The sequence below is a fragment of the Sceloporus occidentalis genome, unplaced genomic scaffold (genome assembly GCF_023333645.1).
Source record: "Sceloporus occidentalis isolate IW3139 unplaced genomic scaffold, rSceOcc1.0.p SCAF_7, whole genome shotgun sequence".
Lineage (NCBI taxonomy): Eukaryota > Metazoa > Chordata > Lepidosauria > Squamata > Phrynosomatidae > Sceloporus > Sceloporus occidentalis.
Genome location: NW_028316987.1, coordinates 68,981,897 through 69,256,516, shown reverse-complemented (window position 1 = coordinate 69,256,516; position 274,620 = coordinate 68,981,897). Strand labels below are relative to the sequence as shown.

Sequence of the window (274,620 nt, the reverse complement as noted above, 5' to 3'; positions counted from 1 at the left end):
ACCTGAATGGGACAGCTGATGACTGGGACTCTTGTAGATCTCGCATTCATAGGGTCACCTTAAGTCAAGGTCAGCTTGATGCCAAATAGCAACTCTATTTTTGAGAGGGCACTTGGCAAAGTGGTCTCTGGTGAACTTCCTACTACACTGGAGTAAGCAACTATGAACCGTCATATTCAGAGCCATCATATTCTTCATAGTCCTTCCTATAGTAATGCTCCAAGAAGTTGCAGGGCATTCTAAATAGCAGCTCACAGATCCTAGCAGCTCACCGATCTACTCAGTGACTAGTGTGTACAGGGCTGTATTACATGATGCTGAGGCTTGAAACTATGTTGAGTTAAAAGGGCCTAAGGCAATACATAACTTGAGTAAAACATGATTTTTAAAAATATATATTGAGAGGTCCTCCATAATTTGAGTCCCTAATCTATACCTTACTTATGCATTCATAAATGGGGAGGCAGGTTGGAGGACAGGTGTCAGTACTTGACCCCAGGGCCTTTCTGTGTCTTTAAGTCATTTCCAACTTATGGTGATCATAAGGCAGTCCTATCATGGGGTTTTCTTGTTCAGAGAGGGGGGGTTGCCTTTGCCTGAGGCTGAGGAGACTGTGACCTGCCCAAGGTCATCTAGTTCATTTCCATGGCTGAGCCGGGAACTGAACCCTGCTCTCCAGAGTCATGGTCCAATGCTCAGACCTGCTGACTCTGGGAAGTCCTTTGATATTACACAATTATAGTGCTATGATTCCAGTTGCAATTGTCATGGCTGCATCCTATGGAATCCTGGGGTTTGTAGTTTGGTGAAGTATTGGAGTTCTCTGACACATGCCAATTCTAAACCTCTCTAAACTACAAATTACAGGAATCCATGGGGTAAAGTGGAATCATAGCGTGTTAAAGGGCCTCTGCCATATTTTTGGCAAAACTTTGAAAGGAGTAGTCCATCAAAGTGTGAATATAATTATCATATACAGCTTTCCTTGTACTAGTCAAACCATCTTTTCATTTGGTGAAGGTGAACAAAAATAGGTTGTTTCATTTCTTTAGTGTAACTGCTAAATTAGCACAACTCTATTAAAATTTGTTTATTTTACTAAAGTCCTGAAGAAGTCCCAGTTAAGTTACCTTTATATTCCTCCTTTTTCTGTTGACCTCAAGGCAGCATACACAATTTTCCTCCTCCTGATTTTTTCCTCACATCAGTCATGTTGAGAGTGTGTGACTGACAGAAAATTACTGATGAAGCTTCATGGCTTAGTGGAGACCAGAAAACTAGATCTCTAAAGTCACAGCTCAACACTCTAGCCACTACACCATACTGACTCTAATCACTGACTGATTAAGAGATCACTGATAAGACATGGATTTAATTTGTTTTCCTATTTTACTCTCTCTCACTCTTCTATGCCTGATACTCAGCAAAATTGTTGCTTTCCTCACTAGTGTGCAGTCAGGGTTTAAATATCTATCTGAGAATATGTGCCATCTGTATTTATTAAAGATCTCACAAGCTTGCCCCAGGCAGTCAATTGTATAATTTTTTCTGATGAATGGCACAAACTGATCTGAAGGGCAGTGCTCCCTGCTATTTGCCATGGGAGACAGTAAATCTATCCTAGCATCATCAGTCCTCAGGTGAACTTCATCGGTTGTAGTTATCTTATCAGCTAAGCACAGCCTTTCCTAATAGTGTGATAAATATTCTAGAGTCCTAGTATCACTATCAAGAGATTTAAATCAGACTCAGTACTTATTGCTGCTATTACTACAGAGTTAATGCTAATGACTGTTTCACTTATCTCTTTAACCAGAGATGGTGAATAGCCTTTTAATGTTTCCACTCCTGGTCACTAAAAGCAAAATTCATATAGAAATGGCATTTCCACTAGTATGGAGCTTAAATTCCTTGTGCAGAATGTGAAGAATACATGTCTGTTATTTTTCAGATGTGAATTTCCATGATAAATCCATTTCCAAATGGCAAAATTACTGCCATATTTCTAATTATCAGGAATAAATACACCATGAAGTCAAAATTATGGGGGAGAAAACAAGAAACACCTGTGTAACTGTAACAAAGAAAGCATATGGACCCTGGAGTAACAGACTATTGTTGTTACCATAGTTGTTCTGGCAATAAACTTTTAAAATCTATAAATTGTTGTGTAGTAATTGCTCATTTTTGCAACATTCCTTTCAAGGACTTGACTAGTAATTTTTTTCTTACAGTAATGTGTTTTGTATTTGCAATGATTTTAATTTCTGGTATCTCTGAAAAGAGAACAAGTATGTAAACATTAGTGGTTATGTTGAAATGTGTAGTGAATGACATTTGTCTTGCTCTTTTATAACTAACAAATCTTAAAATAAAGGTTTTGAGTTTTGTTTTTTGTTTTTTTAAGGAAACCACTAAGTTTTGTATAAACTGGTTCAAAGGTGGTGCATCCTAAAGAATCCCTTCATACTGAAGAATGTAACTTTTTGAAGCCTTTGTATCTTCTGGGGTTTAAACCCAACAATGCCCCCCCCCCCAGTAAACTATCTATTGATTTCAATAGATAGGTTTGGTATATTTTTGTTAGCAAACAAACAAACTTAAGATAGAGCCCTGATGGCGCAATGGTTAAATGTCGGTACTACAGCAACAATGTTGTGAGTTCAATTCTGGGGGTCCAAGGTTGACTCAGTCTTCCATCCTTTCGTAGGTTGGTAAAATGAGTACCCAGCTTGCTGGAGGTAATTGGCTAACACATTATAAACCTCTTAGAGAGTGCTGAGTTCACTATGGAGTGGTATAGAAATGTAAATGCTATTGCTATTGTTAAATGTTAACATGTTCCTCAGTAAAAACAAACCGTGTTGTAAATCCCATGGCCTTATAGTCACCATTAGTCAGATATGACTTGAAGGCACACCACACAACAAGATGCGGAAACAAAAGTGGGAATAATAGTGTAAGGTTTGCAGCAGCAGTTACCTATTTCCTTGTAATAAGTAGTTTCCACTTCCTGGCAGAACAGATATCACCCAACATTGGCTGTGGTCATGAGGGCTCATGAGAGTTCTGATCAACATGGTGCCCACCTCTGCTTTACCCAGATGTGTGTATATGTGTATGTCTGTTGATTTATGGTGATCCCATGAATTTCTTAGGCAAAGAAAACTCAGAGATGGTTTTGCTAGTTTGTTTCTCTGAAATATAGCCTACACCTGGTATTCATTGGTGGTTTCTCATTCAAGTAATAACCAGGGCTAACTCTGCTTAGCTTTCAAAATCAGACAGGATCTAGTGCCAGGTTTGTATTACTTTACACAGAGAAAATTTGATGAATGCCTATAATAATGGTAACACAGGGGTGTGTTTCCACCACCAATAAACTTATTTTTTTTGTCCATTGCACCATAGATGATGTTGAAGATATTAAAGATATTTACATGAGGAAAAAAGTATGTACAACACAGCACTAACAAAATACGTAGTGCAAAATGTTTTTAAAAACCAATTCTGTGGTTGGAAAAAGACAATTTTTGCTTGGGTGATGCATATTTGTTAGTCAAATATTTTATGACATTGTCTTTAAATAAGTGACTGGCACTTTGCCCAGTCCACTTTGCAGTGGAAACAAATCTCACTGTTTTACACAGGGATTTCTTCCAGCTAAGTGTGCATGGGATCATCTTGTAATCTGAAACAGCTTTAATGGCACCCATTTCATACAGCTGTATGTGTAACATATTACAATAGTTAAACTCCTTCACACTGGTAACAGACAGAATGAAGCATGAATAGTAAAATCCAGTCCCAGCACTGGCTTGGTGTGTTGGCAATGATATTTTGCAGAATGGGCTGGGGTTCCACAGCTGTCAAGGGCTGGCAATAACTTGGTGTGTTGGACAGAAGACTGAACATGTCAAGGGTGTTCCATTTTGTGATGTACTGTGCCCATTTTTGGCAGAACTACTGAATTACATTGTAAGATGGGGGAATTCTGTCTCCAAATGAGCAGTTAAAATTCAGAGGTGAAATTGGGCCAAAGAAGAAAGGATGGAAAACCCCAAATGGACAGAGGACAGCAGTGGAAACATCCAGTCTGTATTCATGATGGGCAGACTAAATAACACTTTTCAGTTCAGGGCATGGAAAGCTTACTTTTTTGGACTATGCCTCTCAGAATACCCCAACCAGTAAAGCCACTGCCCATGCTGGCAAGGGAATTTTGGAAGCTATAGATCAAAAAAGTTAACTGTTTTTAACCTTGGGCCGAGAAAGCATTTTTGAGTCTGGACATTTTAGTCCCAAAGAAACTTTCCCATAGGTCTGTTACCTCACATTCATTAGCACAGTACCTGTGCCTTTGCATTAGTTGGGAAAAAGAAGCAAGAACAGCCAAATATTATATGATTTGATAAAATATTTATACAACTAACACAATCAGTACAAATGGAAATTAAGGTGAATGATTCCATTTTCCAACATAATTTTCACATTTACAGGCAGCCTAATAATAATTCTAACATTCTTTAACCTTATGGGAGGACCAACCTTAGATCAGAACCCTTCACCCAATACGGTGCAGCCAGTAAAAAATGATGTCCTTCATACTAATGGAGCAGGAATCTACCCTAGGTTTTAAAGGTGCAAACCAAGGTGCTGATTCCATTTAGGGGATGGTTTTCAGCACCTTGGCAGCTTGTTTTAAAATTTGAACTAAAACATGGAGCAATTTCATTGCTTCTCTGATATGGAGGAAACTCTCTCTTGGTACGGTCTCTCTGGCATCTATTAGACCCTTCCACTGGGTCTGTCTGCTACCCTGAGATGGGAGCTTGCATGGTCCTATATGGCATTACTCCAAGGCTTCCAGGAGTGGGAAAATAACCAAAATAATTGTTGGTCCTGCTGGAATGCCAGAAGCTACCTCAGGATGCAAATTGTATATTCTGGCTGAAGCATATAAACAGAAATTTGTAGGGCTGGTGTGAACACCCACACCTTGGGCCCTATCCTTTATTGCAAACTGGTTATTGGTGTCCTTTTACATGCCCAGAGCTTGAAAACCTTACCTTTGGGACAAGTTCCAGAATCCCTCAACCTGAGCGATTCTGAGAGTTGTGATCCCAAAAAGTTAATAAATAAATAAATCATGCTTTGTGCATGCCACGACTGTAGCACCAGGCCAGGAACAGATGAATGGCTTGCAGGATCAGGCTAAGGGAATTCTAGTTCTACATGCCAATAGCTGTCACCAAGAGATGCCACTGAAAAGCTGGGCATCAAGTACATGTTGACAATTGCCATATGTTGTACTGGTAGGGCTGCCAGTGTAAAAACTGGAGAGGGAGAAAACTGTACCTTTAATGTTTCTATAGAAAATGGAATTTCAGCAGGTTGCTTGTTACCTGGTTGTATACACCTGCTAAAATTCCGTCCCCTACACAACCATTAAAGATACAGGAGCTCTCTCCACCTTTCATTCTGACAACTCTATGTGCTAGTGACTTGTCTATATTATACAAATCAGTCAGCATCTGAGCTTATATGTCACCTTCATATATGCTTTAACAGTACCAATTATAATTATTGGCAAATCTAATGTTTAAAATTCCAACAAGGTTAATTGACAGAAAGCTCTTGCAGACGGAAAGTGGAGCTCAGAAGTTGCTTTCAATGGGCAGAAGGGGCCATTTGTGCTGCTGATTCCTGATGTGTGAGTATGTTAACCTCACCTCCTTGAATTACAGTAGGATGCCCTGACCCTCTTTGTAGGTCAAATGACTATTGTCAGAAAGGATGGGCAGGGAACTAAGTCTCAACTTTCCCAGTTGCACGCACCTAAAACTGGATCCATCTGTTCCATTATTCCACTCAAAGGGTGCTCACTGCCCTTAGTAGGCAAGAGTAAGAAAATCCTCCCTGAAGATTTCAGTGGCAAGTCTTCTTTCACTTTTCCCCTCTGTTTCCTGATTGTGTAGTGAGCCATTTAGCTTGGTTCTATTGCTGATGATACTGTATAACCACTTCCTTATTTTCATGTTTAGTGGTTCTAGAAAATTCTACAAAGAGGATTGATCAGCTGATATTGTTGAGCCCTAGTAACAGACAAACCCTCACCACAGAGGGACTTAAGATGTACCCCTGTATCCACTTACCCTTGAATAAGCCCCATTGAATTAAGTGAGATTTCCTTCTTAGTCAACGTGTATAAGCTTCCTCTGTAATTAAGGCCCACTTGGAAAAGTCTGATACTCTCTCTTGAAGCAGAATAGCATGACCACAGCGACTCAATTAAATAGGTGGGGAAAAGGACATATTCATTTTCCATCAGAAGGAAACTTGGCTTGAGAATCTTGTGACAAAATAGTGTGGCACCGAGGCCAGGAGCTTCCAGCCAAGCCCTAAAAATGGAAGCCCAGTTTCACCCAATGGCTTTACTCCACCCTAAATTTTATTATGCATTAAAGCAGGACTGAGACTGGAGCCTTTGGTCACAAGGCTCAAATGGTAGTAACTTCGCAAGGAACAACAGTTCCTTATTGAACGTCAACCCAGCACCAGTTCATTGTCCTTCAGAAAGGCAATAACTTTCCCCCCTCTGTGCTTTCTACCAAACCTTCACAAGTTCTTGGAAACGTACAGTGGAACCTATTTTATGTTGCTATTAATTATTGTGTATATCACAAGGTACAGTCCCATTATGCAATTAATAGATGGAAAGCAATTAAGATAAAATGCAAAGTAAAAGAATGGAAATTCACATGTGTGTGTTAAGATCAGAGAGTACTCCCATGGTGGGATGCTTTGAAAGTGTGCAGCGGAATAATGGGTTGGGTCATTTATTATAAGAGAACTGGAAATTTAAGCAGCTGCAGAAAATGCAAGGCCTGACACACAAAATAGAAAAGAAAAGGGACATACAGGGCACAGACACAGAAGTCATTTTTAACATTGGAAAAAAATTTCAGTAAGCTGTCAAACGTTAGACCAATGGCTCTCAGCTTTTTCCTATTTGCTGGCAGTGGGAACTATGTCATCCTCCACAGGTTCTTGAACTCCAGTTCCCAGAATGCCTCACCATTAGCTTTGCTGATTAGGGCTGATGGGAGTCATTGCCCAACAACAGCTGATGAGCCATACTGCCTGTCATTGAAAGTTGTTGTGGACTATCATATAAGCAAGCTGCTTAAACATATTTTAACATAGTTTATGGATGATAACAGTTAAAATTATGTATCAAAGGATGTTTAAAATGCAGTTATTTCTAACAATTTATTGTCTTCCTTCACACATATTAAATTGTAATTGGCACTGTAAAGTATGGGAAACAAAGTGATGGTGAATCCCGCCTCCCTTTCTGCTGTCTAATTTCTCTTGCAGATTGGTGCTGTATTTATCAACTGACGCAATCTGCCATGGACCACTTGCACTATCCTTGATAGACCACTAGTGGACTATGGATGAAGACTAGGAACCACTGCTTAAGGCTTAATCTGGCTCTGCAAATTTAGGTGTCATCCAGTTAGTTCAAAAGGATGTAAACACAGAGCTGTACTAGTGTAGTTTATCCCTTTTCCATGAATCAGTCAACAAACCAACAAATCACTGTGATTAATCAATAGACCCACAAAGTATTTTTTAAAACAATAGCTGGCATTCTGTATTGTAATTATGGATCTGTATCTGCTGCCTATTTATTAGAGTTATGGTTCTGTAACTGCTGTGTATTTAATAACACTATGTAGTCACAATTGCTGCATCATACATTTCCCCCAAAACCTACTTTACTAGGCAGTAGCCACATGGACAGATGAGGGTCTGTTCAGCTGACCATTGCGAAGCCATCCCCTCTCCTGCCAGCAAGTGAGGCTGTGACAAAGTAGGAACCAATCATAATTCCTGGTCACAGTATCACTTGCTGGTGAGAGGGGGGTGGAAATGTCATCATCCTCTGCCCTGATCCCCCGCTGAACAGAACTCCATCTGTGTGTGTGGGGGGGGGGGGGCGTAACTGGACCATCATACATTCTTAGAAGCATAGAATCATAGAGTTGGAAGAGACCACAAGGACCATCCAGTCCAACCCCCTGCCATGCGGGAACTCACAATCAAAGCACTCCTGACAGATGGTCGCCCAGTCTCTGTTTAAAAACCTCGGAAGAAAGATAGACTACTCTCTGAGGCAGGGTATTCCACTGATTATATCTGTGGCCCCATACAGACAGGCCAAAAAAACTCTGTTTCGGGTCACTTTGGAGGTATACTGTTTAAATGATGCATGCGTCCTAAGAGTCCAGAAGCCACACCAAAGCTGACCATGTGTAGTTATGCATGGATATTTTGAAGCAAAAGTTTATCCCATTTATTTATTTTGTCATGAAATATAAATCATCTGCCTCAAGAAGGAAGCTGGAACTAAGGCCAACCTATGCATGGTTTAATTATCTTGGCATACCTCAGTTCCTGCTTTTTAGCATCCAAAACTCTGTTTACGTGTCTCAGGAGATCAGTAACAGCTGGCCTATAAAGAGGCCAGGTAAACATAAGAAAGGGTTTTAATGATATGGTGTGGGGCTATTGTGAATCAAGGGTTCAGTTGAGAGCCTAGAGAAAGACTTGATGCATACTGAAGAAGGAAATGGAAAGTGAAAAATAAATATCCACAGCTAAAAGTTACATGAGAATAACCTACAACAAAAGTGATTATTTGAGGAGATTACTCCATACTGCTTTTAAACCATGATTATACCTGTGGAAAAACAACTGTGGTCATATTTATTGCATGACACAATATCCGACCCGTAGCTGCTGTATCTCCCAACCACGATTAGTGCATCTGTCTTCAATGACCAGGGAAACCCATCAGTGACCTCCCGATTCCACAAATCCCCGGGGTGAACCGTTGCTCCTGGGGCAGTCACAATATTGGCCATCACTTGATGTCGGTGTCTCCACCACTCTCCTTGTCCCCCCCCCCTCACTATTCCCAAGCAACCTTATTTCCCCCCCTATTTATTTTTAAAACTTTTTACTGACTACTGCAGCAGAGTTCCAGAATTGCATGAATTAAAAATCCAAAATACAGAAAACAAAAATGAGGCATGAGGCAGGGAGTTAGTGTTAAAGGGGACTCACAAAGACAGCGCAATGGCAGCACCCCAGCAGCGTGATTCCGAATACATGCGACATTGGGGCTCTGAGCAGAGTATGTTTCCATTCCCCCTCCCCTAATGCGATTGCTCCAAGAATGGGGCTTGTACAATCAAGTCCTGAGCCCAGACTTTGTAATGGGAAATTGAATGGCTTACATCTAAAATTTTATTTAAAATATTGTAGATGATTTTATACTTATATTAGATTTTATGAGTTTGAGTTCCCAGTATAATCACATCTGAAATTTTCTCAGTATGTTCTGGTTAATGACAACATGTTTAAATCGAGAAGCGGGGGAATAGTCAAACAGTTCTGGTTGAACCTAAATATACAGGCAACTGTAATGAGGACCACTGACCATCTTGGTGTAGTCCGTCACAATAATGCCTGGGATCGCTTCACTATTTTTGTAGCTATCATATTCATGGAAAGTGCTGCAAATTATATTCAACATCCCTTAGCTCAGACATAATAATGTTTTACATGTTTGTATATGACACTCAGGACTATTTGCATATACTGGAATGAAAAAAGAAAAGAATATAGATATATTGAGTGGAGCCACTGAAATCAAATAAAGTTTACAGTTGTATGGGACTTATATAAGTTACCTTATGAGTGAGTTAGCTATGATGAATTCAAGTTCAATGGGTCTACTAAGTATGACTCCATCTGAAGCCAATCCAATTATTATTATTTTTAAAAATCAAAATAAATGCATCTTACCCTCAATTTACCAGCAAACATATGCCTTAGTTACATTGTTGTAGGTCATATTTGAATTCTCATCAAAACTAATGGCATTCTGGGAAGTAAATTTTTGATTAAAGAGACTCTTTTTAACTTTTTTAGTTACTTAATTTTTTTCTTTTCTAGCCTCCTTTTGCCTTCATCTCTTTCCTAAGATTAAAGCTTTTTTTATTATAAACATAATTCTTATAAAAGATAAGACTCTCTCCAGTATATCTTTATTAATCCTAGTTAAGATAACATTTTGGAAGCAGACAGGAAAAGAGATTTATAAAGAGAAAGAAGACAGTTGCAGATCAGCACAGCAGGAACGCAGACTGATACACTGTGGGAAACAGTTAACAAAGAACTCTTAAGTTAAAAGTTACCTTATGAGTGAAATTTTTATAATAATATATGCTACCCAACATTCCTTCATCCTTCTTTGAGTGTACATGTGCCTATCTAAGCATTTCACTTTTCATCCATTATGGAAATCTCTTTTTGGTTTTTTTTTTTTCCTGAATTATTTTATCTAGGCCAAATGAATAACATTTTATTCTTCAAGTAGCCCTATTGGAATCAATGAATGGAGGATCTCAGTTCCTACCTACCCTCTCTATAATATCAAAGGGTGTTTGAAGCTTCAGAATTTTCCCGTTTACGCTATAGTCCATTAAAACTAAAACCAGCTCAGTCCCACTAGCTTCAGTGACTCTCATAGTCATTCTTCAATTCATTTACTCAGTAGAGAAATGTAGTCATTTAAAGAGATTGCAACCCATCAGCTTGACCTTAATTAATTTACTATGAAGTAAGAACCCATAATTTCAGAGGAACACATTATATTTCCTTGTAATTTACATGTACATGGGCTATGGGGGTACCCAAAAAGTGCAAACTTGAGATGACTTCAATGCAAGGCTTATAATATTTGATAAAGTTCTTACCGCACATGTTAATCATAATTGCCTCCTAGAATAAATGTGATTTATGGCATTATTCCCATTACATAGTTGCTCAAGTGCTTGTGTAAAACAAGGACCCTTCTACACTACAGAATTAAACTGACTTAATTGTCAATCTGTCTCTTTTCAGGGTACTTTTGGGACCATTGTTCAGTTCTGTGCACTAGAGCTGCCTAGCAAAGCAGTTCCTAAATGAATGATAAAGCCTAGCAGTCTTTGGGGTGGAGTCATGACAGTTAAAATGGTATCAAACTGATACAACAATGCAGTGTAGATGCAACCCAAGTCTGCTGGGGGGGTGTTTTAGGCAGTATACAGTTGCCTCCTAAATGCAGCAGTGGGTAAAATCCAGGCTAAATTAAGCTAAATTAAGTGAATATAAACCAGAAGTGGTTGGTGCCTTCCATTTGAAAGGTACTGTGAATCTGGTCTAGGTGTTAGCCTGAATTTTGAAGGAGCTCTTCAAGATATTGAAGCTATTTGGGGGACCTAGTTCAGGACCTAGTTCAGAATCAAAGTTTAGAACAAAACCTACAGTGGATTCATCATCCCACAAGCCTCCCCCTTATAAAAACAATATTAAGTCCCATTATTTCAGTAGGGGACTAATTTATGTTTCCAGATGACTCCTATTGTGATCAGCAGGTTTAACAAAGTGTAAATTGAATGGATCATATCCCATGTGTCTTGGATATAAGTAAAAAAAATTGTAAATAAATAGAACTCATTTATTTTCCTAATGAAAGCATGGAGATTATTAAATAATTCCAGGAGTAATGAAATCTTCTTGATCTGGACTAATCGTGTTGGGCACAACACACTCTAATCTACACCACAAGCAAAGATTGTAGATACTGTTACATGTTAATACCAAATTAATCCTCCTTATTGAAGGATAAGATTCCTAGGGAGTTTGCTTAATTCATTATTTTAAATTATTCTGGCTTCTCTAGGGGATACTATAAATGTAGTTGACTCCCATCCTCTCCCTCCAGTGAGAAGGAAACTATTAAATATTAAATCAGATGGTTTTTCAATTGAAATGATTTTCATTTTGGGTTGTGTGGAATTACAAATTAAATTCATCATTAAAGAGTTGAGCACAGAGGACAGTAACCGTTGTAGGGGTAAAAGTGCCTTGCATCCAGACAGTGGCCAGATAAGAGATCAAGGCAAACAGGAGTTTTCTTGTTTACACCAGAGGCAGATTTCTTGACTGTGGTGCTATCATTTCCCAAAGTGCATATTAATCAGCAAGATAATATCTGGAAATTGAGTACACAGTTCCAATGTGGATTTTACTCCAATTGAATTATACAAGGGATTCAGTCAAATGTGAGGTCCCCATGAGAACAGGTGGCAATGTCAGAGACAGAGTGAGCGTGTCTTGTGGGAATGGAGGGAAAGAATGCTCTTGTTCTGGGATTCACTCATCACTGTGCACAGTACATTAGCTTTTTTTAATGTCCAATTTGGCACATTATGTTGCTCCCCGATTTTGCTTAGAAAATAAAGACAGCAGAGCTTTCTCATGCCTTGGAACAAACACTGATCAGAAAGGAGACAGAAATCAAGAAATACGATGACAACTAGGAATGGGAAGGGCAGTGATGAGAGAACTAGACAAGATCCTAAAGAGTAAAGATATACAACTGAACACTAAAGTTAGAGTTGTTCAATCCATTGTATTTCCCATCACCATGTACAGATGTGAAAGCTGAACAGTGAAGAAAGCTGATACAAAGTAAATCAACTCTTTTGAGCTATGGTGCTGATGCCACATATTTTCTTTATAATTTGATGACCGTATAATCAAAAAAAGCAGAAACTAGCCATGAACTTTTCTCACAATCTATCCATTATTCCAATGGAAAAACCTTTCTGTTCCAATCTAACCATGTTGGTCCACAGTCCTCAGAAACCCTCAGGATAATTTCAAGATTTTCCCAGAGATAATAGTTTAGATTCAATGTTACTACTTCATGGTCATATGACTCATATAGGGATCAGATTCCAAATAGTAGAGGAACTTTATTTCATTTCCACTATAATCTAATTAAAACTAGCAAGTGTGTGACCAATAAAAAGAATGAAAATATATGCTTGTTAGTTTAGAATGACATTACCTTGAACTTATTTGGTTCAGCACATCTGTGGGAGGCGTTCCATTTTCATAGCAGGGACGTAGCCAAGGGGGGGGGGTTCTTGGGGTCCAGACCCCCCCTTCCGTTACAAAAATGAATGGTGCGTGCTGCTGCTCTGCCGCACCCAAGCCCCAATATAATGGTGGCACTTAGTCTGGATCACCACCCCTTCCTAAAATCCTGGCAACGTCCCTGTTCATAGTACTAGAAAGATGCTTATACAGTTATAGTCTTACATGCATTAACACACACCCCTGTTCAGTTTCACAGTTCCCAGTTGGTTGCCATTGGTCTTATACACAATCCATTATAGTTGTGCAGACTCACACACTTGTGGAAATTGTTCCAATTATTCCAGGCCTCACAACTTGAAAATATACTTTGTTCAAGTGTCAGCTGGTGTAACACACAACTCTTCTAGTGCCAGTACTGCTGACATCCTCTGTATTGCAGGGTGGCTAAGTGGATCCAGGATCAATATTCTTTTGGATGGGTGGGCTCTATGTTTCAGAATGCACCTCCACCTGATTTCTAACAGTCTTTGCATCCCAATTCCTCACTCCACAGCTGACTCCATTTGCCAGGGTATCCTTCATAATTTTAAGGGGGTGTATGGGCAGCTGTCGGGAGGGATTGTATGGAGTCCACTTCCACCAGTTTGCCTTCATTTGCTTAAATCTGTATCCAACCCATTTTGCTGCTGTTCTTTTCAAAGCTATAAAATTTTACAAAACCAAACCACCAAGTAGAGGAAAAAGAAAAGAGGGGATGATAGGGATTTTATGGGTCCATGTCTTATCACATGGTGAACAAAAATGACAACTGGCAAGTTGGCAACTATATGAGACATAGGGCCCAAACAGACAGGCCAAACAAAGCAGCTTCGAGCCACTTTGGAGGTGTGCTGTTTAAATGATGCACACAACCCAAGAGGCCAGAATCCATGCCAAAGCTGTGCTCCTGTCCTTAGGACTGGAGCATGACTTTGGCATAGCTTCCAGCCTCTTAAGACGCATGCATCATTTAAAAAGCACACCTCTAATGTGGCCCAAAGCTGCTTTATCTGGCCTGTCTGTTCAGGCCCATAAATATCTATATTTGCAGCAATACACAGATAAGATATCATTGTGATTTTGCCTATAGCATGCTGCAAGCTTGCAAATTAAGAGATAGTGTTCAATAATTTCTTTCTGCTGGTGAATATGTGCCTTCAAATTAATTTGGTTTTCAAAATAATGTTTCAACAGAGAGAAAGAGAAAGAGAAAGAGATCGATCCTACCTTTCTTCCAATATGGGCCCCAAGGTGGCTTACAATATAACTTAAAACAAAATAGTAGAAATTGTTTAATGCTTTATATTAAAAAGTGTACTATTAAAATATTAATTTTAAAAAATAATTAAAAACAAAAACACAGTAAATATGTATTTCATTTTTTAAAAGTATAGCTGTTGTGCATCCTTTTACCCTCAACTAATTAAAGGCTAAAGGCCTCTTTGAATACAGTCTTTGCCTGCTGGGGAAAATAGAGCAGGGAGAGGGCCAGTCAAGCCTTCCTTGAGAGGGTGTTTTATAGCCATGGAGCAGGCACTGAAAAGGATCTGTCTTATGTCCTCCACCAGACAGCAATAGCAAGTACATTTCTATACCGCTTATTAGTGAACTAGCACTCTCTAAGCAGTTTACAATATGTAATCCAATTGCCCTCAATAAGCTGGGTACTCATTTTACCAACTTATGAAAGGATAGAAGGCTGAGTCAGCCTTGGAGCCCTCTGGGATCACTCACAACCTTGTGGCTGTAGTACCAGCATTTACCCACCGCACCACCAGGGCTCCCAGACAAGCCTGTGAGGGTGGTGGGATGGAGAGAAAGCCCTTCCTAGAGGATCATAAGTCAGCCAGGCTTGTATGGTGATGGGCTATATTTTACATTTTGTGCTGAGATGCTATGTTCCAGTTACATGAATCTAGAAACAGGTGAACAGAAAATTGATCAAGAAAGAGAAAATAAATACATACATCTAGTGCTTTCCAGCACTTGAAAATATCTTTTTTAAACAAAAACCCTTCCACAATATGCCATTAAAAAAGTAGCCAAAATGTCAGCTGGTGGCCTCTATGGCAAGTCTTGCCTCTGTTCTAGATGGTACTCTCATCTTTACAGGAATTATCCAAGGTTCAGAACAATGTCCCCTTTAAAGTTCAGACCAAAACTTGGAGCAGATTCTCTGCCCCACTATCATACACCAACCAACACAGGATAACTACCAGGAATCTTTTAAGAAACCTCCTTTCCAAATAATGTTTCATAATGTTAGGCAGATATTTAATATTTAAAGTTTCCCACATGACTGCAGGTGTGTGCTGGGAAAACTAGCATAAGCTTTCTGATTGTTATATACCTGTTAACCACAGTAGAAAAGCCCTGCCAGGAAAAGTTGGCTGCTCTACTAAGAGACAGTGGAGTTAGCAATAAGAAAGAGGGGAATAACTGTATTAGAAAGAGGGTAGAAGCTTAGGAAAGGCAACTTATTAAACACGCAAAATCCCTATTAAAGTACAACTGTCTGCACGCAGAGCATACATTCTTCCTAGTTAAAAATAGTTAACAGGCATAGAGTGAGCACACGCAGAGCTAGGAGATATGCCCAACTGAGTAGATCAGTTTATATATTTTAATCCTTCTTAAAACAGGTTTATCTTCCAAAAGAGTCACTCATTCCTTCTTCTTTCCCATGATTTAGCAACCAGAGAGCCTACGGACCCACTGTGCTTAGAAGGAGGATCTCATTTTTATTGCTAACATCTTTCTTTCTAACAAGTCTTCCAGCAGATTTGGAACATTATTCAAGTATAATTTGTATTTGAACTTTACCATCTTTGATAATGAACACATCTGGGATGAAATTTCAAACCTTGAGAAGCAAGGAAGAGGAGCTGCCAAGATCTTTAAGGGCAGAGAAAGCTCAATTTGTTGCCTAAAGTTTCTGAGACACTACATAAATCTATTAATCAATTCATCCATCAAGCCAGCATGTGACAGCAGGAGAAACTCTGCTCTTGAGCCCTGGACATTATCTAATCTGTACCCAAATTTGGACCTCAAGATAGGGATGAAGGATTCCAGGACAGGGTTGATCTTCAAGGCACCAGAACATGAGCAGTTTAGCATGACATCTGTCTCTTTATTGGAGGCTGGATGATCTATATGTCCAAGGTTGCCCCAGCTGAGATTGCAAACAATGGCGGGTTACAGACCACCTATTTGTGGTGGGCTGTACCCGCCCCTTTCCCCGGTGTATCGGGGCCTCAGTGGCTAGAACGGCAGCCGCTGAGGCCCCGATCCGCCGCTTTTCAGGCTGCGGGGAAGCGGCAAAACGCTGCTTCCCCACAGCCTGAAAAGGGGTGTCCTTGGGGCTTCAAGCCCCAAAGACACCCCGCGACAGCGGGGAGGGGGAGAAAGGGGCCACTTGGCCCCTTTCTACCTTGCTTTGCTGGGCGCAGCCGTCTGAAGGCTGCGCCCAGCGAAGCAAAGCGGCGCCTCAAACAAGGAAGGAGCTCCGAAACGGAGCTCGTTCCTGGTTTGCGCAAAGGGCGCCCTAGGCGCCCTGGCGCGGAGCAAGGACGTCATGTCCGCGCCGCCCTGTGTAGAGGCGGCGCGGCCGTGACGTTCTCATGATGGCGGCCGTCTGGAACGGCCGCCGTCATTTTTTACGCGCAAAGCGCATATTAGAGTTAGGGAGGTGCAGAAGCACCGCACCTTCCTAACCCTAGTACGCGCTCTGCGCGTACTTTAATGGCGGTCTATAACCCGCCAACAGAACTGTAACATGTTTTAATCCATGTTTAGTATGCCATCAATTTAGGACACTATTTTGTTGAAAAGCAATATATAAAATAAGCATTGGCCCAAAGCAGGTGGGGCAAAAGGACTGCACCAGGACTGCACCAGCCATGATCATGCTGGGCCGCAGTGACTGCATTAGCCCAGTGCTGATCTTGGCCATACAGAAAGAGTGTATTATATCTGCTCCTTTTCCCAGTTCTTCTTGCTTGACGCAGCATCAGCACAGCTTTGGGGCACATTCAGGGCATGCATTGTGTAAACGGCATAGACCCAATGCAGCCTGAAGCTGCATCATTTTGCCTGTCTGTTTCAGGCCATTATTTTCTGTCACGTGGCCTATGACTTTGCTAGTCCTGTGTAAGCTACTCCCTCCTTTGCAACAAAATGGCAGAGGCTGGAGAAATTTTTTGGATTGCATCTTCCAAACCCCAGTGACTATTTCAGAATATGCTTAAAGATTACCAAACTACCCCTTCTATTCACGTGGATATTGTTAAACAAACTGGATTATTTCTGCAGTGTGGATGCAGCTACCATGTCATTAACATGGGAGCAATCAGTTGCTACTGCTCCTCTCTCCTTTCTTATGTGCCCCAAGTTGTGATGCCATGTTTTAAAACATCCAAATAGTTGTAATATGATTAAACACATGTGTCCAATAACATGCTGTAGTATAACACTACTCTAACTGCCATGGCTCAAGGCTATGGAATCCTGGGACTGGTAGTTTGTTGTGGCATCAGAACTCTGACAGGGAAGACTAAATGCCTCACAAAACTACTACTTCCAGAATTTCATATCACTGAACCATAGCAGTTAGAGTGGTGTTTAACTGAATTATTTCTGCAGTGTGGATGCAGTCAGTGAAGCTATTCCAGGGTTTGTCCAGCTTTAAAGGAGATATGCAAGCTGATGAACCTATTTAGAAACATGATTTAGAGCCTTGGAGTGCTGCCTTACAGTCTGGATTTAAACCTGTTGTGGATTCACCATCCTACTGACATTTCCTCCTATTTGAGAGGAGATGTACAACTGTCTAATTTCACATGGGCTGTGGAAATAGAGTGGCACACAGGGGCTCATATCCTGTTAGAGACTTACATGGGTATAAGTGCAGCATAAATCCCATTTTAGGTTGAGTACCCTTGATGTCCATCCCACCACCTGATAGCTGTCAAGCCCCAGAAGAGATCCCTGTCACATGACTTAAAAATTGAACTCCTGCCATGTTGAAGTCTCTTTTGGGATAAAGTTGGATATTATCACACACAAAATGCCACTGATGCCACTGCCCAGCTGAATCCCAGCTAACTTCCAGCTAGAAGCTGCACTCAGCCAGCCTCTTTTCGAAATCGAGAAGCTCCCGGCTTTGCAAATCGTCCAGCTGAGTGTGGCTTCTAGCTGGAATTTAGGCAGGATTCGGCAGCATTTTGCATGAGATAATACCCAACTGTTTCCTGGAAGAGACTTCAACGTGGCAGGGATAAGTCAGGCTTTTAAGCCTCCACATACTGGTTGAAATGGGAGGAAGAGGGAGGAAATGCAGGGCATGAAGATTTGGCTGCTCTGTGTTTCCAGAGGAAGGAGAATATAGGGTTGCCTTATTTGAAAGCACACCTTCATTCCTGTCCTGTTTTGCCCTTGGAAAGCCAGTCAAACTACCAGCCTGAAGCTTCAGCATCTTAAACAGGGGAGGGGGAGGAGGAGAGGGAGGGAGAGAGAGAGAGAGAGAGAGAACGACTCACCAAGGCATTTGCAGAAAAGCAGTGGCCATCTAATCCAGTGCTGGTCGTTCACGAGTCAGTAGTCAGTCCAGGAAAGCAGTCCAAAAGGTAATCCAAAAGAATAGTCAAAATCCAGGCAGAGTTCAAGGAACAAAACACTATCATGCCTTTCTCCCAAGGAAGAAGGATGGTTGTGAACCATACTGGACAGAGGGAGGTGCTGGGATATTTATAACCCATTCGGATCTTGCAGGTGCTCCCTATTACCAGTGTGCTTCTTACTTAAATGCTCAGTGTCGGTATCTTTGTCTCTCCTTGTGTCTCTCTATGAGGTAGGCACTGTTAAGTCTGGTTCTTCATCTGATGGTTGTAGCTATAGTGGACTTTGTTTTTGTGGCTGCTGGGAACTCAGCCCCTGTTCTGGCTACAGGCTCTTTTTCTGAGGCTGCTGGAGCTTCTTCAGCCCTGGTACATCCCCTGAGCTGTCAGACTCTCCATCAGAGTCTTCAGACTCAGAGGACATGTCAGGATCCTGGAGGCAGAGCATGCCAGTTCCTCACATCCCAGCAGCTTTTCTATGGTCTGAACCACTTCCCTGCTCTCCTCCCTTCCCTCATGTACACAACAGCAATAGGGGACCCATGCTGGGGTTGACAACTACTGGGCAGTGGGAAAGCTGCAGAAATGCACATGAAGAACTATTTACCAGTAAAGGATCTTGCCCAGAGAGAGGAAGAAACTTATATAATCCTGCAATGCTGAAGATCATATTCATTGTGAAGTCGAAGGCTTTCATGGCCAGCATCCGAAAAACCCACAAAAAACCAACAATCATATTCAAGTGTGGTTCTGGATCTGACATTGCTTACTATACCCTGCATGTGACTCCCAATATCCAAGAAAGAAAGCAGCCATTGTCAAACGGAACAAAATGTTTCACCCTCCTTATAGGATATTGTTGGGGATTCTATCATTTTCAGAATTTAAAGAGCCCTTGGTGAAGTAACTGATTAGGCTCATGATAAAGCCTTTTTTGTCTATTTCTGATTGATGTATTTAGCTCTCCTGCTTTTGAGCTTGTTCCTCCCTCCTTATGTTCAGATAATTTGTTGGTGGAGTCCCAAGGGGACTACATAATTTATAGTTTAGAAATAACATATAATATATAAATTATGAATATAATGATATAACTAAATAATGATTACTATGTAGTTATAACTTACAATCACTATTACAAATTATGTATGTCTGTTTATATATATGTATGTATATATGTGTGTGTGTGAGCAACTGGGGAGGGAGCATGCTGACACATTTTGCCTATTAATTGAACTGTTGTGTTCTGTTTGTTTTTCACTCAAATAAATATATATTTTCAGTGACTGTCCAGATCCAAATCAAACTTGTAAGAAATGTTGTTCATTTGTTTTAAAGTCACTGAGAAAGAAAAAGAGATAGGGAGAGTATGCATTTTATATAGTAACTACATAACTATATAATTTTACAGTCAGCCCTTCTTATACACGGATTTTTTATACACAGATTCAAGCGTACACGGTTTGAAAATATTCAAAAAGAGTAAATTTCAAATATCAAACCTTGATTTTCCATTTTTTATAAGGGACACCATTTTGCTATGTCATTATATTTAATGGGACTTGAGCATACACGGATTTTGTTATCCACGGGGGATCTTGGAACCAAACCCCAGCATGTAACAAGGGTCCACTGTATTTGAATTTATTTTGCAATTATAATCTTGATGTGACATAACTTTGGTGGTTTCAGCATGGAACCAAATCTGCTTGTGGGAGACAAGGAATCTGTGCCCAGCATATCTGGATGGGGGGGTCCCCTTAAGGTACCTTGCGGGTGCTTTGATCTGACTTTCTCTCAAATATTAAAGAAACCACAGAGGTGCAGAATCCAACACCTGTTATTCTAGGGAGTTTATTGCATGCATTTTTCAGCCTGATCTGGGCACGGGATGGGATCGGACTGGAACAGGGGAAAACGAGTTTTATCACACCCAAAATTGCTGCTGCACTGCCGCCTGACCATCACCTGTCCCTCAGTCATGCTTCTCCCGGTGATTTTGCTACCAAGGTAGCTTTCTGTACCATCAAAATTGGCCAGCAGAGCACAGCTGAGGGACGGGTCAGGTGATGGTCGGGCAGCAGTGCAGCAGTAATTTTGTGTGCAATAAAACCAGTTTTTCCCTGTTCCGCCCCAGTCCTATCTCATGCTAGGATCAGGCTGAAAAGTGCATGCAATAAACTTCTAGGTCTAACAAGCAGGCAGGCTGATAATAGATCTTCATCAGCAGACAGGTGGGTTTTCAGATAAAATGGATGGGGACCTATGCTAATCCAAGACATTTCTGCTGTAAACAATAACACTGCAGCCTTTCCATCCAACAAATGCAGTCTATTTCCTTCTGGCCAAGCAAAACTCACCATCTGGGCCTGCAAGTGCCCTCCATGACTAATACTAATGCACTGTGTTACTGCTGATTTCTATGTCTATTCCCACAAAAGTTGGATGGCTATGAGCTTCCTAGAAAGGATCTTTGAGGTGTCTGGTGTACAACACAGGCAGACCACCCTTCCAAGCTGCCCTGATTACTTGTTGGTTTAAACCCTTTCAGTCTTGGAATTAAATAAATTATCATAAAAATTTGTTCACTCTTCAGCACTGTCTCTCATTTAATTAATTAATCACTTAGGCAGGGTACAGACGGGCAGGGGAAGACGTCTTGGAGGTGTATTCTGCTGAATACGGAGCCTCCAGACCACCCGCCCCGGGGGCGTGGCTCAGGTGTATGGGGCTTCCACATGGGGGGCAGTGAAGACGTCTCACCTGGGGCCGTTTCTGACCCGCAGTTTCCATACCGCTGCCTCGGAGGACGCTGCAAAGAGAGAGGCAGCTTCTGCACGGGCGGCCAAAAACGGGGCTTTTTTTTTTTCTTTTGCCGGCTGGCGGATGCGCCGCTGCGCAGCTGCGGCGCTCAGCACCGGCGGCACAAAGCCTATGTGCACATTTAAAGCGCCCAGGCCCATTTAAACTTTTCCCCTCACCCTGCCCAAGAACAATGGTGGTCTCCTGCCAGCTGGTGATCAGCTGGTGTTGGCATCCTTGTCCGCTTGCACGTTGGTAGTATCACCAGCATCATGGATGCCTCCTCTCCTTTGGTCCCCATGCTCTTGCTGAATCTGCAATGCACAGCCACAGCTGTCGCCGCTGCCACCGCTGTCCCCCTGCCATCCCCCATCACTTCCCTTGTACATATGTAAATATTTAAAGTTTTAGGGGTTTTTTATTGTTAGGTGAAAATGGCACAGGAATGTGTGTAGGGGTTCACTTTAAAGTCCAAACTTTCCCCAATTCTAGCAGCGCATGCGTACATGTTGCTCTAGGGTTAGGGTTAGGGTTAGGATTAGGGTTACGAGCATTAAAATAGAGTGCAGCTGTACTGCAGCTTCCACATCTGCATGGCATCTGACGCTCTAATTAGAGCCTCGGTGCAAACTGCGCATGTTCCAGGACCCCGACTCATTATGTGACGCAGCAGACACGGAGCTTTTAAATGGGCAACTTAAATTAGCGGCGTAACAATTCTGGCGTACCAGTGCAGCAGCTTATAGACGGAGCTGCGCAGTTGCGCAGTATATAGAAAAGAAGCGGGGAAAAGCAGCACCTTTTTAATGCCGCTTCTTCCCGCTTGGGGCGTGCGGGCGGCGTGTTCATGGCAGCATTCAGGTAAGGGCCGTCTGAAGGCTATACCTTCATGACGTCATGAACACACCCCTTTTTGCCCGTCTGTATCCCGCCTTACTTTGTAACTTAACTCTGGGATTACAATGCTGAAATTCAATCTTAAATCAATTAATCAAGTTTAAAAATAAACGTAATTAAGTTGCCCTTTTTGTTAGAAAATTTCCAACTTAAATTATACTTACTTGAGTCTAACAAATTAGTTCCTAGGTGTAGAAAGATATTTAGAAGTATCTCACTGTGTTCAATAGAGCTCAGGTTTGCACAGTTAAGCAATGTGAAGGGAATGTTGATGGGAGTCCTTCTCCTGAAGTGTCGTTCACAACAAAATACAATATCTATGGAATAATATCACAGTTTCATTCTATTTTGTGCGTGTGTGTGTATGGAAACACAAACATAAAAAATAGGGTGTGTTTTACTATAGGAAGGATGCCTCAAATAAAAGGAGTGTAGAATAGAAAGAGCTGATGTTGATCATTCTTTCACCAGAAATCTATTTTGACAAACTTCAATAATCTGTGTAATTAAGTGGCATTTCATACTTATTTTGTTTCAATTATGCTTGCTTTAATCGTGTTCATTTTAGAGCTGAAAGAATATAGGAACAATTCTTGCTCCTGCATAACTATTATGGCTTGAATTTTCTAGCCATTGGCAAAAACATAATTGAAATCATTGGGGCGGTGCTGGGGCTTAGAAGAACATAGTTCATGCTGTTATTCTGTATAAATCTGTCTTGAAACAAATTTCCTCTTCTGGCAGCTGAACTGTTTACTCTTCCCTCAGGAGGGAAAATGTCTTTCCTTGGCCTCTAGGTTGGATCTTTGCCAGGCTAATAGATGTGTTTAAGTTGTGATAAAAATTCCCTATTTGGAGAATTTAAACTCAGGGAATCATATCCTGAGGGAATTTTGACTGAGAAAATCATATTCTTCTGTATCAAGGTATACAGATCTTCAATATGATTAGCACACTGTGATTTAATCCAGGAGGATGTGGTAATTCAACAACCATTCAGCAGGGAATTATATTTGGAGCCAAAATGGAAATAAGTGGGCAATGCCATTTACTTCAAAGCATTTATTTTAAAAAATGCTTGGACTACTCATGAAAAGTCTCAGATTGACAGCACTACATATTGAAGTAATTTACCCATAGAAGAATAATAGTGGAGAGAGCAATACACCTTCAGCCTTCTTTATTACATACCTCTTCTTTGATACAATAAAAATCTAAGGGTAGCTTGAAACATTCAGGATAAAAAAAGGGGTGATGTCCAATGCAAGAAGACAGGGCCCCTAAAGTGTATTAAAATATCATTTATTTACTATTTATCATTTAAGAGCAGAAACCCTCCCAAGGCAGCTTACACAATAAAATGCCAGGCATAATAACAATAGCAAAAATGAATGAAATGAATGAACATGGGGAAATCGTAACAAATATCCATTCCAAACAGTACTAAAAACTAAAACACTGTTTATCCCAGTACATTACAAGATGGGGAGTGCAAAACAAAGCAACACTCTGTGTTTTCTCTGTGTTCTGTTATAATTCCTGGCTCCAAACCAACCCTAGCCTTTGGCACTTGGCCTGACTTGCTACTTATAACTTTTGACTAGATGGCTACAATATTGTCTCTCCAATCTTTTGTGCATATGTTTATTTGCATATCTGTGCTTTCATGGGATTGGTTTTATTTAATTTAAATGTAAGCCACCCCGAGTCCCATTCTTAGGAGAAAGGCAGGATAGAAATCAAATAAACGTTGAAGGTTCAGTGACACTCCCACTTAAAGAGTTATTGCACATGAACACTTTTCATTCATTCATTCATCCATCCATCTTATTTTGTTGTTGTTAACTGTAGTAAAGTTGACTTCGACTTATGATAACTTTTATTAATGAAAGAGTTTCACATTGCCAAGTATGATTGTCTTTTCTAATGAATCTTGTCTTCTCATGATATGGCCAAAGTACAAAGCACCTCATTAGATAGCATGAAATATTTGCTCCAAGTGGAAGATGCTAGGAGAGAGTACAGTCATCCCTTTGGAGGTTCCTTCTAAACTCTTGCCCCTTCTCCCCACCTCACAATATAGATTAATAATAATTATAATAATTTATTTCTATCCTGCCTCTTCAATAAAGATCAAGGCGACTTACATCAATATAAAACCATATAACACAATAAAATAAATCCCACTATCCCCTACTTCCTTAAAAAATCCACATAATTACAATACCACATAAGTAGTTAATTTCTATAATGCTAGGAGATATCAAGGGCATGGAAGTCAGTGGAGGGTCTATGAGGTAGTTAGGACTATGGCGGACTGCTTTAGCAGAAAAATTGACCTCCCATGTCTGCCTGAACAGAGGGAAAATATGAAAGAAAAATTTTTATGGAAATCTGGTCTCCATTTATCAAGTATAATACGGATTACCATTCTACATAACATCCATCATCATCTCACTTGAAGCTCGGATTAATAGACTATGAACTCTGATTGACATTACTGTGTACTGTGTGACTGATCATTGAACTACATTATAAACAGGGATTGTGAATGTGAGGGTAGTATATTGACAATGTACTTTTTAAAACTTTAAAATAAATAAAATCAAGGGAAGTAATAGTGCCACTCTATTCTGCTCTGGTCAGGCCCCACCTGGAATATTGTGTCCAGTTCTGGGCACCACAATTCAAAAAGGATGTGGAGAAACTGGAGGGTGTCCAAAGGAGGGCGACTAAAATGGTGAAGGGTCTGGAAACCATGCCCTATGAGGAGCGACTTAGGGAGCTGGGGATGTTTAGCCTGGAGAAAAGAAGGTTAAGAGGTGATATGATAGCCCTGTTTAAATATTTGAAGGGATGTCATATTGAGGAGGGAGCTAACTTGTTTTTTGCTGCTCCAGAAACTAGGATTCAGAGCAATGGATGCAAGCTACAGGAAAAGAGATTCCACCTCAACATTAGGAGGAACTTCCTGACAGTAAGGGCTGTTCAACAATGGAACAAACTCCCTTGGAGTGTAGTGGAGTCTCCTTCCTTGGAGGTCTTTAAACAGAGGCTGGATGGCCATCTGTCGGGGATGTTTTGATTTAGATTTCCTGCATGGCAGGGGGTTGGACTGGATGGCCTTTGTGGTCTCTTCCAACTCTATTTTATTTTATGATTCTATGATTCTATGAAAATAAAATAAAAATAGGGGGGGAAACCCTAGACCTTCCCCTATCCATTGCAATGCAAAGCTGTACATTCCTGCCCTAGCCCCTTAAATGTCTGCTACTTCAATTGTGGTGGAGGATGTTTTTCCATCACTGCTGTCAAAGTACGGTTTAATTATCAATTCAGCTTCCATACATGGAACAGAAAGGGAATGCCTTCTCCTTTATATTAGACAGTAAAATATAGTGGGCTGGTCCTACTTCAAAATCATTATTTCTGAAAACATAAGATGTGCGTGCCAAAAAATTCAGTTACAATATTGTATACAGAAAACACACAAGCTTTATCTTTATTTTCTATATACACAAACCTATGCTCCCAATGTGCATCATGCAACTGCGAAAGGTCCACCAATGTCTATAATGAGTCCTTATATTATAACTGGACATGGTTCTGTTCATGTAAATATACTTATGTTTAGGAAAAGCAAATTATTTAAAACTCTTCTGAGTGCAATCTTTATTTATTTCCCTATTGCATAACCTGAATTCACATGGGTGCTGGCTTAGTGCTATAAATGTCTAATACAATATAATTTAGCACCCTCAACTTAACACATGATATATGAATACTATTGTAATCAAAGAATTGTGGGAAATTAATATTACCATTTAGCTTTCAGTTATTTTCTCTATTTATTTCAGTGTTAGAGGTGGATCTGGGCATACAATGGGAAAGTGAAGATGTAACATCTTTGACTATACAGCAGCTCCATGTCCACGTGAAAATTACTAGATGTCCAGTGAACAAGATATAAGGGAATGTGTTTGCCGTCAGAATAAAAAATTGTAGAGTGGCTATCAGTGGCTATTGTCTTATTTTGCTACAGTTAATTTACCATTCTGCAAGGAGGTTTCTTCAGCTATATCACCCTTTGGGTGACATTTGCACAACAAGAGGTTCCACAAGTGCACACCTTTCTTCAGACATTTTGCAAAGAGATATCCAGTAGCTGCTTATACAACTCTTCCCCTCCCCTTCCAATTGTACAATGGCAGAAATATAGTGCCATGGTGTAACTCCACCTTTCGATTAAAAAACTGTTGGTTGGAGAGGGAGCATTTGGGGAACTCCCTCACCCTGTTTCTTGGATGGCTGCCATTGCGTGAGTCCCAGTGTAAGTATGCTGGCATATATTTATGTTTCCTCAACCTTAAAAGGGTTAGACCTGAAGGAACCAGATCTGATCTGATTTTGGAAAGGTAAGCAAGATCAGGTCTGCTTAGTACTTGGATGCAAGCCTCCAAAGAATACCAGGTACTGCAGGCTACATTTCAGAGGAAGGCAATGACAAACCACCTATGAATATTCAGAGGTGGTTTGCTAGAAACCAGGGTTTGAATCCCCTCTCAGACATGGAAACCACTGTGTGACCTTGGGCAAGTCATACCCTCCCAACCTCAGAGGAAGGCAAAAGAAAAACCCTCTGAAAAAATATTGCTAAGAAAAGCCTTAGGGTCACCATAAAACAGAAGGCACACAACAACAACAACAACATGCAATTCATAGGGTTACCATTAGTTGACAGGCAAGTTGAAGGCACCTGTATATACACACAGCCTCAAAAGGGATCTTGCACAAAGAAATCTTCTCATTATAAGAAAGATCAATCTATCTGTAAATTTAATGGATAAAAAGAAAAGGTGGTGAGGGAATGCATGGTGTAAAACAGCAAAAGAAATTTTGCCATCTTTTCTCTTAATTTGTCTGGGGGGGAATTACCTACATTAAACTAGATTGTGGAAATGTTCATGAACTTTCCTTGCAGTTCTGGTTTCTAGGCAATAGTGTTAAACTTTCATGCTTGATTTCATTGTATTTGTCTGAATAGCACCTGCATTTCCTCAGTCTGTTTGTGTGTCTATTTCCTATATGTGTACATTTTTATCCATTTGTATTTTTAGAACGTGTGCATCTTTTTGTATGCATTTTATTTCTTTGAAACATCATGGATGTGTGGATTCCCAAGGTGGGGTGCAGTTCTTGCAATGAGTCTTGAGAAGTACAAAAGCTTTTTTTCTCCCATCAAGACTGCCAAATGCAACCAAATTCTTTTTCATCCCTATTTCTGCATGATGAGGAAGAAGAGAATAACTTTTATTTTATTTTTAAATGATGATGTGATTACCATGGCTAGTTACAGGAGATATATTTGGGTCCAGATAAGGTCACAGAGGTGAGCTGAAACCTTGTTTGTAGTGGACAAAAAGCATTCAACTGCTAAGAGTAAAAAAGAGAGAACGAGCCATATTTATAGCATTCCCCTGCTGCTTGAAGAGGCATATGTTCCAAAGGGAAATGGTCTTCTGACTGGAAGGAGAAAGAGTGGTGATGAGTGAGAGGAAGGCAGCAAGACGGGGAAAAATTGAGGACAAGATGATGTTGGCACAGGATGAACCTTTTGAAGCATAAAGGTTAGTTATACACATTTGGTTCAATAAAAGTCACAGTTGGCTGATTGATCTGCTCTTGCAGAACAGAGGGAACTTGCATAGCCCTTACCAACCACATAAGACACTGACATTTCCTTTTACTAGAAGTAATATCCACCACAGCGTACAGTAACTATTTTGTGCACAGTCCACTTCTAAATTTGTTATATTAGATCAGTGGTTCCCAACCTTCCTAATGCCGCGACCCTTTAATACAGTTCCTCATGTTGTGGTGACCCAAAACCATGAAATTATTTTCGTTGCTATTTCATAACTGTAATTAAATAGGTGTTTTCCAATGGTCTTAGGCGACCCCCATGAAAGGGTCATTCGACCCCCAAAGGGGTCCCGACCCACAGGTTGGGAACCACTGTATTAGATAGATATGAAAATAACACAGTCCTGTGTGTCAGGCTTGTTGCTGTATGTCTTCAAGTCATTTTCAACTTATGGCAACCTTAAGGCAAACCTATCATGAACTTTTCTCAGCAAGATTTATTCAGAGGAGGTTTGCCACTCCCATACCAAATTCTGGGGTCTGTAGTTTGGTGAAGTACTAGCAATCTGTAAAGAAGTCTAAATACCTTGTGAAACTGCAAATCTCAGGATACCATAGGACAGAGCCATGGCAGTTAAAGTAGTATCAAAATGTTTTGTGTTGGTTTCCTGGGCTACATGGCCATGTTCTGAAAGAATTTATTCCTGAAGTTTCACCTGCATCTGTGGCTGGCATCTTCAGAGGATGGTGGCATGGAAGTGTGTCAGGTATATATACTGTGTGGCCCTTGGTTGGGAGGAAGTGAATTACATGTGTGTTGGTCTGTTGTTGAATGGCAAGCATCTAGGTGGGAGGATATGTGGGAGGATATGTGCATCTATTTAATTAGCAATCCATTGTCTGCAGGGAGACCCCTGACCCTGGCTGGTATTCATTTGCATGTGCTGAGTCCTGATTTTGTTGTTTTTGAGGCCTGGTAGCCAAACCTTGCTTACTTTCAGGGTTTCTTCTTTCTGTTGAACTTGTCCAGGTGTTTGTGGATTTCAATGGCCTCCATGGGCATTCTGACCTGGTAGTTGTTGGCATGGTCCAGAATGTCAGTGTTTTCAAATAGCATTCTACGCCCAGGTTGGAAGATAAATTGAAGCACCTAAACTGGGCTCTAAGGCTAATGGTTACTCCAGTTCAGACATCAGAAGTGCTGCCAGATCCAGAAAAAACTACAGTAGTGAAGACAAACAACCACTCAAAGGGAAGGTATTTTTACCATACATCAAAGGAATCATGGACAGAATAGAGAAACTGATGAGGAAACAGCCTCCAAATAATCTACAGACCAACTAAGAAAATCCAGCAAATGCTGCATTCAGTGAAGGACAGGAGAGACCCTGCCACAGGAGTTTACCACATACCAAGCAGCTGTGGACAAGTCTACATAGGGACCACCTAATGCACCTCATAAACCAATGGCCCAGAAAACCCACATAAAACTATGGATTCTGGCCATGAAAGCCTTCAACTTCAGTATCATAATGCTTTAATTGTGGAGTGTGAGACTCTGCCTGTTGTTTCTATGGCTAACCTGCTATCTCCAGATGTGCCAGAGAATGATGTCTGATTAACAATGTTGAAAGAAGGTTCTACTGATAGTCGAATTGTCTTTTTACAAGAAACAGGGGAGATGGGATGCCATTTTATTCTTTGACTCAGAAAGCAAAATAGTTTGGCCCAGAATCAACAGAAATGCAGCCCTATTAAGAAATGGAAACCATTTCTTGGGACCAGATAAATCACTGAGATACAATTTCTAACCATATTGACTTGATTTAAGATACAACAAGCCTTAGTGCTTGAACGCTGCATAAAAATGTGAATAGAGTAGAAATAATATTCCCATTTGCTCTTCAATGCCCTTTTTCCCAGCCGTTAAAAATTAGTTTCTCTGTAAAAGTACACATATCTAGCAATAGGTACATACCTGCCAATTGACTGAGAATAAATAAAATTCTCAGGACTATTCAATTAATAATATTGGTTTTTAACTCTTCAACTGCTGCTTTCTTCTTTTTTATTATTGTTGAGTATTTTATTTTAAGTGGTGGCGGCAGTGGCTGCTGCTGCTGCTGAAAATCAGCTAGAAAGATACTGCACTTTGACATGTTGAACATGAGTCAACAGTGTGATGCAGCAGCTAAAAAAGGCCAATGCAATTTTAGGCTGCATCAATAAAAGTATAGTGTCTAGATCAAGAGATGTAATAGTGTCACTATATTCTGCTTTGGTCAGGCCCCACCTGGAATATTGTGTCCAGTTCTAGGCACCACAATTCAAAAAGGACATTGAGAATCTGGAGTGTGTCCAAAGGAGGGCGACTAAAATGATGAAGGGTCTGGAAACCATGTCCTATGAGGAACGCCTTAGGGAGCTGGGGATATTTAGCCAGGAAAAAAAGAAGATTAAGAGGTGATATGATAGCCCTGTTTAAATATTTGAAGGGATGTCATATTGAGGAGGGAGCAAGCTTGTTTTCTGCTGCTCCGGAGAACAGGACCCAGAGCAATGGATGCAAGCTGCAGAAAAAGAGATTCCACCTCAACATTAGGAGGAACTTTCTGACAGTAAGGGCTGTTCGACAGTGGAACACACTCCCTTGGAGTGTAGTAGAGCCTCCTTCTTTGGAGGTCTTTAAGCAGAGGCTGGATGGCCATCTGTCGGGTATGCTTTGATTGGGATTTCCTGCATGGCAGGGGGTTTGACTGAATGGCCCTTGTGGTCTCTTCCAACTCTATGATTCTATGAACAGAAGCCAAGCTAGCAAAAACATTGGCAGTGCTATTGACTATCTAGAAAAGGAAATGTGGTAAATCCCAAGAACAAAGATCGTTTGTAGAATTGGAAAGATGTTGAAACCACAGATGGGACAAAAAGTTTGGATGTATCTATGTTGTTGTTGTTGTCATCGTGTGCCTTCATGTCATTTCCAACTTATGAAAATACTAAGGTGCACCTCTCATGGAAGTTTCTTGGAGAGATGTGTTCAGAGGAGGTTTTCTCTTGCCTTCTCTCAGGCTGAGTGTGATTTGCCTAAGGTCACCCAATAGATTTCCATGGCTGAGCAGTGATTTGAACTATGGCCTCCTGGAATTCTAGCTCAGTACTCAAACCACTATACTATTTTGGCTTTCAGGAACACCTAAAACATAGAGGTGGAAGGATCCTCATGGGCCATCAAATCCAAGTCCTACTCAGTGCAGCATCCCCAGTGTTGTGCTGCCCATATGACTTCCAATCTTTTCTAAGGCGGGCTACAGACCGCCGCTTTGCGGTGGTCTGCCGCCTCCGCCGCTTGCTCCGTGCGGGAGCCGTAGCAGTCACACCGCACGGCTCCCGCGCGGAGCAAAAAAGGAGCTCCAAAATGGAGCTCCTTCTTGCGGCGCCTCTGTGACGTCGCGAGGCGCCGCTGGCGCATTCGCAGCATCATAGGCGCCGCGACATGTCTGGACGCTATGCGTCCGATACGTAAAAATGGCAGTGCCCATATGAACAGGGCGCCGCCATCTTGTACGTATTCTATACGTACTAGGGTTAGGGGGGTGCGGAAGCACCGCCCCTTCCTAACCCTAGTACGTATAGAATACGTACTAAATGGCAGTGTGTAACCCGCCACAGTATTTAGGTTGGATTAAGTTTCCTTAGCAACATGGGTGCTGCAGAACTGATGCTCCTACCCATAACTTTATAATGTTTAATAGTCTGTTGAAAATTGTGATAATTTAAAATAGTGTTCCAGAGAGAGTAATATATTATCAATACACAGAAATAATTCCTGGAAGGTATAGGGAACTGAGTCCCATTGTATGGTAGCTGGGAAAATAACTTGCATCATCAGTGAATTTTCCATCTTTTCAGTGTGAAACATCCAAGTACTTTTAGCAGAGGTAGCATCATTTATATGTAGCACAGTCTCTGTTCTAATCCCTGTGTATTAGTAAAGTTAACTGCCGTTCATTCAGTACTGCTGTTTGCACAGCTGGAAATGTCGGATAGCATTGAGTTCATCCCTTCCACGATGAGCTTAAACCTACAGCCCAGCAGTGTCTGCCTTGTTTACATCTACCACCATGTTGCATTGTTCACATAAGCATGACTTGTTTTAATGATGTCAGTGTAACACCACAGGTGCCTAAATGCCAATAAACCTTGACTTACTGATAAACTTGAAAGTCACAATACAGAGTAGATAATTTAAAGCTTTTGAAAGGGATGTTGGGCACTGTATTCCTGTACATAATAGCTAATGACATACAACACTCTCAGACATGCATGTTTCCACATCCAAAAAGACCACAGATTCAGGTAGTTTGTGAAAAGAATACTTAAACTAAAATAATAAATAGGCACCTGGGCTTAAAAATACTGGTCTTTCTTGAACAACAATGGCAAATTAAAATATTACACATGCACACACACAAATACACATACACCACACATAGAGAAATAGGGAAAGCAATTGCACTGATAATAGCATCTTCTGTGCTGCTCAGTGATTAATTAAATTCTGAAATTAGCTGCAATGTCACTAAATGCTTGCCATGTCACTCTTTGCCATGAGCTGTAAAAGAAGTGGCTGCCATTCAGAATCTAGCTGAACTGGGAAGTAAAGAAATATGGATCTTAAAACCTTCAGCTGTCTGCAGGTTTAATCTAGATTCCAAGACCCAGTCCACTGCATTTAGATTAAAGGTTGATTCATGCCTGGAAATCAATTAAAACCAATTAATACATAGATAGGTATGTTATCCAACCTTTTTAATGGATGTTCAGCATCAGTCACTATTAAGTGGCTTTTGCCTCACCCTGAATCACTAAGGGGCTGTTCAGACCATCCCTAAGAGCTGGCCTGCAGCTGCCTCCATTTTTGCCGGGTCAGGGCTGCAACAACTGCATGCTGTGGGCCCGACCTGGCCTTTTCAGGGCATGATAGCCACAAGGCCGCAGGTTTATGGTGCTCCTTTGGTGCTGCTTCGTGTGGATGCAGTGCCAGAGGAGCACCATGATGCTGCGTGCCGTGTGGAGCGGTGCACGGCATCATGCTGTCCTGGGGGCTGTGTTGGGGCATGCATCATGTGGACACTATGCCCCAACTCCGCTCCCAAGCCAGCCTTTAAGGCCGGTCTGCACAGGGCCTATGTCTGTTTCTCTGAAAACCATGGTTTCAGGTGTTATGAAGTTGGAATGTGTTGTTGTGCTCTGTGATCTGTTAGGATTTATTCTAAAATTTGGATTGCTGTTTTATGATAATCTGATGGACAAGTAAACACATATGTATGAATTATTCATTGGAAATTGACATGTTACCTGGAGGAAAGAGTTTCAGACATATGGGGCAGCCACAGGGTGTAGACATCTTTGTAACTTTTTTTTTTTTACTGTATGCGACAATGCCAGCAATGGCCAACTTGTAGCCTGCCTGATGTTGGTGAACTGCAGCTCCCATCATTCCTTACTATTGTTTTTGCTGGGTAGGGGCAATGGGAACTGCAAGCCAACAACCTCTGGAGAACCAAAGTTGGCAAAGTCTTGCTCTAGTCTACGCCTTCCCCACCACAATCCATGAGGAGAAGCATGTGAAAAATCATCATCATCATCATCATCATCATCATCATCATCATCATCATCATCATCATCACTCAACATTCCATAACTCATGCAGTCCACCAAGCATGATCAGAATTTATAGAATTATTGAGTGGACTGTTTTCCAATTTTTTGTTTTTTAATGTATAGTACCTTGTCATATTTCAGTATACATGTGAAAATTCTGATGTCTCCATTTTGTTTCTCAGTGGTCCCTTTTTGCATCTAACCTATTGGAACTCAACGGATGGATTTTGCTATTCCCAAAAATACTATCATGTTCTACAAGAAATAAAGATAAGTGGATTTTTATAGCTTGTGTACATTCACAAGCTATTAACATTCCTTTGCTGACAGAAGGATCTTCGATCCAGCAGAGATTAACACCAGTGGAATGGGGGGAGGGAGTTGACTTTAGCCAATTCCTCTTCCTCTGCTTTACACAACATTCCCAAAAAGTCCAACCCTGTAGAGAAATATATGTGTTGTCTTCCTTATTCCAAAGGCAGAAATTTGATATATAAAAGAGGCTTCCATCAGCAGAGAATATCCACACCTTAGTTATATTCCATTCAGATTACTGTAATGTGGGCTGTGTGGGGATGCCTTGGAAGTGTTTGGAAACTACAGCAAGTCCAAACTGAAATAGTCAGAACTGTTGATTAGAGCCAGTTACAGGGAATACACAACAGCCTTACTAGTCCATCTCCAGGCACACATTAAAAATCTAGTTATGTCCATAGCTGAAGGACTGTATCTTTCTATATGAATTTGCCTGGAATTTCAGATCTTCAAGTGAGATCTTTCTCTTTGTCCCACCACCCTCACAGCAGCTTTGGGGCATGTCTGCATAGGCCATTCCCCCCACCACCACCCTCACATTGACCTGTCCAAATGAGACAGGGCCAAACGCTCAATTCTGAGACTGTCTCCATGTGGGAAGTTCCACAACAAATCTGGGCCATCCCTGTCTTAATCCAGTGTTAAATAACTCAGCAATTGTTTTGGATCTTCCAAGAAAATCTGGAACACTCCAGAGCAATGCTGATCAGCTGTGTACACAGGGTCCTGCTACTGCTGGCATGAGTCATTTCATCTGAGGTCACAACCCTGTGATCGACACATTTTTGAGCTCAGTGACTCGTGCTGTTGGCACCGGCAGCACAGCGGGCCACCTGGTGTCACTCCAGAGTGCTCAGGTAAGCTGTTGGAGCAGCTTCAGGGCCAGAATACTTCAGGAGCAGCTCAGCGTATTCAGAGGTGAGGATACAAGAGAAGTCCCTTTCAATAGCTGCTTCTAGGCTGTGCAACATCCTTCCAAGGGAAGTAAGGCTGGCCCTTTCTATGTTGTCCTTTTTTGGCAGCCTAAGACCATTTTAGGAAGGATTTTGGCAACTGTTTTTCAAAAGGGGAGTGCTGAACCTTTTCTTTTATTTCCCTTTAAAATTGTTTTCAATTATGATTGATTTCATTGTGTTTTATGATTTCTTAATTGGATTTGTTTCTTCTAATCATGTTGTGAGCTACCATGAGTGGAGTCCTGAAAAAAAGATGAGATAAGAAACATGCAAACACCACATAAATAGAAACTCAAAAGATCCTCCAAATCAATTGTATTGGACATTATTGGGTATAGGGATAGTGCTAGATCTAAGGCTAAAGGGTTTTAGGAGGTGGGAGAAGGTCAAAAATTGGCATGTTCAATGGACACTGGAAGTATGAAGTAAGTCTCTACAAACGCTGGAAACTGTAAGTAGTGTGTTGCTGCAATACACCCTTCACAAATCACACCCACCAAAATACAACCCTAATACATCATCCTCTGTCAATGGAAATTTCTAGGCAATCATCAGGGCTTTCCACACATTATACACTGTACAGCATTCTAGCTTTAAGGCATCTTATCCCTAACTGTCTATCCTTTAACTGAGAATAGGTCCTTTGACATCCTCACAGCTGAAAACATGTTTGCATTTTCATCATAAGTGCTAATAAAAAATACCATTAACTTGCCCAGCAGAAGTATAAAACTGGCCCTTTTCACTGTATTCCAGCTGATTTCAGTACTGTATTAGTCAGATAAAGGAAAGATTTTTTTTTTTTTTACTTCTTATGGGTCAGAGGGATTCACATCACAAGGACTAGATAGCATCCCCTTTCCAAACAATTGTCATTTAATCATGTATCATTTTATGAGGAGGGTGGGTGGGAAATAATTATGGACTTTACATATTTTGACTAAGTAAAAGTCCTTTCTTCTTCACTACAGCATTATATATATAACTGCACAGGGAATGTGTCATATGGTTTTTCAGCATGCCTGGAATTAAATGTAAAGCGCTCACAATCTTTTAATGCTCCATAGTTGTGGAAGAGGCATAAGAAAATGGTCTGTGGGGATCCTATATTCGTATTTGAAGGATTTTTACTTTCAGGCCTGGTCAGGCTTTATGACTAGCGCATTTCAGAGAATGCAGCGTTCAAGCACTGCGCTTTATAATGATTTCTCCTTATGCTATTTATCTCACTTTTCCAGTTGCAGCGCATTTATCCTCACACAGGCAGGAGCATGACAGGAGAGGAACGAAGACGTCAAAAGAGATTCTGCCAAACTGGGGAATAAGGATTCTTTCTCTTCCCCAACCCCCAACATCCTCTGAATGACATTTTTAAGAAAAAGCATAGAAATATTACCATTCCAATGCAAATTAGACCGTTCATTGCTCTCAGTGCAAAACTGGATCAGGGATTTTTTTTCCTGGTACGGAGAAGCTTTAGTAGAAAGAAACTCTGAGAAAGGATATTCACATTGGCTTTTCCTTTGCAACAGTGACCCTGGAATTTCCATAATCACATTCCTTTAGATCAAGACAATAACATTCTTGTCATTTTTAGTTCCTATTTAAGTTACCCTTTCCTTGCCGTTGTTGTTTGTGTGATCTGCAGTGCATTATGTTAACACAAAGGTGATTCACTGCCAGGTGTTGGAGATCTGCATTGATGCCATGTAGGACCTTGAGGAGCCACACACCCTACTGCACACACACACACACTGTTTTTAAAGGTGTTTTGGATTTTGCTTTAAACTAAATATGCAATGGAAGAAGGAAGGAAGAAGACATGAAGGAAGAAAAAGAAGAAGATTTAGCATGGCAGCACTGAAGAGTCCCTTGTGACTAAAACATGGAGACTCTCCATAGCAGAAAAATCATGCCAAAGACCCCACCAGCAGCAGCAAAGATGTGAGAACCCTCTCTCCCTTCTGTCAAGGAGGCATAGTTTTTTCACCTGTTGCAGAGAACTATTACCTATGTGCTTCAAGCTCAGCTTAGCCCCTTGCTTTCAACTCCAAGCGACTACTGTGAGCCTACTTCAGCTTTCCCCGAGGCAAGAAGCAGATTCTCAGAGGCAAGAGAATTAAGAAGGCCCATTGACAAAGGAAAGAAAGGTTGAAATCCTACATCGAGCAGCCAGCATGTACTGCTCCACCTCTCCACTTCTCTTTGTTCCCCTTGCAGCTGCAAAGCCCCAGGAGAGGCCAATCCTGCTGCTGCTTACTAGTGAGGAGAGGAAAGGGAGAGAGAAGCCAGATGATGAAGAAGCAGCTGGTGTCAGCTCAGAGGGAAATAAGACAATATGCTCACAGATGGAGTAACCACCCCTTTTTTTCTTCCCCTTGGCCCAAAGCGGCTGCATCTTCATTCTTGTAAGCAGCTCCTCCTAGGGCTTGGCAGGGCAGCTGCCATGGGAGGAGGGAGTTTCTGGATGCTACCCAGATATTTTTGACCCTCTCTATTAATCTTTGTTTCTCTGCATCTCCAGTAAATGAGAATTCTCCACCGTTGTTGCTGCTCCAGGAAATCTTCGGCATGGCATGTGCTGCAGGGGGCTCTGTTGTTGTTTTTTCTGGTGGCTTCTTTATTGCCACCACAAATGCTGCCCTGTCACCTCCGTCCCTCTTGTCCCCCTCTTTCTCATAATTAAGGCCCTAGACAACTCCTATAGCAGTTTTTAACTAAATGTCAATGGCAAATAAGTCAAGCAAGATGTGCCCATGTAGCAACTTTGTTTGTTCTGGTGGGGAGGCTTAGGACAAGCTTTGGGGACTTGGAGGGCCATAAAGACATGGGATTAGGGTCTACATATAACGTGTAGAATGCATTTTCCTCAACCCTGCTTTAACATTTATTGTCTCTTAATAATAAATAAGGACAGTGGCATCACTCCAGTGGTGCTGGGGGGGTGGGGGTGCAGACCACATCAGGTGGCACCCAAAGGGGGGAATGACACCACTGCTCCTCAAACACCTACTTTTTGGCAGAAACAGGCTGTGGCATTCATCTCCCTCCCTTTAAAATGCTTTAAGAAATGGTGGCAGTGGGGTTAGCTCAGCGGGAGGAGAAAGGAGAGGCCCTAGAATTTTTTTAAATTAAAATTTCAAATTTAACAATTTAAAAAAATAAAAATTAAAAATTGATTTTTAATATATATTCTTTTGAAATTTTCTTTAAAAATATCACATTTTAACCAGATCTTCCCTATGTAGATGTAAATACATTTGGGTTGTGTGTATGCCATTGTAATTTGAAGATATAATTTTAATTTTGCTAGTTGTTTATGTCACAACTTATTAGCATTAGTGGCATGTGGGAATTACAATTTAAGAATGACATTAATGCAAAAAACATTACAAAAGATTCTGTATGGTGTTAAATGGGAGGAGGTCAATGGGTGGGGGGTAACAGCATGGGATACCGCACCGGGGTGACACCAACCTTAGTGACACCACTGAATGAGGGCAACAACATTTTGTTAAGACAGACAATGGAGGTGTCCATATGGAGAAAGAGAAATATTCCAGCCCCCTTCTAGCACTAATTTTGTAGATGACACATGGGACCAAAATGGGAAAAACATGGGCCCAGTCTGCACTCCAGGTTGATTCTCCAGAGTAAAAAGAGTTCCCATTTGCTCCAAATCAGGGCAGAAACTCAAGTGAATCCATTGAGTGTGCAGCCCATGTGTCAATGTGGGGATGGAAGGAATATCAGTGGGCAACTTCTTCCCACCTAGCATGTCCAACTCCCCACCACAGGACATTCACTTTCATGTCTGCACAATTCCTCTGGCACCACTCCACTTGCAGATATGCAAACTGATTGCACAAGTGCACATTAGCACAATAATACCATCAGTAAACCGCACCAGTGTTCAACAGAATGGCCACTGCCCCCATGAACACTGGGAAAAGAGGGAGATGGGTCTCCTGGGGAGTGTGCAGACAGTGCTGCCAATACTGGCCCACTGTGGGTGTTGATTGTGCAGACACCTTTTCCTCCATGTGCATCCAGAAGCCCCAATGGTAAATCAGGTTTTCCCATCAGTGCAGACATGGGCAATGTTGGCTGGCTTGGAACCACATGTCATGTTGTGCTTTTAAGGTGTAACACTAAGAGGAGCTCAGGTGGCTCAGTGGTTAAATGCCTGTACTGTGGCCACTCACTCACAAATCATGAGGTTCTGAATTCAATACCAGCCAGGGACTCTAGGTTGACTCAGCCTGGTATTGTTCCATAGGTCACTAAAATGAGTACCCTGATTGTTGGGTGCAATTAGCTTACACTTTGTAAACTGCTTGGTATATTGGTAAGCAGTAAAGAAATGTACTTGCTACTTGCTAAGATGTAATCAAGAAAGAGAAGAGTGGGTTTATACTATATTAATTCCCACTAACATCAATGAAAGTTAAGTCAATAGGGCAACTGAGTAATTGATTTCAATGGGATCTATGTCCGATTGAATCTCTAGAGATTCCCGTCTAAACAGGAGAGATAAATGATAATATTTGAAAACTGAGGCCCTCGACAGACGGGCCCTTTAGCACGTAAGGAATACGTGCTAGGGTTGCCTCCTTTACAGACACTCCCTAACCCTAGCACGTATTCCGTACATCAAAATGGCGGTGCCCTGTACAGATGGGCACCACCATTTTGACGTGATGGCCAAGCTGCGTCCATACGGCACCCTATTTGCAGCACCAGAAGGAGCTCCAAAATGGAGCTCCTTCCTGGGGAGCGCCTCGTTCCCGCAGCCACCGAACGGCTGCGGGAATGAAGCCGGGGGAAGGGGGCCAAGTGGCCCCTTTCTCTCCCGGCAGCTCCCTGGGGTGTCCTGGGGCATGAAGCCCCAAGGACACCCCTTTCCAGGCCGGGGGGAAGCGGTGTTTTGCTGCTTCCCCGAGGCCTGGAAAAGAGGCAGATCAGGGCCTCCGGGGCTGCCACTGTGGCTGCTCAGGCCCTAATCCGGTGGGGATTGCGGCGCCTGCAGGCCACCCCAAAGGGGCAGTCTGTACCCCGCCTATGATAGACAAAGACGTTGGGGAGGCAGTGTTGGGATCACAAGTGCCTCTGCTCCCTCCCTAATAGCAAAAAAGGCACAATAACTTTTAAACAACTAACAATTTGCTCTTACGTGAGGATATGTAAAAAGAATTGCCTGAGACAGATACCTTCCTTCGTTTGTCCTCTCAAATAAGTAGTAGATAAAGGAACGGAGCACACAGTCCTTCCAGTCACTGTGATGTATTGAGTAGTGTACCCAATGATATCTCCCACCAAATCTCAGATATTATCTCCTACCTACCTAGTCCCACACAAAACACACTTCCTTGCCAATCTTTTCTTTAAATTGCTAGGTAAACAGTACACTGAAGTCTGGAAAAAATTATCCTTATTGACTACAACCAAAGTTCCATTCCCTCCCAGAGTAAATTGGAGACTAGTACTGTAGAACTGTATCATAAATGCTCAATAAAATATTAGTTATGTATTATATCAGAGGGATAATTTCCCAACCTAGTAATAACTACCCTTGACACTTGCTTCAGATGTCTGTTCCCCGCCCCCACACAATTCGCTTTGTTAAACTTGCTCCTAGAACTAATGTGCTTATTACTGCATAAATTTAGGTGTATCGTTTCAGATTAGTTTCAGGCACAGCATCTTCCCTTGGTGGCTTCTTTGTCTGTTATGGAGAGTTTATAAATATTCACTCCAGGGATACTCTTGACAATGCCAATATATCTTCCCAGATGTAGATTTTGTACACCTTTGATATAAACCTGCTGAGAATCCTAGCAGCCTATGTCTTTTGTCAGAACATTAACTATGTAATAGCCCTTGCTTCTCTGTTTAAAAATATAGTATTGTTATTCACAACTGTCTCCCTATGGAAGGTTTTGTTGTTTAAATATTCAGGTTTTGCTTCTCCACAGGTGTATATATTTGCCATTTACTTCAGAATAAGAATAAGCAGAATCTTTCAACATACAGGTTGTTCAGAATTAAAGAGATACAAATGTATTTTTTCAAAAATATATTAATAAAGGCTATATGTTATCACCTGTAATTTTAAAATATTATCATAGGTTTTTAAAAAAAAAAGAATGTGAACATCTTGCTGCTATCTTATGTCAGTGTTACTATCCTAAGAAATTCCTACTCAATGTTATGATCTCTTGTTCAGCTTGGAAATGATGTACTCTGTGAAGACCCACTGACTGCTAAAACACAGAAATGCTTGACCCACAGGCCTAATCTGTTTCACAGACCCACCAAATCTGCTCTGGAGATGCTCAACTGAGGCCTCTCCAGAATCATGTTTTCTCCTCCTTGCATCCTCTATTTGCCTAGCCCTACCCTGTCCCTATATAAAAACCATTTCTCTGCTTTCTACGGTCATATTCTTAATCTGTTTCCTTTCCAACCACTGTGGGGAGAATGAAATGTCCTCAGCGGGTACAATAGTGGAGGGAAAGAAATTCAACACTGTGCATATGATTAGGCCCTATGAATCATACATGCATCCTAAATCATCCCATGACCTCAATTTCTAAGGCTGTTTTGAACATGATGGTCTTGTATTGTGATTAATTTTCTGCTGGACCTTGGCAGTGCCAAAAGCTCTTTACAAGCCAAAAGAGAGTATAAGTGGGTAAGGTGGGTTTCAATTCAGGGATCATTAATTCTTTTTAAAGTTTTTCTAGCCATCAGAGCCATCAACGCACTACACCAGTGAGGCACTGGAGTACTCTGGCTAAGAATTCTAAATTCTCCTTAAACTTCCAATTAGATTCCATAGGATGAAACTAAGGCAGGTAAAGTGAAATAATAGCATTATACATAATTCTGTGGTATGAATGGGTCCCTGGGAAACATAAGAATGGTTGACACAATTATGAAACAAAAGACTCATCTCATTCCTTTCCCAATGGCAGATAGGGAATGCATTCTATTGGGCCTAAAGAGAACTGCAGGCTGAAAGCAATTCACCAAGTTTACTTAGTAAGTGGTTTTCTGGTCTAGCCTGAACTATTTTGCACGTATGCTCTCATATAAAATTAATAGAATTGATTGGCCACAGCATCTCAAGGCTCAGGTTCACACTAAGCAGAATAAATTTATAATATTCTAAAAGTCAAAATCCTGAAATGTCACTTCACCACTCTGAGACCAAATAATCTATTCACTGTGTTAAGTAGATTGTACAGTGAGCAGAACGATAAGCCTACTTCGTTGTTAGGACTGTAATGAAAGCAACAGACCATGACAAGGTTAATCCCTGCCATTAGGAGTTATTCTAGCACACCTTGTTGATAGTAAGAGAGTCTCTGCGTTGTGGTTTATTAAGCCCTTTATAAAATAAATGCTTAGTATTCACCCAAATGTTATTATTGCTGTTCAGTCCCATTACAACAGCAGATCTTCTTTGTGTTTAGAAAAATAGGATACCCAAGAGATCTGAGACTCATGCAGCCCAATCTTAAGTATTGCAAATTAAAATAAAAGTGATTTATCATTACAGCCATGGACTGACTTCTTTCCTAAAAGGTATGGTACTGGCAACTGGGATTCATCCTGGGGCTAGTTATTATTGATGATGGAACTGAAATTGGAACATGTTTTAAAACTTAATGTATCTTTGGGTTTGTCTGGTAAAAGGATTTGGGGCTTTTTGTGGTGGGTGAGTAGGTGGAAATCTCCTTAAACGCCACAGAAAAAGGCTTAATGGTTTTTACTGGTGTATTCACAGAGATTGCAAAAAAATGTGCATTATCACACATGGGGGCATGCATCTGGTTTACATGGATTCAGATTCCTGTACATTTTTGGTAGAAGGAGAGTGAATAGATATGAATGAGGTATATGAGGTAGTAGTAACAATGAAACAACGATAACAGTTGGAGCAAGTAAATAAGAATACTGAATACATCTTATTGTATTTATTTATTTTATATCCCGGGACCCAAGATAGCATAAAACACTTTAAAAACACAATGCAATTAAAAAAAATTAAAATCATTGTAAGGCTTTTATGTACACTCTATTTAATTTCACAGCTAGCAAAGTAGCTAAGAGATAAATTTGAGTTTCATAATTTTAATTTGGAGGAAGCCTTCAAGGCCACACAATGCACGTGTCTTATGTTCACATGGTCCTCATTAGATGATCTCAAAAAGTGATCCATCTTTCAATGGTCCTTTTATAATGTAGCATCTATATTCTTTTTTCCTCAGTGACAGACTGGTCTCACCACCATGAGTTCATCATAGCTTGAAAATTCAATTATCATGGGGTCTGTGAACCAAAATGTTCTTGAACCAGAATTTTTGTTCACTAGAGACAGTCAGCCTTTAGGATTCAAACAGCTTTTACATGTTTCTGGCACTCCAGAACATGCAAGGAATACAGTCACATTCATGTTCTTCTGGCAGGTTTCCCCTAAGCATCTAATTGACCACAGTGCAAACAGAAAATACAGTTAAAGAGGTCCAATCCTGTAGTATCCAGCATAGGCGGCGGCAGTGGCGGCTGTTATCACTGCCATCCAAAAAAATGGTCCTGGATCTACATTTAGAAAATGAGTATATTTAAGTTCTTTTTTTAAAAAAAAATCATAACTAACTACTTTTTTCAATCCTGGAACAGTAACACAAACCAATTACTTTTAAAGTAATGTTCTGTTGGTTTATACCTGGTGACCTGAAAGGAGGATCCAGCCCTAACTTCAAATAGTTTTCCAAAAAATCTCTTGGAAAATTGCATGATAGCTTATCTGTCCTTTCTAAGACGTGGTACAATATAATGAGACAGAAAAATAATATAGTGAATATTGTCTCATAATTCTTCATTTGTTTATGAAGTGCACTGTAAACATTTCAGAAACAACCCAGTAAAAACAGGGCTGATAATAAATGCAAGGGATTTTCCAGATGTGCTCAAGAGCAGTTCTGTTCATTTTTCACTTTTCTTTCTTGATTTAGGTTGTGCCATTTCTGTCTCAGAAATTGTTATGCAGGACTTCAGGAGCTGTTGAAAATTTCATGACATTTGTACTTGAAAGGCATTGATGGGAGAAGCATGGCTTTCCTAACATACCTGGGATTAAAAGCCATTAGTGTCACACTGTACTTATAATTCATGTAGAATTATATTTTGGTGTGTCATGTGAGTCATGCCACACAAACTTGTGGAAACATGCACAGCAGTTAATTACTTACTTGCAGAGAAAAAAAGATAGTGCATGGATTTTAACAAGGAGAGATTTAGGAGCTGTGAGAAGGCCTATATATATATCCTTTCTTTTTATTTTTTCATGAAGAACTGCAATTTACCCAGAAGGATCACAGTCATAAAACATCCAGAAAACAGGGGTGTTTACTGTCCATTTGTTTTATTTTCCCATTCTATTTTATTCTATTTCAGAGCTACACATGTAGGTCTGGAACAACGTTTTGTCATCATATTTATATTTTTATTATTATTTCCTATACAAGACTTCATTTGTCTGTACATGTGGAAACAATTAAGTTATTTTGTCTGGTAATATTCTCAGTCCGTCCCTCATGAATTCTGAAAGTATTATTGGTCATTTGGGAGGACTGCACTGCATAAAGATCTGAATCACTAAGGATTTTTCAAATATTGTAATGGAAAAAACATATTGAGGCCTAATACAGATGAGATAAATGTTTGTTTAATTTGGTTTTATGAGGCTTGGCTCACAACTGCAGAACCTACAATTCTGTGAGGGGAGTTAAATAAGGACCATGGCTCATGTTGACCTACACAAGGCAGGGACACATGGGTGTGAACTCAAATAAGTCATCACAGCAGAAACAACTTTATATGCATTGCAATCCTTTCCAGTGTGGATGGTGCAACAGTATGTACATATTATTTGGATCTAATCACAGGTAATTTAAAATATCCACTGTCCTTGTGTGAAATAAATAGCCTATCTCCATAGAGAGTAGCCATGGAAAGTGGTCATAACTGGCGCAACCCAATTTATATTTGTCCATAATTAGGCATGTGTTGAACATTTATAAGACCAAGTTCTGCTAGAATTTCCACAAGTCACAGAACTGACTTTAAGGTTAAGGTCTCCTCAGACAGCAAATGTGTATAAACCCTATCTGTATAAAAGTTACACACAAATGAGAATGGCCACCTCAGGCAGGAAATGCAGAGGGGCACAAAACAGTGTATGGGGCATGCCATATTTCTTGTTAACTCTGGAGAGGCAGCTGAAACCTTGGGAGAGTGGGGGGAGGAGGTTTCACCCTGGAGGTCCCGCCCGCAACACCATGTAACACCCAATGCCGGACGGCCTTTTAGTTTGGGCACTCGCTTCCTAAAGGGTTTGCCAACACTGTCCTAAAGTGTAAAGATATACAACTGAGTATTAAAGTTACACTCATCCTTGTCATTGTATTCCCCATCACCATGTATGGGTGTGAGAGCTGAACACTGAAGAAAGCGTATAGGAAGAAAATAAACTCATTTGAGATGTAGTGTGAGGATATTCAGTACAGCCAAAAAGGCAAACAAATGGATCCTTGAACAGATCAGGCCTGAACTCTCCCTGAAAGTCAAGATGATGAAACTGAAGCTGTCATACTCTGGACACATCATGAGAAGGCATGACTCTCTAAAAAAGACAATAATGCTAGGAAAGTTGAAGGGTAGTAGAAAAATCACATGCTAGATAGATGGACACAATTAAGGGGGTCACAGATATGAATTTACAGGATCTAAGCAGAGCAGTGGAGGATAGGGGGTCTTGGAGATATATCATCCATAGGATCTCCATAAGTTGAGTTTGACTCAGTGGCAGTTAACAACAATAATAACGAAAGTGGCAAATACATAGAACCAAAATATGTAAGATTATAAAACAATATTAAACTAAAATCCCCAAAGCTTTGGAAAACAAGAAAGTTTTAACACAGATATAAGAACAATGAGTGAAGGAGCAGTCTGCAGATGTTCAGGGAGGCAATTCTAGCCGTACAGAGCAGCAAATGAAAAAGCACAAAGCTGAACCAAGGAGGAGGAAACCCTTGGTTAAGTGAGAAGCCTGGAAGGCCTAAAACACAGGTTCTTAATGGGCTGATTTTAAAAACAGAGTGCTGAAAGACAAGGTTAGATCTAGGCTGTGTAAGGCTTTAAAAGTTAAAATGAGAAGCTTGGACTAAATCCTAAAAGGAAACCAATGAAGAGATATCAAAAGTGGGGTAACATAGGGGCTGTAGAGACGGCCAGCGGGATGCTGTCCCTGTTTGCTCCAGATTCAGGCCATGGCAACCATACGCCGCATCCTCTGGAGGGAGCAAAAAGAAACCCCGAAATGAGCTTCTTTTTGCCTCCTGGAAGGGTCACCATAGGTGCAACGGTGCACCATGATGATGCCCCTCCGCGTTGCACTGTTTGGGCGCTGCACCTGGAGTGCGTCATCATGACACGCGCTGTGTGGACAGGCATGCACCAAAATGGCACCTGGGTGGCACAGTGAGGAGTTCGAGTGTGCGGATGCTCAGCCCTCACTGCGTGTACAGGCTGGCACAAAGTGCTGGTCTGTACAGCCCCATAATCAAAACAACAGGCCAGAAAGATAACCTTTGGAGCAAAACTAAGTATTAAATATAATTGCAACACTGTCTCAAATGTCCACCATTTCACAGCACCAAGGCTTGAAGCAGGTCATCCTAAAACAAGCAGAGTCTACAGCATGTAGAGTTGAAGTATGTTGTCTGTGCACTCAAAAAGCAGCTGGGTTAAACTGAGTTTCAATTTCACACCAACTTCCAGTGCTAGAGAATGAGAACTGTCTGTCATAGTGGGATGCTGAGAAGTTTGTTTTTCAAATGTGAGATATAAATATCAGGACTTGGAGGGGGGAGGGATAGTGGAGGTGTTGAATGTTCAGGTCTTGATGAGAAATATATTTTAAGTGCTCAGACTCTTACTCAGCAAAGTAAACATGTAGCAGATGTAACTAGTCTTTCCAGGTGGTCTAACATTTCACATAGAACCAGAAATGGGGGGGGGGCACCCTCTTTCCCCTTTAATATAAAAGCATATACACAGAAACTACATAGAGATGTGACCTCACACAAGCTAAAAAGTATGCATACTCAAGAGGTAGATAATAGAGTCCTGGTTGCCTTGGAAACGTTTGATTAAAATTGTAGGTTCAAGGAAATTCATGGCACATAGGAAATTGCACGTTATTTTAACTGGAGAGTCTGAAGACTGAACCTTGGACCTTCTGGATGTAGCAGAGAATGTGCTCTGTGCTTCTCATGACAAATCACATTACCAATTGTAAGTTGCTCCCCTCCCATTACCAGTTGATAAATCACGCCCGTCAGGACTGGACGCGAACAGGTGCGCGCCAGGGGACAGAATAGGGCCTCTTGGAGGACGTATTTGTGTGCGATAAACTCCGTTTTCTGCAGCACGCGCGCACACACGAGCGTCCTCCTTCCATCCCCAGAACATTTAAAATTGTGTGTGCGATAAGGTCCATCTACTTCAGTCAGCCAAACTAGGTTGCCAGTTACCCAGAAGATATTTTCTTCAGCCACCCCAGACTGTGGAACCTGCTGCAAGAGACTTGTCAGCTCAAGATGCTGTTTGAGTTTAAATCAGCAATAAAGGCCAATCTCTTCTGGCAGGCCTATCCAAATTATTTTTAAATTATGGTTTTTAAAGTACTTATGGGTTTTAATGTGTATTAGTTTTATATATTCTTTTAACTGATATTATATGTTGTGTTATCTGTTGTTGCCTGCTTCAATCCACTGGGAGAGACAGGTCTGAAATGTTGTTGTTGTTGTTGTTGTTGTTGTAAAAGAAAAGAAGTATTTTGTTAAATAAAAACAAAATATAAAGCCAGGAATGAATATATTATATAACAAATGGGAACATAAAACATTAATCTAACTGTTTCCACTCCAACACATTTCTTAAAAGTAGTGTATTAATGGTACATATGACATACCTCTGTGAAGATCTTTCATTCAGTTTAACAAATAATTCATATATTCATACAGATAAAGAAGTATTGTCTTCTTAGAGCAGCTTTCTACAGTAAAACTATCTATCATAACACGGAGTCTGCCGTGCTTCAAGACACCTCTCAAAGTTACTTACACAATACCTTTTCACTTCAATAAACTGAATCACATTCAGTTTCAGGACAAATATGTTACCCATGGCACACTTTTAAGTGATCCCAGAATTCTATAATTGAGGTATATTAGACGGTTTGTGGGATAGGTTTACAATTCCATAACTTCAGGAAATTTACAATGATCTAGGTGGAGGTAGGTTCATTGATCAGCTGAGAACTGTTTGATCTTGGAACACAGCTAGGTCAATTTAACTCTGTGAACATGCTGTGTTGAGACACAAAGAAGAGAGGTGGGTTTAAAGAGCACACAAATTATGGAATGACTTCCCTAGGGAGAGACGCACCATGTGTCATTTTTGTTGACCTTTAAAAGGTTAATTAAAACTCACCCATTCAACTAGACATTTGAGGATATCGGGACAGTTTTGAGATTTTAATGGTGCCATGATTGATGGAGAGAGGTTACTTGTTTTGTTTTTTTTTTAAACAAAAAAGATTTGACTACCATACTTTTTTTTAAAGTTATCTTTTAGAGCAATTGTTTCATGACACCAGATTTGGTTAAACCTTATACGTTACAAATTATTTTTCCCATTTGTACTTTAATTACAGGCACAGAAGCTACCAAAGACAAAAGGGGAGGGGATCAAAAGTGTGTAATTAATGTTACCATGTTTCATTAACACACAAATAATATCTCTGCAAGTCATAAAATTCACATGCATATTTTATTATACTGATCAAAATAATTTTTATATCTGACCCTTATCCTCCTGCATGCTTTGAAGATAGAAAGCCAGTGGTATAGTCTATATGTTTAAAAGAATTTTAGAAAGAATTGTGGAGTTAAAAGGTACTTTTGATGTTTGTTCTTTCTTTTCTATCACAAGGGCATTCAATACAGCAAAGGAAAAGTAAGTAGAAAACATTAAGGCTGAAGAAATTTCCATGGCAATCATACTCATTTAACCCTTTCCGATCATTTAACATAAAGGGGTGGTAGAGAGATATCTGTTTATTAGAGGCATAAAGGTAGCATTATGAATTGCCCATTTCATTGCCAATGGATTCATTAAGACCATATCATGCACTGAGAATAGTCCCCCAAAATTGTTGAACACATAAAGGCAGATGTATGCCATTCCATGCTACAGACCTTATTAGTTTTCAAAGGAGTGGCCCAGTTAGACTATTCCTGCAAAACAACAGAGTCTTCTAGCACTTCTAAGACTAACAGATTCGTTATGGCATGAGCTTTTGCAGTTGACAATCTACTCCCTCAAATGCATGGAGTATAATCTTAAAGGTTCGGGTATGTATGTGTGACATATATGTTCAAGGGTGAGTTCTGAGTGAAATTGTATCCAGAATGTGACAATTATATTTCTAACACTAACAAACATCTCAGCAATCATTAAGGCAGTTAACACATGTGCTGAGATAAGCATCCATTTATCTAGTATGATGACCTTATTAGTGAGTAGCTCTGTTCAAAGAGGAAAGCAATTAACAAGGCCTAGGTTGCATCTACATTACAGAATTAATGCCGTTTGACACCACTTTTAACTGCCATGGCTAAATGCTATGGGATTCTGGGATTTGTAGTTTTGTGACCTATTTAGCCTTCTCTGTCAGAAAGCTCTGGTGCCATGACAAAGTACAAATCCCTGGCTTCCATAGCCCTGAGCTATGACAGTTAACTGGGTATCAAACTGCATTAATTCTGTAGTGTAGCAGCAGCCCTAGTCTTCCGTTTGTACGTATCCTTACTGTACTCCACTTTCTCATTCCAAACGTTTATTCAGTTCTTATTTTAAATAATGTTTTATTTATAACAATAATTGAGGGGGAAGATTCATATCCCTACTGTGTAAGAGCTGTGTGTGAGCTAAACTTTGTTTTTAAAAGTTTGTAAGCCAGTTAAGGCCTTTGCTAGGAAAAAGGCAGGGCATAAATAAAATAAAATAGTTTGTGCAGGCATCACTTAGAAATGGGCTCTGCCATTGGAGATGGTTTGGCCAGACTCTGAACCTTTTCTAAGAGAATCATGTGAGATCTTGAAAGGAGATCAAAACCAAGAGAGAAATGAAACAAGAAACAAACCCTAGTAGTACTGGTAGATTATACAAATATAGATGCAGGAGATGTTGAGTAAATATCTTTTATTTCAATCAAGAAATGACTTAGGATAGAAATCTCCATTCTGCTTTCAGATCAGTTCACACATCTATGATTAGGAGCAGACTGTGGTGTGTATGCATAAAGCAGTGCTCAGATACTGAAATATCACATCAGTTTGAACAGTTTTTTAAATGCTCCTGTCCAAAAACACATTCAGCTAAGATTCACCAAGTTATGAAACTGATTGTTGTAACTACATGATATACAGGTATGTACATAATCTAATATATGTATGTACATAGTCTAGCGTGGCATAGTGGTTTGAGTGTCAGACCATGACTCTGGAAATGAGTGTTTGATTCCCATCTCAGCCATGAAATTCAGGCGTGTTACAGAGCACCGAAAAGTGGCGCTCTGCCTGCGCCATCATTAGCTGCGCCAAGAAGCCCCAGCAGCGAAACCGCGAGGCTTCCTGGCGCAGCTAAAAAGAAGCGCCAAAATGGGGCTTCTTCTTGCGTCATGGAAATGACGTGACGAAGCGCCAATGGTGCACTCAACGCGTCATTTTCACAACACTACGTGCGAACGCTAAGCGTCCGGCACGTAAAAATGGCCGCACCCGTGTGTATAGGGTGCAGCCATTTTTACGCCCCCATCATGTGCTAGGGGTGAGGTCGGTATGGACGCTAGGTCCTCGGCCAACCCCTAGCACATGATGGGGGTGCCGCAAAGGCCCGTGCAGAACGGGCCTCAGTGTCTTCTGAACAAATCTTGCCAAGAAATCTCAATGATAGGTTCACCATAGGGTCACATAAGTTGGAAACAACTTGAAGGCACAGAACACATACATACACAGAGTCTAGAGCTTAAAAATTGCTAGTTAAAAATAATGAGGTACCTATCATTATTTTTCAGTAATTATGGAATAACTTTATTACATTATAATCGTAACGTAACAAGGAATAACTTTACTCCTTTTACATGTAACTGCAATTTTAAACTGAAAGTACTTACAGTTATGCACATCCAAGAATGATCAACTGCGTATGAAATGGTTACACCAGCAGAAGCATTGCTTATGTATCTGTGAAGTGTATACATCCATTACACAATGGCCAAAAAATACAACCACATTTGTAAGGGAATTTACATGTGTGTATGGCACTAACTGCCTTAGTCTTTAAAATATAACTCGAAGAATAACTTATTTGGCCCTTGGAGTTATGGCTGCATCTGCAAAAATGGCTGCATCTGTAGTTTAACAACACTAACTACCACAGCTCAATGCTATGGAAATCCTGGGATTTGTAGTTTGTTGTAGCACCAGAGTTTTCTGACAGAGAAGGCTAAATATCTCACAAAACTACAAATTCAAAAATTACATAGCATTGAGCCATGGCAGTTAAAGTGATGTCAAACTGTATTATTTTGCAATGCAGATAGCCTCTAACTATAGTTGCTGTTAAACAGTAACTTTACAACATGTGGCATGTAATTCCAGTTATACATGGTTTTGAGCTCTGTTTCTGTAAATGTCTCATTAGAGTGACCTTGGATGTTGTTAGTTTAGAATGCTATAAATATACAAAACCTAATGTGATTGATGATGACTTACCACATTGATATTAACTGCAAGATTCTATTTTCTGTTCAGCAACACCTCTAGCTTATTATTTTAAGTATTTAAAAAATCAACTACTGTGTGTTCTGTCGATGTGTTCATAAAAGAATTTAAGAATGATATCTTCATGGACAAGTAATTATCCCTTTGTGTGTATGCACTCTAAAATGCAAGTTAAGTTTTCCAAAGCTCGAGGAAGGCATATACTATCAATTCCTCATAATGATAACTTCATTAAAACAATTCTCAGGAGCAGTGCTTCAAACCCTTGTTAAGCTGTTTTTAAAAGAACCAAAACATTCACCACCAAAGATGACTTTGTATGTGCCCCAGTGAATACAACAGACCTTCTCCATAGTCAGTAATGTAGTCACTGAAAAGTTAACATCTGTGGCTTCATAATGATTTGAATTTTAATGAACGAGATGAATTAAATCTCTCAGTTTAGCTGCTCATTTTTTGAAGCAGACTTCATTCCTGGAAGATAAGAGTGAGATAGTACTTGTTCAACAGCTTGGTAATGTTTGACAAGGGAGGGGAGGAAGGTTTTGATGGATTTTTTTTAATTCTATTGCTATGAAAAAAGAAGGAAAAGACAATAATTTTTGAATTTGATCTGCAGGCCTAATGAGCCTAGTTTTATTTTGAAGCAAAGCGGTAGTATATTTAGTGTCTACTGGTGCAATAGATTAAATGTTTGTATGTCCTTGAAAAACTTAACATCATTTAACAATCTAGCACAATGTCTGGGGAATGGAAATATTGCTCTGAATGTTAGGGCGATGTTCTCAGCCATAGGTCCCTAGATGTTAGGATACAACTCCCAAAATTCCTCTCTGTTGATCTAGGGCAGGGGTGGGGAAAGTGAAAATACACAAGTGTATTTGTGACCCTCCCAAGGTCTTTGATTTCCCCTCATGCTAACAGTAATTGCTATAACTAGAGGAAATAAATTTAAGAATACAACAACAAGCCTTGGGACACCTTTAATAGAGAAGGATGTGAAAAACAAGATCAGATGACAATCAAACATTTCAAGACCAGACGTGGTAAAGGAGGAAATAAAAGTTATGCTTTTGCCGCAGCTCTCCAAGGTAGAGGGCATTCTGTTAGAATATATGTCTACATAACATCTAATCTTCTGAACTACTGATGCCAGTGACTCAATTTGAGAGCTTCTGAATAATAAATATTTGTTCTTCCACTGTTCTTTGTCTCCTCCCTTCCAACCTGCTGAAATGAAGTGAAAGCCATGTTTACAAAGGAATCTATTAGATCAATGCTACTCAGAGTGGTAAACCATTGCCATTCCAGGACCTATTGGCTGCCAGTCCATGCCACATTTTCAGGAAAGGATGAAACAGTTGTGGTCAGTGTGCACAAATATGCTTCTGGTCTGTGACACATTTGGGGGAAACTTCTGTCAGTCCCCCATATCAAATAACATAAGGAGCACTGTGCTTTGTAACAGCGTTCTGTCATGTAAATTTCATTCAACTATCATTTGTTTGAAGAATACATACTGGTATGTATTCTTGGACTAGTCATGAACTTATTTATGTTATGTGAAAGTTCCCTTTTGGCTCTGTGGTCTGCATATGAAACTAGAGTATCCACAACTCATATTTTAATATAACCATTCTCTGTTTGAAGGTACCTTTTATTTGAGATGTGAACACCTTTAACTCAGGGTGCCTATATGACCTATAGCTCCTCCCTGTGTGTGTTCCAAAACCAACAGGACCACATCCACTCCCCCACCCCCCACAGCTGAGCTGGTCATCTAAATTGCAGGGAGGAAACTATTTTTGGTTTGGTTCCTTTTTCATTTTTGAACCTACTGGTTGTGTCAAAGGAACAACAATCTCAGCTGAAACTGCTGAGGGAGTAGAGAGGATTTAAGCTACCGCTATCCCCCCATTGATTGTGACATGCTACCCACTACAGCATGATGTATTGTACTTATACATATAAATTAGTAAGTTTAAACTTAGTGCAAACCTGTGCCCTCCTTTGTACTGCTTCTTGGCAATATGTAACTCAGTAACACCAGCATACAAAGGTTCACCAACAAAGACTTCTCTCTTAATACTGCTCAGCCAAAAAATATAGTTGAGAAAAATCATACTTTCTGCCAGCTTTCTTTCCTTCCTTTTAGTTTTTGTTGGAGCTTTGATTTTAGTTTTTGTTGGAGCTTTGATTCTTTTGGCTGCTATCTAAATTTCAGACAGAATACATTGGATATCTTTCTGTTTGTTTATTCTCAAATATCTTTGAAGGAACTGGTACTATGCTGGAACAACTTGCCAATAACATCAAACAAGCAAAGTCAAAGATAAGACAGAGATGGTAAAGTTGGCAGGTCTCTGGACAGTAGATATATTCTCAACATGGCACTTATGTAAGCCAAGAAGTACTGCAGGAAATAGAGTCTGATTAGAAAATATTTCAAGGATTTCCTCTTGATCATATGCAATGTCAGAGTTTGAAAGACTTGCCCTTCTCTTATGGTGGGTACCCTTTACAAAGAAGCAAATAGGTTAAGTTTGAGCTTGGAAGGAATTTGTGGGACCAGTGACCATTACTAATAACAAAACACTTTGGGGATGGGATAACCATTTTAGCTTCACACAAGTACCTTGCACTACAGAACAGGATGACCAGGCATCCTTACTTTCCAAGAAATGTCCTGCATTTCAACCTTCTGTCCAAGAAGAATCTCAAAATATCCTCCATTTTGAGCATGAATAAGCAGCATAAATTTTACATTTATATGAGTGTTTTTAGCTTTTATTTTGTAATGGCCTCCATCTTTCTTGAATGCCCTACATTTTGCAGTGCCTTGTTCTCCTCTGCTGTTAGGACATCTGGTCACCTTGCTACAGTCTAATGGAGGACCCTGCTTTCAGACACTTCCTGCAACATAATCCGGTTCTTCCTAACAGAAGCTAAAAGAACACTCTTTTACCAAAAGATAAAGGTTGGGTACAGTGTGGTCTGTGCGGTACATGTGGTCCTTGAACCCCACTTTTGCGGCCCCAGAAGTCCCCCAGCAGGCCCCAAAGCCACCCTTTTCCATTTAAAAAATGTATTGCAATTCACAGTTACTCTTTGCCTGAAGAAGATACAGAAAATCTCCCAAATGAATGAAAATGTGCCAAAACATCCCCACCCACTATCCCAAATATGAACTCCCACTATCCCAAATATCTCAATTTTCCTCTGCAGTTCCTCTCAAAATCGTGTCAGGAAGTGACACAACTTGACTTCCATTCACTATTTTGAGAGGAGCTAAAAGTTAAAAAGATATATTTAGACTTGAGGGGTCTAAGGAGGAGGGAAATTGGCCCCAGCCCCCCCTATAGTTGCTCACACCTGCTAAAGATTAAAACAACACATTATTAATGAGTAACATAATGCATTACTTTCCCAGGAAATAGGTAACAAAGATGGAGGATGGGACCTTTATTCATCTGGGCATGTTTGCTTTTAGGAAGCATCAAACTCAGGTAAGATAAAAAAGCTACTATAACCAAGAGTCAACCTTTTGCACAAGGAGGCTGTAGTATCTAGCCTACAGAAGGCAAAAGGCTTGGTTTATTCCTTATTTTATGCCTAATTTTGTCAAATAGCAATCCAGAGATTTTGTTTATATCTGAAGTGATATTAAGAAATAAGTTCTCAAGCAACTGCTAAAGATAAGCATACTAACTGATCAAAGGCTTGCATCTTTCCCTTTTTTTCCCAGTTGGGTAATATTCAAGGTGTTATATGTAACAATTTGTTATTGTTTTTCTAACTAAACACTGGATGTTGGTTTTAGTACTGCCTTTGATCAATAATTAATGGCAATTACCTGCTGTTATAATACAAATGTAAGAATTATTTCAATTCTGTCAAGTTTTAAATTAAAATATCCTGCAGATTGCTCTTTTGTCATTGTGCTAGTCTTGTTAAATTGGGAGACACTCCAGCCCATAACTTTCTATTTTCCTTTCCTTTTCTCATTTTGACATTTAAAATCATTTTTTAAGCTGAATTCTTAAACCGGTTTGCTTCACTAAAGTTCCTAGGGTTCAGTTTCCTGCTCTTATAGTCCCATATATATTTATCCTGTGCTTCAACCCAAGAAGATGACTTCTTTCAAAAAGTCAGAGCTCTGGTCCATCTAGCTCAATTGGCAGCCATTCTCCAGAGTTTCAGGCAGCAGTCTTTGCCATTCCTACCTAAACCTCTTGCTTTCACTGAGCTACAGTCTTTTCCTAAGGGCCTTCCTATCTCATTGATTAGAAAAGCCATTTCCTCATGCAGAAAGACTCTCCCACCTGCTCGAAGGAGGTCTAACCTACTGTATTAAATACATGGAAGGGGGCTACTATCTCAGTAAGAGTAACTATAATGCTAAAGCTTGATCCAGAGTATAAATATTGTACTAATGTGGCCAGTTTCTAAAGAATCGCATGTGCACTTATAATACTTTTAATAACACTTGTCCACTCTTGCTTCCTCTAGGCTTCTTTACAAAATAAGTGTTTCGTGCTATACTAGAGGATTCTGGAGTTTTCATGACTGACTTCTTGGGTTATTCTTGAAGCTGCTTTTAGAAGACATAAAGTCCAAAGGCCTAGTACATAATTGGAAATAATCACGTAGCCTTTTTAGTCCCAGTTTGTATCTATCTTCTTGTAGCCATTGTTGGGTTCCTTCACAATCCTTCAAATTCACATGGCAGCAATTGTTTGATTGGGATGGGCTATTTAATTAGGGTTTTATTGTCTGGGTTTTTAGCAGTACTTTTTAACAACTATGTTATAAACATCCTTGATTCAGGAGAAAGGTGGGATAGAAATGAACATTCAACATGTAGAAGCAAACCAGCATCCCAGTTCTGTATCTGAATACACACAGAGTTGTAATATTAGGATGCTTTAACATAAAATATGTGTGAAATTAAATTAGAAATATGGCAAATTGGTTTTAAAAAGGGAAATACCGTTAAATGGGCAGTATATAATTTGGAAGTGTTTAAGATGTTTACGTCAAAATTAAACTCAGAATGTAAAAAATAATGCTTTTCTCAATCTTACAGCTTTATTTCAAATTTTTGCATCTTAATATTGTGAGATTTCAAGCACATGTTCATATTTATTTATTTAATTAATATCTCAATGCCATCCTTTTGCCATAAGCAAGCTCTAAAATATTAATGTAACTAACTGCCAGGTGTCACATAGTACAATATACTAAACAGCTACTAAATACAACAAAGTGCCATCAGACTTCAAATACTTAAAGCAAATAACTCAAATGAAGAGACCAGGTAGCATTTGCAAAATATTCTAATATTTATGCTTTGTGTTGAAAATTTTGAGAGGAAATTTCACGAGTTTCAAATCTAATTAAATTAAACCACTTCCACACTCCAATCAGTGGCATCATTAGGGTTTGTGTCACCTAGTGTGGTAACTCATGGTGTCACACCCCATTAACTTCCTCCCATCCCACACCATGCAGAATCCTTAGTCATTTTTTTTTACTAACGTTGTTCATCAATCATAATTCCCATGTATATCACTGAATGTCATGGTAATACAGTTGGCTCTCGGTAGACATGGACTTGCCATCCGTGGATTCAAGCATCCACATTCCATTAGCCATCTCCTCCCTGGTGATTAATGGCTCCCTCCAACTAGTGACTAATACGAATGTGAAAAAGGCAGGCGCAGAGGCATCCACTCATCGGAGGGAGCCGGGGAGGAGGGCCAGGTGATTGAGGGCTCCCTCTGACCAGTGCCTGATGAGAATGTGGAAGAGGCAGAGGCAGCCCACCAGACCCTGGGTTAACGTTTTGGCTAGCAGCGGCTTCTCTGGCAGTGTGGAGGCAGGTAAAAAGCCCCGTTGTTCCTAATGGCGGCACGGCTGTGTGGCCACGCTGCCATTGGGAACAATGGGACGAGCATCTGTGGATCCCCCGCGGATACCGAGGGCCGGCTGTAGTTGTGGCATAAACAACTAACACAGTTAAAATTATACCTTTAAATTACAATATTATACACATAGCCTAAGTGTATTTACATATATATAGTTTCGTGAGCTTAAAATGAAAACTCTGTGAAATGTGATGCTTTTAAAAAAAATAAAATTAATGTTTTTTTAAATAATCTTTTGAAATTTGATAATTTAATTTAAAAAAAAACCTGGGGCCTCTCCTTTCTCTTCCCACTGAGTCTCATCCCACTCTCACCATCTCTTCAGCATTTTCATGGGACACAGGTAAATGCCACAGTCTGTTTCTTCCAAAAGGCAGATATTTGAGAAGCAGTGGTGTCCACATTGCTTCTTAGGGTGTCTCCTGGTGCAGTCATCACTACCTGCACCCACCTAGTGATGCCACTGACTCCAATTGCTTATCATATATTAGTATAGGAAATCTAAACCAGTGCAATCATGTCTTCTGTTAAGAACATTTTCTTCTTGAACATCATCTGTAGTAACTTGCCTTATTCTTCCCCATTCTTCTTCTGCAATTTTCAAGGTACATTGCTCCTACAAAATAGAATATGAAAATGCTTTAGAAAAAGTGTAAAACATAAGTCTTTAGGTTTGAATCTTTTGATTTCTTGTGTAATTCAACTGAACTGTAAACCAAGCCAACTATGGTCAACAGAAAGCAGAACTGGAGTTTGCTGATATAACAGCATGCCAGAAACAGGAGCTGCTATTGCATGTCTGAAGAATTTTATATCCCTCTCATAGTTTGTGCAGCATCTGAATCTTATTAAGTCTCCTTTGACGAGCCTAGAGCCAGTGCAGACTTATACATGCAGAGAATCTCAGTGCTAATAAAATAGGTTTTAATGAAGCACAGATGAAACGAAAACGATTGCACAGAGACCTGAATGACTTTTTGACAAAGTATTTATTATCATCATTGATTAGCAAAATGTAAGATTGGTGCTAAGCAACTTCAGTCCACAGTATCTCCATGTTCCAGTCTGAATATTTACCATCCTGTGCCAACTAGTGTATTCATAACTCAAGACTCAATAGTAATGTATTCCGTCTCTTCTATCATGCCATAACTCTAAGCCAAGAGTAACATCCTGGCTCAGTTCTGTGCAAAACACAGTAGGAGGTCAGCATGAAAGCTGTATGATGAATTTGGCTTAATGTGTAATGTCACCCTAGTAAAAATTTATTATTTGGAAGGCTTATTAAACATGGAGTGTATCACAAGCTAGTCATATTTATCATCTAATTTTAATCCTTGGCATTTCAGAGTTGTGTCTCCAGAATGGAGAAGAATGCACTCCTTCATAACAGTTCTGCCTATAACTCAAATATTTCATAAGGCTGCACTTAAAATGCACATATACGTCTGGTTCTAGCAGGAAACTGCCTCAACCAACTTTTCTGTAAGCCTTGAAAAACCATAAGCAAGAGTAAAATTATAGGTCAGTAAAAAGTTAACCTTATTTGATTTTTTTTCTAGCCCCATTCACTACTATAGTGTGAATCAAAACAAACTGGTTCACACATTTACATGGCCATAGGTCTGGAGTGTCTTCTCCACCATCACATGAGGAAGCATCTGACATAAGAGTTCTGTCTGTCTATTTGCTTCCTCAGAAAAAGGAACAGTTTCATGAACATGTTGGCCTGAATCCTATTGCTTGTCCCATCTAGAGTAGATCCACGGAATTAATGGGGTTTAACCTACATTTTGACCAATACAATGGATTCAATAGGTTACTCTTATTGGGACTAACCAATAGGAATTAGATCATGATAGTGTTCTGTGTATGATGGAAGATCATTCCTCCATTATTCAAAACAGGATGAACAAGCCTGGCATCAGTAAAATAAAGTTTTCTTTTTGGATCATTATCTTTTTCTGCAATTCTTCTTTAACTCCGCATGGCAAACAAGTCAAGGAAATTTACCCTGATGTATCTTTTATTAGTCTGAAGACTGAAAAAGACTTTTCAGAAAACTTGTTGTTGCAAAGAATGAATTCAGTATAAATGCTTATACCAGCTCATGTCACCAATATAATCCCATTGCCTTATATGTGCAGGGCTGAAACCAGACCAGACAAAAGTACTCATATTACAGAGAAAATATGTGATGTGGTTAGAATCACACTACCAAAAGTAGATATATCAGTGCTATGGCCTGAGGTTTGGGTTGATATTGGATCCTGATTTATAACACTGGGAGCCACAGGGGGAAATGTCTAATAATTAACCTTTCAAGTTTTCAGTCTGTTAAATACAGCTAAATCAATGTACATGACACTAATGGAAAAACAGAAGAGATATTTCTTGCCCAGTGGAAACGTAACTCATAAGTAGCTGTGGAAACCTAACTCATAAACACTTGAAAATGTGGGTTTGATTAAAAGCAATTTCTCATTTGATATAAGAGAAACTCCCCCCCACCACCACCATTTTTCTACCATAATAACCAAATCGAGTCAGATTGATATTTTCTCCTCAGATAGCTAATGATTTTATGATGAAATCATTAGCAATGAGTGGAATAACACCAGGTAATAATTTCAGTGATTTGCAAAACCAGCTCAAGGAAAATGACCTTTACAGTGGGCACAGTTACATGTTCGGCTTTAAACTGGAGGAGAGCTATGGCTTTGCCTCTTGCAAAATCACCGGCAGCAGTGGTTTAAGTCAATACCCTCGAGGGCCAGGATTTGCAGATGCCGCCACAAGCCTGAGTAAGAACAGCAGGTGGTAGAACAGAATGTAGCTGAATGGTGCCAGAAACCACCTGGTGGGCAGGACTCAGCTGCCTCACTTGGCAGAAAGATCAAGGATTCAAGAGTGGGAGGAAGACAAGAATCCACTGCAGGGAGAGGAAGGAAAATAAAAATGCCAGTGGTACGTAGAAGGAAAAGAAATAAAAGACAGTGTGATGCTTCAGAAAAGTACTGCACTTTGAATAAAACTCTGCTCAATTCATGCTTAATTTAAATTATCAGTGCTTAATCAGAGCTTGTTAAAGTTACTGTTTAAAACTACATTTCCCAGAATCCATCAGGCAGCCTCTGAATAAATGCTTTAATCATTTCATACTAAATCTTCCTTATCAAGGCTTGAGCAAACTTGTTTTTAAAAAGATACAGGTATTTCAGTTCCCCAGGCAATAGGGATTGTGAGAGTTGTAGTCTAGAAGAGTAATTTTCTCAGGTTCAGTATTCTTATATTACTACTACTACCATCATCATCATCATCATCTGCTCTGCACTAGGATTCAACATAGCTTATAAAAATTAAAACTACTAAAAGTAAAAGTACACATCACTAAATATACAAATGTTAAAAATTAATTAAAATATAATTAAAATATATTTAAGCTAAAATATAATCAAGCACATGATAGCACTCATCTATCCAATAATTATGGCTACACCTTCAGTTGGTAGAAACTGAAAAGAATCCATTATCACTTGACAAGCAAGGATCAAAGCTACACCTATTGTGTACAGACCCAATTATAGCATGCAAGTAAGATTTTTATTTGCAAATGCCAGGGAAATTGTTCACAGCAGGTTGTCAAAGGTCCTCTTGTGGGCCAGTGTGTGACCCCTTGAAACAGTTCTGCTGGACGGCTTTTTGCAGACATAATGGTGGCAACGGATACTCGCTCATCAATCATCAGCATTATTGTTACCATTACCATCACCACCACCATTACCAAAGGCTTTAAATTTCACATAAAGTCATGTTGTACAGTAGGTAAAATGCTAGATTAGTCAAACTGGGGCTCAGTCTTCTGCATTGCACCAAATCTCTTCCATCCATGACATATCTAGAGCTTCAATGATCCAACCTTAGACTAATCACCATACCTACAACTGAGGCGGGGTACAGACGGGCAGGGGAAGACGTCTTGGAGGTGTATTCTGCTGAATACGGAGCCTCCAGACCGCCCGCCCTGGGGGCGTGGCTCAGGAGATGGGGCTTCCACATGGGGGGCAGTGAAGACGCCTCACCTGGGGCCGTTTCAGACCCGGAGTTTCCAAACCGCCGCCTCGGAGGACGCTGCAAAGAGAGAGGCAGCTTCCTCACGGGCGGCCAAAAACGGGGCTTTTTTTTTCTTTTGCCGGCTGGCGGGTGCGCAGCTGCGCAGCTGCAGCGCTAAGCAGCGGCGGCAGAAAGCCTATGGGCACATTTAAAGTGCCCAAGCCCCTTTAAAACTTTTCCCCCCGCTCTGCCCAAGAACAATGGTGGTCTCCTGCCAGCTGGTGATCAGCTGGTGTTGGCATCCTTGTCCGCTTGCACTTTGCCAGTGTCACCAGCCTCCTCTCCTTTGGTCCCCGCGCTCTTGCTGAATCTGCAATGCACAGCTACAGCTGTCTCCGCTGCCACCGCTGTCCCCCTGCCATCCCCCATCACCTCCATACTTACATATGTAAATATTTACAGTTTTAGCGTTTTTTATTGTTAGGTGAAAATGGCACAGGAATGTGTGTAGGGGTTCACTTTAAAGTCCAAACTTTCCCCAATTCTAGCAGCGCATGCGTACATGTTGCTCTAGGGTTAGGGTTAGGGTTAGGGTTAGGGTTAGGGTTAGGGTTACGAGTCTTAAAATGCGCTGCAGCTGTGCTGCAGCTTCCACACCTGCATGGCAGCTGACGCTGCAATTAAAGCCTGACTGCAAACTGCGCATATTCCAGGACCCCGACTCATTATGCGACGCAGCAGACACGGAGCTTTTAAATGGGCAACTTAAATTAGCGGAAAAGAAGCGGAGAAAAGCAGCACCTTTTTAATGCCGCCTCTTCCCGCTTGGGGCGTGCGGGGGGCGTGTTCATGGCGGCATTCAGGTAAGGGCCGTCTGAAGGCTCTACCTTCATGACGTCATGAATACACCCCTTTTTGCCCGTCTGTATCCCGCAGCTACTATAAAAAAGAGTGATGTGGATAATCCCTGAGCCCTGAGGTACCTAGAAAAAGGGTGGTATTCAAATGTAATTAGTAAATATATAGCACTTGATTATTCTGCACTAGCGTTTTGTAACACATGCATCCGTGGCAACAATAAAGTTGCATAACATCTACAGTACTTGCAATTAGTAGTTAACAATGGTGAGCTTAAGACACAAATAGAAGAACATAATGAGAAATAAACTTCCCAAAACATGTAGAATATCAGTCATTTTTTATTTTTTGGGGACATTGCATAGATTCAGGTAGGATAGCAGTTAGGGGGCTGAAACTGAACCTTGTTCAATTATTCCTCAAGAACACCTATATTTCTGATGTATTCATTTGTTAAATTCACAGGTAGATATATAGAACTCTTGGTTGCAAATATTCCCCCTTTTGAGGGGGAAATGGACCGTATTGCTTTGTTTTAAATCACTGTAACAGTTCACATTGGTTATCACAAATGTTATCTTTGTTCCTGCAAAATATCACCTCTACCACTACATACATTAATTCAATTGCTTCAATTCTCTAAGTGGAGTGGTTAGAGCAATATTTGGAAGTGCTTAAGGGCATGAACAATCCTATATGATGTTCCTGTGGATGGATACAGTTGGCCCTTCATATCCACGGATTCTTTTGCCATTGCCTTCCCCTGAGGCTGAGTGTGTGTGATTTGTCCAAGGTCACCCAGTGGGTTTCATGGATGAGCTGGGAATTGAATCCTGGTCTCCAGAGTCATAGTCCAACATTCAAACCACTATGCCATGCTGGCTCAATAGCAAAATACAACCTGGAACTGGCTAAACTCTACAGTGCCTGGACTGTGTAATGAACATTATTACTGTAAACTAGTATTTCTCATACTATCTGCTGTGGGGAACCAGCAATTATTATCCCCCTCCCACCAATAAACCAAGGATCAACATCATATTTGTACCCATTGGTTGTAATTGTTTCTTTCCTTCCTGGAAACTCATTAAAGACCAGCAGCCAATGGCTTAGGGAGTGGCACCAGTCCCTACCACCTTGAGTAGCACTGCTCTAGCCCACATATGGCAAAACACAGCCTGAGGTGCCTGTGCCTCTCCTATTTTTGTAGCCCTGGACCCTTTCCCAACTTCTTGTGCCACTCATATCCTGGCCAAAAGAAAGATGAGTTGGAGTCTCTATGAGAACCAATTCACATTTTAAATAGGTTGTTTGGGGACCTTGAACCATTTAACTCTCTGTGTGTGTGTGTGTGTGTGTGTGTGTGTGTGTGTATCTATATATATAAATATAAATATAAATATAAATATAAATATAAATATATATATATATATATATATATATGTACTCTGTGTGTGTGTGTGTGTGTGTGTGTGTGTGTGTGTGTATATATATATATATATACTGTATATATGTGTGTATATACACGCTCACACGCACACACATTTTTAAAGTCTCTGATTTCTTGTTTCCTTGTTGGCATATATGACCATTCTTGTGGGCCCTTGAGAGTCCCAGGGCAGAGTATTCATCACTGGACCTGCTGGAATTGCCTGCCCTGTTCCAGATAGAAAGTAGATTTTCAAATGACAGTGTTATATTTAACTCAGACAGTTGGGAATGTTGGGCTCTGGCAATCTCCAAACAGTGTGATTGTGTTAAATTGCCAAGCTGCAGCGGGCAGTTTACAGATGGTTTACATTCATTCTGAATTTCCTCACAACTGGAGGTTTACATTGTCACAGAAAAACGTATATCCTTTTACCCACCTTTGTGCCAATACAAATATACTCTCTAGTAATTTGGATACAAAAATCTTACTACCATCTTATATCTGTAGATCTGTAGGAAGCCTGGTGTTAATGTTCATATCCTGGGATAGTTTTTTCCTTTTAAAAGAGCAAAAAAAGAATGAAACCTCTTGTGTCTTTGTGCATTCCTTTTGGACTTGGTTTCTTTTCTACCATAACAATTGGTATGTTTGGCATATCAGAGTGGAAAATGAGGAAAAGTACAAAAAGAAAGACTCCTTGCATCTAGAGCTATATTCTTTTGTCCACCTCTTTGGGGGGGGGGGGGGTTGGCACTAGGAATTCATCAGATGAGAACACAAAGTCCTGTACATTTCCACATTCTTCAGTGTATTAACGTTCTCCTGTCTTACACAACATTCTGTAATCTTTAGGTTTTCCTTTCTGAATACTATTTTAACTGCAGTAAAATAAAAAGGGGGAAATGCTGTCACCTTTACAACTCAATGGTTCAGCATTCAGATCCATCACCAAGACATACAACATCAGAACGGTCAGCCAAATTCATCTGAAATTCCCTATTTTTAAATATCTGTCATGTGCATATAAAGCTGTCAGTTCTGTACATTCTTAGTAGAATTAAAAGTCACATTGAACCCACTATGATACACATACTTTAGGTTCTGACAGTAAGGTGCATCTACACTGTAGACATAATGCAGTTTGACATTATTTTAAGTGCTGTAGCTCCATCCTATGAAATTCTGAGGTTTGTAGTTTTACAAGGTCTTTAGCCTTCTCTGCCAAAGAGTTCTGGTGCCTCACAAAGGTACAAATCCCATTTTCTGTAGGATGGAACCATGGCAGTTAAAGTGGTGTTAAATTACATTATTTCTACAGTGCAGATGAACCCTAAGTTTCATCTACCTTGGAGGAAGCTGGAAATAAATGAAATACAATAATAATTGCTGACATTCAGTATGGCAGTTATGGATTTGTAACCTAGAATACAAACTGATATATGTCCACTCAGACGTGAATATAGAAATTCAGTAAGGCTATGTAAATGCCTCCCCAAACCAACCTTAACACACAGAAACTGGATTAGGCAAAGGAAGTCTGTGACAATCAGAAGAAGCATCCCTGTTTCAAACTCTTGCTGTAGCTTCATTTACCAATGAAAGGGGGTTAGAAACATCACCCTCCTTGCATCTCGACTGGCAATTGAACAGACCTCCTTTGCCCAATCCACCTGCTGGCTGCTAAGGTAGATTCGGAGGGGCCGCATAGAAGATGTTACTTTAGTTACACATATAGCTAAGCAGCCAGTGTAGATTACAGGTGCATAGTAATAATAACAGTACTCTTGCAACCTTTTATAAGATGTCTAATAACCCAGTTTATAGTTCTTATGGCCTTTGGAACTTCCATTTCTGAAGACTTAGGATCTCTTTTTTTAATATTTGAAGAGATCTTGTAACACCTTTGAGTCTAACTGAAAGAAAGAAGTTGGCAACATAAGCTTCCGTAGACTTAAGTCTACTTCCTCAGATGCATTTGTTTTTAATATTTAGCTTTATGTTGCAGAATGTTATGTATTGGGATGGTGTTCATATAGGAAGAACCTGCATGGTTCAGAATGTGGATTAAGAACAGAGCATGGTTGCAGAACAAGGACATGAGTTTGGAGACACATTCCCACACCACTTCTGTCACCTGAGAAACATAGGGCACATAAAAGAACTCCTTGAATTAAGCCAATTTTCCTCAAAGGAAGTTCACATTCAAAAAGCTAAGAAAGAGGTTAGCATAAATAGTCTATTTTCTGCAAATACATTTTCTATTGAGGCAGAATAGAGTATTAGTAGTTAAGATTAAGACTATGGAGAAGCAGATTTCCTGAACAACCAACCTCTCAGCCTAATTTACAGCACATGGTTGTTGTGAGCATAACATAAGGTCCCTTTGGGGGGGGAGCCATATAAAGTTGATAAACATTATTGACCTGTCTTTGTTTGCCAATGAAGTATATTTCAAGTTGGATTTTTTTCCCTTTCTTTCTTTTTTAAAGGACTTCAACATGACTTGTGCCAAACTTCTATTTCTCGTTCAATACCACTTTCATTTGGCACTAAATTCTTAAAAATGTGGAACAGAAAATTAAAGAATTCTGCATGCATGTGTATGAAAAGTAATGCTTTCTTAGATAAATTGGTAAACAAGAGGGAAAGGCTCCTTGCCAGGTTTAAACATTCTTAAAATCTTTTCAAGTGTTCAAAACTGGGGGCCATGATGGTATGAAAATACTATCAGAAGAAAATACAAAGACTGTGATAATGTGTGCATCTGGGTGGTATTGATGAAATCTAATTTTTCTAGATTCTGGCAGTAAGGAAAGGCATGATCTGTCATGTTCCAATTTAGCATGCTTTTTTTCTACAGTTTATAAAAGGCTTTGATTTCAGCAAGTAATGTAAAACATGCAGAAACCAAGCTGGAAGCCTGAAATCCAAGACCCATCCAAGAAATATTTTTTCAGCTATCTCAGGGTAAATAGAGATCAATTGATACACTTTCCCCTTCTTCTATGACTAATGATAACTTCAATGAACTGAAACAAAAATGTCACAGTGTCTCCAAGTTGCACTGTTTGCTTTGTCACCCCCCAATTTTCTTGCTTATTATAACTCTGGTGACAATGTTTCATTTGCAGCAGTGCACTCAAAATAGATTCCACAGATAATTTTTATTTCATATTTTAATTAGTAAATACCATTTAGATTTATTGAAAAGACTTTATTTTTTGCATGCCAAATGATTTTATTCCTTCCAAGAGTAATAATAATAATAATAATATAATTTATTTCTATACCGCTATTCCAAAGATCACAGCGGTGTACAGCAAGTAAACAGAACAATAAAAGTAGTGACTTGATAACAATTTCATAGTTTCACACATATAATTTTTACCATATATACAGATTTCTGGTATGCATTAAGTATACTGTACATCTAACATAGATATATTTGTTTTCCTAGCCTCCAAATAGCTGCAGAGGGGTCAGGTACAAACATTTTAACAATGGTCCAAAATACACTCCAAAAATAATCCAGTTTGAGACCACTTTAACTCCCCTGGCTCAATGCTAGGGAATTCTAGGAACTGTAGTTCTGTGAGACATTTAGCTTTCTCTATCAGAGAGCTCTGGTGCCACAATAAACTAGAGTTCCCAGGATTCTCTAGCACTGAGCCAGGGCAATTAAATGGTCTCAAACTGGATTATTTCTGCAGTGTGTTTTGGACCTATATAAATGTATCTTTCTGGAAGAATATTAGTTTTCCAGCTTGAATACTAGAAGAATTAGCACATGCTGAAGTCTGAAATCCTGGAAATTATAATGTTTTAAATGTAGAATTGACTGCAACACTGCCAAGTATATATATCCAAGGATTCTAAATTTAAAGACATTATAACTAAGGACCTTATCACACACACAATTTTAAACGTTCTGGGGACCGAAGGAGGACACTCGTGTGTGTGCGTGGCCACCCAAAAACGGAGTTTATCGCACACAATTCAGTCCTCCAACAGTCCCCATTCCATTCCCCAGCGCACACCCATTCACGTCCAGTCCTGACGGGTGTGATTTTTGCCTGACGGATTACCTTCCGTCGACAAAAAATGGCGCCCGTCAGGACTGGACGCAAACGGGTGCACGCCAGGGGACGGAACAGGGCCTCTTGGAGGACGTATTCATGTGCGATCAACTCCATTTTCTGCAGCACACGCACGCACACAAGCGTCCTCCTTCCGTCCCCAGAACGTTTAAAATTGTGTGTGCGATAAGGTCCTAAGAGGTGGCTGCTTCAGCTGCAATTGGGTCCCAATCAGCCAGGGATTGTGGTGACTGCACAGCCCACTCTCAAAGCCGCCGGCAGGAGCAGTTTTTTACCATTCCTTTTGCTGGTGGCTTTGGGCTGCCTTAGGTGGCCTTGGAGCGGCTTCCACCCAGTCCAGGGGCATGCATCATCTGCACGCCATGCCCCCCAAAGCGGCCAAAAGCTGCTCTTTTTGGCCCATCTGTTTCAGGCCTTTTATAAGAGTGGTATCTTTCATTAAAGAGTAAAAAATAAGAGGCAGGATAGGATCTAGAGATTACCAAATAAAACTATGTTACAGAGAACATATAATTCTCCTGTTATCTAACTGACTACTGGGTTTTTCCCCTGCCACAATTCAATGGTCATGATCTATAAAGCCCTATACAACTTGTCCAAACTATCTGAAAGACCATATCTTCCCATACAAGCCTGCTAGAGTTTTAAGATCCATTATCCTTTGTTACAAACAAATATATATTCTAAAACCTTTGTTTCTGGTAACATCCTCAAACATCTTTTGGGTGTTACATCTCCCCAACAAAAATTACATACACTCCAACTGTCCTGATTTGAGGGACAGTCCCAATTAATCCTCTGCCATCCCACTTTTTCAGTTGCTTATAAAATGCCCTGAGTTCTCCCTCCTCTTTCTTTCTCTCTTTGTTTTCAGCTTATGTCAGTAACTGCAAACAGAAATCAAAGTGCAGAAGTATTTTGCATTCAACTAACTCAGCAGGGGAGATAGGAGAAGAGAGGAAAGGGCAGAATCTTACCCTCCCCAGGAGGCTGAGGCAAAAGCAAACTGCAGAAGCCTATCCTAGTTCATGTGTCCGTCTTTGCCATCTCAATCACATTCTGAGGTTACTAAGGAGCTATCACATGAAAGCTTCAATTTGTAAAAATGGCTGCGGAAGCAGCTTACAGGACCTGGACTGCATCCGAGACGGACGGGGGTAGTAATTCAGTGGTAATTTCTTTGCGATAACACCTGGCTGCCTCCCAAATTAGGACTGAATTCAGGAAAGTAAGCTGGAGTTTTAACTCCATTCGATAGGGTTCTAAGCCATACATGTCCCAGTTTTCATATATGAAATGTTGGAGGTTATGAAACACAACATTCAAATGCACAACATTCCACCTCCTTCTCTCTTCTCCTCCCTGCTGAGTTAACTGAGTGTAAATTACACTCAATTGCACTCTGAATTCAACTTTCAGCAACTGAAGTAAGCCAAGCAGAAAGGGAAAGTGGAAAGAGGAGAGAGAAGCTGGGACATTTCAAAAGTAGTTGGAAAGGGGGAACAATAGAGCTGTCTTTGACAAACCGGGACAGTTGGGGGGCATGAATCTCATCATCTTCAAATTTCCTGCATTTTATTCTTCTCGCCTTGCCAATTCTGAGACTGCTCTGTCATAGTCAGTGTTATAGTACTACCCTTTAGCAACTTATTCCACTTTCCAGCTGCTTTATTCTGATAACAGAATGATCAGGTTCTGCACTGTAGAAGAATTTCAGGAATAGAACAGACCTTGCATTATAAATCTTTCAGGTAGAATTATACCACTGCAGAGTCTTGTATATGGCTAGAGCCCTTCTCCATAGGTAACAGAAGCTTTGTGGTTAATCCAGTCCTGGACAGGAGTGATCATTTGGCATTTCATAAATGATCCATACATTCAAAGAGTGAATTTAATCATAATTGCCAATATGTGCCAAGAAGCTATCCTGGAAGAACATATTAAGCTCTGCTGCCACCCTCCACCTTTGGAATTCCAACAAGCAGTGCCTATTGTTTTTGGGTCACCATAAATTAGGGTTTCACAGTAAAAAAAAATATTTCTTCTTATCTCTTAAGGGCTGCCTGCAGCATATAACTATCAACTGCTAGCATCACACAGACTGGAAGGTAACCAATAGAATGTGTGAGGAGAGATTAGAATGAATTTTTGACGTGGGTTTTGCCTCATAAACTACAGTCTCTCCAGTTGCAAGTTGGCCATTTGTTACATTTCTTTTTCTTTCAAAGGGAGTTTTGTCTTATCAGATGCCGAAACTCTTCCATGCAGCTTTGAATGCAGAGGCATTCGAGAGAAAATCGGCTGGAAATTTGTTCATGTCTACCTCTATGTTTGACATTTCACCACTGATAAGGTACAGCTAAATATTGACTTTTTGGTTAAGTTCAGATTAGCTGTCTGGTCTATGAACATTGATCGTAACCCATTATCTTTTCCCATTTAGGGCCTCTGAGTTCTGCTGCCAAATGTGAGAGACAAAGGAGCAGCAGGAAGAAAATTAACACACAGTAAAGATATCATTTTTCTGGGCAAAGCCACAATTACTGTTGACCTTTGATTTTATTTCCTGTCAATCTTGCATTCCAATAAAGTAATTCATATTTGCCTTGGGCTTCCTTTTTCCAAAATCATTTTTTCTCTCCTCATGTCAACAAAGATAGATTCAAACATGCTCCTTCCCTTACTTTCTAAATGTATATAAATATAAATATTAAAATAAGTGAAAAAGCATCAAAGTGTTGTATATTTTGCTGGTTTCAGCCTCAGTTTCCAGTGTGAGCTCAGTAATAACCAATAAGAAGATTTCTGTATGTCAAGGAGGTAGCAAGAGAAGGAGGAGGACAAGTAATGTCTTTATATTGATTTTCAGAAAGTTTTTGACAGGTTCCCAAGAGGGCTTTGAGGAAATTGAACATCTGGAGTAGTGTTTGTAGGATGCCCTTCCTAATATGGATTAGAGCTGTTTTCAGACATTATATGAGGACTAAATAAATGAGTGTGAGAAAGGAGCAGTATTGCTGCAACATAGTCTTCATGTCCTCCCCATGACCTTCACATATTCATTAGAACATGTTTAAAAAGATCATTATGTGTTCATCTGTATGAATATAACTTTCAACACCCATACTAATGAATACACATAGGTCTTCCAGAGATAAATCTCTTCCATATTAATTTAATCCTTCTGAAAAGAACTCAAAGTATTTGATGAAAGCCTTTAAAGCAAGCTTCTCCTGGAAATCTACCTACAAATTGAACCTCCCTTATCCAAAATGCTTGGGAATAGATGCGATTTGGATTTTGTGTTTGTTTGTTTGTTTGTTTTGAAATTTGGGAATACTTGAATATACATAATCAGTTATCCTTGAGATGAGACCCAAATCTAAACATGAAATGCATTTATATTTTGTATATACCTTACAAACATAGCCTGAAGATAATTTCATACACCCTTTTTTAATAATAAAATGTTTATTTCATTAAACCACCAGAAAGACATTCAGCCACCAGAAATACATACACTAAACTATCAGAAAGCAAAGGTGTCACTATCTCAACCATCCATGTGGACAATTTTGGATTTTGGACTATTTTGGATTTTGAAATTCTGGATGGGGCAATTCAACCTGTGCAAAATAAGAGAACCGTGAGTAGAATAGGTCCTGTCTCCTTCCCCATCATGCCATAGTGCACTCTACCACACAAGTGGTCCAGTCTTACCAAAGATGGAGGTTTGCTCCTTAGATGATACTGTGTATTGTTTGCCTCCTTCCAAAAGTGGGAAATGACATCTGCTTTATTTGGAAGCTCATCCCACTGAACAGATTCCTGAACTTCAGCTCCAAAGTTCTTTGGCTATGGCAGCCTCAGACAGAAATTGGTGTCTGCCACTCTTTCATAGCAAAGCTCTTGGAAAGAAAGAGAGAGTGGAGTCAAAACATGTCAGTTCTTCTGAAGACCACTACTTTCTCTAAAGTCAAGATGGGGTTTGCTGATCAGTCCATTCTGTCAGACTCAGAGGATGTGGAAATGATCTGGCAAACAGCCAGATAATGGAGTTATCATTGTGTTTGCTATTATTATGTACACAAAGAGTTAATGAAGCATGAAATAATTCAATATGTTTGGTATTCTCTCAAGACCTATTTGTTCTATAATAACATAAGCAGATTAAGTGTCATCAGCACCTCCTCTTTCTTTGTTATTGTCTTGTAATTAAACAATATCTAACCAATATTGCAAAATATGATTCATTCCTGGTGCAAGAAGCATATTAAGATCATGTTAAAGTATACTAAAATACTGGACACAGTTGTTGTGGGAAGTGTTGTGTATTTCTAAAGCTTTTTCGGGTTTAACACTGTCTTTCTGCTCATATTCTCTCCTCCATCTTTTAGTAGTATGCATTAGTATATACCATACATTTATGGTGAAATGAAACATATTAGTTGTATTTCGTTCTGAACACAAAGATAATAAGAAATTGGTACGGAGGCTGAACAGAGAATTGATTCACTCTGTAAATCTTCAAAGACGGATGAAAAAATGACTTGAGCAAAGGTTCAAGGATTAGGACAATCCCTTATAGATGGTTTAGATATGTCAGGAGTTGCTACTAGGAAGTTCACATTCCCTACAAATATTTCAAGTAAGTATGCAAAAATCCACAGGAATGGCAACAACTGGAGCTGCATTTTTGATTACAGATCCCAGAATCTTCCAACAAGACTGGCCAGTGTGGCAGGTGGCAACAGTTGATGTAGTGGTTTGAGTTTTTGATTGGGAAACCAGGGTTTTAATCCCTGCTTGGCTATGGAAACCTACTGAGTGATACTGGGCAAGTCACACTCTCTCAGACTCAGAGGAAGATAAGGGCAAATCCCTTCTGAATAAAGTCTGCCAAGAACCTTGTGATAGGTTCACCTTAGGGCCTCCATAAGTCAGAAATGACTTGAAGGCACACAACAACAAGATGTTTAATGCTTTATGCCTGGCTGAAGGGCCAGAATCCTCTATGCTAGTTACGAATGCATAACCAAGAATTATGCACTGGTGACTGTTACATATTCACAGTTCTTACATAGCCTCTAGTTTAGGGGCTACATAGGGACCATGAAAATACCTCAATCCATGTTTACTGTTCAGCAGCTGCTCTGATTGATGGGGATCTGTTGCTCAGGGTCAGGGTTGCTGTAAGTCAGAAATGACCTGAAGGTACAGAACAACAATGTTTAGCTTGCAAATTCTGTGTATGTGGCCCCATAAAAATTACTTTTCCAGCCTTGGAAATCTAGATTTGGAGGTTCATATTTCCAGTTTTATTTGGCATACCAGCAAACTCCTCTAGAGGCAGTTTGGTCTGGGACTGGGGGATTCAATTTTTTCAGGTTTTTGAAATTGATTGACACATGAGAAAGATAATCAGCATTGGGTAAATCTGCCCTCTCAACAATTTGCTAGTACACACATATAACATGGTTTCATATATAACCATGATCCCATTCTAACTATACAAAGTCATGCATTGTTTTTCAAAAAATCTATTTTAATCCTGGTAATCAAAAATGTGTACTTCTCTCCTCATCTGTGTTTGTTTCTAAAGTTTTTTATCCCCTACATCAAAAATTTTGGAGGGACAGGATTGGATGCTGGGGGAGAGGAGAGAAGTCTGCATTCAGCAGAGTCCTACAGTTGCAAATTATGGATAAGCCAGATCCAGACAAATTGAAAGAACATCCTGTCCCTTAAACTGAGGGAAAGAGTTCCTCTCTGCTCTGTCTGGCTTTGTACATACCACCACCAACACAAACTCTTCATTGGTAAGATATTCCAATTGCTGCTGGAGCTGAGAATGGGTTTGACAATAGTAGTATTCTTTTGTCCAATCTGCATTACATTTCACCTTTTTAAACAATCCTCACATTTGCCTTTAGAATCATAGAATAATAGTTGGAAGAGACCACAAAGGCCATCCAGTCCAACCCCCTGCCATGCAGGAAATCCAAATCAAAGCATCCCCGACAGATGGCCATCCAGCCTCTGTTTAAAGACCTCCAAGGAAGGAGACTCCAGTACACTCCGAGGGAGTTTGTTCCACTGTCGAATAGCCCTTACTGTCTGGAAGTTCCTCCTAATGTTGAGGTAGAATCTCTTTTCCTGCAGCTTGCATCCATTGTTCCGTGTTCTAGTCTCTGGAGCAGCAGAAAACAAGCTTGCTCCCTCCTCAATATGATATCCCTTCAAATATTTAAACAGGGCTATCATATCATCTCTTAAACTTCTCTTCTCCAGTCTAAACATCCCCAGCTCCCTAAGTCGTTCCTTATAGGGCATGGTTTCCAGACCCTTCACCATTTTAGTCGCCCTGCTTTGGACATGCTCCAGTTTCTCCACATCCTTTTTAAATTGTGGTGCCCAGAACTGGACACAATATTCCAGGTGGGGCCTGACCAGAGCAGATTCTTTGCCTCAGTCTTCTCAGAAAATGCAAAGGGTGCTCAACCTGAGGATAACAGAGCAGAGGACAGAATAGAAGAAATTCAGCACAGAATAAGTAAAGAGATAGTACATGAATACCTGGTTAATCTAAATAAATATAAGTCTCCAGGACCTGATGAACTACATCCAAGGGTACTAAAAGAACTGGGCAATGAAATATCGGAGCCATTGGCAATAATCTTTGAGAACTCCTGGAGAACAGGAGAAGTTCCAGCAGACTGGAGGAGGGCAAATGTTGTCCCCATCTTCAAAAAGGGGGGAAAAGAGGATCCCACCAATTATTGTCCAGTTAGTCTGACATCAATACCAGGAAAGATTCTAGAGCAGATCATTAAACAGAGAGTCTGTGAACATCTATAAGGCAATGCCATAATCACAAAAAGTCAACATGGGTTTCAGAGAAAGAAGTCATGCCAGACAAATCTTCTCTCTTTCTTTGATAAAATTACCAGCTTGGCAGATGAAAGGAATGCTGTGGATATAGTATATCTTGATTTCAGTAAGACCTTTGACAGTGTTCCCAATGACATTCTTGCAAACAAGCTAGTAGTTATAGACTCACTAGCTAATAAAAATATATATTATGGCTTCTTGCATAGTTCACTATTTACAAGCCCATATATTAACCTTTCTTTTTCATGTTATAATTAATGTGCTAAATGTCCTTTTTGCTGAGTTCCCACAGAAAGCAATGTGCTGTTTTCATTAATTAAGAATCAAACCAATAATGTTCATTTCTGCTGTTCATTGCTGGTTGTTGTTGTTTACCCCCGGTCATTGGTGTTTGCCATGCTGTATATCCTTCATTCTTTATCTGTATTCTGGATTTATTTACAGTTATGACACTCATGTAGGTGATTTTTTTTAATGCAGATTTGGAAGGGAGAGTGTTTTTTAAATATGAGCTTCATCTAATGTCAATGTTGGTGGGTTAAACAGAGAGCAAAGAAGAAGAAGAAAGCTTTTTCTGTGCAAGGAAGCTCCTCGGGCAAAGTAAGTTTCATTGCATCAAAGTATTTTTACTAATCATTTTTGTTTGTTTCTATATTTAAGGAACTCTCTCTAGAATGGATTACCAAGAGATCGTGCTGACCTTGGTCTCTAGATGGTGGCTGGAGAGAACAGTACAATTGATCCATCAATGAAGGCCTCTTTGTTGTAGTAGAAATCCACAAAATTGCCCATCCAGTGCCATAATGCTCCAAAATGGGAGAGAAAAGGGAGTCCACTGTGGGAATCCATGAGAGGTAAAGTGAGGGAGGATTTAGATCCACAGAAAACTCCTAATTCTCTTAGAACAATCCTAAAGTAGAATTGGTGCCTGCTCTAGAACTGGTGTAACAAAAGGAGTGGGAAAAGCTCTCTCTCTCTCTTTGTCTCTCTCTCTCTCACACACACACACAATCTTTAAAGTCAACTGAAATGGGAATGGACAATTTGCCCTATGAGGAAAGGTTATAATATTTGGGTCTGCTCAGTTTTAAAAAAGGGCAAGCAAGGGCAGACATGACAGAGATGCATATGACTGTGCATAGTATGGAGACCATAGAGAAGGAGAATTGTTTTTTCTCTCTGTCTGTTTCAGTTTTCTTTTTCTAATATTGCTCATGGCCATCTGCTGAAAATGAATGGTGGGGGATCCAGGAGAGACAAAAAGGAAGTATTCACATAGTGGATAGATGGATTGTAAAATTCATTGCCAGATGATGTAGTGATGGCTGCAGTAATTTTAAAGTGGAATTTGATTCTTTAATGCAGGTTAGATCCATTGTTGACTAACAGGCAGCATGGCTATGTATCACCTCTGGTCTCAGAGGATGTTTGCGTTTCTATATCAGGTACTGGGAAATGCAAAATGGAGACTACAGTTGCATTCATTCTTGTTTGGGTTCTTATCTTCTGCCGTAGCCAATTGGTTGCTTCCTAGGAGTAAACCTCACTGAACTCAGCAGAACTTACATCTGAAAAAACAAGTATAGGACTGTTTCATTTGGAAATGTTTTTTTTAAAAACTGCTACAAATGTAATGCTTTAGGGAGAGGGTTTTTTTTTGGGGGGGGGGGTTGATGTTCTGAGAACCATGTAACTCCTTTCCACAGCAAATTTTGTGGAAACCAAAATGTTGTGTTTGTGAAAGAAATCTACAGTGTAACTGATGCCTGCCTGGAAAAAACTGTTTTCATCCAAATTAAATTCCAAGGGTAAACCTATAAAAACCCAACATGTTTTTGTACCACTGGCTTTCTAACTTGTGCTTTATTGCTGCTGTTTATTTTTAGAGGTTTGCCCTTTTAAAATCCTATAATAAGTAATGTGCTTATAAACCTGAGAACACTATATTTGTATTTGTCACTTTTAAATAATCACTTTCTTCCAATTGTATAGAAATGCCAAGCTACAACTAACATGTCAAAACACTCCAGTTTCTGACACCCTCTTTCACAGGCTTATTTTATAACTAGTAATTCCCTCTTCTTCCCCACTCCTCCCCTTTAAGGTTTTGAAAACTGAGGTTTTGAAAAATGATCCCCTTCCATTTAAAAAAAAATATTTAAGGGAGATGAAGCTTGAACTTGGCTTTGACATAAAAACTATGTATGGTGCTCAGCTTGAAAGCAATTGATTTCACTGTCACAACACTCATGCCTCTTCCAAATTATATAGCATATTCAGTCCATAGGGGCCTGCTGCCACAAGTGAGAAAATGAATACGTATTATCTGATCTTCATGCTTCCCAAAAAAAAAGTGTATATGTAAAAGAAGAAACATAGATGTTTGCTTTTGCCACTATAATGACAGTTCCCAGTTTATTTACTAGTACAATTCATCCTCTGTATCCATGGATTCTTTATCCATGGATTCAACTATCCACAGCTTGAAAATATTTTTTTTAATATATAAATTCCACAATATGGGGGGATACCATTTTATTATACCACTGTAATGGGACTTGAGCATTAATGGATTTTGGTATCCACGGGGGGGGGGGGGGGGTTGTCCTGGAACCAGACCCCAGCAGACACCAACGACTGAGGGTAACACTTCCTTTCAGTCTTCCTCTAGGGAAATCAGGGCAGTGTACAGCAGAGTGTACATGCAGCCCATAAAGGCCTTTTATACAGCCCCATGCTTCCCCTACTGCTAAACACATACATGCACACAGACCCCAGAATGAGGGTTGCCCAGCTCCCCCCAAAAAATGATGTCAAAATCGGACTACTGAGACTCCTATGTAGTTGACCCTCCTCAGGAATTATCTGCCAGAAGTGCGCTAAATGATTAAGCATTAAGAAATATGAAGACAGCATACCCTCTAACATAATAAAGGAAAACTGCAACATCTACTGCCAAGCAACATCAGAGTGCAGTCAAAATGGCAAACATTAATGAGGAAGAAAAGACCAGTTAGGAGAGGCTGCAGCAGTTTGCTTTTGCCTGAACCTACTGGGAAAGGCTAAATTTTGCCCCCCCCCCCCATTTCCCCCTTCCAACTGACTGCAAACTACGTTTGCCATTTTGAATTCAGTTTGTATCAATTGTATTAAACTGAGAACAAAGAGGAAAAGTGGAAGGAGGGAAAAAAGTGAACCTTTTTATAAGCAGCTGAAAAACTGAGGGATTAAAAGTCGGGGACAGAAAATTAATCGGAACTGTCTCTGCAAAAATCTGTAGAGTTAGAGGGTATTATAACTGTCATTGAGCTATCCCAGAAATAATTAAGCCGCCTGCAATCTATCATATGCACACTTAATATGCATAAATAACACTGAACATATGGAGTGCATAACTAAGTACAGTACACAATTTTCATTTTTAGGATGTTTGAATGATAATGAATGGGGAAAGTAATTTGCCCTCCCCTTGCAAATACAAACTGTGTAAAGTCCCCCATCCACTCTAAATACAGTTCTGGCATCCTTGCATATGCACAGTGTGAAAGCAGCAATCCAGATTGTGGTTGTTGTAGAGAGTAAACTCCATACTGTCTTTCTTTCCCCTTTACAGTTTTATCTCACCATTTAAAATCATGTAGGTTTCCTGCAAGTTTCATATCCCCAACCCTTTTTATTTTCCTCTAAAATATGTAATTTTAAAAAACCAAAAAGAAGAAGCACCCCAAACCAGAGATTGTACTAAAACCTGAGCCACAAAACAGCATGCCAAAATATTCCTGTACATATTGCTGATGGTAGAAAGGATATTTGGTATTATTTGACATCATTTTTCATCCCAGTTTGAGCAATTGTCAGGTCTTTTTTTCAGTACTGTAAAATGTTTTCAATACTGTAAAACGTGAATCAAAGGTATATTGGAAAAGAAACATGCTTTAAAAGCTGTGTAGCAGTGCTATACTCCCAGTACTGCATGATTCATTAGCTAGACAGCTCTTCAGGTGGAGCCATGTATTTTGATTACTTCATCATGATACCCAAGTTATAATAACAGGAAATAGCAACAGATTAGTTCCCAGTGGATATTTCTAGAATTCTTGTAAAGCCCAGCTTTCAACATTCTGGTAACACAGGTTATGCTGTGCTGTTTTGCTAGGATCTGTGCATGTGCTCCATGTCCCACCCAAATCACAAGATAGGTAATATACAAGACTGCATTACTATCCAAATAAGAGGACAGGTAATGTTGGTCCTTTAGATAAGAGGAGAGCATCACGTGGCCCTCCAGTTGGACTATAAGTCCCAGCAGCATAGCCGATAGTGAGGAATGCTTGGAGTTGCAGTCCAACAATATTGGGAGAGCTGCATGATTTCCACTCAGCATCTGAAGCAGCAGCCAACAAGACCAATCACAGGGGAGATGGCTACACAAGGCTTTTAAACTGCAATTAGATCAGGAAAAAGCATCTTTGGAGATACTTATCACATGATGACACTTCCTACCCATAGCTGCTGCTTCTCACAAGCACAATTAAGGCATCGCTTTTCATTGACAGGGAAAAACTGTCAATGACCTCAAAATCATGTAAGTCTGTAGGTTCAAAGCATTGCTGCCATGGCAGATGCGACATTGCAATCACATGGTGTCAGTGTTCCCTCTTCTCTCCCATCCCTCCCCCCCTTGCTATTCCCAAGCAGCCTGATTCTTTCTCTTTCTTTCTTTATATTTTTCTTTCTTAATTAATTAATGTACAGTATAAGAACTCCAGAAATGCATGAAAAAGGGGAGGGACCCCCAAAAGGCATGGATAGGGCATGGGACAAGGAGGCAGAGTGAAAGGAGAGTCAGGTGGAGAGTGTGAATGGAGCAACAGCCCCAGTCATGCAACTGAGAAGAAGTGCGGTGGTGGCTGCTCTGAAAGCAGTATGTTTCCATTTTTAAAAAAGCTGACATGATGGGGTTCATATGATAGTATCCCAGGATAATGAAAGTTATAGTTCAAAGCATGTGGAGGGCCAAAGATTCTCATCCATGATTCATGTACAGCCAACCCTCTGTATCCACAGTTTTTTATTCATGGATTTAACAATCCACAGCTTGAAAGTATTCAAAAATTATATAAATTCCAAAACGCAAACTTTGATTTTGCCATTTTATATAAGGGACACAATTTTACTTGCACTGTATTTAATGGGACTTGGGCATCCACAATTTTTGTTATCCACGGGGGTCCTGGAACCAAATCCCAGCAGATACCAAGGTCCCATTGTAATAAAGTAGTCATTTCTCCTTCTTCAATAATTTATCCAGCTGTCTCTGTACACAAATTACTTCCAAGTGGTTATAAAGAGTAAGCAAATACATCATTTTGTCTGACTGTCAATTCAGTTTATTATGGGATATGTAATATACTGAATCCACAGTCGACTGCCAGGCATGCCACAACTATCACTATCATTCTTTTAACTTAATCCTTCCTGTGCATGTTGCCATATTATTTACATTAAGTTCAAGTTCCTTTTTCTTCTCTGCCCCCAAAGTCCAGTACCATATCACCTGCTATTTGTTATTGTATGTGTTTATCTCTGAAATCTGTTATGCATACCTGCTTAGATGCCACATTGCTGCTACTGCCTCACAACTAACTGGCTCCTTCAAGTTAATCTCCCTGTATCTTGCCTCTTAGCTGTTTCTTTATCATTCTGCCATCTTTATGTTACAGATGGATATGACAGGAGGTCTGTACCAGAGACCTGACTATCTGAATGCTAAGCAGAATTTTAAACTGGTGACTTGAATGTGTGTTCCTATAGAAACAATCTCAGCTTCTGAAAAATGTGAAGTGGCTTCTGTTACATGAAATCCTGGCAATATACTCACTTTCCAGAAAGTTTCTTTTAAGGAATTAAAAGGTATTACCATAAAATACTTCTACAACCAGGTGTTTGGGGGAAAACATCTCTGCCATTCAGTCTTCCCCTCACATCTAATGATTGTATCCACAGTGAGGATGGTGGTCATATATTCTTTTAGGTATTGCTGGACTACAACTCCCTAAATTCTTCACCATTGCCTATGGTGGCTTGGGTTGCTGAGAGATTCCAACATCTGGTGGACCACATCATTATCACCCCTTAATATAGAATTGTACTAATAACAACAACTATGTTGTTTCTAACATAAACATTTGTTTATCTGTCTGACTCTTTATGTATTCCTAACCCACCCTTATGTCAACAGATCTTGGGGGAGGGCACAATCTACAAAATGACTTTTAAAAATCTAAAAATGGTCAAACAATTTAAAATGCAATAATACGTAATTCAAACACAACAGGATGAGCAAAGTGAAAGATTGGAAACAAAATAATTTGTCCCCAAATGCTCAGAGGAACAGTCAAGTTTTAACCTGGCAACAAAATGAGGGCAATGTTGGCATCAGTCATTCCTTCAAGAGCAGAGCATTCTACAACCATGATGCCAAAACAGGATAGCCATCTTCAATATCTCCACATGATGAATTGCTTCCAAAGTTGCAAGATTGAAGCACTTCCCTCCCATGATATCTAAATGGGTGTGGAGAGAGAGAGAGAAAGACAGAGAGAGAGAGAGAGATGCTCCTTTAAATATCTAAATCACTTAGGCTGTAAGAGTCATAATCAACATCTTCAATTAACAATTAATCAAGTGCATTTGCAGCCAACCTCATTCCTTTAAAACAAGTACCATGTGGTTTGTAAGTGATATTTCTGAAAGCAGCCTAATTGCTTCCTATTGCACCAGCAGTGCCATTTGTGTAGTCCTCAAGGGTAGACCAATGTAGAACACATTGCAGTAATCTAATAGGAAGTTAGAGCCCAAGAATGAATATGATCACATGGTCCTATGACCAGGAATGGTCAGAGCTGCTGTGGCAAATCAATCACTGAATCCATATACACTTTTAGTTTGGACTGTTCCCAGATCATATGATATCTCCATGCATTTATGGATAATTTGGGTAAATATATGCTTCTCTGCATCCCCTTCTATAAGTGGGAATTAGAGGCAGAAAATATTAATAACATTCTCTCTCATAAGGGCCTTAGAAAACAGGACAAAGGTTTGTATAAGTGGACTGGAACTCTCAAGGGCTCACATGTAAACCATGCTTTTGAAAAGGCAAAACAACCCCTATTGTAATTTAAAAAGAGTAATGGACCTGTCATTTGGTATTAAACGAAACTCCTGTTAATGCCAAATGACTGGTCCTTTACTCTTTACGGATGGGAGAAGAACGGGATAAGCATGCAGAGGTGTGATAATCTTCCCCCCAATCACACGAATACCACGGGTTAAGGATGGGATAAGGATGCTTTGCCCCTCGATGTGATTATCTCCAAAGAGAGAAAGGAAGAGCTGACTGGGCATAAAAGACCTTGCAAAAAGGAGCATCTTTGTCAGAGGTTTGCTAACTGAGGTATCCCTATAAATAATTACAAATTTTGCTTTAAAATATAGTTTTTTTAAAAAAAAAAATAGATATATGCAAATGTAATTATGTACTGAATTCATTGTTCACTTTGCACCTTAGATGGAAACTATCTCTGGCAACCTGTGAATGCTTCTGGAAAAAATTCTGACCATGCCATTTGGCAAATGAAGAAGACTGGTGAGTCAATACTTCACTTCTTCACTCTGAAAAGACAACCCAACATTTGAAATTATTATGTACTGAATATAAAATGTTGTAAAATGTAATTATTAAAAAGGCCAAGAGGAAGGGGGAAACTAAAGCAAGAGTATCATTTTTGTCACCTATTTTCAACATTCTCTTCAGTGGCTTTTAGTGGGATATTAGGTGCGGGACAGACCGCCTGAAAAGGGCGGCCTGCCGGTGGCTTAATTTCCTCTGGAGGGAAGCCCCAGCCACCAAACCATGCAGCTTCCCTCCAGAGGAAAAAGAACCTGGAAAAACTGGGATCTTTTTGTGCTGCAGGGCTGACGCAACGAGTGTGCCACTGGAGCACTCGTTGTGTAAGTCCCATATGGCAATGTGCAGATGCCGCACAGCGCTTACGTAACAATGGCAGCGCCCATGTACATGGGACTCTGCCATTGTTATGGTGCCACGCGGTGTTAGGGTTAGGGACCGTGCGGTTGCCGCGTGGTCCCTAACCCTAAAATTGGCACCAGCACGCCACTTTTGCGTGACCTGTACTGTGCCTTAGAAATAGTTTTTTGTGGGTTTTTCGGGCTATGTGGCCATGTGCTAGCAGAGTTTCTTCCTGATGTTTCGCCAGCATCTGTAGCTGGCATCTTCAGAGATGCTGGCGAAACGTCAGGAAGAAACTCTGCTAGAACATGGCCACATAGCCTGAAAAACCCACAAAAAAAATATGGATGCCGGCCTTGAAAGCCTTCGACTAGACTGTGCCTTAGAAAGTTTATTTGAACCACATACTCTTGCAACACAGTGAAATATAATACTGACCAACCTAATCAAAATTCAGTAATTTTATTAGCAATAGGCTTGTCCTTCAGTTTAGTCATACCAAAGGAAGAATGGCTACAATTTAAAACACAACATATTTAAAAGTATGCAGTATGCTTCTCTCACTCTTTCCTTCTCTCTCTTTTTCTCTTAATGAGCAGCAGATACCAAGGAAATCATGAAGTATGGATGGTGTGAGGGTTAGCAGTCATCTAATAGGATTGGAAGCCAGCAAAACAGTGCCATGGTTCTAATGAAGCCAGAGAGTCTCTGAAAGAAAGCTGCCAAGTCCAGTATTAATAAAGGTAGGTGGTCTGGCTTGCAGAAGAGAAAACTATGGTAAATAGAAGGAAAAAGACAGGAAAAAGAAGTAGACATATGAACGATCTTTGTGGTTTATGAGGACAGTCATGCTAATAAATAATTTTATTTCTAATGTTTTTCTGTCTACCTGTCAGCAAAAGGCTCTTTAGAAATAATACTTAAAAATGTGGTTCTGGAACAGGAATTGAAATGATTAAAATAAATTCACAGTGAGTCAAGAACATACTTCCAGTTGATCACACGGGACGAATCCCTTGGAGAAACTGGATTTAAACTGAAAAAAACTGCAAACGCGCGTAGTTTTTCAGGCAACATTAGCATTAATGAGGATTAACGTGACAGTAACCCAAATGGAAACTAGACAAAACCTGCTCCTTTTTACTTTTGGAAAATCCCGAAAGTAAAAAGAGGTGGATTTTGTCTACTTTCTGTTTGGGTTAATGTCACATTAACCCCATTGTGTGTGAAAAACTACTCGCTTTTGGAGGTTTTTTCTGGTTTTTAAATCCCATTTCTGCACAGGATTTTTGCAGTTTGCCCCTGTGTGATAAACTCCTGTGTTTTCATAACCTGTGTTTTCATTGGTGGCTGGTTTTTAAAAAATTAATCTGTGAGTTGCCTTCAGTGCCAATTCTGGGAGAAAGGCTGAATATAAAGAGGGAGGGGGTCAATGAGAAAGGAAAGGAAACTTCTCATAGGTACAATTGCTCAGCCAGCAGCTTTCCATTCCCTGAAATTTCACAGCCAAAACCTCAGGAGGAGGGACAGACCATTGTGATATCATAAGGGTGAATCTGTGTGATGTCACAGAGGAAGGACAGAGAATATGGGCTACAACTCTTTCTCAGTCATAAATTCAAAGACTTGGGCACATTACAGACCGCCGGATTGATGCCAAGTGAATGTTATTGCCTTTCATGCCAACACCACTCCTGGACACTTATGGGAGAAACCAGTTGATTTGTTTTGGGGCTAGAAAACATTTGGTTGTGGAATCCAGTGGGATCAGGGGCTGCTGTAGAAACTTTTGGAGGCCACATACTTTGCTCACTACAACTCTAAAGCATACCACACAACACTCTTAATGCCATCCATCAGACCTATTTAGAAATAAAGGTAATGACTATGGCATCTTTAGTGGATTTGACAAATAAGACCATGGCACCATCAAATGAACATGATGGGAACCATCCAGAGAATTCTCCTTTCTGTAAATTCAGTAAAAGGCAAGGATTATTTTGGGAATAGGAAACAGAGCAGACATAACCCATCCTTCATTCCAGTCTGGAGGCTGCAATTTCGTGGTTGTTTTTGGTTTGTAATGCTCTCCCTTGACTATTAACAGATTTCCTTTTCTGGCTGGATGGAAGTGGATGTGTTTCAAAGAGGTTTCAAGTATGCCCTGTCTTCCTGATGGTTAACAATTTTTTAAATGCTACTTTTTCAAATGTCTGGGTTTTTAAAGCCAAACTTTTTGATCAAGATCCAGTAAGTAAGTCATAATTGGCTCAAGAGGAGTGGGTGAAGACAAGCTGTCAGGCCAAGGAACTCCTCAATACAGTGCAAGGAAGGAGGGATGGTCTATTCAATATTCTACAAATGCACCCTCAAAAACAAACACTTGTTGCCAATATTTATGACTTGGCTGCACCATTTCAAGTTGGCAAGACCTTATGAAAAGATTTTCAGAAGCAGTAGCTCCAAGAATTTTGAAGTATGTTCCTGTAAAGAATAACACCAGCATGTCCAGAGGACAATTTCTTCCCTTGTAATCCTCCAGGGAGCACTACATACTGCCAAAAATGACCAAAAATTGAAGTTAAACCAAAATCAAAACTGGCTTGAAGTCATTTTTGGTTCTGAAAAACATGCACTTTTTAATGTTAAAAAAATCCAGGTGAAAAAAGGTAGTCTGAGTAATCTGGGCAGATAAACAGCTACAAAAACATCCCTGGCATGTCTCATGAGGTCCTATAAACTCCAGCTGTCCCAGTGTGGCAAGAGCAGTACCCAGTATGGTGTAGTTGTTTGAAGGTTGGGCTATGACTCTGGAGACCAGCGTCTGAATCCCTGCTGGACCATGGAAACCCACTGGACAAGTCACATTCTCTCAGCCTCAAGACAAAAGCAAACATATTCCGAAAAAATTTAGCCACGAAAACCCCGCAATAGGGTCACTTTAGGATTGTCATATGTCAGAAATAATCCAAAGGCACATAGCAACACAAGTCCCAGTTAATTCTCTGTTGTATCATTTTTTTTCAACAGCTTTTAAAATGTCCCAGTTTCTAACTCTTCCTCCCACTTTCCTTCTTTGTCATCAGCTTACTTCAGTTGCTGCAACCTGAGTTCAAAGTGTAAAAGTAGTTTGCCCTCCATTAACTCTGTTGCTTGGCCACATTTGTCCTGGTTTTTGTTTGTGGGTTATTGGAGGGTTTTCAGCCCCAGGACCCTGTTTTGGCATCCTCTGCTTGTACTAGCATGAAAGGACGATCTGTTCCATTGTTCAGTTACTAAGACATATGATAGAAGCAAGCTGCATCACTATTTTTGTATTATTTAAAAAAAAACAGCTGTTGCACATACATACTATGTGTATGCACACTAGAGTCCAAAGGAAAATGAGAGTTTTCCAAAAGGAAATGGGACCTAATGACTACTTGTACAGGTGCTTTTAAAATTATCTGTGTTACATTCCTTCACCCTTCATGTCCTCCATAATTCAAGGTGATTGGTTCCCACAAAGTACTGTAAAACAAATCTGACATAGGCACTAACACAAAGGCCTGCAAAACACCCCACCCTCATTCCTAATTTTTTTAAAAAATGAAGTCATGGGTAGTACAAAATAAAAATACAAAAAGTGAGATAGGCACAGTCATGCTGTTACATTGGCTGAGCACTTGTTGAGGCCAGCATTAGCAGAAGTCAATGAATGCAAATAATATTACAGAAGAAGATAACTATGAATCTAGAATTTGTCTTGATCGGCCTATTTAATATTGAAGTAAGTTCTGAGAAAGAAATTGGCAGACTGGTGGCAGCTAGAATATTCCTGGCAAAATACTGGAAGATATCTAATACTCCCACAGAAAAAGAATGGATAGCAAAAATGGCAGAAATTGATAAATTGCCATACTGTATATGCTAGATGGGAAAACCAACAGTAAATTTATCAATGACTAGAAAAGATTCCAAGTCTATCTGCAATTCAGATTTCACAATTTAGTGATTTCTGGGTTTATTGATTAAATAACTATTCCTATCTATTAATGGGTGGAAAGAGTATATGGCAAATGAGATTATTAAAAGGGGGAAAGAATAATGAAAGTTAATAAGTTTTTTTAATCTTTCTAGGTTTTTTAAAAAGAAAGGTATAAAATAATAACTTGTATTGATCTCTCGCCATTTGGGAAGTATTTTTCATTTTGTTTATTTTTTTCTTTTTCTTCTACATAAGTATGTTGTCAATTTCTGTGAAATATAGATGTGAGAAAGGGAGGGAGAGGCAGACAGGCAAAGTTATTATATGTACGTATTATATTGCTTCTTGGCTTTTTGGCTAAGATCAAGTGTGTAGTATATGTAAATGTCGGTGTATTCTTGCTATAATGCTATATAATGTGTGCATATATTCAAATTAATAAAAATATCTAATAAAAAATAAAGAAATGTTCTTCACCTCCTCCACTGATATGTGATGATATGTCAGAACATTCACAAACATTTCAATGCTTACTTTGTTTTTCAATAAGAGACAATAATGTGTGCAAAATGACAGAAGTGGTATAGAGAAAAAACAGAAAATCCAATATTCCATTACTTTTTACCATTCAAGAAGAGAACATGCTTGTATGGGACATATTTCCTATTATAAAATTTCTTGCTTAATAATACTTAGAATATACCCACTGGCAATAAAAGGAATTAAATGACTTAAAGTTAATTTAACTCTGCTTCATTTCAGGCCTGCTTTAGATATAACTAAGCCTGAATTTCAGCCATTGTATTCATTGTCAGTTGTATACTAGTTATCATATTAAAAGGAGCACTGTCCTTAAGTATGGGCCTGAAGAGACAGGCCAAAATAGAGCTGCTTCGGGTCACTTTGGAGGCATGCTGTTCAAATGTTTCATGTGTCCTAAAATGGAAGCTGCACCAAAGCCACGCCTTAGTCCTAAGGACTGGAGCGCAGCTTTGGCGCAGCTTCTGACCTCTTAAGATGCATGTGTCATTTAAACAGCATACCTCCGAAGTGACCTGAAGCAGCTTTATTTTGGCCTGTCTGTTCGGGCCCTTTGGTACCAATATGGACTGCCGACCATACAGAGGCTAATGGCAACTCTTTGATGCACTGATATAGCCATTGGAGACCAAAAACAAACCCACTAGCAGTATAAGTTAATTACACATTTTAAGCTTGTGTGTGTGTGTATCCAAGAAATTCTTCTATGTCCATTTTCCTCCTGTGATCCATTCAAGCTGAACTTTCCATATAGCAGATCTGATTAAAATGCTTGTGTGTCTATGTGCAGAGGGGTGAAAATATGCAAAGATTAAGGAATGATGGGGAACACATGCCTTCTCAGCATGACATGTTATAGAGACATTTTTAGAGTCTACATCTCCTCCAAGCCTTTGTGTTGTCCCCAGTATTTGATGGGGGCAAAATCTATTATCAGGGAAGGCTTTCAATTTTTTTTTAATTTCACATTACAGTTTCAATATTATATCCAGGTCAGCAAATCCACTGCTGCCTATCGATTTCACTCAGTAACAAGATGGGAAAGGCCACATTTCAAAGAACTATTTGCAGATTGGCTTTTTCCTACTCTGTGATAGAGTTGCTTTTGAGGACCTCTTAGGGCTGGGGGGGAATTAAGATTGCACAGATTTCCTTTGTGTAGAGTGAAGCAAATATGTTTACAGCCTGGCACTCCTGAAAACTAGTTTCCATCTCTAGATATTGCCAGCCATCCAAATGCTCTTTGAGATGGGAGGACTGATAGGGAGGGCAGAAGTGTTCAGCATTGGTTCCGTGGGTTTTCTTTTCTGGAAGGAGCACTGCTTCTGTGCTGCTCCTGTGCTTCTGAGAATACCATGGACAGCAAAAAGACAAATAAATGGGTCCTTGAGCAAATCAAGACTGAACCCTCCCTGGAAGCCAAGAAGATTAAATTGAGGCTGCCATACTTTGGCCATATCATGAGAAGGCATGATCCATTTTGAAAGGACAATAATGCTAGGAAAGGTTGAAGGTAGTAGAAGCAAGGAAGACCACTCACCAAGTGGATAAACTCAATAAGGGAGGTCACAGGCTTGAATCTACAAGAGCTAAGCAGAACACTGATGGATGGGGGGGGGGGTTGTATTGGAGATGTCTCATCCACAGGGTCAGCATGAGTCGAGTTCGACTCAAGGACAGTTAACAACAAGCTGTTCCTGTTGACAATAGGCGTGGGCAACTGAAGTGAGAGTGGGAGTCAGTTTTAACTTCCTGACACCCTCAAAAATGAAGCCAAACCAAACAAAACCAGAATTGGCCCCAACTCCACTCCGGGATTTTGAAAAGCAGGTAATTTTTTAAATGTTAAATAATGCAGAAGGGCACTGCAACCTGTTCAAGAGATGGATTGCTTCTCCCTGAGACTTCAGAGATAGTCAATTTACCTTTTCTTGCCAGAAAAGCAGAGTGGTCTGAGAGGTTTTGAGAAGTTGACTGTCACAAAATCAGTCTATAAATCCCTGGTTTATAGCAAATTCATATTACAGTCAAACATCTAATAGAAACCACAGTCATTTCATCATTCATCTGTGGTTAGGGACAAGCCAAGGTGAATGGATGCTACATGCTCCAACTATCCTGATTTAGCTGGGACAGTAATCCTTTGCCATCCCACTTTTTCAGCTCTTTTCAGTATAACCCAGTAGTTTTCACTCAATGAATCTAGGGAGGGAAGGAGAAGAGAGGGAAATCTTGCCCTTCCCAGTATCCTCAGGCAAAAGCAAACAGCTGCAGCCTCTCCTGGTTTGTATGTTCTGCCTCATTAATAACTTTTGCTACACTCTTCTGCAGCTTGGCCACAGTTTTCATCTGTGAAATGTTGGAGGATATGAATATGCTTCAATAAATGCTTGGAGTACCGCAGAAGGTAGGCATAACTCCAGAGGTGGCCAGTCACGACCTTCCATTGGTTCTTGATCTTCTTTTTCCCCCCTTTTTTCTTTTTACAATGTATCATTAGAAATGGAAGAACATTGTTAAACAATATGAAGACACATAGTACAGGGCCTCTGGCTGCATTCCGAAATAACATGCCCTGTTCTCACACGTTTTCTTCCCTTGTTACATGCTGTCAGTTAATTGGGTAAATCTGTCAGTTGATCAACCTATAGTTTGCCATTACATCTCAACTATGCCTCCCCCCACCCCCAGTAAGGATGAATTGTCAATCTGTGCTCCTACAGATCTTCCTCCTAAAGGTTATATATCAGTACACTAGTCTCATATCTTATTTCTTTACAGTGAGAAGTTTTATTAATTTTCACTATAGAACCTGAGGCATCTCTTTAGAACATTTTTGCTCTATATCTCCCTGTTTGCTGTTGTTGTTGTTTGCCATCAACTCAACTTTGACTTATGGTGATTCCATGCTGATAAACCTCCAAGAGCCCCAGTATTCAACTACCCTCTTGCAAAGTAAATCATGGCCATGGCTTCCATGTCTGAATCAATCTATCTATTGTGCAGTCTTCCTCTTTTCCTACTGCCTTCCACTTTATCAAGCATTATCGTATAGTGGGCCCTTGGTATCTGCTGAAGTTTGGTTCCAAGGCCCCCCTGTGGATAACAAAATCCATAGATGCTTAAGTCCTATTAAATACAATGGAAATAAAATGGTGACCCTTATATAAAATGACAAAATCAAGGTTCGCTTTTTGGAATATATATATATATATATATGTGTGTGTGTGTGTGTGTGTGTGTGTCTGTATACTTTAAAGCCATGGATGGTTGAATCTGTGGATAAAGAATGTGTGAATAGAGAGGGCTGACAGTATTTTCCAATGAAAATACATCTCATGATATGTTCAAAGCATGACAGTTTCAGTTTAATCAGCTTGGTTTCTACTCAGAGTTCAAGCCTGATTTGCTCTAAAACTTATTCACTTGTCTTTTTGGTGGTCCAGGATATTTGCAGAACTCTCCTCAAGTCACTTCATTTTAACAGTGGCATCACTAGTGGGTGCAGGAGATGTAGACCACACTGAATGATGCCTGAGAGCAGGGGTGGCACCCGGTCAGGTCCTCCAAATGCAATCATGGGGTTTCATATTATTGCGTGAGAGGTGATCACATGCTATTTTCGGGCAATGGGAGATCAGTTCAAATGCAATTCAAATTCACATAAATTTGCTGAACTGAAATTCGCAATAACGTATGGTAGTCTATCACGAAATAACGTTAAACCCCATGATTGCATTCGGATTGCCATTGGATTATACTTCCAATTTCCCTTGTCTGATAACGCCCAGTGTTCAGCCTTACCTCTTAGTAAACATGACTAAGTTAGTTCCCTTCAGTCCTTTCCCTGTTGGAAATAGGCTCCTCTGAATAATATGAGAATGACATCTGAGCAGGTATGCATTGAACTGCACTACTGTATAAATAAATTAATCAGCAGTGAGATGATTAAGTAAGAACCTGATAGATTTGATGTAGAAGGGAAAAAAGACCTTATATTTTCTCTTTTCTACACGTGAATGCGTTTTGGCCCCACTTCCTTTTCATTCAAAATTAAGAAAAATTCCTCCCGTGTGATAAACTCCACTGAATCTGATGGAGCTTGCTCCCAGGTAAGGATTGCGGCCTCATGGAGTTTGGTGTGGTATGATCTGTAATCCAGGCTAGCATTTGGATTCAGAAAGTGAAATCTGTTAGTGTGACGTACTCAGTAGCTACAATTCAGCTTAACAAAATGCACAGCACTAATCATAACCACTTTATGCATGAGTATAAAACAATGTGTTTTTGGCAGATCAAGTCATTCTTCTTTATTTGAACCCTTGAGACAGGAACTGATATTTATACCATATAATATTGGCATCACATAATGGCAAATACAAGTAGCTCTGTGTGTGTCTGTGAATAAATGTCCATGTAATATCGCCAACTTTACTGCACTGAGAAATTCTGTTTTGTTGTATAGCCTAAATTTAGATGGCGGAAAACTCATGACATGGTGCCACCTAGTGGATCAAATAAAGCAAAAGCCAAACAGGGTTTTGCCTAAATCTCATGTGTGTGAGTGTGTGAGTGTGTGTGTGTGTGTGTGTCTCACTTGTCAACTTATGGCAACCCCATTAATTTTGTAGGGTTTTCTTAGGCAAAGATTGCTTAAAGGTGGTTTTTTGAGTTGCTTCCTCTAAAATATAGCATTATTATTATTATTATTATTATTATTGTTTTCATTTGTATCAAGTCTTTCTACAATAATGGGAAGCAAAACAGCTAACAACATATTTAAAACAATACAAATGCATTAAAAGTATAAATATAAAATTTAAAAATCAATTAAACAATTAATAGAGTTAAAACATTAAAAATAGCAAAATATATTAAAATATGCATTCTCTGAAGATGCCCGCCACAGATGCAGGCAAAACATCAGGAATAAACTCTTCTAGCACATAGCCACATAGCCTGAGTTTTTCGGGTTATGTGGCCATGTTCTGGAAGCGTTTATTCCTGATGTTTCGCCTGCATCTGTGGCTGGCATCTTCATAGAAGATGACAAAGGGTCAACTTAAACAATACACTTAGTAGGTTTTTACAAGAGGTTGCTCTCTCAAGTTGTGATAAAGACGTCTGTTTGTGACAGCATGTAATTTTCCTCAGCCTACATATTTTGCATCTAGTGTGTTTTTGTGACAAGTCATTGGAAGGACTTAGGTTACAAGTCTAAATGCTGAGCCACATATACCTTCTCCCATTAATGCTGGTCTCAACCAAAAGTTAAAATGGAAAGAGTAAGAACATCTGTAAAATGAGAGTTGATAAGAGAGATGATATAGCTATTGAAAGAGCAGTGGATATTTGGAGACCAGAAGTGAGTTGATACAAAGTGTTGATGTCAGTATAAGGATTCAAGTAAGGAAGTAATGTTATATTAATGTGGGAGAGTGTAGAAGTACTTATTCAAATGGAAAAAATAAAGTTATGACAGTTTACAGGAAAAGTAGCTGGATATAGACAAGACATATGTCATTCTCAGTGCATTTTAAAACCCATGATAGGTTTACCGTAGAGTCACCATAAGTCAGAAACTACACAAAGTCACACAACAATAACAATAGACTTATTAATAGCTACTTCCTGATTGTCAGCTCTTCAAATCATGAATTTTGACTATCCGTTATTACTATTTGAAACACATGGCAACACTAGGATAGCAGGGAGAGTAATCAGAGGTACCAACAGTTTGTAGGCCACATAGATAAGGCCAATTTCTCATGATAATAAAGTGATAAAGACTTACACTTTCCAGCTGAGAAGCTTCCCTAGATTCCCTAGAAGGACAGAATGAAACCATGAAGAAAATTACTGTAACTGCATTGTGAAAATATTTCAACAGAAGCCATGCAACAAGTGCTGGGGATATTTCTGGTTGCTCATGGAATTTTTATTTCAAACTACATAACTGCATCCTTTAAAGTCTTGTGTATGTATATGAATGTTTCCCCCCAAAATTCATATAAATTCATGCTGCTATATTCATTCACTGCTGCAGAATCATATTTTATATTAGTTGTGGGGAACATGGATGTTTGGGTTTTCCAGATATGTTGGGAATGGTTTCAATTATCTGATGCTGTTTAATCCATTAATATAACACTAAACACATCAAGGCTGGTCATGCCAGTAAAACAGAGGAATGTTTACAAGGAAATCAAGATTATGTTCCTATATTCTCTCCATGTAGCTGGCAATATCCTTGGTATTACTGGGCAGCTAAAACATAAATTTTAGAAGACAAAAATATCTTAAGAGTAGAACAATATTTTTGCTCTAGGCTATATTTCAGAGGAAGGAACTGACAAAACCACTCTGAGTATTCCTTACCTAAGAAAACCCTATGAAATGCATGGGGTCACCATAATTAAACAGATGATTTGAAGGCACATGCATGCAGGCACACACACTCGCACACACTCACTGAGTAGTTGAGGTTATTGTTCCAGTAATAACTACTTTAAGTAATGTATATTCGACTGGGTTTTCCCCTTTATTCCAAGGCTGTCAGATAAAGGTATTAGGACAAGGAATACAGTGTTTCTCCACTTAATTTTATGGTCTTGTAGAATCCTGAATGAAAGAACATTTACTGTGTTATGCAGTCTGTAGTTTTTCTCATGATATGCCACCATATGAACCTTCATCATATTTGATTTTTTAATTTCCTATTTTGCATAAATTTCCTATAAATAAAGTCATGTATTTTTTTTTTGGCTCTGTAGCTGTATCCTAATATCATTACTAGCCCATTGTGAGGACTGTGTAGCTAAGTCAACCTGTGGTGCCAGCTTTGAAAGGACAACTGGGCCCAATGTTCAGATTTATGCCAATTGTGTGGTAATCTCTCCAGCATTTTCCCGTACAACTCTATTTGTCTTTTAGATTTGAGCACAACATAATCCTTATTTAAGTTTCCAAATGATGGATTCATTCTCTACTTGGGAATGGTAGAGCTTGGAAAAGTTTGGGGTAGAGCTTGGAAAAGTTACTTTTTCTGCATTGGCATACTAATTGAGATTCTAGGAGATGAATCCAACCTCCTACTCTCAGTGTATGCAAGCTCTAGTCTAGAGGAACAAGAACATATACCGTAGTCCCTGCCATCCCCAACATGACCTCCACATGTTGAATTAGAATGTCTAAGGAATACTGGTATCCATATCCCCTTCGGGGGTGGAGGACCTATTAGAATTGTCCACCCTCGAAGGCTGATGGAACCCAAAAGGTTCCAAGAAACCCTAGAGAGTTTTATGGTTGGGAACAACAGCAACCCTGTTAATGCCCCGGTTGATACCTGGAATAATGATCTTACCAGGGATATAGAGAGCATCACTCCCGAGCATCCTTTCCAGCCCGCTTAAAATAAAAAACCATGGTACACTGAAAATCTTTGGAAAATGAAGCGGACTGCGCAACGACTAGAGCGCCACTGGTAGAAACACCAATGCTTACCTGACAAGACACGCCATAAAGACTATTTAGATCTTTATGGAGTGGCAATAGATGCAGCAAAGAACTCGTTCTATGCTGCAGGTATTGCATCTGCAAGGTCTAATCCAACTGAGTTGTTCAGGGTGATTAAAGAATTAACCCATCTATCTTCCACCCCGAACCAATTGTTAGAACCAACTGAAACCTGCAGTGATGCTTTTAATGACTTTTTTGCAGATAAAATCTCTCAGATAAGAGCTGATCTGGAAACCACCATTATGATAGGAACAATTAGAGAGATGTCCAGAGGCTCCGCAGACTGTATTAAACTGGATCAATTTGAGTTTGTAAATACTGATGAACTGGACAAGCTTCTTGGAATGGTAAGGAGGACAACATGCCCTCTCGATCCTTGCCCATCATGGCTGATCTCCCAGGGTGGGGATGCAATGAAAATTTTATTACAATGTAGAATTAATACATCCCTCAGGGAGGGAGGATTTCCATGTAAATTAAAACAAGCAATAGTAAAACCGTTGCTAAAAAACCCCTCCCTCAACCCCCTGGTGAGAAGTAATTACAGACCTGTCTCCCTTTTACCATTCTTGGACAAAGTGATCAAGAGGGCAGTTGCCTTCCAGCTCTAGGCTGTCTTGGATGAAGCTGATTATCTGGACCCATTTCAAACCGGCTTCAGGGCGGGATATGGAATTGAGACTGCCATGGTTGTCTTAGTCAATGATCACTGTCTGGGCATCAACATGGAAGTGTGACACTGCTGGTGCTCTTGGACATCAATACCATTGACCATGGTATCCTTCTGGAACGCCTGAGGGAGTTAGGTATTGGGGGCACTGCGCTCCAGTGGCTCCGTTCCTACCTCTCGGGTAGATTCCAGATGGTGATGCTGGGGGACAGTTGCTCCTCCAGGAGAGAGCTGACATCTGGCATCCCTCAGGGTGCCATTCTGTCCCCCATGCTGTTCAACATTTACTGAAGCCACTGGGAGAGATCATCCGGAGACATGGGGTGCGGTGTTATCAGTACACTGAAGACACCCAAATATGTTTCTCTATGCCTCCGACTGCTACAGTGACTAAGGATGGCATCTCTCCTCTGAATGCCTGCCTTGAGTCAGTAATGGGCTGGATGAGGGAAAATAAACTCAAGCTGAATCCAGAGAAAACGGAGGTACTTGCAATAGGAACCTCAGGTCTGGAGAAGGAAATTTGTCACCCTGTCCTGGACGGGGTTACACTTCCCCTGAAGGACGAAGTTCACAGTTTGGGAGTACTCCTGCATCTGTCTCTACAGTTGTCATCTCAAGTAGATGTGACAACCAGAAGTGCTTGGTACCAACTTTGGTTGATACGCCAACTGTGTCCCTACCTAGACCGAAAGGACCTTGAAGTGTACATGCTTTGGTAATCTCTCGTCTTGATTTCTGTAATGCCCTCTACCCTTGTACCAAGTTCAGAAGCTTCAATTAGTACAAAACATGGCAGCCAGATTGGTCACCGGCTCCTCAAGGCTTGACCATATAACACCAATCCTAAAAGATCTTCACTGGCTGCCATTTTCAGGCACAATACAAGGTGTTGGTTATTACCTTTAAAGCCCTACGTGGCTTGGGCCAGAGTTACTTACGGGAACGCATCTCCCTACATAATCCACCCTGCACTCTCAGAACAACGGGGAAGAATTTGCTGGAATTAAAAACAACTAGACTAGCCTCAACTTCCCAAAGAGCTTTTACCATAGCTGCTCCAAGATTGTGGAAAAGTCTCCTAGAAGAGATCTGTCTTACTACCTCCTTGATGACCTTTAAGAGGGCAGTTAAGACGGATCTCTTCTGGTGAGCATACCCACCCGATCTTGTATAAGACACACAGATCCACCTCCTTGAACAGGATGGGAATATCTTACTCTACCGTTGCTTTCAGATAACTAGTTTTTAATTGCTAATTCTTTATGTATTTTATTGTTGTGCTTGTACTATACTAGGTTGTAATCCCACCTCGATCCACCTGGGAGAGGCAGGAAATATATAAATTTAAAAATTATTTATTTATTAATTATGTGTGCTTGACTAAGTATGGTTGCCGTTCTCGTTCCAATTGGGAACCCTGGTCACATAGAGTTTCCAAGTCTGGTTACACTAATTATGGTTACACTGAGTGCAGTTACAATCTCTCTTCAGATGTTTAAGGGAAGACATGAGAAGACTGGGATGTTGGGGCCTATGTACACACATACTTATATCCCCTGCAAATATAGATTTTTTAATTACTGAGTAAGGCTGCACCCTATCATAATTCACATTCTTGTGAATTACAGCAAAAAGTAACTTTGGAGAAATGGCATCAATTAATCTAAGGATTAGAACACCATAGACTATTCACTGTTCAACTTTAAACTTGGAGTGGGATGTACTTTATGCTTCCTCTTTGTCTCCTCTTTGTTAAATTTATGAAAGTGAACCAAGGTTGGGGAATTTGGGGCAATCCACATGTTATCGACTTCAGCTACTATCAGCCCCAATCAGTATGGGCAAAAATAAGAAATAGTATGTAGGGACTGAAGTCTAAAGCATTTGAAAAACTGAAGGTTCTTTGCCCTTAATGAGATATTAACGTCTTACCTCTTTTTAATATTCATAATTAAATACACTGTATTCTCCATGTTAGCAGGCACACACATGAGCTAACCACTGCCTAAAACACACGTTTTATCTCCTTCTAATAATACTTCTGAATTCTTTATTTGTGTTGCTTGTGTGATGCAGTGGTCTGAGTGCTGGACTAGGACACACAAGTTGTTGTTGTGTGCATTCAAGTCGTTTCTGACTTATGGCAACCCTAAGGTGAACTTATTGTGGGGTTTTCTCTGCAAGATTTGTTCAGAGAAGGTTTGCCATTGCCTTCCTCTGAGGCTAAGAGCATCTGACTTGTCACCCAATGGGTTTCATGACCAAGCAGGGAACTGAACCCTAGCCTCCAGAGTCACAGTCAAACCACTGAAACCACTATGCCATACTGGACCTGGAAACCAGGATTCAAATCCCCACTCAACCGTGGAAACTCACTGGATAACCTTAAGCAAGTAATGCTCTTTCAGCTTCAGAGGAAGGCAAATCCCTCTGAACAAATTCTGCCTAGAAAACCCCATGATATTTGACATAGGGTTGCCATAAGTCAGAAATTACTTGAAGGCACACAACAATTCTTGACTAATTGTCCTGACTTTTCAATAAAGGCCTATTTTTTCTCCATTCACCATTTCTAGTTCTTCCTCAGAAAATATCAGTCACACAATACCACCATTCATTTGTGACTTTTAATATATTTTTAAATCCACAAAGATGTGTCTATATTCCCCCTGAATACCATTGCACCATTTTCAGTTAAAAATAACTTAGAATGACAGGATTCAAAGAAAACTAGCATTAGTGGTCACAAAGAAATCAAATTGTTCTTTTATCTGAATGGCTAAGAAAGTCAACATGGTAGAAAAGGAAAATGTGATATTTGATAAACAAACATTGACTTCCAGAATATCCCCTAAATGTATAAAGTAAAATGTCTCCCTTGTATATCTTCCTAATTTTAATCAAAGAATGACCAACAGCTACACTATTTATAGATGAAAAGAGGGATAACTATATATATTGGGTTGAAACTGTTATAGATTTTAGTGCTACTGTGGGACTTCAATAACTTCTGGGGTTTTCTTCCAGGAACCCCCATGGATACCAAAATCTGTGGATGCTCAATTCCTATTATATATAAGGGTGTACTGACAATCCCTGGAATAGATAAGGTAATCAGTAATATTTTTCTGTTCCAGTTCATGCTAATGAGTGCATGAGCCAGCTTCCCAGGACACTATGCAATAGCTGTCATTCTGAAGAAGGCCTACACATGTATGGATATAATGCTATCTCAGTGGGGACAAAAATCCTACCCAGTAAGAGTTACCTTAAACATCATGTTTAAGGTAACTCTTACTCATCCTATCGGCCAGGGAAGATGGGTGAAGTCAGGGTTAGCCTGTACATCACTACTTAATGCCTGAATATTATTTATAACTATTCAAGAATATACAGGCCTTCACATCAAGGAACATATAAGAAGGTTGGTCAGTTTTAGAAATAATTTCTTTATTTCATATTTAAATACAGCCAGCCCTCTGTTTTCGTGGGGGATCTGTTCTGGACTCCCCCCGGTGAAAATGGAGACTCGCCGATATTCAAGCCCATAGGTTTGAATGGGGCACATGTCCATGAGTACATGCAGGGCACACGCCGTGGGGACATGCCCCATTGATAATAACAGAGGTCACCCCTCTGTGAATATCCAAGACCTCAAGTCCATGAGAAAAGAGGGGCGACTGTATATGATTTGTTATGATTGTCTTAGCAAGAAATACATTTGCCTTTTTAATTACAAGACAGTATCTCCAGATTTACATTCTTTAAGCCTACCCATATTAACCATTCTATTGGACTTATGTAACTAATAAACAGAGACTTTGCTGGATTTATAACAGGATGTGAGGTATACTCATGGGCCAGAACAGATGAGGTGATTGTACAGAAACAGACTTTGTAAGCTGTTAAATATTGAATAGCCAAGTCCTACATATGTTTACTTGGAAGACTCACCAAGTTCATTAAACTGTACTCTCATGTCAGACTGCTTGGGACAGTAGCTTAAGTAGGAAAGTGGAAAAGACTAGGAAAACGGAAAAGATCAACCCACAGGTTTTTCCTAGTATAATATTTGAAATGCATATTGAGGAGAAAACGTATGTTCATGAGGGCAGTGAAACAGAAATGGTGGTAGCAGAATATTTCATTATTCAAAGCAATACATTCCTTTCCAGTTGTCTCTAGTGTTATATTTTAAAATGTACATAAAAGAGAATTGCCTGGAAAGATTTTTGTACTGGCTAATGGAACACAAGTTTTAATTTGTAAAGACACAGTTAGCCATAAAATGAGTGATAAAAAGGCTTTGAGGTTTATCCAAAATTTTTATCTTCCTAAGGAAGGATGTTTAGTTTGGGCTCCAAACTTAGCTAACCTAAGCTAATGTGCTCATGCAGCCAACTTCTTTCTTTCAATTAGGCCATGTGCTGACTAGCCTTTCAGGCCGGCCTGGGGCTGGAGTCAGAGCATGGCATCCACGTGATGCATGTCCTGACTCTTCCCCCAGGGCACCATGTTAAGGAAAATGCAACATGGGATATACAGTGAATGAAATAAAACATGTATGTGAGAGTCAGGATGACTCAGCAAAAGCAATTAGAAGCCACACAGGTGTAAAAGGTAATGGAATTAACAAGTCCTAAATGCCAAGGACAGAAATGTAAAGTGGATAATTGAACACACCTGAGAATTGTTAAGTGGACAAGGTGAAATGATGAAATCATTAATTGTGGGTTGAACCAAGAGAACCAATGAAAGTGGATGTACATGCCCACTGGGTGGAAACAGACAACAGTGGGTGGTATTTTGCAATGACTATAATAATGGCTATGAATCCCAATGTATTTTGTGGGTAGTAGTAGTGAGGAGTTGTATTGGATAGTTTTGGAGCTGTATATAGTAGAATAAAGTAGATCTTTTATATAAGACTACTGAGTTGTCTGGTGTCTTGGGTGAAGATACAAGAGCCAGCTGGATCCTGAAGAAGTGGGAAGACTTCTTTGGAAGCAAGAGTGAGAAGGCTTGGAGAGTTTGTCAGGGTCTTCAGCCTATTCTCTGTAACTCTGCTGCTTTAGAGCAAAGCTTTAACCACTGACCAAAACTGGTCAGCGCCGGTGCATAACAAGGTGGTGAGTTCGAGCCAGAGGTGAAGAGCTACAACTCCCATCATCCCTGACACACCATTATGCAGCAGCACCAAAGGAGCACCATAAAGCCGTGGCACCGCAGCTATTGCACCCTTTGCAGGGTACAAAAAGGAGTCGTGTTTTGTGGCTCCTTTTTGCACCCTGCAAAGGCCAGATCAGCGCTGCGGTGTGTGATTGCCATGGCCCTGATCTGGCTGTAAAAAGGGCAGCTGGAGACCACACCTTCGGGGCTGTCTGAACAGCCCCTTAGTCTCAAAAGTGCTACAACATCCTTTTGCATGCTGATTTTCTAGACTAACATGGCAATGTCTTTTAATTCTACCAACTGGAATGTGGTCTTACTTTTTTCCTGCTGTCTTCTACTTTACTAAGCATTGTCTTTTTTTTCTAGTCAGCTTGGAGAAAATCTATTTTTATTGTATTTCCAACAATTTTAGAATTTTGGCTGTTATGCTTTAATGTTTTTTGAAATAAACAAAGATAATCAATTTTCCCTTCAAAGAGTAGCTCAGTTTGCCCTGTAGTGCTCTAGTGAATACCAGCCAAATGTTAGGAGAAGCTGTAATTCACTGAAACTTTGTGTTTAAATTTTTAAGAGAGGACATGAGCTGAAAAAGATTTGCAAATAAACTATTACTGGGAATAAAATGAATCTCTCATAACTATGAAGAAATGAGACGTTTGAAAAATACACAATATGTCAAACTACCATGAGTAAAAGGAGTTGGAAAATTCTGGTCAGGTCACCAAGTAACTACAAACGACTCTTTGTCTTTTATTCTGAGTCTGAGTCCTAGATAAGTTCATACTATTTCAAAAATAACACCATATTTGGAGGGATGAGAGATTAATTACCTCATACATTTATGTTTAGTAATCTATGAGCACAGGTACAGTGTTTAGACAAGAAAGATATTTCAGATCTCATATTCTTCCCACTTACAACACAGCCCCAGAATTAACAGTGCCTTGGCGATATCTTTTAGGAATAAGAACTTAGAATAAAAGCATAATATTGCCCAAATTATTACAACATGCTGTGTGTGTGTGTGCGTGTGTGTGTGTATATACCTTCAGGTGGCCTGTTGATTCATGATGACTCCAAGGATTTCACAGGTAGGGCAAGTAATCCTTAAATGTTGTTTGCTTCCTATGAAATATGGCCTGTGGCATTTGGTATTTCTTTGGTGATCTTCCACTGAAGAATTAACCAGCTGCTGCGTAGCTTCCATGATCAGATATGATCTATTGTCTTCAGGATATTTAGGCCCCAATATTACAGCAAGGTTGTTGATGATTAGGTGACTTGGCGGCCTCTTAATCATAGTGTTTCCATAAAATGAAGTCAACATGACAGCAATTAACAACAATTACAGTACTAACTCATACTATTTACTCAGACGTCCCACTGTCTCTAATAGAATGTATTTTCTAGGAAGTATGTCGAAGATCGTAACATTTCTTCACAGTTGTCCATCACAGAGGTTTGAACTGTACCATCCCATTAGTTGTAATTGTGATTTACTTGCTTGGGTACACTGAGTAACCCTCCAGGAAAGAGTGCAATAATAAAGTCCTCATGATGGGACCATTCTGATAGCAGGTGGGGATCCTCATCTGAAAACTCTCAGATACAGTATATACTTTTTAAAAAATCTGAATTAGCTCTTCATATCCAAATTACAAATTAGCATGACTTTATTCTACATAGATTTCTTCTATGGAACTCATTTCCACAGAAACAGGAAACATTAATTTGGTCTATAGAGCCTGGGGACAGGCAATGTGTGCCATTACAGCTGTTCTTGGATAATAGTTCTTCCCATCTCTGGCCACTGACCATGCAGGCTGGGGCTGATGGAGATTGAGTTCAGCAACCTCCAAAGTCAATTCAGTGTGAAACCTACCAGATTCAGAAGGTAGGAACAGATATTGAATGTTAAATATCAGACTACCTCCTGCACGGTCCATGGTATTTTTCAAAAAGAAATCAATCAGTTGCCTTTCAACCACTAAAAACTATGGCATATAAGAAAATTTCAAAGGTTTTGCAGTCTTTCAGTCTCATGAGAAAATCTAAAAACTGCCATAAAATTTAATCCTTGCCTATCAAGACCTGAACCTAGATAAAGCAAGGCACTCTCTTTAAACAAATAAATGAGTCCTAGAGCAAATCAAGCCTGAACTCTCCTTAGAAGCCATGGCCTGATACAGACAGCCAAAATAAAGCTGCTTCAAGTCACTTTAGAGATATGGTGTTTCAATGATGCATACGTCCTAAGAGTCCAGAAGCCGCACCAAAGCTGCACTCCAGTCCTAAACTGAGACTGTCATACTTTGACCATACGAGACAACATGATTCACTAGAAAATACAATAACGCTTGGAAAGGCAGAAGGCATCAGGAAAAGTGGAAGACCAGATTCAAGATAGATAACTCCTGGTTTTCCAACTTTTCAAAAAGGCTCTCCAGTGTTGGCTTCCGCATAATGGCTATTAGAAAGACCAATACAAATGCTGGCAGCATGTTTAAACAAAGAATGCTTAACATTAGAGCTCAATCAGATCTAGCTGCTCTGGCCTCAGTAAAATCCCTGAAATGGCTATCAAGGGTCAAAACGCTCTTCCAGGAAGAAAAATATCTGGTTTTTTCCCTTTGAAAAGAGAACATCGGAAGGCTTTTGCTAAACTTCACTTTGAGCAAATGGATTATTATTATTATTATTATTAAGCTTTATTTATGTAGCACTGTACATTTACACAGCGCTGTACATACAATCTTTTAATAAGACGGTTCCCTGCCCTCAGGTTTACAATCTATAAAGACACAACACAAAAGGAGAAAGGAGTGGTGGTGGGGAAGGGGATCAGTTCCAGCAGTTCTTCTCTCCCTCTGAGGCCTGGACCAAGGCAGATGGACTGGAGGGTTCAAAGGTGATTCAAAGAAGATACCAGGGTATCCCTTTTCTTGATAGACTCTGTATATGTGGGACACCTAAAGTTGAAGATCTTACACATTACCTGTTACACTGTCAATTATATAACAGTATTAGAGAGCAATATATAGCTCCCATCCTCAGAAATTCGAGGGAAAGGGATGATGAAAGCAAGCTGGCTCTGCTATTGCAAGGAGTTGAGCCTTTTATAACTCTTAGGGTTGCCTTGTTCTCAGTGAAAGCTACTATTCTACGGAAGCAAGAAGAAGAAAAGGACCCCAGATAGATTGTTGTGAAAATTACAAGAACAATGTAATCAGAGCCAAATATTTTAAATTTTATAGAGATTTCTTTTTATATAAGTTTTAACTATGTATGTTTTTCCCCCTTTTATCTAGTATTCTTTGAAATGGTCTGGAGACTTTTTCAGTAAAGATGCATTGTATTGTAGATGGATAAGCTCAATCAAGGAAGCCACGGCTATGACTCTGCAAGACCTGAGCAGGGTGGTTGAAAACAGAGGGACTTAAAGGTCTCTTATTCGTAGCATTACCATGCGTCAAAGTCAATTTGACAGCAGTTAACAACAGCAGTAACAGTTGGATTTATTTATTATTAAAACATGACTATCCTGCCCTATATCAAAAGGTCTCATGGCAGTATACAAATAAAAAAATTAAAACGATTTTAAACAATCTAACAAGTTAAAACAGATTAAAAAGAGTGTTAAACCATATGCGTGGAATATCACTTTGGCCTCAAAGGGTTTAATAAGCAGTCACATTTTTACTTGGTGCAGAAATGAAGCCACTGTCAATGCCAATTGGGCCTCCAAGAGGAATTCATTCTACAACCTGGGTGCCACAACTGAGATGTTCCTCTCCCTCCTCCTTATATGAGGTATTCACTGGTGGGATCCAGGGGAGAAGTCCTCCAGATGGCCTCAAGTCCTCAGGCAAGTGCATTCAGTGTTTGGACTGAACAGGTGGTCCTTCAAATATTGAGGTTCCAAACTGTTTAGGCCTTTAGATATCATCACAAACACTTTGAATTCAAACTGGAAATGTATTTATTTCAAAGCTGTGCATTATTGCAACAATGTGTTAGATGAACCAGTTCTTCTAAGATAAAAGATGTGAAGGATGCTACATACCACTGTAGGAGACCCAATATGACAAGAACTTTGACAAAACAGAAAATGTGACCTTTTAAGAATCCCAACAAGGACAAAAGGAGGCCTCCTTCCCCGCATCTTTCTTAGCTAGTGTGGCCTATCTGTCAGTTCTGATGTGGCCTTTCTCATGTGCTAGGCCTGAGGCAATTGCTCCCATGTCTCAAAGCCATACTCTATGCTGTAACAGCATTTGCACTGTATTGTCCGGAAAATCAGTCAAACTATACTTACGGTAACAATAACTGATAACTGGCCCAGCTAGCCAAATAATATGATTGAATACAAATGCTAATGGGATTCTCTGTGAAAGAAGAAAACACTTACCTTTTCAAGCTTATTTGCAAGATCAAGAGCATCACTGGAGTAGAAAAGCAGAGAAAGAGTTAGCTTTCTTCAAATCTTCACTTTGTCTGTGGCTATGGATATAGGCAAATATCTTCCCAGTTACTGATCAAAGATCATGAAAAAAATTAGAAAAAGGCATGCAGTGTGTAAAAGGCATACACATTGCCTAAGATACAGCTACCAGATGTGCATTCAATCCATCAAAGCCATGACAAATTGACACCTTGACTGAAAATATCCAGATGTGTTTTAAATCATTCAGGATCAACTTGTGTCTTCAATCATGCAGGACTGACTGTGCAGCAATCTTACATCTTTTAGTAAAAACTGCAACAAGACATTTTTCATAGGTTCAGAGAGTAGTCTGGAACACTCTGATTTCCTATTTCCTTTGATTAACCTCCAAAATATTTTTGATTACGTCCACAATATTTTTAGCTGACATTTCTTTATATTATTTTTTCTTTCATGGAAATTTATTGGCAATAGGAAATTTCCTTTACCTGTGGATATCTCTCACAAAACATATTGCCACTGTCCACAGGATGGCCAGTAGCATGAAGGTTGGTGTGGCTACCAGCCAGGCCTCCAAAGCGAACGGAAGCTGCTTTTTTTTTGGCCCATCTGTTTGTATTGGCAATGGGAAATTTTCTTTCCCTGTGGATAGCCTTCACAAAACATATTGCCACTGTCCACAGGATGGGTCAAAATTGATGTATCATATAATCCAATTTTAGAAACCATGGGGAGAAGCAGACCAGCATGAAGGAGTGTCCAGAGGCAGAATCATGGCCACCAGAAGACCTGCTCTTGAAGTGTCTTGAAAATATTTTATAAAAAATCCAAAAAGCAAACCGTACCATTTTAAATAATTGACACCATTTTATTATGACATTGTATATAATGGGATTTGAGCATCAACATATTTTGGTATCCACAGGGGAGGCCTGGAACCAAATCCCAGTGTATATTAAGGGTCCACTGTAGTAGTAGGAAATTGTCCATCCACATTGCTGTCTTTGTTTCCTTTTCATATGCATTTAAAAATAAGAATATATCCACAGAAAAAGCATACTCAGAATTTAAATTGTGTAAGGAAAAATTTCCATAATTAATTATATAGATATTTATTCTATGCATTCTTTTTATGTACCCTCTAACTTTTCTGTTTTGGCAGAGGACAGTCCCAGTTAATCCTCAGATGCTTTTAAAATGTCTGTTTCTTTCACTTGCAGCTGAATTGCTGCAAACTGAGTTCAAAGTGCAAAAGTCATTTGTACTCAATTAACTCATTAATTAGAAAAAAAGAGTAGCAAAGTGGGCAGAGTCTTGCTTACCTGGTAGTCTCATGAAGGGTGGGATTCAGTCTTTCCTAAATTCAGTACATAAATTTCAGGATTTCTCTGCTTAAAGTTCATCTCAGCCAGGGCTTATCCTGTACATTAAACCCTTTTACTTAACAATTATTCTACTTTTTCATCTATTGCAGTCTCTAGAAATCCAGCCTTATTACATTTGTCAGCAGTCAATTCCATCATGGCAATAAAATAATAGTTAGAGGGCTCTTTACACAACTATAGTGCTGATAGTTCCCACTGGTGGCAGTTTCCCTTCTGTCTCATGACTCTTCCAAATGAAACATTTTTAAAAAACAAAAACAAATTATTTTTATGGAACATATGGTGAACCGCCACAAAATAAATGTTTTGAAGGAGTGAAAGCCTCAAGCGGTTTTATATTCATGAAATAGTACCCATAATAGTTTTACTGCTCTTTTGGGTCATGCCGTGCAAACGTAACTGGGCATGTACCTCTGTTAAGACTCTCACCTCTGTTTTCTGTTGTGTCCTTCTATTACCTTAGAGGGGAAGAAAAACAACCTCTAATAATTAACATATTCAAAGAGAGGCAATATGCCCAGGCTTAGTGCTCTTGGCTCTCAGCGTCATAACAACAGCTCTTCCATTATTAAAACCACTGAAGCAATAGCAATTGGGCATAATCCCCTTCTGTGTGTTCCATGCTGCTACCAATATCTCTACTCCCAGAAGAACCTTCCAAGTCAATTTCTTTCTGGCAAATAGAGCTTTGCATTTATTGCTTCTATAGCTCTTATTTAATCATAGGAAGCAGCAGCCACAGGTGGCTTGCCTATCAATAGGATGGTGAATCTGATCCACGTTTTTGCCCAAATTTTAATTTAGCCAAGATTCTGGACTTCATCTGCATTTTAGATAGTTCGTAGTGGCTTCATCCAAACTGCAGAAATAATCCAGTTTGACATCACTTTAACTGCCATGACTCAGTACAATGGAATTCTTGTTTTGTCTGAATTCAGAACAGCACTGAAGACCAATCTCTTCCTGCAGACATATCCAGATGATTTTTAAATTGTGAATTTTAATTGATAAATTTTAAATATGGATTGTTTTAATATGTGTACATCTTATTTGTTCTTTTAAATTGAAGTGTTTTGACTGGTGTTTTAACTGATGTTGTTTGTTAATTGTTATTGTTCCCTGCCTGTTGTTATTATTATTATTATTTATGGTGCAGTACAGACCGTGCTAAAGGGGCGGCCTGCAGCCATCCCTGTTTGCACCAGATTGGGGTCAGGGCAACCTCACCGGCAACCCCTGCAGCCCCAATCCAGCGTTCTTCCAGGCAAAAGAGAAGCAGCAAAATGCCGCTTCTCTTTGGCTTGAAAAGGGGATGCCCTGGTTGCCTTAGACGCCCAGTGCACCCCAGCGGGGCCAGCACTACAGAGGAGAAAGGGGCGGTCCCTTTCCCCTCTGCATCATTGGTGCGGCCATTTGGTTGCCATGCCAACGATGCGTGCGCTGAAAAGGAGCTCCATTTCGCAGAGACGTCACGGCCATGCCGCACTGTTTGGACATGACGCGGGCATGACATCACAATGGTGGCGTCTGTATGAATGGACCGCCACCATTATGGCGCCGCCGTGCTAGGGTTAGGGACCATGTGGCTGCCGCGCTGTCCCTAACCCTAAAATCGGCACCAACACAGCACAAAAAGGCTGTCTGTACCACACCATTATTATTATTTATTGGCATTTTGAACTGAGCCTGGAACCAGACTAACAGTCAGTGGAGCTGTTGGAGCAGGGGAGCTGTATGATCCCTGTAACATGCAAAGTAAACTCTGAGTTCACTGCAGTGAACTAGCTGCAATGCTTTCTACCAAGTGAAGTTTCCAAACACTCTTCAGAAGCAGCCCCAAATAGTGTTACAGTTATCCAAATGGTATGTAACCAAGGCATATGTCACCATGACTTGATCAAAATATGTTTTACATCCAGCTCTGGGGTCCTTTCACACTACACTTTTATAGTGCTATGATTCTTATAGAATCCTGGGATTTGCAGTTTAGGAAGAAGTATTTAGAATCATTTAGACCTCTAGTACCATACCAAAGTACAAACACCAGGATGACACAAGATGCAGCCATAGTAGTTAAAGTAGGATCACAGTACTATAACCGTGTAGTGTGAAAGGGCTCTTGATTAGAGGGTCTTACAGTTCTAGCGATAAACTAAGTAGATCACACAGAGTACTCTGAACCCCTGGTCCATACTGGTCCTGTAGTTGTAGATTTTTCTTTTCCTAGTGGTGAAAACACAGGGGAGCCTTATTACAGATTCAAAGGGGGGAAAGTGTCTAAGATTAGCTCTCTGACTTTTCTGATACATCTCACTTCAAACAAAGTGGTGTGCCCTCAAAGACACCATGGGTTCTAAGCATCCACAGGTAAATAAATGTTTAGAATTTACAATCAAAGCCTTTTTAAAAACAGCCTAATTGGTTGTTTACCACTAAAGGACACCACATATCATTCCTTACTGTTTTTGCAGCATGGTGCACACTTGAAGCTTACCCATAATTAGCAGCAGTGAACTAAAACATGCATTCTTCCCCAAAGATTTTTATCCTTTCATCTTGCAAAAACTTTGGCCACAAGAGGGTTTGCCCTTTGTATCTGCCAATTAGCTTCTTCTTCTTTATTTTCCTCCACTAGACACTTATTATCAGATTCTATCTCCTTCATTTTAAAATAGTTCTACTTTCATATACACATTTATAGTCAACCTTTCCACCCAGTTCTGGATTCAGGTGATAAAAAACCTAAATGGGAATTTTGGAGTTATGACTGAATTGAATTTAAAGCTACTATTTTAAAAATAAATATTGATTGAATTATAGCTCTTTATTAAAATGTTTTTCAGTTGAGTCTTTTTATTGTATTATTGGTTTAATTCACAGTAACAAGGAAAAATGGGGAGATACTAACTAGTCTGTTTTGCCTTTATTTCTGCAAACTGTTATAAAAAATGCGTGCAAAAGCCATGTTCATTTTAAATTTCATCTTGAAATTTATTTTGAACAAGGAAATTACAAAGGAAGAGCAGAAAGAGAAACTGCTGAATTGAATTATATTCACAAATTCTAATACAGGATGTATCCACAAAACAATTAAAGCAGTTTGACACCACTTTAACTGCTAAGACTCTATCCTGTTTCCTTATCATTAAGCAGCACACAAACTTTAAATGCATCAAGTGAACCTTTGCTTTGCTGTATCAGCAAAGGCCAACCTAAGGCCAAGCAGGAAACAAAATAAGCATTCTGACCAAGCAGCAAAAAATCAGTGGTGCCTGTCTCATTTCTGCATCCACCAGATTTTCTCCAAAACTAGAAACTGAGTTATAAAATTATTTATCAGTCATCAGAATGTACTTTCTGATTTAAAATATGGAACAAGTGGCAACCTATTTGGTACAATTTTTGTAGCCCTCCTTATCCAAAATCCAAAGGAGACAATTCCATCATAACACACCTTTCATTAAAGATCTGCTTGTAACTAAAAATTGGGCTCCATGTATCAAGCAATAGCACATGTAGGGAAGACTGTAAAATGGCTATGGTTTGAGAACTTACGACTTTTTATTTATCATAATCACACACTCTCACTCCCAGAAAACCAGGTAGATTTTCCTTAGTGTTGCCTTAAGTCAGAAACTACTTGAAGGCACACAACAACAATCACAGAATCATTTATTTTTTTAAGCATCACAGTGACTTTCTAACATTTTTACTTTTTCTGTACTTAGGTCATTACATTTTTATGCACACTGTAATGTTTCTAGTTTAGCTTTAAATCGTTGCTTACTCAATGCAATTATTCCAATTCCATGGGTTCCAAAATTATAATCTGCTTTTTCCAACTCATAAATTCGACTACTTATAGTGTTGAGGCTTTTGTCAAAAATTAGAGGGCTTCTCAACATTTGATGAAGGCTTATATTTGCCTGCAAGAGAAAATTGATTTTTTCATTCAAGTTCTGAGGAGAAAGATACAGAATGCGAAGGTGCTTAAGGACAAATGTATTCACCTGTGTTTCAGTGCATCCATGGGACAACAGTTTGTCCTTGACATTTCCAAAAGTTTTCTTAAGGTACTCATTAGACAGATCCAGGATATCACCTCCTTGACCATGCAACAGTGTCAGCAGTTCATCATTCTCCAGATTAAAAGATGACTGCAAAAACTGAATGTTAGCTTTCACTTGCTTGCTGCTCCGTAAAAGGATGAAAACATTTCTAGAAATTATTTCCTTTACAAAATCATCTGGGTTTTCTCCTCCCAGATTTACATAGATCTCACTCAACAAATTTATAATTTGTTCATTGAGTTCCGTACTATTAGAAAATACCCTAGGAACTCTGGTCAGCATCTTTCCAAGATCCTTGGAAGTTAGTCCAAGAGAAGAAAAAAGTGCAATATTTTTCTGCATGTTTGTGTTATTTCCAGAGCGAAAGAAAGATTCAGGGGAGCGTTTCAGGATTGTTACAATTTCCAAGTCACTCATTAAAATACTCCGCCAGATTTCCCAACGTTCATTGAGAGACTGGTATGAGCGAATGATGGAACGTGGGTAACGTGAAATGATACTGGCGATGGCTTCTCTGTTAGCCCCTTTAGCTTGCAAAAATTTCTTCAGGCCATCTTCATTGGTAATCTGCCTCTTGAGCACACCAGGCTGTCGTTTTCTTACCATTTTGATATCCACACCCATAACTGTCAGATTATTTATTAAAATGCCATTTTCCTTTTCTGACTCAGTGCTGGAGCTCTCAGTCACATGACAAAGCAATCTGAGAGATGATCTTCTGAATATAATCTCTGTAGACAATTTAATAAAACAAGAAATGCTCATTCTGGAAAGTAATTTGTTCTCCATATTCATCAGCCTTCTCATTCTGATAGATATCAGGCACTGTATATCTCCAAATAAAATTTTACTCCCAGTCAGTCCAAGAACTTCAGCTAGGAAGACACAAAGAAGAATCATTTTATACAACTGCAATAAAGCATTTTTAACAATGATGATAATATTTCACTGAGTCATCCTATGTACAACCAGACCACACCAAATTTGTTTCACCACACACTTTTTGCCTGGGCAGTTAAAGCAGCCTCAAACTGTATTATTTCTGCAATGTGGTTTGGATCAAAGTAGTGTCAAACTGGATTACTTCTGCAGTGTGGATGCAGCCATATTGGTCCAAAACGCACGGCAGAAATAATCCAGTTTGAGACCACTTTAATTGCCCTGGGTCATGGCAATTAAACGGCCAAAACACTGCAGAAATATTCCAGTTTGAGACCGCTTTAAATGCCCTGGCTCAGTGCTAAGGAATCCTGGGAACTGTAGTTTGACATGGCATCATTTTTGACCTGGGAATTGGAGATTATTGTGGCATCAGAGATCTCTGAAGAGTTTATCACACGAAGGAGATCGGAAGTTTATCCTGTAAATATTCCATAAAAATCACATAAAATATGTGAAATGATTTCACACGTCGCACAAAACCTGCCATTAAAGCGGTCACAAAGAAGCACTAACACATATCTTGCAGGAATTACTTTCAGGACTTCAGCATTTCCGATATCGCTTTATTTGAGAGACTGTGTGTGATAATAATCATTTGCGCCATTACTCGCCATAGCCACTTTATTTGCGGGATGATTTAAATGCACTTTAATCTCTCTTTAATGCCAAAATTAAGCTTGGTGTGATAAAACTCCTACAAGAAGGCTAAATGCTGCACAAAACTACAGCTCCCAGGATTCCCTAGCACTGAGCCAGGGCAGTTAAAGTGGTCTCAAACTGGATTATTTCTGCAGTGTGTTTTGCACCACACTGAAAACCAGCTTCCTCGATCATGTTCACTTACAATAGGAGAGAGAAGGTGAAATGATCTTGATGCTTTTCCTTCAGGAATCAGCCTTGAATAAATGCACTTTCTATTGTTTCTTTTTCTTCTGAAGCCTCAAAGAATTCAAGAAAATGGAGAGGGAATCCCTTCATTCACTTTGCATTTCTTCTCCCTCAATCCTTTCTTTCCATTTCATAACTTCAGCTGGATACCTTCCAAGAGTCCTTTTGAAATCCTGCATCCCTCAATGTTTATCTCTCAGGGAAAAGAATGGCATCCTGCATTCAAAACAACAACTCTTCCATAGCAACAAACAAACTCTCCCGCCAAGTTGTGCCTCTCTTTTTGTGTGTGTGAGAGTTGAGAGGTGAAAGGGAAAAAACAACAACAAAATGGCAGAATAACTTGTGAAAGAGCTACCCAGCTCTAGGAAAAGAGGCTTTCCTTTCTGACAGTGCTGCCATCTAGGAAGGGAAAAAAGAAAACTATATAGGTTTCCATTTATATTTTCTGAGAAGAAAACAAAACGTTCCAGGAGGTGGCAGTGTTAGACAACATAATTTACACACCTTTTTGTGTGAAGGCTCTTTTTTGTGTTGACAAAAGGGAAAGTAAAAAAGAGGGAGTGCATCTTAGGAATTGGAAAGGATCCTAGGAATTGTAGTTTATTGAGGAACCAGAGCTCTCGCTGACAAAAAAGGCTAAATGTCTCACAAGACTACAGTTCCCAGGATTCCCTAGCATTGAGCCAGAGCAGTTTAAAGCGGTTTCAAAGTGGATTATTTCTGCAGTGTGTTTTGGACCATTGTCACATTAGTGTTAGGATGTGAAAGATCAGTTTGCTTTGGGGTAAAGGAGCTGTTTTTGGTTTTGGATATGACATGCCATGACATTTTATAGCACTTAGAAAAAGTATTGGATAGGAATAACAGGTTATACCTATTATAATAAGTATAATAATAATAGCAACAGGTTGTTGTTGTTGTTGTTGTTGTTGTTTCATTTGTATGCTGCCTTTCTCCCAGGAAGGACCCAAGGCAGCTCACAGATTAAAAATATTAAAAATTTCAATAAAATTCAAAATCATCTACCAGCAATATAAAATCACATATAAAAATATACAAAACTTACAAGCATAACTAAAACCCACCTGCCTCATAAAAACCAGACCACCTTGGTTTCTCAAATTCAATCCACACTGCAGAAATAATCCAGTTTGACACCACTTTTAACTGCCCTGGCTCACTGCTAGGGAATCCTAGGAATTGTAGTTTATCATGGCACCAGAGTTCTCTGACAGTGAAGGCTTAAAACTACAGTTCCCAGAATTCCCTAGCATTGAGCGAGGGCAATTAAAGCGGTGTCAAACTGGATTATTTCTGCTGTGTGTTTTAGCACTCACAGAGCTTGGAAAAGTACTTTTTTAAAAGACTACAACTCTCAGAATCCCCCATTCAGCATCTCTACTATATGTAACAAAATTAATTAGTGCATCCCTGTGTGAGTAAATTAATTAATGAAAAACTAGTTTAGTTTTTCATTCATTGTATGGCTCTCATCTGTGGGTTGTGCTATTTCAGATTGCTAATGTGAGTTCACAAAAATATGGATTCCTCTTAAAACAAATCCATCTACAATGAAAGCTGTGTCAGGAAGACCTTGCCTTGTTGTTGTGTGACTTCACGTTTCCAACTTATTGTGAACCTATCTTCTGAAGCTGAGAGAGTGTGACTTGTCCTGTTTTGCCTTCTGTGGATAAAAAACCCTTGGTGGGTTTTTTATCATTATTTTTCCAAAGTCTTTTTTGTTTCCAATTAGAAAACAATGAAACAACAATTTAAAATCTTTTAGGAAAATGCATGGCTGTTTGGACATTAGAGAGACAGTGTGGTGTAGAGGTTTGAGTTTTGGACTAGGACTCCAGGAGAACAAGGTTCAAATCCCCACTTGGCCATTAAATCCACTGAGTTACCTTTGACAAGTCACACTCTCTCAGCCTCAGAGAAAGGCCATGACAAACCTCCTCTGAACAAATCTTGCCTAGAAAAAATCCTTGATAGGATTGCCTTGTTGTTGTGCCCCTTCAAATTGATTCCAACTTATGGCAACCTTAAGGCGAACCTATAATGGAGTTTTCATGGTAAGATTTGTTCAGAATGCCGTTGCTTTCCCCTGAGGATGAGAGCATGTGACTTGTTCAAGAACACCCAGTTGGTTCAATGGCCGAGCTGGGACTTGAACTGTGGTCTCCAGAGCTGTATTCCAACATTTAAACCACTGTGACACACTGTCTCTCTAGGGTTGCCATAAATCAGAAACAACTTGAAGGTATACAACAATTTTGCACTGTACTCCCACCTCCAAAAATACGCTTGAGAATTGTCAATAGAACAGAATGTTGATATACTGCAGAACAGAGAACATCTTCAGATATTCTAATAACACAGTCTCTAATCCTGCCAAGAATCTCCCACCTGCAGCATAGTGACAAGGCCTATGCGCAACACAGCTGAGTCCTCTGGCTGCTTTCAGATTCTTCCATTTTCCACAACAAACCAGTCTCTTTAGGAAATATACCAAGAGATGGAAATTCAGTGGGTCCTTGCTATCCACTGGGGTTTTGTTCCAGGATCCCTCAATACCAAAATCTGTGGATGCTCAAATCCAATGATGTGCAATGGGGTAATAAAATGGTGTCCCTTATCTAAAATGGCAAAATCAAGGTTTGCTTTTTGGAATTTATGTATTTTTACAGATATTTTGAAGCCGTGGATGCTTGAATCTGTGGATCAAGAATCCATGGATATGATGGACCGACTGTATATAAAAAGAAATAAAAGATTCCGCCCCAAAAAATTACGAGTGGTGCAGATGGACAGTAGATGCCCTGCCAACCAAGGATCCTTGAAAACATAGAGCTTGTGGCATGGAAGACGCTTCCTCATCCGGTTTTTGGCACAGCATTCTCTTATTCAGTTCCATGGTAAAGTCACTCCATTCACAACCTGAGCTCAAAGTTAGCAGCCTTTGCATTATGGACATTATTGATATGACATAAGATCAGCTGTGACAGCAAAATGTAGAAGTGGTTTTTTTTAATGCCACCAAACTAATGTAAAGTCCTTAGTGATTTGCACCACCCCAGCTGATCCAAAAAAATGCAATTCAAACTGCTTAATAATGCACAGTAAATAAGCTCTACACATGTATATTTAAGCTAGTCTTTCCCAAAGTGGCACCTTCCAGATGTATTGGAGTATAACTCCCATTGTCCTCAGCCAGCATGGATGATATTGGAAAAGGCTGATCTGAGCAAACAACAAATTAATTCCAGTACAAATTAATATTCTGTACCTAATTCCAGTAAAAAATGTCAACTAGGTGAGCAGGGTGAATTAATTCCTTCAGCTATCCTCTTTGACACATTAGACTTGCAGAATAAATTATTCATCTCACAAATGAACTTTCTCAAATGTAGAAAGCCTTGATCCCCTTTGCAGCTGAAAGACCAGCACCAGCTGAACAACCAACCTACACCATTGTTGTCTATTCAATTAAAAGATAAGACATAATAATCAAGTATGTCCCAAAAAAGCTATGTGAAGCTTAAGATCTGTCAAACTATAAGCTGCACAACTCCAGGATCCGGAAAACAAAGAGACCTTTCTGCAGGAGGTATGTATTACTGCAATATTACAAGAATTCTGTCCTTCATGATTTATTAGTGATTATCTTGATCTTTACAACATGAAACTGATGTATTGATATGTTGGTAGCTTAGGAAACATGGGTGCGAGTTTTGCTTGCATTTATGCATGAACATTTAGGAATTGTTTTGTGTAGTTTCTTTATGACTAGGTATGATCTTATAAATGCATGCAGAATATGTAGTATTTGTGAGTATATGGATATGTTTGCATCAATTTGCTAATGAATTCATAATGTAATATTTAATGTAATTAACACAGGTAATACATTTTTCCAGACACACATGGGGAGCATTTTGTAAAGAAAAGGTGACATGTCTTAGTTAACAGAGCAATCTAAAATATTCAATAACAATTAAGCTTCAATTAAATAATAAAAGGACAATAGCACAATTTCTCCAGTGTAACAGCCACATGATCAGACTTAGGAGTTTAACAGTTAATTAATTTAATGGCTATATTAATTTACCAATCAATGCTGTGTTTTAGCTGGTCTTCCTGCCAAATTAAATGTCATGGTCTCTTCCAATAGTGTACAGTATTTGCAAACGAGAGCAAATAGCTAAAACCATGTATTAACTATACAGCTGAGATTTTGAATACTGTTCCTGCTTTCTTCATTATATATTTTATTTCTTCAAAGCTCTTTTCTTACATATTAAACAATAACAATCTTGTTCTGTTACATTAATTTTTAAATTTCCTTGCCTAGCCGTGCAACTCGTTCTCAAACCCTGATCTTTTTTCTTCCGAAATTTCTTGAGACTTGCAGCAAAACCTCATCTCAGAAATAATGATCTTATTTTAGAAAAAACTTAATCTTTTTTTTAAAAGAATAGGAATGATTGTTCAGAACAAAGTGGGACAACACTGGACATTTATCATGAAATAAGACAGCCAGTGTGGTATAGTGATTTGAGTGTTGGGACTATGACTCGGGAGACCATGGTTCAATTCCCATCTCAGCCATGAAACCCACTGGGTGATCTTGAGCAAGTCGCATGCTCTCAGCCTCAGGGGAAGGCAACAGCAAACCTCATCTGAACAAATTTGCCAAGAAAACCCAATGACAGGGTTGGCTTAGAGCGCCATAAGTCAGAAACGACTTGAAAGTGCACAACAACAAAGATTAATGAAAGAAAGGTAAATTTGGCATTTTAGTATATGCATGTTTCTTAAATACAATGTGTGCACCTTCATTTATGAAGGATGGGTATGAGTATGATTGTGCCTTATTTGTGATATTGGGGGGGGGGATCTTTATAATCCTTTTGGTTCTTCTGAATGTGATATTATCTGCAGAAACTGTGACCAACAGGAAGCTATTATTTGGACTGGAGTAGGAGTAATTAATTGCACAGAGACTCTGGATTTTAACTAAAGTCCAGATGCAAGGCTTGTAAAACTTTTACAAAGCCCATATATAGTCTGCAGGTTCTATGCTGCTGAGTTGACACCTGGTATATCTTAAGGATGAGAGTGTCTTTTTCGCTTAAGCAGAATACTTAAGGTCAGTAGGTCAAACACACTCAGTATATCAGCAGAGGCATATGCTCCCCCATGAGAGTCATTTTCCCTGTTAACCCCATTTTGAAAAACTATTCTTCTTTTTCTTCTTCTGGAACAATGCACAGTGCGAGTGCTACCTAAATCCCTTCCTTGTCGCTTCCATAGCAACAGAAAAGACCAGTGCATACTGGGATATTCTGGTGCAGAGCTGTGTTCATCTCCATTGTGGGATAAATTATACAAAGCATTTAAGCAAACGGGGGGTCATGTAACAAATAACATGGAATACTGATCTGAGGACATAAAAATAAAGTTTTGTGTTTTGGGTTGTTGTTTTTTTTGTTTTTTTTGCCATGGTGATGGCAACACTTTGTACTTATCTTTAATATATTATCTGACAGCTGGACATCGAACTCAGTATACTATCTGTACAAAAGCAAGATGCACAAAAGCCTACTTGGTTGAATGGAAATAGGAGCAGACTCAGATCAAATAATGCTTCAGGCACGGTCGTTCCTCAAATGTAGGTGTCTCCTTTGTTTTCACACTGCTTCAAAGATTTTCTTCACAGATCTCTTTGCAGTGTTTTTTCCTGACAGATATACTTTAATTCCATTGGCAGATCACAGGGGTACAGATAGAGAATATAGGAATAAAAGTCTAGTTTTTTTCGCCTGTTCAACAAATGTATGGTTGAATGTGCTTATTTATAAGATAGTAGCATATCTTCAACTACTGACATTACTACTTACTCTTCATTTTCATCTTTGAAAATGTGAATAAAATATTATAGCATCACTGTTGTAGATGACATTAGTTTGCAAGACAGAGGTCCAAAGTACACTGCATAAATAATCCAGTTTGAGACCGCTTTAACTGCCCTGGCTCACTGCTAGGGAATTCTGGAAATTATACGGTAGTTTTGAGAGACATTTAGCCTTCTCTGTCAGAGAGCTCTGGTGCCACAATAAATTACAATTCCCAGAATCCGCTAGCACTGAGCCAGGGTAGTTAAAGTGGTCTCAAAGTGGATTTATTTCTGCAGTGTGTTTTGGACCAGAGAGAGTCCTGGCCATAGATGGACTTTTCACAGATACATCTCTCCAAGATTGAAGAAACTGGATGTCTCACTTTCCCTGACTGGATGATGCATGTTCAGCAAATAAAATAATTAGGTAAAAGAGGCTTCTCATACATTTGGAAGACTAATATTTTCCCCATGGAGGGAGGGAGAGAGTAAAATCAGTTTTATCATAGTAGGTGGCAATTCAACTATAGAAGGATTACTATAAATATAAGGCAGAGAAATCTGCTAATTCTTTAACTGAGTTTGATGTCTTTTAGTGTTGCTTCATTGTAAACCTGAACAATAGATATCACTTCCTAAGATTTATACTCTGGTTTTCCTTCAAACTAAATTCATTATTATTATTATTATTATTATTATTAGATTTAAATGACTTGTCACTATGTATGTGGTCTCTTTTGCAAAATTTATTAATTCTAACAAAAATTCTGCCAACAACAAGCACCCTTTCTCTTAGATGTGTGGGTTGTTGGTTTTTTTTAATTCAGCAATTGTAATTGACTCAGATGTAATTCCTTTGCTATCCTCCTTTGCACCCTAGAAGAATCACATTTATTACTTCATATTAGAGGCTAACTATTCTGAACGTCAAGTTAATTAAGTAAACAGACAGTATTTCAAAAATCCTGTGTCCTTTATAATCTATATTAGCAGATTTGATAGAACACATTTGGAGATGATATTTCACATATTGTACAACTTTATGTTGCCAATAATGCTGCAAACCCTAAAAAAGGGGGAAGCATATTAATTGTGTCAGACAATTATAACTCAATATAAAGAGCATTCATATGGTTTAGGCCAACTTGCTTTACAATTAAGGTTGAAACAGGTATAATGTGTACCACGAATAAAGTGCAGTGTCCGTATTTCATACATAAAGAGCCATACCACATCAGTCAATCTATTTGCATGCTAGGTAGTTAAAATGCTGCAGGCAAACTAGCTTAAGTCACTCATCACAAATATCCTTACTGTATTAATGAATACGATCAGTCTGTAATATTATAATTCATCATATTATTAAGATTTTTTTCTTTTTCTTTAATATGTATAATATTAAATGGAATTTAAATACAGAGATGAATCACTTGGTGTTTTAAACATTATAGGGCATATGTGGAATACTTGCATGGTAAAGTAATTTATCCATGACTGACATGGCACTACATCTGTTTTGGTTCTCACAGTTTAATCTTATGACAAATGTTAATATTCACAATCATCATGGTACTTTATAGTGCCTGTTGGCACTTATTCTTTGTTTCCCATCCACTTTTCCTGTCATTCATACAGGGCTCTTTCTATCCTAATGCATAATTTACAAATGTCTCCTTCCTTACTTGTTCCTTTTCTATGCTCTTTACTTTTTGTCCACTCAGAACTCTCTGTCTCTTCTGCCTGGTGTTCCCTGAATGACCTACATTTTAATGTCTGCATACTCTAGCCTATTCTTCAGCTACCATGCTTCTTTGCGCACTCAGCCTCGAAAAGGTTCACCATCACTGCCTTAAGGCAAACCTATCATGGAGTTTTCTTGGCAAGTTTCTTCAAAGGAGGTTTGCCATTGCATTCCCCTGAGGCTGAGAGAGTGTGACTTGCCCAATGGGTTTCATGGCCCCTCTGGGAATCAAACCTTAGTCTCCAGAGTCATAGGCCAACACTGGCTCTTCAACTGCACCCAGGGTCACTGAATTAATTGGTTTCAAGTATGCCTAACTATACATAAGATCAAGCTGTGATATACACAATCCACTGGTTTGATTTATTTACTGAACAAATGAGTAAAGTACTTATAAACAACCTTTCATGACAGCAAAACAGCCCCATTCCCTTCTCCTTTTGTGTCGTGTCTTTTTAGATTGTAAGCCTGAGGGCTGGGAACTGTCTAAGTAAAAATAATAATAATTGTAAGCCACTCTGAGAGCCTTTGAGGCTGAAGGGTGGGGCATAAATACCGTAAGATAAAATAGTTGCAGAGAAGTGTAGGCTGCAAGAGCTGCTGTTGTTCTACTCTTAGTGGACACACTCCTGTTGATACACCCTAAGGGCTCATTCCCACTATGATTTAACCCAGTTTGCAAACTGGGTTAAAAGTACCTTGTTGCGTTCGCAAACCTGTTTCACCCCCAAGTGTATCTGAGGTGAATTGGGGCGAACTGGCACAAGCCCTCTTGACCTGCATCATTTTGAAAAGGTTCTTGTTTAGTGTGTCTTTTCAAAAGTTGCCCCAAATGTGAAGGAGCTGCCAGTCACATTTGGATACCTGGGAGGGAGGGCCAATGGGCAGAGGGCTGGAATTTATCCACCCCAAAGGTCTTGGCAAACTGCCCCTTCCCCCCCCCCCCCCAGCTTGCTACAATTCCGTGGGGATTCTTGTGCTTTTAAATTTCAAAGTCCAATTAAGAAACCGGTTTATCCCTAAGTGTGAATGAGCCCTAAGAATCAAATGGTGACCAGCTTTGTGGCACTATTTTCACATTTGAACAGAAACCTGTAAATTGGTAGAAGAAATTACTTTAATGCTCAGATTTATTTCATACAGTACTTTTTTCTCTTTTATGAAAAAAAAATAGATTTACAGGAGGCTTAAAACTTTGAAAGAGAACTCACTTGAACAAACAGTTTGGAGACTTGTTTCACAACTCTGCCAAGTGATGCATTCTGAGAAAAAAGGGGAGTTAGCTGTGATTTATGGAGTTATTCTAGATTGGTATAACTAGGTAATTAGTTTTGTGGAATAGAGGCAATCATAACCACTTTTCATTTGCATAGTGATTCAGAAGTACAAGCACCATGTAGTTTGGTCTCATTATTGCCACATCATAACAAAGTGCCTTGTGGCACAAACAATTATTGTGCTACAGACTTTAATGGAACACAGGTGCCCTGTAATTCACAAAATTTTATGCCATTATAAATAGGTTAGTCTTTAAGAAGCCACAATCATCTTTGCTGTTTTTGCTTCAACAGAATAATATGACTAGCCTTCTGGAAAATGTCCCAATTCATAAATGAATGAACTTGTCTGGGTTGAATGAAAGTGACTGGCCTGAAGCCACATTATGGGCCCCACTGTTCAATGGAGTGAGTCTGAGAAAAGGGCAACTAGAAAAAGCAAAATGTTAGAGAATGGTCCAAATCACACTGCAGAAATAATCCAGTTTGAGACCTCTTTCACTGCCCTGGCTAAAGGCTAGGGAATCCTGGAAACCGTAGCTTATTGTGGCACCAGAACTCTCTGACGCTAAGGCTAAATATCTCACAAAACTATAGTTCCCAGAGTTCCCTAGCATTGAGCAGGGCAGTTAAAGTGGCCTCAAACTAGATTATTTCTGCAGTGTGTTTTGGACCACTGTGCTTCATTTCTAAAAAGGGAAGACGTAACTGCAGCTCAGCCTAAACTAATATCTCCATTATATTTACAGCTATAAAGCGGGGAGAATTCCAACACGTTAGCTGTTTATTACTTCTGTGATCTCTGTAACTTCTTCCTCGTTTACACAAAAGTTTGAAGTGCAAGGGGAATGTGTTCCTTCATATCTACCCTCTCCCAGTCTGTCAGGATGTCACCTTTTAGTCGAGAAGCCATGCTCTTTAGGTCTGGGGAAATTATTTATTCATACAACAATTCCCAGAATATCCCAGTGGCAATGCTGGTGGGGGATTCTAGAAATTGTAGTCCAAAAAGTAACATTTACAGCTCTTCCCCAATCCTACCATGGGCACAGATTTAGTGGATGGAAATGTACTCTGTCTGGCTTTGGTAGTATAGTTTCTAGCCAGTAGTCAATGGAAAGTCCATAAGCAGGACCTGAACAGAATACCCTTTAGCTTGTACAATTGGCCCTTCGCATTTGCAGCTTTGACTTTTGTAGATACGATTTTTTACAGTTATGATTAATATGTTCTCTCTAGGAATCTCTAGGTCCTCCAGCATAACTTTGCCAGAAGTCCACCATAGAGTTGTGCTGGAGAACCTAGAAGTTCCTAGAGAAAACCCTTCTCTAGGCATTTGTAGGTCTTCCAGCATGATTCTATGATCAACATTTGGCAGATGTTGACCATAGAGTTGCATTGGAGGATGTGGAGATTCCATGACAGATGTTCTCTCAGATAAAAAAGACTAGTGTTTTTTTATTTGCAGTTTTTTCACATTCATGGGAGCAAGAGAAAACAATCTTGCGCCATGCTCAATACGACACCCTTTCAAATATTTAAACAGGGCTATCATATCACCTCTTAACCTTCTCTTCTCCAGGCTAAAAATCCCCAGCTCCCTAAGTCGCTCCTCATAGGGCATGGTTTCCAGACCCTTTACTATTTTAGTCACCCTCCTTTGGACACGCTCTAGTTTCTCAATGTCCTTTTTAAATTGTGATGCCCAGAACTGGACACACGGGTGGTAGTGGTTTGAGCACTGGTTTACGCCTCTGGAGATCAGGGTTTGAGTACCCACTGAGCCATAAAACCCACTGGGTGGCTCTGGTCAAGTCACACTCTCTCAGCCTCAAAGAGGACTTCAACTGCAAACTCCCCTTGGAGGAAACTTGCCAAAATAAAACTCTGTGATAGGTTCACCATAAGTCAGAAACAACTTGAAGGCACACAACAAGCACAACAAGCCCTAACTGTTTTAAACTTGTGCTATGGCAACGGCCTACTCTCTTGCTGGGCTTCCTCCCATCTCTGCTCTGAGGTAACTCCATTGAGGCGAGTCTGGGGCCCTGAAAGAGGTATGTGGAGAGATCTTGCAGCACCTTTGAGACTAATTGAAAGAAAGAAATGGGCAGCATGAGGTTTCATAGACTTCAATCTACTTCCTCAGACGCACGAGACGCATCTGAGGAAGTAGACTGAAGTCTAGGAAAGCTCATGCTGCCCATTTCTTTCTTCCAGTTAGTTTTGACAGGCCAAAATAAAGCTGCTTGGGGTCACTTTGGAGGCATGCTGTTTAAATAACACACGCATCAGAGCTGTGCCAAGGCTGTGCTCCAGTGCTTAGGACTGGAGCATGGCTTTGGCATGGCCTCTGGCCTCTTAGAATGCATGCAGCATTTAAACAGCATATCTCCAAAGTGGCCCAAAGCAGCTTTATTTTGGCCTGTCTGTACATGCCCAAGGGTGCATTAGATACACCTGAGGAAGTAGACAGAAATCTATGAAAGCTCAGTCATGCTGCCTATGTCTTTCTTTCAGTTAGTCTCAAAGCTGCTGCAAGACCTCTCCACATAGTGTTTTAGAGACAAACAGGACTATAATATGAAGTTAAGGAGTGTAGTGCACGGTCTGCTCTGAGGAGGAGGAGGAGGAGGAGGAGAAAGAGGGGAAGGAGGAGGAGGCAGAAGAAAGGAGGGACGTCGTCCTCGTCACATTCTCCCCAGCCCCATGTTTACGTGGAGAGGAAGATGGCGGCGCCGGTGGTGGCTGCTTCTTTGCCACGGAGCCTCCTCCTCCTCCTCCTCCTTCTCCTTCTCTCCCAGTGACAGGAGGACATACACAGAGAGAGAGAGAGAGAGTGACCGGAGGGAAGGAGGCCCTGGGCTCCATTTTGTCTGCCCCTTTCTCCTCCATTGAGCCTGGTGCTTGCTAACACTGTGCTGTGTCTGTCTCTCTCTCTCTCTTGCCCAGGGGCCATGGAGGACGAGGAGAGGCAGAAGAAGCTGGAGGCTGGCAAAGCCAAGGTAAGAGGGGTTGCTTTGGGCGGGGCTGCATTCACACTGGAGCAATAATAACCCGGTTTGGGAGCGCTTTAACTCTTTGTCTGGCTCTCTGCTATGGAATTCTGGGAGTTGGAGTTTGTTGTGGGGCCCAGAGCGAAGCAGAGCTCCGCTCTGGGCCCCACAACAAACTCCAACTCCCAGAATTCCATAGCAGAGAGCCAGACAAAGAATTAAAGTGCTGCCAAAGTGCCTCCTGTTGCATTCTGGGATTTGTAGTTTAAGAAAAGGGGGTTATTAGGCCTCAGTGAACTACAGGTCTCACAATGCAACAGGAGGCAGCCAGAGAGGAATGGCAGCGCTGCTGCCTGTAAGAAGAGTGTTGTTGTGGTTTCAAAACCTGGTGCTACAAGATCTTTCTCTATGTGCTGATTCTATCGTAGACTGACATGGCTATGTCTTTGGGACGTGGTAAGACAGATGACAGGGCTTGCCCATAGGGAATCACTGGGGAATATTTGCCCATAGGGAATCATTGGGGAATACAGGACTTGCCCATAGGGAATCATTGGGGTATACTTGTCTGTAGAGAATAATAGGAAAATACTTGCCCAATGATATATGGTTTCTGTACGGGAATCCTGTATGGGCATCCTCTATGTTTCCCTAAGGGCAAGCATCCCCTATGGGCAAATATTCCCTTATCATTCTCTATGGACAAGTATTTCCCCAGTGATTCTCAACGTCAGTGGTTCTCAACCTGTGGGTCACAACCCCTGTGGGGGTTGAACGACCCTTTCACAAGGGTCGCCTAAGACCGTCAGAAAACACAGGAACTGAGACATCAGTTTTCATGGTTGGGGGTCACCACAACATGAGGAACAGTAGTAAAAGATTGCGGCATTAGGAATGTTGAGAAGCACTGCTCTATGGGCAAGTATGGTTTCCCTATGGATAAGTACTGTCATTTGTTTTAGTATGTCCTATATCTTTGAATTTTATCAGTGTAGCAGTGATAATGATCATCATAATGGATATACTGGGAAGGGAAAAGGGCAGAACCAGGCACTGCTTTTTTTCCTGGTGTGTGTGTGTGTGATGTGTTGTAATGTGATTGGTGTTGGTGACAGCTGCTGCTGCTGCTGCTGCTGCTGCTGCTGGACAGAGACACACACATCAAGCGCATGCCTTTGCAAATGCCACAGGTGCCAACTGGCCTCTGTCAAGTGGTGCTGGTGCTTCTTCTTCTTCCTTTTGTGCAGAAATAAGGCAATCTGATTAAAAAGCCTTTCAGGCTAAGAAATTTCTGGGAGGCAGAGGGAAAATTATTACTTCATGCAACCATTCCCAGCATCTGCCAGCAACAATTCTGGTGAGAGGGGTGAGATTCTGGAATCTGTAGTCCAAAAAGTTCATTTCATCTAGAGCAGGGATTCCCAAACTCTGGTCCTCCTGGTGTTTTGGACTCCTACTCCTAGAAGCCACAGCCATCTTTGATCTAGAGTATTTCATTTATAGTAGTAGTTGAGTATTGGACTACAACTCTGGAGACTAGGGTTTGGTTCCCTGCTTAGCCATCAAACCCATTGGGTCACACACTCTCAGCCTCAGGGGGAGGCAATGGCAAACCTCCCCTGAACATACCTTGCCAAGAAAACCCCATGATAGGTTCGCCTTAGGTTTCCATACGTTGGAAATGATTTGAAGGCACACCACAAATTTGTACCCTGCTCTTCTGCCACAAAGGTTTTCAGAGCGGTTTACAGATTGTTAATTTGACAGTTCCCTGTCCTCATTCTTACAATCTAAAAAAGACATGGCCCAAAAGGATAAGGGGATGGTGGAAGGAATGTTGTTGTTGTTTTGTCTTCAAGTTGTTTTCAGTTAATGGTAAGCCTAAGGCCATTGCCTCTGAGAAAGTGTGACCTGCCCAAGGTCACCCAGTGAGTTTACATAGCTGAGCCAGGATTCGAACCTTTGTCTCCAGAGTCCTAATCCAATGCTCATACCACACTGGCTCTCCTTAACAGATTCCAAAAGTGCTATGTAATTAGGATCTTTTGGCTGAATTCACCAATGTGGCTGGCAACACTAGCACAAAAGTACAATGCAAACAGTTTAAAATGTGGAAACACGAGATTAGCAACACTAAATACCATAAGCAACAGAATGCTAAGAAATGCATCCAGAGATTTACCGTTGTGCGAGTTCTCACACACACAATGGGCTGTCAGGCATGCCTGCAGCACCACATCCCCGCCCCCTTGTGCATGCAAAGTAACACATGACGTAGGAGTGGACTGACATTCCTATATCTGATTCTTGTGATCCTTTCCCCTCATAAAGGGATGGAATCTATTTGTAGATACCTTGTGGCATACATCACGGCACAATCTGATACTTTACTGGATTTTGGGAATGTCTAGAGAACCAAGCAAGTAGATATGTGCTTCACTAATGAACAAAGGCACTTTAAATAATAATCAGTTTCAAACCATGGCTCATTTTTGGGTCTGGCAATTTTATTCATTGTGTCTGATACGGCTTATTCCTGTGTGTAAAGTACTTAATAGAGGTTTAGCCAGAATTTTTGTTGTGCTTCCTATTTGTGTTGGGTGCCTTCAAGCCATTTCCAACTTATGGAGATCCTAAGGCAAACCTGTCATGGGAGGCGGGTTCCAAGCCAGAAGTTGTTCAGCAGGGGGTTGCCTTTCGCTTCCTCTGAGGCTGAGAGAATGTGACCTGCCCAAGGCCATCCAGTAGCTTTCTATGACTAGGCAGGGATTCAAACTCTGGTTTCCTAGTATCCTGTTTGACATAGTACTTTGAAATTCTTCTTTCTGTCATTCTTGCATTAGGTGAGTTACTATTAATGATATATAGATAAATAAACGAGAGGGAGCTGCATCCTTACAGGTTTGGTTTAGAAACAATAATTTCCCCAAGATCAACACATTTGCTTTCTGACAGTGAAATCGGAATCTGAATCTCCTTTCTTCAGATTTGTAGGAGTGAATTTAAAAGTGGTGGAAATATTATGTCTATCACAGTTTAATCACTCTGATGGCTGAATGTTCATGTTTGGTTAAATTGTGTTAATTGGTAAGTAGTCAGAACTAAACCAAAATGGAAACTGATTATGAGTATGATTCTCTATGATATGCATATAAATAATACAGCAGAATAGAATTTGTCTGTCATGTTGTACGTCAAAGTACCAGTTAATCCAGCAAAGGGAAAGGCAGATCTTTCCCTTCTATTACAAATAATAGAATTTATGACAGATATAGTTAATTCTGGTGTTTGTAGGACTTTTGAAAGTTAGAGACAGCTTCATAAGTACAGTTGTTTCTGTATTAGCAGTGAATCCAACACTGAATTTTAAAGTTTCTGAGTTTAAAGAATTCTTTGTTTACTAATTTAAGAAATGTGTTAGGTGCTATTTAACCAAAGCTGAGTTACTAACAAAAGGGTAAAAAACAAAAATACAGTAAAAACACAATAAATGAAGATACAATATAGCAATACAATTCCCAATATTTTTTCAAAGGAACTGCTCTAAACGTCTCAAGGACATACATTTTTTAACCTGCTGACCTCCTCACTCCCCATAAAACATGGACAGAAACCCTAGGAGAAAATTAACTTGATCACTCAATAGATCCTTACGGGAAGGTGGCAGGTTAATGGGATGAATAAGGTAGTGCTCATACCCCCTCAAATGATTAGTACAAATTATTTTTTTCTATACAGTACTAGTTTGGAAAATATGTTGTAATTTATCACATGGTGAAGGTGGCTAATCTCATCACTGAATTCTTCATATAGCAGTATTTTTGCTGTTTATGTTTCGTTTATGTTTATGTTTTGTGCTTGTAGTAAAGCTTGTTAAACTTAAATCACAAAGCACCACAAGTTGCTTTTCCTCTTCTTTTCTGAGTAAACTCTTATATATATATCTAAGAAAAATACTGGATTATTTTTCCCTGAGAGGATTAATAAAGTAGCAGCTCCCGAACATTGTCATCCTAGGTTGTAAATACAGATTATGAATGGAGACTGCAGTCAAGAAATCAGAAGACTCAGAATGGGAAGGGCAACAATGAAAGAATTTACTAGATAATATCCTACAGCGCTATATAAATAAAGTTTAATAATAATAATAATAATCCTAAAAAGTAAAGATATACAACAGAACACTAATGTTAGACTCATCCAAACCATTGTATTCCCCATCACCATGAATGGATTTGAGATCTGAACAGTGAAGGAAGCTGATAAGAAGAAAATAAACTCATTTGAGATGTGATGCTGGAAAAGGGCGCTGAGAATACCGTGGATAACCAAAAAGACAAATAGGTTAGAGAACAGATCAAGCCTGAACCCTTCCTGCTGTTGTACTTTGGCCACGTCACGAGAGCACATGGCTCAGAAGAAAAGACAATAATGCTAGAATAAGTAAAAAGCAGTAAAAATAGAGGAAGACTGCGTGTCAGATGTCTAGACTCAATCAGAGAGGTCACAGGCCTAAATCTACAGGGCCTAAGCAGAGTAGTGGAGGTTGGGGGTCTTGGAAATATCTCACCCACATGATTGTCATGAGTCGCTGATGAGGGCAGTTAACTACAACAAAATACATTTATTGAGTGATGAACTCCCGTAAATGTCTGAAGAAGTTGATTTAAGGACTTTGGTTGAACTGCCTATACTACATAGCTCATTTTACTGGTTGATCTTTATATGCTACATAACTCATTTTACATAGGATCGTGTTACTTACATATGTGGGAAAGAACAGACAACCTCCAAACTATTTCTCTACGTGACACTGTTAGAAATCGATTTGTCAAGATTGCCTTGCCTCTTTCCAAGACATCACATATCTTTTCAACATTTTTTGAAGTGATATGAACCAGTCACTTTTCGGGGGTTTGGGGTATTTTTCAAAGGGAGTTGTAGGTGAGATCCTGTACAGTGCTATCTTCTTTACTGACACCTATTCAGCTTTTTTTCTTCTTCTTTGTCTTTTTGCTGCTGCGGATGGCAGACTGTAAAATTTGTACTTGACAAAAGTGCTGCATAATTGGGACCTTGGGGCTAATTCACCTGTTGGTGACATCAAATTCATTCTGAATGATCACCTTCTTGTTTGGCTTATTTATGGAACCAAGGAGATTGCAAGAATTGCTACAGTCATCCCTCCCCCCTCAAAAGCTTTTTATTTCTATGTGATTACATATTGCAAGACACATATTTTTTTGCATGGATGATCTTGGCAACAGAGGCTTGTGTATGCCCAGATTCTGTGGCACTGTTTAAATGGATCTTGCTATTTCCGCCCCTCTTCTGTGATGGCTGATTTCCAAAACTGGTCTTAAAAGTTCCACATCTCTCTCACGTACATGAACACAGCACAGTACTTTTATTACCTTAACATTCAGCAGTTACTCCTTACAGAACCATTCCACATTGAATTATTCATTAAACTGCTTTTCTGTTCTCAAGCTGAGATTTTCTTCTAATTTCTGTTCTTTGCCACACATGTAGCCAAGTCAAAAATTGCTGCTGTCAGCTGCTTGCTTGATTCCCTTTGTTCCTTATTCGCATGCATAGGTGTGTCTCCCTTTCTTTGGCGGTTCCAACACAACCTGCTGCAATTACAGTGAAATTCTACAGAATAAATTTTCTGATAAACAGTTTTAATTAAATGTTGAGGCCTATTATGCATATACCATGTTGCATATGTACATTTACAAATAAAACTATGATGGTAGTGGTTATAGTGAACAGTAATTTTGTTTGTAGAACAAAGAAGCGTGTTTCCATGTCCTTTGAGTTGTATCACTTAATAATTACAGCGAATATAATTAATAGTGGAGGTCACAGCTTTCTTCTGTTGTTGTGGAATTATAATTGAAAAATAGCAACATTTTCTTGGCTCTGAATCATGTTTCCTAAAAATGCAGAAAATGCTTAGAAAGCATATTTCTGATAACTGCAGGGGGGAAAAAGAAATGCCTGCCTTTCCCACAATAAACCAAACCTGACAGTCGCTGTTGCCAGGGTAACTGACAGCACAATCATACCCAGATTTCCTTGCAAGAAAGCCCCATAATATTCAGCAATATACTTGTGAGTGTACACAGGATTACACTAATGTCAAGAAATTGTGTGTAGTCTCTTACATACTTTATTTCGCCCAGTAGTGAAATGTTACTTTTGGACCATGGAAATTACATGTTATGTATATCTCATTAGCAGAATGAGTGGAGAATGTGTCTAAAGACATCAGCAGTGGCTTACACAAACCAGTGACCTAGAGCTGAAAATCTCTATATCCTATTTCCAATCACTTAAGCTATCCAGTTCTACAGTAATTTGTTTTTAGCACTCATAGATTGGAGGAGACTAATAATCTTGTGTGCAGAATTCTACCTTAGTTTGGGCTTGTTTTTGTCAAATACGGGTTGCCTTTAACATTGTATGGAAAATTGGGCTAAAATTATTTAAAATATGTACTTGCCATTTTGAATATAGATCAGCTCTCGGTATCCATGAATTCTGCATCCACAGGTACCACCATCCAGGGCTTGAAAATGTTTTAAAAACAACAACAACTTTAAATTTGCTACCATCAGTTTACTGTGCCATTGTATATAATGGGATTTGAATATCCATGGATTTTGGTATCCACAAGGGATCCTGGAACAAAATTCCAGTGGATACCACGGGCCCACTGCATATGTATATAGATTAGTCAAATAAGTGACATATTTTTACTGGTTTGATCCTGCATTATTGTTGTGTGCTTTCAGTTCATTTTCCAGCTTATGACAACCTTAAGGTGAACATATAATAGGAGTTTCTTGATGGAATTTGTTCAGAGGGTATTTGCCCATGCCTTCCTCTGAGGCTGAAAGAGCGTGACCTGCCCAAGGTCACCCAGTCAGTTTACATGACCTATAAATTATGCCTTTTTTCCTCTTTATTTTTTGTCGCAATTAATGATAGTAGAATATTGAATATCCTGAACTAGACTAATATACTACAGTTCCACAAAGTATGCTTCTTTCCAGAATGTTGTGTTTCAGATAAAGCATAATATCACAGTGTAAATAATTAACATGCTATCAACAAGAAGTGCTGTTTCTATTACTTACCCCCTAAAGAAATAGTTTGGACAGTAAAATTTTGAGAAGCTGGGAGTTTCTCTGTCATTCATTCTATCTTGTTGGCAACACTGCTGAAGGTTAAATCTGTATCGCTTAAGCTTCAGCATTAAGCGTTTAATTGCTAGGAAAAAGGGAAAGGATAGAAATGGACTACTAATTGGTGGAATAAATGGATTTCATTTGTATGCTTGTCACTTTCAAAGTGCCATCATAACTGTCTCTTAATCAAGGCTAAGGTTGTAATAATATGCACGTTTACTTTGGAGCAAGCAAGAATGAATGCAGTGGGATTTCCTTCCAAGTAAACACAATAGAATTGATCTGCTTCTGCGCCTGAACAGACAGGCCAAAATAAAGCTGCTTCAGGTCACTTTGGAGGTATGCTGTTTAAAGGCTGCATGCATCCTAAGAGGCTAGAAGCTGCACCAATGCTGCGCTCTAGTCCTTAGGACTGGCGTGTGGCTTTGGCACGGCTTCTGGCCTCTTAGGACGCATGCAGCATTTAAACAGCATTCCTCCAAAGAGACCCCGAAGCAGCTTTATTTTGGCCTGTCTGTTCGGGCCCTCTCTTAAAAATGAAAACTAAGGTATAGGTATAGACCTAAATCCAATCTAACAGTAATAGAAAGACTTTCTTTCCCTCTTTCCCCATTGTATCACTTTATACTGCCTGAAATCCAACTCCAGGGAGTCTCCCAGTCTTCTAGAACACGTTTTCAGGATGCACAAGACAGTTGCAGGGGAAGGGCTTCCATTTAGTGAAGCAATGATGTCAGAAGACTTAATACGATTGGATCCTGGCCATGATGTTTATTTAAAATATTCCCACTCAGTTCTTCAGCTGCAAAATGTCCCAGAACTTCTTGGAACAAACAAGACAGTTTCTGTCTTCAGGATTACTGTCTAGGAGAAATGATACAAAAGGAATAAAGCATGAGGAAGAAAGAGGAATACATGTAAAAATCAGGCACCCGTTTTTTACAGTTTTTATAATGATCAACTCAAATGGGAACAGCTGAGGGGAAAAAAGAGCCAAATGAAGCAAGTGGCCTTGCAATGCCATTTCTCCTTTTGTAGCCTAATGAAATGGCATTATTTTTCATGCCATGTATGCTTACCAAATGTAGTATTTGGAACATAGTTGCTTGTGGTCTTTATTGGTTTATATGCGCTTTTATATTGTTCTGTAGCTTGTTTTATGCTTTTGCTGATCACAGTGAGTTCAGGACCTAGAAGGTGTTTTTGAAGAGCATGCTAGTGGTCCAAATAGATTGTATGGTACATTTCTGAGCAACTCCTCATTTTGTGTTGTATCATGTTAAATTCAGTTATGCTATCTGAATTTCATTATAGGGGGATTTGGAGTGATGCCTTAATATGAACCTGGTTTATACAGAGAAAGATATATTATTATTTTTCTCTGTTTCTTTTTGTATACACTTTCCTAAAGAGTAAAGGGGTTTCTTGATTTCCATAAGTGCAGTACCCAGACAGAAGCCAGTGTGGTGTAGTAGTTTGAGATTTGGACTATGACTATGGATGACAGGATTCAAATCCCAGCATGGCCATGAAACCCATTGGGTAACCCTTGACAAGTCACACTCTGTCAGTGTCAGAGGATGGCAGTGGCAAACCCCCTCTGAAGACACACAAAACAACCCACCCTTTCCCATCCCATTCTCCTTACATACCAAAATGATATCCTTCAATAAATATGTTTTCTAATATTGTAACTTTTTATATTACTGTAATTAGATTGTTATCCATAAGTCCAATTAATGAATACCTATCCTACTGTAAATATTTTTTACACCTTAATAGAGTTAATAGAAAGCCAGCATGGTGTAGTGGTTTGAGTGTTGGATTATGACTGTGGAGATCAGGGTTTGATTCCCTGCTCAAGCATTAAAATTCACTGGCTGACCTTGGGCAAGTCACACTCTCTCAGCTGCAAAGGACAGCAATGGCAAACCCCCTCTGAAGAAACTTCCCAAGAAAACCCTGTGATAGATCACTTTAGGGTCATAAGTGAAAAATGACTTGGAGACACACAACAACAATAATAGAGCTTATGGAAAAGCAAAATTATAAAGGGATAGTTTCTGTGAGTTTCGGTTTATCTTTGATAAATGTAGGTTGATTTTGTTGATACAGATCTCTCTGACAGTGGTTGCAAATGTTTATTATATTACTGATCTCCATTTTAAAAGGAATAGCTTGAAAGTATAAAGTTAGATGTCTGTCCTAGCATGTGAATTTCACTGTGTTATTGTTCATACAAGAATGTCTGGTTCTTCCTGCTTTCTTTTGCCAATCATCTTTAAGTAAGTGGAATTATGTAAGGGTGTACCCTAACTTTTGGCAAGACTAGTCTAGAAAAGTGATATTCTTCCTGCACCTATCAATTTGAATCAGAGTGAACAGTTGGAATTGCTATGCTAAATTCGATTTGTCTCTGGTGTTTGAACTCTGACTTATAACTGCCGTCATCTAAAATACTATTATGAAGATTCAATAACCAAGTGGCTTGTGTACTATCCAGTTGCTAAGCACAAGTCCACACTCCCCCTCCTTTAAACTGGACAGGTTTTCAAAAGAAGACAGAGGACTGGCTTCTATAAAGTAAGACAAACATGGCCACCCTTTCTCTCATCAATATTTACTGATATCTTGAGCCATTAGAAGAATAAAAGGAGCAGCTTATTTGCAGTGTTGTCCAGGAATAACTATTACTAGGGAGAAATTTGAGGGTGGAAAGGACAGAGTTGAAAAGAAAAATTTCCAGATGTGCCGTTTTAAAATGATTATGCCCCATTTCCACTGTTTTTGTTGTTGTATAGGGTTTCTGTTAAGGGCTGTATATAGATGAGCCACTGAAACAGATTGAAGACAAGATGTAAGGTAATGATGGATGGCAGGTTTTGTGACCAGCTGTGAGTGGCAACACCTGTTGTTGCTGAGGTTTGTTCTCCCTTGGTCATTGAGGGTTCTGTAACTTTAAGATACTGTTGTTGGAAGATCATCTTTGTATTTTAATGATGTAGAGGCATCTCCACTACATTTCTTCATGTAAACTAGAGTATTGGATTGGTCCGTTCTGATGGATAAGGGAACGAAAGCTGTTTCCACAGTACAATTACTACTGAGCAATCTGATGGATCAGTCAAAAGAACATATTCATATGGTAGATAATGATAATAATAATAAATAAAATTTTTATTTGTATACCACCCTTCCATCGATCAGGGCGGTGAACAACATAATAAAATCATATACAATAATACAATAATAACAACAGCCAAATAACAATGTACACATATTAAAACAAATTAAAAACACAATCAGCCGACCATCTTGCCGACTGGAAGGAAGGCTATCTGGAGCTACATTTGGGGAATGCAGCTCGAAATAGGAAGGTTTTTAAATCCCTTCTAAACTGAGCCAGGGAGGAAGCTGAGCGGAGCTCTGCGGGCAGCGTGTTCCAAAGGGCCGGGGCAGCGATGGAATATGTCCTCCTCGTCGTGGAGGTAAGTCTAGCCCCTGGAACCCTGAGTAATTGCTGCCCAGAAGTTCTGAGGGTGCGGGGCGGAATGTATGGGGAGAGGCGGTCCTTCAGGTATCCTGGGCCCAAGCCATGTAGGGCTTTATAGGTAAACACCAACACCTTGTACTGTGTCCGGAAGCGAATAGGCAGCCAATGTAGATCTTTAAGCACAGGTGTAATATGGCTGGCCCTGGAAGTACCAGTGACCAGCCTGGCTGCCATATTCTGTACCAGCTGTAGCTTCTGGATCTGGTACAAGGGTTGCCCCATGTAGAGCGCATTGCAGAAGTCCAATCTAGAGGTTACCAGAGCATGTACCACCGTTTCAAGGTCCCTCTGGGCCAGGTATGGGCGCAGCTGGCGAACAAGCCGAAGCTGATAACAGGTGCTCTTGACCGTCGCATTCACCTGAGATGTAAGGTGAAGCGACGAGTCAAGAAGCACCCCCAGACTGCGCACAGAGTCCTTCACAGGAAGCATGATCCCGTTCAGGACAGGTGGAACCACCGCCATTCCTGGACCAGGGGAACCTATCACAAGTACCTCCGTTTTCTCTGGATTCAGACTGAGTCGGTTTTCCCTCATCCAGCCCATTACTGACTCCAGACAGGCCACGAGAGGAGAGACGCCATCCTCAGTCACTGCATCAGTCGGAGACATAGAGAAGACTATTTGGGTGTCATCAGCGTACTGATAACCCCGCGCCCCATGTCTCCGGATGATCTCTCCCAGCGGTTTCATGTAAATGTTAAATAGCATAGGAGACAGAATGGCTCCTTGAGGGACCCCAGTTGTAAGGGCCCTCTTGTTGGAGCACACGTCTCCCAGCTGCACCATCTGGAACCTCCTGGAGAGGTAGGACCGGAACCACTGGAGCGCAGTGCCCCCGATTCCCACCTCTGCCAGGCGCTCCAGAAGGATACCATGGTCTATGGTATCGAAAGCCGCTAAGATGTCCAAGAGCACCAACAGGGACATGCTTCCCCTGTCGATGCCCAGACGGAGATCATTGACCAAGGCGACCATGGCCGTCTCAACCCCGTAACCCGCCCGAAAGCCAGTTTGAAATGGGTCCAGATAATCCGTTTCGTCCAAGACCAATTGAAGCTGGATTGCAACCGCTCTCTCGATCACCTTCCCCAAAAATGGCAGCAGCGAGACTGGCCGATAATTATTATGTACCAGGGGGTCGAGGGAGGGCTTTTTTAATAGAGGTTTTACAATGGCCAATTTCAAATCAGTTGGAAATTGCCCTTCCCTCAAGGATGTATTAATAATCCGGCATAGCAATGAAGTTACTGCCGGTCCCCCCTGAGCCGCTAGCCATGAGGGACAGGGATCGAGAGAACAGGTTGTCATCCGAACACTTCCAAGGACCTTGTCCACATCATCGGTACTTACCAACTCAAACTGATGTCATTTGGAATGATTTCTTATAACTAAACAATATTTTTCTGAAGTGTTATGGCGTTCTTTAAGAAGTAATATGTAAAAAATGATTAGCTGAAAATGTAAAAGGTAGATTAACCAATTTGGTAATAGTTAGATCCAAAGGTGATGTATTTGTTTTTGTTATGTATTTGCATTTAGTTTTCTGGATAGCTAAAAGGCCTAATACGCTAAAGGCAACACGTCCTGTCTGATCTTGGAAACTAAGCACGATCAGCCCTGGTTAGTACTTGGATGGGAGACAAGCAACAAATACCATGTGCTGTAGGCTATATTTCAGAGGAGGGAACTGGCAGAACCAACTCTGAATGCTCCTTGCCTAAGAAAATCCTATGAAATGGGGCCGCCATAAGTCAAAAGACGTCTTGAAGGCAAACACACACAGACACAGACACAGGGAGACACATTTCTCCTCCATTCAGATTTACTATAACTACGCAGTTGCTGCCAGGGTCCCTGTTACCCATCAGGGTACGTTAAATAGTAGCTTCTAGTAGTCTTTGGAGTTTTCCTCATGCCCACTCTTAAGTCCACCAGGGCCTGCAGACAGTGAAAAGCATTTTGCCAAGGGTTCCCTCAAGGACCTGAAGTTGCCAGGGACCTGAGGATGATTCCTCTATTTCCTAAAATTATAACAAGGAAAGTAGAGGAAGACTGTGGGTGTATTTGCACTGCATGGCAAGCTAAGGATGTGTAAGAACCATGACTTGCTGCTTGCATGCTGTCCAGTTACTGTTATTTGCAATGGGAGTGTCTGAACAAGTTTTGCACTGTACTTTATTCATCATATCATGCAAACCTGGGTGCATTTGTTGTTCTTATTTGTTTCGCTTCCATCTAACCAAAAATACTCAACTCTGAGACATTGCTTGGACTTGCTTATGTTATATTGTGCATATAATATGAGCAACAGTTTAGCCTTACATGCAAACCAGGCACTGACATTTAGACTTCTGCTAAAAAAAATCTGTTTGGATGTAATGCTGAGGAACACATCTGTTTCATTAACTGAGATATACATGTATGATAAATCACAATTAAATCAAATAGTTAAATCAAGGCTTGAGTTTTCCAGATTTCTAACATATATGAGGTGTTCATATTCCATGGCTTGTTGCTTGATTGACATGCACTGCTTGGAGTATGCTGCAACTGTTGCTGTTCTTGCATGCGTTTGCAATTTTATAATTGGCTCCTATGTGGAAAACACAGATGGTATAAATGGTGGGGCTGTATGTATGTTTCTCATTAGATTAAACTCTGTTTACCCTCTGCTTTAAATCTGATTAGAGATCAGACATTAATTCTGTGGATTGGAACAGTTTCTTTTTAAAAACAAAACAAAACAGTTTGCCTTTTCACCATTTAGATTTTCAAGCCAGTTTACAAAAGTGTTTCAAATAATATTGACAGTTTCAGAGAGGGATGGAATTATTAGAGTAGACATTTGATCTAATCAAGCTCAGAGCCCTCCCTAGAAACATTCATCCAGATCACATCTAGAGGTTGAGATAAGGGCTCAGGCCCTTCCATACAGTTCTGCCTACAGATTACAGAATATAGTTTCTGTTTTGTGAAATAGGAGTAGTTTGCAACAAATGGGACTGTAAAAACTTTGCAATATGGGACACTCTTTCCAAAGGTTACGTGGCATTTTTGCCCACTGACCAAGCTCTGTCCTTACTGGGAGATGTTTGGGTATTTTGAGTGTTCTTTGAAAATTGCATTTCACAAATGTTGGATTTCTACAAACCTACAGTCATAGTGACATAGATGGGGACATTTTTCTGATGTAAAAGGCAACTTAGAATCTTGGCAACTCAGGCCTGAAACAGACTGGCCAAAAGGACCTGTGGCAGGATTGTGCCAGCGCGATTTGTGTTGGGGCCATGGCAACATCATGTGCCTGGCTCCAATCCGGTCCACCGCTGCAGCCCTGAACTGGGCCATCCAAAAGGAGCAGGTTTTTCCGCTCCTTTTTGGCCCTATTCTTTTCCAATGATGTTGGCCTAGTGTGGTTTCCTGCTGCATTTGGGGCATGCCTTATCTAAATGCTACGCCTCGAACACAACAGGAAACTGTCATTTGGCCCGATTGTTTCGGGCTTCAGAATTTTTACTGTACAGTACTTTTCCCCCTGTACTTTTATTGAGGTGGTGTTTAGATACGGGGCTCATGAAACAGTAGAAGGATACAATTAGTTTAACATTAAATTAAATTAAATTAAATTAAAACAGAAAAAAGTAAAATAACAAACAATAACAAGAAATAGTGGATCTAGAAATATGGTTCAGCAGAAATTTTCACTGCTGAGTATATAGTAGATATTGGGCAATTACTTTCCAAAATAGATTGATACCCATATTTTCATGCACATGTGTATGCTTTGTCAAGTTCTTTTATTGTCTGTTGTGGCTATAATACGATATAACAATAACTTTCAAGCTTTCATATTCAATAATATTTTAATAGAAATTGAGCTTGATTACATTGTGCTTATAATTTACTGTGATTTCAAGAGAATGAATAGGATGATTTTTCAGATGGTATACTGTATTATCTGGTACATCATTGGTGAGAGGATTGATCTGAAGGTGCATCCTCCAATAGAGAAAATGCTCTTCTAGATCCAGCCCTTTGTTTTGTATGTGAGTTTCTATATCTGTGCTTTTTATTTGTTTATTCAGGACCATATCTGAAGGAGTAATCATTGAAATTGCATGGTTTTAAAATGTAACAGTACTAACAGTAATGTCCCAGTTGGAAGAACATATTCAATATTATTATGGGACCTCTGAGACTATAAATGTTAATCAAAACATTTTTGTGAGCTGGCTGGAAAATCTAAGCAGTGAAAATGCAGAACGTAGGTTTGTTTTAAAAGCAAGAAAACAAATAAATTGAGATTTTCAAAAATATATATATATTCCAGATCAAGTGCTTGATCTCTAATCAAATGATGACCTAGCTAGCACTGGCTGTGGAATATAGTGGGGTGAACTCCCAAACTAGAAGATAGAAGCTGTAAGAGTGGTTCAGTAATGGGAGAGCTGAAAATCTTTGCTAAGGCTTTAGGTCATTACACACATAGAACAAGAGGAGACCACAAAGGTCAAGTTCAGTCTTTGCCAATGCTGGAAATCCTCAGCTAAAATAGAATTGTAGAATTGGAAGGCACCCCAAAATGATTCTCTTCCAAATAACTTTTGATTAGGCAAGCATAGTTTTGACTGTAAGAATATTTAAATTCTAATTTAATGAAGTTTTGTTTGTTTGTTTAATTGAAAACTGGCAAATCAGGAGGATTATTTTCAAGAGACATAGGGAATGGACAGTTGGCACAGTTGAGTGAGAGCAGGAGTGTTGAGCGGAACAGTAACAAAAGCATCATCAGATCTTGACACGATGGGGCACATTGTGGGGCATTAATATCTGAACTAGTTTTAAAAGACTAGAAGCAATGAGACATGAGGGGCATTATTTCTGGGAGAACAGGGGACCTAACCATCTACATAGCTGAGCAAGGAGTATAGGATGGAACAATAACACCACCCTCTGAACGAGTTAGAAAGCAGTCTGCAGAAGCCAACAGGAATTTCTGAGAGCATCCTAAATCCACCTCTCCGTGTCCAGCAAAAAACAGACACTTTCAACTAGGCCTTTCCATATCTTTATCAGAAATAAAAGTGTGAACAAAGTACACAGTAAAAATCTAGCCTATTCTGTATAGCTATGTATTCACAGCAGAGCCATCTAGAGAAGTCCAACATGCAGCTGCTGGAGCAGCTGCCCAGAGAAAAAGGCTTAACTCCACCTGAATGCTGACCTCAGCAGGCACCTGTGGAAAAAAGTGATTCCCTTCTCCTCGTTCAGTAATATTTCCCAAATCATTCAGATACTAGTGAATGAGCTTTGCCTTCATGCAGTCTTCCTTAGCTCACCACGTGAGACTGAGACATTGACCCTAAGATGCTGGCGCTGGCGCTGGCTTAATCCGTCTGATGCAAAATGTGTGTGCAGGAGAAGAGAAGCTTGGAAAGGAAATAAAGCCTTGAAAGTGTTAAAAACAGCCCTTGAAACAGGATCACCTTGCTTCTGACTGTGTTTGGCTAGATAGGGATTGGGTTATTAAAATGTGACAGCTGAAATGTGAGGAGCTAAAACAAGGGAAAAGGTTCTATCTCTTTCTGAAATCTTAACAATCCTCACAACTGAGAAGCACCAGACACAGCCCCCTCCTCCCTCCTAGACTTTGGGATAGGATTTTCAGCTGTTTCACTGCTTCTACTAGTAATGCTCTAGGACTGTTGAAGGAGGAGGGCAAGGTATGGAAAGTTAGGGGCGAAGCAGTCCAGTGGCTGGGGACCGTGACAACCAGACATCCCACCCTCAAAGCGGGCTGCTGCGGCAATCCAAAATAAGCCACCAGCAGAAGTGGTTTATTACCATTCATTTTGCCAGTGGCTTTGGGCCACCCTAGGCAGCCTCGGAGCGGCTTTCAGCCAATCTGTGGGCATGCTTCATCTGACCATTACACACCCAAAGTGGCCGGAAGCTACTCCTTTTGGTTATACTATTTCATGCCTCAGGCAGTGGAATTGTGAGTGCAGATATTTTGTGGGAGGGCAACAGCTAGATTAGGAAGTAGTGGCTGGGGGGAAGTGAACCATGGGCGTTTATCTGCCCCCTTCTGTTGTGTGGCCTGAGAGAATGGCCTACCTGAGCCTTGTTATTGGTCCAGCCCTAATTGTGATAAGTTATAAGATCATGATTTAGCAGCTCTTACTCTGTTAAAGAATTATGCTGGTAGAAACAAATAGAAGAATTTGTTGAATTCCCGCCGACTGTTTTCTCATCTTTTCTTCACTGTGCCAGATTAGTGCTTCTGTTTGTTATATTGTGATCTTGTATAGCAAAGGCTATTCTGCAAAGAACTATTTCAGCATACTTTAGATGCGGCTGGTAAGAGATCTACTTAGTTCAGTAAGAAAATAATTATTTTTAAAGTAATCTTGATACTACTTTTGAGTATGAGAATGCAGTATCTTTACTCAGTTTTCTGTGTTGTTGCAGGCTAGTCTAAATCTTTGAGCATCAACAAAATATTCATTGGGACAAATCCTTTTATTGTGAGAATAAGAGTACTAAGTGACAGTGTACTTATTTGTCTAGTTTACAACAAATTTTAGATTAAAGAGAAAGATGTATAGCTAGTGAAGACCATACTACTTGTATGTTCCTGTGCGCCCCAAACAGTACCACAATTTCTAATTAACTAATTACTTAGATTAACAAACTAACTAAATAGATGAATCACAGACTTTGAAATGGGCATTTTAATCTGGTTTTAGCTGAAGCTATCCCTTGTTGATGACATTAATGTAACTAGTACTTGTGTATCTGTGCATTCAGGAAATCCACATTAGATTCCCCAGATGGTTTACTTTCTGTTGCTAAGAAAGTTATCCCTTTATATGTTGTCTTTATTAGGTACTGAGAGACAGTTAATTTCAATTAATTTATTAAACAAATAGCTTACAGACAAACATATTGACTAATTTATATTAAAAACAATGAACAAATATTTGTTGTTGAAATCAGTGCAACACTTTCTACTCATAAATATCTTGTGAAAGACCAGGTTGTTTTGTTAAAGTTTCTTTCCTTCAGAGCTTTGAAAAGTTACTTTTTGGGAAAACAATTCTCAGCATCCCCTAGCCAACATGGCCTTTGGTCATGTGCCAGTTATGGATATACAGTTCTGAGACTTGTAGTCCCCCCCCAAAAAAAACATGTTTTTCAGAGTCTGCTTTCCTCTTACTATTTCCCTGTCATCTGCAGGAGACATTGAGTCAATGAAGGGAAAGCAAGTGAATAAGGGTCCATGATTGGTCTTGTCTAGAGTGGACCCAGTCCTCTTTACATTGTATGAGAATGTGAAAATTGACACTAATACTAATGCTAATGTTAATAATAAATGTTATTTCTTTTCTACCTCTCCTGAAGGCTTGAGGCAGGGTACAGTATGCATCAATAGAAGCATAGTGTCAAGATCAAGGGAAGTAATAGTGCCACTCTATTCTACTTTGCTCAGGCTTCACTTCAGTTCAAAAAGGATGTTGACAAGCTGGAGCGTGTCCAGAGGAGGGCGACCAAAATGGTGAAGGGTTGGAAACCATGCATTATGAGAAGAGACTTAGGGAGCTCAGTATGTTTAGCCTGGAGAATAGAAGGTTAAGAGGTGATGTTACAACCCATTTGAAGGGATGTCATATTGAGGATGAAGCAAGCTTGTTTTCTGCTGCTCTAGAGACTAGGACATTGAACAATGAATGCAAACTACAGGAAAAGAGAGTCCACCTAAACATTAGGAGGAACTTCCTGACAGTAAGAGCTGTTCAATAGTGGAACACACTCCCTCGTAGTGTAGTGGAGTCTACTTCTCTGGAGGTTTTTAAACAGAGGCTGGATGGCCATCTGTCAGAGGTGCTTTGATTCTGTGTTCCTGCATGGATTGAATGGCCCTTGAGGTTTCTTCCAACACTAAGATTTTATGTTCAAATACAAAACACAATTAAGAACATGTAAACCCACAGTTCAAATACAGTACAATAGTATAAAATTATTCCAATACACTCATAAGAGTTCATATACAAATTAAAAAGTAATGATTCAAAATTGAATGGATAGGCCTACCAGAAGAGATATATTTGCAATGCTGCTATAAATGCAGTCAATGTTTTCAGCTGTCGTATCTCTTCTGGCAGGTAATTCCACAGTCTGTAGGCAGCAGAAAAAAAAGCCCTCTGGGAAACCATTGCCAGCCTAGTCCTGGCCTGTTGGAGCAGAGATTTCCCAGAGCACCTGAATGTACAAGGCGGCTAGTATGGGGAAGTTGATCCTGTAGGCAGAAATCAGCTTTATTATATTATATAAACTATCCGGCTTCATTCATTCTGCTTTGTCATCTTCTAGCATCGTTGTGGACTGGACGAGGAAATTCTGGCAGTAACTATTAAGGAAGCATCTTCTAGGGAAGAGAAAGAGCTGGAGAAGGGTAGAGAATACCACTGAAATAACAGATGGGGAAGAGGACTGGAAAGAGCAAAGGGCCTCAGTACACTCTCGTATTCAGTCTGTGACATTTTGTGGGCATTTACCCAAGTGCTTCACTGAGACACCGAAGCTTCATTTATGCAAACACAAATGCAAATTAATGATACAGTTGTCATTGTCTTGAAGATAAGACATGCTGTCATGGTAAAGCAAGATTAATTATTATTCTTATGTTTTGATCTTGAGAAATGAATTTGTGTTGCCGTGGAAGGAAATAATCAACCCCATGTTAGTACTGCATTTGGAAAACAAGTGCTGTTCAGGCAAAGGATCAAAATGTCCAGCAGATGAGTAATTCAGTTTGACTAGTCAGGCCAACTGGACTGCACCTGTTCTTACAGCAGACATGGAGCAAAATAATTGCCCCAGCAGTGCTAGGATTGCTAGTAATTTTTCTTGTGACAAGGGGGTTGGCATACTTGGTGACATTTTTGATCAAGCTGGTATGTGCCAAAATTTCTCACCATCTTCTAAATTGGTGAATAGAAATGTTATATTTAATAGATCACCAAAATGCTAACTTGAGCAGATTGGAGATAATTTTCATATTTAATGTACTATATTTTAAAGTCCCATTTGGTATTGGTGATGTCTAGGTGACTTTATTTATTCCTTATGAATTGTAGTGTGTTTCAGATATATACATTACAGATTAATAAAACTGGATTAAAATGATTGTTCTGTTCAAGCAACATCTTTCTTTTGGGTGATATTTTACTTACACTGCTGGAGTAATGCTACACTATGTAGCATTAATGTAGCAAGATTTTAATAGAACAAAGACTTTATATGGTCTTTATTTATACAACATATAAAACCATTTTGAGTGTAATACCTATATATTCAGTCCACTATACTCTTTCCCCATTAAAATGCATGTACTGGATCTTGAGAATAAGAACATAAACACAGTCCAGATTGTAAAAGGAATTACTGATTTGGCAGCAAATTTAGTTTCAGAATATTGTACAGTGGGCCCTTAGTATCCACTGTGGTTTGATTCCAAGACCACCCATTGATACCATGGTTGCTCAAGTCCCATTATATACAGTAGCATAGTAAAATGGCAAAATCAAGATTTGCTCTTGGTTTTTTTTGTTTTTTTTTTTAAACTATTTTTAAGCCATGGCTGGTTGAATCCGTGGGTGCAAAGTCTCTGGATACAGAGGGCCCGACTGTACTCAAAATTAAAGGGACAATATTTTTTTTATTCCCAAACTGCTTCATTATCCACAACAGGACATATTTCTATTCTAGCAGGACTTCTCAGATAGAATTTGATTTCAGGTAGAATGTTAACATTTAACTAAATTGATATTAGTTCAGATCTAAAAAACGGCTTGTCCATTGGAATGTTTCACTTTTTTTCTTTAAACTTCAGGGCTGTCTGCTGAATCATGGAGATAATTTTATCTCTATATCAGATCTGTTATGTGGCCTGAAGAAGAGTTGTTATTTTTTCCCCCAAGACTATGTGAAACAAGATAGCAATGCATGAAAATACTGTAGTGATGTTCTTTGAAAATCAACCACTGTAAAAGTCTGTGATGTCTTTTGAGAAGCTTTCTTTCTTTGTTTCTTTTTTTGTTTCTTTCTTTTAAAAACTTGTTTGCATTTGTTGACATGCATCAATAATCCCATCAAGAATTTCTGGTTAACTAATAGAGTCAGCAATGTGGCATAGTGGTTTGAGTGTTGGACTGCGACTCTGGGATCAAGGTTTGATTCTCTGCTAGGCCGTGAAACCCACTGAGTGACCTTGGGCAAGTCACATGTTCTCAGCCTCAGAGGATGGCAATGGCAAAGCTCCTCTGAACAAATCTTGCCAAGAAAACCCCATCATAGGTGCGCATTAGGGTCACCATAAGTCAGAAACAGCTTGAAGGCACACAAGTACAAACAATAATGGTAGACATCTTGTCCCATTCTGCTGCTTTGGCATAGTCATACAGGTTTTATATTTAATTAGAAACTCAAGGCCAAAACAGATGGCCCTAAAGGGGCGGTGTGATGTTGCCCCTTTCAGCACCAGCCCTGATCCAGCTATTTGCCAGCTCAAAAAGAGGTGGCAAAATGCCGTTCCTTGTTGAGCCAGCAAAAGGGCACCCTTTCAGCCGCCACAGCTTTGTTGCACTCCTGCGGCAGGCAGCATATGAACACCGCACTACCAGTGCGCCACAATGCTGTCCACCATCTGGTCAGGCGGGCAGCATGACACCAGCATGGGAGCAGTGTCAGGGCAGGTACCATCTCAACATTACACCCCCACACTGCCCCCAAGCTGGCGCTTGCTGCTGGTCTGTTTGGGACCTAACTGATCTTGGTGTGATGTCTTAAATGCGAATAAAAGGTCTCAATTCAAGAATTTACTCTTTCTTATCAAAGCATTAAAGAAGTTATAATGAATATGAAGCTGTTATTTTCCCCACCTTAAAGTCAAAGATAAAGAATTGCATTTGTTCATGGTGTAGTTAACTACATTTATTTCTTGTCTGACAGAATAAGAGTTTAGTTTTATTCTAAAATATGCAAGTGCTTAGTTTTCAGTTTTAAGTAATTGTCGGATGTACATCTTGGCTGTGTAAAGCACTAAAAGTACTAAAAGCCGTTCTTTCCTTTGCTAAGCAGATAAGTCTCCAGTGCTTTCTATTGTTTACCTGCGTTGGATGGGAATAGCAACAAATTAGAGGAGTTACTGGGGAATTTCTAGTTATGTATGGTGCTGGAGGTTTTGTTTTTATTTTGTTAATTTGGATACTGATGAAATACTTAGGCTTTTGCAGGCTTTCAGTAAGTTTGTAAGCATTTGCTAATGTAAAAGTAGAAAGGCCATGTTAATTGGGTAAGCTAATTAAGAAGGCAGAGGAGAGCAGGAGGAAACAAGTGCTAAATACGTAGGTGAACATTTTTGGCTCAGCAAATCTCAAAGTCCTTCTGTGAGTGTAGCAGGAGCCATATGCTTGGTTGTCAGCAGTCCCATCAGGGACTGGAGACGGCAGAATCCAGCCAGGGAAACGAAATGTCTGTACTTGAAGAAGGACAAAAGTAGCTAGTTGTGTAGCATGTTGTGGCTGATTTACGAATGCTTCATTCTTTTTGCTGGTGGTATTTGCTGCTAGTTTGCAGCTGGCTGATAAACGAAAGAAGCAGCTCATGGTCCAGCATACACCAATTGGAAAGTGAGACCTTTTTAGATCAAAAGTTTGAAACATTTTTTATTCAGCTGCGTGGGACGACAAGCTCGAATGGATGCCTGGCTCTCTGGATTGGTGAATATCATGAGCACTGTATTCTTGTGTGATATCATTTGCTAATATTATTTTCTGGCATCTGTTTTTGAAAGGCATTTTTGTCTTTATTTATAGATTAGTACATAGCTTAGATTATTGCTTCTGTTTATACTGATTTTATCTGTGCAGAGCAAAGTAATATGGTTTGTCAGAAATAATGGGATGTGGTGGAGTTGTTAAGAAATCAGATCAGAAGAAAAATAATTTATGTGTTTTTTTTAATGTTTTGACACAAAGCAACAAATTAGTTATTTTACTCCTGGAACCTATATTTGGTACCAGCTAAGAAAAATGTATTGTAATGGTTTAGTTGTGAAAATCCATTTCTATCTCATTAAAAGTGATAAGCTGTGCAAAAGGCATTGACTTACAGTATTTGAATAGCTTAGGTACTAATTGGTTTTCAGCTGTGCTTTGTCTGGCTCACCTGCGACTTTTTGGTTCATAGCCATGTTTTGCTACAAGGTAGGGTGTCCAGTAATTTGCCTACTGTCTTCAGTGATATAGTTATTGGATTTACTTCAATATTTTGCAGTTAGAGCTAGATGCCATAAGTTTGGCATGTGAAAAAAAATGAAAATAATGAAATAGTTAATGAAATATTTTGTATGACATTATTGATTTGTTTAATAAGAGTTGTGGAATTGTAGGTAAAGATCAGGTCTTTATGAACCAAATACATACTTTCAAATGTGTATTCATTTTCTTTTAATTATTTGTAAATAGGTACGTTACAGGGTAATAGGATGCATGCAAAGTATATATTTATCTGTTCGTGCTACATGTTGATATGATCATATTACATTTTGCAGTCATGATGTTGTTTTCAGACTTCATATTCAGGGCTATTTACTATGTAGAGCACTAACATTTAGCTTGGTTTTCACCTGCAATTATCTCTGGGGACTTAGGTAGAACATTCTATAAATCCTCATAATTGGTGTCATTTGCAATAATGAAGAAAACTTTCACTCTAAAAGGATTTTCTTTTATGTTTAGCTTGCACAGTTTAGGCAAAGAAAAGCACATTCGGATGGCCAGCATGCTCCCAAGAAGCAGAAGAAAAAGAAGAAAGTATCCAACATTAAAGATGAAGAAATGGTACAAGAAACACTGGATATTGACCAGCTGCAAGGAGAAGATGCATCCACATATCGCTGTCAAAGAGGAGCAGCTGCTACTTCTGATTTTGCTATAATGCAAACTTTGCACGGTGGTGAAATGATCAAGCATGATCACACATATGCCGCAGAAGTAAGTGTGTCTAACTTTGAATATATGTAATGTTTGTTACAATAGATTCATTATGTACAATTAAGACACTACCTCTCTCTCTTCCATTGATATACCCAATGTTCCCTTTTTATATAAAAAATTGCCATGTTTCACAGTAGCTGATGAAGGCCTTCTGTAATGCATATTTTTAAACAGGACAAATTGTGACATGTGAAGTTTTGTGTTTTGCAATGATTCTTGTATTTATATTACAGTGGGTCCTCGTCTTACGTGGGGATCCGTTCCGGATCCCTCCGCGTAAGGCGAATTCCGCCTATGCTCAAGCCCCATTGGAAACAATGGGGTTCGTGTGCAGCGGCGCAGCGACGCGCAGGGCGCAACGGGAGCACGCACCCATTCAATTGAATGGGACGCGCCGCCCCTTCTGCCCCCGCGCGCGCCCCGCGGCTTCAGTGCGTATGCTCAAGCCACGTAAAGCACGCCCACGTATGATGCGGGCACGCTGTATTTATCTTATTATAATGTTATTATTTAAATCTCATTTTTAAAGGAGGGAAATGAGTGGCCCATTAAGTGTTGGTAAATAGATAATCTGCATTTTGTTGGGTAGAAAGTTACATTAGCAAGTAAAAGTTTTCACAATTTTGAGTGAATTGTACAGAATAGATTGTTGATGATAGATAGACCTATTCATAATTGATTTTCTGAAACTGAAATTTTTACCATGCAGCTTTTTTATCAATGGTAGTTTAAAATGCTGTTTGACAAGGTCACTAGGTCGGCAGTTCAAGATCCAAGTGCTGCATGATTGAGTGAACTCCCATCACTAGTCCCAGCTTCTGCAAGCCTAGCAATTCAAAAGCATGTAAAAGTGCAAGTAGATAAATAGGCATCACTTTGGTGAGAAAGTAACAACATTCTGTGCAGTCATGCTGACCATATGACCATGGGGTCGTCTTTGACAGTGCTGGCTCTTCGGCTTAGTAATGGAGATGACTACTGCCCCTGACAGTTGGACATGGCTTGACAACCTTGTCAAAGGGGAAAGCTTTATCTTTTGTAGTTACCACGTTCTTTTACATGTTTAGCTAAAAGGCAGTCACTTTACCAGGAATATAAACTGCCTACACCCAGGACTCTATAGATATACTTGTGTCAATATGTGAAAAGATGCTCATCCCATATTTATCTACCTAACTGAAAGTCACCTATCAACAATATAATGTAACGTAAAGAACTTGATAAGAAAAGGGCTTGTTAATATATTTAGGTCTTTCTGTAATGATCTTCAAAATATACGAGAGTTTCTGTCATGGAACATGAGTTGTGATGACTCGCTGTTTCAGTTGACAGTCAGTTAACACACTTTCTAATTATCTTTTGCCCTTTGTTTCTTCTATCTAGGAATTTGTTAAAACAATCAGATACATCACAGGAAATACTACTTTTGGAAAATAGTGTAAAATACATAGAAGGGGTTAAGATAAGAAATGTTGCCTAATGGCTCACTGAGATATACATCTACTTCATGCAGACATGATATTACTAAATGACTGTTCTGGAAAGCTGAGAATCCCGGCAGTCAAATAAATCCTACTACTTCATGTGTTACGAGGTGTAATTTTGCACTCTTTCATTTTTATTCTGATTCTTCAGAACTTCTCTTCACTGCCAAACCCTGTAATCATACACTTAACATCCTCTGAGACACTATATATAGGAAAAGATAGTACAGGAAAGAGGTTTAAGTGTTCTCATCTGTCCGTATGAGCTGACCCCAAAGAACATTTCTGTGTAGTCATTTTGACATTAAGCAAATTCAAGTTCTTATGTTCTTGGAAAATAAGATACATGCAATAGATACTCTGTCATGAGATTTGGATTTGCAAATGGATATGAAGGTAGAGCATTTTGAGAAAAGGAATACTGCTCTGTATTTTGTGAATGTCTCACTTAACGGCTGGGCTAAGAAATATTGTTATGACTTTTTCACATTGCATATTAGTAGCATGTTGATACCACTTGTGTCATCAAACAGGATTCCGTAGGATTCAGCCATGTTAGCTAAAGTAGTATCAAACTGCTAAAATTGTCTAGTGTGAAAGAAACCTTTGTCTATTGAACAGTTTGAGCATTTTTAGTAGAACCTCTGATGCTTTCTTCTTCTTCTTTGGTCATGGAGGAGGTGCAGTTTCAGAAACATAAGTTCTCAGGCACGCAAAATTAATTGTTGAAGTCTTTGAATCCTGAGTTGGGGAGGAATAGTCTACTGTGAAGGGGCAGCTAGAAGCCACCCCTGTGAAAGCCAGATTGTGGCCATGGCAACTGCACACAGTGGCCCCAATCTGCCTTTTTGCCAGCCCAAAAAGAAGTGACAAAATGTTGCTCCTTTTTGTGCCAGCAAAAAGCCGGCTTTTCCCACCCAGCTGCAGCTTTACAGCACTCTGGTGGCATGTGGCATCTGAACAGCGCTCCGCTGAAGCACCTGGAATGTGATGGGTAGCTAGGGCATCAGGGTGGATGGGTGTCATGCATACACCACGTCTCCAAGCCAGCTAGAAGCTGGCTTTTCATGCTGGTCTGTACCAGCCCTAATATGGATGAGTCCAGTGTAACTGAAAATGCTGAATTTATCACCACCTTGTACTTGCTTCATTAATTATTTAAGACTAGCGCCTAAATACATTAAAGGCACCAGAACCTATTTGATCTTAGAAGCCAAACAGGGTCAACCCTGGTTAGTACTTGAATAGAAGACCACCAATGAATACCAGATGCTGGAAGCTATATTTCAGAGGAAGCAACTGACAAAACCACCTCTGAGTATTCCTTGCCTAAGAAAATCAGAAAATACAGTAAATCTATTTTTTCTTCAACACCCTTCCCCTCAATATTGTGTAGATTGTCCTTGATGTTTTCACTCTATGACAGTAATTTCATGTTTACAAGCTGGTTGTAAAACTGTCCTATTAGGTTACATTTTAATGTTACACTTGGGAAGCTATTTTTGTGTTAAAGAAGGGATACATCACATATTGCATTTTAGGTATAAGTACACACTTCACCCTAAAAATACAGAGTGTGAATGTAATAAGCAGATATCACTCAGACACATTTAGAGTTGTAATTGACTGATGTCTCTATGAATTTCCATGTGGTAGCCATGAATTATTTTGTGTTTATTATTTATCCTCCCCTCCCCTAAAGATTCAGATTTGATGGGAATTCGAAGAAACACTTACTTACTTACTTACTTACTTATATCTCTCCTTTCTCCCTCTGTGGGATTCAAGGGGGATTACAATATATTTAAAAAGACAGAGCTAAATTATTGATTACAAAAGTTAACAAATAATTAATACTACTAACATTAAAACATAGCTAAAAAAAACAGCATAGTTAAACAAAGAGGTCCTGGACTAGAGGAGCAAACAACAGTTTTGTCAGTTGCACCAAGGAGCAGGTGGATTCTTCAGGTTCCTTCAGGAGCTTTGGACATGGATGCAAGAGAGATTACACAATTTTGTATATTTTTAGGGGATCTGGGCATCTCTTGTTTGACAAGTAGATTTATAGAGGTCCATTGTTTAGTGTACACTCTCAAGGCCAGCCCAGTTTTGCACTTGTTTAATTTGTGAGAATGCATCAATACACAGAAATATAATTGTAAAAGTAAAGGCATCTTTCTAATATATGTCTTCACAAATTGATGAAATGTGTTGGTGTTGAAGGAAATGGAGAAAGAAACACAATGGGCTGGGTGGGAAATAAATTTAGGACAAGCTTTTATTTTGTTTTTTGCTAGATTAATCAAGAGCTCGATTAACTTGGTGAAACTAGGATAGTAGGAAGAATAGGTGATAGAAACTTTGTTTTAGTAATAAAAAGATTGGAAACTATAAAGGCCATGTAGTATATACATTTTATGCCTCAGTTAAGTAGATGGGGGAAAAGTATTGAATAATAAAGTTTTTCTTGAGTAAATCACTATTCATTAGCCAGCAATGCAGTGAAGTGGCACACTTCTAGCATATAAACCATTCATGCATCATCTAGAAAAATACATTTAACATCATATTCGTTGAAATGTATTCCATTTGACAGAAGGTTCCTTGACATTTTAAAACTTCAGTTTTAATATCCTTTCAACAAAGAATATGGCTAACCTGTTACTCTACTTTGCTTTTAGTCAAAAGAATAGAGAAGACTTGTTAGTTGAAAATATATGACTTGTAAAGCAGGCTTTTTGCACTGTTTGCTGTTTCACATTGTATCCTCTTTGATACAGTTATTGGTATATTTATTGTATAGAAATGTACACATTGTTGCACAGTAATAAGTGATTACTGGCAGAATTACAAAGGATTTTATTCATTTTAATTATATAATTATCGCTTAACTTCTCCAGAAGGATCTTCTTTTCCTATTAGCATTTTGCTGTTAACTCTGAACACCATCAAACTTCACAATTTAGAGATTGCTGACCAACTAAGTGCTGAAACCATAATGAAAAAAATTTAATGTGAGAAATTAGTTATCCTTTGCAAGCAGATTCCAATACACTAATCACAAATTGCTTTTAAAACTCAGTTTCAAGAACAGTTGGACATCCAGTAGATCAAAAACAAGTATTAAAGATACACACATTTAAGGGTGCAGAGCCACAGTTCCAAACTAATGTACAGATTTCCTTAAATCATGCACAATGACATACTCAGATCTTTGACTTTCTCCCTGTATGTGCATATAATGGAAGAAATTTAATTCCATCTCTTTGGCTAGAATTTTAATTTTCAGTGATATTAGCAAAACAAAAAATTTTTTACAGCAGAGTACTGAAGTTCTTGTTTTCTTAAAGAAGACTTGGCGAACACTGTAGAAATAATGCAGTTTGACACCACTTAAGTGTTATAGCTCCTTCCTATGGAATCCTGTGATTTGTAGTTTTACGAGGTCTTTAGCCTTTTCTGCCAAAGAGTCCTTGCTGGTGATTCACAAAACTACAAATCCCAAGATTCCATAAGATGGAGCCATGATAGTTAAAGCTGTGTCAGACTGTATTAATTCTGCAGTGTGGCAGCAGCTTAGATCTAAAATCAGTTGCTAGTCTCCATTAAAGTAGACCCATTGAATCAATTGCTGAATGGTAAATCAACACATAGGTAGTTTCCATTAATAAATCTAATCTATCTAGGACTAGTGATTAGAGTTAGGTCTTGAAATGTATAATGTTGTTTTCCATGGCATCTCATAGTTGGGTTCTGTGCCTGAGAGAAACAACTCTATAACTTTCCAGGTTGGGTGACTGCAGGCTTTTTGTTGATTCCACCAACAAGAGCCAAATACAAAAAGCATACATTACAATGTAAAATGAAAGAACAGGATACTTTTGAGCATATTTGAAGTTTAGGAATTTGCCTTTAATACTGGAACTGGTGCTGAATTCAGTCCTTTGATGCTAAAAATCCATTCCTGGTTATCCCATGCTTGCTTCATTTCAGTCACCATTTTTAATAATAAAGACCATTTTGTTTTTAAAGCCCTTGCTAATTTAATGCAATTTGCCCACAAATCTATCATCAATTTTAAGCGTGTAAAGCTAAAATCATACACATACATTCATACACACTGTGCACCACTTGATACTTACAACCCTTACTCAAAGATATTAATGAACAAGTAAAAAATACTGGTGGTCTTCAAATTTGAAATGCTTACTGTAACACATATTGATTTTTTTTACGATACCTATTCTAAACAGTCTTTCAATTAATGAATGATACATACCATTTAATGCCTCATGGTGGTCTTTTCCCTCCCTCAGCTGAACTACTGTAGAGTAAAATGGAAGGAAGGAAGGCTTGGGGTGGTGTAGGTGGTGGGAATTGTTGTTCTGTTTGCACAATATGAAATATTTTGGTAATAATGTAAAGAATGTGCTTTGGTTATTTGAACTGTATATCTTTATTTTTGTCATTTTATTTTTGTCCTCTTTTAGCTAGAAAGTGAGATTTCCACAACCGCAGATGATTATAGTTCAGAGGTAAGAGGAAAACTGATACTTATAGCCTGCATATGGAAATGTATTGGTTTTTATGGACTTTTCACTTTGTTCTGTGGGTTTGATATTGCCTATTTTTATTACAACCTTGCAAAGCGAGGATAATGCTGTAAAATGCAGCCTAAATTAATAAAGTGAATAAAATCAGAGGAAAATTTACATAATTTCTTTAAAGATGTATAAATTTATTTAAAATTAATATATTGATCTAAGGTTTAAATTAAAGCTCTTCATCTAAGATCCACTAAAATTTGTACATATCAAATATGATTAACATAGGCTGCATCTACCTGTGGCAAGCATCAGCTGGAAATACCAATATACCATTGTTGAAAGAGATTTTGTTTTGTTTCTATTGTGGCTATAGCCTAGCTATAGATCACTTCCATATATCTAATTCCAGTAGAATGCAACTGTCATATGTTCTAGTAAAAGCTCAGTATGAATTTAAAAATCTGACAATTCTAATAGTTAAACCATGCTCATAAATGTGTCGAGACAAATTCTGTTTATTTAATGAAGCTTTGTATCATAACAGTGATTGCTGCTGTTCACTTACTCATTTCTTCCACAGCTACCTCAAGTGTTAAAGTTTTGCAGTGAATGCTAGAGGATTAAGCTTTACTGCTGTACTTGTCTTTTTTACTACTCTGTGTAGATATGTCACTCTATTTGTCTTTTTACAACATCCAGATATGGGATTGGCATTAAATTGATGGCAGTGCCTTCACATACATAATGCAGAATCAACTATTATGTGTCTATAAATAATGTAGTCCTTCAAATTACACTAAACCGTCTTTCTGGAAGGCATGCAATGATACTGGGGGGAAATAACACTGAGTAATGGTGAAAGGTATCCTCCTAGTTGTCTCAAATCAGTGATTTATACTATCAGCGAAGTTCCATTGTTGTGGGGGGGAGATCCAGAAATGTTCTCTAATCGAAGACAGACAAAAGAGGAAAAAAACCAGTTTTATTTCCAATATTAACTGCTTGTGAGAACTGAGACAGAGATCTTCATGTCTCAAGGAATTTGTTCATGTTTATTTGGTCTAAGGGAGGAGGAACGCAAACCTTGAATTAATGCATCAATAGAATTTTATTTTAAGTAATTATATTAGTTGTAAGGCAGCTGGTGAAATTTATGGAATTTATTTACCACATGAGATAATCTAGAACTGTAGTTACTGCTGAATGGTTAATAATGTTGAATAATGAAGTTTAAACAGAAAGTGATATTGTTAATATTGACTACAGTAAATATTTTAGGCACTATTGGTAGTAGAAAGCTTTTTAAGTTCTAAAATGATTGAAAATGGCAGAAGTGTAAACCAGGGCTCATGCTTATCACCAACTAACTCATGAAATAATGAGGCAGATTTGTAGGTTTCTGAGGTGGAAATATTTGAGCGATTATTTCTAGCAAGTAAGATTATTACACTATTTTTGTTCTAATATCAAATATTTCAAGGAAACAGTAATTGTTTAAAACTGTGATAAAATTCCACAATCTTCAGTGATTTGAAACATGTTTTTCAGTAACCTTATATTGGTCTAAAACACATTGCAGAAACAATCCAGTTTGAGACCACTTTAACTGCCCTGGATCAATGCTAGGCAATTCTGGGAATTGTAGTTTTGTGAGACATTTAGCATTCTCAGTCAGAGAGCTCAAGTGCCACAGTAAACTACAATTCCCAGGATTCCCTAGCACTGAGCCACAACAGTTAAAGTGGCCTCAAACTGGATTATTTCTGCTGTTTGTTTTGGACCATTAAATCAAATTGTAGTGCCGACCTCTTGTGCAATAGGTGTTAATGTACGTCATATACTGATTTATTTTTGCCTTGCATGTACATGTATATTCAACCTTGAGTATGCTAAGGTAATATAAAAGAAGCTGTTTCAAATGCATTTACTTTAAATTATATAAACACTGGGCTGCATCTATAAAAGTATGCAGCTGTGTATTGAAAATTAAAATGACAGTGCATATTATGTGTAATGACTAAGCATATCTTAAGAATTGAAAGAGAAATGTTGAATCTCTGGTATCCAAACTGAAGTTTAGGAACGCTTGTAGTGAGAGTTAACACATTCAGTGGTATCAGGAACACTTAGAGTGTTCTACAGTGCTTTTGCTTATGAGTCAGAAATGCCTCTCCCAGTGTTCAGTCCTTTGTATTTTCTTACACTGCTTGATGCTGTGAGCGTGTCTTTGAGGATATGGGAGGGCTTGCTCCTCAAAAGGACAAACTTAAAAACTCCTGCAGCATCCACTCATACTAGTCTGGATCATGACTGCAAGACTGAACAAAACTAGGACAGGAAGGGGAGAAAGTGCAGAGGAAAATAGAGAAATTGTAAAATCAGTTATATGTTATGCCTTGAATATTTTCTGAAGAATTGGCATCTTCACAGATTTCCAAGACCACTTTGATCATAACTAAAACCAGTCATATTTTTTCAGTAGCATAACAAATAGCTTACTATAATTTTCATTTACTTTGCATTGCAAAGTGAAAATGCTAAGTATAAAATTGTTACTTAAATACATTGGTCCAAAACACACTGCAGAAATAATCCAGTTTGAGACCATGTGCCCCTGCACACCACCCCCTGTCCCTCAGTTGGGGTGGGAGTTACCCATAATCACAGGGAATCACCGCCACGTGCCCCAACAAACCAATGGGGACCATGCCCTGGCTGGGACCATAGCCCCTGACAAACACCACATTGCCTGCCCACCCCCGTGCTGGCTCCCAGCTGCCCAGGTCCCCTCATTACGTTTCCCGAGCCCACCCTCCCCATGCCTACCCCCCTCTGTCACACCTGTGCCTACCCAGGCTGGAATCCACCGCCCAGGCCCTCAATGCCTTCACAGGTGTCTGGCCTGCCCACTCTCATGCCCACCCCCCACCTCCCCATGGTTACTTCTCAGTTTCATATAAGCAGGAAAGAATGATCTCTGTCCAGATTGCTGTGGGAGAAAAATGCTTGTAGGCATTTCTCTTTCTTTAGGGAGAGGTGGTAACAAGAAGGCTGTCTAATCCCCCTCAGTAAGGAAAAAGGATTGCTGGAGGTGACAGTTTGCATGTGAACGCACACTTCAATGTGGGTCCCCTGAATCTACACCACATATAGATCTCCAGGCCAAAAACACTGTGCACTAGGGGGGAGATGCAAAAGATGGCACTTACACATTCACTAGCAGAAGAATTTGCACACTATTGCAAGCAATGCAAACGCAAATGAAGTCACAATGAGTTCAAAGTATTAGATTTGTTCAAGCATGAGAACAGGCTTTCAATAAGTGAATAGATACTTTGCGCTGGCAGATAGCCATTATTAGATACAGTCTACTATTTTTTAGTTGTATATACTTAAAGTCTTTAATATATGGGTCTATCCAGCCATACAGTCTTTTAAGCAGATTGGTCCTGCACAGCAAATAGTTCTGTAAACCTAATCTGTAGATATGAAATCCCTCAATTATACAGATGTTTTATTCAAAATTACCCTTCCTTTAGACTTATGTATGGAGAAATATGCTATGGAACAAGGAAGTGTTACTGCTATATCTCACTGCCCAAACAACTTTTTATGATCAGACTGACAGAAGCATTTGTCAGCATAAATGAAAGAAAAAGTTAAAAGTAATTAAACGAAACTAGGAATTGAGGCATGAGCCAGTGTGATGTAGCGGTTTGAGTGCTGGACTACAACTCTAGAGACTAGGGTTTGATTCCCCACTTGGCAATGAAAGTCACTGGGTGACCTTGGGCAAGTCACATGCTCTCAGCCTCAGGGGAAGGCAATGGCAAACCTTCTCTGAACATGTCCTGCCAAGAAAACTCCATGATAGGGTTGACTTGGTATTGTCATAAGTCAGAAATGACTTGAAGGCACACAACACACACAGAAATTCAGGCCACAGAACTGTGCACATGTAGCTGGGAGTAAGACCCATTGTTTTATTAAATCAATGGAACTTCTAAGTAATGATACACAAAAATTACATTGCACTGTAAACCATAATGCATTTAAAATTATTTTTGTACAGGTAAATGGTTGCAGTGTTTTGACAAGAACAGATGCTTCCACAGATTTTATTAGGGTATAGTATTTAAAATTAAATTGTGTCAGTCTACTAAAACACTAAATGATTTGCACTGGAAAATGCATTAGGACTGCTAACAACAATAATTGTTTTGCTTGTATGCCTTAAACATTTACTAGCTTATGCAGACTGTACATATATGCTACTGCTTCTTTTATAAGATTTGGAAAATAAAATTCAGTTTGAAATTGAATTTGGAATAGTAATCTGTTGTTACTGCTCTTACTGAGCAAATTATACTAACAAAGCAGGTTTCCATAGCAATATGTACTAAGAACTATCTCAACTGAGGAGCATGGAATGTTTTAAGTATCCTTACCTTGAACAACCCTTATACAATGCTGAGCTGCTAAGGAAATTGGATTGGTTTAGGAAGAAGAATTTGGATTTGGAGAGAATTATTCTGAGCATGGAATGCAGCATTCTTTGACACAACTGGAGATCATGGAAAATGAATTGGCTGGAAAACAACAAGAGATCGAAGAGCTAAACAAAGAGCTAGAAGAATTGAGGGCAGCATATGGTACAGAAGGATTGCAACAGGTATAATTACCTTATGTTGCTTTCTGCATGCATTGTAGTTGCACATACAGTCCTTCATTATTGCTTGGCATGGTTAAGACACAGAAATTATGAGAAAATGTTTTTCATTTAAGTTAGGTTTGTCATCTTCATCATCATTTTGTTTTACAAAAAGCATCCTGTTTCTCTAGTATTTTCCGATCTTCTGTTTCCATTTTAATACTTAGGAGTTTTATCTTGGGTTCTGTGAATGACAGCAAAAATAGCACTTATCTTCCATTGAACATGCCAGTATTTTTTTTAAAGAGTAAAGTCTATTTTCCATTCAGGTAAATGGACAACGAAAAACTAGCACTTATTTCCCATTATCACTTAAGAAGCAGCTTAATATGCCAGGTGGACTACTAAGGGGTGAACAAGATTGCCCCGAAGGGTCGGCTTCATGCTGTCCCTGCCGAAGCCGGATTGGGGACGTGGCAACTTCACACCACGCCTCAATCCACCTTTTTGCCAGCCGAAAAAGGAGCAGCAGAGATCCACTCCTTTTTGAGCCAGCAAAAAGCTGGCTTTTCCTGCCCCACCTCAGACGGAAACTGGCTTTACAGTGCCCTGGCGGCATGTAACTGCTGCATCACCAGAGCGCCCGGAGGCTGGCCCATCTCTGGGCAGCTGGGTGGATTCCAGGTGGCTTGGGGGGGCGTATGTCGTCTAAATGCCATGCCCCCAAGCCAGCGTTTGGAACTGGTCTATTTCACCCCTAAAATAATGAAATTATTCCTGTTTTTAAGCAAAGAGAATGCCAGAATTATGTCTACAAAATAGTATTAAATTTTGTTTGTGTAATGTGTACATCAAGATGGCCAACAGCAGATATGCCTTTAGTACACATTGGTTTCTCGCTCATCCCTCCCACAGAGGGAAGTGGTACAAGGTGGCTTACTGGTTTGCCCAATCAGTCCGTCAGAAAAGGTCCCAGCTTTCTTGCATTTCTTAACTTTTAGTTCAGCAACCATGCTGAATTGAGTTTTCAAGATGATGCACTTTTAAAGACACTGGATACATGCATTCTGGATGGTAATTTTTACCTGTGTGCAAGAAATTTGGCCCCGTGAACTAGCAGCCAAAAAGATGGCAGAATAAATTGTTCTCATTGGCGGGTTACATACCGCCATTTGGGACATCCCCAGGACGTCCCAGTTTAAAAAAGGAGTGTCTCTTCTAGACGCCCCTACTCCTGTTATGGACTCTGTCCGTAACAAATGGCAGCGGCCGTTCCACACGGTCGCCGCCATCTCGACATAGCAGACGCTGTGCGTCCACACGTCGTACAGCGCTTATGACGTCGCGAGAGTGCCATTGGTGCCTCGCGGCGTCATAACCGCACCGCAGGAAGAAGCTCCATTTTGGAGCTTCTTTTTTGCTCCGCAAGGGAGTCACGCGGTTTGGCTGCTGCGGCTCCCTCGCGGAGCAAACAGCAGCGCCGGCAGACCGCCGCAAAGCGGCGGTCTGTAACACTCCACAGAATCCCATGTTGGGTGAAATGTGGGATTATAGATTAAATAAAATGACTAAATAAATACATGCATAAATAAATAAATTGGAAACCAAAAAATATCAGGTGGTGGATCTCAACACATTCTAACAAAAATGTTTGTTTATTTTCAAATTCTCTCTGTGATTTAATTATTATGCATAATGTGTTCTGTGGATGACATCTTTACCAGAGACAGTAATCACTACTTGTTCCAGTGCTTTAGAGTTTCTGGTTTTGTGCACTCCCATTACATTAAAGCAAGGAAGTGTTCCAAGGTCTGCCTCAGCAAAACCACTGTGGGGCCAAAGTGTCAATTATTTGAATAGGTAATAATGGCGGGATACAAACGGGCAGGGGAAGACGTCTGGGAGGTGTATTCTGCTGAATACGGAGCCTCCAGACCGCCCGCCCCGGGGGCGTGGCTCAGGAGATGGGGCTTCCACATGGGGGGCAGTGAAGACGCCTCACCTGGGGCCGTTTCTGACCCGCAGTTTCCAAACCGCCACCTCGGAGGACGCTGCAAAGAGAGAGGCAGCTTCCTCACGGGCGGCCAAAAACGGGGCTTTTTTTTTCCTTTGCCGGCTGGCGGATGCGCAGCTGCGCAGCGGCGGCAGAAAGCCTATGGGCACATTTAAAGTGCCCAAGCCCCTTTAAAACTTTTTCCCCCACTCTGCCCAAGAACAATGGTGGTCTCCTGCCAGCTGGTGATCAGCTGGTGTTGGCATCCTTGTCCGCTTGCACGTTGGTAGTGTCACCAGCATCATGGATGCCTCCTCTCCTTTGGTCCCCGCGCTCCTGCTGAATCTGCAATGCACAGCCACAGCTGTCGCCGCTGCCACCGCTGTCCCCCTGCCATCCCCCATCACCTCCCTTGTACATATGTAAATATTTACAGTTTTAGCATTTTTTATTGTTAGGTGAAAATGGCACAGGAATGTGTGTAGGGGCTCACTTTAAAGTCCAAACTTTCCAAGCAGTGCATGCGTACATGTTGCTCTAGGGTTAGGGTTAGGGTTACGAGTCTTAAAATGCGCTGCAGCTGTGCTGCAGCTTCTACACCTGCATGGCAGCTGACGCTGCAATTAAAGCCTGACTGCAAACTGCGCATGTTCCAGGACCCCGACTCATTATGCGACGCAGCAGACACGGAGCTTTTAAATGGGCAACTTAAATTAGCAGCGTAGCAATTCTGACGTACCGGTGCAGCAGCTTACAGACAGAGCTGCGCAGCTGCGCATCAAACGGAAAAGAAGCAGAGAAAAGCAGCACCTTTTTAATGCCGCCTCTTCCCGCTTGGGGCGTGCGGGGGGCGTGTTCATGACGGCATTCAGGTAAGGGCCGTCTGAAGGCTCTACCTTCATGACGTCATGAACACACCCCTTTTTGCCCGTCTGTATCCCGCCATAAACTATAACCAACTACAGTTGCTTATTACATTTGATTGAAGCAATTGTACTTAGTGCTATATATTCTTCCTCTAAATTTGGATTATTCTGATGGACAAAAGTTTACAAAAGCTATTGCATACTTTTTGTTTGGTTCCATAATCATGTCCTTTAGGAAATCTCTGAAAGGAGAGATTTATGGACAGGAAAATGTCTAATGCTCTAATGCAAAGTCATTTCCAGTAAGTAGGGGGAAAGCAGCTTTTCAAAATGAACTGTGTCACTGTGTCAGTTATTAGTAATAGATGCCACTTACAGACTCTACAAGCTTGAACAAGTTATGTTTTTTTTTAGATCTAACTATAATATCATTATAGCTCAGGCTTTCCTCAGCTAGTGATCTCCTGATGTGTTGGGCATACAGAGTTTGTAGTCCAGCACATTTGGTGGAAGGCAAATCGGGGAATGCTTGTAACATGCTTGCTTTTCAGTGAGAAAGCTTTGTCTGGATTTTGAAAAACTGTTGTTTTAATGTTGAACCTCTAGTTTAATTTCTTTGTGTTGGTCCAGTAGTTGCATTTACTAGGGCTTTGCGCTGCATGGTTTATAAATACCCAGTAAATAGTTTCAATACTTTCCTCATGTCCATCTTTTGTCATGTCTGGTTTTTCAGATGTTTGTCTTCTGTTCTGTATATTATTTAGGTATTTTCTGTTTGTGTTTAGCTTTCAGTATTTAGAAAAACCGAACTGCTGTGTAGTTTTAATAAAGTAATCTTGTATACCAGAATAAAAAAGCTACAGTGTGAGGACAAACGATTTGCTGTGATGCTTAGTAAGGTTTGTATGTGATTTAGAAGTTTAGCGCACAGGTAAATAATCTGTTTTACCTTGCCCCCTTCAGCGATGCGGCCGGATATTATCATATGTATTTTGCCGCCAATGCCACCTCCCGCCTTAAACCCGCCTAAATCCTGGCTAGAATCTGAGCTCAGCTGGCTGATTTGCAAATCCAGGAAGCTTCTGACTTTGCAAATCAGCTGGCTGAACATAGCTGGGAGCCAGTTTTTAGGCGGGAAGCAGCATTGACAGCAAAATGCATATGATAATATCCGGCTGCATCCCAGAAGAGGATTCAAACCAGGAAAAGTAAAATGGATTATTAAACTGTGCGCTAAACTCCTAGAAGCTTTTTAAAAGAACCGTGAAATGGACACTGGCTTTCAAAGACACAGGCAGGTACTTTCTGAATAAAGTGATATCAATTAGCATTTTATTTTCATAAATAATTGTTCTAAGGCACAACTTGTTAATTTTAATATTTCAGTTTGTATAATGATCTAGGTCTTTAAAATATCTGGAAGTTTTTGTAATATAGATTTTATTGAATTTCATTTCTTATTTAATAATATCTTGCCTATTTATTTTTCATATTTCCAGCATAATATTTCAGGTATTGCCTCTGAACTATATGTTCTGGTTTTTCCTTGTTCCTATTGTTAACTTTAATTTTAGACTATTCCAAGATAGTATTTAAAGCTGACTGGTGCCATATTTTGTTAATTCTGTCAAATACTAGTCTGCTGTTGATGCAGAAAGTATGATTCCATTAAATGTCCAGTGATTAAAAGTAAACAAACAGACAGATGTTTCTAACACGTTCTGATCACAAAATCTAGGAAAAAGTTTCAGCTGTGAAATGATTTTCCTAAGCCACCAAGGATAGAACTTTTAAAAGGCCATCATACACTGGCATCATATCAGACAATTATTAATACAGGGTGAGTCTCCCTTATCTGAAATGTTTGAGACCAGAAGTGTTTTGGATTCTAGAGCTTTTTGGATTTTGGGATATTTACATACATTAATGAGATATCTTGGAGATGACATCCAAGTGTGAACATGAAATTAATTTATGTTTCATATACACTTTATACACAGCCTGAAAGTAATTTTATACACAATATATTTAATAATTTCATGCATGAAACAAAGTTTGTGTACATTGAACCACCAGGAGCCAAAGGTGTATCTCAGCCACTCATGTGGACAGTTTTGGATTTTGGGATATTTAGAATTTTGGAATTCTGGGTAAGGGAGGCTCAACTTGCTCCAGCATTTTAAGCATTCATTTGGAAAACAAGAGGGGGGGGGGGATATTACTGTTATGCTTTTGTATTTGAAAATTTGTGTGTGTAGGCTTTAAATATTACAGGAAAAGTTGGGACCAGGATGAATTTTTATCATCTCACAAGAATAACCATAGCTGATGTTTGCTATGCATAGTGTTAATATTTTAACATAACCTCTTTAAGCTTCAAGAATTTGAGGCTGCTATCAAAAAAAGAGATGACATTATCACGCAGCTCACTGCGAATCTGCAGCAAGCACGGAAGGAAAAAGATGAAACCATGAGAGAATTTTTGGAATTGACAGAACAAAGTCAAAAACTTCAGATTCAATTTCAACATGTAAGTTACTGGTAATAATGTTGTATTTGTTCTATAAAAATGTATGAATCTATTATTTGAAGACAGTACCTTTGTGCATGTATGATTTAAGCAAACTCTCCCTATCAGAATTAGAAGTGAGAATCAATTCTGGTCTGGAGGGCTTACATTAATTGTAATTAGGCTGGTTGATCAAACCAGGCTATTGTTCACTAAGGGGTGAAAGATTGAAAGAAAAGGAGAGCTCACTAGTTGAAGGTTAATACATGGTTCTCCAGGACAGAGTTTGGAGTATCAGAAACACGAGATCTAAAGGCATCCTCTAACTGTGGTCAGTGGAGTAGTGGTATTTTTCTAGAAACAAACATTTATCATTGTTCCTGCTGTGGAAGCATCATAATTGTTCAGCTGAAGCATTTTATCTTGATGCACTTCTACATTCATAAATTTCAAAAACTGATATGACCAACGTGGCATAAAATAAAGAAAAATGGTTTTGAACATCTGAAGTGGGAGAACAGTCATTTGAAGACGAGAAAAAGGAAATGTTGGTCTGATGATTAATTTCTTGTCATCTTTCTCCTTGGGTGATCAGTCATCCCCACCTACATATTTTTTAAAATATATTTTCCCATAATTGCAGAGTTCCTTCTAAGCTGTTTTCAGGGCTTCATCTTATAACTGTTTAATTTGTTTATTTCATCGAATGATGAATCACTGAATGTTTTACTCTTTGATATTTATTTTTTAAGTATTCCATTTGAGCTCTCTTTAAATTCCTGAGAAATATACTGGGCATGAGGATAAAAAATATTCCCAAAATGGTTATTTAAGTAGAACAGTAATTGTGTTCTTTTTCAGGCCTATAATTATGAATCTCAGATGATGTGCTACAAACATTAGAAACTTAGTTTTCTAAGGTATATAATATCTAAATTTATTAAATAAGAGTGAATATATTACAGTGGTCCTTGGTATCCATTAGGATTTGGTTCCAGGATCTCCCATGGGTACAAAATCAGTGGATGCTCAGGTCCCATTAAATAGAATGTGATAGTAAAATGGCGCCCCTTATATAAAATGGTAAAATTGAGGTTTGCTTTTTGGTATTTATTTATTTATTTTTGGAATATTTTCAAGCTCTGGATGCAGAATCCGTTGATACAGAGAGCTGACCATAGAACGAGTCTATGCTATAGACTTCTTTCTCTCTGTTAGTTTAAAAGTTTCCACTTGATTCCTTTGTATACTGTTACAGACTAACACAGCTGTGTTTTTGAATACTACTACTACTACTGTATCTAGGAATTTGTTGTAGTTGTATACCCTCAAGTAATTTCTGTCTTATGGCAACCCTAAGGTGAACCTATCATGGTGTGTTCAGGGCAAGATTTGTTTACACTACACCACACAATTACTGTTCTAGAATTTAAAATATATATTGTTTGTCTATTTTCTCTTGTTTTTTTATGTCATTATGCTTTTTCTATAATTCTTTTTCTCCATATAATTTCACAGATACAACTGAAGCAATTAACATTTACTTGTACTATTCTGTTTATAAGCTGCAGGCAAGTGAAGCTTTAAGGAACAGTAGTCACAGTAGCACAGCTGCTGACTTACTTCAGGCCAAACAACATATACTTGCATATCAGCAACAACTAGAAGAACAAGATCAGCTGCTGAGGAAGTATCAGATGAAAAATGAAGACTTTGAAGTCCAAGTTTCTCTTTTGCAGAAGAGAGTAATTGACTTTGAAATGGTATGTCTCTTACTAAAATTGTAGCCTATGGTGATACATTCCTTTCTCCATAATTGTGATTTAAGACAGTTACAATATTTTACCAGGAAGTGTATGATTTTTCTAATTGTTGTGGCATATAAACATTTAGGGGACACGGTGGTTCAAGCAGTTAAGATGCTGACTCTGTTGATTGCAAGATCTGCAGGTTGGCAGTTCGATGCCCAAGTGTCACATGATGGGGTGAGCTCCCATTACTAGTCCCAGCTTTTGCCAACCTAATGTCAGGGCACATATATTTCTAGCAGGAAATGGGTGCTAAGGGCAGTGTATCAGGAGTAAAAAGGCTTAAGCAACTTTCCCAGGGTAGAAGAATGGGGTGTGATATGCAAGAACAACCAAACAATCAGTATGAATGTCCTCCTTCCCAGAAGGAAACTCCCTTTGTCTGTTGTATGGAGAAAAACTCCAAGTGCAGCTCTCCACCATCACTATCCTCCGTGAAGGGAAGATGTTCATTTCAATCTGGAGCAATTTCAGCTGAGTGCCTTTGCCTTCTCCCATGCGGAGCCATCTGGATGTCCCAATATGGTATGGCTGGTTTCCTGTGCTGGGGAGCCCCCTTTTGGCTCCCCACTGGCAACCTTCCTTTTTGATATTGATATCAAAGGCCGAATAGGGTGACTGAGGGCTGGATCCTAGGCTAACAACATATTAATCAGCTAAGACTATCTTTCATTTGTGATAACTCCAAAGCCAGTGCACCTGTCCTTGGTTACCTATTTGTAGTTACTATGAATAGAAGTTGCCCATAAAACCACAAGGAAATTTACCTGCAAAGTCAGCTATTACGGGTTCCTAACCCAAGTAAATCTAGGCCTTTCCTCCTAGAATTTTGCACGTTTCTTTCCTAGAAAAGTCTCAGTGAATTATAAAATTCTAAGTTGTGTGTAATGCCTTTTTTAAGGATCACTTAAATATCGCATTATTACTATAGAATTGCTCTTTTGGAAACAGAATTGCTCTCTCCCCCCCCCCCCAATCCCAATAATAAAATGTAGAGACTCAAGAAATCAAAGCAAAAAAATTTTTTTTACAGGAAAGATGCAGAGCTGAAGAGGATGCCACTAAGAAGAAACTGCAAGAAAAAGAAACAGTTATTGAAGAACTGGAAGCAAAAATTATTGAAGAGGAAGAAAATATATTTATTCTTCAGAAGAAATTATCAGCTGCTGAGAAATTACTGGATGAAGTAAAAGAAGAGGACTTTAAAAAGAATCAAGAGATAAATAATATGAGAGTAGAACTCACCAGTTCTAAACAAAAAGAAAGACAGTGTTCTGATGAAATAAAACAGTTAATGGGCACAGTAGAAGAACTGCAGAAAAGATGTCACAAAAATAGCCAAGATGAGGATGATATTGTACAAAGAATGGAACTTGAAACACAGAAGAGACTTGCAGACCTGAGGGCAGAATTAGAGGAAGTACATGGGCAACAGATTGTACAAATGAAACAGGAGCTAGTTAGAGAACATACAGCTGAGATTGAAAGGCTTCTTGCCCAACAAAAAGCAGATCTGGAGAGAACATGGAATTTAGATTCTGGTAATACTAATGAAGAGCAGGTACACTTAATGAATATTGAAATGAATGAGTTGAATCAGAAGTTGCAGGATGCTAACTATCAGAAAGAAAAGGTAAGACAAGATTTGTCAGAACAGCTTAAACTGTTATCCTTGGAAAATTCTTCTTTACAAAAGCAAGTTGATGATCTTTGTCAAGAGCTGAGTTTTGCAAGAGAGCAGATTCAGAGAGCTAAGCAAACTATAAATGAAAAAGAGTCCAAGTTGCATGAGATAGATGTGTTACAAAACACTGTTGGAGATCTGAGAGCCCAGCTTGCATCTGCCTCTGAGATTAAACAAGAACTAGAATTAAAACATGACACAGAAGTTACAAATTACAAAATAAAACTTGAAATGCTAGAAAGAGAAAAGAATGCAGTCTTGGACAGGATGGCTGAATCTCAAGAAGCTGAACTAGATAGACTGAGGACTAAACTTTTATTCAGTCATGAAGAAGAGCTATCAAAACTTAGAGATGACCTGCTACAAGAGCACAGAATAAACATAGAAAATCTTAAAGAGAATATGGTTATGCAAGCTAAACAGCAATTAGATGACTTACAAAATGAAATGAGCAAAAAGATAGAAACTATGCAATTTGAAAATGATAACTTAATAAGAAAACAGGGTGAGCTTACATTAGAAATATCAAGTTTGAAAGATTTGCACCAATCTGTCCTAAATTCTAAATCAGAAGAAATGCTACTTCAAATCAATGACCTCCAAAAAGAGATAGAAATTCTTAGACAGGAAGAAAAAGAAAAGGGTATGCTGGAACAGGAAGTTCAGGAGTTGCAACTTAAAACAAAATTACTGGAGACACAAATGAAAGAGCAAGAAGATACACTTCAAGAAAAATGTTCACTGCTTGAAGCACAATATAATGTTCTTGAAGATGAAAATAATGCTCTGCAAGAGAAATTAAAGAAATATGCTGTTAAGAATATGGAAGAAAGCTTGATTGTCACTGAAGGAATTAGTTCCAAGTCAGAGGACTTTGATTTGCAAAAAAGAATAGAAGAGTTGATAACTGAAAATGAAAAGTTACTAAAACAAAATGCTGAACATAAAGCAGAGATTGAGAAGCTGAAGAACAATTTTTCATTTGCTGAGAGGAACTTTGAGCATAATTATAAGGAGCTCCAAGAAAAGTATGCTTCCCTATTAAAATTAAAATTAGATTTAGAAGATAACATAAGCAAGCAAGAAGCTGAAAACAAACCCAGGATCCAGGCATCAGTGGAAGAGACCCAGTATTTACAAAGGGATATGGCAGTTGTATTGAAGGCTGAAAACACAGTTGTTCATGGTAAGAGGGAGAAAATCTTAAGATCTGAAACATATGACATTGAAGAGGTTGTAGAAAAAGATACCACAGAACTAATGGAAAAGCTTGAGGTCACTCAGCGAGAGAAGTTAGAACTTTCATTGAGACTTTCAGATCTTTCTGAACAATTAAAAGTGAAGCATAATAAAATCTGTCAATTAAATGAAGAAGTTGCCTCTCTAAAACAAGACAAAGAACATTTTTCTGCAAGGTGTAAAGAACTGGAACTTGTAATGAAGCATAGAATGGAGGAGAATATGGATTCTCATGTTCATAAGGAAAAATATTCGAATGGGGAGTTACAGAAAGACCATTCAACTTTTTGTGAACTTAAACATTTTATTTCTGATTCAGACAAAGAATTTGATAGGGAATTAATAGAAAAGGAAGAGAACTCAGTCGCAAGCCAAAGTTTGGTTGATTATATTTCAGCAGAAAAAGCAATTCAACAAAAGATGAAATCAGAAACAGAGTTGCAGTCTGACAATTTTCACTCTGTGAGTGATGGATTAGATTCTTCATGTATGAAGTTTGTACAAGATGAAAACAACCTCCAGGAGCAGCTAGATATGCTGAAAGCTGAGCAGGTATTTATGGCAACCTACACAATTTTTAAAAATATTATTATTCATGCTTCCTAGCAGGATGTTAATGTGTCTTAACTGTGCAAGCTTGTTTATGTTTATCAATAGGTTAATCCTGCTGAGTTTAGTGAGTCTTACTTTGGGGTAAATGTGTTTATGGTTGAATTCTAAGGTTGTAATGCCATACATGTACCCTTAGAATTTAACCATGGGGTAAATGTGTTTATGGTTAACTTCTAAAGATACAATCTCAGACTCAGCCCCAATATGTTCAATGGAAGTTATAGATAAATAAATAGGATTTCAACCCAAGTTAATATTCGAGAAATCAACTATAGAATACTGAGGAGTTCAGCTATTTGATTGTCATTATTTGTTTGATATGTTCAAAATATATATTATATATGCTTGTAAACTATAAAAATATAATTTACATTACTGTTTAAAAGGAAAAAAATAGGCTAAATCTATAGTTTATCATCTGTAAGTTACATTGCTGTAATCTAACCTAAACTGCCAAGTAGCACTTGAACTATACTGAAAGTAAAGTAAGTGCATGAAGCACAAATAAGTTTAATCATGTGTATTGGAAAGCTTTTGTTCCTTCAGATCATGTGCTTAAATTTATAAGGAAAGCAAAATGGCTAGGGTTATTTTTATGGTACAAAAAAGCTTTTGAGTAATGCTGGGGTTTTTTTAACTGAAATTTGCTAATATTGATAGTTGAATTTATTTACAAATCTTGCCTCATTCTGGTGCTAAGCAAGCCATTTCAGAAGGTTTGTTTGTGAGGTTGCTTGATCTAACCTTTTGTAAATTTTTGTGTTAATTTTTGTAAAGTGTTTAAAAATATTAGCATAAGTACTCCATTTTTGAAGAGGTAATTTGTACATTTCAGAAAATACCCCCATTCTCTTTTGACTAATTGATTATGAAAATAGTCATTAGTTTATTTAAATAGTGTCACTTACTCTCATTTGACTTAACTTTCAGTCATGTTCGCATAGAGCTATAGCATAGAAATATTATCATTTTAGGGGAATGATCTCTTAAAGTTCTAGCTCATGACTAATCCAAGGAAAGCATAGAAAAGTAGCAATCAGAGAAAAATAATTGTGTTTCATTAGCCTCTAGGTAAAATACTGAACAGGATTTTAAAAAGGTAAATAATCCAGGGTTCAGAAATATCCCAAATTGGAAAATATTTGGTGTATCCTGTGATGGAGAATATGGTGGAAGACTGCCTAAGATAATAGCCTTTGGAATGCTGTGAAAGGGGGCTGCAGTTGTTTTGTTTTACCAAATCCCATACAAAATACATTAACTACATCCAGTATTGTAGCATATACTTTGGATTACATGCTGATCATGAAATGCAACAATTTTATTTTCATCTTTTTTCAGATGGTTTTCACATTGGTAGCTCAACTGTGCATTCTGGCCTCATGTATGCAAGTCTAATTCATCTAGGGAGATGATTTGTATGAATGTCAGTTCCATTTTTCAGCCACCCCCACCCCCACCCCCCAACTTGTTAAAATAATTGCTAGCATGGATATTTGAGAAATGAACATTAGATTTCTGCAGAAAAATAGGCTTTGAATTTTCTGAAATAAAATAGTGGTTTATAAATACTGTACAATAGTGAATGGAACTGTTGGGGAAAATTTGGAGACTTATGTTGAGAATCAATACATTTTTTATCATTTAAATTTCTTATTTTATGTGCTTGGATTGCAACCTAGTAAAATGTAATTTTTCTGAAATTGTTACCATATTTATAGCCATTTATTTATAAAACAGAGGGAAATGATTTTATAGAAAAATCTCACATGATGTTCATCTTGACATAGAGTGATTTAAAGCTGCAGATGGAGGCCCAGCGTATCTGCCTGTCTTTGGTTTACTCAGCTCATGTTGATCAGGTGCGTGAGTGCATGGAAAATGAAAAAAAGAATGCACTTACAGCTCTTAAAAAAGAGCTCCAGTGCCATCATGCACAAGAACTATGTGAGCTTAAGAAAAGTCACCTCGAGCTTCAGAAGATGGACAGTAAAACACCAGGTAAAATTGTACATGAAGAATGTTTTTTTCTGAGCTTTAGGCCCTGTGCACACCGGCCGTTTGGGCCAGCTTGGGGGTGAGGTCGGGGCATAGCGTCTACACAGGGTATAGCATCACGATGTTCCTCTGGCAACCGCACACCACAGCTCCAATTTGGCCTTTCCAGAGTGCGAAAAGCAGCTGCAAAAAGCGGCTCCTTTTTGCGCCCTGCAAGGGCATGATAACCGCAGCTTGAAGGCGCTCCTTCGGTGCTGAAAAGGCCAGATTAGGGCCACAGTGTGCGGTTGCCACAGCCCCAATCTAGCTGTAAAAGAGGCGGCTGGAGGCCACCCCTCCAGTGCTGTGTGTACAGCCCCTTAGTTTTAAATATTATTGTACTAGTTGTGATTTGACAGTAGTAGTATGCTGCTTATGTGTTTATGATACTGATCAGAATAATGTCCTTCTAGAGCATTTTGGGTGGTTATTTTAAGTTTTAGTTTAATGTTAAATTGATTGTTCAAGATTATATTTTGAGTTTTGACATAGAACATTACTACATGCAACTTTTAAACTGATTACACCATGAAAAACATGGCACTGGCCATAGCAATCTCACAACGCCACCTCCGGCCCATAGCTGTGCCATCCCCAACCTCTTCCTTTTCATTGATTGGGGAAAGCTTTCAATATTCCCAGGTGTGAAACATCACTCCCAGGGCAGTTGCACAAGTGTGTGTCGCATCATATCAGTGTCCCCTCCTCTCCCCTCCTCCCTTCCCCTCACTATTCTGGATTACTTTTAGTACCTTTAATTTTTTCCCTGTTTTTTCTTTCTGTCTTTTGATTTTACTCAGGGTATCAGAGCTCCTGTATTGCGGGGAAAAGTGGGACTTAAAAAAAACTCTAAAAGACATGCTGGGTAGGGCATAAGTCAGGGAGACAGGCTTATGCTGAAGAGTCCATAACCTGCAGATAAAGTGGACACACATTACCATATCTGTCTAAATCTCTTGTCTGAGAATAATAGGAAACCTGTTAAACAAATTTCAGTTACACTTTATCTTTTCAGAAGAAGGCCAGTCTGCTTTGGTAGATCTAGAAAGGCTTAGCAAGACAGTTGCAGAAGAATGTTCTAAGGTCATTCAGGTAAGAAGTACGTCTCCTTAAAGCTTTTGTGTTGTTATTTTGATTCTAACATTAACAAACCTTATTATCGTATGTGCCTTTCTAGTATAAGAGAGAAAAGAGAGAGAAAATATTATGGGTGAATCATTAGGTTTTTCCGCGGGCCGATTGTGCCTCTGGCTAGATTGCCTTCAGATTAACTTTACCTATAATAGTTTGATTGACCTTGTCTTTTTTAAATAAACATATAGAATACAAATCTTTTAAATTCATATTTCTTTATTGTAGTCTCTGTGCAACATTCTACCTGGAAATCTTTCATCTGCTCTTGAACCTGATGACAGTGAGAGAGAGAATTCTAACTTAGTATTAATGTCAACAGCAGAAGCTCAAGGTAACACAAAACATATCATATGTTTTCTTAAAGTGCAGTCTTGTACCTGGTTACTCAAAAGTAAGCCAATTAAATTTAATGGTGCTTGCTGTCAATAATGCGTATATGAAATGGAAATGCATCCTGAGTCTCATGGTGGTGCCTTTGTGGCAGGAGTATTTAAGGGCCAAAACAGATGGCCTATATAATGGGGATGGCTTGGGTGGGGGGGGGTTTACATGTACCACTACCCCAAGCCAAACAGAAGCCGTGCCACTTAGTGGCGTGGCGCTTAAACACCACTTTCCCCAGAGCCATCTTTGGGGAGGAAAAGCCAGCTCTTTGGAAGAAGGGGCAACTTTTTTTGCCCCAAAAATTTGGGACAAAATCTGGCTGGACTGGGTCCAGGCATCTGTTTGCCTTGGCCCAGAACCATCCTAAAAGGAGTGGCTCTAAACCGCCCCTTTTGGGCTGTCTGTATTTCCCCTAAATTAAGAAAGCACAATGGTTGGTGCTTTTGTTTGAACACCAAATAGGAATGAGATTTTACATGGATAGCGATGAACAAGGATGATAATTTTGTACACAAAATAAAAGCAAAAGGGATGGGAATAGATACAAATATGATAGTCTCGCAGACTAGTGTGTGTGTGTCTATATGCCTTTGTCACCTGTTGACATATGGCAACCCCATGAAATTCATAGTTTTTTAAATACTTGAAGGTGGTTTGACATTGCCTTTTTCTAAAATATAGTCTGCAGCACCTGGTATTCCTCAGTGGTACTTCAACCAAGTATTAGTCAAACCAAATGAGATTCAGGAAACCTCTGATGTTGGAAATGTGGCTGGCAGGGATCTGATTGGAAGGGTCAAGATAATGGGTATTGGATGACAGCTACATGACAATGCAAACTCACAGCAATAAATCATGAGAAAAAAGATATGGGGCAAGCCTAGATGTGTATATCTTTATCTTCTTGCTGGAAAGAAGGAGTAATGAGGCTGAAGTCTTGATTTCCAGAGCCTAACATTAAAATTACTGTAAAATGTATGTATATTTCCTCTTCACTATGCCTCTTCACTCCTTCTGCTAGGAGTGAAGCCGGTATGGATGGTGCGTCCTCGGCCAACCCCTAGCACACGACGGGGGCGGCGCAAAGGCCCATCTTTACCCTTTTTTGTTTTTATATCAGAAGCCATCAGCAGTTGAATACTCAGAGTGACCCAGAATTCAGAATCCCTATCCAACATAAGGCTCAAAGATTGTGATAAATGCGCAGAATAACATGGCAGTAAAATATTGTATAAGGTGATACTTGTTTAAGAAAGAGGTTGTGTGAAAGAGGTTGTATGCTAGTCTAAAACAATACTTGTGAATATAATTAATTTTTAAATTTTATTATCTATAATTTAGTTTTGCAAGGAACACTACAAGGTATTCTGAACAAGATAGTGGAAGAGTACCAGAGATTACTGGAATATCATGTACAGTTTATGAAAGACATTAAAAAGGTAATTGTTTCTTAACTTACATTCTTAACAAGGAAAGAGAAACATCAGCCTAATGTTTGCCTAATCCAGGTGATGGAGGAAACAGCACTCAGATATTCCCTGGTTGCCTCTCTCCAAAGCCCAATACCTTCAGAGGTGCGTTGGCTGAACCCACTTCTAGTATGTTGCTCCCCACTTATTGCCCAAACTGCACCCCACCTTCATATTCATACAGATGCAAATACTCCCTCACTCGTAGATAAACATTTATGCACATATGCATACACTCATGCACATACCATCTCACATTGTAACTATACACACACACACACACACACACACATTTCTTGGGTATAGGAATTACAGCTGCCTAATTTGGCTAGTGTTGTTTCAGTTTGTTATGTTACTAGTTAATTTCATGGTGAATATATTGATAGAAATTGAAAATTCTAAGAAAAAAGTGAGAAAAATTAATATTCTCCTACCCCTTATCACTACATATAAGTATATAGATTGAGTGGTTTACACTTATTTTCTTGCCTGAACTCAGTGAAGGATTAATCCATATGTTGTGAATTGAATCTTCACCCTTACAGAGAATAATATGAACACGTAATTCACTGGAAGGGAAGAAAGTAAAGCATTACAGTTTACTGTAAAAAAGTTATAATTTTGTATTTTTTGTCTCACATTTGGCTCTTATTTAATATCTACAGGATGGAGAAAAATGGCCAATGTGTAGAGGCTATGATGAAAAAGAAAATGGCAATATTCAGGAGACTATAGAAGGTTTACGCACTCCATCACAGGATCCTGTTGGTAAATATATGAACATTAAATAATAAGTAAATCTGCGTTATATAAGTGAATACCTAAATCAAGCTTGTCTTCGATACATTGTTCTTATATAACCAAAATATTATTAGGCTAACTTTGGTTATGTAGCATTTGCATTTTTACTCTCTCAAACCTGATAACATGTCTTCAGTAATTTTGCATTTGTATAATTTAAAGGTATCAGAATGCCTGCCTGTTCAGCAAGATGGTCATTGTCAGCAGCTCTGATAGCACTGACAAACTTAGGGGATAAGGAAAGGCTGAGGATTTACATATGGGTATAATATGTACATATCCATATACATATCCATATTTTTTCATATCATTAGTTATTTTGACTGAACAGTATTGCGTGATCTCTCCTTTTGTTAATCTCTACCCCAGACACGTTTTTTTAAAAAATCACTGAAGGAATCTTAGTGATAATTAATTTGCCAGTGCAACAGAAATTAACCAGCCTAACCAAAGATTCTATTTTTGTTGGAGAACAGGCAGGGGAAAGCAAAGGTTTTCTTGTTGTGAAAATCCATATTTGCTCTGCTTTGAAGGTACTTCTGAGTACAGCCTGTGGTGATTAAAACTTATTCAGATTCAGTCTCTTCTTACTTTTTGAACAAGTGATATCAGTGTTGGCCCATCTTGTTGAGAACTACATTTGTAATTGCTGTTTCAGTGCTGGGAGCTATGCATGTATTCCTGGAAGCTGAATGTAACTCAGAAACATATGTGTATTTCTAAGCTTTTAGCTACAGTGGACAACAGTATATTCACAGTTCTCTTGCTTTTATCATAGATAATAGGAAGAGAGTTGTTATTTGCTAGGGGCAGGAAAGTCATATGAGTATCCTTCAATAAAACAAGAAATAAATTACTTCCTTTGTGAAAGTCTCATGTTACTCTGGGGCAAAGCAGATCGCCCCTTTGCGCCAGCTTTGGCATGCCCCGATGCTGTCCCCAAGCCAGCATCACGCCGCCTGCCTGACCACATGGCAGGCAGCTTTGCAGCGCTCTGGCAGCACAACGTTTATAGCATCTTGCTGCTTCTTTTTATGCTGGAAAAAAGTTGGAGTGGGCAAGCAGCATGCAGTTGCCGCAGCACCCACCCAGCTTTCTTAGGGGTGGCATCGCACTGCCACTTTGGGATGGTCTGTCTCACCCCTTTGATATCATTGCCCTTTTTATTGTACTTTGACTGAACAGGCACATTATTTATGATTTATTTATGTGTGTGTGTTAAAGTTAAGTCACCTTCATGGGAAGACATGGAGAATTTTAAATCTCAACTTGAAAAACAACATGCTCAGGAAGTTGAGCATCTCCGATCATATTTCCACCAGCAACTGAAAGAAACAGAGGAACGTTACACTGTGGAGATAGTTCACTTACAGAGTAAACTTCAAGATGCCAATGAGTCTTCTGAACATTTTAGGTAGCTATGATTTTGCCCTTCCTCTTTCTTTCATAACCAAGATTGAAATGAAGCTAACTCAAGCAATTTTGCTGCCATAGGCAAAATATAATTTCTCTTGTTATATATAGAGGAGTGGGTCTTTTCCAAGGTGACCAGATGTCGTAACTGCAAAGGGGGAGAAGGCTCAGCAAAATGTAGGGCATTAAAGAAAAATGTAGGACATTACAAAATAAAAGCTAAAAACACTAATATAAATTCATTTCATATGGTTTATTTACAGCTATATTACCTATACCGTATTCTATTATTCTATTATATACTCAACTGTGTTTTTCTGATGAACTTATCTTTATTAAAAAGCACACACCCCATCCCTCCTACACTTTCCAATTTTGTCAGGCTTGTTCTTCCTCTTCTCCTTGTCATCATCACTATTCTCCTGAAATAAAGAAAACTGTAACTCAGGCTACTGATGTTGCCCTTCCCATGCTTATGTTCCTCCTCTCCTGTTACCCGGTCCACCTGTTGTCAGCACAAGCCACTTTTTCCTAGAACTCCCCACTTGTGTTTGGCTTTTTTAAAGAAATGAGACACCTATGTCTATTACAGCCTCTAATAAATGTTGATTTGGGGTTGCTTGGTGAAAATAAGCTTTTTGCAGTACCAGCGGTGGCGATGATAATAAATCTATTAAGCTACCTCTTGCCTGCCTGCTGAGGCATTAGATGACACAAGGACAGATTTTACAGCCAGAAGATACGTCAGAGGAGTCCCAAAGTGATGAGCAATCTCTTTTGTTGGGAGGGGGTGTTAAAAATGATCTAGACTGGGTATCAAACATGCTCAAAATGGAGGACATTTTGGAATTCCTCCTGGACAGAAGGTTGAAATGTAGAGCGTATTCTGAAAAAGGAGATGCCTCCCTGATGTGTTTCCCAGAAAGATTTCTTCCAGTTGAAAGGACATTTTGTGGAAGTGAAAAGAAAAAGACCATTCTCTTCATTTGTGTATATTTATTTATTTATTTATTTATTTGCGGTATTAATACCCCGCCCTTCAGCCCTAAAGGCTCTCAGAGCAGCTTACAATTATTATTTTAATTAGACGGTTCCCTGCCCTCAGGCTTACAATCTAAAAAGACATGACACAAAAGGAGAAGGGAATGGTGATGGGGAAGGGGATCAGGTCCAGCAGTTCTTCTCTCCCTCTGAGGCCTTGGACCAAGGCAGATGGACTGGAGGGAGGGCTCTTCTTCTTAATCGAGGCTGGGCCTGATGGCATAACATGTGGAGGGGAAAGAATGGAGCTGAAAAAAACCCACTCCATACCGTATAGTTTGAATGGCTTGGAATGGGATGTATGCCAATAGAAACTGTAGTTGTACTTTGCATGTTGGAGGTTCTGTGTCATTTTTAGAGGAAGCAGGGAAGGCTCTTTTCTGAAACTTTGAAAAGCCAGCACTAGTCACTGTAGATGGGACTGAAATAAATGGACTAAAATGGTGATATATTTGATATTTCTCTGGAAGGTGGTCTGGGAGACATTGCTAAGTGTTGGTTATATTCAGTCCCCCAACCAGGAAAGGCAAGGTCATTTGACTTGAGAATTAGTATCAGTAATTTCCTGGTTCCATTTCATTCCTTGCCTTGCCCAGAACATCTTTTCCCAAGCCTTAGCTCTTTAGACTTGCCTTTGTTCTTATACTTGTCTCTCTACTCCTTCAAAATTCAGACCTTATTATATATGAAATATATATTTTATAAGTTAAAACAGTTTAAAACCATGCATATGTACAGATCTGGATCAAATCAATTAAGCACCTTGACAAAAAGCTGTGACTTAACATGATGCTGGCATGAAGCTACCATTGGTGCCAATCAAGCTTCCTGGGAGAAAGACATTCTACAACCAGGATGCTAGAGCAGAGAAGGTTCTCTCCTGTGTCATATTTCAGTGAATTGCTCCCAGTGGTGAGACAGAAGAAGGTTAGTCCTGTAGTCTATAGGCAGTCTATAGGCAGGCATACATAGGGAGAGGCACTACTTCAAATATTCAGGTCCCAAGCTTAGGGCTTTAAATGTTATCATCAGCACCTTGAATTCAGATCAGAGGTATATTGGCAGCCAGCACAATTCCATTGGAACTGGTGTTGTATGGTTTCATATGATGTTCTTGTCAGCACTCTGGACATTGTATTCTAACTTGGCTGTTCACCAAAGCCTTTGGGCCTTATTAATTCATCCCAAGACTGTTATTTATTGTTTTAAAAACCAAACCTTTTGCTGAGCATATAGTGTTCATAAAATAGTTTTCAGAGATAGAATATGTAACATAATTTGTCAAAAATGTAGATGAGATTTGACTGAAGATATTGTATATAAAATTATTTTAATGAAAAAAACAATAGTTTTCAAAAATGGTGCTACAGTGTAGAGGTTTCTGCTAGAGTGAATAATTGCTAGAGTCTAAACCATGATATTTTTTTTAAAAAAATAGTTTTTGAAATATTTGGTTGATGTACAAGTGCTTGTATTCATATATAATTTTAGGCTATTTTTATAATGAGCAACAATTCAGTTTAGCAAATGAGAAATTTAACCAAAGTCAGTGTTTTATTTATTTCTTAAAATTTGTTTTTTAGTATTTCTGTGGAGTCATTGGTAAATGAAGTTAAGGAAAAAGAGAAGCATGCCAAGAATGATCTTCAGCAAAGTGCTGACACGGCAGTAGAGGTACAGTAGAATGCACTTGGATTATTATGGGGTTTTTTTCCAAACACAATATAATTATCTGTAAATATGAAGATATTTGTAAGATCCGATTTTTATCAGTACACAAGCCAATATAAAACTTTATATGTTTTAACCATTTTTAGAACATTAAAATGAAACAGATTTAATCCTATGTTTTAGAAATTACTGCTAGGTTTATTGAATTGGATTGGGATATCTTTTTTCTTTCCAAGATCATGAAATCATTTGGTTTTTTTACTGTGGTGCTCTCCTCCCTCTATCAAATTCTGTGTCATTTCTGAGAGAGACTGTTCAATGTAAATTTCAAAAGCACAACTAACTGCCTCTACTTGCAACACAGTCTTGTGATATTTTTAAAAACTTAAGTGGTATTGTAACTTTCAGGTGCTTGCCAGCAAAACGTGTGCTTCACACAGTGTAAGAACACTTAAGTTGCTATTCTATTGATTGATGAAATCAATATACGTAGTATTAGTATACTATTAATGCTATTTCCTCAAATTATGAAAAAATAGGTTATTCCTTCCATCTCCTCTATCCTGAATGTGTAGTTTAAAATACAAAGCCCTGACCTTTTAAAAATATTCACTGTTCATACAATTAGAATTCACTATTATTATTATTATTTTGTTCTTTTTCTTACAGCTCCCTAATGAATTTCTGGAAGAACAGTACCAAGAAAAATTACTACAAGAAATAGCAAAGGTACCATTCTGCTACAGAAATATATTAGGTTTCCTGAAAGATACAATAAGCCATAATTTAGCATGGAATGATTTCTTAAATTAACATGGTACATTTTATGGCCTGTCTTTGAAGATCACTACTTCTAGAAAAAATAGGGGTGAGCAGATAATCAAAATCTAGAAAGTACTTTAAACCATAGTTTTTGTGGGAGTTTTAGAATGCCTACTGTGGGCCCAACTTATATGTGGTCTCTGGATCTGCAGATTTAACCCATCGTTGCCCATATTTAACCCATATTTGCATGGACTGCAAATAAATAAATATGTAAATTTAAAATACCTGAAATCTCTTTCAGTTAGGCAGGCGATGATCACTTCCTCAGAGAGAGACACAGGTGGATGGGAGGCTATATAGCAGTAATATGACATAGAACAATGCAGCCAATACAAAAGGCAGAGGAGGAGGAGGAGAATGCTACTGGATCTGCTGTGCTTGTGCAGGCTGCTCTGAGGAAGGAGGGTGAGGTGTCTCTGGCAGGGCCTTGTGCAGCCTCTCCAGAGTCCAAGAGGCAGTGGGAGTGGCAGTGGAACGGTGAAAAGTTGGGGCCTCTGCTGATAAGGCCGCCAACAACAGCAGAACAGACATTATCTCAGCACTGGCATCGTTTCACTAGCAGCTGCTCCAGCAGTGCCAGCCCCCTCTCCTGCATAGCACTAAAATGAGCTGCAACTCATGCAGCAATAACAGCAGCATGATGGTGTGGATCCTGGCTGGTGGCGTTGATACTGGCAGCACCCTTCCCACTCAGCTGCAACCTGCCAGTAGCAAGGCCAGCCTCTCATCCAGCAGCACCAGAAGCAGTGGCTTGGGTGACTTGGTTACTTGTAGCTTGAGGCTGTTGAAGCTTAAGACTATTGTGTGCATGCTTGCACATTCCCCAAAGGCCACCAAGTCACCTGAGCTGCTGCTGTTTCTAGATGACAGGCTGAGCCTTACTACTAATGTACACTTCGTGTTTGTCTCTCTCTCCTCTAATCCTGGGGAGCCTGCCAGCTACCTACCTTTCAGGCCCGAGGAGTGTGTACCTGGCAGCTGGGAATTGCTGCCATCTCTGCTGCTGGCTTGAGACTGTTCTGCCAGGCTTTGGAGGTACACGGGTGAATCCTTATATAATAATAATAATTATTATTATTATTATTATTATTATTATTATTTGTTTTATTTATATACCGCTATTCCAAAGATCATAGCGGTGAACAGCAAGTAAGCTAATTAGCAAGTAAGCTAATTTGCCCCCAACAGTCTGGGTACTCATTTTAGCGACCTTGGAAGGATGCAAGCCTGAGTCGAGCTTGGACCCTTTTGCTGGTCTTGAACTCGCAACCTTGTGGTTTTGAGTGAATGGCTGCAGTACAGGCATTTAACCACTGCACCACCAGGGCTCCTATATATATAAAATGATAAGCAGGCTCAAGTCCTGATATATGTTTTTGCATAACTGTGTCAGTGGACTTGAACACTTGTGGTTTTTGGTATCCATGATAGATCATGGAACCAAACGTCCGTGGATACAGTGCACCCACTGTAGTATAGTTTGCACTTCTGTGCTATGGTTGACATAATCTGTAGTTTTGTATGATATATGAAATAAACTAAGAAATACAGCTTTCATTATTATTGGCTATATTGAATATTCTAAAAAGTATACCTTGTCTTATCAAGAAAGTCCTTGTATAATGCTTATTGTATTACTAGAATATTTCTTTAGCTAATTCTTGTTCATTAGCATATATACTGTATTTATTCTGTGTGTAGAATGCCTATCCTTGCGACCACATGGACACTATTGGTTAAAAATTAAAAACTTATGTTTTGTTTAAGTGTGGGAATCATGTGGTACCTCTTAGTCAATATTGCCAATGGAGAAGAATGCAGCAAGTGGCAATCCAACTTCTGGAGGACCGTGTAATTCCGGTCCCTTATGATTGGAGCATAACCTAACATTGAGACTGAGTGCGAGATTATCGTGGATTATGGAAATCTAAATCTGCTCCTCTCTGTGTCCCAAACTGTTCTCTTTTAAGGTGGTTGTAACCATGAGTATAGAGTTTGCTCAGAAAAGTGAACTAGCAAGAATTGCTAACCTAAAGGAGGATGAAATATCTTTGATGGTACCAAAGCAAACTGAACAGGAACATAATTTCAGCAGAAAAGAATGTCCTGAAGGATTAGATAGCAATATAAATGAGAAGAGAGATGCTAAGTATGAAGAATTCAAATCACTAAGTAGAGAGATCAGTGAAGAGTGTGGTGAAACATTGTTACTTGATGGACAATTTCAGCCAGGTGTTAAGCCTGTTATGATACTTGGACTACACAATGTTGATCAAAGCCTTCAAACAGACTCTTCCTCCAATGTTAAAGAACTTATGTCAAAGAGATCTCTAGTAAGTCAAATATATTCCAAAACTATTGTTTTGAAAGTCGTAAATTGGTGAGAGTCTCTTGTACGTTGGTTTGTCTCAGTACATAATTGGAAATGTCTCATTAGCAAAATTCAAACTGATCACTTGAAAAATGTATGTTTTGCATTGTTACAATGTGTATATTTTTATGTTTACCTCATCATTTTGTTACATCTTGTTTTTCCCCTTAAGACTAACTTCTCCAAAATGCTCCTTTTGATTTTGATACACACACACCCTCCTTTATCCATACTAGAAACAGCACATGGGAATTAACACAGATTTTGAAAAGTACTAAGAAAACCAAGTTTAGATTTTCAGACTTCCTCTCTGGCATGAAAATAGTGCTGAATGTGTTTGGACTGAAAGCTGGATTAATCAGAAGTAGGCATGCATCATGTAAATTGGGACTCACAAAAGAGAAATAAACATGAATAATCACTCTTTGAAAGACCACAGTTCTCTGAATTCTGAAATATCATAATATTTAGGGGGGGAAACACTTGTAATTGTGGAGGTTTATAAGCTTTCATGGTGTAGTTAATATAAAGCATAATAGCGGATAAAAGACTGAATAGTAAATACAGTGAGATACTATTAACATAAATATTATTCTGCATATACTGTTACATTTGTAGTGTCAAGTGAAAATATGGCTTTAAATCTTTGAATTTAAAAATAAGTGTTTCTCGCTAAATAGGCAATAAGTATGCTTGAAAATACACATTATATGTAGTATTCAGACAGCACATGTGTACACTAAATATTAACAGTGCAGTTCAATACATATTTTCCCCCAAACAAGTCACACTGTTGGGAGCAGTTTTTTCAGTTCCACTGTTTTATAGTTGCATTCTAGTAACATGATCATTTGCTCTTTGATTAAAGAAACATACTATGTTAGTACACCTGGAATCATTAGTCGCTACTAATGCTCTAGAGGTTTAGGAGCACTTTTTTAAAAAGTTGTTTTAATTGAAACAAGCTAAGATGTGATCTTTTCTTTGTGCCTTGCTGTAAACTTTGTGATTGGCTGCTGCATGCTTTTGTTCAAATGTTGACTAGGGGCTATTTAAAATGAAGTGCAATTTCTCATTATTTGCCAACAAAAATTACAGGTTGCAGATGAAGTTTCAACCTCTAGCATAGTAACTTCAAACCAAATATCATTGTATGAAGATCGTTTGGAAGATATGCGTCAAGAGCTTGTCCGTCAGTATCAAGAACACCAGCAAGCAACAGAAATATTGAAACAGGGTCACATGCAACAGATGGAGTGGCAGAAAGAAAACCAAGATATTCTACTGGCAGAGCTTGACAGACTGAAAGTACAATTGGCAGAGGTAATGTGAGCCCTGTGATGTGGGAGGGTTGAAACTGTGGGGAATGAATTGACATCCTCTCTGCAAGATGGCTTCATAGACAAACAAAATGGACGAATAATATTTTCTCCACATGATAAAATGTTAATATTTTTTTGTTTTGAGATTTTTGTTGTTATTATTTTCATATATAGGTAAACTGAGAAACTGCCTTGTCACTGCAGATATAACATGGAAAATGACTACTGTATATTCTTAATGTATAAATCTAGAAATTTTAGTCAAAACATTGACCCAAAAAAACTGAGTAGAGTTATCAACAGCTCAATGTAAGGACTGTACTTTAACTCTAAAAAAAAAAAAAAGGAAATGATCCTCTGGTGAAAGGCAAGAGTGTAATCTGTTCTGGAAGCACTGGCACACCTCTGTTCTCTCATCCAGCCTTTAGTGTGAGCACAAACAGTTATGCCTGCTGGAATTTTTAAAGTTTGGTATTGTTTTCCTTTGCTTTATCCTTTAGAGCCTTTGATACATGTCCCTATGTTTTACCCTCGACTTATCCACAGGCCATATCAAAATCCATAGTTTTGACCCCAAAGCTTGCTCTTGACTTATGCATGAGATCGACTTATAGTTGAGTATATACGGTAACTTTCATGACTCAAGGAATCTCAAAGCTAAATCATACATATAATTCTAGTGTGTGCCTTTTCGACTGTCAGTTCTATAATAATGCCCAAAGACATTATTAATAAATGCAAAAAGGGGCAATTATTAATTTGAATCTTCTGAGAGACCTGAGAAATCAGTAGAGTTATGTTCTTTTCTTGTGTGTGTGCATATATGTAAAAAGCTGTGTGCATATATGTAAACATTGATAGATATTTTCATTTTCTTTAAAGGCACTTGATCCTGTCTGACCTTTGAAGCTAACAAAGGTCAGCCCTGATTAGTTCCTGGATGATGTCTACCAATGAGTACCAGGTGCTGTAGGCTATATTTCAGAGGAAGTTACTTGCTAAACTACCTCTGAGTATTCCTTACTTAAGAAAACGCTATGAAATTTATGGGGGTGCCATAAATCAACAGATGACTTGAAAGTACACACACACAAACTTTAAATTTGTGCTCAAAAGTATGTTTTATTTGAGAGTTCTGGGATCTATTTTACAATTGTCAAATACTTAACTGATTTGTCTTGAATTGTTTCTCTTAGAGCATCACTCCGGATAATGAAAACCTTGTCACAGAAAGAGAACAAATGCTTTTAGAAGAACTAGAATCACTGAAGAAGCAATTAATACCTGGAAGAGAGAAACTGCTCTGTGAAATGAAGGACATTGGTACTCAAACACAGGTATTATAGACTTTGACTTCCTTTAGAAGCTGTGGAATGTAAATAGAATAGCATTTCTGTTGTTGCTGTTGCGGGACATTTTCCTGAAGCAAGTCAGATTTACTTAAATGTAGACTGATTAAATAGGAAGGCAGGGCCTAGATAGTTTGTATTATATTGAAAGCAAACTCTTATTTTAATGTTGCTGTAGTAACAACCAACAGGGAACCAAGAAGCTATTTATTTAGTGCAACAAACTTGATTCTTATAGGCTATGACTAAACTCCTTTCAGTCTGCAGTGTTAGGTATCTGATAACAGGAGAGTTAATTATTATTTAAAATTACATGAAGCTTGCGAATTATTATGTTTTTCATTTTGTAATATGCCTGTGAATCAGAAGAGCACACTGATTCCATTATGACAGGATTTCTGTCTCTTTTGTCCACTCTACCACTGCCAAAGCTTACCCAGGGTGAAACTGTATGTCAAAATGAATCCAAAGAACTGATCTCAGAAGGTGAAGATGGAGGAGAAAAGCATGAAGAAACAGATCCAGATATCCTTTCAAAAGAAAGGTATGCTTATTTTGACAGCTGAAATGTCCTTTATTTATTCTGACACTTTTTGAACTAACAGGTGGAAGAAACATTTTTAAACTTGGAAAGTGCATAACCACAGGTTTAATAAATCAGTGAAGAATGGCAGCCTTTACTTTGGCAAAAATCAGTCTAGATTAATGTGACTGCAATTCCAAACCTGACCTTTTTTGACTAAATGGGCCTGATTTAGATCTTTGCCAAGAATGGGCAATGGTGAATATATAGATAAGGATTCCGTGGCAATGGTTTTGGAGTGTAATTACTGAATTAAATAGCTTTATTCTTACTTGAATTTATAAGAGCCATTCATTCATGTGTTACTTCTGTGATTTTTAGTATATGTACTAATATGTCTACATATACCAGATTTAGTTTCTTACTGTCATTATGCCTTCAAAACTTCTATTGACAGTGTGACTTCTCATCATAATATTTTTGCTGATTAAATTGTTGGATTTGAGAGACTGTATTACCCAGAGCTATTTGTGGTTTGTTGCTTTTATTACAGCAATATCCATGCCTTTTGGCTGAGTCATCACATTTTTTACTTTAGATACATTCTCAATCAAAAATTTGAATTTTTTAAAGTAGCTTTCTCCAGTTCTTGAGTTCCCAAAAGCCTTTGCTCTTGTTTCTGTCTGTTCCATCTACTATCCCTATCTAATTCTTCCTGGTTGATCACTGGTACACTGTATATACAAAAGTGGTAGTGGTTTGAACATTGGACTATGACTCTGGAGACCAGGACCAGAATACCCTCTGAGCCATAAAATCCACTGGGAGACATCGGGCAAGTCACACTCTCTCAGCTTCAGATATGTTCACTTTAGGATCACCATAATTTGGAAATAATTAGGAGGCACACAACAACAAACAACAACAAAATTTATGGTCCGCCACCATTTTCCCACCCAGACATTCAAAAAGGCTTTTTGCCACTTTACTCAGAGAAGAAAATGATTTCTTTTTTGATAAAAAGGTAAGATACAGTATTAACTCTTATCCAAAAAGAAATCTTTCTCTTCTTTGAGTAGAATGGTGAAAGATGAGAGCTTAGTCCATCCCAAGAGAACCTAAAAGAAGCACCAACCCACTCTACATTCTCTGCTGTGGCACCATTTCTGGCCTTTTTAAATGCCTGGGTGGGAAAATGGTGGTGATGTTGGCACTGTGGCACTTCTCAAAGGAGCACTGAGAAAGTAGAGGGAGTCAGTGTTTCTTTTAGGTTCTCCCAGGATGGACTAGTCTCTTGCCTTTTGCTACTCAGAGAAGGGGATTGTTTCTTTTTTGATAAAAGTTAAATACTTACATTGACCTGTAGATTTGTCTGCCCAGATTTTTGGGGTTGGGTTTTTTCATTAAAATTTCTAGATCTATATAGTGGACCCTTGTTATACGCTGGGGTTTGGTTCCAAGATCCCCCGTGTATAAAAAAATCCGTGTATGTTCAAGCCCATTAAATATAATGACATAGCAAAATGGTGTCCCTTATAAAAAATGGAAAATCAAGGTTTGATATTTGGAATTTATACTTTTTTGGGAACATTTTCAAACCGTGTATGCTTGAATCCTTGTATAAAAAATCTGTGTATAAGAAGGGCTGACTGTACATGAATATACACAGTAAGTATATGCTGTATACTCAAGTCAATGTGCTCTACTGTCACAAACTAAAGTAGGCTTTATTTTGCGTTTTAATGTATAATTTTAAAAGTATAGGTATACTGCATACAATAAAATGTAGAAATATAGCTAGATTATTTTTATCATAACTAAAGGTGGGCATTAAAGTTGTTTTCCTATCATTCTAATTTTTATAGGAAATTTTCCCACTACCCAAATGCAGATCTGTGATGGTGAGATCCTTGGAAGTAGCTAAGGAGAATATTGTACAGTGCGCCCTTATTTTATGCAGGGGATCCGTTCCGGACACACACCCCCTGTGTAAAACAAAAAGTGCATATGCTCGAGCCCCATTACAATTAATGGGGCTCGTGGTGGGGCGTAGCAGAGGCAGGGTGCACCACAGGCATGTGTGCTATTGTTTCTTCCAGCTCACGGCGCAGGAAGAAACAACACTGCTTTCAGCATATGCTGAAAGCAGTGTATAATGGACGCAGGTGCACTGTATACTAGAGAGAATTAATTCAGTAAGCTATCAGTCAACCCCCTTTTCGATTTCTTTTGGAGAACACATTGTACTGTATCCTTACTGCACTGCATTGAGAAATCTCTTAGTTTTGATGTGTTCCTTTAACTGTGGGACATTACCATCTAGGGCCATGTGCAATGATCTATATCCATAAGGAAACAAGTGGTATTTCTTCTTTGTGCTTGGTCTCCAGACAACTGGAAAACAGTATGTTTCATTTCAAACATCTACCAAACTGTGCATTTTGTTTGGATCTAACACAAAGACAGTAGTACTGTACTTGGTTAAAATCTTTATAAAAAATTAAGTGCCTGTGCCAAAATACAGAGTTCATCATTTAAATTAATTCAGTTGTTACTGTTATGGAAGTCAATTTTCTATTCTCTGTTAATTCTTTGTAAACTGTGTTCAGTTATTCTTAAACTAAAAGTCAGAAATCACTATTGAATTCTTCAGAATGTGTCTTCTTTTCCTAGAGCTCATGAAGGCCTTGACTTAAAATGAACACCTAGTCCCACTGTACTGCACATAATTGGGGGAAAAGTAAAGGATAACTGGTTTTGATGGAGTTTATTTTTTGGTTTCTATATCCAGATGTGCCTTGCAGAAAGCCAATAACAAACTAATGAAGATTCTGTTGGAGGTGGTGAAGACTACGGTAGCTGTAGAGGAAACAATTGGCCGCCATGTTGTGGGACTGCTAGATCGATCATCAAAATGTCAGATGCCACTTAAAACTCTTGCTTGGGAGGCAAAAACAGATGATTCCATAAAGCCAAGCATCCATGTGGGATATGAAGCAGGTACTTACAATCAGACCTATTTTTTGCAATACTGTAAACATTTTGGGTGAAATCCAGGAGTGATTATTCACTAAAATCGATTCCTCCAGCCCCTCACATATCCTCAAACTCTGGAGGGTAACATTCCAAAGCAGATTTGGGTAAGCAATATGATGCAAGAAGATACAGGAGACCACTTGGGTGAGAGTAAATCCAGTTTTGTGACACTGGATTAAACTCCTAGGGAAAGCAAATTAAAGTTTAGCAATAGAGATTCAATCGCTGTTATCCACTAAATGTCCTGAGATGTTTATACCTAATCCTTGATGAAGGTGGGACACTGCCTGAAAGAACACACTCTCAACCAGTGTGCTCTTTTAAATCACTCTTGCTTCTTCATTCTCAGTGTTTTTACCAGGCCATTAGAGAGATATTATTTCCTTTCTTATTACAGAGTTAATTATGCTTTGTAACAGAGGTGGTTAAGAGTTTTGGTTAATTAGGATTCTTTAATAGAATTTTACAAAACTATCATACATTTTCATAAATTTGATTTTTTAAAAAATCAGTTGTGGAAGAAAGCAAAACTGGCAGGTCAGTTGTTTATACCTTTTGTTTTATCAAAGTTTCTGAAAAAGAATTTGCCAGCTTAGTTTCCTAATCTTGTAGCTGTATCTGAAACCTTACAGCTCTAGAAAGATGTTTTCTTCTGCATATCAGTGGCCCCCAAATTGTGCCCTTTAAGAAATTTTGGACTTCAGCTCCCAGAAGCCTCAGCCATGTTGACCAATAGTCTAGAATTCTGAGAGCTTAAGTCCAAAATCCCTTCAAGAGCACAGTTGGGGGACCACTGCTGTACATACTAATGATTTATTGATTCTAATCATTCTGCCCCCTCTCCTGTCTTAACATTAAAAGATCTAATGAAAAATAAAAGTAATTCCAAAGCATTAATTCCTAATGGCAAGCTGACCCAATGTGTCAATATATCAGCCTATAAATAGATGACTTGAAGGACACAGAAAGAGGAACTGTAAGTGGAGAGGGAGTGCTGTCAAGAAAGAGCTCCAAAGCCTAAAAAATATATTTAAAGTATATTGGAACATTGGAAGAAAGTGCCAAACCAAATAGTTCAGAGAGGTAGTGGAGGAGCGATTTTGCCTGCAAAATGTCTTGCAAATTCTTCACAGTGAGCTGTTGAACGGTCTTTGTTTTCTTCTTGGGGAGCCAGAACGTAAAAGGCCCTGACCACTTGGAACAGTTCCACTGGACGACACTGTACAGACGCAATGGTGGGAGAGAAGTATAATTTCTTCACTACCTCCATTGCCTTGGCATAGGCCTTCCAATGGGCTCTAGCCCATTTTTGGTCAGACTCACTCTAAGTCTTCTGCCATCATCACTCTAGTCTCCGACCCACTTGTTTCATCACCTCCAGCTCCCTAGTGAACCAGGAGGCATGTTTGGCTCTACTTCATGGGAGAGGATGCTCAGGGACAATCATGCCCACCGCCCTGGCTATTTTCCTATTCCAGAGATCTGCCAGGGCTTCGACAAGATCACCTGCCAATGCAACAGGAAGCTTTCCAAGAGCCATCAGGAATCCATCTGGATCCATAAGCCTCCTGGGGCAGACCATCTTAATTGGCCCCCCATCCCTGCAGAGACTCCCAGTGAGTCTAAACACTACCAGGTAGTGATCAGTCCATGACAATGGAACTACCGAGAGTTCCTCCACTCCCAGATCAACATCATCCAGGAATAGAAAACCAGGTCCAGAGTGTGTCCTGCAGCATGGGTGGCCCCATATATTACTTGGGATATCCCCATGGTTGTCATGGTGGATATGAAGTCCTGAGCTGCTCCTGATAGAGAAGTCTTTGCGTGGATGTTGAAGTGCCCCAGGCAACAAGCCAGGGGAATCCAGTGCCACTACAAAGACTAACTCAGCCAGCTCAGGCAGGGAGACTGTTGTGCAGCGGGGCAAGCAGAACACCAACAGATGTAATATATTCTAGGTCGACATGGTCATCCAGGATCAAGTCCTGGATCAGAGATGTTTTTCCATTCACTGACCTGGCATTAAGCAGCAGCATTTTCAGCCCAGGGAGCCTGTTGCCAAGGCTATCCAGGCTATTTGAAATGGACCATTACAGTTAAACTGCATTAATTCTGCAGTGTGATTTCTTACCCTTTGGGAATCCAAACTAATAAAATGCAGGAAATTCTGGAACCTCATCTACCCTGAGCTCTTATGAAGAATATTTGTATATAAATTTAAGTAGGCTGTGGTCCAAAACACATAAGGAGTTGTAATGTATTATGGTACCAGAGCTCTCTGACAGAAGGCTAAATGTCTCACAAAACTATAGTTCCCAGAATTCTCTAGCATTGAGCCAGGGCAGTTAAAGCAGTCTCAAACTGGACTATTTCTGAATTATGTTTTGGTCCTGTATCTGTCATCCATGATTGGATTTCAAAGTATTTTACCTCTGTCTTAAAAGTAGTCATTTGGTGAAAGCAAACTAGATCAGAAGGGTTCTTTTCTCTCCTCTCTTTCTTACCTGAATTGAATTGCATGTACATATTCAAGGCTACGAACAGCTCTAGTCTCAAAAATCCATGTCTTAGCTGTTTTGATCCTCAGTCTTCTAATTCTGCTCCTTGGAGCATAAGGAATGTGTGTAGTAAAAAACAAGTCTATACTTGTCTTCTCAAACCTGTGCTAACATGTCCTAGTTCATAAAAATAAGTACTGATGAACCTTGTCATGCTGATTTATAAACTATAGAATTTAATGCTATGGATTGTTTGCTAATGGCAAAGGCTAGTAATTTGTATTATAATACAAATTAATCATTTTGTTAGTGGAAAGATGGGAGTGTATTACATTTAAATGTACAACAATATTGGTATTCCTTTCCTCAGCATGATATGGGGTTGTTAGTACATTTGGTTTCACTTCACTAGTTTTAAATATTGGTGTCATTTAACAGTGCTAACCAAGATCTGAGTCTAATAAATTTTGTCATAAAAAGGGATAGGCAGGGAAGGTAAATTGGATTTTGATGAGCCTTCGTGAGGAAGATATTCCATGACCAGTCAGTAGACCCTTTTGTTTCTAATCACCCACAGTACCTCAAAAATTTTGCATCAGTCCTGGTCCCAGAAAATGCGATCTGCAAAACTAGAACGGTAACATCAAAACAAATATTTTTCTTACCAAATGCAAATGGCCCCCAGCTTGGTTCAGATGGGGAAAAATGCAGAAGAAAGAGTTGTATAATGAATTCTTACCATCAGACCTAGTCCACAAGAGAACACCTTCTTCTAACCAACCAACCAACACCCTCAACCCATTGGTTTTGCTGTACTGGTTACTATAAAATACTCTCATAGTTTCAAATAGTTCATATGTCTAAATTATATACTTGTAAAATCAGATTGCATAGCTGCAATCAAACAATTCAACATAAGAAATCTAACATTTTCAGTCATTTAAGGTAACATGTCAGCCAAACAGGAAAGGAAATCCAATAGATTTGGGGGTTTATTGCCAAGAGTAGTTATATAATCAAGGACTTACTGTGCCTACAAAAATGTGCTACCACTGTGCTTGTACAAAGGTACAGAATATGATGTAGTGTTGTGTGCTACAAGATTTTAATTGGGACTGAAGTAAAAATTCCATCCACTAAAATTGCCTTCATGTGAAGCTCAGAGATCCAGTGGGGATTTGAACCCTGGTCTTCTAGTCTAGGACTCAGACCATACACCATGCTGGTTTTCTGCTCTTTCCAAGAAAGTACATCTTTGTAAAATAGCCTTATAGTTGCATCTAAGTGCCCAATGTTGTTTTTGTGTCTCCCTAACCCCAAAAAATGTTAAATTTTTCTTTGGACTCGCTGTTTAACATAAAAATACCAATTTTTCAAGCAAAAAAGTTGTCTTCTTTTTGTTTGTTTGTTTGTTTGTTTTCTTCTTTGGCCTTTTGTATACTGTCAGATGGCAGATAATTGGCCCTCAGATTTGCTATAGTTGTCCACTTTGATGTTGATCATATGCTGAATACAGACATTTATGGAGGTTTTGCACACATATGTATTCTGCTTTGTAATTTTTTTTAACGTATATATTAAGCAGCTGTGGCCTATTGTTTAGGTAGCACAGTGCATGTGTATGCAAAATTTTGTTCATGGACTGCATATTGTTTCACATATGGAAATGTATTTTATTACTACTTTATCTTGCTTTGTCCTACAGTTGGATGCTGTATTCCCACATCCCACCACTCATCTTTACCAGACTTCACTTCACCACTGTCACTGCAGCCATACTTTTGGTTCATGCTTCTAGGCAGCCAATTTTCTTCAGTGTGTGAACAGTGATGGAGGGAACATGGCCCTGCAGAACACATTTATGATTTGATGTCCTCCTTGATCTCATAACCCAAAGACTTACTGAGCACCTTGCCATTCTCATCTTATTGGGGGGAAGCTAATTGAATTAAAAACTTGATAGGAGGCTACTAGATCTATGCCAATCATCTGAAGGTCCTCAGTCTGTAAAACCCTGTACTTGTGATCTGGCATAACACCACAGTTGCTGAGAAGCATTTCCCCCTGTGCTGGTGGCCTGTATAATAACACCTAGAGAGCTATCATCTATCCCCAAGGAGCTCACAAGGCTGGCTAAATCTAGGCATATAACTATGGTTCATCTTCCCATAAGGAATGTATAAATACGTCATCACAAAATGACAAGAGCTTCCAAAAAAATTGCTGCACAAAGCACATAGGGCTGGTTAGTTAATACTCCACCATACTTTCAGTCAGGGAAGGGAATCATGTGCCATTCCAAATGCTGTTAGATCAAAATTTGCAGAAGTTCTATTTGGCATAAGCCAGACGTAGGCAACTACAGAAGGCTAAGGGGGCCACATTAGCCCCCAACGAGACCTTAGAGGGCTGCATCTCCTCCCACGAAATAAAAATGTCCCCAGGCCTATAGGCAGAATGGGTGCATTTTTACCATGTTTGAGGTTTCCCAAAAAAGGCCTCTGCTGAGTTCAGATTGGCCCAGGAAGTCTTCAGAATGAGGTGGAAATGTAGCTCATGCCTGCAAGTAGACATTTTGAAGCATTGCAGCAGCAAACATAATTGGAGTGTTCTTGCAAAAAATATGTTTGACTTTAAGTTTGATCTTTAGAAGGCCCAGACAACCTCCAAACATGGTAGAGAGGCCATCCACACACTATAAGATATATTTTCAGGTGTTAAAGCCTCCCCCCATTGACCTCCCCCCTCAAGCCCACAAAAAACCGGTCCCGGGGCCCACAGGCCACATTTGTCCACATGGCATAAGCAATGTTGATGAATGTAGGAGTTGCAGTCTAGTAACATTGGAGGGGCACATGGCTCCCATTTCTTATTTAAAACTGTATATTCAAAATATTTGTAATCTTAAGACAGTTCCTAAGTCATTGGAAGAAATTATGGACATTATAATCATATAAACACTTGAATAAACATCAACTACTTTAAAAAGAGACTGTTAACATGAAACTTGTTGATTTGATGCACAGATATTTCATAAACATTCAGAAGTTCCAGTGTTTGTATGCATTCATGTAATTTTGTGAAAATATTATCTTGTATTGTAAAGTAGCTAATCGCAGCACATTGCATCAAGGAAAATTCCTCTAAATATGATGGTTACAGAGTGTAATAAATAAGTTTGGACTACACAAATGTTCCTTACAATAATTAGTTAAAATGTTTTTAGCTAACAAAATCCCCAAACCTTTTTATTTACTTGAAAGATTTAACAAAAACAACAATACACATCCTGTAGTATTACACTGAATTGAAAAAGTGTGTGTTTCCACTTCCATTAGAAATTAAAAGATATAGCCATCTTAGTCTGTCGAATCAGTATGTGGAGAGATCTTGTAGCACAAAGGTGCTACAAGATCTTTCCATGAGAAATGTAATAACTGAAGGCAAAAGTTGGAGTAACAACTTTGTCAGCTTTATTGAAGGACACTACACTGTTGGATCCTCCTTACCCACAACTAGCCCTCAGTCTCACAAAATGAGAGGGCATTCAGCAGTGTACCTTCTCAGGGTGTTACTATGGTAAAGAGCAGTGGTTTCAAGAAGCTAGAAGCTCTGGATGCCCTATTTCTTGTGGCAAAGGAAACATTGTGTAGTGTTATGGACTGAACCTTAATAATCAATACCTATTGGTCTTTGTCATAGTAAAGAATATACAGTAACTAATATATCCTTTTATTTGACTGTATCTTTTCTGTAGCTCTGCTTATTGTACTCCAGGTTGTTATTTGTCAGAAGCTAAGCAGGGTCTCTTACCTGCTCAATACTTAAGATGGGTGACCTTCAAAGAACATCAGTTGTGTCAGTAAGTGGTGTTGGTGGCTCAGTAGGGGGTATTCTTTCCCTCAACTCAGTCTTAACCAATGTATTGGTATAGCATTGACAAACAGTATCCTGGATGTGCATCTCCAAAGGTCCTTTCTACTCTGAGGATATTAAAGCTCCTGCAAAACACTTTAACACCCAGAGGCTCTTCACCTCCTGGGTACTTGTAAAAGGTATGAGTAGTTAAGTTTGTGCCAAGTTTATTTAGAAGGATTTGGAACTTTTAAGATTGCTTCCTTTTTCCAAATCCATTCTAAACATTGTTGGTTTAAAATAGTTGCCAGCAATCCTTAAAGAAACTGCACCTTTATGATAATGAGTTTGCATTCTGCAGGACATGTAAAGTGCTTTGAAATCCTGTGCAGATGAAAGGTGCCAAGTGAATGTAAATAAATTTCATCCAGATATCCATTCCATTCATATAAAACTATGTTTTTATTTTATTTTTTATGTAGTGTTGCAAGTTTTATAAAAATTTATGTTAGCCCTAAAAAAAGCAAAAAGGAGATATGTAACAGTAATGAATATTAAGGAAAATATTTCAGTGATGTTATATTAACAAAGATAGTCTGCCATTTTTTAATTCAGCATTTTAAAATACTTGTGTAAGTTGTTTTGAAAATTCTAACTGTACTCCATGCAGGCAGCATGACCAAAGCAGAAATAGACATTGTATATTGTTGTTCAAGTTATTTATGATTTATAGTTACCGTAAGGCAAACCTGTCAACAGGATTTTCTTGCTAAGATTTGTTCAGAGGAGGCTTGCCTTTGCCTTCTCTGAGGCTGAGAGAGTGTGACGTGCCCAAGGTCACCCAGTGGGTTTCCATGGCCAAGCAGGGATTTGAACCCTGGTCTTCCAGTGTCCCTATCCAACACTCAAACTGTGGCTCTCATGGACACTGTTAATTCCTGTTAAGGTCCACAATTCAGATGTAACCTCCTTATGCTGCCAAACCATGAATTTGAAGGCCTGGCGCATGCCTATGTGCTCCTTCTCACCATGGCCTCACTTCTGTGCTTTGTTTGATGTGATTTTATGCTTGTTTGAACAACAGTTACCCATTACATCCTAATGGAGAAACTGGTTTAATTTTTGCTTATGAATGAGAAGAACCATGGTTTATACATCTGGAAAGGGTTTCCTATTTGTTGTTCTAAACTTAAACGCTCAGAAAAATAAGTTGATGACTTACCATATATACTCGACTATAAGTCAAGAAATTTTTGCCCCGAAATGGTCCCCAAAATCCTGGGATAGACATATACACGGGGCAGTGGGGTCCTCCGACCCAGCACCCAGCTGGGGCGACACTGGGAAGGGCACACGTTCACCCCTCGGAACCTTCTCTTCAGCCAGGCTCCTTCCTCCTGAGAAGGGAGCCCGGCTAGAGAGATGGCAGGGAAAGGGCGCGCACTCGCCTCTCGCTGCCTTCTCTTCAGCCAGGCTCCCTCCTCCTGAGAAGGGAGTTCAGCTAGAGAGGAGGCAGGGAAAGGGCACACGGTCACCCTTCCCTGCCTTCTCTTCAGCCGGGCTCCCTCCTCCTGAGAAGGGAGCCCAGCTAGAGAGAAGGCAGGGAAAGGACACGTGTTTGCCCCTCGCTGCTTTCTCTTCAGCCGGGCTCCCTCTTCCTGGGAAGGGAGCCCGGAGGGAGCCCGGCTAAAGAGATGCTGATGATCCTGGAGCTTCTCCCCAGCTGTGCTGCCCCCTTAAGTCTGACCCTCGGCTTATCCATGGGCCATATAAAAATCCCCATTTCTGGTCCCAAAAGTTGATCTCGACTTATACATGAGGTCGACTTGTACACAAGTATATACAGTACCTAAGCCAAATCAAAGTGGGGACAATTCCTCACAATAGACATAACTGTTCCCAAAATGTGATTCAGCAATTTCACTTGCAATTTCACCTTGCTGATCACTGCTGTGTCTTATGTTTACATTAGTTGTCAAGAAATAGCAGAAGTAACCTTTGCATTAGCTCCTGAATTTGAAGTGTGTCCCAGCAGCCCTACCAAACTACAGTATCCAGTTTGAAAATAACTATAAGTGCTGATTCATTAGTAGGTTTTGTTCATGTTCAAGTCTTTCTTTTGAATTAGATTATTGCCACATTACTCGATCTCTATGAATATGCACACATTTATTTCTGCACATACTCACTAGTAGACTGTATGTTAATATAGAATGCCAAATTTACAGTCCAGTTCCCTATACATTTACCTGCAAGCAAGTCCACCTAATTCTGGTGGTATTTACTTGCATATAAGTGTCCATCAAACTGTAGCTCTGAATGTCAAAAAAGATGGAGCTGGATACACGGAACTCTGTTTCCACTAGTGGAGGGTCACTGGAGAGGAAGGCATCTCATGCCAGTTTCCATGTTGCCCTGTAGCTACTTATTTCCTCCAAAAATCTGCTCCAGAGTGTCACCTAGCTCTCCCTTGCAGATTAGGAAAGTTGCAAGTGGCTGGATGGGAAGATAGAAAGTGGTAAGATAATTTCTCTCCTTTCTGGTGGAGAAAACCTCTTCTGAAGATACAATGAGTTATTTTGTTCAGATAATGTATCACCTAATTCCAACACTCTCTATATCTTTTTTTAACCACCCTGCTAAAGGTTAGAGCATTGAACTAGGTCTGTGGAGAACTATCTTCAAGTCTCCTCCTCAGCCATGAAACTCATTAGGATAACCATGACATAATCTATCTCACAGTGATGCCTTGAAGATAAAAATGGGGAGGAGGATGACCCTATATATCACTTTTAGGCGGGTTACAAACTGCCACTTGGGACGTCCTCAGGACGTCCCAGTTTAAAAAAGGGGCGTCTCTTCCAGACGCCCCTATTCCTGTTACGGACTCTGTCCGTAACAAATGGCGGCGGCCGTTCCACACGGCCGCCGCCATCTTGACGTAACGGACGCTGTGTGTCCACATGTCACGCAGTGCTTATGACATTGCGAGTGCGCCATTGGCGCCTCGCGGCGTCATGAGCGCACCTCCAGAAGAAGCTCCATTTTGGAGCTTCTCTTTTGCTCCGTAAGGGAGCTGCGCGGTTTGGCTGCGGCGGATCCCTTGCGGAGCAAACAGCAGCGCCGGGAGACCGCCGCAAAGCAGTGGTTTGTAACGCCTCCCCGTTCCTTGGAAGAATGGCAGGATATAAATGTAATACAAGGTAAATAAGTGAACCATTCCCTATTTAATTCTTTAAATAAATGTGCTAAAATAATTTATTAAAGACACAGCTGAATGTTACTGGTTCAACGTTACTGGTTCAGAGGTCATATTCTGTGTTCTTGTTATGTGCAGCTGCTAATACCAGACAAACACTCCCTAAATAGAAACAGTGACTATAACGAATAAGATTTATTTTCAATAATGTATCTGGTATAAGAGACTGACTAGACTGTGACATGCTACAAAAATATTTTTCTTCTGTTATTATCTCCTTTTCTATTGGCTGTCTTTGCTTGCTTTGTACTCAACATTCTCTTTACCTTACTTGTGTAACTTTCAGTGCAAAATGTAATTTATGTTTGTTGCTGTGATGTCCTGCTTTTACAGTGTAAGTATGGCCATATGTTTTTGTATATTTTGGTTCATAATTCATCATTTGTATATGAGTATGTTTAAGCATTTTATTGCCAAAGGGCTATAAAAGGCACCTCCATTTTTATTTTTATTTTTATTGTGCAGAAAAGACATCATCCTCATATCATGGCAGTGATCTAGAAGGTGATGAGCATAGCATATGGTCAGAAGTTGCAGATGAAGGTTTTGAACTCACCCAGTACCTTGGAGTGGATATGGACTCAAAAACTGAAGAGTTGGTTCTAAATATTAGTTCTCGACTCCAGGCAGCAGTTGAAAAACTTCTGGAAACAATCAATGAAACCACCACTCAGGTAGTTTTGCTAGTTGTAACCTTAATATTGAAAGCAGATGTGCCCAATGAAGTAGTGTCCAGTTTAAAAATATTTGTTGGTCTTTAAGGAGTCACAGGATTCTTATAGGATTTTGCTCAGAGTGGGGGTATTGATTTCTATACATATGTTGGGACTCTCTTCGGATTTCTTAGGGAGTTCTGAAATTAATTTCTGCAGTCCTATTTGCAGTGGTTAAAGAGAGAATGAATCAGGACAGGGAAGACAAGAAACTCATAACTGACAGCTAGTATGTGAGCCCATACCTATTTCTTGATTGATATAATGGCTAAGAGATCAGTGTTTTACCATGTGAAGATTCTTCATTTAGTTTCTCTTAAAGGTTGATTGGTGTGATAGTTTATTTGCAGACCTATGGCAATTATGAAGGCTTCCGTTTTGTGTAAAAGCTATGCATCAAAAAGGTTTACAGTTCTAATAATAGCTCACTTTTCCAATAATTTTTTCAGTCGGCCATTCTTTACATTTTAATGAACAATTAATCAGCTAGGTTAGGATTAAGCATATTAAATTTTTCTGTTCCTCTGGGCTGAATTCAGTGATAGTCTCAACCAGAAACAAATAGGACATATTAGTCACCACTTAGATAAGTCTTATTGTTTTCAGTGGGCTTATTCTAGGTGAAACTAACATTGGATTTAACCATGTGTATGTGTATCTTAGAAATTTGAGCATTGGCTTGTCTAAGAAAGCCACCTATAGCCATGAAGCCTTAGAATCAGATGTATTGATTTCCGTCCATTGCCCTTCTGGTGATTGACAATTTGCTGCTATTGGGGGGGATTGTCTTTTGTTTTTCAGAACTTCTGAAAGTTTATCTTTTCTGTAGAAAGTTCTTTCAGTTAAATGTTTAAATGTATTTAAGATAACAGCATTAAGTGTTCAAACCTTATTTTTTATTTATTGCCATTATGAATCAGCTCTGTACTTACACAGGTCCTTGAGATGGTTATACAAATAAAATAAAACAATAATAAGATTCAGAACGTTACAGAAATATAATATTAAACATAGAGTTATCTTAAACACCATTAAGAGCTTGACATAACAGAAACATCTTCACCTCCCATCAGTAGTACAGTAAAGAGAGCACCAATTTAGCTTGTGGAGGGAGCATAATTTTTCCTTTGTTACCATGGCTTCATTACTGATTTCTTTGGGATTCTACATATAGTGAAGGGCATGTTATTGTTTAAAGGAAAACTTCCACACAAATATTATGGAGTGCACAACATCATTCCTTCACTTCTTTTACCATGCCATCAAAGTTCTGAATGTGGAATTGTTCCCCATTTTGATTTGTTCATATATGGCTATCACATGTTGGGTATGACTTTTCATTTTTAGTATCTCGTATTAGTATCTGGCAACTTTGACACTAATTGTTGAGGATATCTTAAAGTTTCTAGGTACTGAGCTTCATTTGCTAGATGACTCCCTGAGCAATCCACACTCATGAGTTTATCCTTGTGCCAGCATCTTGAGATAGGAGTTCAAAAGTTCCAAATAAGTTAAAAGCATTGACTCCATCTCCCTCACATTTGTTTTAAATTTCTTGCCTTGCCAGCTAATCAAGGTTTCCATTCTCTCTCTTCCAAAGTTCCCCTTATTTAGAAATACTATAAAATTTAGATAGAATGGCATCATTAAATGGGGATCCTTAAATACTGAATTAGAAACCAAAAATGGAGACACATGTTGGCCCTCAGAGAAAGAGAGAGAACAAACCAATGAGGAGCTAGTCTCTAAAATTTCAGAGTGAGGAACAGAGAAAAAATTAATGCGAAAATTTGACTGCTGCTCAGTGAGTCTCTGATCAAGATTCACAGTCAATATTGAAAAGGATTTTTATTTCTTTGAGCAGCAGTGAAACAGAAATTATTTTTAAAATAGAGGTGAAAAAATAAGTGGTGAGACTTAAAGAAAAATGGGGGAAAGTATCTAGTAAAAGCAAAAAAGTTAAAAGTAAAGGGTTAACAATATCTAAAGGCTTATCAGTGCAGTTGGCGTTTAGAAAAACAAATTAGCAAGAAGATAAAAGTGTCAGCAGCGGCTTCAAACTGCCATGTTGAAAAGGTAGATTCTTGGGATTGCACTTTCAATCATCTGTTACAACCTACCCCAAAGGATGAAAATTAAGTGAACAGAGCAATAGTGCGGTTAATTATTTTTGTGCGTTGTAATGAGTAATGATAGCAAATTACTTTTTAAACATTATCATGAAGTACAGGAACAAATTACTTTTTAAATATAAATTTCCAAGCCCTACAATTATACTACAGCACTCCCAACCAAGATTGCATCTGATAATGATATATTTCAATGAAGACATTTTATTACAGGGCAACAAACAGACAATGTCAAGCAGCCATGTTAAACCAAAAGCTTCATTTCTTTTGGTCAATAACTACCTAATTTATTCACAAGTTATAGTGTAAAAATGATTATTCTCTTGGCCACTTCCTGAAGAATGATGTATTCATTGTTTGAATAGCATGTTTCCTTTGTGGCAGGAGCAATCTAAATGTGGCATGTCATGGAACACATTGATTTACATAACAAAACCAGAAACATTGATAGGGATTTTGGAAAGCTATGAACAGTGAAAGTCTGAAAAATTACCTTGCTCCCATGATGGTTCAGAAGGAAACAAAATGAAATTCTTTAAAGAATGACACAAGAATTAGAACAATTGCATTAGGGTCCTGCTGTTTTTAAAAGCTTTTTAGAAAGTGTGGGGTGAAATTTAGTAGTCTTGAAGTTTTCAGACTTTCATTTTCTGAATCTTGTTGGGCAAGGTTTATTGTGGGTGTGTTAATTCAAATTCCATCTGCCTGTGTACCTGCAATAAAAGAAATGAAACCACTCCCACTGTCCTGACTCCTTTCTCAACACTGAGACACAGCCTTTTGCTTTTCCTGATGGCTGTGTTATCTGACTTCAAAACTGTTCTTTCTCCGACTCCATGAAAAGAATAAAGGCTGAATGGCACTCCACTTTAGTCGTGTATTACTGCCTTTCTTCAGTAGGGATTTTTGAAACATTGAAAGATTCTGCAGATTTTTGTTGTGATGGTCTGACAGCTTGCTGCAGGGTACATAGTCTAATAATGAGGATAATGTTTATTTCCTGCTATGACTGCTTGGCTCAAGTTACCATCCATTTTGTTTCAAATGCCTTTTTGGGATTGATATCAAGGGGGAAAAAGCTGTAGAGCTGTGAAGTCGGCTAATGTTGACACTTCTTTTTCTTAACGGTATTTACCTGGGACTTCCCTGTATTTGCGGTTACTTATCCAAGTGTGAACTGATAGTTCTTGGCTCTCAGCAGCATTCCAAAGCAGACGACTGGTGTGCTACTTTGCCTTTCCCCCAGAATATTTAAATCTATTGTAACCAAGGCAAGGAAGCTTATCTGATAAGAGAACACAGCAACATTTTGTTGTGCAATGGATTCCTACAGTACATACTGGGCATCAAATCTGTTTAGTGGCTTGAAGTCAGAAAATAGCCAAGAAGAAGATACTTACGAAGTTGAATCTCGTGTGCCTTTACCATATCCTTTTCCTTTTACGGACAACTTGGATGAAAATAATGCTGTAGTTATCAATACTTCCATTGTTCATATTAGCCATAAGAAAAATGGACATAGATTAAAAGTGATTTCAAAAATTTCTTTGCCTACACCCCCATATTCAGTAAGTATGAAAAGACTTCAAGAAATTTCTGTCTGCATGGGTATGCCTTACTACACCTGTCAAAAATTGTAAGGGGGAAACTTTAAAGTTATTCACTTGATGATACTTTTCTATTTAATGTTGTTTATTTGAAAGATAGTCAGACTTTTTAGAAATTATTAACATTATTCAGTGGAACTGAAATCGGGATTATGTGTAAAGTGATCCTGATGTTATACGTTCCAGGTAGCTATGTAATTTTACCCCTTGCCATTTAAACATAAGACATAAGAATGTTGTACTTAACCTGCATGTTACTAAGCTAATATTTAATTATCACATTTTAACAGAAATAATTTAGTATAAGAGACATTTTCTCAGCATATCAGAATGTGTGCTTCTGTTGAATATGCTGTCCAATTGGCAAATGCAGACCATAGTAATGGTTTAATTCTAAATTGTCCTAGTTTCAAGGTATCATCCTGGCAATCTAGCATTTGCCAGTAGTTTTTTTAGGCAACTGTTTAAATCAAGTAGGAATCAGTAGTATAGTTTGTAGCAGGTATGATATTATTTTTGTTTGACTTTATATAGATAGATGTATTATATCTAAAGAAGTGTTTATAATTTTCTGCAAGTTTAAAAATATATATGCTGTGAGAGAGCCACTATAGTACAGTGGTTTGGGCATTTAATTATGACTCTGAAGACCAGGGTTTTGAATCCTCACTTGGCCATGGAAGCCTCTCTCAGCCTCACAGGGAGACCAAGGCAAACCTTCTATGAACAAATCTTGCCAAGAACAAGAAATCTCAGTGAGAGGATTGCCTTAGAGTTGCCATAAGTTGGAAACAACATGGAGACACACAACAAGAACATATGCTGTTGCAGAGCCAGATGACTTAAACCTGTAGCTGTTGTGCTGGATTTTGAGTGTTTAAGTTGGTATCAACCTCTCATCTTCATGTTTGGTGATGGGCCAACTGTTTGCCATTTATTGCTGACCATGAGTGAGTCCAGGTGCAGCTATTATACTGAGATTGGCCCACCACATTTGTGTATGTGTGCCCAAATGTCATTGTCTTCCACTTCTTTCTTAGTGCTGCTGCTTGCCTTTTTTTCTTTTTATCAGCTGCCTATTGAGAAAGAAAAGACCAAAATAGATAAACATTTTTTTAAAAGGTAACATAAAAAACCATTCACCTTAAAGACACTGTTTATCTTGTCAGTGTTAACTAATTGGTCAGAGCATTACTTAGTTAATATTAAAGAAGTACAGGTCTGTGAAACATAGTATTACAAGTTGTATAATAAGTAAATGTGTTATAAGATCTCCACCATTAACCATACTTATAAAAACAAAGGTGTGGATTCTTTTATTCCTGTAGTTAAACAAATATGTGCTCTGCCATTTTGTAATTTGAGTACTGTATGAAATGTCAGCAGCCAGGCTGAATTTTGTGCCAGATATAAGACATATATATAAATAAGGGAGGCAGGATTTTTGGCACTTGCAGCAGTATGAAATACTGCTCTTTGAAATGACTGGGTTTTAGAATGAAAAAAGCCCTTTTAAAAATTCATTTCCAAAGTCTGTTAGCTAAGTACACATTTCTGCAAATTAAACATTAGATGGAAAACTTCGATGTCAGTATTATAAAGGCTGTTTAGATTGCAATAAACTTTGACTGTAAGGTTGTTTCAAGTTCATTGTGATTTTCTGAACTTTGATCTAAGTGAGGTTTGTTTCTTTTACCCACATGAATATCATCCGGCAGTGTGCCTTGTGCTATTTGAAAATAGTATAAAGCACAAATAGTTTATAAAGTAGAATTATTTTTGGTGCATGAAAGCAATTGTCTTATGATACTCTACTTCTATCCTAGTTAGATGGAAGATAGCATGTGCTAATGATTGTATTAAGCACTGCAAAGCTTTTATTTAATATAAAAAGAATCTGCTGTACATTGATGTAAACTAGGAAGTCTTGAGTTCCGGCACTTAGACGCGGATGTGGTCATGTGATAGTGTGAGTCATTGTACTATAGTGTGCAGGTATTTGCTTATGTTATTAACCACACTGTTAGGGCAATAAAGTTTTGAACTAGAAGCCTGTACTAGTTAATGAAAAGGCTTCCGTGTGTGTGTGTGTGTGTGTGTGTTGCATGCCTTGAAGTCACCTGTCAACTTAGTGACCCTGTGGCAAGGAGCATTCAGAGGTGGTTTGTTAGTTCCTTCCTCTGAAATATAGCCGACAGCACCTGGTATTCATTGGTGGATTCCCATTCAAGTACAAACCAGGCTGACACTGCTTAGTTTCCAAGAACAGATGTGTGCCTTTAGGGTATTTAGGTCTTCTTACAGGATGGATGGATACATGGCTTGGAAATACATACTTTCCAAAAATGACATGTTATTCTCTTATCCCATAGCTTGAACATGCTAAAGTTACACAAACAGAGCTCATGCGAGAGTCCTTTAAACGGGAACAAGACACCACTGAATTACTCAGATGTCATGAAGAATTACAAGAGCGATTTGATGAAGAAGTTAAAGCTAGAGAGCAGTTGGCACTGGAGCTCAGCAAAGCAGAGAGTAAGTGATGAGTCATCTGGTATATAAGGCTTACATATTATTTCTCTCTAGTTTAGTAATCTCTGGCATCCCTCCCAAATGTACAGATAAATTATAAAAATATCTTTTTCCCCCTGTAGTAAAGGAGAATGCAAGTAAATAGAAAAGTAATTCAAATTGTTACAAAAGAAAAGTGGAGAGAGCGTGTGCTCAGAAATGAAGACTAAAACACATAACTGATTGTCTACTCTAAAAGTTAAGGGGAAGATAAAGGGGAGTGGGAATTTTAGAAGTTTTCTGCAATGTATGATCTAACGTTTTCTTCCTGTCTTGCACTTCAAACTAAATACAGTGAAAGGTTTGTTCCTTTGAAGGCCACCATTGTCAATTTTATTTCTGTGATGCATAGCATAATTTGCTTGCTTATTGTTGGAGAAGACAACTAAATGAGAATTTTAATTATTAGTTCTGCTCTGCAAATTTGATAAAGAATTCTTTCATCAACTTCAACATTTTCAGTATGCATGCCACCATTAGTTGGCAGCATAAAGTTATGATAACACACACTATAATGCCAGCCTTTGCATATGATGTACAATCTATTGAACCTGTATAGCAAGTTTATATGGCAGCAGACCTCCTATAACCATTTGTTAACAGACACTGTAGGGTAAGACACATTTTCAGATTATTTTACAAAAACTAGAGACAGGACATAAAATAAAAATTTACCATTTAGGGCCCAAGCCTAATTACATTTTTATAACTACTTTTTGAAGTAGTTACTAGGAGAGTTGATTTTAAGCTGTGGTATTTTTTCAACATAAGATAGCTTTTCAGCTAACTTCTATCCAAAATACACATGATCCCAGATTTTAAATGTGTGATCAGGTGTCTAGGTTATGGATCAGTGGATGTTTAATTTCAAAATTCAGAGAGACCAACTTCACTGAACCATCAACAAGATGGATAATAAACACACTATATTTTCATTAGGGAATACTAAAATAAAAATATATTATTTACTGTGTATGAAATGCAAAATAAATTCTTTTAATACTTGAATCTTTGTGCTTTATTCTTAAAAAGCCTAGGTTTTATAAATGGTCTCAAAATACAATCTTGTGTTGTGTATTGGCAATGTTTTCATTAGTGCTTAAGGGCAAACTTGTATTCAGGGTACCATTCCTAGCTCGTTTACTAACGTCAAGGCAAGCCTATTGGAAAGTGTATCTGGACTTACATCTGAATTTCACTACATAAGATTTATTTATTTATTTTTAGGAAACATTAGGTAGTTTACTAACATGCTCTTAGGTAATTCATGTGAAAGTGAGCACCATATAAAAGTTAAAGAATATTTTATTTATGGCACTTTCTTAGAAAAAGCATTTGTAAGGTATGCCACTGATGCACCCAACAAATTTATAACATTGCTTTGAATGTTATAAGTAACATGACAAATACCCCTTAATTTTTTACAAAAATAAAATTACCATTACAATTACAAAATTTCTATTTTCTATTGTTACATTATATTCTTACCACTGATTTACTACAAATGAATTAAGCCCATCTGTCCTGGTATAAAGATACAAATCTCCATCTGCACTAAGTGCAGCCATTGCTTCTTCCTGCTTCATTTAGTAGTGAATAATTTGAATTCCACTGAAAATGCATGTTTTGTTCTGTATTGCAGTTTTGATATATTTGGTGTTATAGGCTCTCAAAAATAAACATATATATTTTTTTAAAAAGGTAGGATTCATTAGGATTTACTAGCGTAGGATTCAAGGGTTTTTTTGCAACTAGCATCGCATCCTTAGCCCCATTACCACTATATGTGTGTGTATGTAAATAGAGAGTGTTATTAAATGAAAGGGACATTGTGATGTGGTATGGAAGAAAGGGGGGAAATTCACTTGGTAAAACAATTATTTAAAGTAATTTAAAGTTCTTAAATTACTTAAAGCAAACCTGAAGTACCTAAAGTAATTATTTAGATCACATCCAAGTTCAGGAATTCTAATTTCTGTAATACTTACAGGAATTCTAATGTTCATAAAGTATGGGGGTGGAAACCAAATAAATAATGATAACAAAATACTTGGAATGTTGAGGTCTTATTGTGAAAAGTTATTGTGGTTTACATAATCAGTTAGTATATAGACTCATCACATATGTGTGGTAATCCTTGATAGTCTAATGGGTTCAAATCTCAACTTCATTTTGCTATTACACAGAGGGCCCACAATTGGGGAGGAAGCAGTTTAGTACAAAGTGTAAAACCTTTGATCATATCGTATTCTGTTAAGAAATCTTTTCACTAACAGCTAGCACTGAAGTTTATACTTCAGTTTTGATTAGCTTTGAAGCAGTCAACTTAACTTGTGAAGAATTGTAGTACTTTGTACTTACGCATCTCTTCTAATCTGACAGTTCATAAATCAGTATTTTTTTGGTTAAAAGTGTGTTGACATAATATGCATTAACCTGCCTTCTTTAACACTCCCCTTCTCATGATCCTTAAAAATCTGTTCCAAAATTGTTGAGAAGACTTTTTGGCATGACATAGAGCCGCAATGGAAGGGAGAGTATCTGCTGACAATGGATACTGAAGTAAACTGTTGAACCTTGGCCAGTATAAACATATTTTTGAATTATTGTCCCTTCTGTGGACATTTTTTTTTTTTTTTTGCATTAATGGTCTAGTTTAGCTGTAGAAGAATCCACTCCTGAGAATCCTTTCACTATTAATATGTAGAATATCTAAATTAAATGTATACACACATACACACGCAATGAGTATCCAGCTTGTTGGGGGTAATTAGCTTACACATTGTAAACCACTTAAGGTGTGCTTAAGTGCACTGATAAGTGGTATAGAAATGTATTTGCTATTGCTATTGCTCCAATAATTGTGTGTGAGAGCGAGGGAGGGAGACTATTTCACATGAACATCATAAACTCAACCCACCCTAATAATTTTGTTTCAGACATGTAAGTCAAGGTATATAGTTCTTCTTTAAGCAACACTAAAATTGAAGATAAAAACATTAATGTTTGAGTTGTTTAGGTTGGGGAAAATGTTTTTCAACTCAAAATTTCATACTGCATTTGTTAGTCGAGTCATACTTGCAAAAAGGTTTTTGAACATTTGTTTCTGCTGTACATTTGAAATATATACTTGAAATTTTTGGTTTTTAGCATTTATTTTCTTCTGATAGATCTTATTGATGGCTATGCAGATGAAAAATCACTTCTGGAAAAGCAAATCCAGGATAAAACAGATGCAATAGACCATCTAGAGCAAGAGCTTCTGTGTACAGGTAACAAATTACAGGAACTAGAGGCTGAGAGACAACAGCTTCAAGAAGAGAAAGAGTTATTCTTCAGACAAAAGGATGCTATGAAAGCTGATGCAGGACCAGTAGAACAACGTATGTATTACTCGCAATCTTTCAGATATGTTGACTGGGTTTACCAGTTACTAATGCCTGTATTTTTGTTAAAATGTAGAGGTGGGAGAGGAGAAAGAAACACTAGATAATTTGCCTTCTGTAACACTGTTTTTTATACTGTACCACATGTAGAGAATTGTTGCACCATGCTAATTGCTCCTTGCTTGTGGAGCAGAGTGACTTTAAACAAAACACTTTCCATAAACAGAGCACCTGCAGTACTCCAGATAACTTCACCACTATCATATAGTGGAAAAGATAGGGTAGTCATGTATAGTGGAATTAGGATCCACTAACTAACCTTTACTTTATTTTTCATATCATGCTCTAAATAATGTGAAAGACAACAGCTTACTTATTTGGGTAACCCATGGTAACACATTCCTTGCCTGGCTGGGCTTGAGTCCTAAATATTGTTCCTGGAATTGACTCACTAAGATTTTTGCCTGCAGAATGAACAGTAGGAATGCTGGCCTTATTTTGGGGCATCTCTCCATACTGAATGCAGATTTTATTGATAGGGCTGAATCCATTATAAATATACTTCTAAAAAAGGTAACTGCTACATTTCATTGGTAGAAAAATCTCATTCTTCCTCTCAGTAGTTAATGGTTCAGTTGAGATATCCAGGGTATCTTAGGTTAAGATCTCAGAGTCAGATCTCTGGCTGCTGGCAACCTCTGACCACCCAACTCTTTCCGTAGGTAGATTTTTGTCTGTTTCTGATAACTTGGTTAAAAGGTAAAGGTATCAACATAGAAAGAGATATGGTTGCTTTATTTAAGGTAACTAGAATGTTAGGTCTACTAAGATACACAAGTACTACATGGTTTCTAACTCAATATGCTTAGAATTAATGGCAAGTGAAGTTACTTATAACTCACATGGTGATAAATGAAGCCATAGCAGAAAGTTATGGTAGTACTCAGCAGTCATCACTGTATCTTGGGCAGCAAGACACAGCATGGCATATATCCCTTCTATAACTGAAGACTTGAATACCAGACTGAAACTTCAAAGTAAAGTCTTTTGTCATAGCCAAATTATTTGATCCTTCTCTAATCCAGAAAGGAGCGCTAATTACATTTTAGATTGGGTGGGAATCATATATCCCTCCAGCTGTTACTCAGTTACACGTCCCAACATTCCCCACCATTTGCTCTGCTGGCTATGGCTGCTGGAACTTGCACTCCAACAACAGTTGAAGAGGTGCATGAAACCCATCCCTGTAGGTCTATAGATGCACAAGGTTACTTTATAGAGGGTGTTATGCAATTTACCTATTGGGGGTTATCAGTACCTGTGTACATCTTAACCCATTAGAATTTATTTATTGGATTTATATCTCATCTTTTTCTTAAAATTGGTTTCAAGAAATGACAGCAATGCTGGTCATTGGAAGCACAGATTTTTAAACGATTAGAAAACAGCCCATTTAATACAACAAATTCTTGTGTGACACTCTGGCCAACATTTGCTTGTCATGAAGAGCCTCTACAGATTGGAATAAAGAGCCAGAGTGGGGGTGTGGCAACTGGCCGCCCCCACACCACCCTCATGTCACCTGCCTGACCAGATGACGGGCGGCGTCACGCTGCATCTTCGGCGCAGCGTTTACATGCGCTGTGCCAAAGAAGCGGAGAACTTCTGTTGCCACAGCGGCTAAGGTGCTCTTTCCTCAACGCAAAAAGGAGCCACTTTTTGTGGCTTCTTTTTGCGCTGTGGAAAGTCCAGATCGGGGCTGCGGCGTTTAGTTGCCACAGCCCCGATACAACAAGGAAAGGGCAGCTGCAGGCATCTCCAAAGGGGTGGTTTATTGAGGCCCTTAAATACTTAAAGTGGATTCTGGTGTAATATATTAGTTATGTCTGTGGCTCTATCCATCAGAATGCTCAGAACAACATTTTGCCTTATAATAATTATGTGAAATAGACTAGCCTACATGATGGTGTTTGCTCATAATCTACTAGTGAATTCATAGGGGAGCCACCCCTTGCCCAAATACACTGTGCTCAGGAAACAAAATCTGTATTTTATTCTGTTATGTAGTGTTGACCTTTTGCTGGGTAGTTTATAGAAACAATATACAAAGCTTGTTTAATGTGAATAAGTGTTTGTTCAACCAATATTTGCCTTTATAAAACAATTCATTATTTAATCCTGTATTCAGTGCAAAACATCTTTTTTAAATGCTTTGGTAATGTGGGTAAAATTATATTCTAAAGAAACTTAAAGAGGAATATGCTTTCACCTGTATGTGAAATATAATTTTTAATGTGAACAAAGCAGCAACAGTTAAAGAGGTAGCTATTAGCAATTCATTACTCTTTTAAAAGCATAGTATTTAGAGCTGTTGATACTGTGTTTTCTCTTTTGCACTGTTCTTGTAACCAATAAGTTTAACATCAGGTTATCATTCTGAATGCCTACTGGAACAGATGTGATGTGAGTTGGCTGTTCATAAGACTTTCTAGAAAATAAAAGTGTTCCACATTGAGATAGTAAGAAAATGCTAAACTCTTGTACTTAACAAATTAATGATACATTTCTTACATCATCAGGCATTTTCATTGACCTCCACATTCTGTCTTCAGCTTCATTTTCCTCATACAGTATTGCACCTTGAGTAAAACTATAGATGGCATGTGAATTACTTTTGCTTCTTGTTTTTTTCTGTTCTCCTAGGCCTAGTAGATGCTGCAGTCGATGCAGCTTCCCAAGCAGGTGTGTTCGTATATTGCATGGCCAATCTTTCATTGGGTGGCAGATTTAACAACTACTGACACTTATTAATCATGGTCTCTCTTTGGGCTTTCTGCTTACTGACATTATCTTTAACTGGCCTGCAGCTTTCATACTGTATTTCATGCCCACAGTGTCCTTTTAAATAACAATTGCTCACAATCTCTATGTTCAATGCATTTGTAAGTTCTTTTTTTAAAAAGCAGATTCATTAAATAACCATCATCTTAGTCACTCAATGATTTTTGAGTTTAGGGTTTGGTTTTAACTACAAATAGATCAGTTGATAATATACTTGCCAAATATGATTTCTGTATTGACGTAAAATGATTAAGGAAGCAAGGATGATGTAAGATGATGGTACTCAAAGATCTGTATTGTATAGTGCAAAAAAGTAACAATAATGGTCATTGTCTGGTGACTTTTCTTTCTTTGATTTATTTGACAAAAATCCTGAACCATATATTTATTTGTAATAAGCCTACTTCAAAATCAGCAGGGGACTGTGATTGCAGCATTGATATCCTTTATACTAGGGGTGAGCCACAGTGGAAGGAATGGATACCATTTCACCCTACAAAAGCCACATGGCTACTCCTGGCACAACCAGAAGTGATGACACATCACTTCTGGGTCTTGGAATCAGCTAAAATATGGCTTATCTTGGATTTGGAAGGGGAACCAAATTACCATGTTTTTATGGCAATTTGGGTGACTATATACATGAGCCATTTTTTCAGCCAAAAGGTTTTTCAAAATTTGGGGGGGGGGGGGGAGGGTTGTGTCTGGGTTTCATGGGTCACTGGGAACTTCAAAACAGGTTTCCAAGGCCTATATATAGTCCATACAGTACACTTTCCCCCTCTCCTGCTTTATATTAACAAAGCATATTATACGTGCTCATCACATGTGGAGAGTCCATGCTGTCCAGCTATGAAGCCTCAGCTTCCGTTAAATATGAACATAAACATGCAGTCTTACAGGAGTGGCAGTCTTAGTGGAGTGGCATGGTGCTATCTGCTGCAGCAGCTGCCACTCTCCTATGGTCTCGGGCACTTTCTATAAACTATGAAAAACAGTGACAGGGTTATTACCTGCAAGAAGAACCCAGCTGCAGAAAATCCCTCTTTTTTTTTCATTGTAACTCACCAGGAGAATGTCTGTAGTATTTCTACATTAAAATGTTGTATGTTGCACTTGCTGGAAAATCTGTGTTGACTTGGATCAGTCCTACTGGATGAGAAGATAGTTGGGTTTTAATAACATCATACACCCTCCCCAGTGTTAATTAAAATCTATATAAACTGTTCATGGTGATGAGATGTGTTGCTATATTCCTAAATAACCAATTAAATCAGTGTATTGTAAAGAAAGCTGAGAGGTCTCAGTCTTTTCTTCTGGGGTTTTGTATGATTTTTTATGTTAACTTTTTTTTCTTTTTACTGAGAGATGCCACATAATTTTGATAAAACCCAAACTTATTTCCATCCTTTGTTGTACTGTAGCATGAACACAGTCTTGGGAATGGTTTTGATCTGACAGACTTAATGAAGTGTATCAAAGTTTAATTGTTTTTTTCATAAAACAGAGTTGCTGGCAGAGACAGAAAAGCTAATGAAGGAAAAAATAGAAGTGCAGAAGCAAGCTGAAAAAGAATATGACTACCTTCAAAAGCAGGTGAAGGTACTGGAAACTGATATCGAGGAACAAGTCAACCGGTTTTTAGAACTAGAGCAAGAAAAGAATGCAGAACTAATGGATCTAAGACAACAAAATCAAGCTCTAGAGAAACAGCTGGAGAAAACCAAAAAATTTCTAGATGTAAGTAAGAGACATGTAACAAATCAATTAGCTTTTTAAAAAAAATAAAAGAGCGGGGAAGTTGTAGTTTACACTGTACTCTGAAAAGGGAGTACTTAAAAAAAATGTGCCGTTAAAACATAGTCATTCTCCAAAGAATGAGAAAGACAAACACTACTCTGCTGACTTTAAGATGTGACAGATTCAAATTATAAAATACACAAATGCCTATTAAAAGGCTCTCAAGGTATTTGAAGAGAGAACAACATTTCCCTTGATATAAAGCAAGAGAAGAGATTAATTGGTAATATTATAGAGATGTAATGTTTTCTGACACAATGAATAATAAGAATTCTTTATTTTGGTGTAAAGTTGTCTATGGCATTTGTCTGTTTACTGATGCAGATTTGATTTTTGAAGACTAATCTGAATGGGCTGTTGTAGTACAACCAGAAATTCTGGTTGGACTGTAAACCACCTGCACAATATAAAAGTACTAGATAACTGTGCAGTTCTGCGAGACATTTACAACCTTTATTTTCTACATTGTCTCTTTACAGTGCACTATGCTACAAATAAAAATGTATTAACATTGATTCTGCCATAAATGTACAGACAAGGAATGGTGTGTCAACGATCAGTCTGCTTTCTTTTCCCCAGTGTCACATTCCAGTAGTCCCAAACGAGGTAGCCAGTGATATTTCTGACAATGCTGCAGGCAGCTGGTGCACATTACAGCTAAAGTGCTGTGCAAATGTGGTTTTGTATTACATTGTTAGATGAAAATAATCCAATCTCTAATAATATGGATTTGAAATACTAGTGACTACTACTTGTGTCAATAACAAATAAGCTAAAGCAAGGGCCATATATTAATTCTGATGTTTATTTTGCCATAAAAAATATAATGGTTTACATTACAGGAGCAGGCAATTGATAGAGAGCATGAGAGAGATGTATTCCAGCAAGAGATACAGAAACTGGAGCAGCAAATTAAGATTCCCCAAAGATTTCAGCCCGTCAATGATCACCAGAATCGAGAGGTAAGATAAAGAGTTTTTTAAAAATTGTTTTGTACATACATTTTTAAATTGATGACAATGTTACAAAAATAAAACTTGATTATATGCATTGTTTGAGCAATTATCCAAGGTTTTTTGTGGGTTTTTTGGCTATGTGGCCATGTTCTAGAAGAATTTATTCCTGACATTTTGCTGAAAATTTCAGAGAATGCTGGCATGGAAGTGAGAGGGATGTGTATATGTATGTATGTGTACACACACACACACACACACACACACACACTGTTTGAGTCTAGGTTGGGAGGAGTGGTTTATATGTTAATCTGTGTATTGTTCTGTTGTTGAATGGCAAGGCCTCAGGGTGGGAGGCTATGCATAGAGGATTTGTGTCTGCTTAATTAATGGTCCATTGTCTACTGGGAGACTTCATAAACTGTATGCTTTATGAAACAAGCACTATCATGTGCCTCTTGCATTGCCCTTCCTTCTCCTCCTCTGGACATCTTCAAAAAGAGGTTGGACAGTTGCTTGCTAGCTAGAGATCCTACACTGAGCAGGGGGTTGGATTTGATGGCCCATGAGGCCACTTCCAGCTCTTATGATTCTGTGATTCATTCTACTATGCCCCAGCTTCAGTTTGAAGATTTAATACCCTATTGCCTCTGAACCAGGGAACTGTGGCTTAAAATTGGTTAGCAGCCCAAAAAAGATATGCTTTGGATTAAGGTATGTTCTGCAGTCTTTTACACATTTACTTGATAGTAAGCTGTCTTAGTTGAAATGGGTCTTGCTTCTGAATAAAAATGTACATGATAGGGCTGCAAATTATTTTAATAAGTTTCTTCTGTAACCACATATAACAGGGTTAATATACTAAGCACTGTTGCTTTCTCACTAACATGTATTGGGTCTTTCCCCTATTTCCAGACCCTGTACTGGGTGTTAAACCACTTCTCAAAATAATAAAACTGAGGTAGTTTGCAAAGTGGAGTGGAACAAGAGGTAGCAAAGAGTATTGTTTGAAACAAAACATCACAAAGTTTACAGGGCATTTTAGCAGCACTTGGACGTTCCCAGAGACCCCAGAAAAGCTAACATGACATGGATAAAAAGCTCCATTCTGCAGCAACCTAATGAAACAATGGCTGCTTTCAGAAGTATAGAATCATAGAATCGTAGAGTTGGAAGAGACAGGGCCATACAGTCCAACCCCCCTGCCATGCAGGAAATCTCAATCAAAGCATACCCGACAGATGGCCATCCAGCCTCTGCTTAAAGACCTCCAAGGAAGGAGACTCCACCACACTCCAAGGGAGTGGTTCCACTGTCAAACAGCCCTTACTGTCAGGAAGTTCCTCCTAATGTTTAGGTGGAATCTCTTTTTCTGTAGCTTGCATCCATTGTTCCCAGTCATAGTCTCTGGAGCAGCAGAAAACAAGCCTGCTCCCTGCTCAATATGACATCCCTTCAAATACAGTCGGCCCTTCTTATACACGGATTTGGATTTAAGCATACACAGTTTGAAAATGTTCCAAAAAAGTATAAATTTACCTTGATTTTCCATTTTTTTATAAGGGACACCATTTTGCTATGTCATTATATGTAATGGGACTTGAGCATACACGGATTTTGTTATACACGGGAGATCTTGGAACCAAACCCCAGCGTATAACAAGGGTCCACTGTATTTAAACAGGGCTATCATATCACCTCTTAACCTCCTTTTCTCCAGGCTAAACATCCCCAGCTCCCTAAGTCGTTCCTCATAGGACATGGTTTCCAGACCCTTCACCATTTTAGTCACCCTCCTTTGCACACGCTCCTTTTTAAATTGTGGTGCCCAGAACTGGACACAATATTCCAGGTGGGGCCTGACCAAAGCAGAATATATTGGCACTATTACTTCTCTTGATCTAGACACTATACTTTTATTGATGCAGCCTAAAATTGCATTGGCCTTTTTACCTGCCACATCACACTGTTGACTCATGTTCAACTTGTGGTCAACTTGAACTCCTAGATCCCTTTCACATGTAGTCTCGTTCAGCCTGGTGTCCCCCATCCTATATCTGTTTTATTTTTCCATCCTACACTGAAGTTGCTTAATAATCTGTTGTATTATATCGCTGCTTTTTAGGTTTGCATTAAAAATGCTTTTTTCACTCATTTTGTTAATACTAAGTAATTTCTGTTTTTATTTTAACATACCAGTAGTCTATTAATTTTGTTTGTAGATTTTCATATGGTTGGGGGAAATGATCTGATGCAATTCTTTTACTGGCATATTGGTGCAAATGTGTTAGCAAAAGCTTTGCACACTGTGCCCAAAATGTTTTCATTGCAATAACAGAATATGGTTAATAGGTACATATGAAAACAAAAATCTGGAAGAGGAATCACTGTAGAAGAGCAGCCACTCATTCATAAACCATAGGGTTGCGAGTTCAATACCAGTGAAAGGGCTCAAGCTTGACTCAGATTTACATCCTTCCAAGGTCACTAAAATGAGTGCCCAGATTGTTGGGGTCAATTAGCTTACAATTTGTAAACCACTTAGGGAGTGCTTAAGTACACCAATAAGTGGTATAGAAATGTACTTGCTATTGCTATTGCTTCTGTGGGAATATGGATTATAATTTGGGGGGGACCACCTTGATAACATATTTGGAAAGGTTCTTTTAATAGTAAATATGGCAGTAGTTTAATTCCATTTTAATTGTCACTTTCGTATGTTTTTAATTGTAGGTTTTTAGACTATAAGCCACTTTGGGTTCCAATTTTGGGAAAAACGTATGTTACAAATTAATATAACAAACAAATAAATAAAATACCCTGTTGTTATTGAAATAAAATATTCATTTCTTACTGAATAAGGAAAGAAGAAATATAATAAATATTTGCAAACATGTAAATATGCTTGCTTTTAAACATTGATAAAGGTTGTTTTTCTTTTTTCCTTTATTTCAATTAGGTTAGTATTTTTCTGTGTAATATTGTTAACATGGCTTTAATATTTGACAGATGCCAAAGGTTGTCTGTTTCAATAAAAAAAATTAAAATAAAGAGTTCTTCTTTGTGGTCTCTGTGAAGTCATGCAATTGTGTTTTACTATGCCTGTTCAGAGCCCAATCAGAGCCTTCTAGAACAGCAGTAACAACAATTTTGGTGGTAACTACACCCACCCTGATTCCTGTCCACTTACCTCAGTTCCTTTTCACCCACTGCATTAGCAGCATCCAGGAACCCTAGGTAGTGATTCTTTGATATTTCTCTACTTTTGGTTTTGACTTCGGCTTCTCCTCAACTACTATTCTTTTGGTTTGTCTCACAGACTGTGTTGGTTTTACAGTTTGACTTCAGCTCTCGCTTCTCAGTTTGACTCGAACTGTTACTGATGCTGCTTAGTCATGTCCTCTTCATCATTGAAATGCTTTTTCAACTGTGGAGTGGAACTCCCGGGCCATGATGACCATTCCCAGTGCCTGTTACACCTTGCAGAAGGTTGCAGTATGAACATGCACATCCATTTTAAGGCATTCATGCCTCAGGCACAAAAAAACAGGAATCTTGACTTCGAGCATTTCTATATGAGCAAGCTTTAAAACCTTCACATCCTCCATCAGCAACTGTCTCTCCAGCTCAGACCTTCATTGATTAGCACTCTGGCCCGAAGACTGACTAAGCAGCATGGTGAATCCGATGACTTCTCACAGCCATTGAAGTATAAACGGTTGGTATCGACCCTTGGTACCAAAATGCTCAAAACCGAGAGACAGGGAAATGAAAAGTGGCCCTGTCAGCTAAAACCAACATTGAGTGTTCTACCTCAAAAGCTGTCCACAGAGGGGACAAACAGACCACTCTGCCTCCTTCCTTCCAACATGGAGATGTTCTGGCTTCTCCTTCTTGACATATGGAGGAGGAGGAAGAGAAATGCTCTTAACGGTCTCCAGAGAAGCTTATCCCAAACCATTGATCACTTCAATACCAACTCCCTCAAAACCTTCCAAGGATGATATCCATCCCATCTCATAACCTTGCTCCTCAGGGCTTGACATTCCAACCAGAATCAATAAACTGGTCCAAGTGGCCTCTGCTTCAGGAAGCAAAATAATAGAGTCCTCGCCTAAATTAATGGTCTCTCAGAGATCGCCCACTGCTCAGAATTCTGTTGTTAGGGCAGTGCATTCCTCACCTGGCTCCCATGATCATGGCGATTCTCCCGCTCAGATTCAGTCACCGCCTCCTTATAGTTTTGGTCACTATGCTGCATCTTCTCTTTCTGGTTCTCCCTCTCCTAGTTGTCAGGCAGATCTTACTCCAGATATGATACCTGGATCGAGTAGAGATTTCAAGGGGATTTGAGGGACTGTCAGTACAGAAATTCTTACAGAATATAACTCTCCCACTACTCTCTATGTCACTGTCAGGATGTTTATTATGGACTGATCTTGGGGACTACTATGCTCAAGCCCATGAAATACTATACTGTCACGTAGTGTTCAAGCACTCCTTTCAACCCAGAGTTTCACACACCAGCTTAGACATCATGCATTGTGCTCCTGTGTCTTGAATTAGATGTCTTTCAGGTCTGAAGACTTCTCACCAGACCGCACACTTAACCGCCTTCTATGCCATGACCTCGTTCTCCATCCCCTACTCATGCTTTGAATCCTGTGATGATTCCCCATATCCCAGGGGAGCAGCTGTCTCCTGTCTCTCCTAAGACACAGTGGCTGTGCAAAAAACCACTGCCAGCACAACCCTCTCCATAATGTCACATGCCATCACCCCGTTCCTTGAGCACCAAGACTGACAGATAATTCTCTGATATTTACCTTGATAGGTTTCCTTCTAGGTACTGTCTTCTCCCACTGAGTACATTCAGTCCTTTTCAGCACTCCCCTTTTGGTTCATGGGATGCTGCTATGCAGCATCTGTTGGAACTGAGGTAAGTAGACAGGAATCAGGGAGATAGATAGATAGATAGATAGATAGATAGATAGATAGATAGATGGTGGGTGGCAATACACCAAAAATCTTATTGCTATTCTAGAAGGTTCTGATTGAGCTCTGCTCAAGTGCAGTAAAAAACAATTGTATGACTTCACAGATGATCACTTGAAGAGCTACAGTTACAGGTAAGCAGCCTGGCCTTTTATTGCACATTAAAGGTAAGCAACCTGTCATTTCATTGCACCTATATTTTTATTGAGCCATAATATTTTATAGTTTAAACCCACTTCATCAAATGCAAACTGTGTTATCCATAGTTGGAGCCATATGCATTCTCCTATATATACACAGGTAGCATGGAAGTAGAAAGGACCAGCAGCGGTGTAGCCAAGGGTCTGTTTAGGGGAATTTTATTATTATTGTTATTAGCTCAAATATTGCAAGAGGAGGGCCTGCTACGACGGCCCTTGCAGAATCGTCTCCCGATATGTATACGGAGTAGACCAGGGGATTCCAGTAAATGGAGCTGAGACAGACTTCTAGAATTTATAACCAATTTATTTATAATGGGGGAAAACACATACTATTCACTAGCATACACACACACATACAAGGCTCAGGAAAAGCATAGGTTAGCATGGAATAGGATTTTAGGCATCACTGGGGTGATACATACCAGAATGTAGACTCCCTCCAGGAATCCAAATGGAATATGATGAGGATGGCATGAGGCTCAGCCATGGAATGACTGGCTAGGAATCAGGAGCCAGGTCAGGGTTCAAGGGGACAGAGCTTCCCCCTGAAGTCCAGACTGGCCCAGTGAACAGGCAAATCTGATGATATTTATAGGCAAAATCTTGCCTCTGGCAAAGGTGCTTGATGGTGAGAACAAAGGTGTTTAATTACTTGCTTTTCACCTGGATGTCCCTGTCTGATTGTCTTAGTGGTCTTAAGCTGCTCGGACAACAGACCCTGGGAGGGGGCAAGAGCCTCAGGCAAACATTTGCTCTTCCTGGTCATATGATAATCCTCTTATGCGACTCTCTAGATATGATGATGTGGGTGCCCCTCAGGGGTGTGTGTACATGTTCTCATGCCTTGCTGGCAGTGGTTGACAGGCTGTTAGAGTTCATCTAGGGGTCATTAAGGGTTATCATTTATACCAAAATATATATGGAGCAGCATGGGTAACAGCGTAGTCAAAAGTTCATGAAATGTAACGGGTACAGATTATGGCACTTCTCTGCAAAACTTAAGCATTTTAAAAGTGTGCACAATTGCCATATCCCTCGTTTGTGGGATTTTTCATTTGTGTTTTGCAGAATACTATCTTAACTTATCAGATTTGAGCTTTCAAATTCTATTTGTCTGTATTTGCCAGTTATATTGTAAGCTGTCCACAATTTTCTCTGTCACTGCATGTTTTGTTTGTTCTTTTTTACTCTCTCTGTCCAGTTCACATCTTTCTCAAGAACCTCTTTCTGGTGGCTTCAAAACTGAACACCCCTTTCAATTAGAGTGGCAGTTAGTTTTCCCCCTTTCCTTGTAGACTCTCATTCTTCCATCTTTCTTACCTTTATTTTGTTGACCCCTATTCTGAATAGCTTTTTTTTGTTTTAGTACTTCAGATACTGGAACTTCCTTCTTGTTGCCTCATGCTTCCTTTTCTCCTCTACCATTTAACCTGGAAAAACATTATAGCCAATTTTAATTTTAATGTATGGCCATGTTAGCATACATCTTCTAAAGCCTTTATCAGAAATATTTGTCATTCTTAATATTTAAATTTCAAGGGGCTTGAAATAGTGTTCCTCCCTATTGTCACCAGGTTGAGCAGTTGATAAATCAACTTAAAGAAAAAACAGACAAATGCAGTGAACTTTTGCTGTCTAAGGAGCAGCTTCAGAGAGATGTGCAAGAGCGGAATGAAGAAATTGAAAAGTTAGAGTGCAGAATCAGAGAACTGGAACAAGCTATAATGATCAGTGCAGACAGTTTGCAAAAGGTATTTTTATGTGGGCAATTCATTGTTTTAATTTATTATCAACAGAGCGTTGTTTTGTTTACTAATTGAAAAATTGTGAATTAAAGACCTATGATAGCTAATATACTTATTTTCAAGGTGGAGGAGAGGAAGCAATTTGGCTCTGCCACAATAAGGGAGGAATTACCCCTAGAAGCACAGCTACAAGCTGAGCAAGAAGCTGTAGACAGGAAAGAAAAAGAGGTGGAGTATCCTTTTCAGTTTTTAATATACTTTAATACTTTTGTATAAAAAAATTAAATTCAACATAATATGATGGAGGTGCACCATGATCAGCATAGTCAATTGGCTTCATTGTATGAATGTGACTTCTTTCTACTGGCCAGCTCTGAGCCCTAAGCTGAAATTTACAAGGTAACTGACCCTTTTGATTGTTCCTGTATATCTCCACTGGGTAGATCAGAGCCATTTATTTGCTAATCATATCCATCACTCAGAAACAGATAGATTCCCTAGCACTTGCAAATATCACTGGGATTTAGCCAAAAGGCAGAGATACATCATGTCTGAATATTAATTTCCTGTTTCCTGACCTGTGTTGGCATAATCTCTCCCATTGTGTGCACCCACTACATTGCCATTTTCAGGATGAGGAAATAGAACGGATCCATATGCTTTGTCATGGTTCTAAATTTTAGTGAATTTTCTTAAAATCAAATATAGAAGCTTGTTTCTGAAATTAAATATTGATCCTGACTCTGCTGTACAATTGTGGCGTGTTTTTTTTTTCCTGGTTTAAAAGAAATTATCCCTTTGCCACTTATTTTGGAAATACAGATCATAAATCTTGAAGAACAATTAGAGCAGTTCCGTGAGGAATTAGAAAACAAAAATGAAGAAGTACAACAGTTGCATATGCAATTAGAAATCCAGAGAAAAGAATCCACTACACGACAGCAAGACCTTGAGCAAGAAAATAAATTATTTAAGGTAATTATGTGGAAAGGAATTTTTTTTCCCTTCTCCCCTTGAATGACTATGTCCTGAAAGTCAAGACCTAAATCCAATTGTTATTCCCAAAGAGAATAAAACCATTCAGTCTATGGAGCGTACATAAGTGTTGACTTACCAAATTTTTATATCTTTTGGGAAAGTATGTTTCCAAATATACCATGTTTATTCATGGTAAAGAGAAGAGAAGGAAGAACAATAAGTTACATTCTATGCCACTCTTTTTTGTCTATAGGAGGATATGGAAAAAATGGGACTAGCTATGCAGAATCCTGAAGATACTTCTATAAAGGGTCATCATCCAGTTGCTGGAAAATTTGTGCAGATTATACATGAAAAGGAACAGGAAATAAATGAACTGAGTGAACAAATTTCAAAACTTCAGCAGCAACTTGAAATTGCAACAGATAACAAAGTACATGCTTTCTTAAATCTTTATGAAATACTTACTTTATATTTATGTTGTGAACAGGTTAGAGTAGCTTTTAAAATACAGAGAGTATTTTAAAAACCAACTTTTCATGGGTACTGTTATATTGATTGTAACTTGTAATTTCTAGGTAGTGGCATGTAATTTAGGTTTAAGGCCTCTCTAGGATCAAATCAATGTGCATCCCGGTTTACATTCTTGAAATCATTATAGATTCCATCTTCTATTTGACATCTGTATTTCAGATGTTCTCAGTTTATATGCACCAGTAATCCTATCTCTGTTCCTCTTTCCATTTCTACTTCTTCTTCCTAGCATTCCAAATCTTTCTTGAAGTTTATAAACCATTTCTTACTTATTTAGTAATTTCCTCTATAAATGCCTGAAGTAGGTTCATATTTTATTTAATAATAATAATAATAATTTAATTTGGTCTCTAGACCCTTTTCCCTCTTTCAAGATGAATTTCTGCTAAATGTCAAATCAGTCATTGTATCAGAATCTTATCTCTTGAATCTTTTTTCTTTTACATTCAGATTTTCCTTCTCTTAGCCTTTTCATACTACTATTATTTCATAGCAATCTTTAATCTTTAAAAAAAAATCAAACCCATATATTGATTGTAGCCTGTAATTATCATGTAGCGGTATATAATTTGCAATTTTAGTCATAATTTTCCTCTTGAGTTGAATCAATGTATATTCAGGTATGCATTCTTGAAGCCATTAAAAACCAACCTTCATCAGGCAGTATTTCAGCTACTCTCAATCTGTAATCTTTTTCGTACTTTTGTTTACCTCCCTTCCTCCCTTTCTCTTTCTCTTTTTTCTTCCTAGTATTCAGAATTGTTTCAAAGTTTATAAAGCATTTAGATTGCTGTCTTCCTCTAAACATCTTGAGTGATTCATTTGAGTCATCTTACTTAGGACTTTTTCATACGGGCAAAAGAGACAGGAGCATTGTGTGTTGCTCCCGTCAGTGTCGCACGATTGCTGAAGCTTTTCAGATGACATCGTGCAACGTCGGAATAATCCCGCCATTATCTCATAAACAAAGAGGCATTTTCCAGCCATTTTTCATTCATGGGACTTTCCTGTGAATGAAAAATTACTGGAAAATGCCTCTTTTTTCAAGGGATAATGGTGGGATTATTGCGACATTGTGCGACATCATCTGAAAAGCTTCACCAGATCATGCAACACTGATGGGAATATCTCACTATGCTCCCATCTCTTTTTCCTGTATGAAAACATCCTTAGTCTCTAGAGCTTTTTTCTTTCGTAGTATGGATTTCTTTTAACTGTTGAATTGTTCATTGTAGTAGAAGCTTATCTCTTGAAATCTTTTTGTCATGTATTCAGATTTTCTTTGTTGTCGTCATTATTTTTTTAGCATCTTCTGTTTTTATGAACATTTCACACACTTACACAGTTTTATAAATGTTCATTTAATAATCATTTGTGGAACACTTTTCTGATGTTTGAACAGTTTTTATATTTTCACCATACTTCCATGTTCGTAATCATATCGTTTCCATTTTAAAAAGCTATGAGATATAGTTTCTCCCAAGTTCTTTTATCTAAAGTATCTAGAAAATGGCAAAACTTAATTTCTTTAGGAAGATGTAGAAGTTTCTCTGTAAAATCAAGATCTTTATTTTCTCTCTTTTGTTATATGTTTGGACTATGAGGAGTTTTTTGTGGGACATGAGTTATGAGGAACATATTTGTTTGTTTTTTAACATTTTTCAATAAATGATGAATGTCCCAATGGGGGTTCAGTATTTAGAAGGAAATAAATACATTCAGGTAAAGGAGTAGTTCTAATAAAAAAAATTAGAAATTAGGATTACACAGATTGTATTTTTTACAGATTATGTCTTTATATCTGGTGACATAATTGAACACTGCACTATACAGTGTGCTCTATCTAGTTCTGTGTGTTATCCTTTCCATTTTTGCACTGTGACTTTTACATTCTCATAGAGTGCACCCGCGTTATATGCGCTCAAGCTGCGGAGAGCACGCGGGGCACAAGGGACGGTGTGTCCCATTTGAATGAATGGGGCGAGCGCCCATGGCATGCGCACGAGCCCCATTCATTTGAATGGGGCTCAAGCATAGGCGAAATTTGCCATACGCAAGGGGGTCCAGAACGGATCCCCCACGTAAGGCGAGGCTCAAGTGTATATGTTTTGTGGCATCCAGTGATGGCTTTAGCATTGAAAACGCATTTTAATGAACACATGTTGGGCACCAAATATTTGTTAGTGCTCCAGTTTTCCTCCTGAAAAGTCCCTTTTGTGTGGCTTTTCAGAATAACCATTTATACAGTTTGAATCATCATCTGCTTTGGATAGAAAACATAACTGTATAAACTAAAATGTATGAACACTAAATGCAGAAACAGAGAAAGTACAGAGAAGGCTTCTACAGACATTCTGAAATTTGTTTCTCCCAAACATTTGTGAAGATGGAATTGACTGGGAGTTAATTATTTTTAAATGTGCAGTTTTAAGGAAAATATTTTGATAATTTAAGGGATAGTTGGTTTAAATTAGTTATTGCAGAACTGTCTCTTTCTAAAACTAAGTATGTTTATTTCTTTGATTGCTTAGGTGATTGAGGGGAAAAATGAGCACATAACAGAACTAGAGGCCCAAATAGAGTATTTACAGAGTGACCAAGAACGTGTAAAGCAAAACAGTGAGCGGGAAATTGAGGCTCTGAATGAAGTTATTGAAACACTCCAGAAGGAACTGGCAAATATTGGGCACAAGATTCTGGACTTTTCATCAACTCAGGAGGATGCAGATAACTTGAAACATCAACTTGATGCTGTGTTGTCAGAAAAAGAAGCTTTGATGAAGCAAGTGGAAAATTATGATGTAGAGTTATCTCTTGCTAAGAATGAACTTAAGGAAACAAAATTAAAAATTAACACATTAGAGAAAGAATTGGATGGACTTAGGAAGAAGCATGAAAGAATGGAAGAAAGATGTAAACATATACATATGAATAGTGATGTTTCAGAATCAAAGATTAAAGAAGAAGTTGAAAATGCAGGAGTTGTAAATCAGAACAAAGAAAGCATTTTAAAAAATGAAAACCCACATCAGTTTGTGGGTGAAAATGTTAGAGAGGCTTCTAGCAGTGCAGATACAAAGTTGCACCAGCTTCAAAAATCTCTTGAGGAGAAGGAGTCAGAGCTAACGTATTGTTACAGTCAGTTTAAGGATTTAAAAGTGCAAGCTCAAGCTGAGTCAGAAATGTTTAAACAGAAAATAAAAGAGCTTGAAGAAACACTTGAGCAAAATGTTGCTGCAGCTCTTGTAACCCAGGTTTCAGGAGCTGCTGAGGAAGCTGTAAGACCTATTCAGTCAGGGAAAGTTAATATCTTAGCTGGAGAAAATGCAACATCTAAATTATCAGAGTTGTTGGAGAAACTGTCAGAGATGGAGAGGGAATTGACAAGTGCACAGATTAACCTGCAGCTAGAAAAATCAAAAGTGGAAATTGTCCAGAAGGAAGCAAATGAAAAGGAAGAAAGACTTACTGAACTTCAGCACCTTCTAGCCGAAGTAGAAGAAAACTACAAAAAGGAGAAAGCACAAAGTTCCAAGGAAGGAAAAATAAAAAGTCCTCAGGTGTGTTGTCCTAATTTACCTTATTTTAATAGGATTAGGGTGCTTTTTATAAAATGGGGGAAATGGGCCTATTCATAATGAAAAATGCCACACACAGAGAGTGGAAATGGTCAAAAATTTAATGTATCTTCAAGATTTCTTTTAACAGTTCTGTGTTATGCAATCTGACTCAAGACATAAGTCCCATTGAATTTAATAAGACTTGCTTTCAGGAAAGCGTATATAGAATTACAGCCTAAGTCTCCTCCACATAAAGGAGTAGATTTGAAGGAACCTTGTGTGATTCTCAGTTAAGAAGAAATATTTTATAGTTTTAATGAGTTTTATTAGTCTTTAGGCAACAGCTTCTTCTTATCAGTCTGCCTCAATAAATTCTAAAGGGTTCCTAATCCATTTTTATGATAGCTCAGGACAGTTTCCAAAAGACCATATACTAAACTTTAACACTTCCACTAGAGATTCAACAGCCTCCTTTTATCCCATAGCCGCTGTGCCCCTTATAGGTTGCTGCTGAAAACTTGTGGACCTTTTAAACCTCTAGAGTAGCTTCTGATGCAGTCCAAAAAACAGCTGCAGCTGTTGACAAGGCTCATCTTAGTATACACAAAATAAGCACTCTAAGGCACAGAGACTGACTTCTGTATTATCCTGTTTTGAACATGTAAAGTGATCATTTTATTTGGTATGTTATCCAAATACCAGTACTTAATGCTCTTCTCAAGCCAATTTTTCCAGTATGCAAAGAGAACTTGCAGCACCTTTGATGCTTGACTGTGTGAAAGAAATTGTAGCATGAGCTTTCATAGATTTAGTCTTCCTCATATGTGTGTTGGTTTGTTTTTCAGTGCTTGTCTTAATAGTTTGCATCATTTCAGGCTTTGAATTCTGGTGGAAATGCAAACATTATCTTCTTTTAGTCAACATAATATTATTTGGCTATTTTGTATTGTGGCCCCACTAATGTAGACCTTGGGAATAGGGTGAGGAGTCTGGTAGTCTACAGGCAATCTATTGTCTTTTAGCAGAAGGATGCCTTAATAAACAAAGCAGTTATTTTGAGTAGATGTCGTGTTATTGGCTATTGAGAGATTAAAAACTGGACTTAGGGCTGGAACAAACTGGCGTGAACATCATCTTCCAGCTGGCTTGGGGGTGTGGGGTACACACAACTGGTCAATAGTTTTTCTGGGTCATAATAACTGTCTTTATAGTTACACTTTTTTGTGTTGATGTGCAGGTGGAGGCAAAACTGAGTGAAAACAAAGAAAGAAATATACTGATTGCTGATCCTGAACTAGAGCAGGTCAGAGCTGAGTGTGCTGCTGCCAAGGAAGAGCTAAATAATTACAAAGAAAAGGCAGATAAACTGAAAGAGCAGTTAACAGTAAGAGCTAAATATCTATTTCATTTTGCATGAAAGAATGCTTAAATTAAGTGTTTCATAAATGATGTGGAATCATTTGGCTGAGGCATGGCACATAAATGTATTAATTAAAGAATTGTTTTTCTGGTAAGACTCTCAGTTGATAAAAAAGATATCACTTAGCTAGGTTTTGTGTTACTATGCTATCTTAATTTATTCAATATAGAGCTGATACTTCAAATTTTCAGTACACTTGCTATGACGTGAAGATTGTAATACAGTGCGCCCGCGTTATACGCGGCTTTGAGCATACGTGCTCAAGCTGCGCGGGGCGCCACATCCCATTCAGATAAATGGGGATCCGCCTGTGGCGCACGCCGCCGCACACACAAGCCCCATTCACTTGAATGGGGCTCAAGCATAGGCGGAATTTGCCTTGCGCAAGGGGGTCCGGAATGGATCCACCGCGTAAGGCGAGATTCCACTGTATCATTAAAGCTTTTGTTGCAAATTATTCTGTCATTATTGAACATACACTATAAATGGAAGTGGATTTCTTTTCTGAAACATTTAAGGATTCCTCTTCTGTTCATGCATTTTTCTAGAAAAAGACATTACCAAATTATGAACATGAACCCAATATTTTGAAACTACAGAGACTCCTGTGGTATCTTAAAGTTTTTAAAAAAGCATAAGCTTTTGTGATCTGTAGTTCAGTCAGATGAATGAGGCTGTACTTAAACAAAAGGTTATGTTGATAAAAACTTTCTTAGGTTTTAAGAGGACAAATAGCTTTGTTTATGTCTTACTGCTAAGCTGTTGAACACAAGCAGACATCCAAGAGAGGAAGCAAATGAATAGGAGAGAGAGAGTATGTGACATCCTTCATGTAAAATCTAGTAAGGTAACTGATAGATCCATTATTCAGGGTGGCCCTGCAGTTCAAACCTTGGGGATCATATTACTCACCTTGCTCTTTTAACCTCAGAATCCCTCCTTGGATCTGGTACTTGACCTCAAAGAGGTCACCAGATTGGCCAAGTGGATATGTTGGTTATTGGGTTCAGTATGGTGAAGTGTGACCAGTCCTCAAATTATTAAGTTAAAACATCTAGAAAATAAAAATAAAAGATAAATAGTGAAGATTTATTGTAATTGATAAAATAAGCATCTAGTGTCATTCTGGTTCCACACATAATACATGGCAACACCTCAGTCTCAAACAAAATAACAGTTTCACCTGAACTCTCCACATTGTCAGATCCCTTCCATTCTCCTCTTCCTAAGTGGCCCTGTATTTGTTTCTGCCAAAAATGGCCAGGAATGATTACAGCAAGTATAATTGGCCATTTCATCCCATCCTCTCCAATCATATTTTAGGTCTACTTAGGAATTTTCAAAAGAGAAAGTGAAAGTTCATCTTGCTTTTGGGAGGAAAATCCAGATGGGTCTAAATCAATTGAAAGGAAGCTGCAAATGAGATAAAACACCTGAAAATTACCCACCCTGACCTAAAACGCTGTGAAAAAGAGGGTTGAAAAACCTGAAATTCTGATTTGTTCACAGGTAAAAGAATCAAGTCTCCTTTATCTTCAAGAAGAGCTGAGGCAAACCAAAGATAAACTAGCTCAAGCAGAAGAGAAAATTGAAGATCACATGAGAAAGGAAAAGAACTTTGAAAAGTCAGATAGAATGTGTACCAATACAACAAACACATCATGTCAGACTGAGAAAATGCTCCACAATCACAGCTGTAACCAAACATCAGAGCTCCTTGTTAAAAATGAAGGAATCCAGATTGATTTACAGAATGGATGCTCTTCAGAAGAACTTGCAGAAATAATAAGAGAATTCAGTGAAAAAATTGATCAAATGCAAGAACTCCATGCTGCTGAAATAATGGATATGGAGACACGGCATATCTCAGAATCAGAAGCACAGAAAAGAGAACAGCTCATTGTAGTACAAGAATTAACTGAGGAATGTAATGCTTTGAAGGATATCATAGAAGCCCTGAGAAATAAAGAGGTGCGTACTGCATAATTTTCTAAATGCTTCATTTTTCACTTAGGTTTTGAAGTTGTTGGATTTTTCTTCCTTCTTGTCTTGTCTTGTCTTATCTTTTCTTTTTGGTCCCCCCAATACTGAAGGTTTGCCATTGAGGCACTGCACCAGAATCATGGACTTTGGGACATATTCCTAGATGGTACTTCCAACATCCAGCACAGTCTAGTGATCCAGTGGAATGAATGCCAAACCTTTTTGCCAAATACTTCCATAATTACTACTACTACTACTACTACTAATAATAATAATAATAATATTTATTTATATCCCTATATTGGATCGAGGCAGGTATCAACAACATCATTTCAGGCTTTGAAATAAAATACTGCACAGCAAGCCACAAGTCAAAACAAAACATATCAAATTTCAATTTCCTCTCTCCCTCCCACCCTAGAGTAGCATTAAAACAATTCCCAGTAAAATGCTCCCAATAAAATAGTAACAGAATCAATCATGATCACAGTCGGGTGGGAACTGCTATGCAACTGGGAGTAAGCATTCCAAGGAGGTCAATTAGGGAAGGCCTGCCGGAAGATATCCGTTATATGGTGGATCTCCTCTGTCAGGTCATTCCAGACTTTTGGAGCGGCAACAGAAAACGTCCTTTGGGAAGTCGTTACCAGTCTCGTTTTCTTAGACTGCAAGAGATTCTTCCCAGAGGACCTGAGAGTGCGGGAAGGATTGTATGGGAGGAGGCGTTCCCTCAGGTAAGCGGGACCCAAGCCATGTAGGGCTTTATAGGTAATGAGCAACACCTTATACTGTTCCCGGAAGCTAATAAGCAGAGTTCCTTTTATGGCAGATACAGCTTTTAGAAACAGATACCCATGGTGTTTTTGAAAACAATTGTCCTCACATCAGTCCTGTAGTACAGGCATGTATATTTAACCTTTAAATGTTATTTCCCTCTCCCCCCCCCCCCCCAATTTTAGGGGATCCCTGGTGTCACACTATCTACAGCTTCTAATGCCAGAGATGGATGTTCTAGTGGTAAGATAGATTTATTTATTTATTTATTTATTTATTTATTTATTTATTTATTTATTTATTTATTTACAATCCACAATACGACATACAGATAAACATCAGACATACAGATAAAACAAATCAAATCAAATTAACATCAGATAAAAAGTGGATATTATTAACTGAGAATTAAAATATGAACTTTGCACATTAAAAATTTAAAATTTAAATTAATCATTATAAAATTTTATAATACCATTTTACTCTGACAGACCATTGCTGCTGTACGAAAGCTGGCCACTTGAATTGTTACTAGTGGACACTGATATAACAATACGTGTACTACTGTCTCCACTGTGCCAACCTCACTGGGGCACAAACGTGCATCATAAGGGACATTATTTTATCTCCCTTCTAATAAAGCTGAGGGTAACACATTAAATTTTGCTAGGGTGAATGCTTTCTTATATTTTGAACAGGTTAAAATATTCAAATGGCTAGCTAACAGACAAGCATGACCACTGTCTCTAAAATCAAGGGTATGCAGTGGCTGCACTTATATGTTGTTGCAACACATTGTCTATAATATGCTGATGAATTTCCTCTTTTAACCAGAGAGTTAATCTAGGTCTGTGGTGGCAAACCTGTGTCACGCGGGGAGATGGAAGGGTGGGGGAAGAGGAGGAACAGTTGCACATCTGTTCCTCCTCTTCTCCCCCCATCTTTCCTTGTCGCTATCTTCCTCTCCGGAGACAGCTAAAGGCCCAGGAAGGTAGGTAAAGAGTAGGAACAGGCACATGCACTTTCCTCCTCTTCCCCCTGCCCTCCCAAGCCTTTAGCTGTCTCTAAGGAAGTCCCGCCCCCTGGAAGTCCCCCCCAGAAGGCAGAACTTCCACCCTCAGAATTCCCACCCCCAGAAGTTCCACCACATCCACCTACCCCGGCACTAGGTAACGTGATGCAGGAATGCCTTTGAGTTCTCCATCACTGGTCTAGGTATTAAACTAAGAGAAGCTAATACACAGCCTTTTCTGACACCCACATACGTTGGGATGACCTTATTAAGGTGGCCTAGCCTATTGTATCTGACTTTCAAACAAGTTTTTTCATAGAGGCTGTGAATCGAAAACTACAGGCACTTATTGATATTGGTTTGTGTATGTTTGAGCTGTTTGCATTTATGTGTGTAAATGTTTAGATTCCACCAATTTTAACAGTAGTGTTGCTGCAATTTATTTCTGCATCTTTCTAAAATTTTGTAATATCTTTAGATTCTAGCTCAGATTGGAGTCAGGGAGCATATCATGCACCAACCCAAGGATCAGACACTGTATCAGAAGGAGCAGGAGATGAAGGTGAACCTTCAACAGATTTTCTTCCAAAGAAAATCAAGGTAAAAACTTGCCATTTGTTTAAATTTGTTAAATTATACATCCAATGCTCCTAAGTGACAGCAGCTCACCCCATCATGCAGCACTTGGGCCTTGAACTGCCAACCTTCCGATCAGCAGAAATGGCATCTTAACTACTAAGCCACCGACATACATAATATGTATTCTTTCATAAGCCAGTTTCCCCCTTGTTTATAGCAAGAACAATATTTTGCACTACACTGGTGTGCACAGGAAAGGAAACAGTGGTATGCTAGCATCCCAAATTACCTCTTTCCTTACCCACCTTAACCCTTCCCTAGAACCCACAAAAGGATTGTCTCAAGGGAAAGAAGGTGGCTTTCAAGCATCTATGTATCTATTGGACCATGGTAGTACCTGATTAGACCCAACACAAAACATACTCAGATGGTGGGAAAATGCCAAAATGAAAAAAAATCTTTTTTTAAAAGTTTCTTTTTAAACTTAATAAATTGCCAGACTGGTTCACCCTGTTCATCCTGTCACTTAGGCCCTGAAACATACACTGGGGGTGTGGCATACAGATGATACCAGATTGGACAGAAGCTGCACTGCAACTGCCTAAAGCAGCCCAGGGCCGCTGACAAAAGGAGCGCAAAAAAGCACTCCTTGCAAGCAGCCCATTCAGAACTGTGGTGATGGCTGGTCTCAGGACACCACAGTCCCACACCAAATGGGGAACAATCGGGGTTGAAGCGGCCAGAGGCCATTCCATGCTGCCAGCCTACTTGATGCCCATTACGTTTGCATCCTTTCCCAAACTTTCCATGAACTCATATAATACCCTTTTTTTCATTTCTTTCTGCTGACTAGTTCCATATCTATTATTAGTCACCCCACAACGAGATAAAGCCATGACTATCCCTTAATGGCCAAACTGTTTTTGTTCTCCTCCAACTTCACAACATTGTTTAAAAATGGAGTTAAAGCTTTCAGTGTCCTCTTTGCAGGCCTAAAAAGAGTGGGGAAAAGAAAAGGTTTGAGCCTGAGTCCAAGATATGTACAGGCTTATAGTCTGCTTATGTTTACATTGTGAATTTGTATTGGAGATCTTCAACAGGATGTGCTTTGAAAAGTAAACAACAGAAGGTGTAATTCTATAACAGCCATTTTTTTTAATAGGGATTATTAAGAGCAATACATCAAGAAGGTGTGCAAGTGCTGTCTCTCACTGAATTTCCTTATAGTGAAAGTGATATACACTTTCATAAACAAGGGCTTGATTCATGGCTTGAAGAACGTAAGGCTTGCTTGAGCACTATTGCATCTTTGAAGGATTTGATTGCCAAAATGCGGATTCACAGGGAAACTGAGGTAAATATAGTTACAAAATTACTCAGATGTTGTAGTCTGTATCAATCAACATTACGACACTTTCCTCATACTTTGTATGTGAAATATTCCATTTATACTTTCCAGTAGAAGAAATCTATGAAGAGTTGCAAATTTACTGCAAATAAGTTTGAACTCTGAATCGTATGCAGTTGGTTCTCACTTGCCATGTCTGCCATTTCACAAGCAGGGTTTCTTAAAAGCACTACTGTTTAATAAGAAGCCTTGAAGAGATTAAAGGCAAAAATGCCATGCAAACCAAGAAGTGAAGATTGGCCAACCATATTGAAGTAGTAAAACCATTCTTGAGACTGTGGCCATTCATTACTATTTTAATGAAATTTTAAAATGAGAGCCAAGAATGATTTAATGCAATATAGAATTCAGTCATCCTGAAAACAAGTGAGAGATTGGCATTACTTTTTTGACTGCTTAGCAGTCTTAGCAATTTTGAGCTTCTCTGTCAGGGGGTTTGTTAACTGAGGTATGCCTGTTTGCCCTTCCATGTCCCTCAAAAATGTACAGTATCTGTATTTTGTGGCATTATAGTTTATTGCAGGATCTGAATCTTCGGAAGATGTCTCAGACTGGCGGACAGAACTTATATTTGCCATTCAACAAGTCTTCCAGAAAGAAAAGGATGTTCTTCTAGCAGCATTTCAAACTGAATTGGCTGAAGTGGGCATTAAGGATGTAACGATACTATTGGGTCATATGGAAAAGAGGCTTCAGGAGCAGGTGAGGTAGACTCATGCATGCCATAAATGGTAATTATCTGTTGGTAAATGCTTTAATGATTGAAATACTGAAGCATAAAAGCTGCTTTTCACATGATGGCTTTAAATCCTAGTCATGATGCTTCTTTTCACTCTCATGTCCAAAACTGAATTAGGGAAAGTTGTATAGAATTTTATATTTAAAAATATTTCTGGAGATGCAACGTAATGTTAATCTTTCTCCAGAAATGTAAAAATCTTTCCATTGTAGCCACAGGAACTGCTCTTTTTGTTTAGTAGGGAAGTTCTTCATGGAATGCGTTCTAAAGAAGTAGTGTCATGTTATTTCAGTGAAGCTGTTACTCGGCATTTAAAGTGACAGGCCTTCATTTATTTTAAAAATAACTGGAGGCCTGTCACTTTAGAGCAACACACAAAAAAAGGTAATATGACAAATGGGTGTTATTGATCTTCTGATGAAATCCTGTTCACTTTGCATTATCTCCTGTCATTGGTAAAGACTATGTTGATAGTTTTATAAATTGTCACAACTATCTAAGCATCTTCTCTTTGTGAGTACTGAAGACTTACTCTAGATAATAATATGAATTATTGCTTACTGATTTGATATTTTATTTCTGTGGGTTTTTCTAAATGTACAACAACAGGGAACGTACCAGAGAACTGCTCTGGATTGGATTCAGAATGCAGACAGAAGAAGTTTGTTAATGGAAATTGATGTACTGCATGCTCAGCTAAACCACAAGAAAACTGATTCAAAGGGGAAATTAGAAAACAAACCACAATGCCAAGGTAAAATATGTTTCTTTACTTTGCTGTATATCAGTGGTTCTCAAACTGTGCTCTTTAAGGGCTTTTGGACTTCAGCTCCCAGAATCCCAGACTATTGGCCAACATTGCTGAGGCTTCTGGGAGCTGAAGTCCAAAGGGCACCGTTTGGGAACCATTGCTGAATATTGTGTTCCTACGCAAAAATATGTTTCTAGCATATGCCTTTTTGGTTTCTTAAGGATGGGACTGCTTTTAAAGGGAACTCTTATCTTAAGTAGGGTTATTTCAGTATATAAAGTATATAAAAATTAAAGCAAAATAAGAGGATAAATCTCAGTGGCAGACGACGCTATACAAATTGCTTCTTAACCAGTGCCTGAAATGTGCATTGAAAGTTCTCAGGTAGCAAAACTGGTAAAGCTGTTGTCCTGGGATTTATAAGAACTGCTGTTAGAGTAGTGTATACAGAGCTAGACCGGTTGTCCAAATCCATTTGAGGTTATCCTCATACTGTTACCGTGGTCTACTAGCATACATGGAATTCAGGGTTAATATTGTCAAGACTATAAATTAAAGCACTAAGCTGATCACACTGATCATTTTAAGGTTTCACCTTCAAAGTTGAAGTTGTACCCCAATATTGTAAAATTTCAGAGCCAATCCCTCATCTTGGTGTTTTTAAAAAAACTCATGTAGCAGGGGTAAGAAAGGTCTCTATACAGGGATTTGGAGAATGCTGCCACTTATAGTAGACAATACTAGTTTAGATTATTAGAGTTTATCCCAAGCAACCTAAGTGCAATTCACTCTTCATGTACAGAGGCCATCAGCACTGAAGGTTTGGACATGGCCTCAGTTTCTTTTATTATTGTTGTGAATATTGAACATGTTTTATAAGAGATATGCTCGGCTTGTTCAGCCTATCATCAGGAAAAATTAGTGTGTACAGTCAGTGCCTTAATGGTTGACTATGTCCTCTGTAGAATTATTGGGACAGAACACGGAAATGCAGATGGAGCTCAGTAGTACAAAGGACAAAGCAGCTGAACTTCAGGAACAAGTGAATTCGGAGAGAATGATGGTTGCAGAACTGAAGAATGAACTTGGACAAACTAAACTAGAACTAGAAACAACACTGAAAGCACAGCACAAGCACTTAAGAGACCTGGAAGCTATCAGGTAAGGTTTCTGTGGCTAATTTTGACAGTAGAATCTTTATATCAGTTTCATAGGTGGGATACAGACGGGCAAAAAGGGGTGTATTCATGATGTCATGAAGGTAGAGCCTTCAGACGGGCCTTACCTGAATGCTGCCATGAACACGCCCCCCGCACGCCCCAAGCGGGAAGAAGCGGCATTAAAAAGGTGCTGCTTTTCTCCGCTTCTTTTCCGTCTGTAAGCTGCTGCACCGGTACGCCAGAATTGCTACGCCGCTAATTTAAGTTGCCCATTTAAAAGCTCCGTGTCTGCTGCGTCGCATAATGAGTCGGGGTCCTGGAACATGCGCAGTTTGCAGTCAGGCTTTAATTGCAGCGTCAGCTGCCATGCAGGTGTGGAAGCTGCAGCACAGCTGCAGGGCATTTTAAGACTCCTAACCCTAACCCTAACCCTAACCCTAGAGCAACATGTACGCATGCGCTGCTTGGAAAGTTTGGACTTTAAAGTGAGCCCCTACACACATTCCTGTGCCATTTTCACCTAACAATAAAAACCGCTAAAACTGTAAATATTTACATATATACAAGGGAGGTGATGGGGGATGGCAGGGGGACAGCAGTGGCAGCGGCGACAGCTGTGGCTGTGCATTGCAGATTCAGCAAGAGCACGGGGACCAAAGGAGAGGAGGCATCCATGATGCTGGTGACACTGGCAAAGTGCAAGAGGACAAGGATGCCAACACCAGCTGATCACCAGCTGGCAGGAGACCACCATTGTTCTTGGGCAGAGCGGGGGAAAAAGTTTTAAAGGGGCTTGGGCACTTTAAATGTGCACATAGGCTTTCTGCCGCCGCTGCTTAGTGCTGCAGCTGCGCAGCTGCGCATCCGCCAGCTGGCAAAGGAAAAAAAAAGCCCCGTTTTTGGCCGCCCATGAGGAAGCTGCCTCTCTCTTTGCAGCGTCCTCCGAGGCGGCGGTTTGGAAACTGCGGGTCAGAAACGGCCCCAGGTGAGGCGTCTTCACTGCCCCCCATGTGGAAGCCCCATCTCCTGAGCCACACCCCCGGGGTGGGCGGTCTGGAGGCTCCGTATTCAGCAGAATACACCTCCAAGACATCTTCCCCTGCCCGTTTGTATCCCGCCAAAGTGAGAGATCACAACTGAAACTGGTAGTCCACAATTCTTAGCAAAACTCACTTTGGCTGTTAATACATTAAAAAGAAGCTAAATTGTTGAGAATAAAGACATTCTGTTATAATTTATGTAATATAGAATTGGTTGTCTTGATTGAATTGATCATTTTAATTGTATTCATCCATCTCATTCTTGGGATGGCAAGTGGAGCAATCCAGTACATTTGTGTTTATCCCTGCATGCCACCTGACAAAGTAGGAGTCAATGAGTTGTTTTTTTGTTGTTGTTTGTTTGTTCCATTAAGACTCCCCTTTCTCTGTCAGTTTTTATTTATCTGCTCTGTCAACCTGATGTGGCAAGCTCTTCTCCAGTAAATTAATGTAAATAGGCCAAAAATGGAGAGCAGGCAGAGAGAAGATAAAAAGGAGGTGTTGGGAAGGCAATATAAACAGAATGTAAAGACTGACATTTTAGATCAGATCTGCTGTAGAATGAACTATATATTAACTGAACAAGTACAGTGGGGGAAACCGCAGAAGAATTTGTGTTCAAGGTAATGTTCATGTGCATATCTTATCCATCAGTTCCCCCATAAAAATGCCCAAACACCTGCTATCACTGGGAGACAAACATGCACTTGAGATACCATTATCTGTCTTGTAGTTTCATCCAAATGTGCACACAAGTGTAAATATTGTCTGAGATCCAATTCATAGGTTGGTAGAGCTCAAATCTCATCTGTGTGTGAACCCAAGGAGCAGAACCAGATTCCTCTTGAAGTACACAGTAGTAGTCAGTGGATTCCCTGGTACAAGTGTGTTCTCCTGGTCACTAGTCAACTGAGGAGTTGGGCCTGAGTGCTATCTGGCTCCTTTTGCACATCAGGGAAAGAAGCAGCAGTCTCTTTCCCCAGTGTAACTTTGCTTCTTCCTCCCTGGGTATTCAAGGACAGCCAAAAGGTACCTGGGCACACCCATTCAACCAGCCAATAGCCAGGACAGTGGAGCTGTCCTGGGAAGCCCACAAACTGCTCTTGTGCCTGAGGTGAGGGCATGGCATTGCAGAAAGAGGTACTGGATACCTACTTTTGTAACACCCTCAAAAATTCCACAATCATATGTCAGCAACAGGTTTCTAGCCATATCTTTCTAATTATTTATCAAAGAAATATACAATGGGAGTTTTATCTTGCCTTTTTTCAGAAACGAACTTAAAGGGAAAGCAGCTGAACTGGATCTGCTAAAAGAAGCAGTGGCAAGTGAACAGAAGAAATCAAGAGAGTTTCAGTGGACATTGGAGAAAGAGAGGACTAAAGTTGAACGCAGTGCAGGAAGAGAAAAAGAACAACTTGAGGTAACCAATATTAGCTCTAAAGATTTCCTAAGAATACAGAATTTTTCATAGCTCTAGAATTTCAATCCTATTTTTTTTGTACATGAGATAAGATATGGTGCATTGGTTATATCTGCAGATTTCCTTTATGTAGTTTTTACTGTTTCCGTCCAAGCTTGTCGGATACACAGAATTACCGTATTTTCCGGCGTATAAGGCGACCCCCCACGTTGCCTGCCAGCAGCATCTGTGGCCTGCCCTCAGGGAGTCTCGTGCCGGCTGAAGGGGGCCTCTCTGGAGGCCTGGGAGGCTCCTCGGCAGCTGGACTCTCACCGCCATTTTTTTCAAAAGGTGGCGGTGGGGAAGCCGTTCCAGAGCTGGCCGGGTCAAGGCAAAGGGCTGGCCCCTTACTTCTCCGTGCCGCCGCCACTGCCGGGGATCCTCCAATCCTCCAGCGGCTTCAAAAATCCTCCTCGGAAGCTGCCGCTGCTGCCCCCTGGGATCCTCCTCTCCTCCAGTGGCTTCTAAAGCCGCTGGAGGATCGGAGGATCCCAGTGGCGGCGGCGGCGTGGAGAAGTAAGGGGCCGGCCGTTTGCCTCGGCCTGGCCGGCTCTGGAACCGCTTCCCCACTGCCGCCGCCGCCTTTTGAAAAAAAACGGCAGCGAGAGTCCAGCTGCTGAGGAGCCTCTCAGGCCTCCAGAGAGGCCCCCTCCAGCCGGCACGAGTGCCAGCTGGCTGGGAGAGGACCCAGCAAGGACCCCAGAGACAGGGAGGTGGATATGCCATTCGCCTGTCTCTGGGTTCAAAATCCGGCGCATAAGGCAGACTTAAATAGTCGCCTTATACGCCGGAAAATACGGTATATCTAAAACAACAAGCCACTATATAAAAGGTAATAAATTCCACATGTCTGAATGGCCAGGTTTCCATTTCAGAACCAGTGTTGGGAATTTCACTTGTGGGTAGGCATCAACAATAGTATAATGCTATAATTTTTCATCTTCATCATGAAAACATAATGTTAAGTTATATTGGGTCTGAAGGTATCGAGGAAATGTTCGTACTAAATTGTATTCTAGATTAAAACTAGAATACAAAAGTAAATATAAGCTCATGATCAAGATCTTCCTAAGCTTTTGTTCAAGTGTCAGATAACCATTTTATTCAAGATAGCATCTGCTTAAAATTCTGTTGTCAGATTCATGCAAAGGGTCACTTTTTATTTTCTCTTAAGGATTTGAAATATTCTCTTGAAAATGAACAACAAAAAGTTGTAGAACTGACTAATCTTTTGGAACTTGAGAGAGAGCTGTCAAACGATTTGCAAAACAAGATTGAATCCCAGGAAACGCTTAATGCTGCTCAGTTGTCACAGGAGCGCAGCTATAACTCTGAGCTTCAGGTACTCCTTGAATCTGAAAGGTTTAGAGTTCTTGAGGTAAGCAGTGCACTGGAAAGGGAAAAGGAGTTGTGTGCCCAGCTTCAGATGGCTGAACAGAAAATGCAGAATGGAACTTTTACACCAACAGAAGAATTACTTCAGGATCTACAGAAACAACTGGGTGAAAAGCATGATCGTATAGTTGCATTAGTTAGTGAAATGGAAAGGTATAAACTGGAATCTGTGCAGCTAAAACAAGAGATGGAAAAGGAGAGGCAGATTCAGAGGAAAACTCTACAGACCGAACAAGATGCTAATATCCTGGCACAGAAAAAAGCTCATGAATTGGAGTCCAAGGTGGAAGATCTTCAGTGGCAGCTTGGAGAAAAGAGGCAACAAATTCATCAGCTGCAGTGTGAGGCGGAAAAATGGCAAGAAATGGTCCAAGAGTTAAAACAAAAAGAGCAGAGAAAAGAAGCAGGAGTAAAAGTGGAAAATACAACTTGTCATAATCTAAATGAGGTATGGGGCTCTGAGAAGCTTATGTAATATTGTATAGAATTATAGAGTTGGAAGAGAGCAAAAGGGCCATCAAGTCCAACCCCCTGCCATGTAGGAATTCACAACCAAAGTACCCCCAACAGAGGGCCATCCAACCTCTGTGAGAGGTGTGATGAATAAGTTTAGATTAGAGAAAGAAATAGTCATCGTACTTATATTTGTCTTGCATTCAGAAGCAAAACAATGCCTTGATCAATGCCCTCCTTCCCTGAGAACCTAATTCTTTATGATTGGAGAGGAGATGTCATCCTGGAACACCGAATAGTATGTCTCACTCTCAGAGAAGTTTGTAGCTCATCCATAAACTCTCTCTCTCCCATTCTCCTAGCCTAGAGGGAACAAATAACACTAGACAGTCAGGAGCTCATTGCACTGATCATAAGCCCACAACTTCTGTCCAACAGGTACATGTTGATATTCATTGCATTAGGGATCTATAAGATCAAAAAGAGGGAGCATGCATGAACTCAGTCTTCTTGCCCCATTTCTCCATTCATAGTTCAATTCATTAATTTTTATATTATTTCTCTTGACAATTTTAAACTTGAGGCTTTGAAACTTGATGAATTAGGGCTCTCTTTTGTAAATATATAAATCATACATCAGAAACATGTGCTATTTTTATAACTCAGCTAGCTTCCCTCTACTTTAGCTGCAGCCAGTAATTTATATTTTAGTTCTCTTTTACAAATTTAGACTCAGTCCGTCAACTATAATTGCAGCTTCTGGAGCAACTTGCAGGTTAATAACTGTTACAAGTACAAGATAAAAAATTAGAGAAAACCAACAAAATAATAGTCATTGACAGCAAATAAAAATATTAAAAACAATTATCATTTCTAAACTCAGATTTTGAAAACTTAATAGTTTATAAGGTTCTTAATATACAGTGGGCCCTTGGTATCAGCTGTGGTTTGGTTCCAGGACCCCCTGTGCATACCAAAATCCATGGAGGTTCAAGTCCCATTAAATACAGAGGCATAGTAAAATTAAATAAAATGGCAAAATCATGGTTTGATTTTTGGAATTTATATATATTTAAAAATATTTTCAAGCCATAGATGCTCAAATTTGTGGATAAGGAATCCATGGATGTGGAGGGCTGACTGTATTCTAAAGCAATTTGATAATGATAAATTCAAATATTTCAAATATTGTTATGGCCCTGTTTTTTTATACATGTACTATACATATATGCAAGCATATGATTGTTCTAAATGGTTGTTTGTCATAAAGTCTATAAGCTTTTACCACAGGTCAATTAATTAATTTTGGAAGATGCAACCTTCAAAGTCAGTTAAGCAATGGCTTAATCTTGTGTATAGATTGGATATTTTAATATAGAAGTACAAAATAATCAGGTGCATTTGTTTCGTTTACTTCAGAATTCATTTTCTGTATTTAGTACAAGACAAGCCTTCTCTCCCCATCATATATTTTACAGACTACATGGGATACGTCAAATGAACGAACAAGGAAGTGGGTTTTCCAACAGAAAATTGGAGGTGGTGAAACAAAAGAATTGTCTTACTCTGCTCTAATTGCCATGGGAAGTGGTGACAGTGGAGGAGATGCTACCAAGGAATGTCAGGACCTTCAGATGGTTAGACAGAAGCTGATAAATGTTTCTTCAAAAGTTAAACAACTAGCTAATAAAGCTGCCTGCAGGTTAGATTAATTTCTTGCTGCTAATGCATATCATCCCAGCATTCGCAACCAGAATTTTCTAAAAGTGAATTATCTGATTTTCTTTTAAAGCTGTTTTTCAGTTGATTCCAGTAATTTGAGTGACCATCATGCCAAAATGTATTTGAAATGTAGAGTTTTCTCAGTTATGTTTGTATTGGGATGAATGTGTTCCTTTCAACAAGAGATTCCTGTCTCTCTGGTTAACATCAGAAAATTGGGCATGTTTATGGATTAGAGAACAGATTTCGCTCTCTGAGGTCCTGGAGTCAGATGCTGCCCCAAACCTCTGGACATTTCCCACCAATGGTTTAGTATGACATACAAACCAAACAGAACCTAACACTCTGGTTTGTCTCTTCCTCAACACAACAGAAAAATAAGCCACTGTTCATTCCATTGTGTCAGAGGTAAAACTAGTCAAAGTGCTGGCTCCTGCCATGTGTGGATGTTACACTTAACAGTCCATGGAAAAAAGATCTGTGATTTGTTTAACAGTTCAGTCATTCTCCCCATTTTTGTCCTACACAAACAAAAGATGTTTTTGTTTATTCCAGATTACCATTTGAAAAATCAGATGATGAAGACTTTGTTGAGATACAAAACAACATTGAAGAAGTTCTCTCAGTGTTAGGAGTACTAGTGGGCTTGCCCAATATGGAATCAGAGGTCAGTAAAGGGAAAACTGACACTTTGAGACATTTCTAATACAGAAAACTTTGTATGCTTTTTTTTTTTTTTTTTTTAAATTCAATACTTAAGAAATTTTTTAAATGTGGAATTTTTAATAATGCATCCTTCAGATTTACACATAATTCCATGCACAAAAACCCCACTGAACTTAAAAGGAGCTAACATTTATAGAGCTAAGTATAGGACTGAATCCCTTTGATTTAGTAGTTAATTTATTTAAAATATTTCTGTTCCACCTTTCTGGCTTTAGCTGGAACACAATGCAGCTCACAAAATGCAGAATGATAACCCTCAAAATAAAATAAAATAATTTGTGTAATATTATTAAACTTGTGTATTTCCTGAACATATTTGCCAAATATGGTTAAAGAAAGTGGCGGCTATCCTTTTCCTTCACTTAAGCTTCCATTGTTCTTTTATTTTCCTCAAATCAATTAGTTAGACAATATAAAGAAGCTGTTACCAAGAAAGCTCAGTGTTTTGCAGTAAAAGTTTTCCAAAAACAAGCAAAATGCTTTCTCCGCACTGTATCCACTTGTAGTTTTAACTTCTTAACCATTAAGATTGTAATATGCTTTTATTGGAGCTACACTCATACTATTTGTTTTCTTTTCTAGGTGAATTCAGACTCGCCATCCTCTGCTTCATTGACTGAAAGATTATTAAAGCAAAATGCTGAATTGACTGGATTTGTTGGCAGACTAAGTGAGGAAAAGAATAATTTGAGGAATGCAGTCATGAAACTTGAGGAGGAACTTATACGATACAAGCAGACAGGAACCTGTGGAGACTCTGTATGTTTCTTCTTAGTTTGAATATACAGTCGGCCTTTCATATCCATGGGGAATCTGTTTTGCCCCCCGCTTCACAGATAAGAAAAACACGAGACCTCAAGTCACGTAGTCCCCAGTGGTGGCACAGTGTGCGCATAGCCTCATGCATGCACTGCCATTGAGAACAATGGGGCTTGCCATCCATGGATGCTCAGATCCACAGATGGCGAGAACCCACTGTAAATATTTGTTCAGTCCATATCTCTTAAGACACTGCACTAAGTTTTTTGTAGGTTAGAGCTAGGCTGTATCTAGGCTGTAAGCCTAAATGCTTTGTATTTAATGTGCAAGTTTTTAAAAATTCAAGTAACATAATCTGATAATTACTCAACATTTAACCTAATCTTGCTTTCCTGTGGTTATGAGAAACATCCTTCCATTGAAGTTGGTATTGCATTGAGAAGAAACCTGCTGTTGGCACCAATGAAGAGTTTTCTCCCAGTGTGAATATCAGGTTCAGAAGAAGGACCTTCTTGAGGACCACAGCAGAAGAGGAAATGGTTCATAATTACAAAATTATCAGCTGCTGTTGATTGCACTGTTGAAAGAAAAAAGCATTCCCTGTTAAATGCAAATATGTATTTAATCTACCATATAATTTGGCCTTTAGAACCCCTAGTTCACACACTTATTAAAGGGTGGATCCCATTGACTGAAGAAAAAAATGCAGAAAAATATGCATAGGATTAGGCAAGACTGAAACTGCATTGCTAAACTTTCCCATGTTGGAGCAAACTCCACTAAACTCTGTGGGGCTTTCTCCTAAGTAGTCATGTATAGGATTGCTCTGTAAAGCTGGAATTCTGTTGGGGCACAAGCACTACGATAGCATAAAAGTAGTTGCGCAAGTAGGTCATGTTTTCTCATCGGTTACATGAGTGTGGTTTCTAGTACAGCCAGTCATTCTGCAGGCAAACACACAGCCTTCTCCCTCACTTCTGACTTAGTGGTTTGGGAGCCAATTGACTATTGATTGACCTCAAGGGCAAATTCTGCAGTTTGCAGAATTTGCAAATGCATTCTGCAGTTGGATGCATGACACTTGGATCCAGTGTGACTGCACTGCTGTATGTTTATGCTGCATTGAAAGTGCATAGGATCTTGGGTAAAGCTTCCCCCCTCCCCTCTTATTTTAGGTGTCTGATTAATTTGACTTCCTTTGGTGTGTCTGTGATTTAAGAATTCATTCTATTTCTTTCATTACTGTTCTAGTCCTGATTTAACAGAGTTTTGTGTTCCAAATTATTAAACGCTTTTGAAAAAATATATGTTATGATACACACACACACACACACAGAATCATATTGCACCTTACAACAAATTTTATTTGGCATAAGGTTTTGTGGAATGTATCCCACTTCATTAGATGCATGAATTTATTTAAACTCTGTTTTTGATGGAACAGACTAATATGGCTCCCCTTTTCTTTGAACAAATACAGATGGCCTTTTACAAACAATACATATAGTATCAACATACACCTGGAATCTTTCTGCCTCCCTGTTGTATCTGTAGTATTAGCAAAGTGCTGTACGTTTCAGAACATCTACCTGCTAGCATTACATAGTTGTGTCTCCTTATAGTGGTGGGCAAACACTATTGAATAGTCCCAACTGGAGTTAGGGCTGTTGATCAGTTGTTGAATAGTGAGTCAACTTGTAAGCAAACTTCATTGATTTTCAGTGTCTCTCTTCTAGTTCACCAATAGAATTCAGGCCAAGATTTGTTAATACAGTAAATGGCATGTCCTTATTTTTATTACATTTATTACACTGTACAGTTCTTTATACAATTAGTACAATTGGCTTTAACAGCTATATAGTGTGTTGTCTCTGTCCTTCTTTGCGATAACCATTACGTATTTAAACACCTTGATAAACCAGGTGTTATTTCTATTTTCATTCAAGCAGTAAGGAAACTCTTATGCCCATCTCAACCATGCTATATTTCTGATCAGTAGCAGAAGTGAGAAAATTTTCCTTTGACAAAACTACACAAACTCATTGAGTAAGTGATTCAGTCCATGAAAAATATGTTCCAGATATAGAATCAGTGAAAATGAAGTTATTTTACTGGTGTAATGAATACCATTTCCAGTTACTCCTAGCAGGTATTTCTTCAGGGCATTTTAGAGGCATTTTTCAATTCTGATGCCACTTTCTTATCAAACTTAGCTTTTTCAGTGCAACGAGTTAATTTTTCAACATTGTAAGGAATAAGAACATTAAGTATTGAGTCATTCAATGAACAGTAATAATGTGTAACAGGACGAATTACTTTTTAAAAGTAACATTCCATGCTCTGGGTATTGCTTCATTAAGTACTGTTTCTGTATGCTACTTCAGTGGCATATATAATAATATCATTTGTTCATTTACAATTCCATTCAGTCCTGGTTGCCACAGCTAAGTAATATGAATATAATCATCCCTGAATTAATTTGGGTTCCTTTTTGCATTTCTTTTTCAATTTCACAAGACTTTCAGACTGTCACCACACAGTGGAGGAAATGCTGATACACTCATTGCTTCTGAAAGAGAGACCTGGAGCAAAGAGAAGTTAAGTCTCCAGCAGTCCCTAAAGCAGGCTGAAGCAGAGCTGACTAAACTGAGGGCAGAATTAAGGAATGAGGCTTTTCTCAGAGAACTGGGGTCAGATTCAGAAAATGCTGCTTTAAAGGTAAGAGGCAATTTTAAGAACAGCCAGCATCCTGTTGATGACACACACTGGCTTAATATCCCACTGTGCCAGTTTATGCAATTTTAAGGTCATTCTGAAAAGAAATGTCAAGTACCTCCTTGTGCAGCAACACCGCTTTGCTGGAGGACAGAGAGGGTGGCTCTTCTTTTTTCCCAAATGCAAAACTCCAACTATATAATAACCAGCCACTGATTGGCTACATATGTGCCAGCACCATCTTCTGCAGTTATGTGCAGAGGTGGAAGAGAAAAGCCCTGGAGCAAAATGCTGTTTGAGATTTAGAGTCTCGCAGCAATCCTACCTTTGTTTTTTTCATTCAAGATTTTGGGATTTTTTGCTTTAATCCAAATTGAAATGTTCTGAATTGGAAATGTTACACCCTTGCTCCCTATGCATTGTTTAGCCCCAAATGTTCAGTTTCCTTTCCTTTCTTTCTTTCTGGCTTTTCCTTTTAATAAACTGAAGGGGAAAGTAAGCATGTTGTGTTGGCTGAAGTCCCGAGAAAGGATTATGCAGCAAGTGAAGTGTTTGTTCTTGTCAGCTCAAGGTTGAAGCTACAACTGATGTAATTGTGCTGCTCGCATCAGAAACTGTGGAGTGGGAGGATGTAGATCAGTTGGAAAGAATGATCTTCATATGAGCACTATGGTCAGCAGAGCATTATACTTCTTACTGCATTATTTAATTTCATCTTATTTCTAGAGAATTTATGGCAGATATTTGAGAGCAGAGAGCTTTCGTAAAGCTCTCATATATCAGAAGAAATACTTGCTGCTCTTACTGGGTGGGTTTCAGGAGTGTGAAGAAGCCACCTTATCTCTCATTGCAAGAATGGGAGGCCAGCCTTCCTACACCGACCTAGAGGTTATTACACACCGTTCAAAGGGCTTTACACGATTTCGGTCAGCAGTTAGAGTATTAATCGCAATTTCAAGGTAGGATATAAGACATTTGTTTGTACTGTATATAGTGTCACAAAGCAAGTAGATATATAGATTATGAAATAAGGCACTTGAACTGTTTAAACAAAGAGTGGATAACTGAGTATTACCAGGCTACTGTGGTTCCCCAGGGAGCCAATGCACCCTTCCATCACAAAACCCCAAAAAGCATTTGAAGAAAATTTGCCCACAGTTCTCCTAAAAGGGTGCAGGAAGCAATTACATCGCATATTTCACCCTTTGTGGGCCATCTTAAATCCAGGAAAAGGCCATTTTTCCATCTAGTCAGTTCTTGTTTGAAAAAAGGTTTCTTCTGGGCCTCAAATGATGGGGGATCTGCAAAAAATTTGCTTCCCACTCCCCCATGTGGACATTTTGATGAAAAAGCAATTTGGACTTTTCCCCAAAAAAGTAATTAGGGGACTTGGGGCCACAGTAGTGGCATTGGGGACAACCTATGGCCTGCAAGTCAGATTGCCCTAACCCTAATTTAAACCTAAGCCCTCTGAGAAGCCCCCAAATACTCTTAAAAACCTACAGTTAAATAAGGCATAAAAACATATACAGGTACTGTATAGTTGGATTCAGTTTTGGCAAGAAATCGTCTGAGTTCTCTAGACAAGCTTTCAAAACAAGTGATACTTATTGTTGTTACTGCCACCACTGCTACTGCTTTGTTCCAGTGAACTTGAGCACAACAGCCCTATGAAGGAGATCAGGCTGAAAGAGAGAATGATTGGGCCAAGGTCAACCAGTGAGTTTCATGCCTCAGTGGTGTCTAGAACTTGGATCTCCTGTGACCCAGGTCAATGCTCTGACCATTACATTACAGTTGCTATTGCTTGATTGCTCCTCCCTGACCTATACATGATGTATTTTACACTGCTCCGTCATTTCATTTATGATTCAATCTTTATACCACTAAAAGCAACATCATTATATAAAAGTCATGTCAACACCTGTATTAAGTTATATTTCATAGCCCAAATCCCATAGGAATTTGGGAAATCAGCAGTAGTGTGAATGGGTCTACCCCAGTTGGTACTAGCATTGTGATTTAAGACTAAATATGTTGTTTGAAATAGAAATATATAATTTTAATCTTTATTTTAACATGCAGAATGAAGTTCCTCGTTCGTAGATGGAACCGGGTTACAGGTTATAGTTTACTAGGCATCAACAGAGATGGTTTCAGCCAGAATTCAGGTAAATTTATATTACTGGTCAATACCCCTGCCCCCATTAAATATAATAGAAATTTCAAATTCCGACATTTTGGGATGGAGTATACAATGTTAAAATAATGGATATCAGTCTAAAAATGTCATGAAGTAACTCCTGGCCCAAATATGAAATTTGGCCAATTTGATAATTACACAGTGAGGGCAGGGGTAAGTTATTGATTATGAATCACAGTACTTTGAGTATCATCCTTGCAAAGTGAAGCATGTTTAGATCCCATTGTGAAATATAGTGTGTATTTATCCCTGGATATCACAACTAGAGTTAAAAGATGTCTAATTTTCATTGAATTGTATCTATAGCATTTGTCATCATCTTTTATTCATTAACTACCAGAGAAGAACTGGTCACTGGCCTACATTGCCTTTCTTCCAAGGCAGAAGGTCAAAGACAAGCATTCTAATTTTAGCTGGATGATAGAATGAAGCTCTCTCACATAATACTGGTACTTGTTGAAGACAAGTGATAAAATCTACACTGTCAAATTTCTCATATCGGTGCTTGAGGTACTTTTTCTTTGGTTTGGAAGGGCCCACCTCTCAGCTTCTGAGTTGTATATAAAGTCGGTTTCTTTCATTTTCAGCTCTCATAGATAAGCTTAAATACTAGGGAACGGTGTGGTTTATAAATCACTTGTGAACACTGTAGTATGCAAATCGAGCGTTCATGACTTATAGAGTACAGTATGTTATACACTATAGTAATCTCCATTAGGGCTATAAACTGCAATAAATTATTTCCGTAAATAGTGTTGATATGTAGAATTGAAATTTTTGCTGATCTTTAGCAAAAAGTTAATGTTGTTTTTATTAACATAGGTAGTGAACTACGACCTGATTCAATCTCTGGTGGTCTGGAGCTCTATGGAGAACACAGACACTCTTCTTATAGGTCCAGGTCAGAGCTGGAATCTCTCAGATCTCCTCTGTGTTATCAACCTAGGTAAAATTTCACTTTTTTGTTCTTCATTTGAGATGTAGATTCTTTTACTGCAAACTGCATTTTCAAAGGTGGTATTGATCTTAAGTACCAAGAACAACGTGACATCTTTCAGAGTACGCTTTGTGAGTTTTCCAGAAGTGTCTACCTGTCTGCTGGCAGAAACTGAAGGCTGGACATGGGTCTGATGAAGCAAATCATATGAATCTTTGCATTGCCATGTACCATTCTCCATTTAATTTTGTTTAAATATCAATTGCAAAATAACAAGTCTATTACACCTGTATAGGATACAGATTTACCACCATTTATCTTAGTTAGTGAGATCATGTTTTGAGTTTTTCTTTCAAACAACATTCTTCCAAAAATATTTTGCATTCTCTATCCACACCTCAAGACCATACAGACGGCTTGATCAGATCAAATATTCTCCTAGAATACAGTTTAATCATGAGCACACCTAAGACTTTTCAGGGCTCCCCATCTTGCCCCACTTGAACCTATTGAATTGGAAAATTAGGCCAGAGCAGCCTAGAGTAAGGTACAAGGACCTGAAGCCAGAATACAAAATCAGCACAGCCCAATGTGTACATGTGGAAGTATTTCCAGTAGGTTTCTGGGATAGTAGAAATACCAACCTTTAAGTGCAAAAACCTCAAATAAAAAAACAGTGGTTTCTTTTTTTTCTTTTCTTTTTTTAACTTGAAAAACCTTTCTGGGAATCTATATTTTGTAGAATGGACGACATTGGCAGGCTTCATTTTTATCGACTTTATTGTTTATGTGTACACTGCTGTATAAATGTACAACACTATATAAATAATGATAATGATAATGATAATAATAATAGGTCCTCCAGTGCAACTTTGTGGTCAACATCAGGCAGAGGCTGACCATAGAATTACACTGGAGGACCTACATATGCCTAGAGAAGTGTTTTCTCTAGGAACCTCTAGGTCCTCCAGTGTATGACTCTGTGGTCAACTTCCAGCTTAGTTCTGCTGGAGGGCCAAGAGACTCTTCAAGAGCTCATATAAATTAAATCCATGAATAATCAAATCCACAAAAATGAATGCTGCAAATGTGAAAGGCTTATAATTGATCCATGTGGCTTTTTTATAAATTGGTTTCCTTTTTTGAAAATGTTTAGTTATGATCTCATATATATATGTGTGTGTGTGTGTGTGTGTGTGCCAAGATTCTGAACTGAGAGAAGTACATGTTATTTAGCTTCCACCTTGTAAGCAGCACAACATGGTTGTTTGCATGTTGTCAAAGAGCAGATGCAATTAAGATGTCTAAATGAATAGTGATACAGGCTCAGTAAGTCACACTTTCTCAGTCACAGGCAAAGGTAATAGCAAACCCACTCTGAGCAAATCTTGCCAGGAGAATCCTGTGATAGGTTAACCTTAGGGTTGCCATAAGTTGGAAATGACTTGAAGGCACACAGCAACAAAGCATTCAAATTAGGGGTGGTTAACTCTTGAGACTTAGCAGCAAGAAATAAGCTTTATTTATATACATTTGTAGTTTGCGATATCCTGAAAGAATTTACAAGTTTTCATCAACTGTTTTCCCCACTGTTTTTCTCTTTAAGGTTCCAAGGGATCCATACTGATTTAAGCAGAGTTTCCCTTGCTTGTTCTCAGCTTCAGAATTATGATCCTGACAGGGCTTTAACAGATTATATTAATCGTCTGGAGGCTTTACAGAGGCGACTTGGCAGTGTACAGACAGGTAAATATTATTGTATTTGAATGATGATTCTTTTATTTTCCAGCTTACTTACCTGTACTTTTCTGACATAGTTGTCAGTGAACAAAGTTAACTGCAGAAGGCCTTTTGAAAGCCATTCTTTTCTAGTGAGAATGTATCTTTCTGCTTCACAGCACCTGCTTCCTACACTCAGCTGCATTCTGGCATCAGGAGATAATCTTTGCAAACATTTTCGCCACTGGTAGCGACATCAAATGAAATGCCTTCCGTAAAATCTGTGCTGCTGCTGTGCTTTTGTATAACGTGTACATTGTGGGACCAACATGAACACAGCTCAATGATTGTATGCTGTTCATCTTGCTGGCACCTCCAGAAAGACTGGAACCTATGTATATAGGCACTTTTTGTGGTCATTTGAAATCGATAATTAAATTTCATGTATATTTGTGGAATGCTAATTTAAACTATTAAATTATTGAAGTGTGTATTTATCAAATGAGTGAGAGGATGAAACATTTCTGTACTGAGAGTGCTGAATGTGTAGCTCCAGATGCACAACATTTTCTGATAAGGCTAAGTGAAGGACTTTTCATGATTTTATTCTATTTGCTACTGGCATTGCAGAGAGAAATATCACTTGTAGAGACTATTTTTGTAAAGGTAGAAGTTTTGAATTTTATGGGTATTTTGTCAAAGTACTGAAATAAAGACGATTTCATCCTTTTAATACTTGTGTCTGAATATATTTCAAAATAGGTTTTTATGTATTCTGAATAAAAAATTAAATTTAAATCTTGAATACATTTAACCACCATAATTTCCACTATGACAGCTATATTCATTTGTCATAACATATTGTCACATTTTAAAACACTGACTGTTGTGGACTAACTGTAGCTCTGCTTTACCATAAGCTTTATAGTTTAGTACACTTGAGTCCATGAAGTGTTACGCTATAATACAATCTTTAAAGAGCCAAATTTTTTATTGTATTTACATATTTGGGACAAGGAATGGACAGATGCCAAACTTGCAGCTACATGTCAGATACAAGCCCACTATAGATAGACAATTCACAAATAGGCTATATGTTCAATACTTCCAAGTAGGTTTTTTTTAAATGTTTTATTCATAAAATACTGAGTTGTTGCCCCAGATCCTCTCCCAGGTGCATCTCCCATTCCTCATTGTCCTCCAGCACATGTTAGCATTACCTTAGTTTTGAAAGGCTCCAGTGGGTCTAGAAGGCATGTTTTTCATAATGCAAATTGTTATATTAATCGAATGCTTGGTATTATAATGAAAGTGGGAATAAAACCTTTATTCTCTGTTGATTCTAATCTGAAACAGACCCTACCCCTAATTTACTTTGGAAGACGTGCTGTAACATATAAGACGCCATGGAAGTGACATCTTAAGTGTCTGACCTTCTGGTGAGATTGCTTTTGTAGAAACACCTGCTACACGTGGTTTTGAATTCATACATACAGAGAACACTCTGACCATTTAGTCATCCCACCACCAAATGTCAAATTCCAAGAGAGGAGTGATGAAATTCAGGCAATGAAGCAGCTGCTTTGAATTTGGAGGGGTGGAAGACTGGGTGCATTCATAGATCGAGTGCAGCACCACCTTCTTTCCTGCAGTTAATACATCTTGTCGTAATTTAGCTTAGCAGCAGTTGCTACCAGCGCTTGACAGCTGTTGGGCTGAGGACAAAGGGCTAGAAAATCGTTCACCCCATCCAAAAAGAGACATACAGTGGGGCCTTATTATCCATGGGCTTGCTTGCCATCTGCAGATTTAAGCATCTGCGGATGGCAAGCCCCTATTGCCCCAATGGTGGTGAGTGCACACAACCATTCCACCCTTAGAGACAACAGGACTTCAGCACAAGGGCTTACCTGAACTGCCATTGTCTCTAATGGCGGCATAGCTGCATGCATGCAGCATCACTGGGAACAATGGGGGCTGTCCTTAATGTGGTGGCACAGTCATGTGCATGCACTGCCATTGGGGACAACAGAATTTAGTTTGGACTGACCATTAGATTTAACCTTAAGGCTCCCTTTTTGAAGTACGATATGCAGCCTAGTGAGAAGAAATATTCTTTGGAGTTTTAATATGAAAGAGGAAGTTTGAGTATGGGATATTTCATGATAGTTTTCTTAATTGAGTAACTAAGAGGAAAAGGAATCTTTTTGCAGTTTCTAATGAAGATACAAACTCTCTGTATGTTGCCATGTGCCACGTTCAGATGCTGCTTGCAAGAAGGTACAGGTAAACTAGTAATAATGCCTAGGAACACATCTACTTTGTTAATAGACAATTTGGTACCTGAGGTGGAAATATGAAAAAATAGAGCTAAGTTCCTACAGCACACAAAAAAGCACTTGCACTATGTTTAAGAAAACTTTTAATTCATAATTAACAATATGTACATGTGAATTGAAACACCCAGGTCAGGTAAACCTTGCATAAGTGAAAACATATGGAAACCTCTAGAGACCATTTGAAGACTTCCTCCAACATGCAAGCATGTCTGCCTTGCCCTTTTATTTTCATCATGGAATGGCTCACTGTAGCAGCATTCTAAATGAGCACAGTTCTTGCTGGGTTCCTGAAAACCTAATCCCAAAGGGTTAACATAATATACCCTCCTGAGATGGGAAGAGGGCTTTGGGAATTCCCTGGAGTCACTTCCTGTCTCAGTCACTCTTGCTGTCTCCACTGGTAGGGTTTATCTGCTTTATACTGTAGGTATTTATGTTTCAGTTCCAGTAAATCTTTTGTAAGCGACCTAAAGAAGAGTTAAGACTCCTGTCTGGTCAGCACCCATTTGTGCTCAAAACCTTTAGAAGTCCTTATCCTCATGCCTCATTAACTGAAGTTTGCCTGTGTTCTGAAAGAACAATGGAAACAATACCTGAACACCCATCCTGTCTCTATACACTTCCATCTGTTAGAAAAAAATTATTAGGGGTTGCTGGAGGCAAAGACTGCCTCCCCCGGTATTACTGAAAAACACCCATGGTGGGAATTTGCAACAGTTAGCGTGCCAAGTCATTAGGTCCTCATCCTTGTACATTCTACATTGCCACAATCAGTGGACATATTCAGCATCGTAATACACTTTGTCACATTTAATTAAAAACTTAATTAAAAACTTAGCAGCTAGTCAAAAAAAACCCCAGTACATTCAAGCAAACACAATTAGCATTCCACATGGCTAATCACACAGATATGGCTAAAGATATAAAGTGTCTACACCAGTCAGGGAAATGGGAATGCCAATGAAGTTGTTGGCATGCAAGTCTTCTCATCCTTACCTGTGCCACCAGGGCTGTTAAACACTGCAATCCATCATCTGGAGGGCCACATATATTAACCTCCTTTGGTCTACAGGGAAGCTACTAATGGTTCTTGCTCACTTCCATTTTTCTTAGGTATATTTATTTGAGTGGGCATTGCTGTAGAAAATATTCTCTGTGGTACTTTTAAACTGTCTATATTGTAAAGATAAATCACATTTTAAGCATGAGGTTCTCACAGTCCTATACCAATTGAAAGGTGGACAACAAGATTTGTATTTGTCAATGATTATAACTATTTAAAAAACTATCCATTCTTAAGAGGTGGTACAATAACTTAATTTCTGAAAAATACATTAATTCCATTTAAGGTATATCACAATTATTTCTTTTTTTGTTTCAACATAGAACATTATGTTAGGGCACTTTTTAGACTAATTGGACTAAGTTGAAGCTAGCATTGTATTAATATGGTGATGGCATACCTCTCTTGTATGCTAATATTCCATCACGTTATGCTCCTCATGAATTTGTATACTAATGTTTCATTATGTTATGTTCCTAATGAATTTATGAGTATCAAAATTAAGATTATCTCTAAACTTACTTGTTCGGTCTTGCAAGAGTTCTGATTATAAAAGGCACAAGTAATTAGAATGCACATTCCAGTTACAGTGAGAAGTATGAAAGAATAAGGATTTACAAAAAAAACCAACCACCTCTTAGATCTAAGAAACAGCACAAAATGTTCACAATTGTTTACAACACTACTGGTGTAAACCAGCCTCTTCTTTAAAAATCTTTGTATAACTTGCAGAGAAATATCTTCAGTTACTTCAGCTGGATGACGGTACATGGCTGTGCAACCTCCTTTTGTATCTAATGACTGGATTGTTAGGTGTGTGGATCATAGTCATATAATTTATAGTAGGGAAATATCCATCCACCAAGTCAAATTCATACAAACGCAGAAGAGTTGACCAAATTGTTTTAATTTGAACATAAGCAAAGTTCTCTCCGATGCAACGATGACGGCCTAGAGAAATAGTTAAATGTTACATTCAGTTTTCACTTTAAAACACCTAGGGTACAATCCTAAACTAATACGGAAGGCTGCAAAAGGATCATTAGGATGCTTCAGACATCCCTTTCCATGGGAAAAAAGGAACAGCAAGGACAGAAATCTCCCCAGTACACCAACCTTGGAACAGCTGTTTTTACTTTTCTTCCAATTAAGTTTCAATGTGAAAGTTTTAAAATCTGGATATTAGCCAGACCAGAAGCTGATCTGGCGGGTCCAGCCCAGTCCTGGCCTAAAAGGCCTTTAGTGCAGTCTAAAAAGGCCTCATTTCAGTGTTTACTGGAAACTCTGCCATGCCAGCAGACCGCACGGGCACATACCCCTTTACCTGCCATCATTGTTGCATTCCCTCTGAAAGCCCCAGCTGCAACCTGTGATAGGTGAGGATACCTGGCCATGTGGATGAAGCCAGGTGCCCTATACCTTTTACGGGTCGCAGCAGTGACCTTCAGAGGGAAGGTGCCAGCAGCAGTGGCAAGAAGGAGTGTATGATGGCTCCATGGCATGGTGGTGGCCAGCCATGTGAACACTTGACCATTACCGTGCTGGTATAAGGGCAGGAACAGGCCAGAACTGCCAGTGGGATACAACAGGATTGGGCCATGATATCCTGCCTGTGCTTATGGGCACTATGTCATTGGCAATCATGAGGTTTTAACCATTATTTCAGGCACAAACTTACCAGCACCAAATGGGACATATGCAAACTTCTCTCCAGCTGCAGGGTTATCTTGGAGGTAACGTTCTGGCTTGAAGTTTAGATTTTCTATCCAACAATCCTTAAGTCTATGATTTACAGTAGGAGATACACAAACTTGATGACCAGGAGGAATTGTATAGCCAGCAACAGTCTAAAAACAAGAAATATTTTGTAGCAGTTTATAATGTTCTGCTTGCATTTGCAGAAACTCTTCAAAACGTACTTCAATTATAGTTTCATGGATATTCTGGTTTTCTAATATAAAAGACTTAACAAAAAGCTGCTTTAGGGTTGCCAATCCATGCAAGGCCCTACCAGGAAGGAATTCAGATTGGGTTTTTTTTTGTTTACCTGGAGAAAAAGCTGCCAATGTATTATTATCCTTGTTAATGAACATTTGTTCATGAGTATGCACGCTTCCAGAGTCATCTTGTTCTCCCAGAATACACCAAGCTACAAACCTAATCTTCCCCTCATAAACTAGAATTTGTAGACTTTTCCATATTTAATGAAAGAGTACCAGAATCAAGACACAAGATATGGACATACAAGTCAGAAAACAACACATCCTAAATGTTTTTCCTTTAAGCCTGCAACTCACATCATCTTCACCATTGGCTTTGATGGCTAGAACTAGTGTATGCTAAAATCAACTGGAGGACCACAGGCACTCAACCCTGTTTAGTACACCAATGTACTAAAATACTCAATGACATCATTCTTTTGTAAGGAGATTTCTAGTATCTTCTTCCACAAGGCTCTCACCTCAGCATGTAACAATAACCAAGAGATGCCAAATGCAACTGCATCTCTGGCCACCTTCAGTGCTCAAGAGAGCTGGAAAGAGCCTAGATGTACAATCGGACCTTCTTATACACTGATTTTTTATACACGGATTCAAGCGTACACAGTTTGAAAATGTTCCAAAAAAGTATAAATTTCAAATATCAAACCTTGATTTTCCATTTTTTATAAGGGACATCATTTTGCTATGTCATTATATTTAATGGGACTTCAGCATACATGGATTTTGTTATACACAGGGGATCTTGGAACCAAACCCCAGCGTATAACAAGGGTCCACTGTACAGACACACACACAAAAGCAATGATCGGGTACATGGAGCTGCATTTGGCAGCTCTCCTCCACTACACTTCCACCCACAACAAAAATGGGAAAAATGAAGGCTAGGGACAGGGTGACCAGATGTCCTAACCGCAAAGATGAACAAGGTACCATAAAATGTAGGACATTCAAGAAAAGTGTGGAACATTATGCAATGAAGGCTGAAAACACTCATATAAATGTAAACCCATGCTTCTTGGTCATGTGCAAAATGGAGGGCATTTGAAATTCCTCCTCGACAGAAGGTAGGGCATGTCCTGGAAAAGGAGGACATCTCATCACCCTGGCTAGGAACCACATGAGACCGAAGGGTTATTTTTGTGGTTCTCAGGAGTAAAAAATTCTTTATTTTTCAAAAAGAACCCCAAAAGCCTTGTTTCCTCCAGAATGCCCCCCCAAATGCACTCTAGGAAGTTGTGTCTGGTACTTCCACCTGGCCCTTCCTGGGCTCTCCAGATGTGAAAAACAATTTTAAAAAAAAGTTAAAATATTTCACCAAAATGTCTACTAGAAGTCAACAGATGCATTTCCACCACATACTACAGGCTCCCTGGGCCAATTTAAAACTGGTAAAGGCCTTTTTTGAAACCCAAAGGCATGGTGAAACTATCTCTATACTTCCTAGAGCATTTGAAGGCAATTTTTTTAGGCACAGGTGCTGCTCTCCAGGGTCTTCTAGGGGACTAATGTGACCATAGTTGTCCACCCCTGTTCTACAGTCTCCCTAGGTAGGCTGGCCAAGACTCATGCTCCCCAGTTGTAATGCAGGATCTCAGCCCATGGCTGAACTTCTGTACACCACCTACCTTCCCTCAACCTGCAACACACCTAATATTCTGAAGTACAACCTGCAAGATTTGTAAAGTGTTGGCTGTGCTGGTTGGGCTGATAGGAACTGCTATCCAAAGGCTGCTATACACACTTACCATGGATTGGAAACTCAGTGGGACTAGCTTTTCAATGAATATATGTAGGAATGTGCTGTAAATACACGTAAGTTCAGCATGCTTGAAATACAACTGTCTCTGTTTAGGGAAATAATTTACCCCTACAAAAATTGAAGAGGCTACGAATCTTTCCATTTTTTTTTTATCTCATTCACTATTAAGAATTATAACTGAGAAACTGAATACATATATCTGTTTGAAAATTAAATTCCTGACACTGCCCCATAGACATAATACATCCCTCCCTCCATGTGACCAAAGTTTCTTACTTGGGGTGTTCGAGCCATCCTCATCATGGTCATTATGGGAGGTCTAAGTCTTAAGGTTTCCTTCAAGCAACGCTCCAACAGTGTCATATCCTTGAGCTACAAATAAATAAAATAGGTGTTTTAGCTTTTCATTTATTCATATTTAAAAAGAACAACGTAACAATATTTATGTAGTATACTCGAAGTTTCTTGCTGCAAACCCTTGTAATGAGCCAACATAACTTCTGCTACAAGCATAAAATAAAATAGCAGATTATCTCCCCGTATAACTTATCGCCATTTGAAACAGAGTTTTGCCCCATCTATAAAACATATGAAGTATGTAGACCAATACTGTATGTAGGTAGCATGAAATGTCAACATATTCATGAATAAAAAGAAACATGTTATCATGTGCATGACTGCACTTTTGTTTCACTGTAAGACTGCAACAGAGGTGCCATTTACAAGAGGTGTAAAGTACATATATTTTATTGTTTTTCATACCTGGGGAATACCTAAACTTATCCCAGCTTGGTTCCCCCCCCCCCCCTTTGTATTTATACTTGGAGGGGGATTTGCAGACATTTTCAGTTTGACCATGTTTAGCTGGCCCAAAATAGCTCAAATCCCAGCTCTCTGTTTTCTCTAAAAAGGAGCTGCTCTTCATTAGAAACTGCAAAATAAGCATTAAAGGCTCACAAGTTTTTCTGAGACCATAAATCTCTATCATTCAAGAGAGTTGAAGGATTTTCAGCGGTTCAGCATGCAAGCATATTTTTAAAATTACAGATTGTACAAACCTGATCATACTTTAATGGAGGCAAATCATCTCCACATACTGCTTTCTGTTCTGCATAACACTGTTCCTGCAGGGATTTGTCTCTAGCCAAAAAAAACCCAAGCCAACTACTGGTAGTTGAAGATGTATGTTGACCTGCTAACAGCAGTCCAATAAGCATCCCAGCAATTTCATCATCTGTTAGATGCTGCCCATCTCTAGATTCCATAAACAAAAACATATAGGTCACATGAGGACATGAAATAAACCAAACAAACTAGCTTGCAGAAGAAGAAAGACCAGCATATTTCCTGAGCAGAATCCTCGCTTTCTGAAACAAATCCCAAATTTATGTGAAACTGGCAAAAAGAAGAAAATTTCAGGGCTGGCAAGATAATTTATTTTCAGAGTTTGGAGCACTGAGAATAATTAAGTAGCCATTAGAGAAAAGAAAGTAATCATAGTAGAGCAGATGAAGCCATTCTAACAAAAGAAGATGTTAGGGAGGTAGCCACCAAAAAAAAAAAAAAGTTCTCAATCCAGGTGATCCCATATCTCCTACAACAGAAAATTCCTGGCCAGCAGCAAAATTCAAGGCCAAAGGAAAAAATAAAATACACAACTAGATGCATAATCAGATGAAAAAAAGCTCTGAATTTCCCAACAAATGCCATGTTAATTTAAAACCACATGATGAGATTGTATTTACATGTCAAGCAAGCAATTACTATCCTACAAAATCTAGAGCTATTTTAACTCTTCCCCCACCTTCTAAGCTCACCCACCACAAAAGCCAGTCCTTGCATTTTTTTCCCCATATGAAACAATAATCTAAGATTTCTGTGCATCCTAGTATATCTCCGCAAAGATCCAGACATACCCAGACCTTTTTGGAAACTCCAAAGTTTACAACCTACTTTTTATATAATAATGCAACAGCTAAGTTATTTTTTCAGCAACAGTTAATGCTGTAACCATGGCTTCACTTAGTACAAAATCAAATCTTTCTGCATTCATGTTAGTTCAAAATGTAATCTTGTTTGGAAACTGAGAAGCTATGATGTTTTTTGGGATTGACTCATCACAAGTGTTGATGGCTACCACTTTTTAACTTTTTGTTTTCATTCTACCTTGCATTGGCAACTGTATCTCACTTTCCTCCTGTATTCAGGTTCTGTATTCAGTTAGTCTATGCTGTATACTGGCCCAATTCTCTGTTCTTTACTGGCCATCATATGACTGCATACTGGCCTTATTCTTACTCAGAGTCTGACCCACAGCCCCAAGCTACCCCTTACACATACTTGTAGGTAACATCCAATAGTGTCTGAAGCATATCATCCTCTCTCTCTTGAGACTGCCGTCGTTTCTGTATTACTTCATAGAAAATAGCCTTTATTTTACGGTGGGCTCTGTCTCTGCGCCTAAAATTTAAAATATCTGTATAAGTAAAAACACAAGAGTACTTGCAAAATGCTTAATCAAACTATGAAGGACTTTAGTCCTACAGATAACATTTTGGAAACGTTAACTGTTCGTAGCAGTTTCCACAACGTGTAAATATCAAAAAGAGCCTGAAGGAAGATTGTCTCATCTAGAAAATCCTGTTGCAACTGATACAGCAGAATTGAATCAATGATAGGAAATCAAAACATTTGATTTAAATATCAAGCATTTTGATTTAGTAATACTCAAGTCTTCAAGCAAGATTAACTGATTTTCCAATGGTATGGAAACAATATATCAAGAAATACTATGAACTGTAACTGAACTCCATTTGTAAACGTAAACATCACAGGATATAACACAAGAAAATATGTGGTAAACATATTCTGAAAATCTATTCTTATGGGTACTTAATAAACTAGGTAAAGACTGGTGGATCACTTACTCCCCCATGCTGCCACCTCTCATGTATGCTATATAAAAGAATAAAATACACACTGACATAATCACTGTTGAGTGTAAAATTTCCTGACGATCAGAAACATAGAATCCACTAGAATTAAAATTACTCTCTGAAAAATTGTCATTCAATTACTCATTGCTGAGAAAGATTTTTTTATTTTTCCTTGAGCAGCTTCTTTCTATGCTCTACTACATGCGGTTTGGTTCTGTAAAGCCATAATCTTATACAGTTTGAAAATGTGGAACACACAAACAGGAAACGCATGACTCTACAACCTACTCTTAATAATTATTATCTGATTGGGAGCCTTGAAGGCATCTTTATGTTTACTGGGAAGACAGGTTTCAAGAGCCAATGTGCAATCTAACTCATAGTGTGCTGGCCTTCAACTAGGGAAACCAGGTCAAAATCTCTACTCTGCCAAATCTCTACAATCTTGGGAAATTTGTATGTCTGCCACTAATTTACTGCACTAGACAGACAGACAGACAGAAATGATACAAAGGAATGGAGAGAACTGCATACATAACCTTGGATTTCTGAGAGTAAAGGCAAAAATTACAAATGTATAATGATAGTGTGCATTTGATTAATATAATTTTCTGCTGATCATGTTTTTTAGTACCTGAAACTAGGCAAAGGCAGCCAACCAGGCAAAAGCCAAGCAGCATGAGTAAATCCTCCATCGAGATCAGCATAGAGTTCTGCTACGTTCTCATTGAGAATGCTTCTTATTTCTTTCCCATGTAAACAGTGACTGGCTGTCAAAATGATTAGTTGTGAAAGTGCTTCAAATAAGTCTGCGAGACAGAAAAGATAAGAAGAAATAAATCAAAAAGGAAGAAGCATCAATGTTTGCAGTTTACTTCAACGTAGGCAAAATAAATGAATTGGCTGACTACAGTGGGCCCTTGATATCTGCTGGGGATTGGTTCCAGGACCCCACATGTGGATGCTCACGTCCCATTAAAACAATGGCACAGTAAAATGGTGTTCGTTATATAAAATGGCAAAATCAAGGTTTGCTTTTTGAAATTTTGAATATTTCCAAGCTGTGGATAATGAATCCATGGATACTGAGAACCAATTACACATAGTTGGGGGAAGACTGCTACATAACACCAAGTAAAAGATGCTCTAAGGTTTTAGCACATAGAGCTATTAGGATGTTTCCATAAAGTTCTAGATCAAAACATAGGCATTGGATTTTGATAAACAACATAATTACACATAGCAATACCTATTGCTATAAGCATACCAATAACTGACCTAACTTGAATCTAATAATTGTAGAGTGAAGGTAATGAAAAAAGAAAAGCCACACTGGTAACAAGAGCCATCTCTAGAGAGATATGAGGATGGCAACCTATGAATTAGAAGGCAGCTTGAGTGTCAGTAAAATCACAACACTAAGGACAAGGAATACAATACAAGGGGAAGAGGCCACCTAAGTGGTAAATATATAAGCCTTCTATGATGAAAAAAAAAGCATGCTGAGGGTAGGCAAATTTTGAGAGAACTCCTGAGCATATTTATCACACTAAATCCCTCAGCAGATGTTTGCTCCTCTTCTGTCTTGTTTGAGAGAAGATTAAACTTCCTGGCTGAAGAAGCAGACTGAAAAAGCTCCACCTGGTACCTTGGCTAAAGACCCATAACACCTGACAAGGTTATTCTCCCTTAGGTTAGCCAGCCTCTGCATACTGAAGTGTGAGGATCCACATGCCACTCAGATATGGTTACCCCCCAGCAGGTAGCAATTTGGATTTTTAATTATTCTTCCTGTAACCTGATTGTAGTGACTCCTTGAGAATGGGTCAAATGAGATGTAAGCAGTGTTTTAAAATGCTATACTTACTACTTTCTCCACTCTCCCCCCATGTTTTGAAGTATTCAAGGGTTTCCTTTTCTATTATTGGTACATGGCTTTTAAACTGACTTATATTTAGTCCAGTTTTTAGCATCTTCTTTTGTTCCAAAAATACCTTCAAAGAGTAAGCAAAGCAGTAGTTACAAGACTAAGAATTGCACTTAACACATTTTAGGCATGCAATACCCAACAATTAAGCTCTTCTGTCCAAGAGCTGTCTGCACTGGCAAAATAAAATGGCTTCAAATTGGCTTCAAGTCTCCTGTCCAGACAATGGACAATGCAAAACTGGGTGGAAATCAACACAAAGCTGCGCTCTGGGGGTAAAAACTGGAGCAAAAAGCAGCTCTCATATTCCGCTTAACATGGAAAATATGAATCGTCACATTGGCATATAAACAACATGGTACAAGTGAAGGAATGTTCAGGTGAAGTATGAAAGCAATCTCGAGCTTGTGCCCTGGGACAAGTGAGATGCAGCTGCCAGCGCCATTGACTTATTGCACCATCCAGCTGTCACATGCCCCATGATGTGAAATAACAAACACATCAGGTCACTAATAATGCAATGGAGATAATTAAAACATACACAAACCACAGTCCAATGGGGGAATTGGGGGAAAGTGAGCATGTATGAGGGGCCTCCAGGATTGTACTTTACCAATGTGTGTGCCAATTTACTGTACAAGTATATTGTGTGACTGTGTGGCTGGGAAGAGGGAGGTAATTCTAGTCTCGGGTGGTATATCTCTACAATGGTGCATGTGGATGGTGGGGAGACAGAAAAAACAAAACAAGAGGTGTATCTTGATGCTGCGTAGTGTGGACTGCCTGTGGATGTTCAGCCCACCTTCAGAGCAGACTGTGCTGACACCAGGGTTTCCAAACAGTTGGGGGGGGGGGGGGGGGAACAGGACCAGTCCTGTATTTTCTGTGCATCTACTGAGCTCCCCCCCAGTGATTTTAGGACAAGAAAGTGAGATACAGACCTTCAATGGTATCAAGAAGATTAATAGTTCTTAAATTTAACTTGTTTGTCTGCTAGTGCATTAATACGCTAGTAACAAGGGAAAACACTTTCAGAAGGTAAAACAGAAACTGATAAATATTTCAAAGGAACACATTTTACAACCGTCAACTTTGCAACTGAAGAACTTTTCTTTCCAAAGTCATTTGTTAGCATTGTTCTTTGGAAGCAACCTAGGTGTCCAAGCTCAAGCATGCTGATCCCAATGGATTAGTATGCAGAATACTGCTGGAGCACTGAACCAAACATGTGTCCTATACATAAAATTCTATTAAATACTGAAACTTGTGTCTTTGCCCTTTTTGTTCACCAATTGGTTTGGGAAGCTAATACACTTGGCTTTCTACAGATTCTTTATTCATGGTTACAACCATCCAGAGCTTGAAAATATTCAAAAATATATATAAATTCTAAAAAGTAAACCTTGATGTTAATATTTTATATATTAAATAAGGGACGCCATTTTACTACTCCATTGTATTTAATGGAACTTGAGCAGCATCCATGGATTTTGGTATCCAAGGGGGGGGGGGGAAGAAACCCCAATGGCTCACTGTTAAATGTTTTAGGGGATAATAGAATACATTCGCTCCCTAATTTAAAAGTCATATTTCTAACAAATTTAGTATAGACAGGGCGTAACCTTCTTAAGTGCCTTTTGACCCATGTTTGTTCAACAAAATTAGAGGTAAGGACACTGCATCTCAGTTCAAATTCAGTTAAATTATGTCCATGTACTTGACAACCTTGTCAAAGAGGAATACCTTTACCTTAACATATAGATATGAGGGCCTAAATACCCTGAAGACACCAGAGCCCATCTTGGAAGCTAAGCAGGATCAGTTTTAATTAGTACTTGGATGGGAGACTGCCAACCAATACCATGAGCTATAGGCGGGTTACAAACCGCCATTCAAGTACGCGCAGAGCGCATACTAGGGTTAGGGAGGTGCGGTGCTTCCGCACCTCCCTAACCCTAATACGCGCTCTGTGTGTAAAAAATGACGGCGGCCGTTCCAGACGGCCGCCACCATGAGGACGTCACGGCCACGCCGCCTCTATACGGGGTGGCGCGGACATGACGTCCTCGCTCCGCGCCAGGGTGCCTAGTGCGCCCTTAGCACGGACCAGGAAGGAGCTCCATTTTGGAGCTCCTTCCTGGTTTGCGGTGCCGCTTTGCATCGCTGGGCGCAGCCTTCAGACAGCTGCGCCCAGCGAAGCAAGGGAGAAAGGGGCCAAGTGGCCCCTTTCTCCTTTTCCCCGCCGCCGCGGGGTGTCCTTGGGGCTTGAAGCCCCAAGGACACCCCTTTTCAGGCTGCGGGGAAGCGGCGTTTTGCCGCTTCCCCGCAGCCTGAAAAGCGGCGGATCGGGGCCTCAGCGGCTGCCGTTCTAGCAGCTGAGGCCCCGATACACCGGGGAAAGGGGCGGGTACAGACCGCCCCAAATGGGCGGTCTGTAACCCGCCAAAGGCTACATTGTAGAGGAAGGAACTGGTAAACCCACCACATAGCACTTCTTGCCTAAGAAAACTCTACGAAATTCAAGGAGTGGCCATAAGTTGACAGGGGATTTTGAAGGCACAAAGAGACGCACAAGTACAAAAAATAAACAGTCCTGAGTAAAAGAGATGCTACATGCAAGTTAAATCTGCACAATACTACATTATACAGGGTGTGGTTTTCCAAACATACTCTGTTGCTAGTCATGGGCTTTTTAGGTTCATTTTACTTACCTTTAGCCTTTATTTATAATCATTATTTTCCAGGTTTAGCTCAACTAATGTAGTTCATAAAGGAGGTACATTTTGATTAATTTGTGGGGCTATTCTGTCATGGGATGTGTGTGGCCAACCTCTTCACTTCACTCCAGACTTTGCTTTTGTCTCCATTTTTATTTCCAGTTTACATGTTCCCCTTCTACTCTCCTCCAATGATTCCCTTTTTTTGAACTACAAATTAAATATCCTGAGAAAGGGCCCTAAATACTCTAAAGGTACCCCATCTGATCTTAGAAGCTAAGTAAAGTTGGGCCTGGTCAGTACTTGGATGGGAGACTGCCAACAAATACCAGCTGTATCAGGCTGTATTTCAGAGGAAGGAACTGGCAAAACTATCTGTGAGTATTCCTTAACTGAGAAAATCCTATGAAATTAACTGGGTCACCATAATTCAGTAGGTGATTTGAAGGCACACGTAAACACAAACATCCGGAGAAAGAGAATCAGCAGTCTTAGAATGGTCTTCCAATCTCAGATTTACAATAATAGCTACCCTGACTCCTAGAGATTTAGGTCAGATAATTTAATTGGCAAGAATGCTGGTGAAGAAATTGTCAATGTATAATTTGGCCTACTTCTGTTGTTTCATTATTGTGTCAAGGTACAGCATGTCATTTTGTATACAGTCGCTCCTCTGTTTTCAAGGAGGATCCATTCCGGACTCCCCTGCGAAAACAGAAATCCACCAATATTCAAGCCCCATTGGCTTGAATGGCAGCACGCCCCCCACAGACACCTGCGGCTGTGTGCCACGGGCGAGCATCCCATTTTATGTCCTTCTGTTTGCCCCTCGCACGTAATCAAGGGACGCAGATTCGAAGTCCACACAAACAGAGGGATGACTACAATTCCATTTTGATACTCCAGTTAAACAAATACAAAATCAATTCATTTGACAATATACATACTGGGTTGGGTACATCATATGCTACTCCTTTGCCAAAGACAGGTGTGGTCAGACGTGAATACACATCTTCTGCATTCAAGTCTTCATTTTTACTATTGAACAGAAGCGCAGCAGCGTCACTTCCCAGCAGATAGGTAAATGTCTTCCCCACCATAGTAAAGCTGAACACAGGTCCATACTGCATTTAGGGTAAAGAAATAAAGGAAAGAAGGGGAAAAGAAATGCAGAAAAATTGTGTTTTAATACCTGACAGCAAAAATTACAGTGAGAATTTCTACTCGAAGCCATATAAATTGATTAGAAATATACATAGGCTTAGGGCTGCCATAATTGTCCACTTTTACCAGGGACAAAATGTAGGACAAATTCAAGACCAAACTGTAGGGCAACTGCAGGACAAAACTCAGCTCAAAATGTAGGACATTTAAGGTCCACCATTTTTCTTCAATGTCCTACATTTTGGGCTGAGTTTTGTCCTGCAGTTGTCCTACAGTTTGGTCTTGAATTTGTTCCACATTTTGTCCCTGGTAAAAGTGGACAATTATGGCAACCCTACATAGGCTGCATGTTTACGCAAGCACAGCCACATACAAAAATGCAGCAAAATGACCTTATACTGGCTCAGCAAACTACGGTCTGATTAACAGAACAATCCCAGGTGTTTTGGTGTCAAAAAAATACAAAACACCTGCCAAACCACTGCATTCAGGGCTGAAGGGAGGACTACTCCCATTTTAAAACTTTTAATTTCATTTTTCATTTATAAATTCCCTCCAAGTGAGAAGAAGGTGAAGAATATGTAAGAAATGAAGAGGAGAAGTGAAGTGGAAACTTAGAGGAGAAAAGAGTATAGAGGGAGTAAAGTAAGTAGAAAGGATTTAGGAATGGAGAATGAAAACAAGAAAGAGAAAGGAGAAAGAAAAAAGAGGTATTGAAGGAAAGTAAAGAATGATCAAAGGAAGATTGTAGACAGAAAGAGGGGAAAATATTGTTGGTAAAGATGATTCTCGAATGACAATTACTGTATATAAATACACTTGGTGGGTTATTAGTAGTTCCTCTTCTTAAATTCTGTTAATCCAGGGATCATGGAAAGGCAGCTGCATTCTCCACTCTTATGCATGCTTACTTCTGATTAAACTCCACCTTAACACTTGCCCTACCTCACAAGTGAGGGCAAAAGGCCACGAAAGACTTATTATGTTGGCTTCAACTCCTTTATAGATTCAAAGTAAATAAAACTATTATTAGTAAGCAAACACAGGACTGAGCAGCAAATAATGTTTAAATACCACAGGTGACAGCAGGCAGGTCTTTCAGAACAGCCAAGAATGCATCATGCTCAAACTTATTTTATTGGTTTCTATTCATTTTATTCTATGATTTCATCTTGGCCTTCATTGCTGAAAAAAATGTACTGCTATTCACCATTTCTCTATTGGTTTCATTTATTGTAAGTAGGAAAAATGATTTTGCTCTTATTTTACTTAAGATTTTATGTACAACAGTTCCAGTCCCAGTTCCTATACCCAAAATACCCAATTATTAGTCCAAAGACAATCAAATGTCATATTTATGAAAATCAACTTTATAAAATAATTACGTACCTTTTCATAGGCATTTTCCAAAAATTCAATTGGATTCTTCCCAAATGCAATGGCATGCCCCAAAAAGGGGATATTTGATGAAATATAAGGTGGATATTTCTACAGTGAGAGAGAAAAGGGGGGGAAAACAGCCTGATTCTAGTTTTTTGGAGAGAGTCCACATACTATGACAATCCACCCTACTGTTTTACCTTTCCCACTGATGTTGCTAGGATATAACAAAGCCCCTTCCATCATGGATCTACTGTGGGATCAGGATACTATTTGGGTCATTCTGTTGTTATTGAAGGAGAATGAAACAGCAATATATATTCTTCATAATATCACCTTGGACCAACATTAATTTGACTCTTCCCCCTCCTAAAACTATATTCTACAGTGTTTGTGCAAGAATGCCAATACTTCTACCAGAGACTAGTAAAAACTATGTTCAAGCTTGGTAGCCATACTTGTTTCTAGCTAGAGCAAAACAGTAAAAAAAAAATCTGATCATACACACGACGTCTTTCCCTTTCTATTGAGCAAGATAAAGCTACTCTTCCCTTCCTAAGTTCTCACAGAATTAAAGGAAGGGACTACAGACAAAACAGTGTCTCTTCTTGTATCACATGGCACCAGGAATCTTTACTTTAAATCCATCCTAAATAAATCTATTTCATTAACTATATTTGTATGATTCCTGTCTCTGCCATCAGGTAACCAAGACCTGTTCTCTTATATCAGTTTACGAACTATGAATCTTTGAAATCAACAAGTATAGAATTAGCTTCAGTGTTAATCATAAAATCTATAGCGTTAAGTCACATTGTGGGGGGGGGGGAATCTAACAAATTTAGAATTTGACAAATTACACTCATCCCTCCATATTTGCGGCTTTGACTTTTGTGGATTTGATTATTCATTGATTTTATTAGTATGTTCTCTCTAGGATTATCTAGGTCCTCCAGCGCAGCTCTATGGTCAACTTTAACCAAAAGTTACAGAGCACAGAGTTATTATAATTATTACTATTATTACCATATATACTTGACTATAAGTCAACCTTATGTATAAGTTAAGGGCAAGATTTGGGGCCAAAATTATGGATTTTAATATGACCTGTGGATAAGTCAAGGGTAAAACATAGGGGCATGTAACAAAGGATCTAATGACGAAGCAAAGAAAAACAAGGCCAAAGAACTCACAAAATTCCAGCAGACATACTGTAACTTGGTGCTCACTTTAAAGGCTGGATGGCTGAGAGAACAGAGGGAGGTCAGTGCTTCCAGGACAAATTGCACTCTTTCCAGGGAATAGTTTCCTTTTTAAAAAGTACAGTACCTACATTGACCCAAGGATAAGTCGACTCAGGTTTTTTGGGGTTCAATTTTTGGCCTAAATTTCTAGACCTATACATGCATATATACAGTAAGCTTTATTTATATAGTGCTGTAAATTTACACAGCGCTGTACATACAATCAATTAAAATAGATAAAATAAACCTGCCTACATTCTACAAAATAATTAAATAAAATAAATATTAGCACATGTTAACATTCAATAAAATAAGGCAGACCACAAATTAAAATAATTGCACTGGAGGACCTAGAGATTCCTAGAGAGATATTCTCTCGGGTAAAAACAAAGTGTTTTTGTTATTTGCGGTTTTGTTGTTTGCGGATTACCACCACTCTTATACATTTTGCAGTAGAGACATGGCATTCCCATGGGTGCCTGCCGGGTCAGTCTCCTCTTTCGTGTCTCCCAAAAATAATGTACAGTCAGCCCTCCATATCCACAGATCTTTTTATCCACGGATTCAAGCATCCACAGCTTGGAACTATTTCAAAAAGATATAAATTCCAAAAAGTAAACCTTGATTTTTTCCCATTTTTAAGGGACACCATTTTAATATGCCATTTTTTGTAATCAGTATGTATAGAGATCTTGTAGCACCTTTGAGACTAACTGAAAGAAAGAGGTTGGCAGCATGAGGTTTCATAGACTTAAGTCTACTTCCTCAGATGCAATTGGATCTGAGGAAGCAGACTTAAGTCTACAAAATTTCATGCTGCCAACTTCTTTCTGTTAGTCTCAAAGGTGCTACAAGATCTCTCTACATACTGATTCTACAGACTAACACAACTATATATTTGAATTCTACCACTGTGTATAATGGGACTTGAGTATCCACCAATTTTGTTATCCCTGGAGGGGCCCTGAAACCAGACTACCGTGGATACCAAGGGCCCATTGTATAGCCCATTGTATATATACTCATGTATTAAGTCTCAAATTTAGGTCAAATATTGACCCAAAAAACCTGTGTCGACTTATCAATGAGTCAGTGTAAGTGCTGTACTTTAACTCTTCTATATATCTAAAAGGAGGCATCCCCTTTCTCTGAGTAGTGTCAAAAGGCAAAAGCTGAGTCTATCCTGGGAGCACTGACAGAAGCATCGACTCCCTCTAGTCTCTCATCCATCCAACCTTTAGGAAGAGTACAAATAGTTATCCCCTTCTCCACTGCCACTGCCTTCTCTTTTTGTGTCATATCTTTTTAGATTGTAAGCCTGAGGGCAGGAACTGTCTAATAATTTGTAAGCCACTCTGAGAGCTTTTGTGGCTGAAGAGCAGGATATAAATGCTACTAATTAATAAATAAATTACACCTGCCAGAATTTTATACGTTCCGCATAAGTTTCCTTTGCTTCATTCTTTACATCCTTTGCTTCATGCCCCAAAGTTTTACCCTCGACTTATCCAGGGGTCATATCAAAATCCATAATTCTGGCCCCAAAAGCTGCCCTCAGTTTATACATGAGGTCAGATTATAGTTGAGTATACACAAGTACACACTTCCCATCCTGATGCTGCTATTTCTGTATACCTCACCTATCTCACACACCAGCGTGGTCCAGTGACAGATGAAAGCTGGGTTTAAAACCCCAGCTCTGTTGTTGTTGTGTGCCTTCAAGTCATTTCCAACTTATGGCAACCCTATCATGAGGTTTTCTTGGCAGGTTTCTTCAGAAGGGGTTTGCCATTGCCATCCTGTGAGGCCACTCAGTGGGTTTATATGCCTGAACTAGGATTCAAATCCTGATCTCCAGAGTCTTAGTCCAACGTCAAAACCACCCAACTCAGGCTTGCAAAATCACTGGGTCACAGAAACACCTACCCACTTTCCTTAATTCCTCAGAGGGCCCTGATACAATTGAAATAAGTACTCTGCTCTCCAAAACTGGACGAAAGAGCAGTTTAAATATATATCCGTGCATCCTCCTACAACAGGCAAGGTGATCCACACCCCTCCAAATGACAGCCTCTTTTGATCTCACCCATCTGTTTTTAACAGAATGATTAAGAGAATCAAGACATCCTGTGGTAATAACAGCCTGCTGTGAAGAAGATAGAAAGAGATGGCATGCAGCACATGCTCAGAAGCCTACTTCTTCTCTATCAATTTGCCTATTCCCACCCTGTAGCTGCCAGTGCTCCCAGCCACATTTAAGTACCCACATTTTCACCCAGCGCGGTGTACAGGTTTGAGCGTTGAGACTATGACTCTGGAGACCAGGGTTCAATTTCTGGCTGGAGCATAAAAAACCAGTGAGTGACCTGTGGCAAGTCACACTGTCTCAACCTCTGAAGAAACCCACCAATAAAACACCATGGTAGGCTCACTCTAGGGCTGCCATAAGCCAAAAACGACTTGGAAGCTCACAACAACAACAGTTTTACTTTCTAGCTTCTGTAAGTAACTAATCCTGGCCATTTCCACACATACTCAGCACCTTTTTAATGGAGTCTGCACCAATGCTGCATCTGCGCTGCAGAATGAATGCAGTCTGAGACTGCTTTAAACTGCCCCCGGCTCCATGGTATGGAAGCCTGGGATCTGTAGTTCTGTGAGGTAATTAGCCTTCTCTGCCAGAACACTCTGGTGCTGGGTCTTCCTTTTGCAGGACATGTCCTCCATTTCCAGCCTTTCTGTCCAGGAGGAATTCCAAAATGTCCTCCATTTTGAGTATGACTCAGAAGCACGAACTGACATTTCTAGGTGAGTGTTTTTAGCTTTTATTTGGTCATGTCCTACTTAAGTCTTCATGCCCTAAATTCAAAATGGAGGACATTTGGACAGAGGGCTGAAAGGTAGGACGCGTCCTGGAAAAGGAGGACGCCTGGTCAAACTGCTTGTCCGTCCTCCTTGGCGGTTAAGTCCCATCTGGCGCCACGCTACAAGTCTCAAGGTGCCTGAGGATGGAAACAAGGGAGTAAAAGCATTATCAAGTCACATCCCTTCTGCAGCGCAGACCACCCCCCTTTGCCTTAATTACTCAGTGTTTTAATTACTGTGGTAATTTAATTCTATTTTAATATATTATTTCTGCATGTTTTAAACGGCGCGACTTTTTTTTTTATAATGTCGTAAGCTGCCCTGAGTCCCAACGGGATATAAATAAATATAATAATGATAATAATATAAAGTATAATAATAAAATAATATTAATATAATACTAATATAATATAATACTAATATAATAATAATATTAATAATAATATAATAACGATAAATATAATAAAATGATTATAAAATATTATAATATAAAATAATAATGTAATAGCAACAATAATACAATAATAAAAATATATTAGTATAGTTCTATATAATAATAGAAATAATAATAATAATATACTACTAATAACAGTATAATACTAGTAATAGTATAATACTAATAATATTAATATAATGATAATAATATAATACTAATAATATAAATAAATAAATACTATAACACTAATAATAGAAATAATAATTATGATAATATACTAATAATAATAATATAACAGTAATAATAAAAATAATAATATACTAATCATAATAATATAAAAGTAGTAATATTAATATAAATAATAACAATGTAACACTAATAATATAGATATAATATTAATGGTAGTAATAATAAAACACTACTATAATAATAATAATAATAATAAACGCTAATAATATGAATATTAATACTAACAATAATAATAAAGCAATACCTGGCCGCTGCTGGGCTTCCACCGGTTTCGGGAGCCGAGCTGCAGCAAGTAGCCCAAGCTGAGGGCGAAGGCCGAGGCGGCCAGGAGCAGCGAGAGGGGCCCGCCGGCGGCCACTTTCTCCAGCAAAGAGCCGCTCACTTCCAGCAGACCGAGGACCGCCATCGCTGCAGCCCCGCTTCCTCCCTCCGTCCGACCGAAAGAAGAAGAAGGATGCTGCTGCTGCTGCTGCTCGGCTTCCCTGGAAGCCAGGCTCCCTGAGGAGAGATGGGGGGCGGGAGCAGAGCAGACGCCTCGGCCAATCAGCGGCCCTGGCCCCATCTCTGCCCATCTGACGAACGTGGCGCGGCAGCCAATCAGCGCCCTCGCGCCAGGACGAGGTGACCGTCAGGGGGCCAGAGAGAGAGAGAGAGAGAGGGAGATATACAATGGAGGCGGGAGGCTGAGGGGAGA

At 39.1% G+C, this 274,620-nt stretch overlaps 3 protein-coding genes across 16 annotated transcripts; 1 reads left to right on the top strand and 2 right to left on the bottom strand.

Moving 5' to 3' along the window:
* Window positions 1-110,269: 110,269 nt before the first annotated feature.
* On the bottom strand, window positions 110,270-122,806 carry MTERF1 (mitochondrial transcription termination factor 1). Of its 4 annotated transcripts, none has more exons than XM_089531396.1 (3): window positions 122,718-122,806; window positions 121,611-121,661; window positions 110,270-111,801 (listed from the first exon to the last, which is right to left on the bottom strand). In XM_089531396.1, the coding sequence occupies exon 3, from the start codon at window positions 111,731-111,733 to the stop codon at window positions 110,597-110,599; it is 1,137 nt and encodes a 378-aa protein (XP_089387522.1). In that variant the 5' UTR covers window positions 111,734-111,801; window positions 121,611-121,661; window positions 122,718-122,806; the 3' UTR covers window positions 110,270-110,596. The 4 variants fall into 4 exon arrangements, with proteins under 4 accessions (XP_089387522.1, XP_089387524.1, XP_089387523.1 ...); XM_089531398.1 differs by lacking the exons at window positions 121,611-121,661; window positions 122,718-122,806 and adding an exon at window positions 112,713-113,048 and having other exon boundaries at window positions 110,270-110,782; window positions 110,867-111,801; XM_089531397.1 differs by lacking the exons at window positions 121,611-121,661; window positions 122,718-122,806 and adding an exon at window positions 113,845-113,880.
* A 1,605-nt stretch (window positions 122,807-124,411) lies between these two features.
* Window positions 124,412-252,577, top strand: AKAP9 (A-kinase anchoring protein 9). Of its 11 annotated transcripts, none has more exons than XM_089533244.1 (51): window positions 124,413-124,681; window positions 148,228-148,482; window positions 154,463-154,507; window positions 158,592-158,645; window positions 159,021-159,191; window positions 164,404-164,559; window positions 166,104-166,301; window positions 167,380-169,821; window positions 171,672-171,882; window positions 172,937-173,010; window positions 173,278-173,383; window positions 174,778-174,875; window positions 175,571-175,673; window positions 176,931-177,120; window positions 179,744-179,834; window positions 180,501-180,560; window positions 182,627-182,989; window positions 184,126-184,350; window positions 185,546-185,686; window positions 186,130-186,242; window positions 189,013-189,221; window positions 199,338-199,546; window positions 205,694-205,856; window positions 209,063-209,275; window positions 211,982-212,020; window positions 213,627-213,859; window positions 214,762-214,881; window positions 221,645-221,821; window positions 221,939-222,043; window positions 222,638-222,790; window positions 223,047-223,226; window positions 225,859-226,887; window positions 228,125-228,271; window positions 229,817-230,278; window positions 231,250-231,307; window positions 232,555-232,676; window positions 233,818-234,009; window positions 234,577-234,765; window positions 235,412-235,556; window positions 236,519-236,714; window positions 239,026-239,176; window positions 240,390-241,058; window positions 242,542-242,765; window positions 243,341-243,452; window positions 244,094-244,270; window positions 246,788-246,988; window positions 247,712-247,944; window positions 249,071-249,156; window positions 250,011-250,134; window positions 251,732-251,871; window positions 252,024-252,577. In XM_089533244.1, the coding sequence occupies exons 1-51, from the start codon at window positions 124,634-124,636 to the stop codon at window positions 252,065-252,067; spliced, it is 11,646 nt and encodes a 3,881-aa protein (XP_089389370.1). In that variant the 5' UTR covers window positions 124,413-124,633; the 3' UTR covers window positions 252,068-252,577. The 11 variants fall into 11 exon arrangements, with proteins under 11 accessions (XP_089389379.1, XP_089389370.1, XP_089389371.1 ...); XM_089533245.1 differs by having other exon boundaries at window positions 172,934-173,010; window positions 209,084-209,275; XM_089533243.1 differs by having other exon boundaries at window positions 172,934-173,010.
* Window positions 252,578-252,839: 262 nt separating this feature from the next.
* On the bottom strand, window positions 252,840-274,388 carry CYP51A1 (cytochrome P450 family 51 subfamily A member 1). Its single transcript, XM_089533242.1, has 10 exons — window positions 274,171-274,388; window positions 269,142-269,240; window positions 267,536-267,712; window positions 263,812-263,938; window positions 262,579-262,753; window positions 261,349-261,468; window positions 260,067-260,262; window positions 259,285-259,380; window positions 256,925-257,093; window positions 252,840-256,197 (listed from the first exon to the last, which is right to left on the bottom strand). Exons 1-10 carry the CDS (start codon window positions 274,330-274,332, stop codon window positions 255,998-256,000), a joined length of 1,521 nt encoding a protein of 506 aa, XP_089389368.1. The 5' UTR covers window positions 274,333-274,388; the 3' UTR covers window positions 252,840-255,997.
* Window positions 274,389-274,620: the final 232 nt, after the last annotated feature.

What these genes read in the sequence shown, in the direction of transcription:
- MTERF1 (XM_089531396.1), bottom strand. Translation starts at nt 111,733, where the DNA reads ATGAGAAGGCTGATGAATATGGAGAACAAATTACTTTCCAGAATGAGC.
- CYP51A1 (XM_089533242.1), bottom strand. Translation starts at nt 274,332, where the DNA reads ATGGCGGTCCTCGGTCTGCTGGAAGTGAGCGGCTCTTTGCTGGAGAAA. An exon ending in CTGCCTTTGCCTAGTTTCAG is followed by an intron (nt 261,469 to 262,578) that starts GTACTAAAAAAC and finishes TTTAAATTTTAG; the next exon opens with GCGCAGAGACAGAGCCCACC. An exon ending in CTCCATTAAAGTATGATCAG is followed by an intron (nt 259,381 to 260,066) that starts GTTTGTACAATC and finishes ATTTATTTGTAG; the next exon opens with CTCAAGGATATGACACTGTT.
- AKAP9 (XM_089533243.1), top strand. Translation starts at nt 124,634, where the DNA reads ATGGAGGACGAGGAGAGGCAGAAGAAGCTGGAGGCTGGCAAAGCCAAG. An exon ending in TGAAAGTACAATTGGCAGAG is followed by an intron (nt 184,351 to 185,545) that starts GTAATGTGAGCC and finishes TGTTTCTCTTAG; the next exon opens with AGCATCACTCCGGATAATGA. An exon ending in ACATTGGTACTCAAACACAG is followed by an intron (nt 185,687 to 186,129) that starts GTATTATAGACT and finishes CCACTGCCAAAG; the next exon opens with CTTACCCAGGGTGAAACTGT.